Raw genomic sequence first — 268431 nt, 5'->3', positions numbered from 1 at the left:
CTGGGGGGCGGCCATGGCCCCTGACTGCTGATTGGCCATCGGGTTGGCAAACACACATGCTGATTGGCCACTGCCCCAACATGCTGATGATTGGTTGGCCAGCCAGCACCCCAACATCCTGATTGGCCGGCTGAGTGCACCCCAACATGCCGATTGGTCAGCTGAGCACAGCCCAACATGCTGATTGGCTGCCCCCCACCAATCGGGTCACTCACCTCCCGCCATTGGTGGCTGCCAGGGCGCTGCGTGTACAGCACACAGACTGCGGGGGGAGGGGTCAGGGGGAAGGGCACCCCCAGAGACCCCCCCAAAACACTCCAGAGACCCCCAAAACCCTTAGAGACACCAGCATCCCCAGAGACTCCCAAAACTCCCCGGAGACCCCCCAAAACACCTCAGAGATTCCCCAAACCCCCCAGAGAGCCCCTAAGATCCCCCCAGACACCCCCCATACAGCTCAGATGCTCCCCAAATCCCCCAGACCTCCAAAACCCCCAAAGACCACCCAAAACCCCCAGAGACCCCCACACTCCCCAGAGCTCCAACACGTCCAGAACCCTCCAAAACATCCTTGAGACCCCCAAAACCTCATAGAAACACACCACTCCCAGAGACCTCCCAAAACACCTCAGAGAGCCCCAAAACCCCCAGACAACACTCCCCAGAGACACTAATGCTCCCAGAGACCCCCCCCAAAACCCCCAGATACCCCACAAAATACTTCAGAGACCCCCCAGCCCCCCAGAGACCTCCAAACCCCCCAGAGACCCAAACATCCCCCAAGCCCACAACACCCTCCAGAGACCCCAAAACCCCCAGTAACCCCAAGCCCCCAGAGTCCCCCCAAAACACCCCCAGAGACCCTAAAACACACCCCATCCCCCCTGCCCCACTCACGTGGGTCCGACTTGGAGAAGGTGTCCCTGTCCAGGAGCTGCCTGGGGGGGCAGCGGGAAGTGTGAGTGTGAGTGTGAGTGTGAGTGTGAGTGTGAGCACCTGGCTGTGCCTGTGACTGTGTGTAGCCCTTATGCGGCCAGGTGTGCCCCAGAACACGTTGGGGTGCACAGCCACGTGTCGGGTTGTGCCCAGTTGTGTGACAGGGTGCGTGGCAGGGTGTGCACAGCCAGCTGTGCCCCAGGACACGGACTGGGGTGCAAAGCATGACTGACACATTTTGGGGGGCCATGCGCTGGGGGCCCGTGTATCGGGGTGCACAACAGGGCGTTGGTGAGCATGGCTGGGTGTTGGGGTGCACTGCCAGATGTGCCCCACAACACATGTTGGGGTGCACAGACACATCTGCACAGGGTGCACAGCATGACACATGTTAGAGTGCCACGTGTCAGGACACCAAAGCGGGACCCCAGGTTGCAGAGAGAGGGTACAGGGGGTGCAGGGTGGGCAGGGGCTACAGGGGGTGCAGTGGGGGCCGGGTATTCAGGGGTTTCAGGGTGGGCAAGGAGTAACAGCGGGTGCAGGGGACACAGGGTCCAACCTGACCCCCCTGCAACCCCGGCCCCAGAGACCCCCAAATGCCCCCCCCGTGACCCCCACTCCCCTCAGGGCCCCGCACCCACAACACCTTTGGGTCACCCAGTGCCCCTCTGTCCCCATACCCGACACCTGTGCTCCCCATGCTCCACAATGCCTCCCAGCACATTCCAGCGTTTCCCAGTGAATCCCAGTGCCTCCTAGTGCATTTCAGTGCCTCCAACGCCAGCGGCCTTGCTCTCCAGTGCCTCCCCGTGCCTCCCAGTACTCTAAAACGCCGACTGCTCCCCGTTCCCTCGTGTCTCCCGCTGCCTTCCAGGGCATCTCAGAGCATTCCAGTATACCCCAGCAATTCACACCACCACCTGCTCCCACTCTCCGGTGCATTCCAGTGCCTCCCAGTGCATCCCAGGGGATCTCAGTGCATCACAGTGCACCACAGTGCACCCCAGCACCCTTCGACGCCAGCAGCTGCGGCACTCCAGTGCCTCCCAATGCCTCCCAATGCATCTCATTGCGTTCCAGTGCAACCCAGTGCCCTACAGCGCCAGCTGCTCCCAACTCTCCAATGCCTCCCAATGCATCCCAAGGGATCTCAGTGCCTCCCAATGCATCCCAGTACCCTCCAACGCCGGCTGCCGCCGCTCCCCAGTGCTTCCCAGCGCCTCTCTGCATCTCAGCACCCTCCAACGCCAGCTACCCCTACACCACAGTGCAACCCCGTGCCTCCCAGCATCTTCCAACGCCAGCTGCCGCTGCTCCCCAGTGCCTCCCAGCGCCTCGCCGCGCCCCCCCCCCGCCCGATGCCGGCTCCCGCCACGGCTCCGCTACCTGCAGGACACCGTGAGCTCCACGCGGGTGGCCGGGACGGGGCCGGGGCCGGCGCCCGATTCCGGGACACCCAGGCCCGCCATACCCCGGGCTCCGCCGCTGCCCCGACACCGGCACCGGCACCGCGATCGCGATCGGCTCCGCCCCGGGACCGCCCTTGGCACCGCCCGGGGCTCCCGGCACCGGCACCGGCCCCGGCCCCGCACCGAGGGACTGCCCGGGGTCTTATTCGGGACCGCCCGCCGGGAGACCGGGACCGCCTTTGTCACCGCCCGGGACCCGGTCACCGCCCGCTCCCGGTCCCGGCCCCCGCCCCGCACCGAGGGACTGCCCCGGTCTTCTTTGGGACCGCTAGCGGGGAGACCGAGACCGGCTCGGGACCGCCCCTGGGATCGCCTCCAGATCCCCGGCACCGCCTCCGGGATCGCCCTCGGGGCCGCCTCCCCTTCCCCGGTACCGCCACGAACCCCTGATGCTGCCCCCGGGACCACCCCGAAATTTTCGGGATCACCCCCAGATTCCGGGGATCTACCCTCGCACCGCCTCCGGGCCTACTTCCAAATCCCCGGGACCGCCCCGGTTCCGTCTCGGAATCGCCCCCAGATCCCCGGGATGGCCCCCCGCACCATCCCCAGAGCCGCTTCCATAGCCCGGTTTCCCCCTGGAAGCCCGGTACTGTCGCCGGGATCCCTCCCAGATTCCCGGTATCGCCCCGGGATCAACCCCAAATCCCTGGTACCTCCCCTGACCACCGGCATCTCCCCCGCATCGCCCGCGGGGCCGCCTCCTCATTCCCGGTACCGCCCCGGACCCCCGGTACTGTCCCCGGGATAGCCCTCAGATCCCCGGCATCACCCTCAGGCGCCTGGTGCCGCCTCCCCATCCCCAGTACCCCCCGGATGCCGGTACCAAGGATCAGCCTCGGGCTCGCCCCTAGACCACCGCTACTGCCCTGGGATTGCCCCCGAGGCTGCCTCCAGACCCCGGTACACCAGGGACCATTGGTACTGCCCCGGGATCACCCCCAGACCGACCCCCCGGTGCCCGCTCCCTGGTACCCCAGCACTCCTCCGGTACTCCCAGGGCGCCCCCCTGTGCTGTAGTGACACTCTCGGTACCACCCACTCCCCAGGATGAGCCCCCAATTGCCCTAGTTCCCCTTAGTCAGAACCCCCCCAGTATCCCCACAGCCCCATCAACTGCAGATGCAGAGTCCCCCAGTCCCCTGCTATTCCCCCAGTAGCTCCCAGTATCACCCCCGCACCATTCCCAGTAACACCCAGCAGCTCCCAGTACTGTCCCAAGTCCTGCACTAGGTGACATCAAGAGCCAGAGGGGACACCCAGTGCTGGGGGGTCACCCAGCGCCAGGGGAGGAACCCACTGGGGGAACCCACTGTGTGCTGGCAGGAGGACCCCACTGCCAGTTTGGGGGTCCCCAGTGCTGTGTGGGGAGCCCACTCTGGGGGGACAGCACCATCCCCCCCTTTCCACTCAAAGCTCACTGATCCAACAGGTCCATGGTGGGGGAACAATCTGCGGGGGTCCCAGGACACTTTGGGGACACACAGACACAACACAGTAGGGGTAAATTTGGGTCTCTGGCACCCACTCTGCCCCCAGTAACTGGGGCCACTCCAGTCTGGCTGCCGCTCCATGTCCCAAGGGAGAGACACCCTCCCCTGCAAGGGCACCCACAAACCCCTTTTGGGAAGGCTCACAACCCCCCTGACCCCCACCATGCCAAAGACACCTTCCCCACAGCCTCCCCCAAAAACCACCACTCTGGGGGGGGCCCCACCACATCCAACCTTTTTTATTACAAACGAGCAGTACAATTTGGAGAGGGTACCCCCCACCCCCTACCCCGAGGGATACGCCTTGATGACCTTGACATCGTCGAGGGGTCGGTCCTGGGAGTTGGTCTCCACCATGGCTAGGCGCCCCAGCACCCCCATTCCTTGGCATACCCTCCCGAAAATGCTGTGCTTCCCATCCAGCCACTGTGCTGGGCCCAGGGTCAGGAAAAATTGGCTTCCATTGGTGTCTGGCCCTGCATTGGCCATTGCCAGGATCCCGGCACCTGGGGGACACGGGGACATGTCATCTCATGGGTGGGGATATAGGGGACATGCCACCCCACAGCATGATGGGGGACGTCATCCCGTGGGGGACGTCATCTCATGGCCAAGATCCCGGAATCATGGGACACATGTCACCCCAAGATTGGGATCCTGGAGGACATCATCCTACGGCTGCGATCCTTGGGACATTTCACTCCATGGCCAGGCTCCTGGGGGACCTGTCACCCGATCGAGGGGTCACAGTGGACATCAGTAACGACTTGCTCCCATTGGTGTCCAGCCCCACATTGGCCATCACCAGGATCCCAGTGCCTGTGGGACATGGGCCAAGGGTCCTGGCACCCTGAGGGACATGCCACGCTATGGTCAGGGTCTTGGGGGACATGCCACTCCAGGGATGGGGTCCTGGGGGACATGGAGGACATGCCACCCCATGGATGGGGTCTCATGGACATGTCATCCCATGGCTGAGGCCCTGGCATCATGGGAAAAATGTCACCCAATGGAGAGGTCTTAGGGGAAGTGAGGAAGAATTGGCTCCTGTTGGTGTCCAGCCCCACACCGGCCATTGCCAGGATCCTGGTGTCTGTAGGACACAGGGACACGTCACCCCAGGAATGGGGAAACAGAGGACAGGGCATCCCATGGCCAAGCTCCTGGGGGTCATGTCACTCCATGGATGGGGTTCTGGGGGACACAGAGGACTGGTCACCATATAGACGAGGTCTTGGGGGACAGGGGAGACATGCCACCTCATGGCCAGGGTCCTGGAGGACATATCCCATGACCAGCCTCCTCGGGACATGTCACCCCATGACTGGAGTCCTGGGACTCATGTCACCCCATGGATGAGGACTCAGGGGACATCCCATCCCATGGGTGTGTTCCCAGGGGTCCTGCCCCCCTATAGGTGGGGTCCTGGGGGTCCCCGGGGTGCCCCTCCAGTGTTCTCCCAGTGCTGGCCCTGCTCACCAGTGAACTTCAGGTCAGGGTGCAGCTCGTCCTCGAACTGTTTCCCATAGATGGAGGCACCACCACGGCCTGCAGGGGGATTCGGGGGTCAGCAGGATCCGCTGGCACCGGGGAGAGTCCCGGGGAGATTTCAGGGGCCTGTGCTCACCGGTACCCGTGGGATCGCCTCCCTGCACCATGAAGTCCTTGATGATGCGATGGAACTTGGTGCCGTTGTAGTACCCGCGGCGGCTCAGCTCAGCAAAGTTCTTGCAGGTACGGGGAGCATGTTGCCAGTACAGTTCCAGCACGAGTGGGCCCATCCTGGGAATGGGAACACAGGGAATAGGAACAGGAAGGGCACCCAGAATGGGAATGGGAAAAGGAAACGGGGTCATCTCAAAGTGATACCCACATCCCCAGCTTCAGACCAAAGCCAGGGGCTGTGTTGCCAGTACAGCTCCAGCACTGGCAGGCCCATCCTGGGAATGGGAACAGCACCGGGAATGGGAATTGGAAACAGGGTCATCACACTGTGACTCCCACAACCAGTTTCAGACCAAAGCTAGGGGCTTTGTCTGCCAGTATAGCTCCAGCACAGGTGGGCCCATCCTGGGAATGGGAAAACCGGGAACAGGAATGGCACTGGGGATGGGGAACACAACTGGGAATGGAAACAGGAGATGGGGTCACCCTGCTGTGAAGCCTTCCATCTGGGGGTCAGTTCTTGCAGCGACTGACAGGCCCACTGCGACCCCCAGCCCCAGTTTCAGACCCAAGTCAGGAGGCTATGCTGTCAGTACAGCTCCAGCACCAGCAGGCCCCGCTGGGAATGGGAAATGGGAACACGGGGAATGGGAACAGGAACGGGAAGGGTACCAGGAAACACCTCAGCGTGACCCCCCCTCCCCCCCGGCAGGGTCAGTCAGGGACAGGGAGCACAGGGGTGAGAGGGGGTGGGCAATGGGGGCTGCAGGGGCTGGGGGATAATGGGAGCCCCGGAGGACACGGATGGCGCTTGGTACCAGGGGAAACAGCCCGGACCGGCTGCTTCTGTGCGGTACCGGGAGACACCGGGGCTAACGGGACACCACGGGGTCACTGGGACCTGCCTCGTACTGAGGGGGGCTGGGGGTTACGGACACCATGGGGGACACCGGAGGGGGACCAGGGGCTCTCTAGTGCCGGGGCGGACACCGGGATTGGTTGATACTGGGGGATAACGGAGCTGTCCCGTTCCGGGATACACTGGAAGCTTCTTAGCATCTGTGGAGTTCACGGTCTGCCCGGCACCGGGAGCTCACGGACACTGAGGACTGCCCCGTACCGGGAGGACCGCGGACTCAGGAACACCGGGGGCTGCCCGGAACCGGGGAGGGAGGGGGCGGACACCGATGTACTCCCGGTGCCGCGGAAGGGGGCGGGACCAGGGGTGTGCGGGGCCTCCCGCGACAGTGCCGGTACCGGGACAAGGCCCCGCCCTTACGTGGTCTCCATGGAAACGGTGGGCGGCTGCCAGGAGTCGGGCGGCACGGCGGCCATGCTGCGGCGGCACCGGCGGCGGAAGGACCCCGCGCTTCCGGGCCACGCCCCTAGCCCGGCGGGCACCAATGGGAGGCGGGGCGCGGGAGAGGGGAGAGCCAATCAGCGAGGCCGAGGGCGAGGGGACGGGCCAGTCAGAGTGGCGGTTTAAAGGGCGCGGACCAATCGGAAGCCGGGGCGGGCGCGCCGCGATTGAGCCGCAAGGGGAGGGGGAATTCGAACGAGGCCACGCCCCCCCCGCTGGGCCACGCCTCCTCGGCGCGCGCGACGAGCGGGAGCCGGGGGCGGTGAGGTGGGGAGGGGAGCGGGGGGCAGCGGCGACAGCGGGACCCCCGGGAAGGGGGGAGGCTGCAGGGAGATCGGGGGGAGAGGCGGCACAGAGCGCGGGGATGAACCGCCCCATGCGGGGGTGGCGTGACGTGGGGTCGGGGTGAGGGGCTGGGACCCCCTGGTGGGGGCTGAGGACCCTCAAGGATGGGGCGGTGAGGCCTGGATCGCCCGTGAGGGCTGGGACCTTCTCAGTGTGGGGCTGGGGTCGCCAAGGGGTTGGGGTGTGGGACTGGGACTCGTCGGTGGGGCTGGAACCCACTTAGTCTGGAGCTGGGACCCCCCCAGTGTGGGACTGGGACTCCCGGCTGGGGGTGTGTGGCTGGGGAGTTCCCCGGGTGTGGGGAAGGGATCCCCCCGTTATGGGGCTGACACCCCCCGCGTAGGGGCTGGGAGGCCTAGGGATGGGGATGGGACCCTCCAGGATCGGGATGCAGGACTGGGACCCCTCAGTGTGGGGCTGGGGTCCCCAAGGGATTGGGGTGAAGGGCTGGGACTCCTAGGTACGGGAATGGGGCCCCCTAGTGTGGGGCTGGAACCCCCTGAGGATCAAAATGTGGGGCTGGAGACCCCCCGGGATCGGGGTGTGGGGCTGGAGCCCCAGGGTGTGGGGCTGTGACCCCCTGAGGATCAAAATGTGGCGCTGGGGATCCCCCGGGATCGGGTGTGGGGCTGCGACCTCCCAGTGTTGGGAGCTCTCAGTGTTGGGCTGGGGCCCCCCCGATGGGGGCTGGGAACCGCCGTTGTGGCACTGGGGACTCACAGGGATCAGGGTGCAGGGCTGGGACTCCCCATTGTGGCCCTGAGGACGCAGGCTGGGGGTGCTGGGCTGTGGATTCCCCGGGCGGGGGTCGCCGATGTTATCCCCGCCTACTGGCGCCGGCGGAGCCGTCCCTGTCCCCGTGCCGGTGGCACCGAGCCCGGCGGCGCCTGGCACCGGCCGCGTCACCCGCGCGCTGCCCGGTGGCACCGGGCCCCCGCGGGGGGTTGGGGATACAGGGGGCGGGTAGGATCAGGGGTGGGGGACCCCGATGGGGTCGGTGGTGACCCCCCAGCTCCCGCAGGTGGCCCCGGTGCCCCGAGGAGATGGCCGAGGACCGAGGTACGGCAGCACCAGCGCTGCGTGTCCCCTGTGTTTCCCCCCCGGGGTGAGGGGGCGGCTGGGGCTCACCCTCAGTGTCCCCCCAGATGTTCGATTTGTCACCGAGGAGAGCTTCGACTTCGGCGTGCTGTCCCCATCTGACAGGTATGGGGGGGTTAGTGGGGACAGGGCACCGTATAGTTGGGGACATGGGGAATAGGATGGGACATGGAGGACAGGGAGAGATGGCACCTCATTGTCAATGTTCTAGGGGACGTGTTACTCCATGGATGGGGTTGTGGGGGATGTGGCAACTCATAGTTGGGGTCCTGGGGGTCACGAGGGACATGGCACCCCAAAAATGAGGTCCTAGGGGACATGTCACCCCATGAACAGGGTCTTGGGGGGTCCGGTGGACATGCCCCCCTCATAGATGTGGTTCTGGGGGTCCCTGGGGACGTGTCACCCCAGGGACGGGATCCTGGATGACTTCCTGGCAGTGGCGTTGGGGGCTGACACAGCAGGGGAAACAGGGCTGACACCACCTTTTCCCCTCTGCCCGCCCCATCCGCAGCCAGGAGGAAGAGGAGGATGAGGAGAGCCCGGGCGGGGGGTGCCGGCACGGGGGCGGCAACGGGCGCTGGAGTCCCCTGCGCGGGGCCCGTCTGGAAGAGATGGTGCGGGAGGCCACACGCCTGGCAGCACAGCTGGAGGGGTGCCACCTGCCCCCTCCCGCCCCCGGAGACCCCCTGGGACCCGGCGCCACGCCCCCCGGCACCCCCCGCAGCCCCCGCCGCCAGACCTTCGTGGTGAAGGACAGCCCGGTGCGGGCGCTCCTGCCCACCGTGGAGTCGCGGGGACCTGCCCCCAGCCCCTGCCCCCCCGCCAAGCCCCGGGGTGCCTCTGCTGCCACCAGTGTCCCCAAGGTAGGTGAGACCCCCGGGGGTAGGGGTCCCAGTCTGGCCGTGTCCCACCCGAGCTGAACACCCAGAGTCCCCCACAAACCCATCCTGGATGGGGGGCAGTGCGTGCCTCCCCTGTCTCCAAGGGGCATCGCGACCCCCCCAGCCCTGTGGATGGGGAGCACTCACTGAGTGATGTCCCCATGTCCCCACCCTCTATTTCCAGGTACCCCCCAGCCGTCACTCCACAGCAGCGCCGAAGGGACCCTCTGGGGGCAGGGGGCTCCCTCCCAGCCGTGTGGGCCCCCCCCGGCCGTGCCCTCCCCAGGGGCAGGGGGCTGGTGCCCGGGGCAGGTCGGAGCCCCCCGGGGCGGTACAGCAGGTAGTGATGGCCAGGGGACGGGGACACCATGGCCAAGGGGGCTCCTAGACCGTGCCCCAACTCCCCCTCTCTCCCCAGGGCAGCCTAGGGTGAGGGGGGGCACAGTCCCCTGCCCCCCGCCCACCCGCCAGCCCCACGCCAGAGCCACCACCACCCCTGTCCCCTCCGGCTGTTCCCCGGCGCCCACTGCCCTGCCCAAGGTGTCTTCCCGGACTCCAGCAGTGGGTGGGAGGACCCCCACCCCCAGAGGTAAGGATGAAGTGGGGTTGGGAGGGCAGAGGGGATGCCCCTTCCCCGTGCCTCAGTTTCCCTACGGCTTCTCTCCCTTTTGCAGGTGCGGGGGTGGCACGGGCATCCCCCCCAACTGCTGCCACGGGGTGCAAACCAGGACCCCCCCCCGCCCGCCTGCGGCCTCCCCGCAAGACGGCGGTGAGCAGCACCCCGAGGTGACACCCCAAACCACCCCACACCCACCCAGAGGCTCTGGGGCCACCCGGACTCCCCCTTCCTGGGAGATCTCACGCAATATGGGGGTGGGGAGGGGGGTGCAGGGGAGAGCCAGGCTCCCCCTGGGGACCAGCCAGGGTTGGGGGCAGGGGCAGAGCCAAGGCCACCCCAGGGATGAGCTCAGGCATCCACTGGGTTTTGGAAGGGGGCAGGTGGTGCCAGAGGCCCCCAGGGACCAGCCAAGGCACCTGTTGGGTTTTCAGGGTGGGGGCCAGACCTGGAACCCTCAGGGACCAGCTGAGGTTGGGGTGGCAGAGCCAGGGGCCTTCCCAGGGATGAGCCGAGGCATTTTCATTGGGTTTTGATTTAATTACAAAAGGTCCTGTCAGCAGTAGGAAACCTCCCATGCCCCCCAGCACCCAGGGGACCTTCACTCCCCCAACACCCATCTCTGGGTTCCCCCACCTGAGCCTCACCCCTGGGGGGTGGTCCCAGACATCCCTGCAACCCCTAACTGATCCCCCCTCCACGTGCCCCCCACCTGGGGGAGTTGGCCCCATAATGCAGGGGTTGGCACAATGGGGCGGGTGGCACCTGTGTGGGGGGGTTGGCACCGGGGGGGGGGAAGGGGGGTTGGCACAATGGGGGAAGTGGGTTATAAATTCATTTTTTTGTATTTTCATGTATTTTCTAAATAAAACCCTCTGCTGGGCAAAGGATCTGGGAGTGATCATGTGGAGGGAACAGGGGCACCCTGTGCCACCCCTGCAAGGTGCCAATCCCTGCAAGGATACAAAGTGCACTGGGGGGGGGGGGTTGTGGCTCCCTGCCCCCTCCTAATGTTTCCCCAATCCTGGTGCCCCCACCGCCCCCCACTATCCCAGTGCCCTCCCTGTCCTGGTGTCCCTGGCACAGTGCAGGGGGTGCCCGCTGGGTGGGTCCCCATTAGATCGAGGTCTCGTCGCTCCTGGTGGGGAGGGGGATGGACAGACGGGGGAGGGTGGATACAAAGTGGGGGGTGGGGGGGAATAAAAAACAAGACAGACAGATGCGTGATGGGGGAGGTGGGTGCCAGGCTGCCCTCTGTGCCCCCCAGCACCCAGCACCCGCCTGTGGGGAGAGATGGAGGGGGGGGGGGGGTTGGGGGGCAGGAGCCCCCCAGCCCCGTGGGGTTAATGGAGAAAATTAAAAAACAGAAATCTGGGGGGTGGGGGGGAGAGAAGAGTAGGGTTAGTGCTGCCATGCTAGCTCTGCCCTGGGCACCCATAGGTGGTCAGGGGGTACCCAGTGGGAACCCCAGCACCCAATGAGCACCCCAACACCCACTGGGCGCCCCAACGGGCACCCCAACACCCAATGGGCACCCAATGGTCAACAGGCACCTTTGGATAGTCAATGGGCACCCAACAGGCACTCCAACACCCAAGGGGCACCCAGTGGTCAATGGACACTCATGGACAATTCACATGCACCCAACAGGTGCTGTTAGACCTGGTGGGCACCTAGCACGCACCCAAAGGTCATTAGGCACCCAGTGGACAGTTAATGGGCACCAAATGGACACATAATGGTCAATGGATGCACAATGGGCATCCAGTGGTCAATGGGCACCCATGGACAGTCAATGGGCATCCAATGGGTGCAGTTAGACCTGATGGGCACCCAGGGAGTGTTCAATGGGTATCCAATGGGTATTCAATGGGTACCTCAACACTCAGCACCCAGTGGGCATCTAGTGGCCAGTAGGCACCCAACAGCCACCCTTGTACCCCATGAGCATCCAAGAGGAATCCTGGCACCCAATGGTCACCTGTCGGTTACTCTTGCACCCTATGGACACCTGAAAACCACCCTTACACCTGATGGGCACCCAGTGGGCACCCAATGGGCATCCTGGCACCCAATGAGTGCCCAAAGGGACTGCTAGGACCTGATAAGCACCCAACAAGTAGGAACCTTTGCACCTGATGGGCATCCAAAAGGCACCTTTTGGGCACCCTGGCACCCAGTGAACACCCAAAGGGAACCCTGAAACCTGATGAATACCTGACAGGTAATGTTGCACCCAGTAAGTGTCCAATCAGTACTGTGGCACCTGATGGGCAGCCAACAAGCAGTGTTGGACCCAGTGGGCACCTGAGAGAAACCCTGGCACCAAATGAGAGTGCAACAGGAACCTTGGCACCCTGGCACCCAGCCATCCTTGCACCTGATGGGCACCCAAGGGGAACCAAACAAGTGGTGTTAGACTGCTTGTCTACCCAACAGGAACCCTGGCACCCCAAGGGCACCCTCACACCCAGTGGGTGCCCAGAGGGAACCCTGGCACCCCAAGAACCCCCAGTGAACACCCCTCGGATGTGGTGGGCACTCACTCAGAGCCAGAGGAGTCCTCGTCAGCGGTGCCCGTCCGGATGCTCATGGCAATGGGGGTGAGGCCGCTGAGCTGCTCCTGGAGGCTCTGCCGAGGCCGGGGGGCCGGGGGGGCCCCTCCGTCACTGCCCGAGGAGGCGGCCGTGCCAGCGGGAGGCGGCGGGGGCGGCCCAGGGCGCTGGGCACTGCCCCGCTCACTGATGGGGGGCAGGCACTTCTTCTTCAGGATGCCTGCAGGAGCGGCATCACCCATGGGTGGGGGGGCAGATTTGGAGTGCCCCCTCCTGCCATGGCAGCCCGTACCTTTGTGGGGGTGGGGTAGGGGCAGCAGCAGGGGGTCCCTGGGGAGTGCCTCGCCGTTGGGCCGGGGGGGGTCGCCCCAGGGGTGTCCCTGGCCCCCTGCCGGCTGCACTCGAAGCCCCTCGCTGCCTCCTGGTCCCTCACTCTCGCTTGCTGTCGTCACAAACTCCCCCGGCCAGTATGGGCACCCCGGGGGCACCAGGGGGTCACCTGCGGAGAAGGAAGGAAGCTGGGACAGGCAGAGCCAGGGACCCCACCCCGTCCTGACTGGGTGCCCCCATCAGCGCATAGTCAGGGTGAGGGATGCACCCAAACCCATTGTGTCAGTCCCATCCACACCCCGGAGTGGACAAGGGGCTACCCTTCTTCCCTGGGTGCCCATCACCCTAACCCAAACCTTTTAGGTGTCCCCCATCACCACCCCAGACTGGACAAGGGACCCCTATCCACAGCAGGTGCCCCCCATCAGCATCCTGGATAAGGCAAGGGACCTCCCCCAACCCATTGGGTGCCCCCCCATCAGCACCCAGCCAGGTTGAAGATGCCCCATCTCCACTGGCTGCCCCCTGGGGGTGTTACCAGGGCTGGGGGGACCCGGGGGGGCTCCGGGCAGGGGGTCCCAGCCGCGGGGGGCCTCATCCTCGCTGTCAGAGGAATGTGTGGAGCCGTAGGAGCCACTTGGGTCATCCAGGGACAGGTCACTGTCTGAGTCCGTGTCGTGCTCTGAGGGGTCACGGGTCAGGGGATGCCCAGGGACACCTCCTGCCCCCTGGGCCGAGGCTGGGCACACTTGCCCTATAGGTGGGGCCATACCCTCGGGCTGGTCCTGGGCGTCAAGAAAGAGCCCCCCAGGCTCGGGCAGTGGCACTGGCCCAGGGCTGCCCACCAGCCCTGAGTCCTCCCTGCAGGGACACATTACTCATCAGCACCTGACCCCCCCCGTGAACACCCATCATCCACTGTCACCCGCTGGCTGACACCAACCCACTGACACAATAGCCACTGACACCCCAACACCCACCAATATCCACTGACACCTACCACCCTGATGTCCATCACCCTGCCACCTACCCCTGCCACCTCCTCACCCTACCACCCCCTCAACCCCCCACTCTGCCACCTCACCACTCCATCTGGATGCCACCCTGCCACTGTACTGCCATGCAACCATGCCACTGCCCCACCACCCAGCCATCCCAACACCCCCACACCATGTCACCCCACCACCCACCATCCTGCCATCCCAATACCCCCATGCCATGCCACCCTGCCACCCCACCAACCCACCACTCAACCACCCCAGCACCCTGCCACCCCACCATTCCATCCTCTCATCCCAGTGCCACGCCAGCCCAGGACCCCTACAAAACCCATGCCCCGGCCCCTGCTGTGCCCAGTACCGCCGCACGAAGGGGATGTAGCTGTGGTGGCTCTTGCCCGAGCGTGCAGTGCTGTGCAGGGACCCCGAGGACCCTCCACCTGGGGGGGCATACAGCCGCCCTGCCACGTATGTGCTGTCCCCGCCATAGGCCTGCCAAGGGCACAGGGACGTCATAGCCATGGCAGGAGCTGCCCTTTGCTACCCAGCACCCCCCCGTGTCCCCCAGCACTCACGGGGGTCAGGGTGGCCTTGGTGGCCAGCGGTGGATGGTGGCAGCGGGCACAGCTCAGGCGGAGGCTCCTCCGCACCTCCTTGCTCAGCACCACGCAGGACAGGAAGATGAGGGGCCCCTGGGCAGAGAGGGGGGCATGTGGGCAGGGGGGACAAGTAGGGGTGTGTACAGCCTGGGAGGACCCCAGCAGCACCCCAGACATGTCAAGGGGTCACCATCCAGACTGGGTGCATCCCACTGGCACTGCAAAGAGAATGAGGGTCCCCCCATACCCACTAGGTGCCCCCCATTGATATCTCAGACAGGATGAGGGACCCCCATATGCACTGGGTGCCCCCCATGGGCACCACAGAGTGGTTGAGGTGCCCCATACACACTGGGTGCCTCCCCTTAGTGCCCTGCATATGGCAAAGGACCCCTCTGTGCCCATTGGGTGCCCCACAAATAGGTGTGGGAGCCTGGAGGTTCCAAGGGTGGGAGGTTCAGGGGGCTCTGGGGTCTCCAGAAGTCCCAGGGGTGGAGGCTTTGGGGTTCTGGAGTCTTTGGTGGTCCCAGGGGTGGTAGCTCTGGAGGTCCCAGGGGTGTGCGTTTTGGGAGTCCCAGGGTGGGGTTTCAGGGGGTCCCCACTGACCTGGAGGCAGTTGGAGGCAGCGAACAGGTAGTGACAGAGCAATGTGTCACTGTTGACTGAGAGCAGGGCCAGAAGCCAGGCCAGGCTGGGCATGGCCAGCAGGACCGCAGCCGTGCGCACCCCAGACCTGGGCAACCCAACAGCAGCCCAGTGTCACCCCAATGACATCTCATGTCACAGCCCTCTGTACTTCTGCCCCCCAGGGTTGCCCCAGCCCCTCACAGCCCCCTCCTGCCCATATGCCCCAACCCTCACCTGACCCACTCTGCTATCCATGGGTGCTCCAGCCCCCCGTGCCCCCCTGATTCCCTGTGGGCCCAGCCTAACCCCAGCCCCCCGTGCCCCTTGCCCCCAATGCCCTTCTGCCTCCCCATGGGTGCTCTGTGTTCCCCTGCCCTCCCCAGATGCCCCAATCTCCCCTGACCCCCACAGGCCCCCATGGGTGCCTCTGCCCTTGATGCCCCCTGCCCTCCATAGATGCCCCAGACCTCTATATCCCCCTACCCACCATGGGTGTCCTGGTCCTTCTTGTGCCCCCCTGCCCTCCACAGCTACCCCAACCTCCCATTCTCCCATGCCCCCCATTGGCACTCCAGCCCCCTGTACCCCCGTTGTCCATGCCCCTCTACCTCCCCATGGCTGCCCTGTGCCCGTCTGCCCCTACAGATGCCCCAGCCCCCACTGTCCCCTCCTACCCCTCATAGGCACCCCAGTCCCCTCCTGCCCCCCATGGGTGCCCCAGTCCCTCCTGTACCTCCCTGCTCTCTGCAGATTCCCCAAAAGGCCAGGCCCCCATGGGTGCCCTCCTAGCCTCTATGGGTGCTCCAACCCTCCATGCCCGTCATGGGTGCCCCAACCTCCCATGCCCCCTTGGGCAACCTCATCCCCCCCAGTGTCCCCTGCCCCCCATGGGTGACCCTGCCTGGGTGACTCACGCTGAGCCCTTTTTCTGGAAGCCCTGGGGGGTGGCACAGGTGGCCCTGGCCGCCAGCACCAGGAAGAAGATGCCGACCTGGGGGTGCAGGGGGTGCCGGGAGTGAGCAGGGTGAGTGGGGGTCTCCCGCTCTCCCCGGCGCCCAGCCCCATACGCACAGCGAGGGCGGCAGCGCAGGGCCCAGCCAGGCTCCACACCAGGCTGTCGTGCAGGGCCAGCCAGCAGAAGTCGGGGTTCCCGTAGCCCTCGGGGTCCAGCCCCACCGCCAGCCCTGCAAAGGAGAGGTCAGGGGCGGGGCTATAAGAGGAGGCAGGGGGCTACGGTGGGAGGGCTGGGGCTATGGCAGGACGGGGCACGGAACGGCACGTGGATGGCACAGGGCTGGCGAGAAGGTGCTGCTCTTGGGAGTGTGGCTACGCTGGGTAGAGACGGCGCTGTGCAAATGAGGTGGGTCTAAGCCCTTGGGCATGCGGCAATGTTGGTGAGAGCAGGGATAGGGCACGGGGGGCTTGTCTAAGGGGTTATTACAGGTCTATGCTCTTGGCGTGGGGCTATGCTGATGAGGGCAGGGCTAAGATCCTGGGGAGTGTCTGACTATGATTGATGGAGAAGAGCTATGGCCCTGGGGGCATGTTGAAGAGGCTGGGAAAGATGCTCTTGGGGTGGAGATATGATGGATGAGGGTGGGGAACCCTAAACTCCTGGGGTGGGGATAAAATGTTGGGCCAGGGTCATACTCTTTGGGATAGGGCTATGACCCTGGGGGTGTGTCTGAAAATTTGGGGGCAGAGCTATGATGGATGAGGGTAGGATTATTGATCCAGGGGCCTGTCTAAAATCTTGGGGACAGGGTCTGATGATGAGGACAGGGCTGTGACTCTGGGTGTGTCTAAAACCATCAGGGTGGAGCTAAACTCTTGGGGTGGGGCTGTTTTGGATTGGGCATGGCTATCCTGTTGGAGGCAGGGTTATATCCAGGGGTGTGGCTATGTTGGTAAAGATGCATTGGGGGGGCGGGGGGGCTGTATTCTGGGGGTGGAGTTACACATGGAAATAAGACCCCACCATGCATCAAATTGACTGGGGGAGAGGGATTCAGGGCTGTGTAGCCACCAGAATGTGTTGACCCAGGTGGAGGTGTGCTCCACCCAGCTGGCGGTCCAGGGGGTGGGGGCAGAATGAGGGCAGGGTTCCACAGCAGGGCTCACCAGTGATGAAGGCAGGCAGTCCCCAGCCCAGCACGTGGTAGAAGCGCATGGGCCCTCGGTCGACATGACGGGGTTCGCTGCGGCGCCGGTACAGGTGCAGCGCCTCCAGCAGCGCCCAGCCCACCGCGCTCAGGTACAGGAACTGCAGCAGGATGGCCACCACCGTGCACGCCAGCTGCACCCGCCCCGTCACTGCCAGCCCACGGCCCCATGCCCTGGCCATGCTCACAGTCCCGCCCATCCAACCACATGCGCAACCCCCTGCGTTCCACCCCCTTTGAGAGATTATTCCCCTGTTGAAGTCACACCCCTCTAAAAGGTCCCACTCCTTTTATAGGCCTCACCCCTTGAGTGCCCCACCCCCTCGAGAGCCAACCACTTTGATAAGATCCACCCCTTTGGCCTTTGGGAGCCTCACCCCTTTTATCAGCCCCACCCCTTTATACAGACTCCACCCCTTGGGATCACCACCCCTTTGACAGACCCCACCCCATTATAGCCCCGCCGTCGATTCGATCCCGCCCCTTAGGCCCAGCCCACCATGGCCCTGCCCACTCCTTACCCCACCCATTTCAGCCCCACCAGCCCAGACCATTCAAAGGCAGCAGATCCCCTAACCAGCCCTTCCCAGTGATCACCACTGCTTCCCTCCTTTCCCAGCCCCCTTTCCCCACACACCGGGATATCGGCCTGGTTGATGCCAAGCAGGAAGACGAGCTGTGCAAGGAGCAGCGCAGCTGCACCGTGCCAGCGAATGCTGTGGCGATTGGAGCGCAGCTGCCTCAGGGTCCCCAGGGCCAGGACCACCAGCGCCAGCCCCGCCAGGCCCACGCCCAGTGAGCCGTAGGTGAGCGCTGCCAGCGGCAGCACCTCCCCGTTCTGCAGCACCAGGATCGGCATGTGTCAGGCATGTGCTCAGTGGGCACGTCCCCCCAGAACCTCCCATCAACAGAGACATGGCCCCCCTTACAAAGCAATCAGTCCCTGAGCCTGGGAAGTCCCGGCCCCAATGCACAGCCCAATGGGAAGTGCTGCTCACATTATTCAGCCCCGCCACCCTTTGAAAGTCACAGCACTTCAACCATGACCCTCAAAACTCCACCCGTGTTGTGTAGCTCTACCCCTTTAAACCTCTCCGATACTACTCAACCCCAGCCCTCAAAATCCCACCCACATCCCTCAGCCCCTTTCAACCCCACCTACCGCACTCGACCCTGCCCCTGAAGCCACACCCACAGCGCTGACCACACCTCTCGTGACCCCACCCACAAAATTCAACCCCGCCCCAGGAAACCCTGCCCACATCACTCAGCCACACCCCGTGAAAACACGCCTGCACCACCTCCTGTAACCCCACCCACATCAGCTCTGCCCCTTGGAGACCGACAGGCCCAGCCTGCTCAGCTCCACCCACTGGAATCCCACTCATCCTGACTGGGATGAGCCCCGCCCATCCCACTTAGCTCTGTCCCAAGGGAGCCCCACCCACTGGATTTAGGCATGTCCCTTGGATTTAGCCCCACCCCACTTAAGTCCCACCCACTTTTCTCAGTCCCACCTCTATGAGCACGCACACCTCCACCCTGACTCTGCCCCACTAGCCCCCTCCCATTCTGCCAAGCCCCTCCTATCCCTGTCCCTCCCCTTTTGTTAAACGCCACGCCCCCGTGCCTGGCACCGCCTCACACCCTGTGCCCCTTGTCTGCGTGTGTCTCCATCCACCGCCATGTCCCCACCAGGGCCCTGACCCTGAGTCATTCCGTGCCCCAGGGTCGCTGTGTGTCCCTCCATGTCCCCTGTGTCCCATCTGTCTCCCTGTGTCCCCATGCACCCCTCCGTGTCCCGCTATGTCCCCACCTCTCGGCGGGAGATGTCCATGAGGACGGCAAAGCTGGTCAGATGGTGGCACTGGCAGCTGACGTGGCTCCGGTTGCGGAAGGTGACTTCGCAGCCTCGTGCTGACCAGCCCCCTGCACCGCCCGCCCTGCACAGCGCCACAGGATGACACAGGCCGGGACACCCGCCAGGACACCCACCGGGGACATCCACCCTCACCCAGGGACACGCACCCGACCCAGGACACCCATCCAAGGGGTCACGCACCTGAACACCCACCAGGGACACACGCACCAGGGACACCCTCCCACAGGGACACGCATTCACCAGGTACATCCACAGATAACACCCACCCACCCACTGGGACATCTTTCCACCCAGCAGAGACACCCGCTGCCACCTGGGGACACTCACCCACCAGGGACACTCACCCGGGAACACCCCTCCATTTGGGGACACCCCCCATCCCTGACACCCACCAGGGTCAGAGCTGCCCCCTCATGTCCTGTTCCCGTGTTACTCACCCATGACCCTCGGGGACACTGGGGCGTCCATCCTGCCCTGTCCCCTCTGGATGTCCTCTGTCCCCTTGAGGTGTCCCTATTCCCATGTCTGCTGTCTCCTCAAGGTGTCCCTATCCCTGTTACTATGTCCCCTGTCTCCATGGGATGTTCCAGTCGCCATGATCCCTATCCCCCAGGAGTGTCCTCATCTCCTTGGGGTGTCCCCAGTCCATCTCCCCTGTCCCCTCTGAGGTGTCCCCATCTCCCTGGGGTGTCCCCATTCCCATGGTCCCTGTCCCCCCAGGGTGCTCCCTGTTCCCCTGGTGTGTCCCATGTCCCCTGTTATCTCAGCGTGTCTGTGTCCACCCAAGTTGTCCCTGACTCCTCAAGGTGTCCCCATCCCCCCAGGGTGTTCCCTGGGATATCCCCTGTTCCCCTGGGTGTCCTTATCCCCATGTCCCGTCTCCCTGGGGAGATCCCTTGTTCCCCTGGAGTTCCCCAAGGTGTTCCCATCCTCAATCCCATGTCCCTTTCCTCTGGGATGTCCCTGTGCCCCAGGATGTCCCTGTCACCCCTGGGGTGTCCCCTGACCCGCCCTCACCGCAGGGAGTGGTTCCAGAAGACGCAGATGGGCTTGGAGCGCTCCTGGGTCTCCAGCAGCCGGAACTGGAGGGTGACAGGCTTGGCCAGCGCCCGGGGCGTCCCCGTGCCCCCCACGCCACCCGCGCCCCCCGCGTGCACACTGATGCTCACCACCGGTGTGTTGATGACGGGGCGCTTGGGCACCCTGGGGGGCACTGGGGTCAGGGAGCCCACTCAGGGCATCCCAAAACCCACCTTGGTGCCACAGAGTGCCCTGGCACCACACAGATGCCATGAGGGCACCCCTTTCTCCCCTGTGCCCCCACTTTTGGGCACCCCATGGGCACCATCCTTGGGCATCTCTTGAGCCCCCCCTCCAACCCTGTGCCCCCCATCCTTGGGCACCCCATGTGCTCCCTTTTCCATCCCTTCCCTGGGATCCCTTGGGACACCCCTGTCCCCATCTCCCTATACCGCCCAGATGCTTGGCTTTGCCCTGGCACCCCATGTGCCACCCCCAGCCCCACTTGCCCTCCCTGTTCCCCTCCTGTTCCCCCCATGCCCCCATCCCCAGTGGCACCGGAGGCTGCGCTTGTCGGTGTCGAAGTGCTGGGGCAGGAGACTGGCCAGGGTGCGGTAGATGATGACGCTGGCGATGGCCTGGCCCTCACCCAGGGATGGGTGGCGCTTGTGCCGGGTCACCACAGTCATCCCTGCCTCCTCCTCGTCCTCCTCCTCCTCCTCTTCGCCTGCTTCATCCTCCTTCTTCTCCTCCTGCCCACCTGTGCCCTGCGGTGCCTGCCCATGCCCAGTTGAGGGGCCTGGGGGCCATGGGCAGGGGGTAGCATGGTGCTCTGAGACCCCACTGGGGTCCCCATGGCCACCCTGGAGTCCCCAACTCTGCCAGTACCATGACCACAACAAGGTTCCCCCAACCCTTCCAGCTCCAGGGGTCCCCATGTCCACACCGGGGTCCCCATGGCCACAGTGAGGTCCCCATGGTCACACTTGTGTCACCAACCCTGCCCACTGCCATGGCCACACCAGGATCTCTGATGCCATCCTGGGGTCCCTGGTCCTTGCCTCCTTACCAGGGTCCCCAGCCATGCCAGCCCCATCCTGGAGTCCCAAACCACCAGCCCCATGGCCACACTGAGGTCCCCATGGTGGAACTGGGATTCCCAACCCTGTCAGCCCATGGGCATTCTGGGGTTCTCCCATCCCTGCCAGCCCAAGCCAGGGTCCCCAGCTGTGCCACGTCCCCACGGCCAAATGGGGGGCTCCCCGAGCTCTGCCAGACCCAAGTGGGTCCCTAACCCTGCCCCCTGTCCGTGCTACGCCCCAAACTCACGCCTGTCCTCGGGGGGCCAGAAGATGCTGTCGGGCAGGATGACGGTTGTCTCCAGGTCCGGGGGCTTCTCCCCCCGCAGCGCCTCATACCGCGGCAAGCGGGCACCCGCAAAGCTGCTCTTGTCCAGCCGCACCACCGACACCACTGTGGCACCATGTCACCCACGGCATGGCATGGCATGGCATGGCACCCAGCAAGCCTGGGGCACAGAGACCCCGGCACCCACCAACCCCAGGGCACACCAACCTCTGCATTCACTAATCCCAGGACACACTAAGCCTGGCACAAACCAACTCCAGCACCCACCGACCCTGGGGCACACCAACCCCAGAGCCATGGATCCCGGGGCACACAGACTCCAGCACCCACTGACCCTGGCATCCAACAACCCCAGAGCAATGAATCCATACACCCACAGACACCAGCAGTCACCAACCCTCGGGCACATGGACCCCAGCACCCACTGACCCCAGCACCCATCAACCCTGGGACACACAGAACACAGCTCATGTCCCCAGGGGCACACACGTGCCTCTAGACACACCCATGTTCCACAGGACACATTTCCCAGACACACGAATGTCCATGTCCCCAGCACGTGTTCCCAGGTACACACATGCATCCATGCTCCCAGCACATGTATGTCCTTTTGCACACACGTCCCCAGGCACACACATACTCCAGGTATGTACGTGTCTGTGTTCCCAGACACGTGTCCATGTCCCCAGCACACACACATCCCCTGAGCACACACATGTCCCCAGGCACACCCATGCCCATGTCCCCAGCACCACACCAAGGGCACACGCGTGTCCCCAGGCACACACGTGTCCCCAGCGTGCCCATGTCCCCAGGCAGATACCCCTCTCACAGCCCTCCGGCCACGCATGTCCCCACTGACCGATGTTAGGGGTGACAATGGTGAAGGGGCTGAGGTAGGTCTGGGGCATGTTCCGTGCCAGGGCTCGTGCGTACTCCTCAAAGTGCCGCAGCAGCTGGGCCGTGCCACCCTCTGTTTGCTGGATCAGCTCCCAGTGCCGCTTGTTCCCCGCGTCCAGCAGAGCGCTGCCCACCCGCAGCAGGTTCTGGGGGCACAGTAGCGGTAGTGGCACTGGGAGCTGGCACTCTGGGGCAGGGGGTCCCCAACCTCCTCTGCAGGGCTCTGTAGCTGGGGCACCCTGGCACTGACAGTGGGGAACGGGGGTGCTGTACCCCCACAAAGTTGAGGGTGCACCCCAAACCACACCAACACCCACTGCTCACGGGTGCCCACCACCCTGGCATCAGACCTCCTACACCAACATTCCTCTCTAGGTGGGTGCCCACCACCCTGATGCATGGGCTCCCTCACCAATACCCTTCCCAGGTGGGTGCCATCCACCCTGGCAGCCAGGTTCCTGCACCAGCACCTCCCCCTTCCCCATGCAGGCGCCCATCCACCCCCATGTCTGACCATCTGCCCCAACATGCCCCTCCTGACAAGGGTCACCAACCACTTTTGCTTCTCCCTCTACCTCCCTTCCCATGCCCGTCACCCTGGCATCTGCTCTCCTGCCCCAATATCCCTCCCCATGAGGGTGCCCATCACTCTGGCATGTGGGCTCTTGCACCCACATCCCTGACCACGAGGGTGCCCACCACCCCACCGTCTGGCCTCCTTCCCCAGTTCCCCTCCCCAGGCAGGTGCCCATCACCCTAGCATTCAGGTTCCTGCACCAACACCTCCCACACACATCACTGCCCATCACCCTGGCATCTGCTCTTCTGCCCCCTTAGGTGGGGGTCCATCACTCTGGTATCTGATCTCCCACCCCCATCCCCCTCCCCACAAGGATGCCCATCACCCCAGTGTCTGGGCTTACGCACCCACACCCCTCCCCATGAGGGTGCTCATCATCCCAACTTCTTTTCCGCTTCTCCCATTCCCCCTCCGGGCATGTCCCCATCCCTGGGCCTCGTGCCCACCTCGGTGAAGTGCACATCCTGGGTGGCAGCGAGGCGGAAGCCACGCTGGCGGCTCTCATGGCGCAGCAGGGCCCCGGCCAGCCGGTACGCCAGGTGCACGTCGCTGCCAAAGTACCCGCGGGCCCCACGCATCGCCTCGCGCAGTGCCAGCGCCACGCGCCGGGACTGCCCTGCATCCCACCGGGACTCATTGCCCACCAGCTGCTCTGCCTTGGGGGGGGACACACACAGAGTCAGGAGGGCCCCAGTGGCACCGTCCCGTGGCTGTCCCTGGTGTCCCCCTGGCTCACCCAGGGGCGCAGGGCGGCAAAGGCCAGTGCGCTACAGTTGAAGAGGTTGGGGGGCAGCCAGCCCTTGTGCTCATCACAGTGGCGCAGTGCTGTGCCTGTGGGATGGGGACATTGAGTGGCACCACGGGGACAATGGGGCAGCCTCGACTCACAGCATGCCAGCAGTGCCACCAGTGTCACACTCCTACTCCACCCCGCAGTGACACCAGAGGGGTGCTCCCAGCCCTCTCCCAGCTGTGCCATCAGTGTCACACTCCTGTGCCACCCCCCCGTGACACCACCATGGCAGCCCCAAGTCCTGTCCCAGTGATGCCACCAGTGTCACAGTCTCTGCAGTGACACCAGAGTGGCAGCCCCAGCCTCATCTCCACAAGTCCACACTTGTGTCACCCCCACTCCATCTCGGTGGTGCCACCAAGGTGTCACCACCCCTAACCCATCCTAGCAGTGCCACCACAGTGTCACCTCCCTGTACCAACCCAATAATGCCACTACAGTATCACCTCCCTGCCCTGTCCCAGTGATGCCCCATGGTGCCACCCCACCCCAGCTCCATCCAACTGGTGCCACCACCATGACACACTGGTGTCACCATCCCATCCCAGCAGTGCCACCATGGTGTCACCTCCCTGTACCACCCCAGCGATGCCACGGTGGTGTCACCCCCTCTCAGCCCCATCCCAGTGATGTCACTGCTGTGTCACACAGCCCCATTCTGGCAGTGTGCCCAGTGCCACTCCCACCCTGTCCCCATGTCCCCACGTACCCACAGAGCCCTTGGGGCAGGGGGCTGTGGCTGGCAGCCCAAACCGCGTGCGGGGCCACCAGATGCTGGCCTCGATGGCCCGGGGACAGCTGTCGTAGTTCACTGCAGGGCACAATGGGGCATCAAAAAGGGGGATGCAGGGTGACACAGTGTGACAGTAGGGTGGCAGTGGCACCTGGTCACTGGAACCCCGGGTGAAAAAGGGTGACACAGGGTAACAGCAGGGTGACAGCAGTGGCAGAGCAGGGTGACAAAAGGATCACACAGGGTGAAAATAGGGTGACAGCAGCGTAACACAGGGTGACAGTGGGTTGACACAAGGGGATGCAATGTGACAATGGTGTGATGCAGGGTGACAAGGTGACGGCAGATGACAGCAGTACCTGGTCACTGGCACTGATGGTGACACAGGGTGATGCAAGGTGACACAAGGTGACAGAGAGTAATGGAGGGTGACAGCAGGGTGACGGTGGGCGCTCAGGGTAGCACAGGGTGACACAAGTTGACAGTCCCCCACCTTCGCAGCCGCTGGCTGTCACCTCAGCAAAGGGGTTGTCACAGCGGTCACAGTGGCGGCCGATGACACCAGCTTTGCAGGGACACTGTCCGGTGGTGGCGTCGCAGCGGCGTGATAGTGACCCAGTGGGGTAACACTCACAGGGGTGGCACGTGTCCCCTCCAGGAGGGCGGTAGTGGTTGTCCTGGGGGGACACAGGGTTACTGAAGGCACGGGGGTGGTGTGACAGGGGGTGACAGGGAGGTGACTGGGGGGGTGCCAGGGGCGTGATGGGGGGTAACAGGGAGGTGATGGGGTGACGGGGGCAACAGAGGGGTGACAGGAGGATGGCGGGGTTGGCAGGGGAGGTGACAAGGGCTGGCAGGTCCCACCTTGCAGCGACACTCTCCCGTGGTCTTGTTGCAGTCTGGGTCGAAGCCGTGGGTGACGTCGCAGCTGCAGGGGCCACACGTGGGGTGTCCCCACCACCCCCGCGGGCACGGCTGCGCCTCCCTGGGACACGGGGGCTGGCACTCGGGCACCATGCCAGGGTACCCGCACAGTGCCACTTGTACACTCACGTGGCCCCTTGTACACCCACACTGCCCCTTGCACACCCACATGGCCACTTGTACCCTCACAGTACCACCTGTACCCACACAGTGCCCCTTGCACCCCCACTGTGCCACTTTCTATCCACAGTGACCCCTGCACACTCACCCCAGCTCTTGCACAGCCACCGTGCCCTTTCCAGGCTCCCCCTGCCGTTTGCACACCCACCACAGCTCTTGCAAGCACATCATGCCCCTTGCACACTCGCCCATATGCCCACCCTCCTCTCACCCCACCCCCGCCCCTGGTGTCCCTTGCAGCACCACCCCCTTTCCCCCCGAGTGCTCTGTGCCCCCCTGGCACACGCGTGTGCCCCGCAAGTGTCACCAACCGGTGCTGGCAGAGGGCCCCGAAGGTGCCCGGGGGACAGTGACAGGCATAGCCGGAGGCCGTGCCCGGGCGGCGGCTGCAGGTGCCTGGAGGCTCGCAGGGGTCCAGGGCACAGGCACTGACACAGCTGTCACCGAAGTACCCTGGGCACGGGACAGGATTGGGGACAACAACAGGGGACAGTGATGAGGGACAGGGATGGGGGTGAGGGGCAGTGCCCAGGGGTGACAGTGATAAGGGAGGGTGGGAATGCCCTGGGGTGTGTGACAACGGGGTGGCAGTGCCCAGGGAGGATGGCAGTGCCTTGGGGACAGTGACGGGGGTGCAAGTGCCCTGGGGACAGTGAGAGGGGGTGGCAGTGCTCAGGGGACAGGGATGAGGGGAGGCAGTACCTGGGGACAGTGACAAGGCTGGCAGTGCCCAGGGAGGCTGGCAGTGCCTTAGGAACACTGACAAGAGTGGCAGTGTCCAGGTGACAGTGACAGGGGGGTGGCACTGCCCTGGTGACAGGGATGGAGCGCTGGTGCCCAGAAAGGGTAGCAGTGCCAGGGTTGTTGGGGGAAAATGTCACAGGGGTGGCAGTGCAGGGGATGGCAGCGTCTCAGGGCTGTCAGGAGGTGCTGGCAGGTCTCCACTCATGGGGGTGGCAGTGGGGTTGTCACAGGGGTGGCAGCGTCCCAGGGGGTGTTGGGGCTTGCTGGGGGCTTCAGGGGGTCTCTGCTCACCGGGGTAGCAGTGGGGAGTGTCACAGGGGTTGTCAGTGGTGTCAGTGTCCCAGGGGGTGTAGGGGATGTCAGGGGTTGTCAGGGGGTCCCCATTCAAAGGCATAGCACTGAGAAGTGTCACAGGTGTGTCACAGGGATGTCAGCATCCTGGGGGGTATCAGGCTGTGTCGGGGGCAGTGTCAGGAAGTGTTGGGGGATGTCAGGGGGTCTCAGGGGGTCTCAGGGGTCTCAGGGTGTCCCTGCTCACTGGTTTGGCAGAGGGGGGTGTCACAGGGGTGTCAGTGTCCATGGGGCTATCGGGGCATGTCTGGGGTGTGTTGAGGGGTCAGGGGTCTGGGGGGTCCCTGCTCACCGGGGTGGCAGCGGCATGAGAAACTGTCCCAGTCGTCACTGCAGTAGCTGTGGGAGGGGCAGGGCCCCGAGTCGCAGGGATCAGGCAGGGCACAGCCCCCCTCCACGTTCACCTGTACCGCCTGTGCCAGGCTCAGGGCGCCTGCAGTCACCACAGGGTCCCCAACACGCAGGCCCTGCAGGGTCACCCATCAATGTCCTCACTGAGAGCCCCCCAAGCCACCCTGGACCCCCCGACACGCTCCACTCCATGCCTCAGTTTCCCTCACCATTCCCAAAATCCCCCAAGAGCCCCCTGCCCGGTGTCACCATCTGTGTGATCTCACCACCACACGGGACCCACTATGTCACCCTGAAACCCCCTGCCCAACTGTCACCCCCACCTCAGTGTCCCCTGCCACAACACAGGACACCCCAGGACAACCTGGACCACCCTGCGGTGTCACCACCTCCTCAGTGCCCCCCACCATGACACTGGGCCCACTGTGCCACCCTGAACCCCCTGCATCGTGTCACCTGTCATTGTACCTCAGCACCAAACTCAGCACCACCTGGTGACACCCCCGTGTCACCCGCAGTGTCCCCTCATTGATCTGGGACACCCCCCCACCCCACCCCAACTTCCCTGTGTGGGGTCACCTGTCAGTGACCCCAGTGATGCCCCAGCCCCTATGACCCCTCCTGCCCCAGTGCCAAGTCCAGCCTCAATGTCCCTTGCTACCACCCAGGACCTTTTGCGTCACCCTGTTCAGCCCCTCCCTACAACATGTGACACCCCGAACCTCACACCAGGACCCACGATATCACCCCAGCCCCCCTCCCCAGCCATGTCACCTCTCTGTGCTTCAGTGGCCCCAACACCAGCTGGTACCCCCTGTACCACCCAGGACCCCCCCAGTCACATTTGCTTCCCCATGGCCATGTCCCCATCCTGCCCAGGTCCTGGGATGACGGCCCTGCACCCCGTGCCACTGTGCCCATGAGTACCCAGTGCATCCCCGATGTCCCCCTGCCCACACAGCCCATGTCTCCTTGTCCTGTGCCATGTCCCTGTGCCCACATTCCTGTGCCCCTCTCCATCCTGCCCATGTCCCCATGTCCTGTGCCATGTCCCCACTTCGTGACCCCAAGCCCTGTGACATGTCCCTGTGCCTCACACCCATTCTGCCCATGTCCCCATGTCCTTGTGCATGTCCCTGTGCCCCCACCATCCTGCCCACGTCCCCACTTCTCTGTGCCACGTCCCCAAGCCCCCTGCCCTCATCCCTGTGCCCATGTCCCAAAGTCCCTGTGCCGCCCTTCATTGTGCCCACATCCCCACTTCCCATGCCGTGTCCCCAAGCCCTGTGCCATATCCCTGTGCCCCCCTCCCACTGTGCCCATGTCGCTGTGCCTCCCTTCATCATACCCATGTCCCCAAGCCCTGTGCCAGGTCCCCAAGCACTGTACCCATGTCCCTGTGCCCCCTTCACCGTGCCCATGTCCCCATCCCCAAGCCAAGGCCCTGCTTCATTGTGCCCTGTCCTCACCCTGTGCCACATCCCCAAGCTCTGTGCCCACATCCCTGTGTCCATTTCCCCAAACCCCGTGCCATGTCCCTTTGTCCATATCCCTGTGCCCCCCTCCCATTGTGCCCATGTCCTTACCCTTACATGTCCTCTTCCACATCCCCATGCCCACCCCCCAGCCCTACACCCACCGCCCCATGCTCCCCACACCCTCTGTGCCTGCGCCTCCATACCTGCAGGCACCCCTGGAACCCCTCCTCCACGGTGCCACTGTCCCCCAGCAGCCCCCCGAGGCTCAGCGTGCGCAGCCGCAGTCCCTGCAGCTCTCCGGGGACATCGCCCACCACCTGGAGGGGCACAGGGACCCCCGTGGGTGCCTTGGGGTGCCACAGGGGGTGCCACGGTGGCACCTGGGGATCATCAGAGTGGATGCTCCCCCGTGCCTCAGTTTCCCTGTACCTGGTGGCGGCCATAGTCGAGGGTGAGGAGGAGGAGGGTGGCAGAGGGGTCGTGGCCAGGGCCCCCCCGCAGCTCCAGCTCCACATGGTGCCAGGCACCGTCATTGACTTTGGCCTGGGCCAGACGCAGGGTGGCCAAACGGGCCCCGCCTTGCCAGGCACCAGCCTCCACCTGCCCCTCGCTCAGCTGTGAGGGGTAGACACGTCAAGGACCCCGTAAACCTGGTGGGCACTGGGCACTGCCCACCGGGAAATACAATTTCCCCCGGGACAATAACACATCCCCCGGGCAATGCCCCCCAAGTGGGGGGCACCCCTTGCACTGCCCCCCCCAGCAATACACCCCCCATACCACTACCTCCCCATAGCCAAATATCCCTCCTAGGCAATACCTCCTGTGCCAATGACCCCCTCAGGGCAATGACCCCCCCAGGGTAATAAACGAAGTGCCAACAACCCCCCAGTGCCAATAGTGCCAATAACCCCCCTACCCTCAGAGCAATAACCCCTGGCACTGCCCCAGTGCCAACCCCCCCTGTACTCCCGCTCAAGTCAATACCCTCCCAGGGCAATGCCCCCTATGCCAATGACCTCCCTCCAAAGCAATACCTGTATGCCAATGGCCCCAAAAACAATGCCTCCTGTGCCAATGACGCCCACCCAAATCAATAACCCCCCCAGGGCAACGACACCCCCCTGGCACTTTCCTCAGGAAAACTCCCCTGTCTGCCTCCCCCGTGCCCTCCCCATGTCCCCCCCATGCCCACCTGCAGGGTGAGGGTCAGGCGGCCTCCGGTCCCCGCCCTCAGCAGGACCCCACGGGGGTGGCGGGTGCGGAACATGATGCGGAGAGGCCAGGGCAGGGAGAGGGGCAGCGCCAGCCCGTTCCACGCCACGCGGCTGCTGCCCACGAACCGCTGCGGGCCCGCCATCTCTACGGGGCATGCATGTGGGATGGGGGCAACCCCCACAGACCCCCCCAAGCCCACCCCAGGGGCCCCTGTGCTGTGAGGTGGTGGCGTGCCCCCCCTTACAGACCACCCACACCCACCCACGGACTCCCTGCACCCCACCCGGGCCCCCCACAACCCCACACGGCCTCTCACATACCCACCCTTGGGCTCCCAGCACCCACCCGGGGACCCCATGCACATCCCACAGATGCCAACACACCCTCCCACAGATCTCCTGCACCCACCCATGGACCCCCCATACCCCCTCACGAACCCACAACTCCATGGACCCCCAAACACATGCAGGAAGGCCCCTCACCCCCTTCCCACACCCCTCACACGCACCCAGAACCCCTCCCTATGCCCCCCCCCAACAAGCCTATGGACTCCACATAGCCCCACCACACCGTCCCCCTGGGCCCCCCAGTACCCTCCTGGCAGGTTTTGCCCCCAAAGCCCAGTGGGCAGCGGCAGCTGAATCCTCCCCACTCATGCACGCAGGTGCCACCGTTGTGGCATGTGTTGGTGTCACATAGGGTCTTCTTGGGGGGACAACCTGGGAGGGGGTACAGCGGTCACATGCCACACATGACCCAGGACCCCTGGCCCCATGGGGCACAGACACCCCCCCATCCTTAAACCCCTATCCAACCCCACAGTCCTGGTACCCCCTGACCCCCCACCCTGTATCCCAACCCTACCCCGAAGTGGGTACAGCCCCCTCCAGCCCCCCCATCCTGGCATCTCCCTACCCCACCCCCAGGGACATAGCCTTGTCCGTGCCACCCACTCCAGCTCAACAGCTGTGGCAGTCCCTCACCCCCCACCCCACAACCAGGGCACAGAATGCCCTACCACCGTGTCCCTGGACCCCCATCCAGCCCCATGAGCCTGGCACCCCCTCCCCACATTCAGGGGACACGGCCCCACTGCTCAGGTACCCCTTAACCCTACACCCCATCTCGCTCTGCTTGGAGGAGCACAGCCCCCCCGGCCTCTGCCCAGTCTCCCAGCGGCGGTGCCCACCGGGCAGGGTGCCGTTGTTGGCAATGAAGGCTGCCATGTCCACGGGCCGCTGGTCAATGTGGAGGTGCCGCATGCACCCCACGAAGTGCCGGCTGCGGATCGGGAAACTCTCGGGCAGTGTTGGGACCCCCCCCAGCAGCAGTGGCCCCGTCAGGTCCAGTGACCTGCAGAACCCACAATCACCTCAGGGGCTCAAGAGACCCCCGAGGGACCCCACAACCTACAGGGACCCTGAGGGAACCCCAAGGGACACCCAGCCACCCCCCGTCCCAAGGGAGTCACAAGGGAACCCTGAAGAACACCAACTCACCCCAAAACCCATGGGGACCTGAGGGACCGCCCAAAGGATGCTCCCTCATGGGGAACTCAACAGGCCCTCAAGGGACTCCCTGCCCCCACCAACGCATGGGGACCCCAAGAGAACCCACCTCAACCCATGGGGACCTCCAGTGACCCCCCATCCATAGGGACCCGTGATCCTCCAGGGGCCTCTCACCAGTGAGGATTCCAAAGGTACCTCACCCACAGGGACCATTCATCTCCAAGGGACCCCTCTAAGGGTACCTCAAGGGACCCCCACCCATGGGATCCCCAGGCCCCCCCTCACTTCTTGCTGCCAGTCTGGGTGCCCTGGGCAGCGCAGGAGTAGTTGCCGAGGCGGGGGCCGAAGCGCAGGGCCATGGCCGTGTCACAGTCATCCACAGTCACCACAGCCACCTTCTGCTCTGAGGGGCCCTGTGGGACCCCCGAGCGCCCCACCACCGGCTGGGGGGCCCCACATCAGGCGGGGGGCCCAGGACCCCCATCCCGCAGCCTTCCTCCCACTCCTCATCCTCCTCCTGCCCTCTGGCCCCTCAACCCTCACCGAGCTCCCACGTCCCTCCAGCCCGCCTGCCACCCACCCTTCAGCCCCCCTAAACCCTTCAATGGTCCTCTTCATCCCCCCAAGCCCCCGTCCTTTTGACCTCCTCTTCCTCCATCCCCCCATCCCAATTCCTTGGCGGTCCCCACAGGTGAGGGAGATAGGTGGGGTTTCTCGGGGGTCCAATGGGTGGGGAAGGGGGTGGGGTCCCCATGGATGAGGGCATCTTTTGAGGGTCCCTTGGAGTCCCCTAAATCTCCTCTCTACTCTCTTCACCCCTCCAACACCCCTGTCCCCCCCACTCCCCCCTCTCCTCTTCCTCTATCTCCCATCCCCATCCCTCGGGACACTCATGGGTGGGCACATCCCTTAGGGGTCCTTTAGGTCCCCCAAACCCCCTACCTGCTCCCCCCCATCTCTCCAGTCCCCCACCCTTCCCCTCCACCTCCCCTTCCTCTTTCTGTCCCCAAACACTCCCCACCACTGTGCCCCCCATGCCCCCCGCTCCCCCACCTTGTTGTAGTAGTGCAGCTGCACCCGGTGCCACTGCCCATCGCTGACACCTCCAGGCACGAAGGGTGACACCGTGGTGGTGGTCTCACCTGCAGGCACAGCGTCAGGGGGACACAGCCAGCGGGAAGGAGGGGTGGCAGTGCCAGGGATGGCATGCCCAGGTTGCAGTGCCAAGGATGCAGTGTTGGGGACATGATGCAGGGGATGCAGTGCTAGCAATGGGATGTCCAGGATTCAGTGCCAGGGATGCAGTGTCAGGGATGGGATGCCCGGGATGCAGTGTCAGGCAGTGCCAAGAATGGCATGCCAGGAGTGCAGTGAGGAATGCAGTGAGGAATGCAGTGAGAGATGCAGTGCCAGGAATGGGATGCCCAGGATGCAGTGCCAGGCAGTGCCAGGATGGGATGTCTGGGATGAAGTGAGGAATGCAGTGAAGGATACAGTGCCCACAAGGGTGCCAGGGTGTGGTGCCAGGGCATGGCAGGAGCAGCGCGTACCTGCTGAGAAGGTGAGCTGCAGCTGCTCATCCACAATCTCCAGTGCCACGAAGTCGTGCCGCTCGTTGAAGCGCCCATTGTACAGCAGAAGCCCGTCCCGCTCCCGTGTGGCAAACCTGGGGGGCACAAGTGCCAGGGGTGCCCCAATACTCCCCAAACCCACTATGCCTCTCAGGCACTCCCCAGCACCCCCTGACCCTGCCGTGCCCCTGAGGCACACCTCTCACCCCCTGCCCCGTGACCTTGTACCCACTGTGAGATGCTGGTACCCATCAGCCCCTGCCCCACAAGGTGCCCCCCACCCCACTGGCATGTCCCCCATGCCAAGGGGTCACCCACACCCTTTGCTCCCACCCTGTGGCCTCAGGGTGCCCATCACCCCACACCCAATCACCCCACAGCCCGTATGACGCCAGTGGGGCACCAATCCCTACTCATCCCAGATGATGCCAATGGGGCACCCCCACCCCATCTGACACCCTTGAGACACCCACCACCCCACACCCCAAATGATGCCAATGGGGGCACCTATTACCCCCACCCACCCAGTGCCCACAAGATACCCATCACCTCACATCCCATCACCTCATCTCATGCCAACAGGGCACCCATCATCATCTACCCCACACCCCATGTGACACCCACGAGGGCACACATCACCTTCCACCTCCCCAGATTCCCCCAGGCTCACGTGAGGCCGAGGGTGAAGTGGAAGCGCTGGCGGAGGCCACGAAAGGTGAGGAAGGAGCGTGGGGGGAAGCTGCGGGTGCTCATGGTGCAGAAGGGCTTCTCGTAGTGCCCAGGGGGGCACTGGCACCGGAATCCCCCCACCAGCAGGTTCAGGCAGGTGCCCCCATTTCGGCAGACCCCCGGGGTGCAGCGGCCCCCCCGGGCACTCAGTTCACAGTGCTCTCCTGTGTGACATCCAGAACCCCAAAACTAGGGTGAGGAGTTCCATCTCCCCCCCACACCTCCCCATTAACCCCAGAGTGCCCCCCCCAGGTGCTCAGCTTGCAGGGCTCCCCTGTGTGACACCCCAATGGCACCAGCACCCCAAAAATGGGGGGTGGGGATCCTCTCCCCTCCCCACCCCCCAATAACCTCCAAGTTCTCCCCCAGGCATTTACAGGGCTCCCCAATGTGACACCAAGCACCCTAAATTGGGGGGTGGGAGGGTGGGGATCCCCTCTCCCTCCCCCCCCAGCATCTTTATCCCCAGCTCTATCACCATGGCAACCACCTCCCATTGCCATGGAAACCCAGAGACACCTCCTCCCCTCACATCCCCTCCCCCACCTGACTGGCACCCCCCACCAGGGGGTCCCGTGGGGGCTGGAGTCCCAGGGTGGGGGTAGGGGGTATGGCCCCAGTGGCACCAGTCTACGAGGGGAGGGAGGGAGGGAGGGAGGGCTGAAGAGCAGCCGGATGAGGAAAGATGAGGATGGACACTATGAGGAAGGGCTGGCCAGTGGCCCTAACCAGTGAAGTCCTCGTGGCACTCGCAGGTGTATCCGCCCTCGCGGCTCCGGCACCGCCCGTTGCTGCCGCAGGGGCTGGAGTAGCAGAGGTCGATCTCGGTCTCGCAGTAGTCACCGGTGAAGCCCGGCGGGCAGCGGCAGCGCAGGCCCGTGACGGGGTGGATGGGGCGGAAAAGGATGGTGTCGGAGGCGAGGAAGGGCGCGGAGCTGTCGAACTGCAGGACGGAGACACAGCGCATGTAATTCTCGCAGGGCTCGCGCAGACACACGTTGTCATCAAAGGGCAGGACGTGCTGGGCCGTGGTGACCGCCAGCAGCGAGCGGTTCAGGTACAGCCGCTCCTGCAGCTCCTCCGATGAGAAGAACCGCGACGCGCCCGGCACCACGGCTGGCAGCAGCGCTGAGAGGCTGACATTGAGGATCCGCGCCGGCCCCACGTCTGTGTCCGTCTGGATGTTGAAGAGGACAACGCGGTGGCGGGGGGTGGCCAGGACAGCGGCCACCCCCTCCAGGAAGCGGCTGAGCAGGGGGGACAGGAAGCGTTCCTGGGACATGTCGGCCAAGCGCAGGGTGATGCTGTTGCTGAGCATCTCATCTGTGATCACTGTCACTCGCAGCGTGCACTGCGCTGTCGCGCTGTGAACACCATCTGGGACAAAGGGGGGACACAGGAGGGGGTCAGTGACAGCAATGGACAACTCTGGGATGGGAATTGTGCTAGATATGGGACAACCAACCCAATCAGCTGCTGTTGGATGGGGATGGTGCTATGGGGGCTTGACCTGCTTGGTCCCCATAGAATGAGGACAGCACTGACCATGAAACACCCGGCCCGTGTAGCCACTGTGGAATGGTGACAATACTGGCTACGAGGTGCCCATCCCACTTGGCCACCAAGGAAGGGGACTGTCAGGTGGGGACAGTGCAGGCTATGGGGGACCTTTCCTACTCAGCCACCAAGGAATGGAGACAGTGATGGTTATATGGTTGGTGCTGGTTATGGGGCTGGTGCTGTTTTTGGGGTGCCCATCCCACCTGGCCATCACAGGGTAGGGACAGCGGGATGGGGACGGTGTTGGCAATGGGGCTGGAACTGGTTACAAGGCTCCTGTCCCACCTGGCCACTGTTGAATGGGGACAGTGCTGGTTATGGGGCTGGTGCTGGCTGTTGGTGCCCATTCCATTTGGTCACCATGGGATGGGGACAGTGTTGGCAATAGCACTGTAGGTGGTCATGGGGATGGCACTGGTTATGGGGCCACTGTCCCAGTCAACCACTCTGGAATGGGGACTACGCCAGCTACGGGGCTGATGCTGGTTATGGGGCACCCATCCTGATTGGTCGCCATGGAATGGGGACAGCAGGATGGGGACAACAGTGGCTGTCGGGGACCTGATGTGCTTGACCCCTATGTAATGGGGACAACACTGCTTTTGGGGTACCCATCCCACTCCACTGGGGTGGAGACAGTGGAATGGGGCTGGTGCTCGTTATGGGGCTGGTGCTGGTTTTGGGGTACCCATCCCACTTGGCCAGTGCAGGGTGGGATCAGCGGGATGGGGCTGGTGTTAGCAATGGAGCTGGCACTGGTCACAGGGCTCCTGTCCCACCTGGCCCTGTGGAATGGGGACAACACTGGCAGGATGGGATACCCATCCTGCTTGGCCACCACAGGATGGGGACAGTGGGATGGGGATGGTGTTGGCTGTGGGGGACCTGACCTGCTTGGACACTGTGGGATGGGGGCATCTGAATGGGGATGGTGGTTGGTTATGGGGCTGGGGCTGGTTATGGGGCTGGTTTTGTCTATGAGGCTGAGGCTGGTTAGGGAGCCAGCACTGGTTAAGGGGTTGGTGCTGGTTATGGGGTTGGTGCTGGTTGTGGGGCTGGGGGAGCAAAATCTTTGCTCAGCACTGGGGCACCCACCTTTCTCCTCCTCCTTCTCTTTGTCCTCCCCCTGGCCAAGGGCAGCGAGACGCAGGACAGATGGGGAGTGGGCAGACAGATGGATGAAGGGAGCATGGGGACAGCTGGAGGGCCAAGCAGGCAGAAGGGGGTGCCACAGGGGTGGCAGGGGCCAGGGCTGTCCAGTGGCCTGTGGCCAGTGACTGGTGGCCAGTGGCCAGTGGGGGGAAGGTTGCCATGGCTGCAGCTGCGGGGGCCCAGCTATGGCTGGACCTTTTGTTCCCCTCCCGGCTGCCCCTGCGCTTGGGGGGGGGCACGGGGGGCTCCCTGCCCCCACCCTTTGTGCCCTGGGCCCCCTGCTTTGTGTGGCCAGAGCAGGGACCCCAGCTAGGGGAAGCTGGGGGTTGATGGGGGCCATGTGGCTGGGGACAATGGACATCAGTGACCTGTGACCCAGTTTCCCCCCCTGACCTGGGGGTGGCCAAGGAGATGTTCCCCCACCTTGGGGTGACCCCCATCCCCCAGAAGCACCTCCTGGACACCCCCCAGCCCAAACGGTGGTGACAACTGATAGCACAACCCCCCTTATCTTGCGACCACCCCCACTGGGTTTGGGGGCCTCTCAGTGGAGGTCAGGGTGCCCCCCCCCCAAATACACAGACCAGGCCCTGTGTCTCCTGCCCTGAATTCAAGCAGTGGAGTCTCCTGGAAACACAAACATTATGATGCTAGGACTCCCCCAATCCTGCACTGCACCCTGAGCCTTCCCAGATTCACCCATCAGGCCCCCATAGCAAGCCCCCAAGGGTATCAGGACCCCGCTGGCACACACCAGCCTCTGCTCCCCCAGTACATGCAGTGGGTCCTGCCCCACCCTGCTCAGTGACACACAGAGAAGTGCCAGGACCACCTCTGGACAGCCCAGGGGCTGGGGAAAGCAAAGGGGGTGCTAGGCACCCCAACTGCCTCCAGATTGGATGTCTGGGCTGTGACGGGGGCAGAGCATCCCATTATCCCCCCCTCCCCTAGATCTGGAGGGTGGAGGCAACCACGTGGTGCAACTCCAAAACACCTCAGTGGGATGATGGGACCCCACAACAGATCGTCCAGATCCTTCTGATCTGGAGGGTGGGGGCAGCCAAAACAGGGTACTGAGACCCCCATAATACCTCGTCCCCATGCAGAAATAGGGGTGGACACAAACCTCATGCACCTCCCTCCACAAAGCCCCGTTCACGGGTGGGGATCTTACCAGAGACAGACACCCTCATGACGGCCTCAAGTGGGCGGTTGTTGTCCAGGGCCGGGCTGAGGCGCAGGTCCCCACTGTGTGGGTCCAGCAGCACGAGGTTGAGCTCATTGCCCTGCTCAAACGCGTAAGTGAGGTGGTCGGAGATGTCGGGGTCATGGGCAGGGATGCGACCGATGACACCCCCGGGGAAGCTGCCAGAGCGGTTGGTGATGTAGTTGTTGAAGAGGATCTCGAAGTTCTTGAGCTGGGGGCTGTTGTCATTGGCGTCACGCAGCCGCACGTGGACAGTGGCCCGACTGACCAGTGGTGCCGAGGTTGCCTGGACCACCATGATGTATTCGGCCTTGGCCTCATAGTCCAGGTCAGCAAGGGCGGTGAGCTCTCCAGAGAAGATATCCAGCTGGAAGACCTCGGGGATGTTGCCTTCCACAATCTGGTACATGATCTGGGCATTGGTGCCCTCGTCGGGGTCCGTGGCAGTGATTCGGGCCACCACCAGCCCAATGGGGCTGTTCTCCTCCACAAAGATGTCAAACTCATCCTGCTCAAACACAGGTGGGTTGTCATTGACATCCAACACGGTCACCTGGATCTCCACTGGCGTCCGCCGGGCCGGGACCCCCTTATCCATGGCGAATGCCCGCAGGGAGTACAGCGGCACGTTCTCCCGGTCCAGACGGCGCAAGGTGCGGACAATGCCCGAGGTGGACTCAATGATGAAGTCACCATCACCATCATCACCCCCTTGGAAGGTGTAGAAGACCCTGCCGTTGAGCCCTGAGTCACGGTCAGTTGCAGAGACCTGGAGGACGCTGGTGAAGGGGGGGACATCCTCGTAGATGGATCCCTGGTAGGAATGGCGGAGGAACTGGGGTGCATTGTCATTGACATCACTCACCAGGATCTCCAGGTAAGTTGTGTCGGATTTCTGCGGGATACCATTGTCCCGTGCCGTGATGGCCAAGGTGTAGGACACCTGGTCTTCATAGTCCAGCTCCATCTGGGTGGTGACGGCACCAGTCTCAGCAGCAATGCGGAACTGGGGAATGCTGTCCTCCATCACATAGGTGATGCGGGCATTCTCCCCCGTGTCCTCATCTGTGGCGCTGATGACCACCACTGTTGTGCCCACTGGCCGGTCCTCGTTGATGTTGACGGTGTAGTGGGAGCTCTGGAAGACGGGGCGGTGGGTGTTAGCATCGGTGACATTGACAATCACCTGGGCAGTGTCCTGGCGGGTGCCATCTGAGGCAGCAATGGTGAGCAGGTACTGCCGCTCCAGCTTGTAGTCCAGGGGCAGGGCAAGGGAGAGGAGCCCACCACCGCTCTGGCTGGTGATGGAGAACCGGTTGCGGGTGTTGCCGCTGGAGATCTGGTATGTGATGACGCTGTTGGCATCGCGGTCGACGGCAGAGACGGTCAGGACACTGGTGCCCACTGCTGCGTCCTCGTTCAGGCGGGCGCCATACTCCCGCTGGGTGAACTCAGGGCTGTTGTCATTGACATCCAGGATGGTGACACTGACGCTGGCTGTGGAGGCCATTGGGGGGGTGCCCTGGTCCTGTGCCTCCACCCCGAAACTGTAGAAATCAACCACCTCCCGATCCAGCTCAGAGGCCACCACAATCCATCCGGTGCTGTTGTTGATGGTGAAGGGGAAGCCGATGCCGGTCTCCAGCAGGGTGTAAACCAACCGGCTGTTGTCACCCGAATCGGCATCAATGGCTTGTACATGGATGACGGAGTAGCCCACGGGGACATTCTCCAGCACAGTGGCCTGGAAGGGCGTGCTGACAAAGATGGGTGCGTTGTCATTGACATCCAACACCTGGATGGTAACCAAACCGCTGATGTTGGAGAGAGGTGGGCGGCCACCATCCTGCGCCCGGATCCGCAGGGTGAACTCCTTGGTGACCTCGTAGTCCAGGGGGGTAACAACATCCAGAGTGCCTGTCTGTGCATCAATGTAGAAGTGCCCACGGGTGTTGCCACTGACAATGCTGTAGTGCACCAGCGCATTGCTGCCTTTGTCACGGTCAGTGGCCGTCACCCGCAGAACTGCTGCATTGGGCACCACGTCCTCGGGGACCTGCGCCACGTAACGCCGCTCACTGAACTGCGGCGCGTTGTCATTGTCGTCCTCCACAGTGATGCGGACAGTGGCCGTGGCGCTCCGGGGACCTGGATCTTGGCCCTGGTCTGTGGCCTCCACCAACAGCTCGAAGGCATCCACCGCTTCCCGGTCCACGGGGCCACGGGTGCGGATGACGCCTGAGCGGGAGTCGATCTCAAAGACTTCGTTGGCATCACCGGCATTGAGAAGGCGGTAGAGGATGTTGGCATTGGGACCACTGTCGCCATCGGTGGCCCGCACTGTCAGCACCTCATAGCCCACCTCCAGATTCTCTCGCACACTCTCCCGGTATTCTGGCTGCTCAAAAGCTGGGTCGTGGTCATTGGCGTCGCTCACCGTCACCGTCAGTGTGGCCATGGCACTGCGCCGGGGTGTCCCATGGTCCACTGCTGTCACGCGGAACACGTGGGTGCTCTTGCTCTCACGGTCCAGTGGTGCAGCAGTGCTGATGGCACCAGTGACAGCGTCCACGGTGAAGAGGGCATCGGAGCGGCTGTCGAAGAGTGCAGCCATGGCGTAGCGCAGCCGGCCTGCTTCCCCCTCATCAGGGTCCTGCGCTGTCACCTGTGTCACCGGTGTGCCTGCTGGCCGGTTCTCCTCCACCGTGGCCTGGTAGCTGGAGGGCTGGAACTGAGGTGCTGTGTTGGGGCTGCGGCGGGGGCGGTGATGAGGTATGGGGGGCCTGGGGACCACTGTGGTCTGGGACTCCCCAACATCCCCAGTGTTCATAGCATCCCCAGTGCCTCTGGTCTCCCTGGGGATGTTGGTGTTCCCAGCATGTGCAGTGTCCACAGTGTTCCTGGGGTTGCTGGGGACTTTCTCAGGCTCCCCATTATGTTCAGTATCCCTGGTGCTCCCAGTATCCCTGGGGACTTTCCTAGTGCTTCCAGCGTCTCTGGAGACTCTCCCAGTCTCCCCAGTAAGTTCAGAATTCCTGGTGCCCCTGGGGACTGGAGTGCTCCCAGTGCTCCCAACATCCCCAGTGCTCAGCATGTTCCCAGTGCTCCTGGTGTCCGTGGGGATGTTGGTGTCCCCGGTGTGTCCAGTATTCCTGGTGCTTCTGGTGCCCCTGAGGATATGGGTGCTCCCAGTGTCTCCAGTTCCTCCAGTAACCCCGGTGCCTCCAGTATCCCGGGCGCCTCCAGCGTCCCTGGTGCTTCCAGCGCCCCCAGTGCCTCCAGGCTTCCAGGTGCTTCCAGCATTCACGGTGCCTCCAGTGTCCCTGGTAACCCCGGTGCCGCTGATACCTCGGGACCCCGTAACGCCGCCGCCGCTGTCCCCACCGGCAGAGCCGGTGCCCGGTGCGGTCCCATCGCTGCCGCCCGCGGCCAGTGCGGGCCCAGCGCTGTCGCCGCTGTCCCCGGTGCTCGGCGGGGGCCGCGCGCCGCCGCTGTCCCCGGTGCCGCCGGAGCCGCCGCTGCCCCCGGTGCCGCCGCGGAGCTGGAGTGGCGCCGGGAGCGTGCTGGACGGACGGGTGCGGGTGCCGGTGCCGGTGCCGATGCCGGTGCCGATGCCGGTGGGGGTGCCGGAGCCGATGGCGGTGGCGGGTCCCGGTGCGGGCAGCGGCAGCAGCAGCAGCAGCGGCAGCAGCGGGAGCGCGGCCCGGCGGGCGGGCGGAGGGCCCATAGCCGCTGCCCCCCGGTGCCCCCGGTGCCGGTGCCGGTGCCCGCAGCGACCCGCGCCGCCGCCTGCGCCCCGCCCTCGCCCGCGCGCGCCCGCTGGGGCGGAGCCGCCACTTCACCGGCCCGGCCGCGCTTAAAGGAGCCGCCGCCGCCGCCCCCGGCACCCGCACGGGCACCGGCACCCGCACGGGCACCCGCACCGGCAGCGGCAGCGCGGGGGCAGCGAGCGCGCACCCGCGCGCAGGTTGCGCACACACATGTGAGGTGCACGTGTGCGCCCTGCGCGCACACATGTAACACATGTACACGCACACGCGAAGGGCCTTGCACGCACCTGTGCATTGCAGGGAACAGGCGCGTCGCACACGCAGGGCACACAGGCGTCAGCGAGCACATATGACACGGGAACCACGCATGTGACACACAGAGCACATGTGAAACACACGGCACATGCGTGACATACATGGAGCACACACGTGAGACAGAGCACGTGTGTGACACGGCACAGAGATCATGTGTGTAAACACACAGCACATGTGTGACACACACAGCCCTTGTGACACACCCACGCCCCCCCCAACCCCCGTGTCCCCACCGCCAGCCGTGACTCAACACACGGGAGTCTGTGTCCCCTCACGCCGTGGCACCCCCCCCGATCCGGGGGCAATAGAACAGACTGGGAGCGACTGGACCAGGCTGGGAGGAACTGGGGATGCTGGGGGGCACTGGGGCAAACTGGGGGGGACAGGGGATGTTAGCGGGCGCTGGGCCAGACTGGGAGGGACTGGGGAAGCTAGACGGGGGCGGATCCCCGCGGTCCGTGGATGCTGCCATCCCCCAAGCCGGCGCCGTTCCCGGGGCGTGGGTGCGGGCAGGCGGCGCGGAGTCGAGCCCCCCCCCGGCAGAACGGGTCGGACGGGTACCGGGGAGGGGCCCCCCCGCGCCGGGGCGGCACTTGGAGCGCCGAGACCCCCCCGCCTCCGCCGGGGGCTCCGGTGACTCACGGGGCCGCTCCCCGCCGGTTCCACCCGACACCCGCGGCGCAGCCGGGGGTTTCCCACGCACACGCAGCGGGGCGCAGCCAAGTCCCCCCGCATGGGGATGGAAGGGGGCAACCCTCCCGTGTGTCACCCCACCCCGGAGGTGGGGGGCGGGCGGCAGCTGGGGCTGAGGCTGGGGGCCCTCGGCCCCACTTTGCATCACAAAGGGGCTTTGTCTGGGGCTGGCAGGGGGGAGAGAGAAGGGGACGGGAGGGGGGGAGGGCGGGGAGGGAAGGGTGGTGTACAACGGAGACACCTCCCCGGGCTGGATTCCTCCCACCCCGAGCTGCCCCCCCCCCCCCCCTTCCCTCCTCGGAACCCAAGAACACACCGCTCAGCAGGTCTTGCCTTTATTTTGGATGGAGGAGGGACATGTTCCATGGGCACGGGTGTCCCCGGCACCACTCAGCGTGAGGGGGACGGACACATGGCGGATCCCGGCTCCACTCAGCGGGGTAGGGGGGGACACACAGGGAGAGGGGCAGTGCCCTGACAGTGTCAGTTCTTTGTACCACGGGGGGAACGGACGGTGACTCCCCTCCGAAGCGAAGACGATGGTGAAGGGCACAGCCTGGCGATGCAGGTGAGATGACTCGGGAGGCCCCCAAAGTCCTTGGGGTGCGGGGGGACACCCTCAGACCCCCATGTTCTTCATCTGCTCCTCCAGCACCTGGTCACGTCCTCCCCCTGCCTTCTTCTTGCCCCCTCCTTCCTGCTGCTTCTTCTGCTTCTTGGAGAGCTCCTGCTCGATGGGTGCTGGCTTCACAAATGGTATGAGCTCCCGCAGGTCTGGGGGAACAAGGAACCCCTGTCACCCCCCCTGCCAAGGAGCAGGGAACAGGGGGGCACAGGGGGATGTTACCTGGGGGCATGAAGTTCTGGAGCTTCTCAGGGATGCGGATGCCCTCAGCGGTCTGGTGGTTCTCCAGGATGGCGCAGATGGTGCGGGTGGTAGCACACATGGTGGCATTCAGCATGTGCACAAACTCTACCTGTGGCAGGGGGACACGGGAGACATATGTGACACGGGGAAAGCAAAGGGAGCACAGGAAGAACCCCCCCATGCCCACCAGCCTCACCTTGTCCATCATCTTCTTGGTCTGGCCATAGCGGATGCGCAGGCGCCGGGCCTGGTAGTCCGTGCAGTTGGAACAGGAGACGAGCTCGCGGAAGGCGCCAGAGCCGGGGAACCAGGCCTCCAGATCCAGCTTTTTGCTGGCTGCGTGGTTCAGGGAGCCTGGAGGGGGGACAGTGCTGAGCGGGGGGTCCCACTGCCATCCTGAATTTGCCTATCCTGGGGTAGAATGCAGGGTGAAGCCTCCAAAGTGACTCCCACAACTTGGTGCCAATCCGACATGGATTCCTGCTCTGCCACAGTGATGCAGGGTTACCTCTCAGCCATGGAGATGTAGGGTCCCTGCTCGGCCACAGGGCTGCTGCTTGGTCATGGGGACATGGGGGTGTGGGAGTCCTGCCTGGACATGGGGATGCAGGACTCCTGCTCAACCACAGGACATCGGGTTCCTGCCTGACCACAGGGACATGGGGTCCCTGCTGTGTCATGGGGATATGGGGTCCTGCTTGGTCACAGGAATGACCATCCTCTCAGCTATGTGGATGTGAGATTCCCACTCAGCTATGGGGACATGAGGCTCTTTCTCAGCCACATGGACATGGGCTTCCCACTTGACTGTGGGGAGATGGGACTGTGCCATGGGGATCTGGGATCAGCCACAGGGATGAGGGATTCCTGCTCAGCTGTGGGGATGTGGGGTTCTTGATCTGCCAAGGGGATAAAGGGGTCTCAGTCAGCCACAGGAGCTTTTAAACCAGATCATTTTCCGGTGAGCATTTCCAGGAGGAGCTGGGACACTCCAACTGTCCTTCTGGAAGGGACAGCAGGGACAATCCATCACAGCAGTGCCCACACCCGCTCCCATGGGCCCAGAGCAAGGCTGAGGATTCCACAGAAAACAAAATGTCCCCTTCCCTTCCTCCTCCTCAGGCTGGGGACAGCAATGAGCCAGGGACAAGGAACTGCCATGCTGGGAAGCAGGTCAGGGCCCCCCTCGACCCCCCGTGGCACAGGAGCCCCTACCCGAGACGATGTTGACGATGTGGTAGGGAATCCCGAGGGACTGGTAGAATTCCTCAGCTGTGGCCATCATCTCCTCAAACATCTCCCAGGATTTGTTGTCATGGGGGGAGGAGTAGACAAACTGCTCAATCTGTGGGAGACGGAATTCCACAGTGACATCTGGTACAGCCCCCCTTCCCACTGGAACCCCACGGTGACACTGGATACAGCCCCAAATTCCAACTGGAACCCCACAGTGACACCCAGTACACCCTAAATTCCCACTGAAAACCTGTGGTGACACCAGGTACACCCCAATTCCCATCAGAATACCACAGTGACATCTGGTACACCCTGAATCGCTACTGGAACATCGCAGTGACATTGGGTACACCCTGAATTCCCACTGGGAATGCTGCAGTTGACACCAAGTTCACCGAAAATTCCCAGCAGGTTCACCCCATGGTAACCCCCTGCCCACCCTGAATTCCTGCTGGAACACCCCAGTGACAATAGGAACACTCTGAATTCCTGCTGGGTACGCTGCAGTGACGCCAGATACACCATGAATTCCCACCAGAACACGCTGAATTCCTACTGGAACCCCACACCGATGCTGGGTACACCCTGAATTCCCACTGGAACCTCACAGCAGCCCTCAGTACAACCCGAATTCCTACCGGGACACTCCCTGCTCCTTCACCTTCTCGAACTGGTGGACGCGGAAGATGCCGCGCGTGTCCCGGCCGTGGGATCCCACCTCCTGGCGGAAGCAGGTGCTGAGCCCCGCATATTTGAGGGGCAGGTCCTCGGGCCGCAGCCACTCGTCACGGTGCAGGGCGGCGATGGGCTGCTCTGACGTGGCAATCAGGTACTTCTCATCGATGGAGCTGTCCTCTGCCCGCTCACTGCCCTTCCCGATCACCTGCAGGGGACACGAGCCACTGGCTCTCTTCTAGCTGCTCCCACACCTCCAGGGACCAGCAGGGAGTTTTTCCAGGGCTGGACGGTTTGGGAGTTCATCACAGGAGTTTGTTGGTCCTTCAAAGGGGCTGATGGCAGGGACAAGTCACCTGTATCACCCGTGGAGATGGACCCCTTGTCACCTCATCACCATCACAAAGCCACCTCCTTGTCACCCATGTCACCCATGGAGATGGACCCCAGAGCAAGTCACCTCCTTGTCACTGCACTGCCATCATGTCTCACACGTGCAAATGGACACCGAAGATGAGCCACCTCCTTGTCACCTCATCACCGTCTTGTGGCACTGATAAACCTGGACCTCAGAGATAAGCCACCTCCTTGTCACCACATGTCACCAATGGAGATGGACTCCGGAGACCAGCCAGCTCCTTGTCACCTCATGGCCATCACAGTGTGTCACCCATGGAGATGGACCCGAGATGAGCCACCTCCTTGTCACTGCAGTGTCACCATGAAGTGTTTCCCATGGGGATGGACCCCAAAGACAAGCCACCTCCCTGCCACATCCGCACCATCACAATGTGGAAACGGATCCCAAGGAGAGGGGAAGGAACCACTGCTGCCATCAGCACTGCCACCACCACAGCCTTGCCAGGGCAGAGGGGACCTCGCTGCCTCCCTCCCCACAACCCCATGGGGGTGGCTTGCTCCCAAGTTCAGTCCCAAATCTGGAGCAATCCCTCACCTTGTAAAGCTCCTCATCAAACTGGCTGAGCTGGGCCACCTCCTGCATCACCTCCTTGCGCATGAAGAAGGGGGTGTACACCGGGGTGTACCCCCGGGCACGGAGGCTCTGCAGCGCGTACTGGATCAGTGCCTGCTCCAGGAACACCAGCGGGCCCTGGGAACAAGGGACACACTGCCTGTCACCACACACCCCGCTGGACTACTCCTCCTTGCTCAGTGGGCCCAGGAGACACGGAGTCCACGGAGCTGCAATGGCTGCCAGGCTCAGCGTCACCCCAGACCTCGGCAGGAACAGATCCCGATGCACCACTGTGGTCAGAGTCCATCCCACACCCCCACCATGGAGGCTCCCATCATCCATCCCAGGAGAGGCAAACCAAAGGCCCCTGACCCTCCTTGTTCCCCTCTGATCCCGATCATCCTGGGGTCACAGCTCTCACCTTAAGGAAGTAGCCGCGGCTGCCAGCCACCACGGCGCCCTTTTCCCCCTCATAGCCATCCACCATCACCACCAGATCCACGTGGGAATACTTCTTCCTGCAGCTGCAGTCACCCCACACCCGCTCCACCTTGTTGTCCACATCCTGCAGGAACCCAGAGAAAAGAGGAGCGGGAGCCCATCACCTCCTCAGTGCCCTGGAACTCTGTGACACCAGTCCCTGAACCACACTGGGCCCACTTTGGGAGCTCAAACTCCAGCCCATAGCTTATTGTGCAGCCGCTTGGCAGCAAGCCTGGCCCAGTTGTGCTCCCACGGCAAAATATTCCTGTGGATGAATGGAGGCAGCAGAGGGAGACCCCATCCCCACCACAGGAAGCGCCTTTCCCATGAATTCCCCCAACAATGGTGTGCCCAGCGTCGTCTGAGCTGCTCTTTGTCTGATCCCGGCGGGAAATGCCAGCTTGTCATGCAGATTTCCCTCACCCGCCCACCCAGCCAGGCTTGGGGGATACCCCGCTGGGAGCCCCCTGCTTCCCACTGTGAGCTTCCCAGCTCTGCTGACCCCGTGTCCCACCTCGTCGTTGCTAATGGGCACCGAGGGGTGGAGAAGGTTCCCAATCTCCCGGAGGCTCTCAAAGCGTTCAGCCTCCAGCCGCAGACGCTCAGAGTCGCACTCCAGGATGGCCTCATCAATGAGCAGCCGGATTTTTTTTATCTGGGATACCTGGAGACACTGCAGAAAGACCTCCAGATGAGGTGGGGGAGGGAGAAGACCACCGGGAATGGGAGCCTGCTCGCCCAGCAAAGGGAATCCTGGACCCAGCATGGTGAATTCCAGACCCCCACAGATTTTGGAGTGAGCCCCTGGGCTGGACACACTCAACAACAGCCTGAGGGGACAAAGGGGTGACAAGCTGGGCTCTGGAAGGCCTGAGCTGCTCACATGGCAGCCAGCACTGCACTCATTAACCAGGGTGACTACCAAACTGGGGTGGAAGCAGGCAGGGAGGGACACACTGAGGACACAGAAGGACTGAGGCTGCTCCAATTCCCAGGGATGAGCCCTTGACTGACACAGAGCGATGCTGGGGAGATCAAGGACACCGAGGAAGAGTCGGTTATTGCTGGTGTGGGACTGGGAGATAAAGGATCCTCCCAGCTGGGGCTTCAGGCAGTCCCCCCTCATTTGGTGGGCACTTCAGGCCACCAGTTTGGGCAACTCCAGGCAAAGCTCTGGCCAAACTGTAGGCACAGTGGGGAAAGTTGGGGTCTCACTCACCCCCAGGACATCAGCTGTGAGTTCATCCAGGTTCTGTGCACTCTCTGGTACTGATTCATCTGTCCCTACTGGCTCCTTTTTCTGCAGAGGGAGGAAAAAGTAACCCTGGGAGAATTGAAGAGTAGAATTCCAGGGGGAAAACATCCCTCAGTGACACAAGGGAGAGGCTGGAGGGCTGGGAGAAGGGCAGATGTCACCAGTTGGTGATGTCCCACCATGAGGTGACCCAGGGCCCTTGTGCCCCACCTTCATCTTGTCCCCGATGGTTTTGCTGCACAGGTTCTTCAGCTTGTTCAGGTTGTCGGCACGAAACCTGCCTGGAAAGGGAGGCAGGGGCTGTCAGCTGGAGTGGGAGAGGGGCTGGGGTGCCCATCTGGTGCAGAGAGGTGACATGGGAGCAGGAGTGGGGGTGGCAGCTCCAGGAATACCCACAGGCACCAGCCCTGGGGTTTTTGCAAGGAGAGCCGCAGGGAGTAGGGATGGCATTGGAAAACCCCTGGAGTGACATTGCACTGGGACCCCCATGCCAGGCTGGAAACCCTCATGAAGTGCTGGGACCTCCTGATGCTGGGATGGGACACCCCAACTCTAAGACGAGAACCCCACACTGGGATTCCCCATGCTGGGCTGGGACCCCCACACTGGGATAGGACCTCCACATTGGGACCCCCATGAGGGGATGGGACCCCCAACACCAAGATGGGATCCCCCACACTGGGCTGAATGTCCCATGCCAGGCTGGGAACCATAAACTGGAATGGGATCTCCGCCCCACGCTATGACCCCCCACATTGGGCTGGGATCCCCATGCCAAGATGGGACCCCCCACATCAGTGTAGGACCCCCATACTGCACTGGGAGCCCTCCCAATGCTGGGCTAGGACACTCACACCAGGATGGGACCCCCCAAAAGCATGGGACTCCCATGCTGCACTGGGACCCCCATGCCAGGATGGGGCCACCCCCCTCCACGGGCTCGGAGCCCCCCTGTGCTGGGACCCCTACATCACGTTGGGACCCCCCTGCCAGGATGGGACTCCCCCATGCCAAGATGGGACCCCCACATTGCGCTGGGATCCCACATTGTGATGAAACCCCTCCTTCAGCGGGATGGCAGTGCTAAGGAGAGAGCAGATCCTGGGATCTGGGGCCACGGTGACGAGATTCAGGGGCTGTTGGATGAGGGGAGCATGGATGTATCCCCTTTGTGACCCCAGGGCCGGGAGGGGCAGAGCCCAGGACCCGGGGCAGTTCAAACTGGGGACACCCAACGCTGAGAACATGCCACCCCATCAGCGGGAGGGGTCAGTCCGCAGGGGATGATCCAGAGCCAGGGAACACGCAACAGGATACAGCACAGCACGGGCTCCACGGCACCGGCGCCGCGGGATTGCATCAGCCAGCGCGTCCCGGCAGCCCGCGTCACCCTGTCACCTCCTGCAGCCCTCCGCCCGTGTCACCCTGTCACCTCCTGCAGCCCTCCGCCCGTGTCACCCTGTCACCTCCTGCAGCCCCCGCCATCCTCCAGCACCGCCGTCCCGAGGACACAGAGCCCGCGGGAACGGGGCTGGGAAGCGGGCGATCCCGTGGGATGAAGCGCTCAGGGGTAAAACGAGGGCACGGCTGGAGCCAGGGACGCCCAGGCAAGATCCCACAAGGACATCAAGGCGCACGCATTAAAGGGCAGCTCCGAGCGCCGCTTTCATCCCGCAGCAGTGGAATGCTGGGTGCCCTGGGAACGGCGGGGTTTGGGGGTACCCACCCCTCCCGCCGCCCTCCACACCCCTCTCCACATCCGGCACCCACGGACGGAGCTGGATGCGGATCCCGCTGCCTCATATCCCGCCGGGAGCCACGGGGAGGCGGCTCCTGCCCCCCCCCCGAGCCGCCCAAGTGTAGGTGTACCCCAAATCTGTGCGTAGCACTTCTTAGGATGGATCCTGCGGCAGTGCAGGGAGCGGATCCCTGGGGATCGCAATGGGACGGGATCCATGTGCCGTTTAAGGGGAACCTGGGATCTGCCCCCCAGCCTGGGAGGAGGGAAGGCGCGTCTAGTGGGAGAACTCCCACCTCAATCCCTGGGATTAGGGACGATGGGGATCCACCCAGAGACAAACCCTCGGTCTCCGCTGCGATCTACCCACAGGGTCCAGTCCCAGAGGGGGATGATCCACCGAGGTGATCCCCAAGGGCTGGGGAGGGACCACCAAACAGCTGGGGAGGGTGGGAAAGAGCCCCCTAAAGGTGACCCCATCTCAGGAGGCGGCTCGGGGATCAGTGTGCGGGCCGGCTCCAGGTCCTCAGGGAGCAGGGAGAGCGGGAGAGGGGGAGGGGATCCCCCGAGGAGGGGCGGTGTGGGGGGGTCCCATCACCTGCGGCCCGGTCACCAGGCTGACGGGGAAAGGCACAGGGAGGGGGGACATGCTCGCGTGTGACAAGGGGGTCACGAGCCCTCCGGGGTCCCCCAGCCCCCAGCCCGGCGGTTCCCCCCCCCCCACGTACACCTCCGCCAGGCGCCGTCCGCTCGCACCAGCGCATCCACCAGCGCGGGGTCCTTGAAGCGCTTGCGCTGCATGTCCCGCACCATGGCGGGGTCTCCGCCCTTGTCGGCGCGGAACAGGTCCAGGTCCAGCACCATGACCGGCGATGGCGGCGGCGGCACCGGGAACTGCGGCGGGGACAGCGGCTCCGCGCGCGTGCGCACAAGGGGCGCGGCCGGGGCGGTGCGGGCGGGGGCAGCAGCGCCCCCTGGTGGGCTGGAGGTGGCGCAGCAGGACGGGGGAACGGGGGGCGGGGAAGGGGGAACGGGGGAATGGGGGAATGGGGGAATGGGGGAACAGGGGAGCGGGGAACGGGGGGCGGGGGAATGGGGCGGGGAACGGGGGAACGGGGGCGGGGAATGGGGGGCGGGGAAGGGGAACGGGGGGACGGGGAAGGGGGCGGGGGAATGGGGGGCGGGGGATGGGGGGCAGGGGAATGGGGGGGGAATGGGGGACGGGGGAATGGGGGGGGAGTGAGGGACCGGGGAATGGGGGACGGGAGAATGGGGAGAGGGGGAATGGGGGACCGGGGAATGGGGGGGCAGGGGAATGGGGGCGGGGGAATGGGGGGCAGGGGAAGTACGGGGGTGATATGGGGGCGCTGGGGGGCCCGAGCGGTCCGAGCATCCCTGACCCCCGCCAAAGGGGCGTTCCAGTGGGTCTGGAGGCCCTGGCAGGGCGGGAGGACTGGGGTATGGGGAGGGTATGAGAGGGTTTGGGGAGGATGTAGGGGGTCTGGAGGGGCCTGAGCAGTCCTTGAGCTCCCCCCCTCCCCCCCCCCCGCGAGGGATCTCCGCGGGTCTGCCCGCGCACCCGAGCACCTCCGGGGTTCCTCAGCCACATCCCGGGGATACTGGTGGGCAGTGGGGACCTCCTAGCCGAGGACGCCCCGCACCCCAGTTGCGCACGGGAGTCCCAAAGGCTGCTCTACGCCCCTCTACAGAACCCCATGGCACGACTGTAGCTGTCCATGGTACCGCATGTCACCCCATGTCACCTCACCGTCCCCTCCCTGGGGGTCCCGGCGGGGTCTTGGCGCCTCCACCCATGTGGGGGACCCTATCCCCCTTCGCCCCCCGAGGGGGCATGGAGGTGGAAGTCAAAGTTCCGCTGGCCCCGCCACGTGTGCACCCCTAGCCCAGCCCGAGGTACCCACTCCCACGTGTGTGACACCCCGCGCACACCCCCACACCCTCCCTCCACCCATTTTGGGTGCCCACGCTCCGCTCCCCGCACCCCCTACGCGTGCCCCCCTCCAGCCCCGTATGCCCACACACACGAAGCCCTTGTACAAACCCCACTCCTGTATTTGGTATTTTTGGGTGCTCGGTATGGGGAGGACACGGGGGGGCACGGGTGGGGCCACACGTACAAAAGCCGTAACGAAGCTCCGGTCCGAAGCGGGTCCCTAAGGCCACTTTGAGGGGGACGGGGGGTGGGTCGTGGGTACCCCGCCTTCCCTTCACAGCTGCCTGGGGGCAGGGCGTCTGTGGGTGCCCCCTGCCCCGTCACAGCTCCCGGGAGGGCTGGGGGATGAGAGTGTGTCCCCCGTCCTCTTACAGCTCCCGATCGGTGCTGCTGGATGAGGTCTTGAGCGGAACCGAGTCGAATCCATCCGGCATCCGCTGTGGGGTGGGGAAACTGAGGCCCGGAGCCCTCCTGTGGTGGGGAAACTGAGGCCCGGAGCCCCCCGGGGTGGGGAAACTGAGGGCTGGAGCCCCCTCGGGGTGGCGAAACTGAGGCACAGAGCCCCCCGGGCTGGGGGAACTGAGGCACTGACCATCCTCAAATCCCACCCCCATGGCTTCTCTGGTGGCCACTCCAGAGTTGTGCACCACCCCCCCCCCCCCCCTCGGCCCGCCCCGCTCACCTTGGCCGTCAGGGCTTTAAGTTTTCCAAAAAGTGACATTTCGGTGGCAAAGAGCAGCTCGTCCTCCGCGTCCTCCCCCTCCATGATGGCGCAGCTGTCGGGAGACGTCGCCTCGCTCTCCCGGGCCGCCGCGTTCATCACCAGCTTGGAATATTTGTATTCCAACCTGGGAATGCAGGCGGTGCCATCACCCCCCCGTGACAGTGCTAGCCCCCGTGTCCCCAAAGCCCGCCGCCAATTGCTCACTTTTGAGTCTTTTTCCAGAAATAAGCGGCGAGCGCGGCCAGCAAGACAGCCATGCATGTCCCAGTGGAAATTCCCAGTTTTAGCCAAAAATCCACGCTCCGGCACGCCTGGATCACCTGTGGCGGCAGCGCGTCCCCGCCGGGGCACAGCCGGGGCTCCCGCCACACGTAGGTGGTTTTCTGGTGGGGGTAAAGGGGGGTCAGGGGCCGCGGGAGCCGCAGCCCAGCCCAGGGCACGGGGCGGTACCTGAACGCCGCCGATACAGGCGCCGACGATGGGGCGGTGGTGGAAGCTGGAGCAGCGGGGGCATCCCTCGGCCGTCACCCACAGGAAATGGAAGGTGCAGCCGTCGCAGGTGCCCTCAGGGCATTTGCTGGGGAGGGGCAAAAAGGAGGGGCTCAAAAAGGTGACACCCCAAAGTGGGGAATACAGCCAAGGTGACAACCCAGGGTGGGGACACCATGACAGCAGTATCCCCAAAGTGAAGCACCCCAAGGAAGTGCCTACCCATGACAGCAGGAGACCTTGGGGGTCCCATAACTTCCCCCGGGGTCTCCTTTGTTCCACTGCCAACCTGAGTACACGCAGGATGCCAATGACACAGCCAGGATGACGCCTCAGGGTGAGGGACTCTGACACTGTGTCAGTGGCGTCCCCAAAGCGAAGCACCTCAGGGACATGCCCACCCATGACAGCAAGAGATGTTTGGGTCACCCAAATCACTCCTTGGGGTCCCCAGTGTTCCCTCCCCACCTGGGGACAGCCAGGGTGCCAGTGCCAAGGCGCAGGGGGTCACAGCGCAGGCGGATGGTGGTGGCCCGGCCACCACTGCAGGGCTGTGTCATGTCGTTGGACCTGCCAGGGAACATGGTGGGTCAGGACAGTGGGGGCACTGTGTGGGTGTCACCTCCCTGTCACCTGCCTGCACCTGAAGAAGAAGATGATGTCAGGCAGGTCAGGGTGGCTGGGGGGGAAGAGCTCTGGGGGAGACACAATGCCGTCCAGCACGGAGCTGGTGGTGACACCTGCGGGGAGAGAGGGATGTCTCCAGTCCCACTGGGGTGTGTCCCAGTGTCCTAGTGCCACCAGAGTGACCCTGTCCTACAAGGGTGTCCCAGTCCCACCAGAGAGTCCCAGTCCTACTAGGGTGCCTCAAGTCACACCAAGGTCTTCCAGTCCCACTGAGGAGTCCCAGTCCCACCGGGGTGTCCCAGTCCCACCAGTGTGTCCCATTCCCTCTGCAGCGTATCCCAATCCCACTGAGGTATACCGGTGACAATGTCCCAATCCCAAACAAGGTGCCCCTGTAGCGTCCCAGTTCCACCAGGGTGTATTTCAGTCCCATTGGGGTGTCCCTGTGCCACCAGGGTATCCCAGTGCTGCTGAAATATCCTAGTGCCAGTGTCCCAGTCCCAGCAGAGCGTCCCAATCCCACCAGGGTACTCCACTCCCAGTGCCACTGGGGTGTCCCAGTCCCACCAGGGTGTGCTGCTCCCTGTCCCACCCATGTGTCTGAGTCCCACCAGGGCATCCCAGTGCTACTGGAGTAGGCTACTCCCTGTCCACCCATGTATCCCAGTGCCACTGAGATGTCCTGGCCCCTGTCCTGCCAGGGTGTCGCACCTCAACCAGGTGTCCCACTCTCAGTGCCACCAGGGTGTCCCAGTCCCTGTCCCACACGTGTCCCAGTCCCAACGGAGTGTCCCAGTGGTAGTGTCCCAGTGCCACCAAGGTGTTCCATTGTCTGTCTCGCCCATGTGTCTCAGTGACCCTGAGTGGCCCCCTCACCCAGCAGGCGGTCGCCCAGGCTGACAGGCTGAGAAGACACAGCTGTGCGGGCACCGGTGATGTCAGGGGGCACCAGAATGCTCTGGCACACGTAAGAGGTGACCACACGGGCAGCGTCCCCCCGACCTGCCGTCACATTGTCAGCACACGAGGCCATCTTCCTGCCCTGTGGGGACACACATGACACACGTGTGTGGGGTGGCAATGTGTGTGCAAGGGACAGGTGTTTGTGTGTGCAGGTGTGGCTGCACAAGTGTCCACATGTGTCTGCACGAGTGTTCACGTGTGTCTGCACAACTGTGCAGGCGTGTGTGTGACTGTGCACATGTGACTGCACAAGAGCGTGTGTGTGTGCAGGTATGGCTGCATGTACACCCGTGTTTGCACACGTGTGTGTGTGTTTGCATACATGTCCTTGTGCTTGCATGCCTATGAGCACATATGCATGTGTGCCCATGTCTGCCCACCTGCATGCCCCTGTCCCATCCACGTGCACAGGTGTGTGCCCGTGTTCACCCATGCACACGCCCATGTGTACATGTGTGTTCCCAAGTCCTCCTGCCCATGCGTGCCCAAGTGTGCCCACCTGTGCTTCTGTGCCCACCCTCCTGAGTGCCCACCCATGTGCCCATATTTGTACTCACGTGCCCGTGTGTGCACACGCACCCCCATGTGTGCTCACGTTCGCACTTGTGCACCCATAACCACCCACCCATGTGCCCAGGTGTGTTCCCATACATGCATGCATGTTCCTGTGCCCTCCTGTCTGTGTGTGCCCATGTGTGCACCTGCGTTCCTGTGCCTGTGTTTGTACCTGTGTGCCCGTGCCCAGGTGGGACCTGCCTTCCCAGGTGTGTTCCCATGTCTGCATGTATGTTTCCATGGCCTCCTGCCCACGTGTGCCCACTCTCCTGAGTGCCCACCCATGTGCCCACGGTTGCACTTGTGTGCCCATGCCCACATCCTGCATGTCCAGGCACGTTCCCATGTGTGCACACGTGTTTGCCCGCGTGGGTCTCACCTGGTGCCCGCAGGGGCTGAGGCGGAAGTGGTGGCTGTAGCGCAGCCCCTTGGGGGTGAAGCTGGGCCCGGTGCCCACCCCAGCACCCATGCCCAGAGCCGGGAACTCAAAGTGCAGCATCCGGCCTGGCAGCGCCAGTGCCAGGCTGCAGTTGTTGTAGCATAGCGACCGCAGCTGGGAACAGGGACAGGGACGGGGGCTCAGGGATGGCCACGGCACCCACTGGGGACACCCTTGTGGGGACTGTGGAGAGCTGGCACCACCCCTCAGAGACAGCAGGGCCATGGTGGCACCCACCAGGGTCACTCACTGCCACCCACCAGTGTCAGATAGTGTCACCCATCTGGGGTGGCTGGGAGGGGCTGGTGTCATCTCACTGGGGACAGCTGGGGGGCTGGCATTACCCACCCAGTATTAGACACTGTCACCCACCCTGTCACCCACCCAGGATGGCCACAGGGCTGGTGTCACCTCCCTGGAGATGGCCAAGGGCAGGCATCACCCAGCCAGGGTCAGACACTGTCATCCATACTGCCACCCATCTTGTCACCCATCCAGAATGGCTGTAAGGGCCTGGTGTCACCTCCCTGGGGACACAGTGTCATGCACCCAGGATGACTGGGGGGGCTGGTGTCACCCACCCATAATGGTATCACCCTCCTGGTGCTGGCCAGTGCTACCATCTGGGACATCCTGGGTGTGGGGAGGCTGGTGTCATTCCTCTGGGGCCCACTGGACCCCCTGCCACTCCCAGTCACCTGATTGCTGTGTGTGCCAGGGCCGCAGGGCTGGCAGGTGGGTGTCCCGTCGGAGGGGTGACCCCGCAGGTAGGTGCCAGGCGGGCAGGGCTGGCAGGTGCCTGAGCCGGGGTCCACAGCACTGCCAGGGGAACATGGGGTGCAGGACCCAGCGGGCTGGGGGGCACAGGGGCGGCAGAAGGAGGCCACCCCCCCCTGCACGTTGGTGACGTTGACACTGTACAGCTTGGCCACATCACTGGTGAACCGCCGGCCCTGGCACCGAGAGCACCATCACCATCAACCTCCCGACCCCCACTGGCCCCCCAAATTGGGGGCCCTCCAGCCCTCCCAAAGCAGGGCCCCCCGCCCCTCACCGCTTCATGGTAGGGGGTGCGCTGGAAGGCCCAGGTGAAGCTCATGGTCGCGTTCTTCTCCACCACGTAGGTGTAGGATTGTTTCCCTGTGGAGCCTGTCCACGTCTCCACCGGAGTGTTGGTGCGGGAGTTGACACCCTGCAGCAACAGGGGGATGGTGGCACCCAAATTCACTGTGTCCCCCCCAAACTGCTGTGTCCCCCCACTCACCACCATAAAGTAGAGTTCACAGCCAACGCTGCACAGCGTCTCAAAGACGAAGGTGATCCTGGCCACCTCCCTGCTCTCTGTGTCCTCCAGCACTGGGCTCGGAGGGCTGGGGACAGCATGGGGACACTGCTAGCTCTGCCCTATGGCTGTGTCCCCCTTGTTCCCTGGGGACACCCTGGTGGTGGTCCCCACCTCACCTGAAGCCAGGGACCACCAGCGTGAGGATCATGAAGTCGCTGTCAGACGCTCCAGCTGCCGTGTAAATGTAGTCCCCGGCTACTTCCCAGCCTGCAGGGATGGAGTGACGCTCAGAGGGGTCTCTGGCAGTCCCCTGGCAGGGGACAGGGAAGGGACAACCCTCTGCCACTACCTGCGATGCCCTTGTACTCGAAGTTGATGCCGCTGAGCACAGTGGTCTCCATGTTGGGGGGCAGCACGTTCCACCACTTGTACTCCAAGCCCAGCGCCGGCTCAGTGCCCGCTGGGCAGCTGAGGCAGGCTGGGGACAGGAGGCAACAGCCCTGCACAAGGGTGGCAGCCACCTCCCCCTCTGTCAGCTTGAGGTGCCCTGCTTGCCCCTTGAGGCCAGTGATGGGGACAAGAGGGGGCAGCCCGGCACTAGGGTGGTACCACATACCCCTCCCTGCAGCTTGGGGTGTCCTGGTCACCACCCCTTGGGGACAATGATGGAGACAGGAGAGGACAGCTTTGTACTGAGGTGGCACCCAGCTTCCCTTGGCAGCTCCAGGGACCCCAGGTACCTCTTGGGGCCAATAACTGGGATGTTCTCACCGGATACATAGGGACAGCGCTTGCACTAGGGTGGTACCACCTTCCTCTCTGTCAGCTTGGGGTGCCATGGTCACCCCTTAGGAGCAATGATGGGGACAGGATGAGACAACCCTGCACTGAGGTGGCACTCACCTCCCCCTGGCAGCCCTGGGGACCCCAGTTAGTCCTTGGGGACAATGATGGAGGTGTCCTTATTGGAGCCATGGGGACGAGAGGGGACAACCCTGCACCAGAGTGGCACCCACCTTCCCCTGGCAGCTCGGGGTGCCCCAGTCACACTTTGGGGACAATGACAGGGCCGCCTTACCGGAGCCGTTGGAGTAGGAGCCATAGGGACAGGGCTGGCAGGTGCTGCCATTGCCTTTGGCAAAGCCAGGGTTGCAGGGTGGGCACCGGGTCTTGACTCCCGAGGGTGGCAGCCGGGCCGCCTGCAGCAGCTCCTCACTGCAGATCTTCGGCTCTGCCCACTTGTACATCAGCTGGGTCTGCCGCGGGAGCGGGTGAGCCGGGGGGGACACCGGAGGACAGGGGGACCACCCCGGGGTGCCCCCGCATTACCTCCCCGCCGGCGTCACAGGCCGTGTGGGTGTAGAAGAAATCCTTGTCCGTGCAGGGGGGGCGGGGCTTGCAGGACCCCGAGCCGGGCTCTGCCGAGGGGGCACACGGCGGGTGAGCCAGCACGGCCCGGGGACCCCAGCGCTGCTCCCACCACGCGGGGCATCCTCGTCTTCCCTCCCAGCCAAGGGGTAGTGGGTGCTCCCTACTCCCCACATCACCCCTACCTGCTCCAAGGACACCCAGACAGGGAAGAGTGGAGGGATATAGGGACCCCTAAGGGTGTCAGCCCTGGGTGGGAGGACCCCCAGTGGAGGCATAAGGCTCGCAAGGGTATTCTAACACTGTCCCCACCTTGCGGAGTGTCCTTGTCCTCCCTGTCCCTACCATCACCTCTCCCTCCCGCAGGGCAACCCCTGCAGTGCAAAGTGGGGGAACAAGAGGAAGCCCAAGGCTCGTGGGTAGGGACGTCCTGATCTTCTCTCACTGGAGTAGGCATCAGGCTCACAAGGGGACCCCAGTGCTGCCACATGGGGTGTCCATGTCCCCACTCCCAACCAAGGGATAGCAGGTCATCCCTGTCTCCCGCACCACCTTCCCCAGGGGCACCCCCGCACTGGGGGAACAGGAGGACCCCTAAGGGTAGCAGCTCTGGGTGAGGGACACTTGGGTGTCTTCTCTCACCGGTGGAGGTGTCAGATTCGTGAACGGACTCCAACACTGTCCCCACTTTGTGGGGTATCCATGTCCCTGACTCACTATGGGAAAACAGGTCCTCCCTGCTCCCCACATCACCTCTCCCTCCCCCAGGGCCACCTCTGCAGCACAGAGTGCGGGAACAAAGGGACCCCTAAGGGTGTCCCCTCTCACCAGCATAGGTGTCAGGTTTGTGAGGGGCCCCAACACTGTCCCCACCAGAGGATGTCAGGTCACCCCTACTCCCCACATCATCCCTCCCTTTCTCAGGGGCACATACTAGAGGGACAGCTCTGGGACGGGGTACCCCCGGGTGTCCCTTCTCACCGGCGTAGGTATCGGGGTCACAGGGCTGGCAGGCGGTGGCCCCTTTGCCAGAGAAGGTGTCGGCGGGACAGGGCTGGCAGGCGGTTGAGCCGGCGGTGGGGGCGAAGGTGCCGGGTTTGCAGGGGAAGCACTCGGAGGTGAAGGCCACCCCTGGGAGCAGGAGGGGGTTCAGGTAGCGTAGAGGGGGGTGCGCGACCCCTGAGACTCCCCTTCCTGCCCCCACCCACCTGTAATGCCGATGTTCCTCACCAGCACCGGTTTAGGCACCTTGGACCAGACGGAGAAGGCGGTGGTCCGCCAGTACAGCACGTTGTTCCCGCGACTCAGCTCCACCTGGGAGAGGGATCCCACGGGGCTGGGTAATCCCACTGCCAGGGATGGGTTTGGCACCATGGGTGGGGGTCCCGCTGCCGAGGAGGGGGCTGGAACCAGTGAAGGGGGGTGTGTGGCACCCCCGTCTGCCACCACCCACCGCCCCCTCTGCAGCCTCGTGGAGCATCTACTTCCCAGGGGCGGGGCAAGAGACGCCGGGGGAACACCGAGGGACCTCCCCCCCGTGTCACCTCCCCCCCTGTGTCACCTCTCCCCCCCCCCGTCACCTCCCTCCGGACACTCACGCTGTGGAATTCCCAGCCTTTCTCTGTCGTCCGCATCCAGCGGGACTCCTCCACCGTGGGCTGGCACTGGTCATTCTGCACCTGCAGGGAGAGTGCCAGGGACCCCATGTTCACAGGGACCCCGCATGTCCCCAGGGACACCCCTCATGCTCCCAGGGACCCCCCCTCATGTCTCCATGAACCACTGCCATGTCCCCAGGGGCTCCCCTCATGTCACCAGGGTCCACTCTCATGTTCCCAGGGACCCCTCCATGTCTGCAAGGACCCCCAGCATATCCCCAGGGACCCCTCCCATATACCCAGGGTGCCTTTCCCCATGCTCCCAGAGACCCCTGTCACGTCACCAGAGATCCCCTCAGGGACTCTTCCCACGTCTCTAGGGTCCTCTGCCATGTCCCCAGGGAGGCACATCATGCTCTGAGGGACTCCTCCCATGTCCCTAGGGATAAACACCATGTCCCCAGGGACCCCTAAGGAGTGCCCAGGGGCCCACTCAGGTCACAAGGGACTTTTCCCATGTCCCTAGAGACCCCTTCATGCCATCAAGGACCCCCTCCCATATCCCCATGGACCCCTCCATGTCCCAAGAGACCCCTTTCATGTCCCCAAGGACCCACACCCTCCACCCCTGCCCCCTGTCACCCACGAAGAACTCGAAGACGATGCTGCTGTCAGGGTAGATGTACTCGAAGGTGACAGTCCCCGACTGCTTGAGGCTCACAGCATACATGAGGGTGGCCGTGCACTCATCCGTGTTGGAGGCCACGTAGTCCCCCAGTGGCACCCATGTTGACCTGGGGCGAGTGACATGGCCCCGGGGACTCTGTCACCACTCTCAACCCCATGGGAGGCAGGACAGGGATTGTAGGGACAGCTGGGAGGGTCCCCAGGAAGCAGGAGGGAAATGGGGGGCACAGGGGCTTGGGGACAGCTTGGGGACATGGCAAGGTGTGGTGGCTAGACACGTATCCCTGGGGAGAATCCCCTGCCCTGCTGAGAGCTATGGGGACTGCAAGGAGAGTAGAGTGGGGTCGTCCCATTCTGGGAATGTGGCTGGATGAGGAACATGCTGCTGGGAGTAGGGAATGGCTGAGAGGGGCATCGATGGGGCAGTGCAGTGGTGCCAGTAAAACCAAGGGTTTGGGTGGTTGTTGGTACAACTGGGAGGGTTTCAAGGTTGTTGGTACCATGAGGAGGGTTCAGGGGCTTCCAGTACAAATGGGATAGTTTGGTGGTCGTTGGTATAACCAGGGGGGTTTGGTGGCTGTTGGTACAACTGGGAGGGCTCACTGGTGTGGTACAACTGGGAGGGTTTGGTGGCTATCGGGACATCTGGGAGCGTTTCATCAGAGAATTGCTGGTACAACTGGGAGGGCTCAACAGCTGCTGGTACAACTGGGAGGGTTCAGAGGCTGTGGTAAAACCAGGAAGGTTTAGAGGCTGCTGGTACAACCAGCTGGTAGGAGGTTTAATGGCTGTGGAACAACTGGGAGGGTCTGGTGACTGCCAGCACAACTGAAAGAGCTCAGAGGTTGCCAGTGAGGATCAAAGGGCTGTGGTGGTAAATAAAGGCACTGGCTGGTGGCACAGGGGTGTGGAGACCCCCATGGGTGCTGTGGGGACCTCCACAGGTGCTCTGTCTCTGAGGAGTGTTGATATGGGGGTCCCATGGGGTTGGGATCCTGCCACTGCTGTGGCAGTGACGCTGCTGGGTGTTCCCTTGCTGTGATCAGGGTGCCCTGCTAGTGTCACCTCCCAGGCAGGATGACAGAAGGGGATGGGGTGTTGGGGCAACAGGGTGCTATGGATGCACAGGGGCGTCACAGCACCCATCCTGCTTGCTGTGCCCTGCACCCAGTCCTAACATGCTGAGTGCCCACGTGCTGGTGTCACAGCCAGTGACACAATGACTCACGCTGTGCAGTTCCCTGCCGCATCGCCAAAGCCGTCATCCACCTCCAGGTTGGTGGCCACATTGGCGAAGCCATGGGGCACCTCGTCCCACTCATCGAAGCGGACGCCAGTGCCCAGTGAGTAGGTGCCCGCAGCGCAGGGCCGGCACATCTGTGCCTGCATCTCCAGGAACTCACCCGCCTTGCAGGAGAATGCTGCCAATGGAGACAGGGGGGCATGGGGCCTGGAGGGTCACCCCCCGGCCCCCCTGGTGCTGCTACAGCCTCATCACCCTCAGCTCCACATTTCCAAGAGCTCCCAGCTGGTGGAGGTGTTGGGATCCTCCATTCTGACCACTCCACAAAGGCAACCCCCCCATCCATGAGTTTTGGCACCTGACGCCCAGCTCTGCCCAATCCAGGCAGGATGTAACCCTCTGCCATGGAGCTGGGGCATCCCCAAGGTTTGGGGGGGTGTGTTTGGGATTCTCATCCTGCTCACCCCATCCTGCTGAGTGAGTTTGTGTGAGGGGAATTCTCATCTCACTCAACCTATCCCAGTGGAGATTTCCATCCCATTGTATGTGGTGGGATTCCCATGGCTCTCATTCCATTTGGTGACTGTGTGTGGGATTCCCATGGCTCTCATTCCATTTGGTGACTGTGTGTATGATTCCCATCCCATCCTTGTGCAAGTGTGTGTGTGATTTCCATCCCTCTTATCCCATCCTAGTACTTGTATGTGTGGGATTCCCATCCCATCCTATCCCATTATGAGAGAGGGATTTCCATCTCTCTCATCCCATTCTGGTGAGTGAGTTTGTGTGAGGGGGATTCTCATCTCACTCATCCTGTCCTGGTGTGCGTGTGGGGTGAGGGGATTTCCACCCCAGTGTCTGTGTGATTCCCATCCCTCTCATCCCATTCCATGACTGTATGTGTGATTCCCATCCCATCCTATCCATGTGTGCATGTGATTCCCATCTGGCTCATCCCATCCCAATGCCTGCGTGTGATTTCCATCCCTCTCATCCCATCCCAGGGACTCCGTGTGTGTGATTCCTACCCCATGCCATCTCAGTGTTTGTAGTTCCTCTGCCATCCATCCCAGGGGGATTCCCATCCCACTGATCCCATTCCATCCCTCTTGTTGCTGCCTGCACTGGAGCTGACAATGGCTGTGCTTGTCTCCCCTCTCTCTCCCTCCCCTTGCCCTCATTTCCCACCCCTGTCATTCCCACCCCCCAAACCTGACCCCGTCCCATTCCTGGTGGAAATCTCACAGCACGCAGTGCCCCTGACGGGGTCGGGCAGGCCGGTGCATAGTCCAGGCGTGTGTGGCACAGCCACCCTCCAGCGCGAGCCTGAGCTGTCACATGCTGTGTACTCGTAGTGGTACTCGGACTGCAGGAGACAGAGAGGGAACGTGGTGGGGAGCTGCACCCCGAGACCCCCGGGCTGCCCCCACACCCTGTGCCCCCCGAGAGGAGCTGGGCCTGGCACCTGGGCCCAGCTGTGCCTTGAAGGGATGGTTTTGAGTTAAGGTGTGGCAACATCCCGCAGTGCCCAGGGCCTGGTAAAAGGGGCTGGGAGGGTGCTCCGAGTGGGGGAGTATTGTGGCGAGGGGGTCGGTATGGGGGCATGCTGGGAAATGTGGGTGCTGTGGGTGGGGGGACGATTTGGGTGTGGGGATGCTGTGGCAGGGGGTGCTCAGGGTGGGGTCGCCCAGGGTGGGGGACCCTGGGCCATAGGGATGCTGGAGGTGGGGGGCTGCCTGGCTGGGGGGGGCTGGGGGACTGCTGCAGGCAGCACTTCAGGTAACGACCCCCCCACCCCAGAACGTGTTCCCTCAGAGAGCGCTGTGGGGTCACCCAGGATCTCCCCAACAGCCCACAGCACAAGATAGCCTCAGAGCAGCGACAGCCCCGCACCCCCTCCCGGGGTGAACCCCCGGGGCCCCCCATGTTCCTGGCAGCACATGGCACTGTCACACCCCTCGGTGTGCCTTGGCATGGCTGTGACACCCTTCGCCTGTCAAACAGCTGCGGTGCAACCCAGATACGGTGTGGGAGCACCCCAGGCATGGGGGGCCAGCACAGGGGGGTGTAGGGGGAACTGGGAAGTGCTGGGGACAGCAGGGGCACTGTGACCCCCTCCATCCTGCCAGCTGCACCAGGCTGGGGCTGGCTGAAGGCTGGCGAGGTGATGCCAGGGACAGACAGCGTGGGCAGGGTGAAGGCCACATCTGGCGGTGGTGCTGGGGTTTGGGGTACAGTGGGAGCTCTCCACCTCTCACAGCAGCTCTGGGGTGTCAGAGCCGGTGCTGTGGCTTCATGCTCCCAGCAGCTGCTGGAGCGTGGCAGGTTGATGAGAAAACAACTGCTTTGATGTTCCCATCAGCTGGAAACGCAGCAATGGGGGGGAAAGAGGGGGTGGGGGGGTGTGGAGGGGAAAGAGGGATTGGAGAGGGAAAAGGGGGGTGGAGAAGGAAAAGAGGAGACAGGGTGTGCCTGCAGCACTCCCTGCCCATGTACAGGCAGCACAGAGCCCCGCCGGCCCTGGGATGGGGACACAGAGGAAGGTCCCCACCACCCTGGGGGTACCTAAAGGGTGACCCCAACTTTCAGCAGCCCCGAACTACCACACTGCTCTCAGTCCCTAGGGGTTCCCTTGGGGAGAGGGTATTTTTTCTCTCTTCCCAAACTTTTCCAGGTTTTTATTTAATCTAGGTAAATTGACCTAATTCAGCCCCAGGGTGGCTCTGAAGGCAGAGGGCACCCCAAACTGCCACTGTCACTCTGCTCTGGCCAGGGGAGGGAAAAGGGCTGTCCCTAGTGAAGGACAGGGGACACCCCCTCTGGGGGACTGATCCCTCCTGGGGCAGGTGCCAGCCCCAGTCTATTGTTTCCAGCTCCGGATCATGGAACAAGATAAAAAAATAATTGGATCACGGCAAAAAAAAATTCCTGGCCCAGATTAAAAGCAGCCGCAGCTCTGAGGAGGGGGGGAGGAAAATGGGGGGGTGGGGGGGACGACCCAGGGAGGGCATTTGGGGGTTCACCCACTGTCCCCAAGGCAAACAGATCCTGGTGAGTGACATATCCCCCCTAGTTTTTCTTCACAGGATACTTTGGCCACCGTGTGCTGGGCTGGGAATGGCACGTGGGATTGTCCCTCCGCTCCTTGTCGCCCGCCCCAGCAGCACTCAGGGAGGGTTTGGGGAGACCCCAATGGGTCTGAGGGAGAGGGACTTGGGGACAATGATGGGACGACGCCAGTTGGGGTCCCCAAGGAGACGCTCGGGGTCTGGCCGAGCCCCTGGGAGCGAAGACCCCTCCCCGGGCCCCCAGCGGGTCGGCCAGTCCCTCTCCGCTACAGGAGACACCCCACCCCCGGTGCCACCGGGATCCCCGACCCCTACCTGTCCCCTCCTTGTCCCACCCATCCCATAGGGACCGGCCTCCCCGTGCTCCGGGACGCCGTTTCATCCCCGGGGTGTGTGTAGGGAATTTGGGGGTGATGGTGTGTTACCGGTTGCCCTCCCCCCCGCCATTCCCGGTGCCTGTACCTCCTTGCAGACGTGTAGCTGCTCCCCGGTGCGTGCCGGTGACACGGTGACAGCCAGACACAGCACCAGCGGCATCCACCGGGCTCCGATACCGGCCATGGCGGCGGCAACGACTGCGGCAACGGCGGCGGCAACAGCGGCGGCAACGGCCGGTGCGAGCACCGGAGCCGCGGCCCCGCCCCCGCCAACGGCCCGGCCCCCGCGCACCTGCCGCCACCTGCCCCCGCCCCCAGGAACGGCACCGGGAACGGAACCCCCGGGAACGGAACCCCCGGGAACGGCACGGGGCATCGCCCCAGGGAACGGGAACGGGCAGTGGATCGCGAATAGAACCCCTTGGAATGGCAGCCGGCATCGCCTCCGGGAACGCTTGCCATGAGAACGGCACTGGGAATCGGCACCGGGAATGTTATTCACGGGAATGGCACCGCGGATCGGTATCGGAAACAGACACACGGGAACGGGAACGGCACCGGCAGGGTTATACCCGGGGATGGAACCGGGAACATGATCCCGGGAATGGTATCCCGGGAATGGCGCCGGGCATCGGCACTGGGAGCGTTATCCATGAGGACGGCACCGGGAACCCCATCATCCTTGGGAGTGTATCCCCGGAAACAGGACTGGGAATGTAATCCCGGAACGTGCTCCCGGGGACGGCATCGGGAATTTATCCCTGGGAACAGAATTGGGAATGTTATTCCAGGAACAGCACTGGGACCGTCTCGGGGCATCTCGCCCCCGGGAACAGCCCTGCTTCCCGCTCCCCCGGCTCTGGGGAAGGACCGGGACATGGCGGGGGGGGTCGCACCCCGGAGCTGCCTCCACCCCTGGGGGACTGTGTCCCACCCGTGTGCCCCGCAGGGCACGTCCTCCCAGAGCTGGGCCAGCCCCAGTGCACTGGGTACAGGACAGGGACACACGCAGCTGCGTGGGCTGGACATGGGGGACACGAGGGACATAGCGGGTACAGGGGATATAGGAACACGAGGGACACAAGAACATCGGGGGCACAGGGACACTGGGTACAGAGCTGATACAGGGACACAGGACAAGGGGAATACAGGAGACATGGGAATATGGGGGACACAGGGGATAGAGGGGATATTGGAACATGAGGGACGTGGGGGACACAGAGGAACACAACTGATATGGGGCTACAGAGGGACACTGGGTACACAGCTGATATGGGAACACAGGAAGATGGGGGACATATGGGGACATGAAGGATACAGGCAATATGGGAACATGAGGGACATAGCTGATAGAGATGGGGAAGGCGGGCACATGGGGGTCACAGTCACAAGGGGACATAGGGGAATACAGGAGGACATGGGGAACAGAGTTGCTAAGGTGACACAGAGGTCCCAACTCTGGTGGCACACCCTGTGGGTTAGGGAACACAAGTGACACCTGTCCATCTGTGCTGGCACAGGGATGCCAGCAGGTACCATGGGCATGGGGGACACAGCCACAGGGAGGGGTCATGCCTGTCCCCATGGCAGCATGGGCACAACCCCAGGTGTACTGGGCCACAGCTGGAGACAGTGGCATGGGGTGGCCGTGCCCCACAGCATCTGCAGTGTCACCTTGGCAGATGAAGCCTGCCAGGCACCATTAAGCTGGTGAGCCCCCTCTCTGAGTGTCCTCACAGCAGGGCCACCATCAGCAGCCACCACAGCTGCTTCTCCCAGTAGTGCCAGAATTACTGTTGTCCCCTCATCACCGCCATGGCCTTGCCACCACCCCAGCTGTCCCCTTTTCACCTCTGTGGGTATCCTCTTGTCACCACTGTGTCACCCCTTGGTCACCACCCCACTGTCCCCTTGTCACCACCATGGACATCCTCTTGCTACTACCACAGTTGTCCTCCTGTTATCACCACGGCTGTCCTCTTATTACCAGCATGGTCCTCGTCTCCACCGTGGCTGTCCCCTGGTTACCATCACAGCTTTGTCAGCACCATGGCTGTCCTTCTTGTTACCACGGCCATCCCCCAGTCATCACCGTGGTTGTCCCCTTGTGGCCATCGTCTTGTCACCACCACGGCTGTGCCCATCACCACACACCCAATAAAACAGAGAGGCCACGCTTGTGGTGTCACACACAACATGTTGCACGGGACTCACAGGTCTCGTCAGAGTCCCCAGTGCCCTGCGGGGCTAGCAGGGCCCGTGCCCAACTCACACACTTGGCAAGGTGCCAGCAGAGCCCCGTGCAGAGCCTTTGTGCCGCACACAACTGCAAAGCCCGGCGAACGACTCCCAGCGTGGCACGGAGCGTGCAAGGCCCGCCGGGCTGCAGCAGCCCCTGCAAAGCCCGCACGGAGCCTGGTACCGGGCGCACTTGCCGCCTCCCCACACGGCCCGGGCCGGGACTGTGGCGGCCCCGGGGCTGCGGACGAGGGCGCGGGTCAGAATCGCAGGGCGCTCAGCGGCCGCGGCCTCGCCTATCTGATCGACTCATCCCGCCCGGCCCTGCCGCACAGCGCCCGGGGGCTTCGCGGCGTCTTCTTCTCACCTCGGCCCGGCGGGGCCCGGCCGATCGAATAAGATCAACGTGTAGGGGGAGGGGAGGGGGCGCCTCAGCCACGCACACCCCACACACACACACACACACACACCACACAAACACACGCACAAGCGCGCACACAGACACGCACCCGACACACACGCGCGCACACCCGACACACACGCGCGCCCACACCCGCGCCACCGCCGCCACTTCCGGTCCTGCCCTTTGTACAGCGCGGCCGCGGAGCACGACGGGAAGGCGAGGCGGCGCCGTGGCGCCCCCGCCGGCCGGAGGAGCGCCCTGCACCCTCCCCGCGCCCCACGGGCACCGCCGGGAACCCCCACCGGGCACCCCCACCGGGAACAGCACCGCCGGGAACCCCCACCGGGCACCCCCACCGGGCACCCCCACCGGGGACGGCACCGCCGGCACCCCCACCAGGAACGGCACCGCCGGGCCAGGAGGCTCCACTCAGCAATTTTGCACCCCACAGCTCCGCCAGGGCACCCACAGGGGAGTCCACGCTTTATTTGCACAAATCCTCCCCACCCCAGGACCCCCATAACCATGGGAGCCCTCCAACCCACAGGAGCCAGCCTCCAAGGACCTCCTCACACACACACACACACACACACACACATGCACACAATGGGACCCACACCACAGCACCCTCGGACAGGGCAGCAGCCTCACAGAACCCCCCTTTCCCAGAGGAACCCCCACCCTGCAGGAAACATCCCCACAGCACCTCCCTGGCATGGCACCAGCCCCACAGGACCCCTCCAAAACCCCCCAGGAGGCCTGCCCCGCCCCACAGCACCCCCAAAGCCAGTGCTGCCACAGAGGAACCCCCACTTTATTTGCATGTGGCGGTCCAGTATTTACAACCCGGGGGGGGTCACAGCCCCCCACTGCAGAGGGAGACCCCCCTAAGGGCCCTCATGCTGCAGGGGCGTGGGAAGATCCCACTGATGCGGGGGGCCCTGTGTGGGCCCCACAGTCTGCCATGGTCCCACCACCAGGACCCTGCTCGGCATCAAGAGAAAGGGCTCACGGGGCAGAGCTGGGTCCCCCAGCCACAGGGGTCCCTTCACCCACTTCTCCACAGGATTAACAGGAAATCCTTTTCCAACAGTCTAAAGGTGCCCTGGTGGCCCCCACAGTTGCCCCCGGTGGGTTCGAGGAGGGTGATGGGCCATGATGGTCCCCAGGCTGCCACACGCAGGATACAGGCTGCTGCCAGGGGCAGGACCTGGGGTGGTTCAGGGTCAGTACTGGGGTCTCCAGGGTCGGTATCAGGGTCTCCAGGGTCAGCAGTGGGGTCTCTGGTTGGTACTGGGACACTGGGGTCAGTACCGGGGTCTCTGGTCCATACTGGGGTCTCTGGAATCAGTCATAGGATCTCTTGTCAGTCCCAGGGTCTCTCTCAGGTCACTGGCAGGCCTCCAAGTGGTCACTTCCCCACAAGGACGTAGAAGGCCATGAGAAGACAGGACACAGACACAGCCACGTGCAGGCGGGTCCCAATCACAGCAGCTGCAGGTAGGACGGAGTGGGGTGAGACCCCGTGTCCCCATCCCAGATCCATCCTGAATCCCCGTGAGCCCATCCCAGACTCCATGTTCCCATCCCAGATTCCCTGTGAGCCCATCCCAGACCCACTGTTCCTATTCCCAATCCCTGTGTCCCCACCCCAGACCCCTGTGTCCCCATCCCAGAAGCCAGTGCTCCCATCCTGGACCCAATGCCCCCGTCCCAGACCCGAACTCAGTGATCGCAGCATCCCCATCCTGTACCCCAGTGTTCCCAGTACCCCATCCCAGACCCCAGGATCCCATCCCAACTCCCAGTATTCCCAATGTCTTCATCCCAGATCCCAGTGTTCCCAGTGCCCCCACCCTGTGCCCCAGCGTTCTCAGCGCTCACAGTGTTCCAAGTGCCCCCATCCCAGTCTTCCCAGCACCCCTGCGCCAAACCCCAGTGTCCCCAGTGTCCCTCACCCTTGTGGCAGACTCCCCAGACCCCCCTGCGCTCGGACAGGAGCCAGGTGCGCAGTCGGGGCACCTTCCGCAGGTACGCACAAGTGCAAACCAGTAGCAGCCCGAACACCAGGAGCCCGTCCAGGGAGTAAACTGCGGGGAGGGAGGTCGGGGGGGGTCAGGGGGCACTGCGGGTCCCTGCTCAGCCCCCTCCAAGGGGACCCCCACACTCCATGAGAACAACCTCCCAGCTCTGCCCCTATGGGGGGATGCAGACTTCCCAGGATGCCCCCGGAAAGGGACACAGACTTCCCAGTGTCCCTCCCGAAGACACTCAGGCCACCCCGTACCCCGCCCCCAAAGGGACACGGTCTCCAATCGCCTCCCAAAAGTTCCTCCCAGTCCTCCCCCACCTCAGCCCCATCCAGCCCCCCCCTCCCCCCCCGGCACCTCAGCGCTCTCCCCACAGCGCTCTCCCCACAGCGCCCCGTCAGCCCCCCCGCCTTCGGAACCCCCAAAGCCCCGTTCCCCCCCCCCTCCCTCCCCCGTTAGTCTTTGAGGCCCCGGACCCATTCGGATCCGCCCGGACTCCCCGGGCCCCTCCGTTCCCCAGTTCCCACAACCAGTCATGGCGGCCCCCCGGCCCTCCCGTCGCCCCACAGCCCCTCGCTCCCGCGTTCCCAGCATGGGCTATGCCGGCCCCCGGCTCTCCCCAGGGCCCCCTCGGTTGCCCCCTCGGTTGTCCCGGGCCCCGTTCCCACCGTTGGTCATGGCGGCCCCGGACCCCCCCGGGCCCCCGCGGCGCCAACGCGACAGCGGAAGCGGCCGACAGGCACGGCCAGCCGAGCGCCGACCCGCCCGACGCGGACCCTGAGGAGCAGGCGGCCTCAATCGAGCGCCTATTGGGGGAGGTGCGTGTGCAGCCCCAGTATGGCCCAGTATGGCCGAGTGCCGGCCCAGTGCCCGCCCAGCAGCAGCGATGAGCCCCAGCGCTGCCGCCGCCCCGTCCGCGCAGGAGCTGCTGGTGCGCTCAGCCGTGTGTGACCAGTCCCCATTTCAGTGCTCCAGAGACGCCTCGGTATTCCCAGTAACCCCACAGTGCACCCAGACCCCATTCCAGTCCTCCCAGTAACCCACAAGTACTCCGAGTAATCCCCAGTCCTTCCAGTAACCGCTCCCCCAATGCAACCAGACCCCAGTGAAACCCGGATTCCCCAGTAACTCAATCTCCCCATAACCCCCCAGCATCCAGTGCTCATCCCAGCCCACAGTAAGCCCCAGTCCTCCCAGTAACCCTCCATCCTCCCAGTATCCCGGTACCACCCAAGTGCAATTGGTCTCCATTCCAGCCCTCAGTGAGTTCCAGTCCTCCCAGTAACCCCCCAGTGCAATCTGACCCCCAGGTTCCCCTGTAATTCCCAGTCTAAACCTAAGGCCCCTCTCCAAGCACCAGTCCCCCTCCCAGCCCTTCCAGTAACTGTCAGGCCCCCCAGTAATCCCAGGTCCCCCGATAAACCCCAGTGCCTCCAGTATCCCAGTACTTCCAGTAACCCCAGTCTCCCAGTAACATCATATGTCACCCAATCACCATCCCAGTATCCCCTGTAAGCCTCCCAGTTGACCCCCAGTGCACCCAGTAACTCCCTGCACCCCCCATAATTCCCAGCGCACCCAGTCCCCAGCTCAGTTCCTCCAGTAACCCTCAGCTCCCACAGTAACCCACACAATCCAGCAGTCCCAGTGCACCCAGCACCAGCGTTCCCAGTGCTGCTAGTGCTCACAGCAATCCCCAGTGCCCCCAGGGTTCTCAGTGCCCACCAGTGGCCCCCATGGTCCCTGTGTTTCCAGTGCCCCCAGCAGTCCCAGTGCCCCCAGAAAACCTCAGTGCCCCAAGTTGTCCCAGTCTTCCCAGTGACCCCAGTACCCACAGGGTTCCCAGAGCCTCCAGTGGCCCAAAAGTTCCCACAGTGGTCCTGGTGCTCCCAGCAGTCCCCAGTGCTCCCAGTGTTCCCAGGGCCCCCAGCAAACCTCAGTGCCCCAAGTTGTCCCAGTCTTCCCAGTGACCCCAGTACCCACAGGGTTCCCAGTGCCTCCAGTGGCCCAAATGTTCCCACAGTGGTCCTGGTGCTCCCAGCAGTCCCCAGTGCTCCCAGTGTTCCCAGGGCCCCCAGCAAACCTAAGGCTCCCAGTGTTCCCAGGGCCCCCAGTGCCCCCAGCAGTCCCAGTGCTCCCAGTACTCCCTGTGCCCCCAGCAAGCCCAGTGCTCCTAGTACACCCAGTGTTCCTAATGTCCCTAGTGCTCCCAGTGCCCTCAGTTAACCTAGTGCTCCCCCAGAGGGTCTGGTGCTCCCAGTGCCCCCGGCAGACTCCGGTGCCCCCAGTGGTCCCAGTACCCCTACAGACCCAGTGTTCCCAGTACTCCCAGTGTTCCCAATGTACCCAGCACTCCCAGTGTTCCCAATGTACCCAGCATCAGTGTTCCCAGTGCCACCACTGAGTCTGGTGCCCCCAGCACATCCAGTGCACCCATAGTGGTCCCAGTTCCCCTCAGTGCTTCCAGTGCCCCCAGCAGACTCCAGTGTCCAGAGTGGGACTGGTGACCCCAGTGCCCCCAGGAGCAGCCACGGGCACAGTGCCAGCAGCCCAGCGCAGGACATCTGTCACCATCCCCTCAACCCAGTCAGGGCTAATCCCAGGGCTTAGTGCCTCTTGCTGATAGGAGAAGGGCCACCGTCACTGCCACCGTCACTGCCACCGTCACTGGCACTGGCAGGGCACAGCGATGATCCGCTGGTTCTGTGGGGCTGGCCCCGGCTGTGCTCCTGCACCCCCAGCCCCCAGGGTGCAGGGACAAGGAGAGCTGGCACTGAGGACATGGAGCCTTTCAAAGAGCGAGAGGGTGAGTAGGATGCCAGGGGGACAAGGACACCCGTGCTGGGGGTGGCAGGGGACAACAGGGGTCATGCCAAGACACATCCCCAGGGCCAACGTCTGCCTGTCCTCTGGTGTTTAGCCTGGGGACCCCTCACCCTCCTTAGGTTCTAACATGTTCTGTTCAGATCTAACATGGAGAATTTCCATTCTCCTGCTCCCACCAAGGCCAGCTGCAGCTCGCAGCGGGAGGGACATCAGGGGTTGATTTGGTCCCCACTAGTGACAACTTTGTCTTTGCCTTTTTCAGGATGATGACAAAGCCTCGAGGAGCAGCGCGGTGCTGGGTGGGTGCTGGGACTAGGGCATGGGGCTGTGGGACCCAGGGGAATGGGGATGGGGGGTGACGGATACCCCAAGGCAAATGGGGATGCCAGGGGTGATGGAGACACAGGGGCAATGGGAACCTGGATGTTATGGGGACCAGGGAGTGGTGGGAATCCAAAGGGTGATGGGAACTTGGGGTCCTCAGGAGCAATGGGGAACAGATTTCCAGGGACAATGGGGACACTGAAGGTGATAGAGACCCCAAGGACTAATGAAGACCCTGAGGGATGACTAACACCCCAGGGGTGATGGGGACCCCAGGGACAATGAGGACCCCAAGGGACAACAGGAACCTGAGACGTGATGGGCACCTGATGGGTGGTGGGTACACCAGGGATAATGAGGACCCTAAGGGGTGATGGGAGGATATGAGGACCACAGGGTGGCCTGGGACAGGGACACTTGTACACAGGGACCCTTGGGGTGCTGGGGGCAGCATGTGAGGACTCCAGGCTATGTCACCACAAGACTCCAGGGGCTGGGGGACACAGGGCTGGTGTCCAGGATCTCACCCTGTGCTGGCATGTGGCTCCTCCCCACCCGCCGGTGACCCTATCCCAGGTTGTCCCACCCCTTGTGGTGACCCCATCCCCCCATGACCCCCTCCCTGGTGACCCTTTCCCACTGGTGACTTCATTTTTCTGGTGACCCACCCCCTGGTGCTCCCATCCCCCACTGATCCCCCTACCCCTCCAGAAGGTGACAGGAGCGATGTCCTCTCACTGGACCTGGCCCCTGATGGCCACAGGGGCCTCATTCAGCCTAAGAAGGTGCCAAACCCGATACGGGAGTCCCGGAGCCACCGGGACCTGCACCGGGAACTGCTCTTCAGCCACAGCAGGTGGGCATAGGGACGGGCCTGCCTCCAGCTGGGTGGCCGGGTGGGGTGGCCGGTTGAAGTCTGTCATCCCCACAGGGGGATCCTGCCCCGGCACAGGGCCGAGCTCCCGCGGGTGCTGGAGAGCCTCCGTCTGAGGCAGCTGCGGGAGGAGCTGCGGGGGCCCCCGTCCGACCTGGAGCAGCAGCTGAGGAAGCGCCACCAGAGACTTGAGGAGGTCTGTGATGTCTCTTTGTCCTTGTCCTTCTGTCCCAGCCTCCATCCCTGCATCCAGGCCAACCCTCCTGCCTTCACCTCACCATCATCCATCCATTCATCCACCCATGTATCCATCCACCATCCGTCCATGTACCCATGAATCCATCCTCCCATCCAACCTCCATGTACCCATGTATCCATCCATCCATCCATCCATTCCTCCATCCGTCCATCCATCCCTCCATCCATCCATCCACGCATCCATCCGTGTGCCCATCCATCCATCTGTCCATCCATCCGTCCATCCATCCATTCCTCCATCCATCCATCCATCCATCCATTCCTCCATCCGTCCATCCATCCATCCATCCATCCATCCATCCATCCATCCATCCATCCATCCATCCATCCACGCATCCATCCATCCGTCCATCCATCCACGCATCTATCCATCCGTCCATCCATCCATCCATCCATCCATCCATCCATCCTCCCCATGCCCATCCAGCTACCTATCCATGTCCTTCCCTGGGCACAGCCAGGTGCTGATCAGGCTGTTGGGGCAGTTGGGTTGAGTAATATCCAGGCAACTTGGTGGGTGGCTGAGGGAAGTTGACGGAGTGGACACAGGTCAAGGGATGGCCAACAGTGACCAGGTCATGGTGACAGCTGAGGAAATACCTGGCTCAGGAGACAGCCGGGTCATGGGGAGGGCTGGGGGGATCCCAACCAGGCCCCATGGCTGCCCCTCCTGCAGCACGAGCGGGAGGTGGCTGGGCCAGAGCCGGACCCTCGCCCCGAGTTCCTGCTGGTGAGGGACAGCCTGCGGAAGATGAAGCTGGAGGAGGCGGGTGCCCGGCAGACGTGAGCGGAAGCCAGCCCAGCAGAGCTCCCTGAGGCCCCCGGCACACACTGGGCTGCCCCCGTCCCCAGCACATCCTGGCACTGGGAACGGCACCCAGCGCTGCCATTCTGGGTGAGCTTGTGGTCAGGGATGAGTACTGGAGCCTTGGTGTCCCCATGCCAGTGACAACCAGGGTGCCAGGGCTGGAAGGAGCTGATAAAGCCAGGGCAGTGCCACAGGTGATGTGGAGGATGCAGGCAACACTCTCCCCCTGACCTGCACCTGCTCTGGCTCCATGAACCAGAAAACATCAAATAAAGTCTTTTATTTGTTTTTCTTGATTGAAATGGGACAGAGACAGGAATGGGGCGGTATTGCCATGGGCTGATGGTGCATGGTGGGGATAAAGGGTGGCCATGGTGGCCATTGGCTCATTTTGCTGGTGGTGCCACCAGCCCAGCTGCAGCTGGTGTCCATCCAAGGCCTTCAGCCATCCCCTGGTGGCACAGAGCCTTCCTCACTCATTCAGTCTCCCTCTCCTTTCTCCTCTGTCTTCTCCTGGTGTTTCTTTCCATTTCCACAGTTAAACGTGTTTCACCCCTGCCCCTTCCACCTGCAGCTGGAGCCCGCTGGGAGGGAAGGAGGCGCTGATCTCACATCAGCAGCCCCAGGCTGGCAGCACCGCCCTGGGCACCAAGGAGGGGAACAGGCCATTGTTCTGGGGAGCCTGCAGCCCCCTCCACACTGCTCCCTGCATCCCCCTGCCTGCACCCTGCCTGTTCCCTGCCTTTTCACCCCATCCTGTCCAGCCCATCCCACGAGGATGAGCCTCTTCCCCACCCTGCCAGGTGCAGCAATGCAGGATGTGCCCAACTCACCCCAATCCAGCTCAGAGGGGCCATAGTGGCTGTGGCATTATCTTGTCACGGCCTGGGAGAGCCTTGGCACCATCCTGGCACTGTCCTGCTGTGCATGGCCAGGGCAAGGATGGGGACAGTGGTCCCTGTGCTTGGCCCATGCCTACATGGCACTAAGGATGGAGCCTCCAATAAGCACCACACGAGGCTGTGCCAGGCTGCAGTGCCACACCACACCAAATTGCAGCACCCCATGCTGCACTGTGCCAGGCCATGCTGTGACACACCTATACCGTGCCATGACATTCCATGCCAGGCCACAGTTCCATCCCACACCACACAGTTCTATGCCATGCTGTGCCACACTGTACCAGGCTGAACCACACCATACCATGCCATGCCATGCCATATCAACATGAACCAAACCATGGTAAAACATCTCACACCATGCCATGTCATGCCGTGCCACCAAGAGCCACGCCACACTGTACGTTCCCGTGCCACCCACACCATACCATACAGTGCCATGCAGTGCCATTCCATGCCACACAGTGCCGTGCCGTGCCGTACCGTGCCGTGCCGTGTCATTCCATTCCGTGCCGTGCGGTGCAGCGCAGCGGGGCGGGGACTGGGGCAGGTGTTGCTCCCCCCGCTCCTCCCTCCGCTCAAGCCCAGACCCGTCCGTGCCCCGGCGCAGCAGAGCCGGCAGCGGCGGCGGGCCCAGGTAAGGGATTCTCCCACCCCGTCGGGACCCCCGGGACGTTTGCTCTGCCTCTGGCCGCCCAGTGCGACGTGGAGCGGGTTGGGGAAACTGAGGCACAGCGAGGTGACGGCGCTGGAAAAGGGGTGTGAACCCCCTCCCCCCCCGCCCCACTGCCCCCCTTTCACTCCCTCCCCAAGAGTTTGGGGGTCTTGGGGTGCTGGGGACCCCCTTTTCCCAGGCCGGCGGTCGCTCCCACCCCAGGATCTGCCGCCAGCCCAGACGGAAAAGAAAGGAAAACTGGCAGAGGTGCGCAGTGAAACCAGCTGGGGCGGGAGCGAGGGGCCCCCGCGCCCCCCGCCGCACCCCGACCACCTTTGAGCCCTTCAAGAGTGTCACCCTTCCCCCGCCCCGCGTTGTCCGCACCCTTTATTTATGGTAGGACCTACAAGAAGGCAAAGCAAACACAGCCTCGCCTCCCCGCCGGCGCCATCGCGGCACACCCGGTGTGACATGAGGCGTTTTGGGGGTGCGGGGTGGGGGGCACCCATGGGTGCAGCCCGGCTAGGGGCGTGGGGACGAGCTGTGTCCCCCCTGTTGCCCGCAGGGTCCCGGCGCGGCATGGGGGAGGCAAGTGACACGGACAGCGGGATCATGCTGCACTCGGGTGAGAAGGGGGGTTGGGGGTGAGGGAGGTTTGGGGTGCCCCTGTCGCCCATGGGTGCTCTGATAGACGTGCCCCTCCTTCCCATGCAGAGAACCGAGGACTTGGGTGCATGGGGACACTCTGGGGACATACAAGAGCTACTTGGGAAAAGCTTTGGGGAAATGAAGGGGTAGAGGAATGGGGGCTTCCCCTGGGTTTGGGGAGGCACCCCCAGTGTGGTGGGGGGTGCTCTGGACAGGATTTGACTCAGACGGGTTTGGCTTGGGATGGCTGAGTCAGACTGAAACCTTCCTCCTGTGCCCCCCCCCCTTTCCCCAGCAGGGACGTCACGCGTGTCCCGGGGGGGCTGGAGCGCCCATGGTGCTGCTGGGGCAATTCATGCATACCCTGGCGGATTGGAGGACCCCCATGGGTGCTGCTGGGGGGGGGCGGGGGGCGGTTCTGGATACCCTGGGGGGGTTGGAACACCAATGGGTGCTGCTGGGTGGGGGAAACCGGTGTCCCAGGGGAGTCAGAACACCCACGGGTGCTGCCGGGGGGGAAGGGAGGCACAGCTGCTTTGGGGCAGCCGGAGCACCCATGGGTGCTGCTAGGAGGGTCACGGCTGCTTTTTCCTCCCCTTGCGGTGGAGGGAAGCTAAGGCAGGGAGGCTGTGGGGTGGCGGGGGATGGTACGTGGGTGCTCCCATCCCTCCAGACATCCGTGTGTCCGTTCCAGGCCCCGACAGCCCGGTGTCCCCGCCGAAGGAGCGGGTGCAGGCGGGGCGGCGGCAGCAGCAGGCGCTGGAGGCGCGGCTCGACGGCTGCGTCCAGGAGCTGCGGCGGCTGTGCCTGCGGGAGGCGGTGAGCAGGCACGAGGACCCCTTGCCTGCCCTCACATGCTGCCATGGCTCTGCTCAGTGTCCCTGTGCCGTCCTCAGGAGCTGACAGGGACCCTACCCCGCGAGTACCCCCTGAAAGCCGGCGAGAAGCCCCCCAAAGTCCGGCGCAGGATCGGGGCTGCCTTCAAGCTGGATGAGATTGTCGTTCTGCGTGGGGTGGTGAGGGGGTCCCTGGGGTGAAAAGGTGGTGGGGACCCATCCCTCCCCTCCCCTCCCCTGGGTGCCTGAGGGACACCTGGAAATGTCACCATCCCCATCCCATGGGTGGTGGGTTGGGTGCCGAGTGCTGTGAGTGGGAGGGGCAGGGGGATACTTCCAAGCGTGATGGATGGTGTTGGGGGGCTGAGATACCCCAGTGAAGGGAGGTGTTTGGGTTCTGAATGCGATGTTTGGTGTTGGGGTCCCCAGGGGATGGGACAAAGTGGGGTTCCAAGCATGATGGGTGGTGTTGGGGTGTTAATGGGTTGTCATGGGGTCCTAAACATAATGTGTGGAGTTGGGGTGCCAAGGTGATGGGAGGAGGGGGGGTACCAGGTGTGATGAGTGGTATCAGGGTGCCAGAATTATGGGAGGAGGTGGGTTCCAACTGTTATGGGTAGTGGTGGGGTTTGAGCATGACGGGTGGTGTTGGGATCCAAGAGTGGTGCTGGGTGTCGGGATTCCAGATGAGATGCTGGGAGGGGTTGGGATCCCAAGTGCTGTGGGTGGTGTTGGAGTGTTAAGCACAATGGGTGGCTTGGGGTGTCGAGGTGTGGTTCTGAGCATGTCCCCCGCCCCCAGGACCCTCTGGAACGGGAGCGGGCACTGCAGCTGCAGATTGCCGAGGCCTCCCGCCGGCTCTGCCACGAGGAGAACATTGGCCGGCGGGTGCGGAAGAGGCGGCAGACGGCGGCGCTCCGGGAGGAGCAGAAGCTGCGGGACCTGGAACAGGTCCTGATCCAGCGGCGGCTCCTGGCAGGGCAGCGGGACACAAGCACTGCCGAGGGTGAGCCCCCCGAGCCCCCCAGCTGGTGGGGGGATGCTGGAGGGCAGGGAGGCAGAATGGGGTGCTGCTTGGTTGGGTGTCCCTGGGGAATGCACCTGAATTCCACATTCCCTGTGCACCCCACTGGATGCAGCCCAGTCCTTCATCCCAAGTGCATGCACCCCTCTGGATGCGCCCCAATATGCCATCCACAATGCCTGCACCCCAGTTCCCCATCCCTGGTGAATGCACCTCCCTGGATGCACCCCAACCTTCCATCCCCTGTGAATACAACCCAGTTCTACACCCCCAATGAATGCACCCCCCCCCAAATGCCCCCAACATACCATCCTTGGTGAATGCACCCCAGTTCCCTATCCCTGCTGAATGCACCCCTTGGATGCCCTCTGGAAGGCTGTCCCTGGTACATGCACCTCAGTACGCTCTCACTGTCAATGCACCCTGTTGAAGGTACCCCAATACTTCATCTCTGGTGGTTGTACCCTCGTGAGTGCACCCCAAAACTTTGTCCCCAGTGCATGCACCCCAACACACCAGCCCTTGTGTATGTACCCCCTTCATGCACCCCAGAACTCCATCCCTAGTGCATGCACCCCGATAAACCATCCCCAGCGGTACCCAGTGAATCCACCCCAGTACTTCACCTCCATTCATTGCACTCCCCTGAATGTACCCCAATACTTCACCCTTGCCGCTTGCACCCCATAACTGTCCCCGATCACCCATCCTCAGCACGTGCACCCAAAGGGGGGCAGGATGTGGCCCAGCTGCCGTGTCCCCATCCCAGTGGCGGCCATCCAAGGCTGTCCCCATTCTCTCTGTCCCCGTCCCCTCCAAGGACCAGGGCCACAGCAGCGGTGGTGGCGCCTTCCCTGCTGGTACCCCCAGCCTGCCCATCCCAGGCAGGCTGGGAACTGCACGCGGCTTGGTAGAGCCGGCCTGGCCGGTACCGCCGCCATCCTGGGGCATGTTGGGACAGGCAGCGTGGGAGAGGGGAGCGGAGGCCCGCGGGGATGCGCTGGGTGGTGGCGGGGCCGTGGGAGCGCTTTGGCTCCCGGAGGCGGCCCCGGCTCTGTTCTCACAGGGCCCTGCCCCACAGAGCTCAGTGCCTCCGACGAGAGCTCCATGTCTGACGCCGGCCTGCTGGAGGAGGGTGAGGGGGCTGTTGGGAGCAGGGGGGACACCAGGGTACCCCTTGTATGTTCCCTCCATTCCAACCCTTCCTGTGTCCCCTCTATTCCAACTCTCCCTGTGTCCTCTCCATCCCAACCCACACAGGTCCCCTCCATCCCACTCCACTGCCATGTGTTCCCTCTATGCCATTCCTGTGTGTCCCTTCCAACCCCCCACATGTCCCCTCTGTGCCATTCTCCTGTGTGTCCCTTCCGTCCCAACCCCCCACATGTCCCCTCCATGCCAACCATCCACCTGTTCCCTCCATCCCAACCCTCTCTTTGTGTCCCCTCCATCCTAACCCTCCATCTCTCCTACAGAGGACACACGGCCGCCAGGACCTGCCACCCCACGGAGGTCCCCATCTCCAAAGGACCCCGCCGAGGAGGAGGAGGAGTCAGGGCTTCTGACGGCCCCCCCCACTCCCTGGCAGGAGACCAGCCTGGACAGACCCTATGAGAGGGCCAAAAATGCCAGTGTGGACCCTGAGGATGGGGAAACCCAGAGCTCCCAGTGCTATCTTGGGTCCCTGATGGCTGCCCCCGCCAGCTGCTTGGCCCCCGGCAGCCCTGACCCCACAGGCTCCCCAGCATCCAGGACAGGGGACCCTCCCTACCGGTTCATCCCCATCCGGACCCTGGTGCTGTGCCGGCAGGCGGGTTCCAGCGCTCCCAGCACCCCAGAGCCATCAGGACGGCGGGCACAGACCCAGTCCCTGAGGTATGTCCTGAGCAGGGGGAGGATAGGCAAGGGTTCCTGCAAGGGAGGATGGAGATAATCCCATGTGGACGATGGAGCTCAATCCATGGGAAGGAGGATGGAGATAGTCCCACTGGGAATAAGATGGAGCTAACCTTGTGGGAAAGAGGATGGGAGTAACCCTGGAGCTAACCCTGTGGGAAGGAGGATGGAAGTAATCCTGTGGAAGAGGATGAAGAGAACCTCGTAGAGATGATGGTGCTAAAGCCATGGGGAGGAGGATGGAGATAATCCCATGGAGAGGATAATGGAGAGAACACCAAGGGAAGGGTGGACCTAACTGTATGGGGAGGATGGAGAAAATCTTATGGGGAGGACAGATATAATCCCATAGGGAGGGGATGGATCTAACCCCATGGAGATGGTGGAGCTGAGTCATGGGGAGGATGGAGACAATATTATCGGGGAGGATGGAGATAATCCCAGAGCCAGGATTAAGATAATCCTGTGGGGGGGCATGTGGGAGAAAACCCTGTGGGGAGGATGGACAGAAATCCATTGGGAGGAGGTTGGAGATAATTCCATGGAGAGGATGGAAGTAACCCTATGGAGATGATGGAGGTCAGCCCCATGGGGAGGATGAACTAATCCCTTGGGAGGAGGCTGGAGACTGCCCCCCCGGGAAGCTGGAGCTAATCCCATGGGAGGAGGCTGGATGTCTCCCCACTAGGTGGCTGCACCCCACACCCATGGGCGCACCTTTCCCAGGGCTCGCCCTGGCTTTGGGGCAAGGGGAAGGGTCCTCCCACAGCCACAGTGTCTTGCCTGCAGGGTGGACCCGTGCTGGCAGCCAGTCGAGCCGCGGGGCCGCAGCGTTGCACCCCGCCGGCGCCCCACCTACTACACGGTCACCGTGCCCACCTCCTGCATCCTGAGCCCCGGCCCCGCGTGCCGCTCTGGCTCCGATGACAGCATCTCCGACCTCTCCAGCATCTCCCACGCCACCTCCCCGGGCAGCAGCAGCCCTGACGTGTCCTTTGCAGTTCCGCTGCCCCTTACCGAGCCTGGTTACCACCCGCGAGGTGCCCTCCAGTTCCTGCCGTCCGCTGGCCCCCCGACTTTCCTGTACGAGCAGGATCTGGCCCCGCTGCGGTACCAGCGCCTGGTGCCCTCCCGCAGCCGCATTGTGCGCACGCCCTCGCTCAAGGACTACGCGCCCGCTGGGGCCCGGGGGCTCTCCAAGGCTGCCGTCACTGAGGAGCTCAAGTCGTGGCACCAACGTGCCCAGCTGAGGGGTGCCCGGCCCCACTCTCTTGACCGGCAAGGGGCTTTCCGGAGACCCCATGGTGGGACCACTAGGGAGGGGCCCATTGCTCGTGGAGTCCTGTCACTGGTTCAGGTAGGACACGGTGTCTGGCTGGGGTTTGGATGGGAGTGGTCATGTGGGAGAAAGGAGACCCCCTGGGTGCTGTCCTGCAGGTGACATGAGTTGTCACCCTGAGTGAGTAGTGTAGGGACATGTGGCTCTGGTGGGGTTCCATGAGGATTTCTGGAGCAGGAGTGAAGTCCTGAGGGGGTCCGTGGGGTCCTGTGAGGGTTGTTGGGGCAGGACTGGGATCCCAGAAGGGACCCTGGGGCAGGACCATGGTCTCAGGAGGATCCCGAGGAGACGATCAAGGTCCTTTAAGATCCTTTGGGGCAAGATTGGGACCCTCTAAGGGTCCTCTGAGCAGGTCCAAGGTCCCATAGGTTGAGTCTAGAGGGTCCCTGATGGTCCCTGGGGCAGGACCACGATCCTGAGTGGGTCCTCATGGGAAGATTAGGGTCCTGAGGGAATCGCAGGGGAAGAATTCAGGTCCCAGAGGAGTCTCTGGGGCAGAACTGGGTTCCTGAGGAGATTCAGTGGCCAGGACCAGGGTCTTGTGAGGGTCTTGGAAACAGAAATAAGGTCCTTTAAGGTCCTTCAGGGCAGTATGAGGACCTGCTAAGGGTCCCATGGGCAGGTTTGGAGTCCCATCTGGGTCCCAGGGGCAGAACCAGGACCCCTGGGGCAGGACTGAGGTCCCATGTGAGGACTTTAAGGGGCTCTCTGGAGCAGGGCTGGGGTTCCATGTAGGTCCCTACTTTCTGTTGAAGGTCCCAAGGGCAAGGCCAGGACCCTATGGGGGTTCCTGTGGAAGAACTGGGGTCCCATGGGAAAGACCAGGACCTTAAGGGGGTTACTAGAGCAAGATTGGGGTCTCACAAGAGTCCCATGGGAAGGATCAGGACTTCAAGGGGGTCCCTAGGGCAGGACCTATGTGAGTCCCTCCTGTCACACCTAGTTTGCCACAAGCAGGATTCATGTGGGTCCCTGGGGCAGCACTGGGGTGGCCTTGAGCAGGGAAGGGTCCCTGCAGACACTGAAGGGGCCAGCTTCCTCTCTCCTCCTGGAGGTCTTGCTGGGACAAATGCTGGGCAAGTGGGGACCTGCGGCCATGCCCCCTCAACTGCCCCAGCTCAACGCCGGTACCGGGATGTGCCCCCGGTGGTGTGCCCAAACAGGGTGGGGGCCAACACCCACAGGGTCTTTGTCCCCCCAGGGCCCCCCGGTGCAGGTGCTGCGACGCTCAGCAGCCGGCGTGCCTGTGCAGGTCTACGTGCCCGAGAACGGTGAGATCGTCACACAAGTGTGAGTGCCCGCACCCCCACCCTGGGGCAGGGGGCACATCCTGGCTGGCCCAGGCACGGCGGGGATGTCTCACGCCTCCCCACCCCGGCGTGGGGGCACGGGTGGGAGCCACGGCAGGGTGGCAGGGGCTGGCCCCCACCCTGTGTTCCCTCAATGGCACTGCGATGCTGATAGGGACACTGTGACCCCGATGCTTGCGGTGACCTTGGTGTCACCACGATCCTGAATTTGAGGTTCTGGTCTCTAATAAAGGTGCTTTTTGGGATACGTCACCCTCAGGATGTGTCACCTCCGTGCCCCCTCTGAGGTCCCCCATCCCTGGGTCCAGTTGGCATTGCCAGGATGAGACTCTGCGGATTTGGGGTCTGGCTGTGCTCGGGGCAGTAATGGGGTGACCCCAGTGCCAAGAGGGTGCCCCAGATCCAGCTGTGGATCCCAGTGACCCGGGCTGGGAAAGGGGCAAGGAGTAGAAGGGAAGGATGGAATGGAGGTGAGTGGTGCAGGGCTGGGGTGCAGGAGGGTGGAAAGGAAAGGTGCAGTGGAGGGGTGCAAGGATGGGTGAAGGGAGGGGGTGCGGGGTGGGGGGGGGGGAAATAAGGTGTTCAGGGAAAGAATGGGGTTGGAGAAAGGGTGTTGTGAACCAAAGTGATGGGGTGCAGGGGAGGGAAATCAGGAGTGCAGGGGTGGGATGAGGTGGGAGAAGAGGTGCTGAGAGGGGAAATGCTGGGGAGCAGGGGTAGGGAAGGGATTTGATGTAGGGGATGGGGTGCGGGGGAGCAGTGCAAGGACGAGCGAAAGGATGGGGTGCAGGAAGAGGGGAAATAACGGGTGCCAGGGGGGCAGTGCCAGCGAGGCCACTCCAGTCCCCGCATCCCCGGGCGGCCCTGCCAGTGCCGCTCCTCCCGGTGGGGGCGGGCGGGGGCCGGTGGCTGCGGCGGGAGGCGGCGTCGGGGGGGGGCGGGACGGGGGGGGGACACCGGGCAGCAACCGAGCGCCGCCGGGCTGCGGCGTCACTGCGGGCCTGCGCCGGCCCCGCTCCGGCACCGGGAGACGCCGGCAGAGGGAGCGGCACCGCGGCACCGGCCCCGGGCAGCACCGGCCCCGGAAGCGGCTCCGGTCCCGGCGCCGCCGCGCAGCCGCCGCCCCTGTCCCGGGCAGCGCTGAGCGGGGACACCGGGCCCGGCCCCGGGATGGGGCCCGGCGGCGCCGGGAGCGGCTGGCCCCTGGCCGGGACCCTGCTGGTGGCCGTGGCCGCCTCGATGGGTAAGAGACATACGGGGAGCGGGGAGGGCCGGGGGATCCGGTGCCACCCTGCGCCTGGACACGGTGCCACCGTCCGTGACACGGGGATCCCGCTGGGTGGGACTCGGTGCCGCCAGCCGTCACTGTGAGTCGTGCCACACAGGGCCCCTTTGACCGGGGGGTTGCTTGCACCGAAGTGTCCCCCTGGGCACTCTGTCCACCCCCTCCCCCCCCCCAAACCCACCTCCCATTTGCTGGTTTCGGGGTGTCCCCGGTAGCCGCTGACCCCCGGGAACAGCAGGCAGGGAGACGGTGGCTGACCGAGCCGGGATGTCCAGCCCTGGGGAATCTGGGGGCTTCCCACGCACGAACCCCGTGCCTCAGTTTCCCCACTTGCCCCTGAGCTGCCGTGGTCCCATTTTGGGGGGTGTGAATGCCGTGTGAGACCCCCCGCAAAGCCCATCTCCGTGGCTCCCGGCACGCTGCCCCCGCGCCTCCGGCCGCCCCCGGGCCTCGGCCCGCGGCTATTTCTGGGAAGACAGGTGGCACCGGCCAGAAATAGAGCGGGAAGTGCCACTGGAACACGCGGAAGGGGGGAAGCTGGGCGGATCTGGGGGCATCTGGAGGGGTCGGGGAGCTGGGTCTGCAAGGGTGTGGGGGACGCATCCTGGAGGGCTCCAGCACAAGCTGCAGGGGGGTCTGCAAGGGTGTAGGGTTGGATGGAGTAGGGTGTGGGGGTCCATAGGTGCAGGATCGAGCAGGGTTTTAAGGGATATGGGGCAGGATGGGGCAGAGCAGGGGTTTGGGGGGTCCATGGGGCAGGATGGACCAGGACGAGGGAATAGGACACAGTGGGGTACAGGCTGTGCTCATGTGGGGGATGGAGGGCATGGGGTGCTGCCGATGCCCCCGAGGGTGGTGATGGCCAGGTGCTCCAAGGCCCTGGTGATGGGTGGCTGTCCACAGTGGCCGGGGGCGAGGACTGCCTGTGGTACGTGGACAGAAACGGGTCATGGCATCCTGGCTTCGACTGCGAGTTCTTCACCTTCTGCTGTGGCACGTGCCACCAGCGGTACTGCTGCCGAGACCCTCTGCGCCTGCTCACCGAGCGCCAGCAGCGCCACTGCCTTGCCTTCAGGTGCCACAGCCAGGGCTGATGGGGCTGGGGACTCCCCTGGGCGGCCTGGGTGCTGGGACTGAGTGCTGGGCATTAGTACTGGGTGCTGGTCATTGTGTGCTGTGCATTGGGCAGAGGTGCTGGGTGCTGGGCACTGGTATTGGGTGCTGGGCAGTGTTATCTGGGCCCTTTTACTGGGTATTGGGCATTGGGTGCTGGATTCTGGGGGCTAGGCACTGGTTCTGGATGCTGGCCAGTGGTACTGGGTGTTGGACACTGGTACTGAGCAGTGGCACCGGGTGCTGGATGCTGGGTGCTCTGCACTGGTACTTGGCAGGGGCACCGGGTGTTGGGCACTGGGCGCTGTTATTGGACGCTGAATGTGGGTGCTGTGCACTGGTTCTGGGCACTGGGGAGTGGTACTGGGTGCTGGCAGTGCTGCTGGGTTGCCAGGCTGTTGGCTCTGGGTGCTGGATACTGACACTGGGTACTGGGCACTGGGCAGTGGTGCTGGGTTTTGGATACTGGTACTGGGTTGTTGGGCCCTGGGCACTGGTATTGGGCATTGGTGCTTTGCAGTGAGTGCTGAGCACTGCTACTGGGTGCTGTGCACTGGGTACTGGTACTGGGGGCTGGTATTGGGTTCTGGGTGCTGGACACTGGTACTGGGCACTGCGCATTGAGGGGGATGGATGCCGTGGACTGGTCACTGGTACTAGGGGTTGGCACTGGGTGCTGGACGCTGGTACTGAGAATTTGCACTGGGTGCTGGGCAGCGGTGCTGGTGATGGGCACTGGTTACTGCTACTGGATGCTGGTCACTGGGCAGTGGGCACTCGTACAGGGCACTGGCACTGGGTACTGGGCACTGCTACTGGGTGGGCAATGCTACTGGGTGCTGGGCAGTGGTCACTGGTACTGGGTGCTGGTAGCGGTTCTGGACAGTGTCACTGGGCATTGGTACTGGGCACTGGGCAGCGTCACACTGGGTGCTGGGCAGTGGTACTGGACAGTGCCACTGGGTGCTGGGCACTGGGCAGTGGGCAGTATCAGTGGGTGCTGGCCGGGGGTGTGTGCCCCGGATGCCCCCCAGGCCCTGCTCCCCACGCCCGGGGGTCCCACAGCCCCAAGACCATCGCGGGCATCGCCTCAGCCGTGGTGCTTTTCATCGCCATCGTCACCACCATCGTCTGCTGCTTCATGTGCTCCTGCTGCTACTTGTACCAGCGCCGGCGGCACCCCCCCACCCCCCTGCAAGGTGCGGGGCTGGGGGCAGGGACAGGGGTGCAGGAGAAGGGGGTGCAGGAGGGTCCTGTAGGTAAAGGGGGTGGAGGAGGATTGAGGGGGCCTAGAGGAATTCAGGGGGAACAGGAGTCTGGTGGGGGGCGGAAGGGATGGGGATGTGCAGGAGGAGGGGGGTCAAGAGGGTCCTGCAGAGGTAACGGGGTGCAGGGGTTGAGGGGGCCTGGGGGAATGGGAGGGTGCAGGGATGGGGGATGCACAGATGGGGGGTGCTGTAGGTACAGGATGAGTGACTGGGGGAGCCTGGATGGATGCCTGTGGGAACTGGGGTGTGTGTGGGCTACAGGGATGGGAGGTGCAGGAGGGTCCTGTAGGTAGAGTGGAGGAGTTCGGGAAGAGGCAAGGAGGGGGGATCTGGAGGGATGCAGGGGGGGATCCGAGTGTGGGGGTTGGGCAGCAGGGATGGGGGGCAGTGCAGGAGGGTTCCTGAGGTACAGGGTGGTGGATATTGAGGGGGCCTCGAGGAATGCAGAGAGGCCTGGGGGTGGAAGGGGGGAGCTGCAGGGATGGGGGTGTGCAGGATCCTGTAGATACGGGGTGAAGGGGTCGGCGGGGGGCTGGAGAGGTGCGGCGGGGTTGTGGTGCAGGGTGGAAGCTGAAGGGATGAGGGGGAGCAGAAGAGTCCTGTAAGTGCGGGGGGGGGGGGATGGGGGAGGCAAGGAGAAGGGGGGCTGTTGGAATGCGGGGGGGGGCGGACTTCAGGGATGGAGGTGTAGGAGGCGGCATGGGGTACACGGATGGGGAGAACAAGAGAGGTCCTGAGGTACAGGGTGGAGAGGTTGTGGGGTGGTGAGGTGGTGGGACCTGAAGGGATGTGGGGGGAATATTGGGCACTGGATTGGGGGCTGCTGATACTACCCTGGTGCCCACCACCCCGAGGCACCATCCCTGTCCCAGTGCCGGGGTGCCGCACACCTCCCCAATCTCTCCCGCAGGCCCGGAAATCCCCTTGTGCAGCTACCCCCCTGCAGCTCCTCCAGCTCCCTTCCCCATGGACCCCAAAGCCGGCCCTATGCCTCCCCAGCCTGGCTTCACCCCCATGGCCATGTACCCCTCGCCCAGCCCTGCCGTCCAGTACCCCATGTACCCCTCCGGCCCCCCTGCCTACAACCCCACAGGTGAGCACCGCGGGGGGAACGGGGTCCCTCCCTATTCCCGGGGGGGCCCGGTGGCCCGGTGACACCCCGTCTGCTCCCCCCGCAGCACCACCGCCCTACACCCCGGCACAGCCCAGCTACCCCGGAGCATAGGCCCCCGCCGGGACCCCCGCACCCACTGCCGGCCAGCGGGGCCGGGCTGGGGACCCCCGGGACCCCCCATGCCGCTGGAGGGGTGCCCCAGCCGGGGCTGGATCGGGCTCTTCTCGGCCATCCTGGGGTGATCCGGTGCCAGCAGAACAGGGCGTCCCTTGTGCCGCACACTGGGCCCTTTGTGGGTGCCTACCCCTGCGGCTCTGGGTGCCAGCAGCCCCGAGCACCCGCTGCAGGGTCCCCAGGGGGGTCCCCCGAGGGCCGTGCACCGCTGTCACCCTGCACGCACACTTCAGGATTCACCCCCGGGGTTGGCATTAAACCACGTCTTGTGCCCACACCCTGGTGTCGTCTCGGTGACTCTGTAATGGGGAAAGAAGGGGAGGGCAACACCTCCAACCCCTTCCCGCCAGCTTTAAGATGGGGGAACATGAATTCCGCCCTGCTCCTTCTGCTCCCGAGACTTCTCCATCCCAAAATTTTGTTGGGATGGGTCTTTCCTACCAAATCAGCCACTTGGATGAGCCAGCCCGGAGTGCTGCAGCCTACCCAGCCCCTCTCACTCAAAACGGGGGCGTGAAACCACCCTTGGACATCTTCTGGGTGAGAAAACAGCAAATTCAGCGCCGGGATGGGGACTGTAGGCGCAGGGACGATTCTTCTATCCACGCTCCCTCCCCTGGACAGGAATAAATGGGGGAGGGTGGGTGGGTGGTGTCACCCCGATGGTTGTTCCTGGTGGGATTCATCCCCCCCACCGTCGGTGGCTAAATTTGGGACCAGAGTCCATCAGTCCAGGAGCAAAGCCAGGCAGACCTGCCTGGAGGGACAAACTCCTGTCCCATCTCCCAGGCCCTTGCATCCCATCACCCCCCAAACCCCTCTGAGGAGCCCGGGGTGGGGGGAGCTGAGGGGGTGCAGCTCCAAGTTTTATTGAAGTGGGATGGAGAGGAAAAGAAATAATAATAATAATAAAAGCAGCGAGGTGGGTGCGGGCGGGAGGGGTGGGGGTGTGTGTACACAGCCAGCTGCGTGGGGGGCTCAGGATCTGGGGACCCCCCGCTCCCGGAGGTAGAGGTCACGGATTTCGGCCAGGCTGCGGCTGAGCGTGCCCAGGGCCTGGGCGATGCTGCGCAGCACCGCTGTGGTCTCCCGACGGCTCTCGGCGTATTCCCGGCGGAACGCCCGCATCTCCTGCACCAGCCGCTCACTGGACTGCACGAGGCTGAGCTGGGGGCACTCGGGGGTCCCGTCCAGCCCCGCCGCCCCGGGGGGCCCCGCCTCTCCCGCGCCGCAGTGACTGAGCTGCTCGGCCTCCTGCTCCAATAGCAGGCTCGGGAAGTCGGAGCCCAGCGGCTCCTGCTGCCCGCCTAGGTCGCCGAGGGAGAGTTCGGGGGCTGCGGGGCGCGGGGGGCTCCGGCTCCAGCCCTCGCACAGCTCCCTGGGCGGGCAGATACCAGTGCGGGGCAGCCGGCGCTCTGAGCCGCGGCCGGGAATGCCGTCGGCAGCGGGGCCGTGGAACTGCTCAGTCTTCACCTCCACCAGCTCCTCCTTCACCGGCTCCTCCTTGACACCTGTGGGAGGGACGGGAGCACAGGGCAGCTGGAGGGATCTCCAGTGTCTCCAGTGCCCCACGGACCAAGTGACAGACCCTCTTGTCTCCATCCCTGTGCTCCCACATGCCCTCTCCTGCCCCCAGTCCTGGTTCCATCTATACATATCTCCTTAGTCCTGTGTCCCTCATGGTGGTTCAAATCCATCCCGTGTCCCTTGTCCCTCTCCTGGTCCCAGTACTCCCATACCCCTGTCCTGAATGTGGTGTCCCCATGTGTCTGCATGGTCCTGGTACCCCCACATCCCTGTTCTTGTCCCAGTATCCACATGTTCCTTGTCTCTGTCCTGGTCCTGCCCCATGTCACTGTCCCAATCCCACCATGTCTTTGCCCTGTTCCCAGCCCCTTCTTATCCCTGTCCAGTCCCAGTACTGCCTGCCTTTTGTCCCTGTCCTAATCCCAGTCACCCATATCCTTGTCCTGATCCTGGTACCCTTCTGTCCTGGTCCAGGTGCTCCTGTTATTCTCTGTGTCTTCTATGTCCCTGTCCTGGTCCTCCCACATCCCTGTCACCTGTGACCCTGCCCCACTGTTCCTGCCCCAGTCCCTCCATGCACCTGTACCGGTCCCAGTGTCCTAGTCCTGGTATTTCCCACATCTTGGTCCCAGTCCCCTCACGTCTGTGTCTGTTCTAGTCCTCTCACATCCCTGCCCTGTTTCCCTGGATCTGTGTGCCAATCCTTCCATGTACCTCTCCAAGGCCTAGTGCCCCCATATCCCTCATGTCCCTGTCCCCATTGTCCCCTGTATCCGTGTCCCAGTTCCCCACAGCATGGTCCCAGTGTCCCTGTTCTGGCCTTAATCTCCCGTGTCTCTGTCCTGGTCCCTCTACACACCTGTCCTGTTTCCAAGTTTCTTGGTCCTGGTTCCCTGCTCTCAGTCCAGGTCCATGTCCTGGTTACACCATGTCCCTGTACTGATCCCAGTGCCTCTGTGTCCCTGTTCCAGTTCCCCATGTTCCTGTCCTGATGCCCTGTGTCCTGGTTCCCCAGGTGCTGGTCCAGGTCCCCCTAGTCCCCATCCCCATCTCTCCATGCACCTGCCCCTGTGTCCGGGTCTGGCTGTGTCCCTTTCCTGATCCCCCCCACCCTGGTCCTGGTCTCCTGTGTCCCTGCATGCACCTGTCCTGGTCCCAGCGACCTGTTTCAGTCTCAGTTCTCTTGCATCCCAGTCCCAGTCCCCCATGTCTGTCTCCTGGACCCCCACATCCTGGTCGCAGTATCCCCATGTCACTGTCCTGGTCTCCTGTGTCCTGATCCCCTCACATCCTAGTCCTGGTCCCCTGTGTCCCCGTTCCTCCCAATCCTCTCCTAATCTCAGTGGCCCTGTGTCTGTGTCCTGGTTTCCCATGTCCATGTCCTGGTCCCACATGTCCTGGTCCTTGTCCCTCGTGACCCTGTCCCTCCATGCATCTGTCCCGATCCCAGTGTCCTCATGTACCTGTCGCTTGCCCCCACTTCCTGATCCCATTTCTCCTTGTCCCATTCCAGCTCATCCGTGGCCCCTTTTCGGTCCCCCATGTCCCATCCCGGTCCCCCCAGCAAGTCCCTGCCCTGGTCTCCCATGTCTGTGTCCTGGTCCTCCATGTCCCTGTCCCACCATACACCTGTCCCAGTCCCAGTGCCTGTGTCTGTGTGCCGGTCCTCCCGCATCCCGCTCCCAGCATTCCCGTGACCCTGCCCCGTTCTCCCCTGTCCCAGTCCCAGTCCCGGTCCTCCCATGTCCGTGTCCCGGTCCTCCATGTCCATCTCTCCACTCCTCTGTCCCGGCCCCAGCCTCCCCGTGTCCGTGCCCCGTCCCCGCGCACTCACCGTGCTGTGCAGACCCCTCGGCGCTGCGCACCGGAGGGTCGGTTCCGGCGGCGCCGCGAGGTCCCCAGCCGGGCGCGGGGGCGGGCCCTGGGCCGGGCTCGGCCGCGCCGTTCCCGTTGCTGCCGTTATTCCCGGTGCTCCCGTTCCTGGCGGCGGCCCTGCCGGCCGGGCCCTGCCGCTCCAGCCGGTGCCGGCTGATCTTGTCCCCGGCGCGGCGGCGCAGCCCCGCCAGCGGTTCTTCACCTCGCCGATGTCGCGCTGGTGGCGGCCGGCGGCGTTCACCTTGTGCGTGATCCGCCACCAGATCTTCTGCTTCTCGTACGCGTTCACGGTACCGGCGGCGGCGCCGAACAGCAGCGGCTCGTACCGGAGCACTTCGCTCATCAGCACCTCCAGCTCCTGCAGCGTGAAGTTCGGCTTCCGCTTCAGCAGCCCCCGCCGCGCCCCGCCGCCGCCGCCCGCCGCCGCCATGCTCCCCGCCGCCGCCGCCGCCTCATGCCGCCGCCCCGCCGTCCATCGCCGCGGCCTCGTGCCCTGCGCCGGTTCCCCGGTGCGGAGCGGGGGAGCGGGGCCAGACGCCCCCGATAGCCCCCGATAGCCCCCGTCGGGCGCTGCCGCTGCCGGGGCCGGGGCCGGGGCCGGGACGGAGCGGACGGGCCGGGGCTGCAGCGCGCCCCCTACCGGCCCCGCCGCGCGCCGCTCCGCCCCCGGTTCGTTACCGGCGGCCCCGGTGCGCTAAGGGCGCCCCCTGCCGGCCCCCGCCCCCCCCCGGGAGCTGCGCTGCCCCGCTCCGCCCCGCCCCCGTGGGTTTAGGGGACACCGCCGATGTTTGGGTGATGCCCCGGTGCTCCCACCCCGCGGCCGGCCGGATGCTCGGTGTGGGATGTCCCAATGGCCCCGCGGTGCCCGGTTGAGGTCCCGCCTTAGCGGGGGCCGACCCAAGGGGCAGGAGCGCGGGGGCAAGGGGCGTGGGGACCCCCGGTACCGATACCACTCCTCCCGCTGGGCCCACGGCGCTGCGCGGCTGCGGAAATGCCCCAAACCCGGCGTTTCGCTGGTACCGGGAGCCGCCTCTCAACCACGCACGTGGGTGACCCGGGACAGGGGGAGCCTCCCAGGGGACGCCCGGGAGCTGCTGCACCCCCAAACCGGCCCCGGCCCCGTGGTGCCGGGGGGGGAGCAGTTATGGGTGAGCCCGGGGGTTGGGGTGCCCAGTTTTGGGGTCACGCCGGGGTTTTGGAGTGACCCTGAGGCAGCCCCAGGGTGCCCAGTTCTGGGTGGCCTCAAAGGGTTGGGAGTGACTGTGGGGTGGTCCTGGGGTGCCCAGGTCTGGGTGACTCCAGGCTTTTGGGGTGTCTGCATGGCTCTGGGTGCCTGGTTGTGTCCAGCAGCAGCAGGGTGCCTCATTTGGGAGGGTTTGGGTGTCCCATTTGGGGGGTCCCGAGTGCCCCATCCGGGGGCGGTTCTGGGTGGGTGGGTGACCAGGGACACCCAGGTTGGGGTGTCCACGTGGTCCCAGGGTGCCTAGTTCAGGGTGGGCTGTGGGTGTGGAAGAGGGAAGAGCTGCCCCTGGCCGAGGTTGCTGAGCCCATTCCCAGTCTGGGGTCTGGGGGAGTGGAGCTGTCCGGAGGCACGGGAAGCGTCGGGTGAGCTTTATTGCTGATGCAGTGGCCGCAGTCATACAAATCGTGATCAAGGCATCACGACAGGAAGGATGGGCATCCCATAACCCCAAAACCCACTACCCTCCTTGAGTCGGTGCTTTCCCTACTTTCCCTGGGACGGATTTGGCTTCCATGCTCTGAGGGTTCTGGGGCTCCCCCAGCAGTGCTGTGGGTGTGTAAAAGATGCCCGGAGCTCCTGGCCTCAGCCTGGCTCCCCATGTCCCACCACTTCCATGCCTCCTCTCTCCCTGGGCTGCTCCCTTCTCCGACCCTCCCATTCCTCCTGACATCTAGTCTGAACCCCCGACTCTGCAGCCACTGCTGTGCCTGAATCCCAAAACTCTGCTGGCCACCCAGAGACCTTGTGGTGATGTGATGATGGTCTGGGTGTCCCCTGCTGCCCCCCCAAGGTTGGGGCTACTCCCGCTCACCCCAGGCTGGACCCTGGATAGAGGGTGCCAAACCCCTTCATTGCTCTCTGAGGGGGGGATTTCCATAAGGATCAGCTCTGCAGACCCCTGCTCTGTTCTTGGCATCGCCGGCGGGGCACGGTGCTGGCAGAAGAGTGAGCTTGAAGGCTTCACAACCATCAAAAAATAAATACAATGTCCTCCATCATGTCCTGCTGGGCCCGGCCCGTCCTCCGTGTCCCAGAGAGATCCCTGCTCCTTGGCATCGGTCACTGCAGGTTCCAAAGGGCTTGTCATGGAAACAGTCACGAGAAAGGTGAGTGTCTGGGGGTCTGCCATGGGCTGCAGGGGAAAAATCCTCCCGCTCCCTACTGCAGCAGCTTCGGCAACTCCACCTGCAGGGAAGGACACCCCATTACTGGGAGAACAATGGGAGGGGCTGCAGGAATGTCCCTGATGTGGTCCAGAGACATCTAGGGCAGGGTTAGATGGGGTATTGGGAAGGAATTGTTCCCTGTGAGGGTGGGCAGGCCCTGGCCACCACAGGCTCTGGGTACCACAGGGTACCCAGAGAAGCTGTGGCTGCCCCTGGATCCCTGGCAGTGTCCAAGGCCAGGTTGGACTGGGCTTGGAGCAGCCTGGGCTAGTGGAAGGTATCCCTGCCCATGGCAGGAAAGGGATGGTCTCTAAGGTCTCTTCCAACCCAAACCTTTCAATGACCTCTGGCTGTCCCCACACTCCAGCCCATGGACAGCCCAGCAGGGACACAAACCACCCGGAGCATGTGAGAGGTTTCAAGGCTCCATGCTGGGACCAGCATTGGAGATGCAGTCCCTCCAGCCATCCTGGGGCCACCTCCCACCCCAGGGGCGTGGGCTCAGCCACAACAACGAGATATCAAGGGTGCAGTGAGTAATAAGTTACGGATGGCTTCTTCCTCGTGTCCCAACCCCTGGATCCTGGCAGATCTGCCAAACACAGGAGCTCTGCCAAGGGATGGATCTGCTGACCCCATCTGCTCTGCAGGGATGGTGTTAAAGGATGGATCTTCCTTCCCCATGTGCTTGGCAAAAGGCTGGATCTGTGCAGGGGTTGGGAGCATGGACACCCTGCTCCAGAGGACACTGCCAGAGTGACAGTGGCAAGGACCTCAGCCCCCAGCCCCCAGCTCCCAGCCCCACCCCGTGGGTGGGCCCCACCTGGCCTTGCACTTGCCTTCTTGAGCTGTTTGAGGTTGCTGGAACGAATGGCTGCCAGGAGCTGGTCCCGAGAGTTCTTCTCCTGGACTGGCAGTGCCCGGTCCCCCAACTTCCTCTGCGTGGCCGGCGAGAGTGAGTTCTTCAGGTTCTCGTTAATCATCAGCGGTGGGGCGAGCGGGGGAGGAGGTGGGGGTGGTGTGGTGGGTGCCCCACCTTTCTTGGGAGAGCTTTTGGGAGAAGCCTTGGGGGATGGCTGCGGGGATGCCTTGGGGGACCCCTTCGGCAGCGCTCCAGGCTTGGGCACCTCCAGAAGGTCTTTCTTCTCCCCCCGTTCCTGTGCCAGTTTCTGCTCCTGGAGTCGTTTCTGTCTCTGCCTGTCCATGTTTCGGCTCAGCAGGTTGGTGACGGTCATGCGTGGCCCAGCCAGCTCGAAGTGGTAGCCCAGCTTCAGGAGTGTGGTGTTCTCCTTCAGGAGCTTGGCGATCTCCATCTCGGTCTTTCCCCCGCAGATGTGCCGCTGGTTGTGGAAACGTAGCTCTGTCAGCGTGTTGTTCTGCAGCAGTGCCCGGAAAATGGCCAGGATACCCTTGCCCGTGATATGGTTGGAGTCCAAATTGATGCTTGTCAGCACCTTGTTGGACTTGAGCATTATGGCAATGGCGAAGGCCACGTGGTCGTCAGCGCGGGTGTTAGCCAGGGCGAACACCTTGACCACAGTGTTGAACTCCAGGGCCTCGGTGAAGCGCACCAGGGTCTCGTTGTTGATGCAGTCAGAGTTGTTCACATTGACCTCGGTCACCTCAGCGTCGTTGTTCTTCACCTTCTCGATGAGCTCGTCAAAGATGCTGGAGGCTTCATCATCCTTGGCTTGATCTGCAGAGCTGCTGGAGGAAGGCTTGGAAGGGCTGCTCCCAGCTCCTGCCTTGGCCTCCTGTTTCTCCTCCACCTTTTCTGCCTTTTCTGGCTCTGTCTGGGATTTATTCTTCTCATCTGCCTCGGGTTTTTTCACAGCTGAACCCTTTTCCTCTTTTTTTTTATCTTTTTCTTTCTTACCTTCCCCTCTTATGTCTTCTTCTGCCTGTTTCTTTGATTCTGAACTCTTCCTCTCCTTTTTGTCCTTCCCTGTGTCCTTTGATGCTGAATCCTTTTCTTCTTGCTTTTTTTCCTTCTCTGTCTCCTTCTTTGCTGCTGAGACCTTCTCTTCTTCCTTTTTATCCTTTCCTGCATCCTTCTTTTTTAAATCTGAGCCCTTCTCTTCCTCCTTTTTATCCTTCCCTGCATCCTTCTGCAACTCTGAGCTCTTCTCTTCCTCCTTTTTGTCCTTCCCTGTTCCCTTCTTCAACACTGAACCCTTCTCTTCCTCCTTCTTGTCCTTCCCCATCAGCTTTTTCTCCATGGCCTTGACTTTATCGTTCATGGCTTTGTTCTCTTTGCTCTTGGTCTCAGTCTCAACTTTACCTTTCAGGTCTGTTTTCTGAACACTTTCTTCCTTTTTAGAGTCTTTCCCCACTTTAGTATCTCGTTTCTGGGCCAGGTCTTTGGAAGGAGATTCCTTTCCTTTTCCTTCTTCATTTTTGTCTCTCTTATTCTTGCTCAACCTGCTTTCCTAGTGAGAGAAAAACACCTGGGAATTACAGAGACAGATGCCTCTGACCTACAGACTCGCCACCCCAGTCTCACTTTCACCGACTTCTGTCACATGGGAACATCCTGCAGCCTGTGGCTGGCCTTTGGAAGAGGAATGTTTGGCCCAGCTGAGGTCCCAGCTCCAGGAAAGGGTTCAGCATCTGAGTGCCTTGAATGTAGGCAGAGCCTGCAGGACCCAGGTGTGATGAGATCCTGCTGCAGCTCTCCAAGGCAGCTCTGCTCTCCTTCTGCCTCCAACCCCTTCCCAAAGGGCTCAGAGGTCTGCAGGACACCCTCCCTAACAGGCCATGAACTAACAAGCTGCGGGAGGCACCTCCTCTCATACCCATTACAAGTTATCATTTTTTAATCCTTGTTCTAACTGGGGATGGAGGTAGCGCCTGTCTCCCTGTGAGCCCCAGGTGCTTTCCCTCCTTTCCTAAATGGTTTCCAGCTGGATGCTTAGTGGCTTTTCACAGTCTGCAGCCCAACACTTCCCATGCTGTCCTGGATGTGTGTGCAAGGAGGGGAGCACCCACAGCACTGCTGACCCAGCAGTCACTCCAACCCTGGGCTCTCCGAAACCATTCTCCTTTCAACAGCAGCTTGCACTTTTGAGCAGAAAACCGAGGAAATGGAAGCATGGCATTTATTGCTTTCTCATGCATGAGGTTCTCCCAGCACATCTGCTCCAGTGTCCAAAGACATCATAAGAGGGAAGAGCTTAACTTGGAGAGTCTGGGGGAAGGTCAGAAGGAAGTTTTGGTCATTTTTACAAGCACTCGACCCTTGCCCTTGGCACAGCCTGTCCTGGGCACTGCTGCTGGCCACAACCAGCTCCAGCAGCTTGGGGACACAGCCAATGTTTTGTTGCAGCCTTCACCCAAGGCTGAGGGGGTAGGAGGGGTCTCCATCAGCATTGGTATGACCTTTGATATGGTTCCCATCCTTCTCTCTAAACTGCCAGAGGGCAGGGATAGATGGGATATTGGAAAGGAATTCTTCCCTGTGAGGGTGGGCAGGCCCTGGCACAGGGTGCCCAGAGAAGCTGGGGCTACACCTGGATCCCTGGAAGTGTCCAAGGCCAGGCTGGACAGAGCTTGGAGCACCCTGGGCTAGTGGAAGGTATCCCTGCCCATGGCAGGGGGTGGAACTGGATGAACTTTAGGGTTCCTTCCAACCTAAACAAATGTGGGACTCCATGACATGAAACACATCCCAAGGGAGAGGAGCCAACGCTTCAGGTGGCTGAAGGCAGATGAACTTGACACTGGGACCAAGTTTGCTGCACAGTGGAGGATCCTACCATAAATTTCACATCAAGGCTGGCAATTTAAACCTCCTTCTCCCTCCTCCACAGCTAGGGAATGCACAGGTCCTCACCACTGGCCTGGCTCATCATCTTTGCTGGGGGGATTTTAGGACTCCAGGGAAAGCAGGAAGGAAGATGCTTCTGGGAGATGCAGCTGTGATGCCTTTACAGTCTCCCTGGACCCTCTCACAATTAGGACAGCACTGTGGCTTCACCCGGTGCCTGGAACCCCCAAATCTGAATCCAGACACCCCAGTCTGCAGTCAGGCTGACCTCCTCCTCTTGTCCATCCTGGGACTCCATGGTGTCCGTGCTGGGGCAGCATGTGGCTGAGCTTTCCCCATGCGCAGCACTGCCAGCCCTCAGGGACAGATGTTTTGTGGAAAGAACTGGCTGTGCATGGGCAGCCCTGGGGACTGTTTGTACCTGGTGTATAAACAGATGCCATCGGGGACAAGAGAGCTGTTTATTTAGTTAAGAGGTTTCTTGGCTCCCTGGCGCAAGGCTGAACAGGGACAGGAGGGCTCGTGCCAGACCCCTACAGAGCCTGGCCTGGTGTCCACACAGTCCCCACTGCTGCCACCCCAGGGACCAGGGACAGGGCTCCCAGAGGTATCCTGGGGATTGCAGGGAGCAGGTGATGCCACCTCCTCTGGCGCTGAGCTGGAGGTCCTTCTCACCAAGCTGTGGCCTGTTCCCAGGATGGTGCCCGGATGCTCAGTGACATCCTGAAGCACCTTGGTGGAGCAAGAGCCCTGGCAGGAGGACTGTGGGATGAGGACACTGTTGTTCCACTGCTGGTGCCCAACAGGGCCTCTCCAGTGCCCAGGTTGCAGGTTCCTGTGAGAAAGGACATCCATCATCCTCAGGGCTCTGAGACCCTTTGGTGACCACAGGCTGAGCACCCCTTGAGTCAGAGCCAGCAGCCTCATCTCCATGCCAACTGCTCCAAAAATCTTCTCCCTCCCAGCCCAAGCTCACCCAGCCGGACACTGGGGACCCCTGAGTCTCCCCTGAGCACCCTGGGCACATCCAAGACCAAGCAGAGCAAAGGCTTTGGCCAGGAATGAGCAGATCTTGGAGAAAGGGATAAAAACCCTGGTGAGAATGACCAGCAACATCTCCCATGCTCGGAGAAGGTGATGGTTTAGTCCAAGCTCCCTGCTTGGGAAGGCTGCTGCAGCACATGCTGGGAATGTCCTGGTATCTCATTAAAGCTTCCATCCATGGATGTGGGTCCACATGTCCACATGCTGTGCTGTGGGGCAGGTCTGGGGGAGGAGAGACCTGGAGCCAGAGAATGGGATGTGGGAAAACTGGGGGGGGGGGGAAATGAATCCAGAGAAAAGGAGTTGAGAGAAGTCAGGGAAAATAAGCCAGGGGAAAAGGAGCCAGGTGTGGCCCCAAGAATGGGAAAAAGGGAATGCAGCAGATATGCAGTGACCATCATGGGTGTTTGTGCCGCTGTTGGTAGCACTTGTGGCATCATTTGCATCCAGCAAAGTTGGGATGCATCAGAAGGATCCCATCAAAGAACTGCAGGTTACTGGAAGAAGTGCTGGATGGTCACAGGGGGTGAGAGTTCAAGCTGCTCCATCTCCTGCAGAACTGCCTTGGGAGAGTCCTTGGCAGGCGCCCAGCTCCAGTGGCAGCAGAGGGGGAGGAATCAGGAGGAAAAAAGTTCAGGCAAGAAACCAGATGTGTGTTTCTAAAGCCAAGGGTCACTGCAGCCCATCTCCATCCCCTGCTGGAGCCTGGGGACATCTCCAAAGCACGTCTGCTCTGGGCCCTGCCTGAGGCCACATGTGTGCCCAGGAGGGAACGTGTCCTTGTCCCCTCCTGACTTCCCACCCATCCCTGGGCTCTCAGCGTGGCCCACTGGCCCAGCCCTGCTGCAGGTGCCAGCCTCAGGTGTCACTTTGGTTGGTGACCATGCCAAAGTCCTCACCTCCAGGCTGGAAGTGCAGCTGGAAGTGGAGCTTGGTGGCAGAGCTGCATGGCAGGGGATGGAGAAGAGGAGAGAGAAAAGCAACTTTCCCCTGCTCTGGAAACCCTGGCTGTCCCTGTGGCCACCAGCACAGCTTCTCCTGCAGCCCAGGGCCAGCTCTCCCCTCCTCATGGCCATCCCAAGTCCTGCCTGCTCACTCCTCTCTGCCCACTGGCATATTTACCTTGGGTACCTGGGAACCAGTGCAGCTGCACCCCCTCTGTGCCATTCCCTCTGCCACAAGCACAGTTATTAGGGGAATATTTTTACACAGCGTGTCAGACCTTTAAAAATAAGCCTAATGAAAACAGCCTGGTACTCGGTTGATTAATCACCAGTGTTTTGATGAACTGAAATGCCTTCCCGTTTCCTCTAAATAGACTAAAATGAGCATTGCCATGGCTTGTTAGCATTTGTAACCCTCAAACCCACTCAGATGTTGCCTTAAAAGGCAAAGGAGACTGGGAACTTCTCGTCTGGAATCCAAGCACTCGCTCCAGCACTGAACAAGGGATGGGGCTGGGGATAGAGCTGGGGATGGGGAGAGTGAATCTGGAGGCGGAGTGAGGGTCTCACTTCCTGCCCCGAAAACCCCACAGCTCATTTTGGGGTAGAAAACTGCTGGTTTAATGGTAGTTATTGAGCTGGCTGTTTGTTCAGCAGGCAGAATGTGGGCACAGTCACCCTGCTGTGCCCAGAGCAGATTTCCAAGGGAAAGGGGAAGAGAGGAGAGGAGAGGAGAGGAAGGAGAGGAGAGGAGAGGAGAGGAGAGGAGAGGAGAGGAGAGGAGAGGAGAGGAGAGGAGAGGAGAGGAGAGGAGAGGAGAGGAGAGGAGAGGAGAGGAGAGGAGAGGAGAGAGGAGAGGAGAGGAGAGGAGAGGAGAGGAGAGGAGAGGAGAGGAGAGGAGAGGAGAGGAGAGGAGAGGAGAGGAGAGGAGAGGAGAGGAGAGGAGAGGAGAGGAGAGGAGAGGAGAGGAGAGGAGAGGAGAGGAGAGGAGAGGAGAGGAGGTGTTACCCAGGGATTCACAAATCCTGTAGCCAAGATGAGGGAAGGGGCACTTGGTGACCTGGCAGCTGCTGTTAGATCAGTCCCTGGCAGAGGGGACATATGGAAATACGTTTGCAGAAGTTTTGTCTTTGGAAGGGGCCAACTTTCCCCAGCCTGCAGTTATTTTCAGAGGTATGTCCTGGGTATGTCCCTCATGGACATCACGGCAGGATGTGCTTGGCTCAGCCAAAGAAGAAGATGTGAGGATGGAATCTCAGGGGCATGAGCAGCTCTGTGCTGGCTCCAGGGAGGAGTACCCCACTGGGGTTCAAGGAGGGCTTGGCTGAAAGGGGGAAGCCAGAAGGCCTCCAACATCAGAAGGGCATGGAGCTTCTGAAGCAAGTCCAGAGGAGGCCACAGAGATGCTCTGAGGGCTGGAGCCCCTCTGCTCTGGAGACAGACTGGGAGAGCTGGGGGTGTCCAGCCTGGAGAAGAGAAGGCTCCAAGGAGACCTCAGAGCCCCTTCCAGGGCCTAAAGGGGCTCCAAGAGAGCTGGAGAGGGACTGGGGACAAGGCATGGAGTGACAGAACAAGGGGGAATGGCTTCCCACTGCTGGAGGGCAGGGTTAGATGGGATGTTGGGAAGGAATTGTTCCCTGTGAGGGTGGGCAGGCCCTGGCACAGGGTGCCCAGAGCAGCTGTGGCTGGAAGCGTCCAAGGCCAGGTTGGACTGGGCTTGGAGCAACTTGGGCTAGTGGAAGGTGTCCCTGCCTGTGGAGGGGGTGGAATGAGATGATCTTTAAGGTCCCTTCCCACCCAAACCATTCCATGATTCAGGACACTCCTCTGTGTGGGTGACTGCTGGGGACACGGGTCATGCTGGTCCCCATGAGGAAAGGGACGTGTCAGCAAAAGATCTCAGGCCAAACCTGCACGTGCAGCTCCTGTGGAAGTGGCTCCAGGAACAGTGAACTCAGCATGACACTGGTTCTGTCTCTAATATCACCTGCAGCTCTGGGGGCCTCTGGAAGCTGAGTGTGAGACATCACCCTGTGATGATATGAGAACCTCAGGACCACAACAGGGGAAACATGAGCCAGGACCAGGCCCATCCCAATAACCCATACTGCTGGGAAATCCAGGGTCAGCTCCAAGGTGGCTGATGGTGGTTTCTGCGTCTGCACTGGAGCCCACCACAACCCTTCTCTGGGGACCCACTGCCTCCCTCTTGTCTGGCAGCTCCCCTGGCAGGGCCATGCTGGCTGTCTGGCACATGGATTTGGCCACCAACAAAGACTGTCCCCCCAGAACTGTGCTCCTTGCAAAGCAACCAGAATCCCTCCAGAGCTGCAGACTTGGGAATAACGCCCAGGCCAAGGGGTTGTTCCTCTCTCCCAGCCTCTGCTGGGATGAGAAATTCCTCCTGCAGCCTATGGGACTTTTTCCAGTTCATCTCTTGGCAGGGCATGGCTTAGACAACACCAGCACAACTCCGTCGGTCCCACACAAATCCTGACTGGCTTTTGGAGGTGGAAAAATGGGGAAGCCCAGGGATGAGGGCAGACCTCTGAGACACAGAGAGACAATTCACCAAAATCTCTTGGTCAGCTGTGGGGGTCCCAGACCAGACTGGTGAGGGAAGGGAGCTGGGTTGGGTTACTTGAAGGAGCAGGTTTAGGGATAATTATGGATCCAAGACCAACAAGCCAATCTGCTTTCACTGCCTGGGGGGTTTCAGTCTGTCCTACACATGCTGCCAAGCCCTATAAAGTCTCCAGAGCCACCACAAGACTCTGGGATTGAATCCACAGCTCTAACTTTGGGGATCACCCTCTGGAGACACCTCCCTACCTGCCAGACTCTGAGGACCCCCATGTTCCCTGTGTCCCACCCAGCTATCCCAAACCCCAGCCAGAGCCCATGAATGAGGCACCAGCACCCCTCCCTCAGTGTGACCCTGCAGGCTGAGGAGGCTGAGCATGAGCCCTGTGAGAGCTCCTCAGGGATGGGGATGTCCTCCAAGACTGTCCCACTGCACGGAGAGGCCGTCAAGGTGGCCGGGGCAAAGGCAGGGGGGTTGCAGGTTGTTTGATGATCCTGGTATTTGGGTACTTGCTCCTGGAGAGGGCTGCTAGAGTCAAGCCAAACCACAACAAGCTGCCCAAGCTCTTTCCCTCCATTCTTCAGCCAGTTTTGAGTAACCTAGGGACAACTCAGAGCCAAGGACTTTCCCAGAAAGAATGCTGTGTCCTTGGCTGAGTCCTGGGAGCTGCTGAGCCTGGATTGCCAGAGACCCGCAGAGGAAGCAGGACCGCAAGACTTCTGCTGACCCCGGAACACCCCGGACAACCCTTCTGCTCCTCAGCTGAGAGCAAATACCATGGAGAGCTTTGTGGGAGACCCTGCTCACATCCTCAGGGCTCCTTGAGAGGATCAGGCTGCAAAGAGCTTCTCTCTTGGTATGTTTGGACTCTTGGCATGAAGGAAGGGTGAAAGGACCTCAGCTTCCAGCACTGGGACACACATGACCCCTGGCCATGCTCTGTGTGCCAAAGCCCAGAGAGATGTAAGCAACTCCCTGCCCTGTCCTGCCTCACATATTATCCTGTCATTTTAATGAGGAGCTCAGCTTTTCCCCTTCCCTTCTGGCCAGACCTCTCTGACCCCAAATATCACTGTGTCTTTGCATGTCTCAGGCCAGTGTTTTTAAGAAGTCCCCTTTCTGAGATGCAGAGCTGTTCTCCAGAGACTGGGCAGCTTCTGGCCCTGATTTTGCATTTTTTTCCTGAATTAAGGCCGATAAATATTTCAACTTGGTTTCCTTTAACAGAAGAGCTCCAGCCCTTCCATGGAGACACAGCCATTTTCCAGAAAGCTGTAAAGCCACTGTATACTCTGCAAATGGAAACTTTTGCTCCTCTAACAAAATCTGGTTTTAGAAGTCTAGGTTTTTCTCTTCTATTTGCTGTATTCCCAGCCCTTCTCCTGGCACTGCCATGGCTGAACTGGATATTCCCAAAATGAAACCTTTCCCTGGTTGTCTCTTCATCAGGGGTTAAAAAGGGCAGAGAATGCCAGCGATTCACACCACAAACACCTCTGGGCTGGATTTCTGCCCAGTGCACTTTGTGGGAAGCCCACAAAAAGCATTCCTCGGATTTTTAGGAACAGGAGAACTGCAATTCAGCCCTAGCAAGTCTTAATCCTATCTCCATCCTCTGTGTCGTAAAGGCTGGATGCTCAAGGAGCAGGACACTGTTCCCAGCCTTGTGGGGACACATCTCCAGGCCCCTTGCTGGTGCAGGTGTCCAATGGATCCCATCCAGCAGCCCATGGGATTGTCACAGACCCCTCCCTGCCCGTGGGCACCTGGTGTTGGAAGATGATTCCAGGTCCTTGAAGCAGGTGAGAAGAGCCAAGCTCCAGGTGCCTCCCTGCAAAATCAAACCAGTTTTGCTGGTCATTGGCTTGCTGGTGATTCCCTTAAATAGTTTGTGGGAAACAGGAGCACCAGCTCCTCAGGCTCTGGCACCACATGGGAGCTGCATCCCAGGACAGAGCACTTAGTGGGAGAGAGCCGGGCATGCCAGGGGTCACCATCTCTGGTTCTTGGGAACTGGGGAATTCCCTGTAAGGAGGCAAACAGCAGCTCACTCTCCTCAGCAGAGGCTCCCGTGGCTGTGCAGGTGCTCATTCCTGTGCCAGGCATGTCCAACATATGCCATGGTGCCCCTGTCAGCAGGAGGAACCCCTTGGAGCCCTCAGCAGCATGCAGCATAAATCCTGACCCAAATACTGTGTGTAAGCTCAGCACATGGTAAAAGGGCTCCACAGGACACCTCTGTGACCTGGGCTGGTGCCTATCCAGCTGTGTTTCAGCAAATCACTGAATCATGGCATCACTGTGGTTGGAAAAGCCCTCTAAGGTCATCAAGTCCAACCATTCCCCCAGCACTGCCATGTTCACCACCCAAATCCACAAGAGCCACATCCACACAGCTCTTAAATCCCTTCAGGGAAGGTGACTCCACCTCTGCCCTGGACAGCCTATGCAGGTCTTCGCAATCCTTTCCATGCAGGAATTTTCCCCAAGATCCAACCTGAGCTTCCCCTGGCCCAGCCTGAGGCCGTTCCCTCTCCTCCTGGCCCTGTTCCCTGCGAGCAGAGCCCGACCCTCCCAGCTGCCCCCTCCTGTCAGGGACTTGTGCAGAGCCACAAGGTCCCCCCTGAGCCTCCTTTGCTCCAGGCTGAGCCCCTTTCCCAGCTCCCTCAGCCACTCCTGGGGCTCCAGACCCTTCCTCAGCCCTGTTCCCTTCTCTGGGCATGCTCCAGCCTCTCAATGACTTTCTTGCACTGAGCAGCCCAAAACTGTTCAAAGGATTGAAGGTGTGACCCCCACCAGTGCCCAGCACAGGGGATGGGCACTGCCCTGGTCCTGCTGCCACACCATGGCTGGCACAGGCTCTTGTTTCCACAGCTTTCTGTTTGGTTTTATTTCCTTTCTGTTTTCATCCCTGTTTACTCCACATTCTGGGCAGAGGAAAGGACAGGGCAGAACTCTTGACCCTCCACGGTGTGTCTGTCCCCTGCCATCCTGTCAGCCACATCTTGACTTCAAAACATGTGCCCTGACACTGAGATCCTCTTGCTCCATCCTGCCACGATTCCCACACAGCAAAGGGTGGGATGGAGCAATATGACCGGTTAATGCCAGCATCCTGCTGGGAGCTGAGTCACTGAGATGGTTTTAGCACACAAGTGATGTCACAGTGCTGCGAAAGAGAGGGACACATAACGGACCCCGCTCTTCTCCTCCTCCATGTCTATTTATCAGCTCAACATAAACACGTCCTAAACTTCCCGGGCAGCTCAGCCCATGTAAGCTAAACACTCCAAACATTTCCATGGATTTATCTGCATCCGAGTTGTGCTTTATGTAAATATAGAACTCAGATTTTTACTCTTTTTTTTTCCAGTTGACTAGAAATCCACATTTTTTCCCTGCTTGTGCCCTTAGATGGACTGTGGATCTCCCAGACTTGTGTGTGCCTTTGGCGTGACCTCCGTGTCACTGGGAACACTTTGTGCTGCCACTTGCCCTGGTCACAAGAGGAAAAACAAGGAGAGCAAGGCTTCTGACCCCAAGGGCATTACAAAAACACCAATCCAGCCGTGAAGGTCTTTCTCACACCATTTTTTCAGGAATGCAGCTCGAAGATGCCTGTGCTCTCACTTCAGTTTTTTCAGTTGTTCTCCACACTGCAGATCCTTCTGGGAGCTGTCATGGGATTGTTCTTGCTTCTGTGTTTACCTTGGAGGGTTGTTTTATCATCTGCTGCAGGGAACAGCTCCTGCTTGTGCTGCTTGTCCCTCTTGTGACAGGGTTGGGACTTTTTTAGAAACTCAGAACAAAACACCAGAGCACAGAAAACAGTTTTCATTTCTGAGCAATGAAAGGTGACAAATAAAAGGGATCTCCTGGACTCCACAGAATTACAGAATCAATTTGGTCAGAAAAGACCTCTGAGATCATCGAGTCCAACCTGTGCCTGACCCCCACCTTGTCATCCAGTCCAGAGCACTCAGGGCCATGTCCGGGCATTCCTTGGACACCTCCAGGAATGGGGACTCCACCACCTCCCTGGGCAGCCCCTTCCAAAGCTTACCACCCTTTCAATGGAGAAATTCCTCCTGATGTCCAACCTGAACCTCCCCTGGTGCAGCTTGAGGCCGTTTTCCTCTTGTCCTGTCCCTGTTCCCTGGGAGCAGAGCCCGACCCCCACCTGGCTGCTCCCTCCTGTCAGGGAGTTGGAGAGTGACTTGTGCAGCTGGAGGCACCATCTGTGACCTCCTTTAAGGACCAAATAGGAACGGCTCAATACCTTTGGTTTCTTTCCAAATGTGTGACTAGTTTGGATATCCCTGGCTTTCATCCATGGAGGAACGCAAAGTCCAGGAAGCTGCCAGCTCTAGTCCCCTCTGTGTGCTGGTGGAAGGATCCACATCTTTGCCCACTGCCCATTCCATGAGCCAGAAGCCACTGGAGCAGCCTCTGGGTGGATGTCCCGGTGTCACCCACCCCCTTTCACCTCTTCTGGAGGCCAGAAGCTGTTCAGAACAACATATTCTGGTCCGTTCTCTCCTGTGAGGGTGGTGAGGCCCTGGCACAGGGTGCCCAGAGCAGCTGGGGCTGCCCCATCCCTGGAAGTGTCCAAGGCCAGGCTGGATCACCCTGGGACAGTGGAAGGTGTCCCTGCCCATGGCAGGGGGTGGGAATGGGATGGGCTTCAATGTCCCTTCCCACCCAAACCAGTCTGGGATTCTGGGATTCTTTGGACTTGATGACCTTAGCGGTCTTTTCCAATCATAAAGATTCTCTGATGAGGGAAAAGAGACCAGGTCAGGACATGGCTAAAAGAGAGGCAAGGGCTGGGAATTAGTGAAGACTCTTGGAAGGGAGGAGGAACGGTCTTGGCAGTTGACAGAACCAGCTGATAAACAGAAGAGCAGAGTTTCAGTACACATGTGTTAGGGACAAACTGGGAAGATGTTCAAGGAACGATATAATCCCTGCTATACCCTTGTTTGCAAATTCCCTCGAGTCTGAACCAGTGAGTTAAATGTGGAGCTTGTTTTCCCTCCAGATATTTTCAAGATGACAAGCTTTGAGCATTAATAAGAAATTTAAATCCCGGCTTGTTTGCCTGTGGTGTTGAAGAAGGGCTCACTGCTGAGGATCCCTACTTTCCATGGAGGGAAATCAAGCCACTGGATTAAAAACCACCCAGCAGCAAGTTCCAAGCCTGAGACAGTTAGAAAGGAAGGCAGGACTTTTTACAAGACCTTCCCCAGGTCTTGTAAGAAGAAAACCTTCTCCATGGCAATAGGACCTGCTGTCCTCTGGCACCGGCATCCTTCAGATATGCAGAATTTGGATTAAATAAACCCTCTGAGGTCACTGCTTTTCCTTCTGCATCCAAACTGGGCCATGAAGAGCCGTTCCAGCCTCCACGAGAAGAGCTTGGGGACATGGAGACATTCCCAGGAGCCTGCAGGCATAAGGATGCATGGACCTGGAGCAGGAGGGGGTCTTGCCTGCAGAGGAGTGCGCTTGGGGAGTGGGATATCTGAGAGGAAGGGAAAAGATGCTGGGCGATAACTGAACCACCTCAGCTTCTCCTTTGGGAAGGGAGTTCAGCCTTCATGAGACAAAACCACAGGGACCATCTGTACTCTGCACATCTGGCCCTGGCTGTGCACATCTGGCTCTGGCTGTGCACAATTGCCCTGGCATCCAGCATCCCCTGTTCAGAGTCTTCTCCTCCAGGAAACTGGTTCCTGGGCTTCCATGGAAAGAGACACCCACAACATGAGTATCTTCCTGAAAGAAGTGGGTTTGTGGCCCTGAAATGACTCCCCTCCATAAGCAGGATAATGCTCCCTCATGCAACTTCCCTGCACTTCCCAGCCCTCCGTGCTTGAAGCTGCATGAAATCAAATCAAAACCAGACCTGTTGGGAGGCAGGGCCGGGAACTCATGGGATTGGGACATCCAGGTATCCTCCCCTTACAGGTGAGCTTCAAAGAGCATTTGGACAACTCTCTGAAGCACACGGTGGGATTTTGGGGTTGTCCTGTGCAGGTCTAGGAGCTGCACTCAGTGATCCTTGTGGGTCCCCTTCCAGCTCAGGATGTTCCATGACTCTGTGAGCTGAGGGAAGGAGGCTCCATGCATTCCCAGGGAAGATAGTGGTGCTGGAGAAGGGAAAGCACAAGGAGGGGCTGCCTCTGTCACCAGGTGCTCGGTGTTTTGGGAGCCACCAGGGCACTGTGGTGAGGCCAGCTGGGAATCCAAGGAGATCCAAGAACAGCTGCAGGTGGATTTTGTGGAATGCTTTGAAAAGTAAAACCTCCTGCTGTGGATTTGGCAACCGCTAAGGAGGACCCGTCCAGCAAAGCACCAGACCATGGCACGTGTGGTTCACATGGAGATCCTTCCCACGGGCTCTTCACATCCAGGTCCCATCTGGCAAAGGTTTCCTGAGAGTGTTTAGGGCTGACCAAATGCCAGTGGAAAAGATAATGGAATTATAGAATTGTTGTGCTTGGAAGGGACCTTAAAGATCATTCCCTTAAAGATCACCATGGAAGAGACCCCATGGATGGGGTGTTCCCAGGGTGGGTATGACTGTGCTCTCTGCATAGACACGTGGTTTTTGTAGATGTCACCAACAAAGGAGGAACTGGACCAGCTCCCACAGACCCCATCTCCTCACACAGCTCAGCTCTCAGAGAAACCCATCCCACAGGGACAGCTGCACAGAGCCCCTGTGCCCTGGCACACGCAGCTTTTCCTCTTCTGGACAGAAATCCCAGGCATGATAAGAGGATTTCAAGTGACAGCAAGTCAGTTGTGCTCCAGGTAACTCATGGAATCCCAGAGTGGTTTGGATTGGAAGGGACCTTAAGTTCCATCCAGTTCCACCCCCTGCCATGGGCAGGGACACCTTCCACTGTCCCAGGCTGCTCCAAGTCCCAGTGTCCAACCTGGCCTTGGGCACTGCCAGGGATCCAGGGGCAGCCCCAGCTGCTCTGGGCACGCTGTGCCAGGGCCTGCCCACCCTCACAGGGAGCAAGTCCCTCCCAGTATCCCATCTAACCCTGCCCTCTGGCTGTTTAGCACCACAGCATCAACTTCACAGCATGTTTGTAACTGGAATTTCTCTCATTATGTCTTTGCCTGTGACAGTAAAGAGCCATGAGCTAATAGAAATCATCTCTTCATTTATCTACTCATGAATATTCATTTAATTCCAGCTACTGTGACACATGGACCTTGTTGAGTACATCCAGAGAGGGGCACTGGCCCAAGCCCCACCCTTGAGCTGGGTACTTCCACTCCTTAGCAACACAAAATTAAGATTAATTTATTACTGCATCACCAAGATGGGAATTTGGCTGCCCAGTGTGGAAAGGTTGGGGCAAAGCTCATGTCTATTTTGGGATGTTTATAATCTGCTTCCTAGTTACCCAAGTTTGCCCTTTTCATCACTAAGAAGATGTGTTATTATGTAGTTACAATATTTCTAAATATACCCACTTCTCCCAATATTTAGGTGGAAATGGAGGTGCCTGGAGCTGGTCCAAGAACAGGGCAGTGAGTGCAAGAACAGTGAGATGGGCAGAAACTCAATCTTGCCTTACAAAATACCTTATTTTGCACTTTGGAGGAATTCCTGCACATCCCAGCTAACAGACAGTCCCATACTCAGATTCTCATTACGAGGCATGGAAGAGCAGCAGGGAGGACATAAGGACATGGAGCTTCTGAAGAAAGTCCAGAGGAGGCCACAGAGATGCTCTGAGGCCTGGAGCCCCTCTGCTCTGGAGCCAGGCTGGGAGAGCTGGGGGTGTTCACCTGGAGAAGAGGAGGCTCCAGGGAGACCTCAGAGCCCCTTCCAGGGCCTAAAGGGGCTCCAAGAGAGCTGGAGAGGGACTGGGGACAAGGCATGGAGTGACAGGACAAGGGGGAATGGCTTCCCACTGCCAGAGGGCAGGGTTAGATGGGATATTGGGAAGGAATTGTTCCCTGTGAGGGTGGGCAGGCCCTGGCACAGGGTGACCAGAGCAGCTGTGGCTGGAAGCGTCCAAGGCCAGGTTGGACTGGGCTTGGAGCAACTTGGGCTAGTGGAAGGTGTCCCTGCCTGTGGAGGGGGTGGAATGAGATGATCTTTAAGGTCCTTCCCACCCAAACCATTCCATGATTCCAAGAAGTACAGACAGAGAAACTCTCTGTAGTTCAAGGACAAGAATCTGCCCTCCTGTCCCTCCCTATTGAAGAGACATTGCAGACACGGTGCCTGGCACTCCTGATTTAAGGCATCAAGAGAAACCTTTGCAAGCCAGAAGTAGATGTGTGAGTGGGGCGGGGGTGGGGGGGAGAAAAGCACAGAAACAAGGGCAGGGAAGGAATGGGAGGTAATTCCAATGGAACTGGCCCTGTGAACATCTGGAAGATGTTATCCTGTGTCTGTTACATCTCTTCAATAGGGAGGGACAGGAGGGCAGATTCTTGTCCTTGAACTACAGAGAGTTTGTCTGTCTGTACTTCTTGGAATCATGGAAAGGTTTGGGTGGGAAGGGACCTTAAAGATCATCTCATTCCACCCCCTCCACAGGCAGGGACACCTTCCACTAGCCCAAGTTGCTCCAAGCTCTGTCCAACCTGGCCTTGGACACTGCCAGGGATCCAGCCACAGCTTCTCTGGGCACCCTGTCCAGGGCCTCCCCACTCTCACGGGGAACAATTCCTTCCCAATATCCCATCTAACCCTGCCCTCCAGCAGTGGGAAGCCATTCCCCCTCGGGAATGGTCCTGTCCCTCCAGCCCTTGTCCCCAGTCCCTCTCCAGCTCTCTTGGAGCCCCTTTAGGCCCTGGAAGGGGCTCTGAGCTCTCCCTGGAGCCTTCTCTTCTCCAGGCTGGACACCCCCAGCTCTCCCAGCCTGGCTCCAGAGCAGAGGGGCTCCAGGCCTCAGAGCATCTCTGTGGCCTCCTCTGGACTTGCTTCAGAATCCTGGGAGCTGTTGATGGAGAGAGGCTGGGATAGACATGTACAGGGCAATGCCTGCACACCCTGGGGAAATGCCAACCCTGTGGGAGTGTGGCCACCATGCCTGTGCTGGCTGGCACAACATGAAATCTGCTGACACATGAGAGGGATTTGTCATTGGAGGCCTCAGAGCACTGAGCAGCTGGGGGAGAGCTCGGCACCTGCCTGGAGTGCTCTGGATGGCTCCATGTTCTCATTCCATCCTGAAACAAAACACAGCCCTGGGGCTTCCTCAGACAGAAGGGACCATTGGCTTCCTGCACTGGTTTTTGTGACTGTTCCTGTGGTCTGATGATTCCATCCCACGCCGTCCCCAGGCTCCATGGCAGAGCACAGCCCTGCTCCACCACCAACATGATCTGATGTGCCAGCAATGCAAGCTGGCATTTTCTAGGTGCTAATCCCATATCCTAACAATGCCAGGGAGGAAGGGGTGGAGGATGTATTTTTTTCTTGGCCTCCAGGGATTGAAATAGAAGAAAGTCAGTTCTGCGCTATCCAGTTACTGCACTGCAATCGAACTGGGCCACTTGCACTGACAAACTTGACCTGTGGCCAGTGTGCTTTGTCTTCACAGCCTGAAGCTCCTCAGAGAGGAGCAGGAGCTTTCCCAGGACCTCCGTGCTGCCCTCCCCTCCAGCCAGAGCCCTACACTCTCTCCCAGGTGTCTCTCCTCCCCAGGCCTTTCCATATCCCAAGTCCTCTCCCACTGCACACACACTCTCAGGCATTTCCAAACAACATCACGTTTAACCAGGTCTCTTTTTAACAAAACCCACAAATTTTCTCCCTTCCTCCTGATCATGGACACTTCCCTATGCCAATTTCCAGTCAGCCCCTCATGTTCCAACAGTTAAAACTGAAATAGCAACACAAGTGATGTCAAACCCAAGGGTGCCCCCACCTGAAAAAGATTTTCCAGTGTCACCTCTTAGGATCACCTGCAAACCAGCGGTCACTGGGATGACTGGTCCCACATAAGAGCATTTCCCTCTCCATGCAGGTTTGTCCTGCAGCACCTGCACTTCCCCACCACAGCGAAATTTTCCACTGGTGAGGAAATCAGGCAGAGCCCTTGTGGTGAGGGGCACGGCACTCACCGTCCCCCAGCCCATGCCAAGCGCCACATATAGAAGGTGAAAGCTGTGCCTTGTCCTCAGACCCAGAGGGAGCTCCCAGGCTGCCCAGGACAGGGGTGTGGGGGGGAACAATTTAACCCCTTATTCAGCTCTTCAAAATCAACCTTCAGTTATTTCTCCTATAGGTGCAATTTTCATTCCAATATTTAGAAGGTAATAAGGGTGCCCAGGCCACAGTCAAGAGACTCCTATATAAACTCCCTAAATATCCCAAAAGAGAAATTTCCAAGTGTTCTGGTGTAGTTACAGATTGATTACCCAGCTGGAAGACCCAGGGTACAGCTGGGTGACCTGGAATAGATCTGGAATCAGAGCCAGGGCAGAGGGGTATCCACATAATCCTTGGCTCTGCTTGTGCTGCCAACACTCCCCAGCCCTGCCCCGGCACAGCAGATGCGAATCCCGCCTGGGACATGAAACCAGCCCGTGACCACACGGATCAGTCGCTGAAGAGTCGCTGTCTTTCACTTTCTGGCTCAGCCCGTCATGAAAAACTAGGGAAACCAGATGCTTCCCAGGCTTCCATGCATGAATCCCAAATATTCTTAGTGCTGAGGTTAATAAATGTTACAGAAAAGCCGGACTGGCTTCCACTAAGGCACGGCATAAAAAGAGGAGAGGGACTGACATGAAGCTCTCGAGCTCCAAGCAAACTCTTAAAGGATTTGCCAGGTGCAGAGAGGGAGATAAATATACCCAAAACAAAGCAAAAGACGGAATTTGAAGTGAACAATAAATGCAAAACAAACAGCATGGGGTAACACCTGCTTCTCGACATGATTTCCACAAAGCAGCAAACTTTTTTATTCCACGAGAACCAGAGACTGTTTAAGCTTTTGCACAAGAAGAACTGAAAGGACCAAGAGCCCAGAGATCTCCAAAGGAGGGGAAAAAAAAAAAAAAGGAGGAAATGCAGCCTGTGGGATCGCTGTCACTGCACCGGCCCCTCCAGCAGCCTCCTGGGAATGCCAGCTCCGCTCCCAGCCCTGCCCAGGGATGTTAGAGCAGGGGCAGGGAGAAGATCCCTGGCACCAGCACAGGTTTGGGCTTTACTAGTATCACCGGGATTTTATGGGACACCCTGTTCCCTCGCGGAGTGCCTGCACCAGCTCCCTGATCTCTCCGGGACAGCTCTTCCTCCTCAGCAAGCGCACGCCTTTCTCGGGTTTTGTGTTTTCCATCTCGTCCCTCACTCAGCCCGGGGCGGGGGGAGGGCTGAGGTGTGTTCCCACCTTTCCCGCAGCAGCAGTGGGGGATGTGACTTACGTCTATCGAGTGCTCCCGCTGCAGGACCCTCCTGGTGTCCTTGTCGTGGTGGTTGAGAGCCGTGTCACAGTTTTGTGGGCCGGGTGAGGAGTTTTCCGATTGGTTTTTCTGACTGCGCTCCACAGGGATGCTCCCGTCCGCATCCACCACATCCAGCTCCTTTTCCAGCTCCTCCATCTCCTCTGGAGACAAAGTAGACAATAAATTGTCTATATCTGGATCTTCACTAACTTGTCGCCGGTATTTGGCCACTTTGGACATCTTGGCTCGCTGGCGAGACACGGTGGCGGTTGTGTGGTACCCAAAGCAGGAGAAAAAAACTGAAGCCGAAGCTCCAAGGCTGCTTCCCGAGCGGCAGCAGGTGCTGAAGTGTTAAATCTCAGCAGCTCTGCAGCCCGGGATACGGTGGTTATCCAGAGGGGACACCCCTCGGTCCAAGAGTTGGCCAATAACAGAATCCAGCGGCGGTTCGGGTGCTGGGAAGCCAATGGAGCCCGGCGGGAGGCGGGGAATGGTGCTATCAGAGGAGTCTGAAACCCGAGGACATTCCAGGGAACCATGCAGAGCTACATGACCAAATTTAGTCCGAAGCATTTCGCCTTTTAAAGGCAATGGGCCAACCCAGTGAGAAAACAGGGAAAAATGCACCAGCCGGCAGGCCGGGGATGGTGGGTGGAGGAGGCAGCCCCAGCCTGGGCCATGGGGGCTGGGGGGCTACTAAAGTGGGCAGCGTAGCTACGAAGGGATGGGGGGAGGCTCTGCTGTGACAGTGACAGCTCTTGGCTGAAATCGGTAAGGAAGCACCCACTGCAGAGGAAGTTTCCCTCTTTATGCCGCTGCAGTCTGGACTGGTGCCGTCAGCCGAAGCGCTCAGCCCCTCGCAAAGGGGTGGGGGTGGTGGTGCCGATGCAGACCGGTTCCGTCGGGGGATGGAGGCAGCAGGTAGTGAGCGCTCCCGGCTCTGCAGATCTGACCCCCCGAGGATTGTCAGAGCTCCCTCCGACCCGCAGACACTGAGGGGCTGTTCCTGCAGCTGCTCTTCCTCACACACTCCCACTTCCCCTTGCCAAGCCCCAAAGACATCCCTCCTTCTGCACAGATGGAATTCCTGAGTCTCCCCTGCTCCTGGTCCAGGCAGTGCCCTAAGCCTGGGCTTTGGCTGGCGGCACCAACTTTCCATCTCCCTAATCCATATAGAAGCTCTACTGGCACCTGGGAGTTCTCCCACAGGGACAGGAGACAGGCTCTTCTCTCCAAGTTTCCAGGCAGCTTTACCCCATGTCCAGCATTTTGTACCCATTCGTTATCCTGCCAGCTCCATCCTGGTTTTCTTCATCCTTTATCATCCTCCTAATATTTACTGCCTGCTCTCAGGCCTCTCTCTGCTTATCCAAGCAAGGAGCCCTTTGGTCTTTTTTGACAAAACAAGCTCCTCTAGGATTTTCCTCAGCCTAATCACCTCCTCTGTCTGTCTTCCTGACCAGATCCCATCCTGCCCAGATCCCATCCACAGGCACTGGGTGCTTCAGGTGAGTCTCCAAGTGCCGCGTGTAACAAACGAGACATTCCCCATCCCGACAGGAAATGTACATTCTTGGTGCATTCCAGGATTTCCCTTATCTCCAGTGCTGCAGTGCCCAGGTCCTGCTCATATCCTTCCTATGATTCACCAGCACGGCTGAGATTTTTTCCAGATTGTAGTAGAAACTGTTTGGTTTAGTTTCCAAGTGGACAAACTTAAACATTGCTGTGGTGGATTCCATCCCCATCACTTCTGTTTCCCTGACTCTGCAGCCCTGGTCTTGGTGCTCACTTGCACTGGGAGGACACAGCCATTCTCTTCCCCAGCTGGCCTCAGAGAGAGAATCATGGGATGGTCTGGGTTGGAAAGGACCTTAAAGCTCACCACGTTCTACCCCCTACTGTGGGCAGGGACACCTTCCACTAGCCCAGGTTGCTCCAAGCCCCGTCCAGCCTGGCCTGCCAGGGATGGGGCAGCCCCAGCTGCTCTGGGCACCCTGTGCCAGGGCCTCCCCACCCTCACAGGGAGGAATCTCTTCCCAATATCCCATGTATCCCTGCCCTCTGGCACTGGGAAGCCATTCCCCTTTGTCCTGTCACTCCAGTTCCTGATGAGAAGTCCCTCTCTTTCCTCTTTGACTCTCCTTCCCCAACACTGCCACAGCTGTGACAGTGCTGAGGGCAACAGAAACCACAGTGAATTTAGTGTTTGGTGCCCATTTGGTGCTGTCTTTGCCTGAAGAAGCCAAATGAGTGTCTTGTTTGTTCCACCTTAATACAGCCCTGGACTTCTCTAAGATCCTGTCTAGTCACTTTTCAGGATACAAGGCTGGAAATGTTTTAACACTGTGTGTTTTGGAAGAGACATTTGAGTTACAGAGTCTGGGGATGGAAGAAATTAACTGACAGGAGGGTGAACCTAGGTGGGTGTCAGGCTCTGCTCCCAGGGAGCAAGAGACAGGACAAAAGGAAATGGCCTCAAGTTGCATCAGGGGAAGTTTAGGTTGGATATTGGGAAAATTCCTTCTCTGAAAGGATTGCCCAGTCCTAGCACAGCTGCCCAGAGCAGTGGTGGAATCCACATCCCTGGAGGAATTTACTGGGTTAGTGGTAGTTCTGGGGGAATAGCTGGACTTGATGATCTTTTCCAACCTAAACAAGTCCATTATGCTATTCTATAGATGTCCAACCCTCCAGTATTTCTAGGGCATTGTTGTGCTCAGTCATCAAGTATTTATAAGAGATGAGCAACAAACTGGAAGCTCATTTCCCAACTGGAAAGTGCACAACAAAAAGGCAGTGAGGAATCATGTCTTTGTGTCTGCCTCTTCTTGGAACAATCCAAGCATTCCCAGGTGTGCCAACCCTGGCTCCAGGGACAGGACATGCAGACAGCCCCAGGGACAATCTGCAATGCTAAGTCAGAGAAAGAATCCTTCTACTTAAAAGGGAAATCTGGAATTTTCTCTGTCTGCCTTTCCTTCATAGTAAATCACTGCAAACTATCCCATATTGTAAATTGGTTTTCAACAGAATAAAATCACTATCAACACCTTGATAAAATCTCTATTTTGTCATTCCTGAACCTCAGTTCTTGTGATGAGAAGTACCATGTGCCAAATTCCCTAAGAAGCTGTGAATGTGGCCTGGGAGACTCCAAGTCTCTCCTGAAGTATCACCCATCCTTTCCTGATCCAGGAGTCCACACCTGCTGCGCACTCCTCCCCTGCACCACAGAGCTGGGCAGAGGTAGCACAGAGCATCCTTTTGTGGGGGAATATTCCTACATTAGCAGAAGATCTGGGAGAGAAGCAGGGGACATCCTAAACTTGTCACAGTTTAGAGTGGATGGTCTCAGTGTGATTTATCTTTACCATCACACAGCTGTTTTTAACTGGGATATGGGCACAGTTCTGTCAGACCATATTCCACAGGGTTCTTGAGGCTGTAGAAAGAAAACACCAGAAAGAAATTTTGTATTTTCACCCCCGAATAAGAGGAGCTCTGGATATGTCTGCACTGACTGGTTCTTCATGGGCTACCAACAACTGGGACTGGGGATATGTTTGGGGACCCTTGGGCCACGCTCCAGAGCTGGTTCCAGCCACCACAGTGTGGACTAGTGAAGTACAGAATCCCAGAACCCCAGAATTGTTGGGGTTGGAAGGGGCCTCTGGAGATCACCCAGTCTGACCCCCTTGCCCAGGAAGGGTTACCTGGTGACACAGGAACACTTCCAGGTGGGCTTGGAGTATCTCCAGAGAAGGAGACTCCCCACTGCCCCTGGGCAGCTGTTCCAGTGCTCTGCCCTCCTCCATGGAAAGAAGCTCTTCCTCATGCTGAGGTGAAACTTCTTGTGGTTTAGTTTATGGCCATTGCTTCTCATCGTGTCACTGGGCACCACTGAAAAGAGTCTGGCACTATCCTCTGACACCCCTTGGAGATATTTGTCTGGATTGATGGGATCCCCTCTCAGTGTTTTCAGGACTAACCAGGCTCAGCTCCTGCAGTCTCTCCTCATCAGAGAAATGGTCCAGGCCCTGTGTGGTTCAGAGCAGTGGGATACGGTGTAGTTTGGCACACAGGAGCTCCTGGCAGCTCTGAATCTGTCAGTCTTGGATTTATCGGGTTCCCATCTCCATAGCAACCAACACCTCGAGGGCACTAATGAATATTTCCAAACCACTCGCTTTGAAGCGCCACAACAAGCCATTAGAGAGGAGGGACAGAGACAGAGGCAGATTAAGCAGCTTTTCCAGGCATATTTACAAACTCTGGCAGAGCTGAGAAAGCCTTCCGTGCCCCCACCTCTCTCATTGCCACCTGGGACCATCCATCTGCCTTTATTTTTCCCTATTAGCTGATAAAGGACAGCTGAACTTTAAATGGATTCCTCTAGTCTGTTTTCTTTCCCTTTCCTTCAGAGCCCACAGGAGGAGAGGTTGAAAACTGATCTTTTTATCATTTCTTAAGCTGTTTGCTGAAGAGTGACATTTCCCTGCCTGGCCACAACAGGCAGTGGGTGTTTTGTGGCCAGTGAGAGAAGTCACATCTCTCCCAAACCAAATGCATCTTTATTCAAAACCTCCTCTTCAGACACATGCTCACACGACAGCAAGAGTGGAGAAGACTATATATTTTGGGAAATGAACCAAATCCTGGCTGTGGGGAAACTCAGAAATCCCAGAAAGCCCTTGAACATCTTCCCTGAGCCTGTCCCACGGGTGCCACCCGGTCCTTTGGGTGATGCTGAAGCTCCTGCACCTCATGGAGTCACCGTGTTTCACCAGCTCTCCCACAGCTTGTGAAAGGCAGGACCAGAGTGACCATTCAGCCTGATTTAATGAACATACCACTCATTAGGCAACAGGGTCAGACCAGTATGGGAGGAGTCACAAAATGATGGAATTGTTGAGTTTGGAAAAGCCCTCTAAGTTCCCCCAGCACTGCCAAGGCCACCACTGACCCATGTCCCCAGGTGCCACATCCACATGTTTTGTAAATCCCTTCAGGGATGGTGATTACACCACTGCCCTGGGCAGCTGTGCCAGGGCCTGATCAACCTTTCCGGGAAGAAATTTTCCCCAGTATCCAAACTGAACCTCCCCTGGCACAGCTTGAGGCCATTTCCTCTTGTCCTGTCCCTTGTTCCCTGGGAGTAGAGCCTGACACCCCCTCCCCTCCTGCCCTGGCTGCACCCTCCTCTCAGGGAGCTTTGGAGAGTGAGCAGGTCCTCCCTGAGCCTCCTCTTCTCCAGGCTGAGCCCCTCAGCCACTCCTGGTGCTCCAGACCCTTCCCCGGCTCCGTTCCCTTCTTTGGACGTGCTCCAGCCCCTCAGTGTCCTTCTGGAATTGAGGGGCCTAGAACTGACCCCAGGATTGGAGGTGTTGCCGCACCACTGCCCCGCACAGGGGGATGAAACCACAGCAGTACCAGAGGACACAGGAGTGGGGAGAGCTGCTCTGGTGGCTGAGAGAGGCCACGATTTCCTACTTTTCCCATCTCCCCTTCTTGGCCAAAGCAGAAGCCACAATAGCACCTCCCAGGAATCTCCAAAATTGCATGACTCCCACCCCCCACCTTAAATGAGGTCAAACACACCTGTTCGTGAAACCCGAGGAGTCTTTTAAAGCATCAAAACCCAACACAGCAGGTGGAGCATTCTAGCTCCTTCCTGGTGCTTCAGCCATATTAAAACAATTAAGTTGTTGGAGAACAACCTGTTTTGCACTCAGTTTTTGCTACCGAATGATTTGCTGCCCTTACAGGACAGCAGAGCGTGTAATGTTAAATTAGGAGTAGAAAAGAATAAGCAATTTAGAACTTCGAGTGGCTGCAAACCACTGGACGAGGCAAGGCTCCAGGGCAGAAAAGAAGGCTGGGAGGGGAACTTCTTGCACTCCACAACTCCCTGACAGGAGGGTGGAGCCAGGTGGGGGTAGGGCTCTGCTTCCAGGGAACAAGCGATGGGACAAGAGGGAACAGCCTCATCTTGTGCCGAGAGCTTTGCAAGCTGCCCGGGAATCTCCTGCCATCACGACACTGTTCTCTGCATTCCAGCTCTGCCTGCCCAGGGAACTGACCTGGTGGAAGGGATGTCAAGTCCCCGCTTCCAGCTGTACACAGAGCCACAGGAGCATCCCCTGGGACATGCGAGGTCAGCCCAGCTCCTGCAGCAGCATCGGGAATGGTGCGGGCTTGGGCCCTGACATTCCAGACTGACAGGGCTCGGAGCAACCTGGGACAGTGGAAGATGTCCCTGCCCATGGCAGGGGATGGAACAGGATGAGCTTTGAGGTCCCTTCAAAGCCAAACCACTCCATGATTTCATGAAACTTGGAGCAGAGTGGCTTGTCCTTGGAGCAGCTTGCACAGGTACTGTTCCTAAAAGAGAACTTTTAGGAGAGGAACTTTGGACAAGGGCCTAGAATGGCAGGACAAAGGGTTTCCCACTGACAAAGGCTTAGATGGGATATTGGGAAGGAATTCCTCTCCCTGTAAGGGCGGGGACGCCCTGGCCCAGGTTGCCCAGAGAAGCTGTGACTGCCCCACCCCTGGTAGTGTCCAAGGCCAGGCTGGACGGGGCTTGGAGCAGCCTGGGATAGCGGAAGTATCCTTGCCCGGGGCGGGGCGTGGCGCTGGATGAGATTTAAGGTCCGTCCCACCCAATGCATCCCCCGCTCCGGGATTTCTCCCCTCACGACCCGGCGACACGCCCACCATTACGGCGCCTGTCAATCAGCGCAGGGGCGGGGCCGGACATGGCGCACGCGCAGACACCGCCACTGCCTAGCGCTTCGTCCCGCCCTCCCCTGCCATTGGCCGGCGTGCGGCCGCCGCAGCCAATCGCGCGCGGGGAGGTGGTGGGGCCCCGCAAGATGGAGGAGTACGCGCGCGAGCCCTGGTGAGGGGAGCGGAGCGGGCCTGGCCGGGATCGGGATCGGGATCGGGATCGGGATCGGGATCGGGATCGGGATCGGGATCGGGATCGGGATCCGCGAGCGCCGGGAAAGGGCGGAGGAGCGCTGCGGGCGCGCCCGGGGCCGCTCCCCGTCGGAGGGGCGGGGTTGACCTTGGTGGGGGCCCCCTGAGGGAAGCGGCGGAGGCCGCTCCGCGGGGCCGCTCGGGGCCGGGGCAGCCGAACCCCGCCGCTGCCGAGCCCCGCGCGGCCTCCCGGAGCGGCCAGGAGCCGACGGGGCCCTGTGGCCTGCGCCGCTCGTGCGGCTCCGGGGGCGGAGGGCGCTGCAGTGACGGTCCCACGTCGGGCAGCGCTTCGGTCCTTCAGCACCCCTTTATTAGCAGCCCCACCTCTGTCCCTCATGCTCAGCTTCCCTTCCAGCCTTCCCTTATCCTTAGTGCCTCCTCATCCTCAACCCCCTTCGGCCTCAGCCCCCCGTCATCGGCCTCCCTATCCTCAATCCCCCCTCATCCTCAGCTGCTCACATTCTCAGTCTCTCCCTCATTCACAGGCTCCTCATTCTCAGCTCCCCTCCTCATCCTCAGTCCTTTCGTCATTCTCAGGCTATCCATCCTCAATCCCCCCTCATTCTCAGCTCGCCTTATGTCTCTCCCCGACCTACAGCCCCTCCAGTTCTCAGTCCCCCCTCAGCCACCATCTCAGTCCCCCGTCCTCAGTCTTTCCTCTTATCCACAGCCCCCCGATCCTCAGTGCCACCATTTTCAGCACCTCATCTCAGCCTTCCTTCATCTACAGCCCCCTTCACTCTCAGCCTCCCCCACGCCCCACTCAGCCTTCTCTCACCCTTAATTCTTTCTCAGTTCTCTCCCTCATCCTCAGTTTCCTCCATCCTCAGCCTCCCCCACCCCCTCCTCAGCCTTCTCTCACCCTTAATTCATCCTCAAACTCCCCTCAGCCCCCAAGTTCCCCCTCATCCTTGGCCTCCCCAGGCTCCCCTCACCCCCCAGTTGCCCTGCCCCTCTCCTTCCCTATTTCCATAAGCCTAGCCCAGCCCCCTGGCCCTCTCCATGGCAAACTGGCAGTGTCTGAATCCTGTCATGGTTCAGCACTGTCTTTGTAGACCTGCACAAACACATTGGTTGCAAGTCAAAGGTTGTATTTGTAGTAATAAAAGGATTAAATGCAAGCTCAGGTGCAGGGTTACTGAATCCTGGGCAGAGTTCTCTCTCAGCATGGAGAGGGACTTGGGACAAGGGCCTGGAATCACAGAACAAGGGGGAATGGCTTCCCACTGCCAGAGGGCAGGGTTAGATGGGAGGCTGGGAAAAAATTCTTCCCTGTGAGGGTGGGGAGGCCCTGGCCCAGGTTGCCCAGAGAAGCTGTGGCTGCCCTGTGCCTGGCAGTGTCCAAGGCCAGGCTGGATGGGGCTTGGAGCAACCTGGGCTAGTGGAAGGTGTCCCTGCCCATGGCAGGGGGTGAAATGGTCTGAGCTTTAAGGTCCCTTCCAGCCCAAATCGTCCTGAGATTCTGCTTGCCTTTGCAGACAGAGATCTGTGACTGTGCATGAGGCTTTTCCCAAACTTTGCAGGTTGCTCTGCTGACATGTATTAAGTTTCTCCATAAATGCCACCCCTGCCTTTTTACAGCATAAAGTCTGGTCATGAGCAGAGTAAATTGTATTTATTAAAAGATTGCTGTGGGCTCCAGGAAATCCCAGAATTACTGAGACTGGAAAAGACCTCTCAGACCATCAAGTCCAACCTGTGCCCTATCCCCACCTTGTCAACCAGACCAGAGCACTGAGTGCCACATCCAGTCATTCCTTGAACACCTCCAGGGATAGAGATTCCACTGCCTCCCTGGGCAGCCCCTTCCAATGCCTGACAGTCCTTTCTGTGGAGAAATTCCTCCTGATATCCAACCTGACCCTCCCCAGGCACAGCTTGAACCTGTGTCCTTAATGCTGTGCAATAGAGATGTTTCACTGCCAAGCCGTGGGGGGCTGCTGGTGTCCTCCATTGTTCTGACCCCTTTGCTGCTGGTCACCAGTTACCCAGCCCCCAGGAGCTGCTATCCTGGGGTCAGGCAGGTTCTCTATGAGCCACTGGCACAGAGAAAAGTGCCCTTTGTTCATTTAAAGTGTGGTGGCCTCTGATTCCAGTAGTTTTCCAGCTGTCAGGAGAACTGCAGGATGCCGTGGGGCTTGGAGGGAGGACTCACCCCTCTCTCAGGCATCCAGAGCTGGTATGTGGCTGCCCCGGAGCCCTGGGAAAAGTGAAGTCTTGCCCTCTGCTCTTTTCATCTCTGAGAAATCTCTGGTGCCATCAGGGATCCGACCTTATCCACATGTCATTTCCCTGCAGCTGGGGCTTCCCTCAGAGTCAGGGAAACAATTAACAGTAATACCGTGCTTGTAGATAAGTGCCAGATTAACAATGGAATAATCTCTTCTCCTCCAATTCTTTATGAGGTCAAGCAGTGCCAGGGCTGGGCGTATTTTGTGTCAGCTTTGAGGGAGTTTGGAGGAGCTGACACACAGGCTGGCTGTGCTGGGATCAAAGAGGTTCTCTCATTTAAAAGCTGCTCAGAAAATCTTGGAGAGTAGTTTAAAAGGAAAATTAGGAAGCCCAAAGGTAACAGCTAATGAGGTTAAAGAGGGAAGCATTCCGTGATTGGGGTCTCATTAAGAGGCTTCGGGAAAAAGCAGCCATGATTTGTAGATTGGAATTCCTTGACTTTGTGCATAAGGGAAGCCCGCTTTACATAATCCATTTAAGTTTCCAAAAAGCCTTTTAACAAGATCACTCTTTGAGAATTAACAAAGGGAGAGAATTGGGATGAGATGTGTTATTCATAACAGGGGAGATCAAAATCTGCACAGGAGATGTGAGAGCAAAACAACAAAAAATCCCTGAGAAGAAAGACTTGAGTTGCTTTTCATCTTGGCATCTCAGACAAGAGTGTGCCTGGAACCTTTACCTGGTGCAGGAAAGAGCAGAAGGAAAATAAACTGTTGAATTATTGAATGCAGTCAGGGCTGAGGGGGTTGTAATGAGGTAGGACGAGACCATGTGCAGGCAGGGCAGACAAACAGGAGGTGATGAAGGATAAAATACACTGCCTTGCTTCCTGAGGCCATGTGGGTTTGGGAGCTGGGTGTGGCTGTCACTGGGGACACTCAGTGGTGACACTTGGGTGGGCTCCTGGTGCCTTGGGAACAACCCATGGATCCAAGGTACAAAAGCGAAGGCAGCACTGAGTGTGACCTGTGCACACAGGAGTTCCCTTGGGAAGGGGGCAGGGCTGGCTGTGCAGGAGGAGGTTTGGAAGTAGGTCATGAACGTGAGGAGCCGGGGAGAGCATGCAGGAGGAGGGACTGCAAATTAGAGATACTTTGTTCAGGAACAAAACACTTTGTGGCAAAGCCTGCAGCACAGTGAGGGAGGTTTGTCACCCCTCGCTAGAGGAGGTCTGTAAGGTGGGGAGGTGGCAGGTCAGGGATGGTGTCCTCATGTGCAGGAGCTGGAAGCTGTAGGGGGTCCTCAGGACCAGAAACATGACATTCCAAGTGAAATAGGAAATACTCATTGATGTTCCTACCTGACATAAACACCGAGCTTGCCATGGTGCTCAGATTTGTGACCTTCATGCTATTTTAGGCTGATTTTTGCATTTTCTGGTTGTTGGCAGTGCAGGAGTTAAATTACCTGAGTGCTTGGCTGGAAGATCTCAATACAAGATGAAAGAAACCAAACAGCTGTGGTTTTTTTTGCTCTGAAATTACCCACAGTGACAACAGAAGTTAATGGCATCTTAAAGCTCACCTAGTTTAGGAGTTTGGTTTAGGGTTGCAAGGCTCCAGTTCTTGGCAGAGGTTCTGCACGCCAAATGAAGGCTCCCCTGGCAGGTGCTGACAGCCTGTGCTGCAGGAAGGTGCTTCTGTGCAGGGTTTTCCTGGCTGCTCTGTGATGTTGGAGCAGGAATTGTGGCTGCTACACCTCTGAAGGGATCTCTGTTTTGTTTGGGTGGACTTCAAAGATCCAGAGTGCACGAGGAAAAACCTTTCCAGCTCAGCAAAGGTAACTTTGAAGTCTCACTTAAATAAGCAGAACTAATGAAAAGAGCGAATGATTCAAAAAAATGTGTCTTGTGCCAACTGGGAGCAGAGTCTCATGGAATTTGCTACCTCAGTTCTCTGTAGGTCAAGAGAAGAATGAGATCAGGGAATTTAAAGCTATTTACAGTATGTAAGTAGGGCAGAGCTGGAATTCTGCAGGAGTTTTCCATGATGGAAGTATGTCTCTGCCTTGTGTGAGGAGTTCAGGCATTTCTGTATAATTGCTACTTCCCACTCCAGGGAAGTGGGCCAGGAGACTCTGGCAAAGGTTGAGTTTGTTTTGCTGTAATATTCTTGTTTTCTTTGTTGCTGCCTGCTCAGTGAGCTGGATGTGAAACAGAAAAGCCACCAGGCTCTATCTTCACCCCAGTTACACCAGTGCTGAAGTGCTGGATCCATCCCAGTCACTTACACGGTTTAACATGATGGGATTTAATATTTTCATCTCTATTTTTCTTTCCAGTCCCTGGAGGATAGTGGATGACTGCGGAGGGGCCTTCACCATGGGGGCCATAGGAGGGGGCATTTTCCAGGCTATCAAAGGCTTCCGAAATTCCCCAGTGGTGAGTAAAATGCTCTGAAGGTGCATGGACTGCACTCTTGCCTCCACTGTCCTTCCCCAGGGAGCGTGGCAGTGAAGGGCAAGGAGAAGAAATCCCTGTGCAGGGAGCAGGGCTGATTAAAGACCTGTACATCGTTAATCCAGACCATGAGAATCTGTCCTGGCTCAAGATCTGTGGGGTCCTTCATTTTTTGGGATAAAATTGCTGCTTCCCCGTTTGCTCTGGTGGCCACAGTGGGATACTGGTAGCTTGTTCCTCCCTAAGTGATGAACATTTCCCTTGGGATGGGGAAGTGCAGCAGGAAACATCCACCTTGGCTGATCTCCTGCTTGTGGTTCTGTCTGCATGGAGGGACATGAAGCCTGGGCTCTCCTTCCTTTCCTGGCCTCTTCCTTTCTTTTGAAACATGGAATGACTCAATGAAAGAGTCTTTTTCTCCTTCAGATTTATATTAAAAGGTATAGTTTTCTTTAATTAATCTCTTATTTAATCATTGCCCTTTTTATTAACTCAGTTTTTCAGTGCTCAGGTTTGGTTTCAATGCAGGAGTGAGTAAACACGGCAGTGAAGGTTTGCTGATGCAAGTTGGTTTTCACTTTCAGGACTTCTGCTGCAAAAATTTGGCTATAAACCCATTGCAGAGACATTTGATAAATTAAGATCTAATTGCTACTTGAACATTTGTTTTAAAATTTCTCTGACTTCATATAAAAGGTGTTTTTGATGTTACTCTGACAATTAGCTGTTGGTTTGAGGTGGGTTTAATAATTAACTTTCCGAACTAGTCAGATCCTGCAGACACTTCACTTGAAAAGGACTGTGTGCTTAATTAGATTCTTAATATTGCTTTGGACTTGCTAAATATACCTATCCTCACTTCTGTGTGATTGTAACAAAAATAAAACTTGGTGGATATTCTTTAAACTGTGTTAAAGTGTGGGAAAATGTGTAATTGTTCTGTGAGGTCCTGGGTGACATGTTGAGTATTGGACTCTGGAAGGCTCAGCATGACTTCGCTTCTCTTGGCTACAAAGACTGTATATTCCACCTGCAGGAATGACTGAAGTGGCACAGCTAGTGGGATTGCCCATCAGATAGGAAGAAAAAATGATACATATGAAAAATCACTGCTTATCCTGCTAAAATGTTACTGTAATGCCTCCTTCAGTCACACTGGGCCCCTCAGACTGTGAACCCAAATTGTTTCCTTCCTGGTAACTGTAATTCCCATATGTACCTGACAGGAATATTGTAAGGGAGTGATAAATAGTGAAACAGGTGTAAAGCACACTTTGTCTCAGCTCCTCGCAAGCTGCTGAGGGGGCTCAGAAGGGTGTTGGACCTTTGGCAGGTTTTTGCAATGCAGACTCAGTTTGGCTGTAAGATTTTACTGTTTTATTTTAACTAAATTCTCTTATTTTAGGGTGTCAACCACCGGCTGCGTGGCAGTTTGACAGCCATTAAAACCAGAGCTCCACAACTGGGAGGTAATGAATTTTGGGGTTTTGTTGCACAGAATTGACTGTTGGCAGATAACAGAGTTTGGAAATGTTACATGGTGGAGGTGCACTGACACCTGAGCTGGGTCTCAGCAAGTTTGTTGGCCCAAGCAATGAGTAAATAGAGTTCTGATATATCCAAAATGAGTTTGGTTGGGGAGGAAACAGTCTGTGTTCTTGGAGTGATAAGCCAGCAGTAATAACTGGTCATGAACAGCAGAGCTCCCTGGAGCCTCTTCATGGTGTGCAGGGGGTTAAGATAAAACTAACTCATTACAAGAAGTGATCCAGCTTGGATCAAAAATAGAACTTGGGGGTGTCCCTGCATGTGCTGTAGGAGCTCCTGAGGCCCCAGGAGCAGGGTTGGGTGTGGTGTGAGGTGTGACATGACTCTGCATCATTGTCTGTGAGAAAATACATTAAAAAGGGATACATCTGGAAGTTCCCTTAGCTAATCTGACTTTGTTAGGATGAAAGTTCCATTATAATCACAGTTTGATAAACTTTCTGTAGTTAATTGTAGATGAGTGAGATGATATATAAAATGGGGGGAGAGGGGGATAATGACAAGTTGGAAATTTTCCTGTACTTATTTTAACCTGTATTTGGTTCTTCATGAGTTAGAATTTACTTCATGTCTGAAAGGGAGCACAGTAATGCCACAGCACCTCTTGTGCAGCACAACTGGCTTCTCTGCTCTCTCCAAAGTGGCTTTGGTTTGATTTGGAACAGGGAGTTTTGCTGTCTGGGGAGGTCTCTTCTCCATGATTGACTGCAGTATGGTCAGGATGAGAGGGAAGGAAGATCCCTGGAATTCCATCACGAGCGGAGCCCTGACTGGAGCCATTTTGGCTGCAAGAAGTAAGAAACTAGGGATATCAGTTGAAAACCTCGTGCTCTCTAAATGTACAGTTCTCATTGTTATAGCAAAGCAACAGTCTGTGGCACCCAAATTGGAATTTGCTGTCTCAGATGCTGAAAAATAATCTGAAGCTTTTCTCCTCTGCTTAGGAAAGTAATAATCAGGCTCCCAAATGTTCCTGGTGTTCCTTGAAGGGAGGGCGGAGGGAGTTGCCCAGTAATTATCCTTTAATGCAGCTTAATGGATGCAAAATTACTGCTCTGAGTCTGCTTTAGGAGAGATCAAGACTGCACGAAGAGGGTGGGCAGGCCCTGGCACAGGGTGCCCAGAGCAGCTGGGGCTGCCCCTGGATCCCTGGCAGTGGTCAAGGCCAGGTTGGGTGGGGCTTGGAGCAGCCTGGGACAGTGGAAGGTGTCCCTGCCCATGGCAGGGGGTGGAACAAAATGATCTTTAAGGTCTCTTCCAGCCCAAACCATCCTAGGATTCAGTAGATTCTGACATGTAGCAAAGAAATGAAAAACATTGGTTTGTGCTTTTCATTCCCAGATGGCCCTGTTGCCATGGTCGGATCTGCTGCGATGGGAGGAATTCTCCTGGCCTTGATCGAAGGAGCAGGAATTCTGCTGACAAGATTTGCCTCCACACAGTTCCCAAACGGTAAGGAGCCAGAGGATGTGTCACAAGGATTTGCTTTGCTGATGTGCCCCTGGCAGTCATCTTCTTATCCTAGAGTGAATCTGCACTGCCCTGCCAGCTCCTGAGGCTGTGGAAAGCCAAGGAGGAGCTGCAGGTGCTGATGACACGAGGTTATCACCAGCTGCTTCCTGCTGGGAGACTGGAGGTGGCATGGCTAAGAGCAGGGATGTCCCTGCTGTCCCTGGCTTCTGCCACACACCTGGCACACGGTGGCAGATGGGTTTTACTCAGGGGTGGGGCACAATGGTTTGAGGGAATGGCAGGCAGCAAGTTGTGGAAAAGAGGGGTGGTTCTGGCAGGCCGTGGTCTGTGTGGGGAACTCTGGGGTAAAAGAGATGATAAAGACCTGGGAGATACAGATACACCGATTTCCAAAAAACGTGGTGGTGATTCTCTTCTAAACTGCTTCAGTATCTGCATCCCTGACTTCTTTCCCAAGTAAAATGCAAGCAGGGCTCTCACTCAGTCAGAAGCTATTGTGTGAATGCTTCCCGTGGAAAATCCTAAATATCTCTGTCACAGAATCCCTGACTGGTTTGGGGTGGCAGGGACCTCAAAGCCCATCTCATTGTACCTCCTGCCATAGCCAGGAACAGTTTCCACTAGCCCAGGTTGCTCCAAGCCCCATCCAGCCTGACCTTGGAAACTTCCAGGCATGGGGCAGCCACAGCTTCTTTGGGCAAACTGTGCCAGGTCCTCCCCACCCTCACAGGGAAGAATTTCTTCCCAGTATCCCATCTAACCCTGCCCTCTGCCAGTGGGAAGCCATTCCTCCTTGTCCTGTGATTCCAGGCCCCTGTCCCAAGTCCCTCTCCAGCTCTCCTGGAGCCCCTTTAGGCACTGGAAGGGTCTCTAAGGTCTCCCTGGAGCCTTCTGCTCTTCAGGCTTAACACTGGTAGCTTCTCCCAGCGTTTCATTGTAGGATAAATGCTCCACCTTATTTTGGGAAGAACACAAACTGCTAGTGTTGGATGAGTAGTAGGTCACTGTTTCCCAAGTGAATCCTCCTGGGTTTGTTCACCAATATTCTTCATCCAACCTAAACTATGACAATTTCTGTTCTTTAAAGATGCTTTAAAATTCATCTGCCTTGGAGAAGCTGTATCATCTGTCCATGATGATTAATTCTCTCTGGATTGTCCCACCACAGCTGTGTTGCTCCCTCCAGCAGCAGGCAGTGGATCAGGAAGCTGACTCCACACTTGTTCCGTTTCACTGGTTGCTTTATTGTTGGGCAAGTCACCGTGGTTAAACCTTTCTAGAGGGGCCAAGGTCACCTCAAGGGCACTAACGTGCAAGTTTCCAGCTGCTTTGTGTGACTGGAAAGATTTCCCTCTCCCTGCTCTAGTTCATTTCCGTGCTAGAAAACCTTGTCTAGTGCAAGGTGTCCCTGCCCATGGCAAGGGATGGAACAAGATGAGCTTTAAGGTCCCTTCCAACTCAAATCATTCCACAATTCCATGATTCTGTGAAACTTGGAGAGAAGTGGTTTGTCTTCGGAGCAGCTTGCACAGTGTACTTTTCCTAAAAGAGAGCTGAAGAGGGTCTTTGGACAAGGGCCAGGAGTCACAGAACAAGGGGTAATGGCTTCCCACTGCCAGAGGGCAGGGTTAGATGGGATACTGGGAAGGAATTGTTCCCTGGGAGGGTGGGGAGGCCCTGGCACAGGGTGCCCAGAGCAGCTGGGGCTGCCCCTGGATCCCTGGCAGTGCCCGAGGCCAGGTTGGATGGGGCTTGGAGCCACCTGGGATAGTGGAAGGTGTCCCTGCCCATGGCAGGGGGTGGGAATGGGATGAGCTTTAAGGTCCCTTCCAGCCCAAGCCAGTCTGGGATTCTATGCAATTTTTGAAACTTTTTATGAAACCAAAACCATTCCGGGATTTATGATTAATTTTAAGAGGGATTTATATAAACAAACCAGTTGTGAATCCTGTTAATAGGAAGAAACTCTTGTCTTTTGGAATTCATTTGCCTTTTCCCCTGTCCCTGCTCCAGGCCCACAGTTGTCAGAGGATCCATCCCAGCTCCAGCCACCCCCGTTCAGCGACTACCGACAGTACCAGTGATGGTTCCCAGCCACCGCCTCCTCCTCTTCCTCCTCCTCTTCCACTTCCTTCCCTGTTCCTGAGCGGTCCCACCTGGAGGATGCGGAGGGGGTTTGTACTTAACACCAGTGGTTGTCCCTTACACACCATGCCAGGAGGACCTGCAGCATTTCTTAATGTCAAACTGCTCAGGAGAACTTTTAGAAAAGAAAATCTATTTATTCCTGATATATTCCGTTGCTGTAATGTTACACATGTCTGGTAGAATACAAGGAGGTTTGAGACAAGGACCAAAGAGAGTCTTGTCATCCTTTGGACACAGACTGGAGTGAAAGTCTTGGAGTCTCCTCTGGGATGTCGCACCTGCAGTGAACACAGCTGGAAGGTAGCCTCTTCCCTGTTGGATTTAGGTTATGGGGCTGGAGGGGGAAGCATTGCACCTGCTGCCAGCACAGCCTCCTGCTTTTCATCTCGGATCCTGGCCTGAGCAGAGTTACCACATCTGCTCTGCGGTTTTGTCCTTAAACTGCAGCCGTGGAGGCCCCTTCCTTCTTGACAGCAGTTACAAAATAACATCCAGCAGCGTCTTCTGTTGCAACTCATTAATTAACTCGATGCTATTGTGTGCTGGCAGTTCCTGATACAGTATCCAGAAAGACTTGAGTAATGTTATCTGAGCCAGTCCTGGCTTTTCCTCTGCCCAGGGAGGAGGAAACCAAGTCAGCCGTGTAGTGGAAGCAGAGGATGGAAGGAGCAGAAGTGCTCACAGTAATGTTGACACGTGGGTAGATTAGAGTTACGTGAGGTGTGCATGCACGTGTGAGAGCCTGATCATCTCCTGTGTCCTTAGAAGGGACATCTTCCACCCCCCTGCCTCCCAGAATCACCCCAGGACTACCAGGGCTTGTGTCTCATCCCTCAGAGTTACCACTGGTTTGTAATTTTCAAACCCTTACACACAAAAGTGCCTTTTGTGTGTTTGTGTTGTGTGTGTGTGTAAAGGCTCTTCTTGCTTTGCCACTTCCCTGGTTCCTCGGGCAGATTTTGAAGGCAGTTTTCTCTATTTGTGTCACTCGGGTGGTGTCTCTTCTGTTTTCAGGTGAGTGTCTGTGCTCTGAGAGACAATTACACTTGCAGATTCCCTGAGTATCCAAACCTGGGTGTTCAGATCCCTGGTGTTTTCCCAACCTCCAGAGGGGGAGCAGTCGGGTGTTGTTCAGATCCATGTGGAGCTCCAGGGTGCCAGTCCCAGGCCTGGAGCATCATGGAGCTTTGCTGGAACGGGGTGGACACTCATCCATGTCACCTCCTGGAGCACGGGGTGACCTCTGCCAGCAGTGCTGTGTCTGGGAGCAGGCTCAGCCTGGGTGAGAGGTGGGATACAGGATTGGTCAGGCTCTGCCCAGGTGGGATGGGGGATGCAGGACCTGCTGCTGCCTGTGCTGGGGGCTCCCGCCAGCCCCAGCCTGGGGGGTTTCCAAAGCTGGGCCACATCCAAACAGCTCAGCAAAAGGATGCCCCCACCTGTGGGGGAGGGCAGGAACAGGTGGCACAGGGGCTGTGGTGGCTCTGCCCACACTGCTCCCTCACCCCTAGGTCAGGCAGTGGCCTTCAGCTGCCTGAGCTGGGCTTTACTGTGCTGGCCTCTGCCCCTCTAAAACCCTGATAGTCACTGTCCCCTGTGCACCAGGAGAAGCCTCTGGCATGGTCCTGCCAGGCTGTGACACCTCTCCTGCCCTGCTGAGCCCCAAGGGAAGTCACAGCCCCGGAGCTGTCACCAGCCAGGGCTGGGTTTCCTGCCCTGTCGTCACCACACCACCCCAATTTCCCGTTTATCCCAGCCCAGTCCAGACTCCACCGCAGCTGGAGGGATCCCCCTGCCCCAGGGCGCTCCTGCCCTGCTCCTGGGGGTGCCCAGAGCCCTCTCTCCCCCTTCCCCAAAACCAGACACGGACACAGCGGTGACACTGAACTATTGACCTTTTTATTTCAATCAGCTACAGCAGCTCTACATTCCCTACACCACTGTCCTTCCTCCCTCCTCCTGACAGTGAGGGAGCTGAGGACTGCAGCGGCAGCGCATCATTTTAAAGCTTAGTATTAAATATTAAATATTCTTTCATTTATGTTTACATTACTTTGTCAAGGAAAACAAAACAAAACAGGACAATTAAAACTTTAAATTACATGAGTGTGTGCCCGTGCCTGGGGCTGCCCCAGCCAGGCACTGCCATGGGGGATATGCAGAACTCCTGGTGCGTGAGGAGCAGGATGTGCTCGGCTGTGCAGGAGCAGGGAGCTGTTCCCTGTGCTGCCAGAGCAGCAGGTGATCCCGGTGCAGCTAAAACACTGTCTGGAGGAGGCGGGAGTCCCCCTGCAGCCCCAGCGCAGTGCGTGGGGAAGGGGGTGAGGATTTGGTCAACAACTTTGCTGAAGGATTTATCAGTTTCTTATTTTTTTGTTTCTTTAAAAAAAAAAAACCAAGAACCCCAAATGGTTTTGAGTCTTCCTTTGATTTTAGCAAAGACAAGAGTTTAAAAAGCACTTAGGAAGCTTGTACTAAAACCAGGTGCTCTCAGAGGAGAGAGTCGTCTGTGCACCCCCCTTCCAGGCCGTAGCGGAATTCCTGCAGGTTGGACACCCCATAGAAGTGGACAAAGGCTGCAGCCACCACCAGCACGTGGAAGATCTGATGAGACTGGAACTGCAGGGAAGCAAAAAAGCCTTTAGACAAGACCAAAGAGGACAGGAACACTGTCAACACCTCCTCCTGTTCTTCCTCGCTGCTCCAGGACTGTCCTCTGCCCTCTGCTCCCCGCTCTGTCGCTCCCAGCAGTGATTCCCACCCTGTACTTTGCCCTGCCCATGCCAACACCTGTTCAAGGTCTGCCTGCCAGCATGTGCTGAGGCACAGCAGGACACCCCCAGCCTCCAGCCACTCAGTGCCCCCTCTCCTGACCCCAGAGCTGCCCCCAGACACCCCGTTCACCCCCACACTCACCCAGATGTCAAACTTGCCCGGGAAGAAGCGCTCAGGGATGCGGGCGGCGTAGAGCCCAGCGCCCGTGATGTACATCACGGCCATGAGGAAGAACCAGCCCATCTGCCCCACCGTGGTGGCCTTCACAAAGCCCTCGGCGATGGTGAAGTGCATGGTGGGCACGACGCCGCTCAGCCCCAGCCCCAGGAACACGCCTGTGGCCCAGAGAGGAGGTCAGGGAAAGGAGCTCAGTGTGGAGGGGGAGCTGCTCCTCCCACCAACTCCCCTTGATCCCTCATCCTGTGTTAAGGAAGCAGCTTTTCTTCATTGGATTCATAGAATATCCCGAGCTGGAAAGGACCCATAAGGATCATTGTGTCCAACTCCTGGCCCTGCACAGGAGACCCGCAAACAATCCCACCCTGTGCCTGAAAGCTTTGTCCAAACACTCCTTAAACTTCTCCAATCCTCGTGGCCCTTATCCTTCACAAAACGGGGGATCCACAGCTCCACATCCCAGGCAAAGCACCCCTGTGCTTGCTGGGTGAATCCACCCAGTATTTCTTATGCAGGGCTGCAGCAGCTCCCACTCCTGGCTATGGGAATGGGCATTTTGGAAGGTGCCAGCCCTTTGGACTGCACCAGGAACACAGCCACCCCTTCCAGGAAAGTAATTTCTTGGAGCTCCTGAGGAAGGAGCTCAGCAGCAGCTGAAATGTTCAACTCTGGCCTCTGCTGAGTTGGCAGAGAACAAGTGGCACAACAGTGACACTGGCCTGGAGAGGCTCTGGGTGGCACCCAGCTGGATCTTGCTGGTCCTGGGGGCACAGGATGCAGTGGGGAGGAGCCATGGGGATGTGAGTCCTGCCTGTCCCCTGCCCTCATCTGAGGGCTCTCAGGTGGCCTCTGGCTCAGCGTGGTCTCTCCTCACTCATGTAGCCAAGACAGTGCTCCAACAGACATTTGCTTCAGGACCCCTGGGAGCTGGGGAGGGACGTGTCTTCTGGTGTTCAGAGAGGCTGATGGGACCTGCTGTGGGGGTAAATTGGGGTGTGGGGCTGGAGGCAGCCCCCCACTCCACCCCCAGGAAGGCAGGGACCAGCCAGCGTGTCCCTGGCAGGGAAGAGCTCAGGGATGCCTTCCTCCTGTGCCCTAGCTGCCGGTTCCTGCTGCCACTGCTTCCCAGGGAAGGCGGAAAAGGCACAGCCCCAGCCTGCCCAGGGCTATCCTTAAACTCCAAACCCCAGGCTCTGCTCAGGAGATGAATCCCCAGCACAGCAAGAGAAGGCAGGAGGCCGCTCCCTGCAGTGCTGTGCTGCTCAGGGGGAATGAACCCACCAGATGCCCAGAGTCTTTCCCAAATGGAATCTGCCCAAAGTGCCTCCCAGGACTCGGGGGAGGAGGGAGCTCCTACCTGCTCTGGTCTGCCTGTGCTTGGGCGTGGCAAATCGGTCCCACTGTGCCACGATGATGGCAGAGATACCCAAGACACAGACGATGGAGAGGTAGATGAGTCTTGGCTGTGGGGAGCAGTAGAATGAGTAGTAGAGCCATGGGACGAAGCTCCCCATGATCAGCAGTGCAATTCCTGAATAATCCAACCTGCAGCCAGGATGCAACGACAGAGAGCCACAGGTGAGCCCCAAAATCCACCCTCTCCATATGTGGGAACTCCCCAGCCTGCACCTGAGTGCAGGCACAGGCAGGAGGGGCGTGCTGGGGTCCCATCAGGGCCAGGTGCGACAGGAGGAAGGGCCTGGGCATGTAGGAATGCTGAGGAGGGGCAAGAGGGGGCTGGAGCTCAAACCACCAGGAACAAATCCGTGAGCACATGGATCTGTGATCCTCCACTCATCTCACCACCAAAACATAGCACTTGCACTTCCCCCACTGCCTTCCCAGGAACATGAGGGCATTCCTGCTGGGTTTGTTCTGGAGACAGGATCCCATGGGGTCTCTGGGGGTTGTGCAAAGGGGATGGGCAAGATTCCCAGCAAGCAGCACCCAAATGAATGCCTTTAATAGCCATGAGGGAGCAGAATGTCACTTGAGAGCCTCACTGCGAAGGCTGACGGGAGCTTGACTCTTGGAGCAGCCCAGGAAGAGGCACAAACCACTGACCAGCCTTCCCACTCTGCTGGGAATCCTGTTTGTATTCCTTCTTTCCATTTGGTTTCAGTCCAAACTGGATCCAAAACAGAGGTTTTCAAAAGCATCCAGTAAACTGGGACCTACCAAACTGGCCATGGCCCCCAGCTGCCCAGTGAGAGCGAGACTCCTCCTCACTTCACTCCTACGAGGGGCACAGAGCCTGTTCCCTTGGGAGCCAGGGTCCTGTTCCCTTGGGAGCTGCAGGGCCCCAGGATCTTTATCACGCACCTGACACCCCTGACCTGGCAGATTTAAGGTGCTCAGGCAGAGCCCTCCAGAACCCTGTTGTGGTTCCCCCTGAGTTCCACGCTGGATTGGGTGGATGCTCCCTTCCCCCAAGGATAAAACATTTGGGAATGCAGTGCTTTCCAAGAGGAAGTGCTGCAAGAACCCAAAAACCTCCCAGGAGACCACACAACCACACTCATGCTGACTCACTTCGAAAAAGTCCGTGAGACCTTCTCCGAGTGACAGTAGACAGTGTGGAAAAGCCAGGAGAAGCTGAGGCACAGCACTGCTCCCAGGAAGAACATCCCAAACACCACCTTCTCTTGGAGAGGAGCCATGAAGTACATGTTGGGCCGCAGCATGGTCAGGATCCCGAGGCAGAGGAACAGAACAAAGCCTGCAGGAACACATGGAGCGGGAAGTCAGGGGGACTGTGGGAGAGTTCAGCAGAGGCACGATGAGAAGAGGTCCTGGATGTATCCCAGGGGTGCTCAGTGGCCCACAGTGGGTCCTTGGCTGAGGCCTTTGTTAGTGCAAACGAGCAGGGCTGGGGTCAGGGGAAGAGGCAGGCACAGGGCAAAGAGCTACTGAGCATCCCTGTGTTTCACAGGGTCATGGAATCCCAGACGGGTATGGGTGAGAAGGGACCTTAAAGCTCACCCATTCCCATCCCCTGCCATGGGCAGGGACGCCTTCCACTGTGCCAGGCTGCTCCAAGCCCCGTTCAACCTGGCCTTGAACACTTCCAGGGATCCAGGGGCAGCCCCAGCTGCTCTGGGCACCCTGTGCCAGGGCCTCCGCACCCTCCCAGGGAAGAATTCCTTCCCAATATCCCATCTGACCCTGCCCTCTGGCAGTGGGAAGCCATTCCTCCATCACTGTCCTGTGATTCCCTGCCCTTGTCCAAAGCTTCTCTTCAGCTCTCTTGGAGCCCCTTTAGGCACTGGAAGGGTCTCTAAGTTCTCCCTGAAGTCTTCTCGCCTCCAGGCTAAGTATTCCCAGCATTCCCAGCCTGGCTCCAGAGCAGAAGAGCTCCAGCCCCCAGAGGATCTCTCTGGCCTCCTCCGGACTCATTTCAGAGGAACATCCTCTGAGGCTTCCCTGTTTTGTCCAGGACACATCTCCTCATCCCACTCCTGCAGTGGCTGAGCCCAGCCCTGGTCCCTCTCTCCCAAGGGGCTCCAGGAGCTCCAGGCACTCCATGTCCGATCCTACTGCATGCACAGGATCCACACAGGGAGCCCTGGGCATGGAGAGGACCCAGCAGCGAGCCCGTCCTGACCCTAATGCAGGGTCTGAGCCCCTCCAGCCCCAGAGCTGCCCCTTGCCCCAGTCACCCAGCAGGTGTGTCCAGATGTTGCCCGTCTCGGTGTGTATCCGGAAGATGCTGCGGAAGCAGGCGCGGAAGGAGGGCATGGGCGGCCGGTGCCCGTGCAGAAGGTAATCGTTGTCCTTGAGCCAGTCGGGCAGGACATCGTACGGGATCACGCGCCAGCGCCCCTCCCACACCTGCAACACACCAGGGGATCAGGGCAGCCCAGAGCCCCAAATGCACGGGGAACAGCCCAGCCCTGGGATGCTCCCTGGGGAGAGGAAGTTTGGCTTCTCTGACATGAGGTGCCCTGTGGGACCCTGTGAGCCACCCCCATCCTGCGCTTTGCTCCCCACAGCCCCCCAAGGAGTGATTCCAGGTCCTCCCAGGGACTGATTCCTGCTCGCCCCAGGGAGTGATTCCAGGGAGTCAGGGGCGATTCATACCCTCAGCTTTAACCCTTCCACACCCACAGTCTGTTCCCTGCGGTAATTCCCGTTTGATCAGGGAAGAAGCACAGCAGCCACAGTGACTGCAGGCACCGGGTGACACCCCTGCGGTGCTCCCGGGCCCCACCCAGGCCCGCAGGAACAGCGGGATTGCTCCCAGATCCTCGCCCACCATGGCTGGGCCAGCCCCCATCCCGGCCAGCCCCATCCTACACCGTTCCCGGGAAACGCTGCTGGGAGCAGAGCTGGAGCCAACTGCGGCCGCGTGGAGCTTTATCTGGACACATCCCATCACCCCGAGCCCTGGGACTGGGGAATCTGCTCCAAAATCAGGACCGGGGCATTGCCGCAGGCTCCAGTACCTTGTACACGAACTCTTCCATCTTCTCCATGGCATGGTGAGCCTGCAGGGGCAGGGTCAGCACCCGCACCACCTCCTCCTCCTCCTCGCGGGCCGCCGGGCACGGCGGGTCCTCGGCCTGCGGGAAGAAGAGCCGGGAAGGAGCCGTTCCAGCCCCCAGGAGAGGAATCATCCCTGCTCTTCTGAAAGCACCTGGGGCTTCATCCCTCTGAGGGGACGGGCAGGACCTGCCGGTCACCCTCGTTTATGCAACACGCTGCTGCTTGACCCACCCGGGGCGGGCTAATCCCAGATTTATCCTGTCGAAAGGCGGGATTACCGCCAGGGATTTTCATCCCTACAACCAAGGCTGGAACGGGAAACCCGAGCCGGCCCAGCCGAGCAAAAGCGGCTCCGAGCTGGGAACGCTCTGGGTCGCGGCACAGCTCCAGCTCTGCCCAGACGGAAAAGGGTTCGGGAAGGAGATTCCCAGCCCTGTGGAAATGCTGGGGCACTGGAAACACCCTGGGAACACCCGGCACAGACACCGCGATCCCGGTGACCCCCGGACTATCCCAGCTCCACGCTTGCTCGGCAGGAGCAGAGTTTGGGGCGGCTCGGAGCAGGGACCGGCCCCAGGAACGACACGGAGCCGTACTCCCCCAGCTATTAATGGGATAACGGGCAGATTCCCGGGATAAGCCGCGGGGGCGGAGCGAGGAGCCTGAGCCGGGCTCTGGATCCCCGGCCGCCCGGGGGTCTCGGAGGGGCTCACGCTGGCCGCGCCGGTGCCTCCTTGGTCCCCCTTCTCCTCTAGGAGCGGCCCCAGCTCGGCGAGCTCCAGATGCGCCCGTTCCCGTTCCCGTTCCCGCTCCCGCTCCCGATCCCGGTCCCGGCCGGCGGCCGCCAGCCCGCTGCCCGCCCCGGCGGGGGCCTTGCGGGACGCCATCGGGGCGGCGGCTCCGTGCGGCTCCGAGGCAGCCGGTGAAGGTCCCTCCGCGTCCTTCTGCCGCCGCGCTGGGGGGGGGAAGAAGCACAGAGTTACTGGAACCGGGGGAACCGGCGGCAGGGCTCTCCCCGGTGGTGTGGAAGCAGCGGCCCCGCCCGTCCCGGGCAGCGCTCGGACCCCTCGCTCCCCCGCCCGTCCCTCACCGGCCGCTACATCCCGCGGGCGGCGGCGGCAGCACCGGAAGCAACGCTGAGGGAACGGGAACGCGCAGCGCCGCTTCCGGCCTCGGGGCCAAGCTCCCGCAGGGCCCCGCCCTGGGAATGGCGCTCTGTGATTGGTCCAGGCTGCTGTCTGTCTCTCTCTTCTCCCGCCCCGCCCGCCGCCGCCCGCTGCGATTGGCCGAGCCGCCCGGCTGAAGGGCCGGCGGGAGGCGCTCTGGCCGCCCGGCGCAGCTTTGTGGCCGCGCGCTCGGCTGCCCCCTGCTGGCGCGGCGGGACAGCGGCGGGACCGCCCCTCGGGGCCCCGGGGCTGCGGTGACACCGGAACCGTCCCCGGGGTGATGCCTTCGAGGTGAATTATCTGCCCCGGAACTTTGTGTTTCAAGCATTGGGTAAAGTCACATCACCAAAATAAATATGCATTAGGCAGGCGAAGAATATGCTTTAGATAGGCGGGTTCATGTAAATTTTACTGTAGAAAAGATTTAACTTTTTACCCCTTGGTGTGCTTGATTTGTGGAAACCTCCTCGTTGCACCTGATGCAGAATAAATAAGGTCTCCTTTCTAACATGACTCTGTGTTTAGAGAGCTCCTAAAGTCAGCAACGAGAGGGAACAGACCCAGTGATCCATCTGGGATGTCCCTGTGTCCCAACAGCCCCGTGTGTGGCTGTTGAGGGCTTCCCCGAATGGCCACAGCAATAATTGATGGCCGAGGTCACCCCGGCCTGGTGGGGCGGCTCGTCTTTCCCTGCCCGCAGGTTTCATTTCCTTGGCTGAGAAGAGCCGGAGACTCCTGGCTGCCGCTGGCACAATGGTGGATCCTGTTCCCCATCAATCATTCATGTCCTCGCCGCTGGAAGGGGTTTCTTGGGGGCTGCTGGAGTGGAAATGGGGGAGGGATTTTCTGACCTTCGTGATATTATCTAGGTGCTGGCAGCACCAGGGAAGGTTGGAGGTACCTGGGTCACCCGCTGTCCCCACAGGGTGAGTGGTGTGGGGGCTGAAGGGAACACAAGATTTAGAGGGGACATGGGATTTGTAGGGGACATGGGATTTATAGGGAACATGGGATTTGGTGGGGACAGAGGGTTTGGAGGGGACATAGGACTGGGGACATGGGGTTGGGAGGGGACACAAATTTGGAGAGGAAACAGGTTTTTTGGGGCCTCATGGGAGATGGTGGGGATACAAAATGATCTGGGAATTTTGGGAGGCTGCATCCCCCCCCATTCTGCTGGAGCCATGGGGTCCAGGACAAGTCAGGGCTGGCTGTGGCCAGAGCTCTGCTCTCCCCTCCATAGGGACAAACACCGCCGTGTCCCCCCTCCCGGTGTCCCCATGCGTGTCTTGAGCTGCATGAAGTACCTGATGTTCATCTTCAACGTGCTGGTGTTTGTGAGTCCACCTGGGCCCCGTGGGGTGCAGGGGTGGAGAGAACCTGTGCCTGGGGAGCGACATCTCCAGCTGGCTCAGGAGTGGGTGACACCGGTCCCAGGGAGGGGACCAAGGGTTCAAACATCCCCCATCCACATGGGCTGCCATTTCCATCTGACTCGGGTGGGTGACACCCAGCCCAGGGAGGGGACCAAGCCTTGGACATCCCCTGACCCCATGATCATCTCCGGACCTCCCCCTGCAGGCTGGGGGGACATGCCTGGTGGCCGTGGGAGTCTGGGTGGCCGTGGACCCGGCTGGTTTCCAGGACATCGTGGCTGCCAGGGCTGTGCTGAGTGCAGGCGCGTGGCTGCTGCTGGCCCTGGGCATCGCCCTGTCCCTGCTGGGCTTCCTGGGCTGCTGCGGGGCCCTGCGCCGGAGCCGCCCACTCCTGCTGCTGGTGAGGGAGGGAGATGGGTGGGAAGGGGCTGCAGGATGTGGGCAGAGGCACTGGGGGCAGGAGTCATGGGCTGGAGGGTGGTGGGGGATGCAGGTGTTCCTCATCCTCAATACATCCTGCCATCCACTCCCCATCTTGTGAGTCTCAGTTTAGAGCCCAGAGGATTTATAAAGCCACTAAGTGGGGTCAATTCTCTCTGAAGCCACTGGCTTGCCCCACATGGCATTTCCAAGATATCCCCACTGCTGGTGAGGGGCAGAAACGCCTGTTTGAGCACCAACACCCCCATTTCTTCAGCATCCCCGGTCCCTTGCAGATGGTGCTTGTTTTTGACCCCTGCCTTGCAGCCACAGTGGTCAGAGATGTGGAATCTGTTCCCAGGAGCTGCTCACACATCCCTCATCTCGAGGATGCAGGGCACAGGCAGGGCTGGTGCAGAGGAGGGCAGGGATAATGTGAGCAAGCTGCTTGTGGGATCAGGCTGGTCTCTGACTCCTTCATCTGCTGCCTTCCAGTTCTTCAGCCTCGTCAGCCTCGTCTTCCTCATGCAGCTTGCTGGGGCCGTTCTCTTCCTGGTGCACTGGAAACAGGTACTGGCACCGTCCCCAGGGTCACCAGCCTCCCTCTGTCACACCATGGATATGGCTCAGAGCCCACCAGGCAACTGGGGCTGGCGTGGGGACACCCTTCCCCTCACCTCCATCACCACAACACAAACCTCAAAGCAGGTGGGGGGAGGGGGGGGTCCACTGGGTGCCCAACTCCCCTCCAAAGGAGCTGGTGCTGAGCAGAGTGGAACAGTCCCAGCCCTGGCACCAATCCCACAGGTCCAACCCGAGCGCTTCCTGTCCGAGCTGAGGAGGAACTATGGTGGGGATGAGGGTGCTGAGGTCTTCTCCACAGCCTGGAACACCCTCATGGTCACGGTGAGCACCTGGGAGGCTCCTGGGGGTGTGTGGAGCACACACAGGATCCACCAAGGGTGAGCACGGTGATGGTGTTTCCCTTCTGTTCCAGTTCTCGTGTTGTGGCGTTTTAGGACCTGAAGACTTTGGGAACGGCTCCCGCTTCCAGGAGCTGCACCCAGGGACGCCATGGCCACAGGCATGCTGTGCCCGGAATGGGCTTCTGCAGGCAGGAGAGCTCCTGGGCTGGGAGCAGTGCCAGGACAGAAGCCCTGGCTACATCCACGAGCAGGTACAGCACAGCTCTGCTGTGCCCGTGTCCCTGTCTCAGCCTCAGCCCTTCCCAGGCTCACAGAGCAGAGCATGAGGGACAGGAGCCTGGGACAGTGCCTGGCTGTGGTTCCACAGTCCAGGGCTCCCAAAGTCCTCAGCTCGTCCTGCCACAGAGAAGACCCGACCCCCCCCCCCCCGTCCCCCTCTGGGCTCCCCGTAGCCACGGGGAACACGAGAGAGCCCCTCCCTCCTCTCCCTGCCCCAGGGCTGCTTCTCCACCTTCGGCAGGACCCTGCAGAGGTACATCTCCCTCCCTGGGACCTGCAGCTTGGCCGTGCTGGGCATTGAGGTAATGAGGGGGGCTGGGGACAGGGCAGGCAGAGGGTCCCCTCTTTGTGGCAGGGGGATTGTTCAGCAGGCAAGGAGAGCACAAAGGGGCTCAGGTCTGTCTCAGGGTACAGAGCCCACTCTCCGCTGCAGATGGGGCAGGTGAAAGGACAGGGGAGGCTTTGTTTTGCTCCCCCTGGGTCTCCTTGCCCTGGTGTCCCTGTGCAGCACCAGGACAGCTGGCCCAGGCCCCTTGAGGGGCACAGCAATGGTCCCAGGCCAGGGACCCTCCAGCCCCTCTCTGCTTCCGACCACAGCCAGGCCTGGCCTGGCCCAGCCCTGCCGTGGGGCTGACCCTCTCCCGCCTCCGCCATTCCAGATCTTCGCAATGTTCTTCGCCTTCTGCCTCTACTACAACTTCGACTGAGTGGGACAGGAACAGGCTCAGGGCTCTGGGAGCAGCCGAGGACACAGCCTTTCCTCACCCATCAGACTCAGCTCATCACTGAGCTCCATCACTTCCCAGGCACTGGGAACCTTGCCAAGTCCTGTCTCTGCTCCAGAGGTGGGCCTGGTTCACCCTTCTGGGAGCAGGGACAGGCCATGGGTTAAATTCCCAGCAGGGAACCTGCAGAGCAAGAGGCTGAGCACCGCACTTGCTCCCCCTGCGAGCTGCAGTCAGCCCTCATTTTTGCATCCCTGGAAGTACTGAGAATTGTCCTCCTTGGCCCAGTCCTCTCGTGCTCCTCACCCTGCACATCACAGCGCTGACATCCCGCTCTCTTCCACATCCATCCACTCCCAGATCGCTGGGAATCTTTTGGGCTCTTCCTCCCCTGCCCTGAGCTGGTTCTTGTCACTGGCCACCTCCTGGAGTCACAACAGAGCCAAGACACCATCCAGGTTATCCTAAATGGTCCAACTGGAACCTAACAGACTGCTCTGGAGAGCCAGGGTTGTAAGAGTTGAGTTTAATGGCTTAGCCCTTGAGGTTACATGGAAAACGAAGCCTTTCCCAGGAAAAGACTCCCAGCAGCTGGTTCTGACCTGTCTGCTGCTCAGCTCCTGCTCTCAGCCCGTTGTGAAAATAGAAACTGAACTATTTGGTGCTATTCCCATGTCTCTGAAAGTTGGGAATTGGAAGCTGAAGTGGTGCTTCCAGTTTTCCTGTTCTTTTGAATATTCCAAAACCTCCACTCAACAAAATGGAAAAATAGATATAAAAGCTTTATATTTTATTAATATAATGGAACTTTTCACCAAAAAAACCACCCCATGCAAGGGAACAGAAACCCAAAGCTGGTGCAGCCCTTTAAAGGCAGACTCTTTCCTTGTACCTGTGTGAGGGGAAGGGGACAGTGACAGCCCCAAGAGAACAAACCCCCCTCAGGAATCTGGGCAGGATTTCTTCTCCTTCCTGCTGATGTTAACCCCTTTTCTTTTCTGCGCGGTCGATTCACTGCTGGCGCTTGTTTCACTTGGGATGATTTTCTCTTCCAAAGGCTTGGAAGCCTGTGATGACCCAAGAAATAAAAGAGCTGTGAATAATTTAATTTTACAGCCATTGGAGTGCCCTGTGCTCCACCAAGTTAAGAGCTGACTGTACTCTGGCTCTCATGCAGTGAGCCTTTGCTGTTCTGCTCCCGCTGCCGGGGTTTTTAGGAAGGGGGATGACAGGAGAGCAGGATGACTGAGCAGAGCAGTGGCACACACAGAGGAGCTGGGTTGCTCCAGGGCTCTGTGTGTTGGTGCAGGGATGGCTTCACTCTGTGCCCTCCTGACAACCACAGTGAACTTGTTAATGGGTTCAGAGCTGGAGCAGTGAGCACAACTGCCAGGGCTCCTGCAGGGAAGATAGCCTCATCCCAGAAAGGGTGTTATCCAAACAAGGTGCAGGGAGGGAAGGCACCTAGGGAAGGCAGAAGGCCCAAAGGTAACTGATTTTTGGGCAGAGTTTTTTATCTGCTTAAGTGCGATTTATTTTTAGGAAACTCATTCATGAGGTGAGGGAGAGGAAAGGAGGCAGGAAGAGAGGGTGATGGGAGGAAGGCTGCACTCCACCAGGGAATAGGGAGACCAGGGAACACAGATGAGGGAGAACAGGGCTGCGGGATCCCTGGGAAAGGTTTATCCATCTGCCCCTCCTCCTTGAGCAGCACAGCAGTTATTAGTGAATGAGCATTTAATTGGAAGGAGAGAATGTAATGAGCTTAAAAAAATATAATGAAATTAAATACAGATCCAAAACACAGAGCAGAAGGGGAGGAAAGACAGAACAAAGCAACTGTGAAAAGGAAACTGAGACAAAAGGACTGTAGACCAAGAGGGAGCTACACCCAGTGAGCAAAGCGTGGTCCTTACTCTCAGCTGCCCTGCGTATTTCTCAGTCCACTCCCTGGCGTTGAGCAGGAACAGCTGCTTGTTGTACTTGTACTCCGAGGACTAAATGGGAAGAGCAAGGCAAAGACAGAGATTTGATTGAATACCTGTCATCAAGAAGCTGGCACCAAGTCTGGCTTTAGGACTCCTAAACCACACTAAAACCACAACAAGCAGAAAGTGTAAAATCCATTTAGTTCGCTTGAAGAACTCAGGCTGCCATTTGCACTGAAGAGAATGGCTTGAAGACAAAATCTTGACCATCTCTTCTGGCCTCAGCTGCCTCAGGGAAGCCCAGGGACACCCCAGCTGATCCAGGTCAGGCCACACCCCTAGTGTGTCAATCCAGAGCAAGTGAAGCAGAAACTGAGCCTAAATCCAGCCCCCCACTCCCTCCCCACCTGTGTCCATGGCCAGGAGAGAGGGAGAGGAGCTCACATACAATGTCAGCCATGAGAGGGTCATCAGGGTTGGGCTCTGCCATCAGCAGCTGGATGGAGGTCAGCAGGGTGGAGATGTTCAGGGAAGGCCTCCATGCACCCTGTAAGGAAATGGGATGAGAGCAGCAGCTCAGAGAGAGAAACCAGCACATGGCAGCCCAGAGACACCTCAGAACCCACAGCACTTCAACCCAACCTGCCCACAGCTGTCTTGGACTTCCAGCACCTAATGCCCCATGAACACACCAGACCCACTCTCAACACAAGGCCCCAAGGAAGCCCAGCTGACAGCCAGGGCAGTGGTCATGGCTCCAAGGCGGCCAGAGCTCAAAGGGCATTTGGAAAAAGCTCCCAGGCACACGGTGGGATTCTGGGCTCGTCCTGTGCAAATCCAACTCATGGCCCCGCTGATCCCTGCGTGTCCCTTCTAACTCAGGAGATTCCATGATTCTGTGGGCTGGATCTCTGCTGTGTTGGGGCAACTCATTTTCAGACCTAATGCCTTTTGACTCCAATCCTTAAAACCTTGGAAACTCATATGGAACAAAGAACATCATGTTCTGGCTCTAAACAAATGAGATGCCACTCAAAAACTTCACTCCCTGCTCCCTGTAAATAAGTCAGGAGCAAACAGACATTCAGTCAGGCTTTTACAAGGAGCAGGTAAGGAGGTCATTATCCTGCCCAGGCTCACTTACCCACACCCAAGCACTGTCTTACCTTCGGGGGTAACTTAAGAACATCCAGGCAAATCCTCCCAGCAGAGTCGATGTTGGGATGGTAGATGGGGGTCAGGAAGCGTATCTTTGGTGGCTCAAATGGGTACCTGAAGGCACAAGCATTAAGAAACAGAAGTTATTGTTATATCTGTAGGCCAGTTGTTTTGCCACCCAAGCAACGCCATAGCTTCCTCCTCTCACCCTACATGACACCCCTCCCCACAAATCTTTGGAGGCAGTGCTCTGCCTTTGCTGCTTCCAGATGTGTCTGACCAGCACTTCCCCAGATAGACTTCCACAAGGGAACAACATAAGAAACTTTGTACTGATGAACAAGCTCTTTCCAGAAAGCTTTGAGACAGTATGAGGAGGCAGAAGTCTTATCATTGCACTTTTAGGTTTTTAATCACACATCTTTGATGTTCAATGCAAAATAAGTGTATCAGCCACTGGAAAAATCGCATTCCTTAAAAAAAAGGGTCTCAACCCCATTCCTTGTTGGGAGGATAAAGGAAAAACCCACATGTTAGCATTTACAGCAAATACATTACAGCAGTTTACTCACATTTGAAAGCAGGACTACACCAACTACTTAACCAGACAAACAGCCTGCTTTGGGTTGGAAGGGACCTCAAAGCCCATCCAGTCCCACCCCTGCCATGGGCAGGGACACCTCCCCCTGTCCCAGGTGGCTCCAAGCCCCGTCCAGCCTGGCCTTGGACACTGCCAGGGATGGGGCAGCCCCAGCTGCTCTGGGCACCCTGTGCCAGGGCCTCCCCAGCCTCACACGGGTACCCACTTACCTTTCAGGAACTATGATTTCCAGGTTGAATATTCCTTTCTCATATGGTGTGTCCACACCTCCTAAAATTTCTTTAGGAGCAAGATGAAAATACAAGAATTACACCAAAATCAGAATTACAGAATGGTTTGGGTTGGAAAGGACCTTCAAGATCATCTCGTTGACAGCAGTCCCCACATACCTCCCACAGTTAAAGAGCTGCTCAGGTGACAGAATCATAGAATGTTAAGGGTTGGGAGGGACCTTAAAGACCACCCAGTTCCAGGAACACCTTCCATCATCCCATGTTGCTCCAAGCCTCACCCAACCTGGACACTCCCAGGGATGGGACAGCCACAGCTTCTGTGAGCAACCTGTGCCAGGGCCTCACCACCCTCACAGGGGAGAATCCAGGAATAAAAAATGTCATCTTATGTGAGACCAGCTCCCCTCCACAGCATCTAAACTGAGGGCAGACCAGCCAAGGCACAGGCCAAGCTGTGTTTAAAGGAAAATAAAATCCAACACTTCCACATAGCCTATAAAGGCCAGAGCACACAGCAAGCACAGACCTAGCAGCAAATTGCAGCCCAGCCCTGCCTTTGGGAAGCCCCAAGGTACGTACGTGCCCGCAGGTCATCGAGCTGCCCGTTCTGCCAGCAGGTGATGCCCGGAGGTGGCTCCGTAGCCAGGAGCGAGAGCTCCCTTGTCAGCCGCGAGGCTCTCTGCATGGTGCTGGAGCTCTGACACCGGATTCTACTCCTGACAAACCCGGATTTTAAAAATACCACTTTATATTGAGAATTTTTTTTGGCTACAGATGTGGGTTTTGAGCTGTTATCCTGATGTGATACCAGTCACAGAGAGGCTGAACCCATTCCTGGAGCTGCTCTCACACCTGCTGGAGGAGCGGAATGAGACTCTTTATAATCCATGCCATCTCCTCAGTCCCCAGCTGAGTCTAATAAACCCTGGGGTTTACCAAACCCTAAGGAACTGGGAGGCCATGACCAGGCTCTAAACCCCTCATGGAACTGTAGCATCTGCCCCAGGACCAGCCATGTCCCTTCATGGTTAGGGTACACGCTGCCCTGCTAGAGCCACCCATCAGTGCCCCTTCCCACCCCAAGGCCCCATCTCCCCCTTCCTGTGCAGGGGGAATCCGAAAGCTGCCCAGGGATGAGCCACTCCCGGCCACAGCAAACTCCCAAAGCAGGGGTCTGCTCTGCCTCCCCAGCCCCCATGGCCAGGGCCATGGGGACACCCGCCAGCCCGCCCTGAGAGGAACCTGTCCCGATAGCACACTACAGCCCTACCACCCACGCTGAGGATGGGGGAGCCCCCTAGGCCTAACTTCCCCCACCAGGGATTATCGTTTCCCTCAGGCACCACTAGCACGGACTCCCCCGCCCGAGCACCCCTCAGTTTCACTGCACCCCTAGCCTGACTATCCCCACTGAAGAAGCGCTTCACCCCCCTTCATCAGCCTAATTAATTAACCCCTCAGCTTAATTACCCCTGCACCCGGACAAGAGCTGCGCCCCTCTTCCCACAGATAGGAAGAACCTCCCAGAGCCTCACCCCTCCCAGAGCCCTTACACAATCCCTTCGGAACGACCTCCACCCTCTCTACTTACTAATTACCCCCTCACTCTAATTAACTAACGACCCACAACCACGGAGCCCCGCGCTCCCGCCCCCCAGGCCCGTGAGGCGGCGCGCGGCGGGGGCGGGACTTCCGCTATCGCCTGGCAACGGCGGACGCCTGGCGGACAGCCCCGCCCCCCGGCCCGCAGCTCGGGAGCTGATTGGGCGGTGCCGGCGCCCAGCCCCGCCCCCGGCCCGCAGCTCGGGAGCTGATTGGGCGGTGCCGGCGCCCGGCCCCGCCCCCGGCCCGCAGCTCGGGAGCTGATTGGGCGGTGCCGGCGCTCGGCCCCGCCCCCTCATCCGAATCGAAGCTCTGCCATTGGGTGAGCGCTGCGGGCGGGAACCCTCGCCCCGCCCCTCGCTGGGACCCGCTCGGGGGCGCGGCCCGGAGTTGCGGTGGGGAGGCGGGAGCGGGGCCGGGGCCGGGGCCGGGGCCGGGGCCGGGGCCGGGGCCGGGGCCGGGGCCGGGGCCGTTCCGCGACCCTCCGGACCCCCGGCTTTGGGACACTCCGGGCCTGGGACCCTCCCAGCCTGAACCGCGTTAAACCTCCGCGGACAGGGGGTAGGGCCCCGCTGGGAACGGTTCTTACATAACCCGCCCGTCCCGGCGTTGTGTAACCGGCCCCGTGGGGCGAGGCACCGGCGCCGCGCCCGCCGGCCCCGCAGGAAGGAGGTAAAGGCGGCTCTGGGAGCCACCCCAGGGAGGAGGTGGGGGACCAGGCCGGGCCGTTCGCCCCCAGCTGCTGCGGGACTGGCGCAGGGGCCGCCCTCCCTCGTTCCCTCCTCGCCGCTTGCCCGCCCGTCTGAGGGGCCCGGGCAGGGGATGCTGGAGCCCCGGCCCCAGACCCGCACCCCACTTCCCTCCCCATGGATAGAGACTCTCGGGGGTGGTTCTCAACTCGCTGCAGTCAAGCCCCAGTCAAGCCCCTACACTTGGGTGGGCTTGGGACTTATTTCCTACTTTGACTCAAAATGCCATTTTCTTGCATCAAAGCTGTATCCAGGACCGTATTTACCACCGAGAGTATTCAAGCAGGGAAAAGAACCTAGAGGTTGGAATCGACAGTAGCCTCAGGTCTGGCTCAGTGTGGAGAGTGGGATTATAGAACCAGATTTGTGCAAAAAATGCCTTCTTAGATCCCAGAATTACTAATAATTGAAGAATTGTTCTCAAGCCTGTCAAATCAGAATAACATTAAACAACGGTGATAATTATTCCACTTTCCAAGCCCGACTGTGGTTTCAGAGAGCAGGTGTGGGGCTGCTCTGTCCAGGTGTCCGGCACCTGTGTTTAAGTGTTTTACTATTGCTTCTGAAGCAGCCAGGATATAGTCAAGGAGCATCTGTGTTTGGATTTGATAATGGAGAGTGCCCCACAGAGGAAATTAAACTGTAAAGTTTCTCTTCCCAGTTCCTAGGCCTTGGTCTGTCCCTGCCCCGTGTGGCTCTGCTGGCTCCAAGGACCAGTGGGACCAGAGAGGAGCTGCCTGCAACCCTCCTCCTTCTCTCTTGGGAATTATAGAAAACCCTGAGTGCCTTGGACCATCTTTGATGCAGAATCCACCTCAGTGCAGATTTATGGTATTTAGGGGTTTTTAAACCTGGGCAACTAATTTCTTGATGCCTGTAGGAACAGGAGCACCACAGTGGGATTTGGATAGTGCCACTGACAGCCCCTGCATCCCTTCAGCACATCCCTGCCTGGGAGAGAAATGCTCAGCAGCGAGAGAGCCAGGATCAGTGACTGTGTGACCTCGTCTCTTTGGGGTGACGTGTTGTGAAGACCCTGGCGTGTCAGCTGAGCAACCCTCAAGGTAAGGCTTAGTTTTTCCTGCTTTCTGTCTTGATGTGCCTGTCCCAAAGTGTAGGGATGAATCCAGTGAGAGGTGTATTTTCTGCCTGCCTGGTTGATTTTTGGGGAACAGATGTGATCCAGATGTGGCAGGGAGTCTGCCCAGCCTTGCTGGGTGAATGGACTCGAGTCACTGGTTCATGGAGAAGTGGAAGAGTAGCAGTGGATAAATCCCAGCGTGAGGTCAATGACAGACAGCACCTGCTCTGCCTTCTCTAGCATCCCAGAGGATCTTTCCCTTCTTCCTGACAGGACAGGAGTGTCCAAGGGCGCAGTTCCTTTCTGACCCCACCCATGGCCTGCACAAGTGATCCCCCTCCCCATTCCTTCCCACCCAGTAGGGGATCCCAGCTCCTCACCCAGCCTTGACAGCTCTTTGTCTCTGGGCTCCCTCCCTCCCCAGTGAGTTTCAGCCCCTTTTAATGGAGCCCCTGCTCCTCCCAGCTCCTTTTAATGAAATCCCAGTCGCCCCAGCTCTGATTCCCCCAGTCCCCTTTAGAATCCCCAGAGCTACCCTTGACCCAGACCCTGCAGCCCACCCAGGCCCTGGCCTGGGACCCACCTGCTCTGTGCCCAGTCCCTGTTATGGTGTAATCCTGCTCCCCACTGCTCCTGCAGGGATGCCACCCCTGGAAGGGATGCAATGGGCCCCAACCCAGGGACACATCTTGGGGCCATCCATGGCCTGTGTGGGGCACTGGGCTCAGAGCAGTCCCAGCTGTGTGGGACCAAGGGGCACTGGGTGAGTGTGACCCCACAGGCTTCATGGGGCTGCGGGGCCCTGGATTTGAGGTGACCCTGCAGACCATGTGGAGCCACAGGGCTTGGGACAGCCCCAAAGGCTGTGGGGGCCTTGGAACCCCTGACTGGGGCAGTCCTTCAGTGAGGCTAACTGGTGCATAGGGTGCAGGGGACTCTTCCAGCATGCTTTGCATGGTTTAGTACCCAAAAATGCCAGCTGGGTGCTCCCCTGAGCAGCGGGAGTCACCTTGTTTTTCCGGTTCTCCCAGGAAGTGGGTACAGGGCCGTGCCGAGCTGGGCACCCCACACGTCCCAGCCCTCACTGGGCTGCACCCCGTGCTCGTGAGTTTGGGGCCTTACTTGGGGGGTTGTACCACAGTGGGTTTGTCTGGGTGCTGCCAGTACATGTGTTTGGGAATAGAGCAAATCAGATTTCTGCAAAAGCTGCTGGCTGTGGGTTGAGCCGGGACAAGGGCTGAGTCACCTGGGGCAGCCATTGGTGAGGGGGTGAGTGGAGCTGTTTGGCTGGAAGAGCAGAGCTGGATTAGGGATTGCTGTTTGGTTCTTTACCAGTGCCTAATCTCTTAGTTCTCCTCTGGGGGTAACACTTGAAATTAGCAGCAGGTGGGGACGCACCTGGGAGGTGGGCATTGAACTTTCCCAGTTTTCCACGGGAGAGCGAGATTGGGAGGTGCTGCTGGGCTCAGTGCAGACACGAGGTGGCAGCTGGGCTCCTCCTTTGCTTCCTGGCACCTGCTTAGTCCATTGTCCTGAACAGGGCAGCCAGAGTTTGGGAGCTGCTTCCCTCACTCTACCCTGAGCCACTTCTTCCTGAGACCCAAGGTCAGCGCTCCTGCCAACCCTCTGAACTCAGCTGAAGGGGTTCAAAGGGGAATAAATGTATGAGTCAAGAGTAGTTTTGTGTCATTATCACACCCAGCTCTGCTCTGGAGACAGGCTGGGAGAGCTGGGGGTGTCCAGCCTAGAGAAGAAAAGGGGAGACCTTAGAGCCCCTTCCAGTGCCTAAAGGGGCTCCAAGAGGGCTAGAGAGAGACTTCTGATAAGGGTCTAGAGGAACAAGACAAGGGGGAATGGCTTCCCACTGCCAGAGGGCAGGGTTAGATGGGATATTGGAAGAAATTCTTCCCTGTGAGGGTGGGCAGGCCCTGGCACAGGGTGCCCAGAGCAGCTGGGGCTGCCCCTGGATCCCTGGCAGTGTCCAGGACCAGGTTGGACAGGGCTTGGAGCAACCTGGGCTCATGGAAGGTGTCCCTGTCCATGGCAGAGGGTGGAACTGGATGGGCTTTAAGGTCCCTTCCATCCCAAACCAGTCTGGGATTCTGTGAAGTCCATAAATTCAGATGTCTCCTACTAAAATCCCCTGGCAGAGGGAGTATTGTACCAGGTCTCTGATGAGCTGATTGCTCCTGTGGACTTCCTTGAAATCAGCTGATGACTTCCAGAGGGTTTGCTGACAGCCACATTTGTGGGGTTAAAAAGTGTTTGTGCACTAAATGGAGCTCTGGCAGCTCCATCTGTTTTGATTCCTTCCTTCTGGTGAGTGTTATTGGGATGTAATTTCATTGAGGGATTTAATTTAAGGATTTGAGTGACTCATTTGGGGCAGAGACCACTCTCTGTGGAGCTGGGTGGTGATCCTGCTGCTGAATGGTGGGGCCAGAGGAGAGGTTTGGTCTTGTTCCTGCTTTTCTCTCTCATGAAAATTTATCAAAGCAAGAGTTTTGTGGTAAAAACTGCAGAGGAGTTTTTTTGAGCTCTATTTCCAATTGTTAATTGACCTTGTTCTCTCAAGGGATTGGGTATCCTGAATTCCAGGAGTTCCCTTCCTCCTGTAGCCAGGATGCTGCATCGAACCATTCACCTTTTCCGGAAGGAGCTCCGGCTCCACGACAACCCGGTGCTGCTGGCTGCCCTGGAGTCCTCAGAGGCCCTGTATCCCGTGTACATCCTGGACAGAGCATTCCTGACCTCCTCCATGCACATCGGGGCCCTGCGCTGGCACTTCCTGCTCCAGTCCCTTGAGGATCTTCACAAAAACCTGGGCCAGCTGGGCTCCTGCTTGCTGGTTATTCAAGGGGAGTATGAGACCGTTCTTAGGGATCACGTCCAGCAGTGGAACATCACCCAAGTGACGCTGGATGCAGAGATGGAGCCGTTCTACAAGGACATGGAGGCCAACATCCGGCGCCTGGGGGCAGAGCTGGGCTTTGAGGTGCTCTCCCTGGTGGGCCACAGCCTGTACAACACCCAGCGGTACGTGGCTGCCCCAAACCCACACGTGTCTCCAGGGGGGTAATTTTAGAAGAGAAAAATCCAAGTGTCTTGGATTTTCATTTGTAGAAACTTGGACTGGCTGAGGTGAACATGGTGCTGTTTGCTGGAGAAACTTTGTGTGCTCCTCTGTTGGAAGGAACAGAAGAGATTGTGACAGGTTTCAGGATTTCAGCCTAAAGAGCTGGTTAACTTTTTCCTTTTGGGCAGTTTAATTCACCTAAAAACTTACTCTTTTAAACAGAGTGGAAGAAATTCTCTAACTCATTTAATAGGACTCGTAAAAGTTCTGTTAAATGTGGTAAAGAATTTTTGGTGTCAGATTTTTTCAAAATCTTTCGAATCAGCTTTCACTGGTGTCTGGACACACTTGGATCCAAACTGTTACTCAGTGCTGAATGACTGAAAGTATTGAAATTACTAAGAAGGAAAATAGGAGTAACTAAAGCAGCCCTAACACTGCAGTTGTGCACAACCCCAAAATTACGGAAATGAATGGATGTGTGTAACTTGCAGTCTTGAATTTAAGCTGTTTGCACAGGTGATTGCTCACAAACAACAGTTTTTTACTGCCCTGAACCTGGTTTTTGTGACACCAGAGGCATCCCACACCCTGTCCTGTGTGTCCTGCCTGTGTGTGGCTGTACAGGTGAAACCATGGCTGGAATCCTGATCCCAGTTTTGTTGTCTCAGGTCTTGAGAAACTGCTCTTGAGATGGATGTGCATTCACTCAGGGGAGTTTTACTTGTAAAATCTGTAATTTCCACGTTCAGTTGCACTGATGGAGTTGTTACAGCCTGTGATGTCACCTTCCTGTCCACTGGCAGCTCCAGCTTCTTCCTTGGTTTCTGTTGTGTGAAAAGTGATCTTGGTTTTTTTTTTAGCATTTTGGACCTAAATGGTGGGAGTCCCCCATTAACTTACAAGAGGTTCCTTCACATTCTGTCTCTGCTTGGTGACCCTGAGGTGCCTGTCCGAAACCTCACAGCTGAAGACTTCCAGTAAGTATCAGCCAGTGAGTGGGAATTGCTGGGCCTCTTTCTCTGCCCAAAAGAAGAGCCAGGGCCAAATGATAACGATGCATTTTAGACATTTTCTTGTTTTATTTCTGTGTGTGGAGGGTTATAGATTCTATATACAGGGGATGTGACTGTTGTTAGGCGGGGAGAGCAGATGGTGGAATGGTCTGATACTCAGCTCTTTTGGTATTTGTGCAGCAGATTTCCCACCATGTGGGACACCTCATGAAATAATGGTTGGATTCAATGATTTAAAGGTCTTTTCCAGCCTTAATGATTTTGTGATTCCATAAAAGTCGTAAGCTTTTGCAAGGCACCTTGAGAAAAGCTTTTAAGAGATGGCAAACTCCTACAGAGGAATGCCTGGGGAATTTACTCAAAGGCATGCTCTACATTCCTCTCAAGATTTTGGACAGGAATTGGGTGAACCACTATAGTTTGTTTTATGCAGGAAGTTCGGTGGAATAATCCTACTGTTCCCTTCTGGCTTTAAATCTCTCCTCCCCTCTGCTGTATGGGAAAGAGGGACTGAGCTCGTGTCTCCCAGGACTTGAGAAGAAGCTCAGAGTCAAGGATGTCTTGTGTTTAGCTCTGCATGAGGAGAGGTCAGTGATCCAAAGGGAGGTAAGACTGGGGCAGGAGAGAGCTGGGATGGGACTGCAGGTCCTTGGGATTCAGTATCAGGTTCCTCCTGCATGGCCTCAGCTCAGTACCCCCAACCCAGGCTTGGGTCTTCCCATCTCGGGGGAGTCCTGTTAACTCCTGAGTATTGTCCTCAGACAGTCTGATGACAGGACTCATGTAAGTACTGGGATATATAAATTCCTATATTTTTTCCTAGCACTTTTTTTTCCCCTTTCTTGCCTAATTTGTTTGTTTGGACTTTTAAAATTAATGCTGATGAGAGAGAAGTGGTTCACATACTTCCCAGCAGGCCTGAGCTATGTCAGTGCTCTGAGAGCTGCACTGGCTCCAGCTCTGTAGGTGTCTGCAGCAGCGCTGAGCTCAGGTTTGTCCCGGTAAGTACAAAGATCTGTTGATGTCTGAGCTCATTCCTGGGTTGTGAGAAATCTCTGTACCACCAACACTTCCTTGGGCATCTTCATCTGGTTTATAAGGTGGGGAAGAAAAACCAAACTGATGCTCTTCCAGCCTTATGGGGGGCAGAGGCCTTGGGAAGCCTCAGCAGCTGAGGCTGAGGAGATGTTGGGGGGCTGCTCAGGGGTGTGGGCTTGGGGAGCCCCCACCTTGGTTAGCAACGAGCAGCCAGGGTGGCCCAGGGAGCTGATCTGCCTCCTTCCCTATGAAACTGAAAGAGAGCAGGTTTGGATTAGATGTTGGGAAAAATTCTCCCTGTGAGGGTGGGCAGGCCCTGGCACAGGGTGCCCAGAGCAGCTGTGGCTGCCCCATCCCTGGAAGTGTCCAAGGCCAGGCTGGACGGGGCTTGGAGCAACTTGGGACAGGGGGAGGTGTCCCTGCCCATGGCAGGGGTGGGAATGGGTGAGCTTTAAGGTCCCATCCACCCAAACCAGTCTGGGATTCTGTGAAACCTCTCCAGAGTGACCTCAGAGGCATAGGATCTGGAGTGGCCTTTGGAGGCAGCACCAGAATTGTGTTTAGGGTCTGAGGAGGCTCTTAGTTCCCTCCTAGGGATGGATGTGACAGCTGGGAGCAACTGGCGAGGAGCTGTCTCCGAGCCTTGTGTAGGGGATGGGAACTAAAAGGGGTCTGAGCTGTGGGTCTGCAGCTGCCCTGAGTACTGTAACTTGGTGGGACTGTTCCTCTTTCCCCAGTTCAGGCTAGAATTCCCTGGAGCAATTGCAGGATGAGCTGCTCTTCCCCAGGGGAGTACAGCCTGGCATTTCTGGCTGTGCTTTCATTCCCTGTGCTCTGGTTGGACCGTGACAGAGGAGACTTGGCGTGTGCCATGGACAGGGGCTGCCTCCTTCTCCTGGCTCCTGTTGCCCCTTTCAAAGTTTTCTCTCTCACCTCAGGAGATGTAGGGCCCCTGAGCCGGGCCTGGCTGAGTGTTACAGGGTGCCTCTCCCTGTGGATTTGAAGATTTCCTCAGAGAGCCTTTCCCCTTGGAGAGGAGGGGAGACTGAAGGGCTGCAGCGCCTGGAGCAACACTTGACTGACCAGGTCAGCCCTGGTGGAACACAGGGGGGATGGTGGTGGTTCCAGGTGGGCTGAGGTCAGTGCCCAGCTTGGCTTGGAGGAGGGTGGCAGCTTGGGCTCAAGTTTTGTTCTTGATTTCTGGGAAGCGGGAGTGTTTTCCAGGCGTTACATCAAACAAGCTCCTGTGATAGTGAAGCCAGTTCCAAGAGCTTTCCTCTGTTTATTACTGGACATTTATAATCTTGTGCTGCCTGAACCCAGATTGCTGTTTTCATTTCAGGGCTGGGTGACAAGTTTTACTAAACCAAGGACAATCCCAAACTCGCTTCTTCCAAGCACCACAGGCCTGAGCCCATATTTCAGTATGGGCTGTCTGTCAGTTCGGACCTTTTTTTATAGGTTGTCAAACATTTATGCTCAGGTAAGCAAATAATTGCTCCAAGGTAAGCAAATCCAAAACTGTGACATGTCTGGCACGGCAGGCAGGATTTAACACTCAGATCATCTTGGTAGAGACTTGGTGTATCAAAAATGCTGCTTTGTTAATGTCTTCTCACAGTGTCTCATGAAATCTGTGGAGTGGCTTCATGTTGTGTGAAACACCTGTGAGTGTTTGTGGCTCTTCCCAATTAAGTTTTAGAAACAGGATATTCATATTCTAAATTCATATTTTCATCAGGGGCTGTAGTGACAGGACAAGGGGAAGCTTCAAACTGAAAGAGTAGGGTTAGATGGGATATTGGGAAGAAATTCCTTCCCTGTGAGGGTGGGGAGGCCCTGGCACAGCGTGCCCAGAGGAGCTGGGGCTGCCCCTGGATCCCTGGCAGTGTCCAAGGCCAGGCTGGACAGAGCTTGGAGCAACCTGGGCTAGTGGAAGGTGTCCCTGCCAGAGGGTGGAGAAAAATGGGCTTTAAGGTCCCTTCCAACCCAAATCATTCCATGGTTCTATGAATAGGGAGCAAGCAGACATGGGATCAGCATGGAAGCCCAGGAAAACCTTCCTAAAATTCAAGGATTTTAGTTTGTTTGTCTGGTGGTACAAGTCCAGGTGTGCAGTCCTGCACTTTGGCCACAATAACCCCCTGCAACCCTACAGGCTGGGGACAGAGTGGCTGGACAGTGGCCAGGCAGAAAGGGACCTGGGGGTGCTGGTCAACAGCTGACTGGACATGAGCCAGCTGTGCCCAGGTGGCCAAGAAGGCCAATGGCTCCTGGCCTGGATCAGGAATGGAGTGGCCAGCAGGAGCAGGGAGGTCATTCTTCCCCTGTACTGGGCACTGGTGAGGCCACACCTCGAGTGCTGTGCCCAGTTCTGGGCCCCCAGTTCAGGAAGGACGTGGAGATGCTCCAGCGTGTCCAGAGGAGGGAGACAGGGCTGGTGAGGGGCTTGGAGCACAAGCCCTGTGAGGAGCGACTGAGGGAGCTGGGGCTGTTTAGCCTGGGGAAAAGGAGACTCAAGGGTGACCTTATCACTCTCTACAACTCCCTGAAAGGTGGCTGCAGCCAGGTGGGGGTCAGTCTCTTTTTCCAGACAGCAACCAAGGAGACAGTCTCAAGCTGCACCAAGGAAAATTTAGGTTGGATGTTAGGAAAAATTTTTTACTGAAAGAGTGATAAAGTTCTGGAATCATCTGCCCAGGGAGGTGGTGGAGTCACCATCCCTGGCTGTGCTTAAGAAAAGATTGGATGTGGCACTCAGTGCCATGGTTTAAGTTGAGGTGGTGTTACGGCATGGGTTGGACTCGGTGATCTTGAAGGTCTCTTCCAAGCTGGTGATTCTGTGGTTAAGGGCAGGTTTTGATCAGTTTATGCAGTTTTGTTTCTGGAAATCAACTGGTTTTGTCTTAGACAAGTTTAAATTGTAGCATAAACCAAAACCACGTTCAGAAAACTTGTTTGATTCTTAAGAAAAAGTGAGCTTGAAACCAACCCAAGAAAACCAAGGTCCTCCTGAACCTCCATCTTAAGATTATCTCTTGAGACGTGGCTGAGCCACCTGAATTCAGTTAACACGGTAATAAACACATGTTTGGTGTAAGAAATCCCAGTGTGACACTGGTTTGGAAGGTAGATGGAGAATGTTTGAGGTAACACCGAGGTCTGGCAGTTTGGCTTTGCTTTGGGCCAGACAGTGTTGCCTCAGATCTTTGACTGCCTTGACTTGAATGTTGAAGTGCCTTGAAACCAGTATTGTAGTCAGATTAATCTTTATTTTATGGGCCTGACAGTCACAAAATGAGTGAGGCTGCAATGGTAAGTATGAACTGAAGCTGTGACCTTGTGTCTTTTGCAGGCAAAGCACCACTCTCTGCCCCCATTGTCACTCCAAGGGCAGCTGTTGTGGAGGGAATTCTTCTATACAGTAGCATCAGCAACCCCCAACTTCACCCAAATGGCTGGGAACCCCATCTGCCTCCAGATCTCCTGGTACAAGGATGCAGAGAGGCTCCACAAATGGAAAACGGTAACTGAGGCACACGGCCACAGCAGCTGCATTGGAGCTCGGGGCTTTCCTCTTCCCTTCACTGCTGGCAGTTTGAGGGACCAGCTGTGAGAGCTGGGAATGTTCAGCCTGGAGAAGAGAAGGCTCCAGGGAGACCTTAGAGACCCTTCCAAAAGGAGCTCCAAGAGAGCTGGAGAGGGACTGGGGCCAAGAGATGGAGGGACAGGACAAGGGGGAATGGCTTCCCAGTGCCAGAGGGCAGGGATAGATGGGATATTGGGAATGAATTCTTCCCTGTGAGGGTGGGCAGGCCCTGGCACAGGGTGCCCAGAGCAGCTGGGGCTGCCCCTGGATCCCTGGAAGTGTCCAAGGCCAGGTTGGACGGGGCTTGGAGCAACCTGGGCTAGTGGAAGGCGTCCCTGTCCATGGCAGGGGGTAAAATGAGTTTTAATGTCCCTTCCCACCCAAACCAGGCCGTGATTCTGTGAAGGCAGTGTATGAGGGGAGGGCTGATGTTCCTGTTCTGCTGCAGGCACAGACAGGGTTCCCATGGATCGATGCCATTATGACCCAGCTGCGCCAGGAAGGCTGGATCCATCACCTGGCTCGGCATGCTGTCGCCTGCTTCCTGACACGGGGGGACCTCTGGATCAGCTGGGAAGAGGGAATGAAGGTTCACTGCTGGCTTTTATTTTCCTCTGTTCTGCCTGGCCCTGAGAAACCCTGCACAGCCTGAGTCTAGCAGCGGGAGGGTTCTGCAGGGCAGGGCTTTGTTCTGAGCCTTCCTGTGGATCTCAGGGTTTATGGAATCTCTTGGTTTGTCACTCGGTGCAGTGGTGGTCCCTTCCCCAAATCCTCGTGATTTTTGGATAATGAGGATACTGGTGGAGACGTGCTCAGTCTGTAGCAGGTCCCAAACCCAGAGTTTTTGGGTTGCTCTGGCTTCCTTCTGTCTTTGTGGAGAGCATTCCCAGGCAGCCCAGGCCCCACAGTGCTGTGCTTCCAGCAGCAACCCCCCCCTTCACCTCCCAGACTGTTTTTGTCTAGTTTTTGCAATGTAGCCATTTCAGGGGTGTTTTTCTCTCTCTTCCCTGACGTGCAGGTGTTTGAAGAGCTGCTTTTAGATGCTGACTACAGCATCAACGCTGGGAACTGGATGTGGCTGTCAGCCAGCGCCTTCTTCCACCAGTACACGCGGATCTTCTGCCCTGTCCGCTTTGGGAAGCGCACGGACCCCCAGGGCAACTACATCAGGTCAGGGGACATCCCACCCCACCCCACCATCTCCCTGAGAGCTTCTCAAGCTCCTCTGACAGCAGGAGCTGATGAACTGGATCAGTTTGAAACACGCACACACACACACCCCTGTTAAACAGCACTCATAGCAATGGTCTTGTTGAACTCATGAGGAAACTGAAGCGTGGAAAGCAGAGAGGTACCTGTGGTTCCAAGTGATGGCTGAGCAGGGCTTGTGTTCGTTTGTGAGCATTTGTTGCCTCCAGCGCTGTGTTTGATCACCAGGCTGGCTCCTCTTTCTAATGGATTTGAGTAGAACTTCCCACAGTTTCCCTGGTTCCAGTCAGCACTTTGTTTCTTGCTTTTCATAGAATTCTGGGATGGTTTGGCTTGGAAGGGACCTTAAACCTCATACAGTTCCACCCCTGCCGTGGGCAAGGGCACCTTCCACTACCCCAGGTTGCTCCAAGCCTGGCCTTGGGCACTGCCAGGGATCCAGGGGCAGCCCCAGCTTCTCTGGGCACCCTGTGCCAGGGCCTGCCCACCCTCCCAGGGAGGAATATCCAATATCCCATCTAACCCTGCCAGCCTTTAGTTGCACACACATGGGTTTTATTTTCCATTCTGAGTCTTCTCTGTTTCAGAGACTCATTTCCTTGTGTCTCCACAAGGTGCTGATGGGCTCTCTCAAAGCACAGAGGGTTTCCTGAGCTCACTGTGTTCATGTTGAGCAAACAGCTCCATTTCCCCACAGCTCTTCCTCCCCTCCTCTCTAGATTTGGGTATTGCCAAGGAGAAGCCCGTGCTGAGGTACCTCACAGAGTAGGACAGAAAATGACTTTTGTTTTTTAAATTTATTAATGTTTAAGATTAAATGTCAGTGAAATGGTTTTGGATAAAAATACATTTTGGATGAAATCAAAGCTGAAGTACTGTTTAAATCACCCCATTTATTCTATGCTGTAAAGTTAACTTTCGGAAGACATCACCTATGGAGGTTTGAGAACATAAATCCACTTCTTTTGTGGAGAATGAATCAGAACTTCCCCATGGATTGTAATACCAATATTAACATGGCACAGGTTGGTTTACACTTCTCTGAATATATGAATATTTGCCTGCAGGATTATAAACCCCCCTATTATCCCTGTTTTGTAGGAAATACTTACCTATACTAAAGAACTTTCCCTCCAAGTACATCTACGAGCCCTGGACAGCATCTGAAGAAGAGCAGAAGCAAGCAGGGTGTATCATTGGTAATTCATTCACATTCCTTGCTAAGGATTTTCTTGCTGCTAACTGTCCAAATTAAATGTGTCTGAGATGGCAGCATCACACCTGCAATGTAAACCATTTCTCTTCTGAAAATGGACGAATCTAACAGCCTCCCTTCTGTTCATTCTCCATTAACATTTTTTTATTGGAGTCTCATTTCAGATTACATATTCTTACCTCAACTTTATGTCCTAAAACTCTTGGATCACTCCAGGCTTTTGCCTTTGAATTTATCCATCTTGGATGCTTGGCTGCTTTAAATAGTATCAGAACATCTTGTGCTTTTACTCCTGCTCTAACACATCTTTGAAGGCTCTTACGTCAAAGTGGGAGCTCATCTCTTTGATGGAGAGGATTAGGCACTTCCATTTAAGAAAAGCTGGAAGTGTTTTAAATTTGGGGAAATGTCCTTGCTGAGTCCAGTAAAGGCTCTCCCTCCATGTTGTCCAGGTCAGGATTACCCCTTCCCCATGGTGAACCACAAGGAAGCCAGTGACCATAACCTGCAGCTGATGAAACAGGTCAGAGAGGAGCAGCACAGAACAGCCCAGCTCACAAGAGGTGAGAGGTGCTGCAGCACCCATGTTCCCTGTGCTGTGGCACACAGGCTGTCCCCAGGAACCCAGGGCTCTGGGGCTTGGCTTTGGGTGCTTTTCCAGGGTGCTTTTCCTCTTTGGATACCAACATCATGCACAGCTCTTGTAGTTACTGTTAAAACACTGTCCCAAGTGGGAGAACAAGAGTTTGAGCCTTTTCTACCTTCCCTCTCCCCTTGGAGCATCCTTCTGCCTGCTGCAGAAATCGTTCCCAAAGCCAGATCTTCTCCACCTGCCCCCTCTCCCCAGCCCCAGGCTGGCTGGGTGTGTCTCCAAGGTGCAGAGATCTGTGCAGCTCTGCCCATGCCTCTTGTGAGCCAGAACATCCTTGTTTGTCCTTGGTACCATGCTCTGCCCTGAGCCATAGCAGAGATTGAGATTCCCACTGAGCACAAAGCTCTGGAGAGGTGAGTTGTTCCAAGAAATTTACCTTTTGGCCCGGTTTTCTGTATTGCTTAACCCTATGGATAATAAACAGGTAGTTATCAGGCAAAGCTAGAACACTCAAACTGTGCTGAGCTTGAAGTAATTAATTAATTAGGTATTTCCAGTCACACAGGTGTGTCACTTTTGGCACCTGTGCTCTTAAAATTGAGATCCCAGGGCCTGTGCTGAGCTCAGAGGAATCCTTCACAGTAAAACATGGAATCTCAGCCTGGTTTGGGTGGGAAGGGACATTAAAGGCCATCCAGTCCCACCCCCTGCCATGGGCAGGGACACCTCCCACTGTCCCAGGCTGCTCCAAGCCCCGTCCAACCTGGCCTTGGGCACTGCCAGGGATCCAGGGGCAGCCACAGCTGCTCTGGGCACCCTGTGCCAGGGCCTGCCCACCCTCACAGGGAACAATTCCTTCCCAATATCCCATCCAGCCCTGCCCTCTGGCAGTGGGAAGCCATTCCCTGTGTCCTGTCCCTCCATCCCTTGTCCCCAGTCCCTCTCCAGCTCTCTTGGAGCTCCTTTTGGAAGGGTCTCTAAGGTCTCCCTGGAGCCTTCTCTTCTCCAGGCTGAACATTCCCAGCTCGCCCAACCTGACTCCATAATGGAATTTAAGTGACAAAATACCTTTTTATTTAACAGTGGGCCACAGCAGCCTCTCTTTATTTTATAGAAACTCAACATGCAGCAGCTGGGGGGAACCTTAACTATCCCTTCCTTCACTGCTCTGGTCTGAGAGCATTAATTGTTCCAAACCCTGGAATGGATACCTCTGAATGTGTCCAGGAGGTTGCACACTGGAATAGTTCAGCTATAACCACTGCATGCTGGCAGTTCTTCCAGCAGTTCTGTGGTACCAGGGACTCAGTGGTGCTCCCAGCATGCTGCTGGGGATAGGTAGAGCCAAAATCTTGAGAGTCCCTGACTCCAGCACCCAACTCCGTATGAAAACCAGCTCATAGAGGTGAGCAGATACTGGAATAGAGTAAGGGCCAAGGAGTTGCATTGGGCTTGGAGCTGTCTGCAAGGTGTCTCTGCCCGAGCTTTAGGGCCCATTCCAACCCAATCCATCCTGAGATTCCATGGTTCTTGTTGCCTGTGAACAGAAGCATTTTCTGATACTTTGTGTCTTCACCTGGCTGAAGTCAGAGAAGAATGTCCAAACTTTAATCCTTCTTCCCTTCTCGCTGTAGATGATGCAGATGACCCCATGGAAATAAAGGTAAAATGTGACTACTCTGAAGAAAGCATTTCGAAAGGAAAAGTGGCCAGGACAACAGAATAAACCGAAATTCCCTCAGGTGTCACCTGCTGGGAACCAGAAAAAGGCAAGAAGGGAGAGCCAGGGGCCAGCTGAGCTGGCCAAAGCACTGTCCTCTGTTCTTTGCCCTGCTAATGGTTCTTCTTGCTTGTGACCTGACCTCAGGAGAAGTGTTGGATCTAGAGTAGTGTTAGTGCAGTTATTTTGGATGGAATTGTTTATCTTTGAGTGGCCATTGGTTGAAGCTGTTGGGTGAATGCAAGAGGTGCCTGGTTGTGGCAGGGCCTGCTGCTGCAGCATCCTTCAAATCCACGTGTTTCATGCACCTGTTTAAATAGATTTTGTGATAAATACTCATCTCAACGTCAGAAGACCACGTGCACATTAATGTGGTTGCACATTGGTATTAGGACCTTGTTTTGCTTGCCTTGTAGAGACAGAGACTTAGGGACGTTCAGATTATTTATTTTAAATTCCCAGTTTGTGATTGTAATCCCCAGTTTGGGGAGACAGCAGAGTGCAGCCCCTTGTACTTTGTGTGTAGTTTTTAAGTCATAAGTAGGAATTACTATGCATTTTAAGAGCAATGTTAAAAATATCTCACTAAATTACTAAATATCTCACTAATATACAGCTCTATCACCATAATTCTCCTCTTTGGCTAATTCCTCTACACGTGCAGGGCAGAGGTTAATTCTATCATGTACCACATGGAAAAATTTTACCTGCCACTGCAATGTGTTGTTGTGAAGTTTGACAAGGCTGGATTAGTCAGTTATGGTTGGGGGTTTGGGGGTGGGGGAGTGCAGGCAGTATTTTGGTTTTGGAGAGAAATAAAACTCATTTCTGACATGAACAATGCAAGGGCTCTGGAGCAATCTGTTACCACGATTGATATCCATTGGTCCTCTTGGGAAACCTGGCAGCACAGCAGCCCCAGCAGCAATCCAAACTCCTTGGAAGCATCCCGGGATCCAGTGCAGGAGCAGCGTGGGAACCACGAGCACCAGGAGGAGGCCACAAACTGCAGGACCTTTCAGTGCTGCTGGAGGCCTGCAGGACCTGTCAGGGCAGAGCACGTTGGCAGCAGGGCAGTGAGGTATAAATACAAAGCTGCAAGGACCCTCCTGCTGCTCCAAGCCTGGAGATGCCCATGTTCCCTGACACTCCAGCCCTCCAGCAAACCTAATGACTTGCAGGGATGGCCAGAAGGAAAGGCCTCCTGCTCCCCCTTTAGGGAAGGTAGAATTTCAAGGTGGTGCTTGTTTTTTGGGGGAGATCTGCTGCTCTGAAGCCTCTTAGCATCCCTCCCCTCTGTCACTGGGCTCCTTGCTGTGCCTGAAGGGATTTATGGCATCCCTGAAGGGATTACTCCCATCCACAAGACGGGCTGGAAGGAGGATCTGGGAAGCTCCAGGCCTGTCAGCCTGACCTCAGTGCCTGGTGAGATTATGGAACAGATCCTCTTGGGTGCCATCACACAGCACCTACAGGATGCCCGGGGGATCAGACCCAGCCAGCGTGGGTTTAGGAGGGGTAGGTCCTGCCTGACCAACCTGATCTCCTTCTGTGACCAGGTGACCTGCCTGGTGGGTGAGGGGAAGGCTGTGGATGTTTGTTTGGACTTCAGCAAGGCCTTTGCCACTGTCTCCCACAGCAAACTCCTGGAAAAGCTCCAGCCCATGGTTTGGACAGGAGCACTCTTTGCTGGGTCAGGAACTGGCTCGATGGGCAGGCCCAGAGTGCTTGTGAACGGTGCTGCATCCAGAGGTGGCCAGTTACCAGTGGTGTCCCTCAGGGGTCTGTGCTGGGCCAGTTCTGTTCAATACTTTTATTGATGACATGGATGAGGAGATTGAGTCCACCATCAGTAAATTTGCAGGTGACACCGAACTGGGAGCGAGTGTGGGTCTGCTGGAGGTAGGAGGGCTCTGCAGAGGGACCTGGACAGGCTGGATAGATGGGTCAAGTCCACCAATGTGAGGTTTAACAAGTCCCAGTGTAGAGTCCTGCACTTTGGCCATAAAACCGCTTCAGAGCTACAGGCTGGGGACAGAGTGGCTGGACAGTGGCGAGGCAGAAAGGGACCTGGGGGTGCTGGTCAACAGCTGACTGGGCATGAGCCAGCTGTGCCCAGGTGGCCAAGAAGGCCAATGGTTCCTGGCCTGGATCAGGAATGGAGTGGCCAGCAGGAGCAGGGAGGTCATTCTTCCCCTGTACTGGGCACTGGTGAGGCCACACCTCGAGTGCTGTGCCCAGTTCTGGGCCCCCAGTTCAGGAAGGACGTGGAGATGCTCCAGCGTGTCCAGAGGAGGGAGACAGGGCTGGTGAGGGGCTTGGAGCACAAGCCCTGTGAGGAGCGACTGAGGGAGCTGGGGTTGTTTAGCCTGGGGAAAAGGAGACTCAAGGGTGACCTTATCACTCTCTACAACTCCCTGAAAGTGGCTGCAGCCAAGGGGGGGTCAGTCTCTTCTCCCAGGTGACCAGTGATAGGATGAGAAGCTGCAGCCTCAAGCTGTGCCAGGGGAAGTTTAACCTGGATATTAGAAAAAAAATCTTCACAGAAAGAGTGGTTCAGCATTGGAACCATCTGCCCAGGCAGGTGTGGATTCACCGTCCCTGGAGGTGTTTAAACAAAGACTTGATGAGGCACTCAGTGCCAGGGTTTAGCTGAGAAGGTAATGTTAGGTCACAGGCTGGACTCAAAGGTCTTTTCCAGCCTAGTTTATTCTGTGATTCTGTGTCTGTGGCCTAGCTCCAGTGCAGGGGCTCCAGGAATGCAGAACTGGCTCCTGCCTCGTGTTTTGAGGCACAGTCTTTTCCTTCAGATCCTAAAGGGGCTGGTCTTGTTTCCTGAAATGTCTCTACCTTGAAATGTTTTGTGTTCCCTGAGCTTGAGTGAGTCCTGGGCCTGTGTAGTACACCAGAACTGTGGAATCCCAGACTGGTTTGGGTGGAAGGGACCTCAAGGACCACCCATTCCCACCCCCTGCCATGGGCAGGGACACCTCCCACTGTCCCAGGTTGCTCCAAGCCTCATCCAACCTGGCCTTGGACACTTCCAGGCACGGGGCAGCCACAGCCTCTCTGGGCACCCTGTGCCAGGGCCTCCCCACCCTTTCAAGGCCTCTTTGGGACTCCTGTTACTGCAAAGCAGTCTCATGGTCTGGTCTGTGGTTGGAAGGAGCAGGACTTGGCCTGCAAAGGAGCTGGTTTTGAGCAAGAAACAGCAAGTGCAGCTGGAGTCTGACCTCTGCTTCTGGGCTGACAAAGTAGCATTGGAGAAGTTACTGAAAGAAGCAAAATCATGGAATCAGAGAATCCTTGAGGTTGGAAAAGCCCTCTAAGATCACCAAATCCAAATATTTCCCCAGCACTGCCATCCACACCAATAACCCATGTTCCCACATGCCACATCCACACAATTTTTGAACACTTTAATGGGTGGTGACTCCACCACCGCCCCAGGTAGCCCTTGCCAAGTGCCGACCACCCTTTCCAGGAAGAAATTTTTCATAATATCCAACCTAAACCTCCCCTGCAGCAACTTGCAAAGTCTTGTATTTTCAGTGCTGAACTCTTTCCTCCTGTCCCTGTTCCCTGGGAGCAGAGCCCCCCCCGGCTGCCCCCTCCTGTCAGGGACTTGTGCAGAGCCACAAGGTCCCCCCTGAGCCTCCTTTGCTCCAGGCTGAGCCCCTTTCCCAGCTCCCTCAGCCACTCCTGGGGCTCCAGACCCTTCCCCAGCTCTGTTCCCTGCCCTGGACACGCTCCAGCCCCTCCAGGCCTTTCTTGGGGTGAGGGGCTCCAAACCGACTCCAGGATGGGAGGTGAGGCCTCACCAGTGCCCAGTGCAGGGGGACGGTCACTGGTTGGTCCTGCTGGACACACCATGGCCAGAACAAACACCCCAGGTCCTTTTGGAGCCATGTGGAAGGGCTGAGCTGGTTTGTGACATCATGGCCAAGACACTTGCTCTGTAAAAATGAATTACTGGCAGAGTGCATCTGTCTCTGCATCTTTTGCTGAGGGGATCTGAGCTTGGAGGCAGGATTTGATGTGGAATTGTTCAGATATTGACCCATCAAATGCATCTGATGCAGGTCTCTGAGTCCTGGGGTGTGGAGACAAGTGATGGCATCTTTGCTGGGCATTCCTGGCACGATCCAAAGCCCCTCTGGCTGGATTTGGGTCCCCTTAGGTGCATTAACTATAGGGGGGAAAGGTGTCAGATGGTGTTGATTTTTTTTGATTTTTGTTTTTTTTCACCACTCCTGCCCCTCCCTTGACTTCCTCACCCCCTCCAACATGCCCAAAGCTTCTCTCCATGCCCAGGTGATATTCTTTCTCATCTTTGCTTCTTTATGGGGCTTATCTTGTAAAGTTTTCATTTCGGGGTTGTGAATTAGGGCTTTAAGTGTCTTTTCTGATCTTGTTTCCTTTGGTTTGAGTCATCATTGGCAGAAATGAGAGTGGGTCATAAATTAAGTCACCTGTTGTGGGTCACTTGTGCTCCAGGGAGCCTTTCATGGAATCCCAGGCTGGTTTGGGTTGGAAGGAACTTTAAAGCTCACCCCGCTCCACCCCCTGCCATGGTCAGGGACATCTCCCACTGGACCAGGTTGCTCTAAGCCCTGTCCAACTCAGCATTTTCAGAGCTGCTTTAGTGTTTTGCCAACAGTGTTTTGCAGTGGAGTTGATAAACCATCTGCCCTTGTGGATGTTGAGGAAAGTTTCACTGCTCATAACAGGGCAGAGCTCCTGGGGGACTGCAGCTCCTCCTGAGGGACAGCTCCGATCTCTGCTCTCTGTGAGCAGGGACAGGAGCCAGGGAGGGGCTGGAGCTGTGTCAGGGGAGGGTCAGGCTGGAGATCAGGGAAAGGTTCTTCCCCCAGAGGGTGCTGGGCACTGCCCAGGCTCCCCAGGGAATGAATGGGCACAGCCCCGAGGCTGCCAGAGCTCCAGGAGCGTTTGGCCAAGGCTCTCTGGGATGCCCAGGGTGGGATTGTTGGGGTGTCTGTGCAGGGCCAGGGGCTGGCCTGGATGATCCTTGTGGGTCCAACAAGGATCTGTGATCCTTGAGATTCTGTGATTCTATTCCTCCAATTCCTTTGGCAGAGGAAGGTGATCAAAGCAGCTGCTCCCAGGACAGCCTCAGCCAGGCTCTCCCTGCATCCTGCCGTGTCACACGTGATGGTGACAGCAGAGCTTTTGGAGCGGCACTGGCTCTGCAGCACCTTGGGGTCCCTGAGCACAGGACATGCCATGCTGGCCCTGCTCCCTCTGCCACAGCTGCATCTCCACCCCACTGCTCTCCCCTTGCTGGAAGTCCCTGTGCTCTCAGGCACATGCTGGGATTCTTTGGGTTGTCCTGTGCAGACTCAGGAATTGGACTCGACAGGTCCCTTCCAACGATGACATTCCGTGATTAATAACAATCACCAGTTCAGCCAATTCCACTGGTTGTGTTGAAGGACTGCAGTGACGGGCTGAAAATAAGAACAGCTATGTAACCTTATCCCAGAGGGCTCACTCCTGGATAGTGACAGCCGGATCTTTGCCAGCAGTGACAGCAGAGGGAAATCCCCCCTCACCTCAGTACAGTCCCTCCAAGGCACGGGGGCTGCTGTGCCCTGACCCACCCTGGTGGTGCTGTACCTCCAGTGCTGGGGCACTTGTGTCCCACCACCTTCCCTTCCGCAGAGCAGGGTGGCAAACAGCCCTCCCTGGCTGGGGGGGATGCAGCAAAGGGCTGCCAGGGAGATGCCTGACACCAGGCCGTAGCTGCCCCTTGAACTGGAACCACCTCACCGTGATCCTTTTGGGAACCCACCTGATCACTGGGAGCCCGATGTGCTGAGCCACAGCTCCAGCTGAGCAGGGCTGTGCCCCTGGTGCTGTGCCCCTGGTGCTGTGCCCCTGGTGCTGTGCTTGAACCATCAGCAGCTGCAGCGAGGGGAGGGCAACCTGTCTGTCCTCCACTCAACACTGTCTTGTTTGGGATGGATGCTTATGGGACAAATAGCTGAGTTCTAGGCTGATTAGGTTTTTCTGGATAACTAAACTATGTTTTCTCAGGCTTCTGCTGATGGGAGAAGTTCTGGGTATTACTCTTTGATATAAGTTTAAGGTGTTTTTTTTATAAAATCTTCTGAGTTTTTATATCTAAAAAAAAATGTGCTGGCTGAGCTAAATCTAAATCCTTTCCCAGATCTAGACTCTGAGACCCCAGAAATCTGTATCCTAATGTTTTTCATAATATTACACTGTTAAGTGAGATACCACTTTAACAAATGAGATTTTGTATTCCAGGTCATTTACTCCTTATTTTATAGGGTTTATTAACAGGAACAATAATCACCCTCCTCTGTGCAGTAAACACTGGTGGGAGGCAGTGGAGCCAAGGCACAAGACTTTTGCCCATGATTTATTTTTTTCCTGGTCCAAATTGTCCTGTCAAAATTGCAACTTTCTTACTCAACTGTTTTTTCTTAATCCTGAAACTTCAAGCATGAAGGTGATGGATCCTCAAACAGCCCATTGGCATTTCAGACTTGGGATGAGTTTTGAATTTTAATTCTTTGTGGTTGAGTGGAATTGGACAAAGAAATATCCTGAACAAAATAAGCACTATGAGCCAGGATTTGGTGGGCCTTGAATAGAATTTCAAACATTCGTTTGCTTAATGTCTAGAAATCAGAAGTGGAAGGTAAAATTCTTGTGAACTCTCATGAAGTCCGATTTTAATTAAAATAATGGAATCATGGAATCTCAGCCCATCCAGTTCCACCCCCTGCCATGGGCAGGGGCACCTTCCACTGTCCCAGGCTGCTCCAAGCCCCATCCAACCTGGCCTTGGACACTGCCAGGGATGGGGCAGCCACAGCCTCTCTGGGCAACCTGTCCAGGGCCACAGCACCCTAAGAGCCAGGAATTCCTTCCCAATATCCCATCTAACCTTTCCTCTGCCAGTTTTTATGGTTTAAAGACCTTAAATGAGGTTTTTCTATGTCCAGTGCCAACTCTACCTTTCCAAGCTGCAAAACTGGCAGTGAATTTAGCCAGTCTTACTACTTTATATACACAAATTAGCTTTACATGGTGGAAAACACCAATTCAGATGTGTCCCCAAAGAGGCGGAGCCCTGCCCTTGTAGGACAGGTGTGGCTTTGCTGACTCAATCCTAAATACTGCACTGAGAACTGCAAACCAGTTTATAACAGATGTAGCAGGGATTGAATAAGGAGCCCATGGTAAAGTCTAACTCAGCATCATTTGGTGCTTTCAAGACTCCAGATGAATTTTGGCACCAATTTTCCATCTCTGTAGGAACCCAGAGTGCCGAGAATATTTCTCTGCCTGTTTTTAAGGGTTCTTACCCCCCTGAACAACACTGTTTTAGCCTCCAACCTTGGAAAAAATTACCAACAGTCAGACAAAAACTAGAAAATACAGTGGTGTGAATTAGGTGATAGACTGCTATGTAAGATTGTCACGGGGTGAAAAATTTAGAGGTTTTAGGCTTCTCTTTGAAGTACATAGATAAGAGTAAAAAATATCAAAATGGAGGACTGTTGTTGTTCTCTAAACCTTCTTCTCCTTCTTCTACCACTCCATATTCTGCAGTAAAAGTAGTTTGGATTCATTGGATAGAGAATTCCACAGTTCCTGTCTGTGTTACTGAATAATTGGTAGGAAAGTGAAAATAATGTAAGTTTTTAGTAACTATTGGTTAAAATGTCTTTAAAAGGCTGTGTAAATCTTGATAATTAGTCTTTCTCACTCTCACTCCTACTTTTCCTCCTTCCATGCTGTACCTGGGTCACGCTGGTGGCTGAGTTCCTCTGATAAGACTTAATAAACAATCTATCTAGAATGTTAATAATAATAAACAACTATCTGGAAGCATTGAAACTACAGAAGACGTCTCGCTTTATCTTTTAAACGCCTTGCAAGGACTTTCAGCAAATTCTCTCCCATCAGGAGAGACTTGATTTATGGCACAATAAAGTGTCACATCTCATGATATCTCAGTGGCAAGTTTGACAGGAGCAAGTGCTCACAACATCCCTTTTGACAGGCAGTGGATGCCTCTGTCCGGCTGCTTTCCAGCTGAAGTGTCACACCAAGGAGCCAAACCACGCTCTTGACGAGCAGACTGGACCAACATCTGACACATAAATAGATGATCATCTCTGCACACAAGTCTCTGCTGACACCAGACCTCAAAGTCAAACCCAAATGATGCCAAATGAGCAGGCAGGAGAGGAGACAGCTGAAATGTGTTCTCCCCAAAATGTTTGTTTGAAGCCTGTGGCTGTGGTTGGCAATTTAGAGGAAGCTGAGTTAGACCTTGCTCAATGTGCTTGGATTCAACATGAGGAAAAAGTCCTGACCATGAAAAAAAAACCTGAGAGAAATTTTTAGCCTGGCATCTCATAAATGAGGAAGGCAAAGATCGACCTCCAGAAGCTGGGGGACTTTGCCAATTCAAAGGGAGCTTGAAAGTCTTGGAAAAATTACCCAAATCTGAAGGAATTTGAATTTTCCAGGAGCCCAGCCAGCATCCTCTTGCTAAAAGGACCAGCAGTAAATACTGCTGGCAGAGATCCTGGGAAATAGCAAAAACTTATGCCCGAAGCCTTTACCTGTCTGTCCTGGCCAGGTGACACCCAGAACATGCCAGATGCTGTATTCCCAGTTCAGGCAGACACCAAACCTTGTTCATTTTTTAGGATTAGGATCCAGGTGGGAAAAGAGGGAAATAGGAGAAAAAGCTTTTGACTGGGTAGAATGAGGTGCTCTGGTGAGGCACCTGGAGAGCTGTGTGCAGTTCTGGGCTCCACCTGGAAAGAGAAACATCGAGGGGCTGGAGCATGTCCAGGGGAGGGAATGGAGCTGGGGAAGGATGTGGAGCACCAGCAGCAGCTGAGGGAGCTGGGGGGTCTCAGGACCCATGGGTGGTTCATTGTAAATCCTCATCAGGCTGAGCAAAGGTCAGGGAGCATTTGTGCTTTTGTGGTACTCCAGCAACTCCAGCAACCAGCCAGCTGAATATAGAGTATAGACTCCAAAGGTGTGGGCCAACAAGCTCTTGAATTTTTACAGTGCACTTCCACAGGAGTGGTGGCTACAAGCCCTGAATTTTGTGCAGTTTACTTCAATGGGTCCTCAGCTCCCACAACAAACTCCTCAGAGGAGCTGGCTCACAAGCCACAGTGCCACTACTCCATCTCTCCACTCCCACAACCAACTTCCATGCAGAGCACAGGATGGAATATGAAAACCATGTTTTGCCCAAGCAAAGCAAGGGAGCAGCTGAGGGAGATTTAAACTCCAGAGGACCCTGAGAACTACAGACCTGTCGGTGTCACTTCAGTGCCCGGTAAAACTGTGGAGGAGGTTACTGTGGGAATGATGGAAAACCACCTGAAGGACAACGCAGTCATTGGTCAACCAGAACAGCCTCATGAGAGGAAGGTCCTGCTTCATCAAACCTGATTTCCTGTCATGACAAGGTGACCCACCACCCTGCTTGATCCAGGAAATCCAGCTGATGGAATCTTTGTGGGTTTCAGTAAACCTTTCAATGCTGTCTCTCCCAGGATCCTTCTGGACAAAATGTCCAGCTCACAGCTGGATGAACACATCATGGGAGGGTGAGCAGCTGGCTCACGGGTCAGGCACAAAGGGTGACAATGGCTGAGGAGACATCAGACTGGGGACCTGTCACTAGTAGGGTTCCACAGGGCTCCATCTGCAGCTCTGTGCTCTTCAACATCTTCATGAATGACTTGGATCCAGGACTGGAAGGGATACTGAGCAAGTTCACAGATGATACAAATCTGGGAGGAGCTGTTGACCCCCTTGAAGGCAGGGAGGCCCTGGAGAGAGACCTCAACGAATTAGAGGACAGGGCAATCACCAGCCTATGGAGTTCAACAGGGGAAGGTGCTGGATTCTGCACCTGGGATGGGGCAAACCTGGCTGTCCGGACAGACTGGGGAACGAGAGGCTGGAAAGCAGTGCCTGGAAAGGGACCCAGGGGTCCTGGTCAGTGGCCAGTTGGACCTGAGCCAGCAGTGCCCTGGCAGCCAGGAGGGACATCCCTGCCCTGGGGGGCATCAGGCCCAGCACCGATGGCTGGGCAGGGAGCGGATTGCCCCACTCTGCTCTGGGGCAGCCTGACCTCAAGGGCTGCGGGCAGTTTTGGGCACCACAAGATAAAAAAGACATTAAGCCATTGGAGAGCATCCAAAGGAGGGCAACAAAGATGGTAAAGAGCCTTGAGGGGAAGCTGTGGGAGGAGCAGCTGAGGGCACTTGGTCTGGAGGAGGCTGAGGGGAGACTCATCACAGTTACAATTTCAATGTGAGGGGAAAAGGAGGGGCAGACACTGATCTCTTCTCTGTGAGCAGGGACAGGACCTGAGGGAATGGTCTGAAGCTGTGTCAGGGGAGGTTTAGATTGGCTATCAGGGAAAGGTTCTTCCCCAGAGGGTGCTGGGCACTGCCCAGGCTCCCCAGGTCATGGCCCCAAGGCTGCCAGAGATCCAGAAGTGTTTGGACAACACTCTCAGGGACAGGATGGGATTGTTGGGGTGTCTGTGAAGGGCCAGGGGCTGGACTCTCCCTGTGGGTCCCTTCCAACTCAGGACATTCTGTGGTTCTGTGAAATAAAGACAGAAAAGGGGGAAGGAGAGAAGAAGAGCAAAGAGTACCACCAGTCCTTAGATCCCACCTCGTTCCTGGAGCTCGGCTTGTGAGACAAAGAAAGTGAAAGTGAAAGAGAGGAAAAAGAGAACCAGGGGGCCCAATCCACTTCCTTTCGTCGTTAAACCTGGGCAGCCTCTTATGTAAATTAGATTTTTCGTGCTGTTTTGTTCATGAATGCGCAGCCAATCCTTTGAGTCCTCCTCGAGAGGGGGGACTGAGCACGAGTCTCTCCACCAGCAGGGAGTGAGTTGGCTCAGCTCCATGGAACCTTCTCCTCTGATCACACTTCTCCTGTTGTGACAGTCACAATGTCTAAGACAAATCACGCCTGTGCCTGATCCTCCGCAGGGGAGGACCTGGAGCAAAGGAGGCTCAGGGGGGACCTTGTGGCTCTGCACAAGTCCCTGACAGGAGGGGGCAGCCGGGGGGGTCGGGTTCTGCTGCCAGGGAACAGGGACAGGAGGAGAGGGAACGGCCTCAGGCTGGGCCAGGGGAGGTTTAGTTTGGATATTGGGAAAAATTTCTTCCTGGAAAGGGTGGTCAGGCCCTGGCACAGCTGCCTAGGGCACAAGTGGAGTCACCATCCCTGGAAGTGCTCAGGGGATACGGTTTAGTGGTGGCTTTGTCAGTGTTGGGTTAACAATTGGTCTTAATGATCTTAGAGGGCTTCTCCAACCAAAATGATTCCATGACTTGGTGATTCTGGGCTGTGACTAGGATTACAGGTAGTGTAGAAAAATGGAAAGAGATTCACAAGCATGAATTTGGGCATGAGCAACCCCATTGATGAGTTGCTGGCCAGTAAGTACCCACGAGAGCTTGTGAAGGCTCCCTCCTGGGCTGAAACGATGGGGTGTTCCTCCAGATAACCTCCTGATGCAGCCCAAGGGTTGGATTAGTGCAGAATCATCTCAGAGCAGTGGCATGGACAGACTGGGACCAGTCATGGTGCCTTTGCCTGGTGTCACGTGCCAGACACTGTCCTCGAGTGTCCCCGTGACACCTCTGTCTGTGTAAGCCCACCACTGGTTTCATGGCAGGTTCCAAACTCAGTCTTCGTTTATAAAGAAACAGTAATTCTGAAGATAATGTTTCAGGTGTATCAGGAGCCATAAAGATCAGAAGATGGTCTAAACCTTTGTGTCTTGAGCCTCAAGCTGTGCCAGTGGAGGATTGGGTTGGACATCAGGAGGAATTTCTCCATGGGAAGGGTGATCAGGTATTGGAAGGGGCTGCCCAGGGAGGTTTGGAGTGCCCATCCCTGGCGATGTCCAAGGAATGCCTGGATGTGGCACTCAGTGCTCCCTCCTGGCTGATAAGGTGGAGACCATTCACAGGTTGGAGTCAATGGTCTTGGGGGACTTTTCCAACCTGAATGATTCCAGGATTCTGTGGATGACTTCACAACTCAGCTCTTTGCCTGGATGATGCTGCGCATAAAACAGGAGAAGGATGATTGGTTTGGGTGTAAATTACCCTAGTGAAGAGGTGGACCTTGGGGAGAGTGGGTGGGTGACTCTGCTCACCCCCCTCCCAGCTGGGAATGCCTTCTTGGTGACATTTTGCATACAATTATTATTACCCATGTTAGCACACCATCATTATTATTATGATTGTTGTTGATCATCATCATCATCACTCTATTGGTGCTGGTGCATTTATCTACAGCAAGTCCAAACCTGTATTTCTGTTGTTTCAAAAATTCCTACTGTTCGTAAATTTGTGATTATGAAAGTCCTCATTGAGCAGGACCAGACTTGTGGTGCCCAACTGGTCGTGATCAGAAATTCAACCCAGCTGCTCCCAGCCCCTCTGAGGACCAGTTGGGACACAGGGGGATTATTTTCTGCCAAATTCCTATAATCTCCATGTGACACCAATAATTGTCATGGGCAAACACTTGGTGTTGGAAACATTCATTTAGTTTATTGCAAATTAAAATATATTTGGATGGTGAGAAATAAAGACAAGATTTAAACCACTTTTTCCCCAGGCTCAGTTTCACATCCCCTAATCTCTCTTTCCCTCCAGCCTGGGCAGTGCAGCGGGGATGGGGAATGGGGAATAGGGGATGTGGTCAGTCCATAAAAAAATCCTCTCTGCTGCTCCTTTTTCCTTGCATTTCTCCTGCTCCAGTGTGGGTGCTCCGTGAGATGGATGTGGTTTCTTCAGGACACAGCCACCTTCTCCTGTATTGCTCTGACACGCCTTCGTCACCACAATCTGGACATTCACAAATGTAGATACAAAAATGCTGCTAGCAAGGATTTTCTTGCTATTTTCTAAGTCTGTGAGAAACTTTTCTCTCTCACAGAAGAGGTAGCAGAGTTATGTAAACAACCAAGCCACCTGCAACCTTGAAAAGTCTTGTTTATGATATGGTAGAAAAATATTTTGACAATGGATGTTTTAGGATTTTAGCCAATCACCCCCAAGGGGTGGCTGATCCTTTGTCCAATTAGACTATGAAGAAAAAGTCTATAAAAGAGTTTGTAAAATAATTAAATAAATCAATCTTGCTGCACAATTTCTGCCTGCTGGATCTTCTCTCCTCCTCCTCCCTACGGCTGCAGGACACGGTGATGTACCCCAGGGCCCAGGCCTGCGGTAATACGCAAATCTGGAGAGTTTTGACTCATTCTCTTGATTGGGGTGGAGGAGGGTAATGGGGGATCCATTGATGGTGGAGTCCTTGGACATGCTCAAGGAATGACTGCCTGTGGCACTCAGAGCTCTGGTCCAGCTGGTGACTGGTCACAGGTTGGACTGGATGGTCTTGAAGTCTTTATCAGCCTAAGTGATCCTGGGATTCTGTGATCCTGGTCATGGAGCAAGAGAGAGAGAGGACAGAACATGAAAGGGTCTTCCAGTCTGCTCCCAAGGAACAACAGGAAAATCAGTGACAAGAGTCTCTCAGGCAGTTTTGTAACATCTCAGAATCCCAGAATCCCAGCCTGGTTTGGGTTGGGAGGGACTTTAAAGCTCATCCTGTCCCACCCCCTGCCACGGGCAGGGACACCTTCCACTAGCCCAAGTTGCCCCAAGCCCATCCAAGCTGGCCAATCTTCATGGATAACACGACACTGAGCACCGTGTTTGGCCACACTGGTGACTGTGAGAGTGTTGGCTCTGGGCTGGGGAAGCTCTGCAGCTCTGGGAAGTTGGGATTTGGGCTGACATGGTCCTGGTTCACCAGGCAGAGGGAGAACGAGCCTGGCGACACAGATGCAGAGACACAGCTTCCAAAGCTGCTCCTCCCCACGTGGGGAGCAGCCAAACGTGTCCCCAGCATTTTGTGCCACTTTGGCAATTTATGGCTGGTGAAAGCAAAATTTTAACAGGTGATTTTGAAACTCTTCCCTTCCATGGAATAAGGAGTCCAACAGTGCAAATCATGGAATTGTTGAGGTTGGAAAAGCCCTCCAGGATCATCGAGTCCAACCTGTGGCCAACCCTCACCTCGTCAACCTGATAAGTTTTACATAGAATATAATATATAATACATAATACAAAATATATAAAATTATCATATATAATATATTATATATTATATATTTCCATAATATATAAGCACCTTTGATATATGTATTTATACACTTGTGTACACACACATTCACGCCTGTAGGTCCATGTGTTTGTACAGACTCTTTATCCTAATGTTACACCACAGAGCACTTAACAGGAGAGAATGTGATTTGTGTTATTTATGCTCCACAAATGCACACACTGCCAGGCACTCCTTCATTTCTCCCTGCAGCTATAATAACACAGAACATACAACAAAATCCCCAGGACAGCTTATATCTGCCACGTTCTGTGTGTTATGCAGAGTATTATTTGTATTTATTTTTAGTATTACACCCCACAGAGTCATGCTGTTGCCTCCTGTTGGGTACATGCTGCTACACTGGAATGTGATCTATCATTTTATATATATGTGTATAAAAACCCCAGCCTCACACAGCCTCCTTCTATGTACACATGTATATCTGTAGTCTGTGCAGGCTGACGTACCCCTTCTCAGAGCCTCTATGGAATAGAATACAAAATTATATTTTATATGTATATATATGCTTTATGTAATCTATAATACAAATTATATAATATATAAGAGCATAGTAATTATAAATTGTTATTATTTTTTATTATGTCATTATTGATCACTTTCATTTCAATGTATTATTTTATCACCATTAATTATATTATTAAATCATTATAATATTAGATGATATATTACATTTCGTTATTTATTTTACATATATTATATATAATATATAAAGCTCACTGAGTGTGTGCGTTCACCCCACTCTGACACACACCTGTCCTTGCCCATATTATAACACGTATTTGCATATGCAAATTGCCTATTTAAATATCCGCCCGCCCTCAGCGGTGCTGTCCCGCGGCCAGCCCGCGGTTCACACACACAGGAGCAGGGCGGTGCGGGTGCCTGTGGGCGAGTACCGGTGCCCCCGGTGCCCCCCGTGCCTCCCGGGCCCCCCCGGTGCCCCCGGTGCCCCCCGTGCCCCCCCGGTGCCCCCGGTGCCCCCGGTGCCCCCCCCGCCCCTCCCGCCCGTTTCCGCCCGCACCGGAAGCGCCGCCCCCGCTGTGCCGCTCGCGGCCGCCGGGCGGCGCCACTTCCCGGAAGCGGCGTGCCGGAAGCGGCGGCGGCGGGGGCGGGGCGGGCGGAAGTGACGCGCGGGGCCGCGGCGGGGCCGCCCCGCCATGTCCCGGAGCGCTGAGCAGCGGCCGCAGTTGTGAGTACGGGCGGGCCCGGGGGTTCGGCCGCGCAGGGACGCCCGGCCAGGTACGGTCCCGCCGCTCCCCGTCCTGCCGGGACCCGTGCGCGGAAACGGGAGGGCGGGGGCGGCGGCGGGCGGCCCCGGCGGGACGGGCGGGGGGCGGCGGGGAGGGCGTCGTCCTGTTCCTTCCCTTCCTTTCCGTTTCTTTCTTATCCCTTCCTTTCCCATCCCTTTCTTACTCATCCCTTTCTAGCCCTTCCTTTCCTTGTTCCTTCTCTTCCTTTTCCATTCCCTTCCCTGCCCCTTCCCCTTCCACGCCTCACCTTTCCTTTCACCTTTTCCTTCCCTTCCTTCCTCCCTCCCTCCCTCCTTTCCTCTCCTGTTCCCTTTCCCATCCCAGGCGGTGCTGAGCAGGCTGGGGGCGGTTCCAGCCCCGCTCCACGTGCGGTGCCGTCTCCGGCTCGATGCCAGTTGTGTTTTGGTTGTATTTTGGCTGTATTTTGGCTGTATTTTGTTCTGTTTTGGTGTCAGGGGCTCTTGGTGTTCGTTGTCGCTGCGGCCACATCGCGGTGAGGGTGGGGTGTGCTGGAGGCAGCCGGGAAACGGGGAGTGGGGATATCAGAGGAATTGAACCTTTCACAGTCATGGAATTATTTCCCTTGGAAAAACCCTTAAAGGTCACTGAGTGCAACCATTGCCCCAGCACTGCCGTGTTCGCCACTAACCCGTGCCACATCCACTCATTTTTTGAACAGTTCCACAGATGGCTTCCACTCTGTCCTGGGAAGCCTTTGCCGGTGCTTGGCCACCCTTTCCATGAAGGAATTTTCCCTAAGTCCACCCTGAGCCTCCCCTGGCCCAGCCTGAGGCCGTTCCCTCTCCTCCTGTCCCTGTTCCCTGCGAGCAGAGCCCGACCCCCCCCGGCTGCCCCCTCCTGTCAGGGACTTGTGCAGAGCCACAAGGTCCCCCCTGAGCCTCCTTTGCTCCAGGCTGAGCCCCTTTCCCAGCTCCCTCAGCCGCTCCTGGGGCTCCAGACCCTTCCCCAGCCCTGTTCCCTTCCCCGGGCTCTCTGGGGCAGCTTTACCCATCAGGTCCCTCGTTAGGATCGCACCGCGCGGGCGTGGCTGTGCTGGGATCTCCCTCTGGGACGGTACCGGGAATTCTGCGGCTGCTGCCTCTCCGTGCCTCCAGCCCCGGTTTGCGCCGGGAGCTCAGCGGGCCCCGCGGCTCCAGCCGTGGTTTGGCTCCCGATGCCTTTCCTTGGCTCTCTGGAGTTCTCAGGGTGCTCTGCGTGCTCAGGGATGAGTTTTGGGTGATTTCTGATTCCCGGGGCTGCCGTGGGATCCCCGTTGGGTGATTTCTGGTCCCCGTTGGGTGATTTCTGGTCCCCGTTGGGTGGTTCTGATCCCCGTTGGGTGTTTTTGATGGTCGCAGATTCCACCAGAGGTTTTGTGGCTGGAGGAGGATCCTGTCACGGATCAGGAGAGCTGTGGTTCAGAACAGAGCACAGCGAGCGTTTCCTGGCAGTTTGCACATCCACAGCTATCTGTACTGCAGGGAATATTCCACAGTGGATGAAAGAGTTCCCAGAAACAATTACTGTCAAACAGAAAGTGGTTTTTCTGCCGTTATTGAAAGCTTCTGGTTTAGGGTAAAACCTCAGGCCATTAGAGATGGCTTGAACTGAAATACTGGTCAGGATTCCTCCAAATTCAACATCAATTTCTTGATTTCCTTTAGATGATGGTAATGATAATAACAATGATCATTGTATATTATTTAGATTATATGTTACTATATATTTAGTATTGTCATTACTATTATTATTTTATTACAATTTTCAGATGATCCATAGAATGAATGCAGCTATATAAAATAAATATATCTCAACTACAATCAATTAATTTTAGTTTGTTCCTGGGTGCACATTTCCAATTGACAAGAAGTTGTTACTTTGCCACTCCCTGGATCCAACTGAACCCATTAAGATAAATTCTGTTGCTTCTCTGGAGTGGCCCATAGTCCCTGGTGATTTCCTCACATTTGTAGGTGAAAGTTGTGCCTAAAGGAACAGTTGGGAGTGAAGGCAGATGGAAAAGTAGCTCATTTCTTCCGAGGGGGATTGTTCCTTCTGACGACTTTGCAGGGAAATTGAGCAGTCTGTCTCTTTGATCTCTGCTGATGCGGTTTTTAATGGCACAGTCAGGATTTCTGTGGGAATCGTGCTGGTGGTTGCACTCCATTTGGTGAATGAATTTATTTGGCAGAAAAAAGTATTCCTATTTTCTGAAAGTATTCCGAGGGTGTTTTTGTTAATGGAAGCATAAAGGACAGAAGGTGAATGTTTAAATACTCGATATTTTGTGGTTTGTGCTGCTCACTGAGAGTAATGAACAGTGAGAGAAATTTAGACAGTAAAACTGCTGTGTCTGGTCAAGAAAACAGGAATTCTGGTGAACTGAAGGAAATGTAGATTATTCTTATTATTTTTCTGTCTTGAAATAAGTAAGTAAAGAAATAAATCTCCCAGTTTCTTTCTGTTCTCTCTGCTTTCCTACCTTCCTTAATGCCACATCCATAGGAAGGTGTTGGTGTTGCTGCACACAGACTGTTCACTGAAAGAAATCTCCTTTTTGGGTCCAAAAAATGTCATCTGGTTGACAGATCCCTCTATGAATGTCACAGAATTTTATTTGGTTGTTTTTATTGAATTTGGCCATTTCTCTGGTGATATTAAATAAGGTTTCTACCAGTCCACCATTTTTTAATTCTTCCATTAACTTATTTGTCTCAAGTTTTGTTCATGGATCTGCCTTAGGCCTTTCTGAAGTATTGTAACAACACAATTATTTCTGAGCACTCATATATGAGATTTGAGGAGGTTTGTTCTTATGGAGTTGGGAAGTGAAGGAAGGTGAAGAGGAGAAAGAAAACTCTACTTCAGTAACGATGGGAGAAATTCCCAAGGACAACCTGGCAGGATACAGATTTCCTGTTGTCATTTTTTTTTTTAGGAAAAGAAATTAACCTGTTCTTTAACCAAATTAATCTCACACCCTAAAAAAGGGGATACTGAGGGAGTTTTTTTCATTCTGATTAAGAGATTCTTAAAGATTCATTAATTCAAAGAGCAGTGACCTGAAGACTGAAGTAAAACAACTTCTACCTCTCCTCTTCATCCCTCAAAAACATATGGAGACAGTGCTTTATTTTATTCTGGTAACATGAAGCTTCCTCGTGGTAATTTCTTTGTATCACCCCGGAAAAGCTTTATGTGAAATTGCTGCAATGAAGCCTTTTTAACTCACAGTGCTGGAAACGTGCAGTGATCCTTTCTCTCCTCAGTCGAAGATGTTTGAGTCAATTTGGGTGAATTCCACTTCTTGGTATCTCATTGGACTTTTCCTTCTCTCTTGCCTATCCTTTAGCTTTTTGTCATTCTCCCAACGTGTAAATACCTGATATTAGTTTCAAGTTAAAGAATGTTATTTCCCAGAAAATGATGATTTTGGGGTGTCTTGCACTTTTTCATGGAGATAAAAAGCTGCAGTTGCCTTCTGTAATCATGGAAAGCAGAATGATCTGAAGTTCAGGCAAATGAGATTTTTTACTGGTGCTTTTTTCCCCCAATCTACTTTAAAGTTCCTGTTTGTAGCACAGTCAAAACCAGTTTTTAAGTCTGTCAAGATGGAGGTGAATGGTGGTTCCAGGTGGGAACGAGGACGTGAGCGCTGGAAACTGGCAGAGGAAAATATTGATGCAAATATATCTTCAGCTCATCTCTCCCTGTTTTTCTTGCTTCCTTTCCCTGTGATCTGCTCCCCCTCCTCTTGCCCAAAAGTTAGAAGTGTTCCCTTGCTTTGACAGGTGGAGGAACGAGCCTCTTTGGAGGTTTCTTCTGCCCCTTGGTGCCAATTTGCAGCCGTAGTTAGTTGGGGTGCAGGTAAGTGCCTGTTTCTCTGTTCAGCAGCTCCACATTTGTGGGACTTGCTGAAAAATTCCTTCTGGATTTGCTTTTACTTCTTATATATAGAAGCAAAGTTGAGGCTGTAGACCATGGAGTTATTAAAGAAGTATTGAGAGATTCAAAGCACAATCCAGGAGCTGCTGCTGTTCCTCATTTGCATTGTCAGTAGTGCTGGGAGGTTTAAAGTGCTCCAAAAGTCTTTTTTCTCTGCTTTAGTTATGTTCAAACACACAAATATTTCTACTTCCTCTTCATTTAAGCAAAACTGTTTTCTGTTAGACTGTTGCCTGTCAGTGCTAGTCCATCTCAGCTCTCGTTTCTGATGCCAAAACATCCAACTCCATTTTGCTCATAAGCCCTCCTGTGACAGCTTCCATTAGGAACCATGTGGTATAATGCCCATATTTTAATTTTCAGCACCTTAAAACCAAAAATACTGCAGAATTTCCTGCCCACTGCACTGATACCTCATGTAAAAATCTCCATTTTCATACCTTGTGCCCAGAAATGAGGCATTGTACCAAAACACTGGGGGTGGGAGTTAATTCCAAGGTCACAGCAAGGAAGGCTCTGTGTATCTGATGGCTTTGTGTGTTGGGCAGACAGTAGTGGGGTGTTTGTGTCAGCCCCCAGGGGATGTGACTCCCAGCAGGAACCGCCCAGCTTTGGGAGTGAAGAGCACTCCTGTGACTTCCCAGCAGGTGGGAGAAGCGAAGGCTGGCTGACCCCTGAGCAGCCACAGGGCTGGGACGCAGGACTGAGCTCTCGGGCCCTGCTCCAAGCTGAGTCAGAAGCCCAAAAAAGACAGAAAAAATGCCCATTTCAAAGCTACCTGACAGAAAGCAGAACACAGCCCTGATGTCATCGGGGTGGGACTGGGAACTGCTCCCATGTCGGTGGTCTCACAGCATTTACTGACACAGGAAGTCGATGGGATGGACGTGGTGCTCTTGGTGACTCCAGGTGGAGTTGGCAGCTCTGCTTTTTAATCGCTCTGGATCTGCTGTCACAACTTCCAGTGATTTGGTCTCTTCTTTCTCAGTGAGGGCAGCTTTGTTTGCCCACACGTGTCTCTGCAGTGCTTTGGGCAGTAGATTGTTCTGCTCAGAGTCCAGGAGTTCTTTGCAGAAGAGCCTGCATTGGGCAGACTCTCCTGGAGTGGGAGAGGTTCTTTGTCCTGCCATGGACTCGAAAAATCTTGGCATTTGGAGCAGTCACAACTAACTTGTGTTTTGACAAGATCTGTCTGTCTCTTGGTGAGTTCTTACCTTCACCTGCAAGAAATCTCTGTTTTCTCTCCAGATGTCCCTGGTGCTGTTTCCATGTGTTCCTCCTTGGTTTTGAAGCCTTTTCCTTCCTAGACTTAGACTTCTGTTCTCAAAAATGTTTATAACCCAGTATTGTTTGAGAGTTTTCCATCTCTTTGAGGATGAACCACCTCTGTGGTCTGTATCTGCCTCAAGAATGGCCAGGCAGGTGCCAGGGAGGCACAGGAGCCACCTCTTCCACAAAATAAACACATCCTGTTTCCAAATTGCTTTGTTGTGTCTGAAGTAGTTTCTGCTTCTCTCTTGCCATGCAGCTACTCTGCCTGTATTCTCCTGAAGCCTTCCTGAAATTCATAGTTCATAGCACTCAGGAGGGTTAGAAATAGTAACAGGGAGATGGGAAAGGGGAAAATAAGGCTTCTCTGGGAAATTGGGAGGTAGTGGTATCATTTTCAGAATGAAAGGCCCTGTGAGGGGAAGAGGAGGGTAATGTGAGGTGTTTTCTGGGGTCTTTTAACTTATTTTTAATCTGAAAAAATGTCATTTCTTGCTACTCTGGGGTGTAGAAGCTGGACACTATTTTCAGACAGTCTGAGATGGTCTGAAATGGAAACCTGGGTAGGTCAGTAGGAAGCTCCTGAAAATTAACTCAGGCATTTTCCAGGAGTTAATCTGCTTCAGCCCTGGGTGTAGAGTTCACTGATGCTCATGAATTAAAGTACCTGTGCTCGTTCACTTACACTGCCTTTCATTTTTCTCTCTTTTCCCTTTTCTTTGTTAAGCATTGCAGGCTGTATGTACCGAGTCGTTCAGACAACGGGACCAGATGGAAAAAACCTTCTGAAATTGCTTCCCATTTCTAAAACTTCTGGAAGCTTTGTGCCAGTAGTTCAGTCTCCAGCCATGCCAAATAATTCTAACGCAAATGTTTCTAGCCCAGTCCATCTTACTTTTAAGACACAGCTTGGCAATACTGCTGCGCCTTCATCTGTTAAGATACCTATTTTCCAGCCTCCTAATCCTGGAAAGATTATTCTTACGAGGACATTAGACAAGCAGGAGAGTGTTAGGACAGATTCTGAAAAGGAAAGCTCGATTCCAAGTGCAGCTGCCAACGGCCAGAGCAGCTGTGTGTCTGTGGATGGAGTGTCCTTGCAGAACGTGGCCATCACGAGCTCCTCTCACCAGAGCAGCACAACCTACATGGTGGTGAACACCAAACCCGTCCCAGTGACTGTCAGGTCTCCAGCACTGCCCTCTGGACACCACCTTCAGATTCCAGCTGATGCAGAAGTGAAATCTGTCCCAGCCTCTCTTTTGCCACCTTCAATACAGCAAAAAATCCTGGCAGCTGCAGCCACCAACGTGTCTGGAGGGGCTGACAGTACAAAAACGCCGACGGTGATTTACGTGTCACCCGTGAACACAGTGAAAACCTCCCAAGTCCTGCCCACGCACTTGCAGAGCTTTTGCCCCAAACCTGCCACGGAAGTTTCAAAGACACTGATAGTGACAGCTGCCCAAAAGGGATCTGGTTCTTCTCCCGAGCCAGTCCCATCCGAGGGGCAGCAGTGCCAGCAAACTCCCATGAAATGGATCGTGCAAGAAACTGCCCCGCTCTCAGCAGCTTGTCTCATCCCTGTAAAGTCTTCAAATAATGTGGCTTCCAAGATCCTGAAAACTTTGTCAGACACAAAGAATGTAGAAGTTAATCCTGCAAATATTTTGCCACTCTGTTCTAACGGTCCTGGTGGAAGCCAAACCAAAATCACACCTTTAAAAGATAATGCTCTGGTCATGTACAATGGGAAAGTCTATTTATTGACCAAAAGAGGCTCTGATGTTCTGTCAGCCCAGGCTGACAAACAAACATCTTCCTCTTCTGATGCTTCACTTAAAAAGGAGACACCCAAGCGAATTGGTTCTGCTGAAGTCAATAAAATAACCAGTAAAGTGGTCAATCTGGTGTTGTCAAAAAGCAAAGGAGTGGTGCTGTCTCAGAAAGACCCAAAACCGTGTACAGTCTCCAAAAATTCATCACCAGTTGGCTTAAGAAATGACTTAAAATCCACACCTGCAGCTCTGCTGACACCAAGTGCTAGTCAGCAGGATTCCAGTGTAATGCAGAGACAGAGTTTGCCCTTCACCAAGAGCGTTTCTTGCAGTGGAGCGACCCCAGTTGCAGCAGTAGGGGTGCAGGAAGGTGTGTGTCAAAGTGGCAAAGACCTGAGTCATTCCCCGAGGGCAGCAGGGCCTGTGTCACCTCAGGCTAAGCAGGAATGTGCTGTCAGTGAAGACTGGCCAAAGGTAATAAATCATAAACATGCCACCCCAGTGTCTGGTCAGTGGTTCTGTGGTCCTGGTTTTAGGTGGATAAAATGGCTCTTGATGAGTTCACACATTTTTGTAACCAGGTATCCTGGAAATGCAGCTCTAAGGTTGGTTCTAGTCAATAAATGGCCTATTTCCTAATAATTTTGCACTGTGCAAGTGAGAAATGCATAGAAAAGAAAGGGGCAGAGGTAAGGTAGCTTTTGATTTCCTCCTGAGATAAATGATGAGCAATAACTGAACTCCAGGGAGGCTGTTCATGGTTTGGGCTCTTGGATGTTGATGCCACACGCTCACAGCACAACCTTAGGGCTGTAGGGGTGATGTAGGGTAGAGAAAGTCAAGTTTGCATCTCACAAGAGGAGAGTAAGTTGGAAGAGCAGAGTTTGTCCTCCAGAGACAACTCTGGTGTGTAGCACTGTCGGCTCCAGACTCCACTTGCTCTGACAGCCACAGGCAGGAGCTGTGTTTCCTTCCTCCCCTGCCCTGGTGGGGAGGGATCCACCTCCTTCACTCCTGGCTCCACGTCAGGCAGAGGGAACTCTTGAGATCCTTAGTGGCTGCATTGACATATTCTTTTAAGATCATAATGTTGAAAATCTGTTAGAAGTTGTAGGCCTCCAATCCCACAAACTCCCCATGCAGGATTGGTGGTCACGTTTTTAGTAGCTCCAGAGGCCAGGATGAATTTGTTTCCAGAGAAAAAAAATAATTCTGAAACTTGTTTGTGTTGTCCAGGCAGAACAGAAATGTCAGCCAAGTGTATTTTTGCAAATTTTAGACATTTAATTATTGCAACAGACTGTAAGACTTAGCTTTTTTATTGTTCCTCACCTGAAAAATGGTTGAAATACCATTTATTTTCCTCAGTGCTGTGTGATGCCAAGTGTCAGCATTTGCATTTGCTTTAACCTTGGTGAGAAATAGCTCAGCAAATTTGGTGCTCTTGTCCCTAAATTGGCAAACCCCTGGATTGCAGAGTAAGGACACTGCCTGCTCTTCCCTCCTCTTTCTTTGCTATTTGAAGGGGTAGAACAGATGATTCTCTTGTTGCTTCTTTTATTTTTGTGGTTGCTGGTTGGCCTGGACATTTTCTGGATGTTCCACAATGTACTTGGAGTGTTAAATAACGAGTGTTAGACCTATGATAATTTGTGTATAATTTATCACAATTGGCTTATCTGTGTTAAATGTTACCTGTGTTAAATGTAGCTCTTGGAGAATGGCAGACAAAATAAATGTTCACCTGTCTTTCTAGTACCTATTTCTTGTATATTAATATATTTTATCTATTTATATGTAGAGAGAGAGAGTGAGAGAGTGATTGATGGCTCTCTCACTGCTTCTGTATTTCAGATCCAATGTCAAAAGATGGATTCACCGGGAAAGGTTATTCAAATCAAACACCAAGAGCACCCACACTGGAAACAATACTTGGAATTAAGGAAAAAATTTGGTCTCTTTAAGGAGGAGAGAGTTTACCTTACAAGAATACCGTTAAGGGCCGTCTGTGAGAATCCAGAAGAAAGGGTTTGTTCCAGTGAGAGCTTGGAAAGGAAAAATGGTTCTTGCAGTTCATCCTCATTGGATGTGGAACTAACGAATCATCATCAGGAATGTGTTAAAGAGGAAAAGGTATCTGGGATTTTTCAGTGCTAAACACACTCAGAAAGCAGTGTATGTTCAGTCAGTGCAGAGCTGGGGGTGTTTGGAGCCTCCCACCTCTGGATTCACCAGGAGAGTCAGGAGTTGTTGGGATCTCTGTGAGAACTTGTTTGAGATTTCTGTATGATTCGAGCACCATCTAGGAATTTTTATCCTCATTTTTGGGTTCTGGAGGAAACTTGAACAACAAATTCTTTGGAGAAAACTGTCCCTGCTGGTGGTGATGGTCCTAGTTGGAATAGGGACCAGACCTTGGTATCCTGATTTATATTCAACCCTCTGCAGATGGTTGTGTTTGTCCAGCAGTGCAGTGGGTACAGGCAGAGGAATGGGTTTGTTAAAAGAAATTTACTTGTAGATCTGTCCAATCTTTAAAATTACAAATGTTGGTTTGAACTTTGTCATTGGTTGGGTACTTCTGGAAGGAAGAACTTTCATGTTAATGCATGGAAAGGATTTTATCCATCCAAGTATTTCTTTTCAGCCACATTTTCTTCTATGTGATTCTACTCAACTCAGTCAAAGACTTTCTCAGGTTTTACTAATTCAGTGCTAATAATTGGGCAGATCCATGGCTGCTGTTGACATTCACATTAGCTTTAACCCATCCATCCCAAGTGTCCAAGGCCAGGTTGGATGGAGCTTGGAGCAACCTGGTCTTGTGGGAGGTGTCCTTGCCCATGGCAGGGGGTGGAATGGAATGGGATTTAAGGTCCCTTCCAGCTCAAACCAGGATGAGATTCCATGATTCAAATAATAAAACATCTGGGAGGAATTGAATCTGATAGTGGACATTACTTCTCAGATTGATGTTTTTGGAAATGTAGACATGAAGAATTCTTCTACACTGAATTTTCCCATCAAATTAGAAAGGTTTTGTCTTGCAGTAGTGTTAACTTAAACAGCCACAGGCGATGATGGACATGCCCAGGAAAGGCAGACATGCAGTGTTGACTAAGGAGGGAATTCAGTGTTCTGGAATTGTTAACTGGGAATCTTTACTAGAAAAATATCAAATGCAGAAATATCTTTGTTCTTTTGCTGAAGGAAACTTCTTCCGGGCAGTAATTCTAAAAAGCTTGCAACAAATAACTCGTAATTTGTGCTTAGAGAACTTGGTGTTATAAAGTAGCTGATGCCCAGTTTAACAGAAGTGAATTTTGTCTGTTTCTGACTGTGCAGATAACTGTGGATCTGGAAGAGGATTTGACTAGGAAAAGGAAATCCTCACCGTTGTTGGACAGTGGCAAGAGAAGGAGAACCTCGATCAAATCAGCCACAAGTCTCAGTTTAGAGATCACCAGCTCAGGTTCCAGTGCACTTAACAGGAGTGTTTCACCTCCCCCAGCCCCACCAGAGCCAAGTGTTCCCACCGGCTCCGCTGGAGCGTCCCGAGGGAGGGACTCAGAGCAGGACACGTTCCCCAGGTACAGTGACACTACCCAGCCAGGGATTTCAGTTTTAGTGACTTCTGAAGAGGATACTTCGGTTCTGGAAGGTTCTTTCCGAGATGATGCCTTCCCTGTGGCTCCCCCGGACCTGGATGAGACAATACGGGATGAAAAGATCAAGCGGCTGAAGCAGCTCCTGCGGGAGCGGGAGGCGGCGCTGGAGGAAATGCGTCGGGAAATGCAGCAGAGCTGAACCCCCCCCCGGGGATCCCAACCTCGTGCATCACCTCTTCAGTGACTTCAAGAGGAAATCCCTTGCTTAAATGAATATTTCTGGTAGATGGAAGAACTAGGTGAAGTTTAAGTATGTGTGTATTTAGAGAACTCTAGGTTTTTGTTAAATGCCAGAATTAAGAAACTTGGACCATCAAATTCTACTTCTGGGACACAATCCAAGAGCACAGACCAAGGGCATTTTTACCAGCACATTCCCCATATGATGAATAGAGGGGTTCTGTATTAGTCTTAGCAAATAAACTTTCCCCTTTGGAATTCCATGGCCTGGCTCTTAGAACCCGAATGCAAATTGCAAACCCCAGCTGTGGATACTTTTTTGTTTGTTTTCCTCATGTGCATGAGAATTTTGATGAATTCCTGAAAACTGTCAATTTTCAGAAAAGGTCAACAGTCAGTGGTTAATAAATGCTATTTAAAGGATCTGGGAATTAGACTTTAGGCAGTAACAATGCAGATATTTATACGAAACCTCTTGCAGATGTGAGGACAGAGGCAGGAGTAGCCCTGTGACAGTTTGGATTCATGGCTCTCCCTGTCATTATTGTGAGCCTTTATAAGGCCATGGCCAGCTGTGCAATGTGGAAATGTGGTTGTGGGGTTCTTTTGGAAGGGTGGGATGTATTTTTTTAAACAGAATTCTGTTAATAATAATTTCTTGAAGCTAAAAGACTTGTTTGTCCCTGGGTGGTATCTTTAACAATCCTTAATGAGTGTCTTTTAATTTGTTGTTGTTTGAACATGTCTCTTGCCACCATCAGTTGATGGTACCTTAGTTTGCCTTGTAGGAGGGGATGTGCCCTCAGACTGTCTTTATGTCCTAATTTTTGTAGAACTTCTTGTGTGTTTTCCCACCATGCTCTGTTGTATCTGTAGGGACACCTTTCCTTGCCCTCTGTTGTTCATGTCTCTGATCCTTGCAGGTTCCTTCTGCAGTTTTTCAGTTTCCCTTCCACCAATTAATAACTTTTTTTGCCAGCAGAGTTTGACATTGTTTTGTTCTTGTTTGTTGATGTTTATGTTAAACATCACCAGCCCCAGCAGAGCTCCACTGGGGATTTGTGTTCATGGGAGGTTGTTTGTTACTGTCCTTATTTCTGGTTTTATTCTTATTTTGTTTCATTTTAATCAAATTTTCATCTGCAGAGTTTTCATTTATTATCCCATGGATGCCCAGTTTATCTGTAGGGTTTTGGTGGAGGATGGATGTTTCTTGGGGAGCTTCGACTGTCTCAGTCCCGTATTCCTTAATTATGTAAGTTTTGACAGTGTGAAAAATTCCAGGGGATTGAAGAGGCAGGAGGGGTTTTTATAAGGTAAGAAAAAGGAAATTCCTGCTCTGAAAAATCACAGAATCAGAGAAGGGTTTGGGGTGTAAAGGGACCTTAAAGCTCATCCCATTCCACTCCCTGCCAGGGGCAGGGCCACCTTCCACTATCCCAGGTTTCTCCAAGCCTCGTCCAACCTGGCCTTGGACACTGCCAGGGATGGGGAGAGCTTGGCCTAGACCAAGGTGATGGACCAGCTGCAGGTGGGTGAGGAGAGAAGGTGAATCATGGAAATAAACTCTGCAGTGACTGAGATTGCTCGGTAGGAGGGAAGTGTGGTGGAACAAGCAGGTCAGGGTGGTACTGTGGGTATCCATGGGCTCACCTTGTATGGAATGGGTGTTTTGTGACAGAATTGACCTTGGCCAGGTCCCAGACACCCACCCACCCAATCACTGCCCTCCTGCGGGATGGGGGAAAGTGGAAGGATGGCATCGTGGGTGGAGAACAAGGCAGTTTAACAGGTCAAGCAAAAGCTGCTTGCGCAAAAAGCAGAATCAGGATTTGGTCACCACGTCCTGGCAGTGCAGAAGATCGGCTCTTCCCGGGGTCTCTGTGTGCAGCGTTCGCTTGAAGACAAACACTGTGACCAGAAACGTCCCTCCATCCTCCTGCTGCCATAAAGCTTTTCTTTGCTGAGCATGGCCTCCTGTGCCATGGAATATCCCTTTGGTCAGTCTGGGAGGACTGTCCAGGCTGTGTCCATTCCCAGCTTCCTGTCCATTCCCGACTTCCTGTCCATTCCCGACGTCCTGTCCATTCCAAGCCTGCTGGGGGGTGCACAGTGAGAGAAAGAGAAAACCTGGATGTTGTGGGAACTCTCCTCAAACCATGGGGGTGTGATCTGCAGTCTCCTCAAAATCCCAAACACAGCATGACATGGGGCTGCTTGAAGGACATTGACTCCATCCCACCTGAAAGGATGAGGTGGGAATCAGGAAGTAGATGGAGGCAACCTTGTGTCTGCTGCTGCAGTCACCTGGTGGATACTCTTCCAACAGGCTTTGCTCACTTACTGTCCTCTAACAAATGTCTTTCCTCTATTTTCCAATGATCTTCAAAAAAATAAGGAAGCCAAGTTCTCTTATCCTCTCGTTGCACTGGAGGATTCCAGCACTGACATTCTACAATACACCATCTTCTTTCTCTCAGAACCTCTTTTACCCTAACAAAGTGGTCCATTTGCCTGGTTCTTTGTAGAGATGATAAAATACTCAAAATTGGGAGAAGAATCCTCACTGCAAAATTTTGAAGAAATGTGACCAGGATTTGGTGGAAGAAGGTGAATGGGCTATGTCCAATATAGTGATGGAAAACACCTGGTGCAGCTCAGAAAAAGAGTGAAACCAAGTATGGAAGAGAGAGATCTTCCTTGGAACAACATCAGTGCAAAGTTGGAGGGCTCACTGAGAGCCAAGAGAAGCCTCTTGATGTGCTGATGGGGGAAAGTTGTGCCAGGAGGAGCAAAGGGGTTTCTGACAGCCAAGGACCTTGAGGCTGTTGGAGCTGCCCCTCGTCCAGACTCATCATCTGCAGCATGGATTGGATTTTGCTGCCCTGTTCATCCTTGAACTCCCATGATCTATGAAGAGTCTATGAAGAACTGGAGTTCTGGGAATGCTGGCTGCCACCCCAGGACTGAAGGTGACTGGTGGCCATCCCTGAGTGCAGCCTGGCTGGCAGGAAGGTGTCACACACTGGGATTATTGCTGTGCTAAGTACATACGAACTCCATGGATTTAGGATATGCATTAAAATTGTTACTCCAAGCAAATACCTGGGAAGAACCTTTTAGGAATTTCAGAGTGCAAAGAGCAGAGGCAGCAGTGAGTGCTGGGCAGAACAGATCAGGAAGCAGAGATGGTGCTGGGCAAGTTGCCAACATCAGCCAAACCTGGCGCCTTGGGGTCCCTGGCCAGGACTGCCCCTGTGCCTGTCTCCTGTACTGCAGACTCCCCACAGCCCCAGCACTTCTGTGTGGGGCACAAACCTTCACAGAGCTCTGTCCCAGATGTAGAATTGTTGGATCGTTTTTAGGTTGGAAAAGACCCTCAAGATCATCAAGTCTGACCTAAACCTGAGGTAGTCGAGCCCAGCACTGACCCAGACCTGGGCGTTGCCGAGTGCAGCCCAGGAAGCCACGTGGGGGTGGCTTTCAGGGGGTCTGTACCAGGAACAGCCGTCGGATGACGCTCTGGACAGACAATAGCGGTGTCGTGTTCACAACGCTGCTCCTCATGAGGGGCTTCAAGTACGCCAGTATCTCTTGGAGGGACAACACACGGAGCATAATTGATCCAGGAGGTTCTGGAATGCCTTGAGGATAAACTCCTTCTCCAAGTGAGAGAGGAGCCAGCAAAGGGAGGAGCTGTGCTGGACCTTGTGCTCACCAACAAGGACCACGTGGTGGGGAATGAGAAGCTCAAGGGCAGCCTGGGCTGAGGGAACATGGAATGGTGGATTCAGGATCCTCAGGGCAGCCAGGAGGGCACACAGTGAGCCCTGGGATTCAGGAAAGCTGTTTTCCTCTTCAGGGATCTGCTTGGTTGAGTCCCATGGGATAAAGCCCTAGAGGGAGGAGGGGCCCAGGATGGCTGGTTGATATTTAAGGATCACCTCCAAGCTCAGGAGCAACGCATCCCAAGGACAGAAACTCCAGGAGGCCTGTGAGGGTGAACAAGGAGCTCCTGAACAAACTCAAAGAGGAAGCCTCCAGGGTGTGGAAGCAAGGACAGGCAGCCTGGGAGGAATACAGAGGGATTGTCCAAGCAGCGAGGGATCAGGTTAGGAAACCTGGAGCCCTACTAGAGTTAAATCTGGCCAGGGACATCAAGAGCAACAGAAAAGCTTCTATAGGTACATTGGTGAGAAAAGGAAGACTGGGGAAAATGTGGGCCCTCTCCAGAAGGAAACAGGACACCTGCTTACCCAGGCCATGGAGAAGGCCGAGCTTCTCAGCGACGTTTGTGCCTCATCTTCACTGGGAAGTGACCCAGTCACACCTCTGGAGTCGCGGGGCAAAGGTGGGGACTGGGAGAAGGAGGAACTGTCCACAGTGGGAGAATCAGAGAATCCCAGAACCTTTAAGGTTGGAAAAGCCGTCCAAGGTGATCAAGTCAAACCTGTGTCATCGAGCCCGGCCTGTGACCAATCCCCACCTTGTGACTGAGTGCCGTGTCCAGGCATTCCTTGGACACCTCGAGGGATTGTTACTGCATCACCTTCCTGGCAGCCCCTTCCAATGCCTGACCACCCTTTCCATGGAGAAATTCCTCCTGGCACAGCTTGGGGCCATTTCTTCTCCTCCTGTCCCTGTTCCCTGGGAGCAGAGCCTGAGCCCCCCCCCCCCCGGCTGCCCCCTCCTGTCACGGAGTTGTGCAGAGCCACAAGGTCCCCCTGAGCCTCCTCTGCTCCAGGCTGAGCCCCTTTCCAGCTCCCTCAGCTGCTCCTAATAGGACTTGTGCTCCACACCCTCCCACCAGCTCTACTCCCTTCTCTGGACTTGAGAAGGTCAGATTCAGGAGTATTTAAGGAATATGAAGGTGCACAGGTCCATGGAACCTGATGAGATGCATCTCTGGATCCTGGGGGAACTGGCAGAGGAAGTTCCTAAGCCACTCTCCATCATATCCGAGAAATTGTGGCTGTTTGGTGAAGTTCCCACTGACTGGAAAATGGGAAATTTGACTCCGTTTTTCAAAAGAGAAATAAGGCAGATGCAGTGCACTACAGGCCAGTCAGTCACACTGGTGTCTGGCAAGATCACGGAGCAGATCCTTCTGGAAACTAGGCTAAGGCACATGGAAAAGAAGGAGATGATGGGTGACAGCCAACATGGCTTCTCTGAAGGCAAGTCATGCCTGACAAACTTGGTGGCCCTGTATGATGAGGTTACAGTGCTGGTGGGTGAGGGCAGAGCGACTGACATCATTACCTGGACTGTGCAAAGCATTTGACACTGTCCTGCAGGACAGCCTTGTCTCAAACCTGGACAGACGTGGATCTGATGAGTGGGGCACTCAGTGGATAAGGAATTGGCTGGATGGTGGCGCTCAAAGGGTTGTGGGCTGCAGCTGTAGACAAGGGGAGCCCAGTGACAAGTGGTGTCCCCAGGGGTCAGTGTTGGGACCAGCGCTGTCTTTGTCGGTGACAGTGGGGTTGAGGCACCCTCAGCACGATGCTGACAGTGAGATGCTGGAGGGAAGGGATGGGGCATCCAGAGGGACCTGGATGGGCTGGAGAGATGGGATCATGTGAACCTCATGAAGTTCAACAAGGCCAAGGATGAGATCCTGCCCCTGGGTCGGGGCAACCCCGAGCACAGCTCCAGGCTGGGGATGAACAGAGCAGCCCTGAAGAGAAGGACCTGGGGGCATTGGTGGATGAGAAGCTCCACAGGAGGGACTCCATCAGTGATGAGGGAAGGCCTGCAGATGTCATTTTTCTAGACTTCTGTAACCATTTGCCACGGTTCCCCCCCAGTATCCTTCTCTCCATTGGAGAGATGGATTTAACGGGTGGACTGTCAGGTGCATAAGGAATGGGTTGGATGGACACATCCAGGAGCTTGTGGTCAACGGCTCAGAGTCCTGACAGACATCAGGGACCAGTAGTGTCCCTCACGGGTCCATACTGGGATCAGTAGTGTCCCTCAGGGGTCTGTACTGGGACCAGCATTATTTAGTATCTTTATTAATGACAAATGAAGGGATCGAGGGCACCCTGAGCAGGTGACACTGAGCTGAGGGGGCAGGGACACTCCTGAGGGACAGAGTCACCCAGAGGGACCCGGACGAGCTCAAAAGTGGCTCATGGGAATCTCAGGAGGCTTAACAAGGCCAAGTTCTGAGTGCTGCACCTGGGTCAGGGTGACCCCAGGATGAATCCAAGCTGGGGATGAACAGATGGAGCAGCCCTGGGAGAACGACTTGGGGGTGTTTGTGGTGAGCGCTGGACATGCCCCAGTCCAGAATGCCCCCAGGCCCTCGGCTGATCCCCCAGTATGGGCAGCGGGGGAGGGGAGGTTCTGCCCCTCTGCTCCACTCAGGTGAGACCCCTGAGTGCAGAGCTGCCTCCAGCCCTGGGGCCCAACAGCAGCAGAAGGATGTTGAGGTGCTGGAGAAAGTTCAGAGGAGGCCACGGAGCTGCTCTGAGGCCTGGAGTCCCTCTGCTCTGGAGCCAGGCTGGGAGAGCTGGGGGTGTTCACCTGGAGAAGACGAGACCAGAGGGAGAGCCTCAGAGCCCATTCTAGGGCCTAAAGGGGCTCCAGGAGAGCTGGCGAAGGAATTGGGGCAATTGAGTGACAGGACACAGGGAATGGCTTCCCACTGCCAGAGGGCAGGGTTGGATGGGATATTGGGAAGGAATTTTTCCCTGTGAGGGTGGGCAGGCCCTGGCACAGGGTGCCCAGAGAAGCTGTGGCTGCCCCTGGATCCCTGGCAGTGCCCAAGGCCAGGTTGGGCGGGGCTTGGAGCAGCCTGGGACAGTGGAAGGTGTCCCTGCCCATGACACAGGGGTCGAATGAGATGGTCTTTAATGTCCCTTCACACCCAAATCATTCTGGGATTCTGTGAATTGAGATCTGAGGACTGTCCACAAAATAAATCCCGGGGCAGAGCTGAGCCAGGGCCACCCACAACAGCCCAGGCCAGGGCTGGGTGCTCAAGCTTGGGCTCAGATGGAGCTCATGGGCCATGAGTGTGTGAGGAGGTCCCCGGGGGCTGGTCAGGGCAATCAGGTGTGTTAATGGACCCTGTCAGTCTGTTCAGTGCTGGGCTGGTCAGGCTGGAAGGGGCTGCCCACGGAGCTGTTGGAGGCACCATCCCTGGAGTTGTTCAGAGGGTGTCTGGATCTTGCTGGGTGATGAGATTTAGGGGTTATGGGGCTACAGTGGCAGTGTGGGGTGGACTTGGATGGATGATCTTGAAGGTCTTTTCCAGACATGATTCTATGGGAGGTGGGACCCAACCCAGCCCCTGGATCATGACTGTGGGTGGGGCTGCAGAGAAGGGGGAAAAGGCAGGGATTCATGGGGGTGTGTAACTCTGGAGCAGCTGGGAGCAGGCAGCTGCTCCTTGGTGCTGCTCATCCCTGTCTCCTGGCAAAGGGTGAGAGAGCAAGAAAAGGGTTTTCTGGGCATTGAGGAGGTTGTTAAACAGAGAAGAGTTGGATGCTCTAAGGCTGAACTTCCATGGATCTGCAGATGAGCAGGAATCCCAGCATGTGGTGCTGGGCTGGTGGGGAAGCAGTGAGGGGGCTTTGGGGTGTTAACTGTTAACCCAGGAATGTACTGGTTTGGGCAGTAAAATCAGAATCTTTGAGGTTGGAAAAGCCCTCTGAGATCATGGAGTCCAACTGTTCCCCAGCACTGCCAGGGCCACCATTAACCATGTCCCCCAAGTGCCACATCCACATGGGTTTTTTTGAATCCCTCCAGGAATGGCGACTCCACACTGCCCTGAGCAGCTGTGCCAGGGCTGGACAACCCTTTTGGGGAAGAAATTTTTCCTAATGTCCAACCTAAACCTCAGTCTGCCCTGGCTGGCTCATCACAGGGACATTAAATGACAGAGAAACTCCTGCTCCCTGGGGCAGGAATCGCTTCTGGGAGCAGCACGTCAGATGGCCGTTGTCAGGAATGACATCTCCATGTTTCACAGGAATCCAGGGAGAAAGCAGTGAAGGGGAGCTGAGGAAAGCCCTGTGAGCAGGCAGATGTCTCCTAGAGCCTCCTTGAGAGCTACATGAGTTAATCAGTTGGGGTTTTTCCTTCTCCTCCCATCGTACCAGGCAAAGAGTTCTCTCCCTCCCTCTCCACAGGGATCCCATCGCTGTTGGGACCATTTCCTGCTTAAACCATTTGTCTAATGAGCCTTGAGGGAGGCAAAGGATTCTCTCGGCTGAAACATCCCATTTTCTACACTGGAGCAGTTAATCAGGAACTGGGGTTTACCTATTCCCTGCTTAGGAAGCGTGTGGCCAAGTGTGCAGCTCTCCAGGGCAGCTGGGATCCCTAAGGATTCATCAGCAGCTAAAATACAACTCTGGGAGACCTTCCCAGGCTGTAGAGTCCAGGGTTCTCTGTGACTCCATGTTTATCTCACCCACCTGTCCTCTCACCCCACTGCCCTCAGTAGTTTGGCAGCTTTTGCCCCCAAAGTTTGTTTACACCCTGTGGATTGTCTGAACTCTGGCTGAACCAGGCTGGAAATGGAGTAACAGGGATGGAGACATCCCATTTAAATCTGGGAGAAAGAAGCTGCCCAGGGAACTGCTAGGATTTCCAGGAGGCCTCCAGCTTAGATTAATTCCTCTCCTGGTGCTTTGCCTGCCCCTCCAGGAAGGGAAGATGCCAATGTAAGGGATTCTGGTGTGGGAGGAAATGTGCTGGAGCTCACGTACAAGCCTTGAGCAATAACTTGGGAAGGGAGCTGAGCTATTCCTGCCAAGCAGGACTCAGAGGCAGCTGTGGATGTACTTGGTAGGTCTGTGTGCAATCAAATATCTCCTTAATCTGCTGTACTCTGGTAGAATTTGAGATGTTTGTTTTTAAGGCTTCTGGCTCGGTCTGGGCATGACTCTGGAGTGTGGGAGGCTGTCCCTATGGACTGACCCTGGAACCAGCTGGTGTGTCTGGCACTGAGAGGCTCATGGAGCTCGGCCCCTGCAGCACAGACACTCCTTAGGGCTGGAATAAGGGCTGTCAGCACTCTGGGAGCTGCTGGAAGCAGCTGGAGGAAGGAGCAGCTGGCTTGGGTTGGAGGCTGTCAGGGAGCACCAGGGATGTCAAGGACACGAGAACAAGGGTTGCCCTCTGGGGTGTTTAGGAACAGCTCTTGGCTCTGGAGGGAGCAGGACATGGGCTGCCTTGGCCAACTCTTCCACCTGTGCAACAGCGACACTTGGCATGAGAATTCCTGGGCCAACCTGCCCGTCAGCTCCAGCAATGGCCACGAGAGGGATGGAGAGAAGGCCAGGTTGGACAGGGCCTGGAACCAGCTGGTCTAGTGGAAGGTGTCCTTGCCCATGGCAGGGGGTGGAATGGGATGGGCTTTAAGGGCCAAAACCCTTCTGGGATTCCATGGCTGTGTGGTTCCTGCTGCTCCCTGTCACTCCTCTCCAGAGCCAGCAGGAGGGAGCTGCTCAGCTGCCTCTTGACCTCCAGAGCAGGCTGTGGGGTGAAGAGGTTTTTCCCTATGGGCTGCTCAAAGGATGGGGTGGCTTTGGGGTCCATCCCATCTGGCCCAAAGTGCAGGGCATGGATCAGCCCCCTGGGCCCAAGGGGAGCAGAGGTGAGGCTGGAGGCTCTGCCATCCAAAAGGACTTGGCCAGGAGCACTGGAGAGAGGAGGGTGAGGGAGGTCAAACTGGATGTGGAGGAAGAGATGAGGAGACAACAACTCATTAATAATCTTCATTTAATCCTTCATTACATTGGAAAATGTAGAAATGTCACAGACTCATTCACAGTACTGGTAACATTTGCATTGCTGTGGGTTAATAGCAAAGCCCTTGATGTCAAGTACAAGACAATCACTTCATACTTTTTAAAAATATAAAATAGATGTTTAGAAATTTCAGCTGTTATTGCTATTGAATTCCTGAGTTCTGCTGAGTTCTCTCCATCCATCAGATGCTCCCTGCCACAAGCAACGCCTGCTCCTCTGCCCCGAAGCTCGGTGGGCTCTCGTGCAGGGTTTGGCCCTGCAGGCTGACCACGGCTCGCAGGGAGATTTTCTGTGGAGGGAAAGCAGAGGGAGTCCCCGTGAGCAGCTCCTCACTGCCTCAGCACTGGGAACTTCAGTGGCCAGAGGAAATGCTAAAGATTTTTGGAAACGCCAACAGATCAGCTCAGAACCACGTGCCTGGCTCCTTGCTGTGCTCTGGACTGGCTCCATCATTTGCCTTGTCCTGTGGCTGTGACAGGTCTGGCCAGTTAAGGCCAGCCTGGTGCTGGAGCTGTGCTGACACAGCAGGGACAGATTCTATGGGGGTCACTTAGAGCTGCTCATGGCTCTCCAGCCCTGGTGACTCCTGATCCATGCTGGGTTCCACCACCTTAAAGGTCTTCTCCAACCAAAACGATTCCATGATTCCACAAAACCTAAGGCTGCCCAGCTGCACCACCCCGGGCCATTCAGAAAAAGAGAACATGAACTTCATTTTACCTGGAAGTCACGGATGTAGGTGAGGAAGAAGCTGAGGAAGGAGAATGCCAGCGACCACTCGGAGACGGTGCTGATGATGTGGGGGGTGTAGCCCTGTGTTAAAGAGGGGAAAAAAATCTGTGTGGAAACTGCTCCGGAACCTGCAGTGGTGCATGGATGGCTCGTGACTCGTGGCACACTATGTGAGATCTTGCATCCACACCTATTCCCACTGGAGACCAAAATCCCTTCTTGTGTCTGGAGTTTCCAAGAAGGAAGTGTTGAAGAATGAGAATGACCAGGAAAGCACCTGCTCCAACTGGGATGATGTCCACTGGGAATTTAATACCCACCTGCAAAACCTGAAGGTTCAATCCAGAGCTCAACTAACAAAGAGCAGGGAGCTTCAAGGCCCTCCTCAAGATGCAGGAGGGATTAATTTAGAGCTACACTTGAAGATCCAAAGTTTTGTGAGATCAGAACTTCAGCAAGTGCTGGTCCAGGTTGCCCAGAGAAGCTGGGGCTGCCCCATCCCTGGAAATGTCCAAGGCCAGGTTGGACAGGGCTTGGAGCAACTTGGGCCGGTGGAAGGTGTCCCTGGCCAGGGCAGGGGGTGGAACTGGATGGGCTTTAACTTCCCTCCCAACCCACCCCAGCCTGGGATCCTGTGATTCCAAGGAGCTGCTGGCTGGTTTGGCTGGCACAGCTCTCTCCTCTCCCACCCCAGTCCATCTGGTGAGTTGCAGAAGTTCCCACCTGTCCCTCCAAACCCAGATGGATTTGGTGTCTATTTCTCCCCCAGTCACTTACTCTTTCCTGGGGGTCCCAGTGCAGCTTCTGCACCAGGTTCTGGCCATACAGGCCACTGTACAACACAACTGAGGACACAAACACTGAGGGAAGAGGTTAAGGAAGATTCAAGGCCAAGAATGAAGGACATGGAACTTGCAGACTGTGTTGAGCTGAGGCTGTGAGGTCTCAGCCTGAGGAGCAGTTAATGGTGCCATGGACTGTTCACATCGTGCCCATCAACCTGTAGCTTGTCCCAATCCCTGGTTATTGTCACGTGAAAAGGTTAATCTGAACCTAAATCCATTATTTCTGTTCTCTGTGTGCTGCTTCTTGTTATTCCTCTGATCAAGTGCAGCACTCTCATGTAAGTGTTTAAGCTATGATCATATGTGAGCACTTACAGAGCATTTAAATTTAATTTTACTGGCATTTCCCACCCTAATAAAAGTCTAGATCTCTTTCTCTGATGGCTTTTCAATGTCTCAACCACCCTGAATTCTTGCTGTGAGCCACAGGTTGGAATTCTGTATCACCTGCAGCAAAGAGGGTTTTTGGCTTTTCTGTTTCCCTCTTAGTCAAGGTTTGAGAACTTCTTTGGATTTCACCCCACGTGACAATGATCCCCCATTTAATCCAAGACCTGGATCTTTCTGGAGTGGTTGATGTCACTTTTTCAACATCTTACAGAGGGAAGGTACCCAAGAAAATGCTCCTGCAACACCACAAATGAAACTCGGATCATTAATTTACAGATAACCCGATTTTCATAGGATTAAGGTATTAACTTCTTCATTGGGTAATGAGATTAAACATCAAGAGCCTCCTGATATGAAAGATTAATTTTGGTGGTGAACAAGCCTGGACTTCCTGGCACAAACATGGCCTTGAGTGGGCAGCTGTGCCAGGGCCTGACCACCCTTTCCATGAAGAAATTTTCCGCAATATCCACCTTGAGCCTCCCCTGGCCCAGCCTGAGGCCGTTCCCTCTCCTCCTGGCCCTGTTCCCTGGCAGCAGAGCCCGACCCCCCCGGCTGCCCCCTCCTGTCAGGGACTTGTGCAGAGCCACAAGGTCCCCCCTGAGCCTCCTTTGCTCCAGGCTGAGCCCCTTTCCAGTTCCCTCAGCTGCTCCTGGGGCTCCAGCCCCTTCCCCAGCCCTGTTCCCTGCCCTGGACACGCTCCAGCCCCTCAATGTCTCTTGTCAGGAGGGGCCCAGAGCTGATCCCAGGACTGGAGGTGCCCCAGCAGTGCCAGCACAGGGGATGGGCACTGCCCTGGCCCTGCTGTGACCCCAGAGCTGACACAAAATACATTTCCTTCTGTCTTCCAGTACCTGTTACAACCATTTCACCCAAGGCCACAGACTTCTCCCTGTCCCCATCTTTCCCTTATTACATTATGAGCTGTTCATTTAGAACAATAATTTTCCTTCCCCTTTCATTGTTATGTATGTACACATCATTATTTCTACAACTTCCCTATAATTTTGGTTAGACCACATTGGTACAAAAACCTCTACAGTTTTGAGGTTTGTGGGCTTCTGGCATCTGCAAGAGGAGCTTAACTTGCAGCAGATCATATTGTTCCATTTTAGTTTCCCCCAAGTTTGGTTCCTCACTATTCAAAGCTGAAAATCTTGTTTGCTAATACCAAAAATTTCTGTTAGGGACAACAATTCTCCAAGTTTCCTGGATGATTTCCTTGCTGTTTGCCAAGCCCCTCAGCAGGTGAGGGTCCTTCATGATGGATAACAAGCCTGTGCCCCACTGTCCCTGCACCTCTGACTCCTGCAGATTCTATAACCCTGTAGCAGCAGGGATGGGAGCCCAGCGAGATGCTCCAACCATGGGAAATGGGACTTATGGTTTAGTGTTGGTATTGGCTGCCAGCCTGGAAATAAGTGGGATTGGTGGGGATTAAATCAGTGGCCTGGATACAGCTGCAGATGGGACAGGGTTTAAGCGATGGGTTTTGCAACTTGCATCTCTGGAATTCAGAAGCTTTGGTGGTGTTGTCCTGTTTGACACAAAAACTGAGTTTGATTTTTAAATCCAATGTTCAGGTCTGTTGTGGTGAGCATGGGAACTGTTCTGGTGCAGTTTCCTGACTCTTTCAATGAGTCTGGAGAGGAAAAAGGCCTCTATTTCTGGGTAGGTGGGCCCACATTTGGTATATAAATACACAGATAAACAGGAATGGATTCCCACTGTGAGAGGGCAGGACTAGAAGGTCCCTTCAACCCAAACCATTCTGTGTTTCTTCCTTTCTCTGAACCCCACAGCCACTTCCAGCTTCAAAACTAAAGGGGGAGGATGGGTTCTGATGCCGAGGGAAGGTGGTAGGGAATGCCAGTCAGAAATGCCTTGTATTTTGAACTGCAGGATGAGCAGGGAGGAGATCAGAGGTCAAAGTCCCCCCTGACACACCCTTGAAATGTTCTCCAGAATTGTCTCTCTGGAAAGTGCCAGTACCTCATCCCTGCTCCAGAGCCAGCAGGCACAGCAGCCCTGCTCCACATGGTCTGTTAGAGTATTTCCTCTTGTGCTACTTTCTGGGTTTCTCTTTTAGTTGTATCCAACTCTAACACGCTACACCCTTCTTGTCCTCAGGAACACACTTTTATTTCTTACCTGGTTTTTTCCCCCATTGAAACCACCCATCCCTTAAGCACACTTCCCTTTGGCCCCATCTTTCCTTATTTAGTCAGACCTGTTGGGGATAAACTCTTATTTTTTCTGTTTTCAGCCTCTGGTGTGCAGTAGGAAAGGGGAGGAGAAAGGGTGGTAACCATCCCTCTTATGGTTTTTTTTAAAAGTATTAAAGGAATTAAAATTAATCCTTTTCCCTGAAATTCCCAGGTTGGAATACAGACCAGGGCACACAATCAAGAATGACAGGCCTCTTGTGGCACATGGTGGTGGTTCAGGTCAGGTGTAAATCCTGGGGAGGCTGCTGGGGTTTGGTGCCACTGCCCAGGCAAAGGATACTGCTCAGGATGCTGGAAGAGCTCCACAGGAACACGGCCAGGCGGGCCCAGAAGATGTCTTTGCTGTGAAGTTCTGGCTGCATCAGGTAGGACAGGATGGTCTGAAGCAGCATGTAAATGGACCCCACCCCGAAGGTCAGGCAGGCTCCCAGCACGTGGATGTAGTACAGGATGCATTTCTAGGGAAAGAGGGCACTGCCCGTGAAAAGCTGGCACCCACCCCCTCAGTGCCCTTCTCCCATCCTGAGCTAAGCAGCTCTGCACTGTGCCAGTCCTCAGGAGACTTTTCTTGGAAGCCCCATTGGGAGATGTCTGGAGGCCAGAACCTGCCAGCCTCTGACATTTCTGCTTTTGTTCTTGTGGTGAAGTTACAGGTCACAGCTGTACCTTCACTACAGGAATTTGTGAGAGCTCTTTTCATAAATGGACAATATCACAAGAATCAGGTGAGAGAATCCCTGCAGCTGGGCAGGGAATGGGAGTTTCTACCCCAGGAACCTGTGCATCTATGAAAGATTCGGGAATACAGGACAGACAACCCAATTCTAGTACCCAATTTTGGATTAAAAATAATGAGGTTTTGCATTTCTCTGAATGAACTCTGGTTTGAATAAAGATTGTTTGTCAAATTAGTATCTTGGAATACTCTGAGGGAACAAGGTTCAATCAATTCAATACTTAAAACCACCACCAGGAGAATCAACTGTCAAATAGCAAAAATAACTAAAACAAGAAGATATTCCAAAAAAAACCAACCCAACTAAAAATTAATTCTTAAAATATATGCCTTGAAAACCCATGTGTGTTCAGTCCTTTCTTCTCATCTCCAGCTCAGCACAGGACCCAGACACAGGGAACAAAATGTGTTGTCTGACCTGTTGCTCAAGGCAAGGCCTGGCACCCCAATCATGCAGATGTTTCTGCCCTAAAACGTGAGGCTGGCCGTGTATCTGACTGAGTAACTCTTAAGACCAAGCTTTTCCTTGTGCACTCTCTGTGCACAAATGAATTTTAAGTGCTGCATCCACAGTGAGAATTTCTGTTTATGAAATAAGCAGGTTGCAAAGGTGTGTGCTCCAAAATCATGTGCAGTGCAGGGACGTGTCAGCAGGGAGAAATTCTCTGGTTTTACACTTTGGGGTCTTCAGTCACCAGTGGATTTCAGGGGGATTCAGCTCCTTTTGCCTTTAAACCAGTCCTTAGCATCCCTGGGATATGCAGGTGCATCACTTCCAACTTCTGTTTTGCTCAAGATTACAGGTTACACAAACTGTTACCAAATTAACATGCACCTCCTGGGTTCTGATTGTTGTGAAATCCGCTGAAAGTAGAAAAATCCTTTCTAGAGGGCAGTGGAGGGAAATCATGGAGTTGAGCAGAGCCTGGAGGATTCTCCTTGGTGGGTGTGGAATGGGAGGCTGGGACCTCTGAGCGGTCTAGAAAATAGTAAATAGATTGAGGTCTCCAAAAGAAAAAATGCCCAGAATGAGAAGTGCTGAGGTCTCTCAGACAGGGGCTGCTGAAGCACTTGGGGAGCTGTGCTGAGGAAAAGGTGGAGCTTTCCATGAGCTTTTCCTCTTTGCTTTTCCATGTCCCTAATCCAGCAGGAGCCCAAGGTGACACCACAGCCTGTGGAGGCTACAGGCACCACAACAGAGCCCCAAAATCCATCAGGTAATTAACTAACAAGGCTGGCAATTATACAACCACCTGGCAAGTAAAGCCAATGATGGGGACCTGCTCATGGTGTGATGAGTGAGAATATCAGATTTGGGTTTTTTGGAGTGGAAAGTATTGGGGAGGAAAAAAATAAAAAGTGACTCTGGGATGGAGAAAATTAGAAGAATTAACATTGCAGAATTTTCAAGAATTTGAGGAGGTTTGAAGGAAAATGCACCCGAGAGGGCAGGTTTTCCAGAGCTGGGCTTGTGGGGTTGGGTGGTTTTGCTGGCTTTACTTCTAGTTGTAACAAGTGTTTACTATTTGATACCTGATTCTCCTGAGCCACAGCTGTGGGCTTTCAATCTGGATCTCAGGCTTCCAACCAGCCTGGAAGGAGATCCAAGTGTGGCTTCTGCAAAGCTTGGGGGTCATGAATGTTTGGAAATGTCATGAACAGCTGCTCCCAAGTCCCACAGCAAATAAGGAATAACTAACAAATTATAAGCCAAACCTTGTATTTTCCAACCGTTCTCTGTAGAGAATTTGACAAAAAAGCAGTTTGCCATGGAAAGCTGCTTTCTGTAAATCCCCAGATTATCAGGTATCTCAGAACAGACACAGCTCTGGCAGGAGCTGAGCAGAGCAGGCAGAGCACAAACCTGGAAATTGGCAATAATGCAGAGTCCAAAGCAGCTCAGCCATCCCAGCGTGAGGCCCAGCTTATTCAGCCTGAGGATCCTGGGTTCTTCCGGGCTCAGGGCAGACACTTGTTTGTACCGGACGTACATGGTGGCCATCCCTGCCAAAGAGAGCCCCAGGCAGTGAGATTCCTGCTGGGGAGCAGTGTCCTGCTTTACCTGGGAAGATGCTGAGTGACAGAGGCAACTCTTAAAATACAAGAATTTTTTTAGAGCGCACTGAAATAGGAAAGCTGAAAGGCTGGAAGTGAAACTTGAAATAATATAATGGCAAACAAGTCAAATTAATAGATTTTTCTGATCTATTTCATTTAAAAGCCATATTAAGTTGTTTCCCCCCTCCATTGTTGCAGCACAGGTAAGGTGACTGCCTTGAATTTGCATTTTTATTGCTTTTCTTTTTCTGTTAGCTTTTTTAATGCATTTCTTGCCCTTCCAGAATCTGCAATTGCCATACTGGCAATTCATGGATAACATCCCTGACAGACACTTTGAATTGCTTAAGAGAATTGAGATTTATTACTCAGTATTTCATTTCTGAGTGAGAATTCTGGGCTGTTTAATGATCTGGAGAAGGAAATTAACTTGTTTAAAGTTGTTGCATTCCAGAACTGCCTGCAGCTCACCAAGGAACAGCTTTATGTACTCACCCAAGAAGGTTGAAACATTTAACATGATCCCAAATAAGCATCTTTCAGGTGGTATTGTCCCTGTATCACTGGAAAAGATAAATGGAGTGACACATATCCTATATTATCTATATCTATATTAAAAATACTTCCAACACAACTTTACTTATTTCAGTCTACAAAGGAAAGGTAAAAAAACCCCTCCCAGATGTTTTTCACTGAATTGTTCATTACTCAAACTATGCTGTGCTGGTTTTAGAGCTGTAGAAATCACCATGATAAAGACAAGGCAGCCTTGGAGCACGGGATGATCATGCTCAGAGTAACTATTCCTTTCATATCGATCTGGATTCCATAAAAGGTGAATAAAAAGGATTAAAATTAGAAAAATGAAGAACATGGAAAACTGAAAGAGCAAAGCTTGAGTTATATATATCAGCTTTGATGGAATAAAGTTGGCAATGTAGATTTTAGTATGGATTTACTGGTGCAACAAACCTGGTGACAGCGAGAGGCTTCACTCGGAGCAGGGGTGTGGTGAGGCACCCCCGTTCCCTTGTTCATCATCATTTTAAAGGTATGTTCACAGAGCCAAAGCTTAGAGTTTTGCACAAAACCAGACACCTTTAAATAGAGTAACACAGAAATCCCAGAATGGGTTGGGTTGGGAGGGACCTTAAAGCTCATCTCATTCCAGCTAGGGACACCTTTCACCATCCCAGGGTGCTCCAAGCCCTGTCCAACCTGGCTTTGAACACTTCCAGGCATGGGGCAGCCCCAGCTTCTCTGGGCAACCTGTGCCAGGGCCTCAGCACCCTCACAGGGAAGGAATTTCCCCCTCTGTCAGTTTATTATCACCTATAACTATATAATGGCTATAAACAGTAACTTCAGAATTGGAGCTGTTGGGTAGGAACTGCTATTTAAGTCTGGAGTTGGGAAGAATTCACAGGAGTGGTGTCAGTTCAGTGCTCTGACACAGGGTGGACATCACTGACCTGATGTAGGGCACCAAAGGGTCCACATGGTGCAGGACAATTGCAGTAATGTAGGAGAACACAAATGATGCTGCTGACCACACAACCAGAGCCACGGGCAGGAACGAGAGGCCTTGCTGGAACCACCACATTTCAGGGTTGACTTCTGCCTCCCAACACTGTGAAGAACCAATGCAAAGGTTTACTAAGAGTTCTCAAATGTCTACTGAGAGATCTCAAAGGTTTACTGAGAGTTCTCAAAGGTTTACTAGGATTTTACTACGAGGTCTCTAAAAGTTTTGCTTTCCTTGAGGCAGGCTGCTTCCCATAGAGCAGTTTGATATTGCTTTCAGTCCTCTCCTGCAAACCCAAAGTGAACACTGACTTCACAGAAGAAATCATAAATAAACAGAATTAAATCAGGAAATGTTAATTCTGAAATTCTTAGAGGATCATTAGAAACCAGCACTGACATTTTACTACATGGCTTGGATTTGTTGCTGCCAGAAGAAGGTCAAGTGGGTCACTATGAGTAAGTGACTCCATTTTCTTCTCAGCCTTGTGTCACAACACCATGTCAGCAGAGTGAGCTGACATAGAACATGTCCCTGCACCGACACTGCAACTGATGGTGGCTGTGGTGGAGCCTCCAGCTGCCATTAACAACTAGCGGGACAGACATGGAGGAAATGACCCCAAATTACTTTAATACCTGCCCGCAATTACTCCCTGTCAGGCTGTGTGACTCGACATCTGTTATAGAGTCCCAGGGCTGAAAGGAACTTTAAACCCCATCTCATTCCACTCCCTGCCATGGGAAGGGACACCTTCCACTATCCCAGGATGCTCCAAGCCCCGTCCAACCTGGCCTTGGGCACTGCCAGGGATGGGGCAGCCCCAGCTTCTCTGGGCACCCTGTGCCAGGGCCTGCCCACCCTCACAGGGAGGAATATCCAATATCCCATCTAACCCTGCCAGCCTTTAGTTGCACACACATGGGTTTTATTTTCCATTCTGAGTCTTCTCTGTTTCAGAGACTCATTTCCTTGTGTCTCCACAAGGTGCTGATGGGCTCTCTCAAAGCACAGAGGGTTTCCTGAGCTCACTGTGTTCATGTTGAGCAAACAGCTCCATTTCCCCACAGCTCTTCCTCCCCTCCTCTCTAGATTTGGGTATTGCCAAGGAGAAGCCCGTGCTGAGGTACCTCACAGAGTAGGACAGAAAATGACTTTGCCATTCTGCAACAACTTTTTAAAATGAGTTTGTTTTTTAAATTTATTAATGTTTAGGATGAAATGTCAGTAAAAATATTAAAAAAACCCCGTATTTTGGATGAAATAAAAACTGAAGTAATGTTCAGATCTATTTATTCTATGCTGTAAAGTTAACTTTTGGAAGACATCACCTATGGAGGTTTGAGAACATAAATCCACTTCTTTTGTGGAGAATGAATCAGAACTTCCCCATGGATTGTAATACCAATGATAACAATACCAATATTAACAGGGCAGGGGCACCTTTCACTAGAGCAGGCTGCTGAGCTCCATCCAGCCTGGCTTCACGAGCTCTCAACTATCTGAGCTCACTGCTACCAATCACAACCCTCAAACGCAAGGGTTACTCCCAGCAGCTGCTGTTTTACAGGTGGGAGGGAAAGATTCACGTGCAGTGCAGTGAAATGATGACTCTGTACTCACTGTCCAGTTCCCTAAATCCCAGCCTGACAGCAAATCTGTGTCTCACCCCAGTTCTCTAAGAGCAAGAAGGTGCAGCTGTGCCACCCTGGTGAGACCACACAGAGAGAACTGCAACTCCTCCCTACTCTTGCTGCAAAAGGGAAGTAATTTGCTACTAGCCTCAAACACAACCAGAGATATTTCAGCATCCCAGAATTGCTGAGGGGGGAAGGAGCTCTGGAAGTCACTTGGGCCATCCCCCTGCTCAAGCAGGGCCACCAGAGCCAGTAGTGCAGGATGACACCCCAAGGATGGAGCTACCACAACCTTTCTGGGCAGCCTGGGATGACCACTGCCAGTCAACCTCACTGGGAAAAAGTGTTTCCTGATGGTCACTGGAGAGAAGAGGAGAAAAGTGTTTCAACATAGTTAAAATTGGAGACCGTAAATGCAGTATGAAAGAGGACAAAGGTAAAGAGCAAATAATGGAGAGCACACATCCAAGGGCATCCAGGCAAAGATCTGTATGTGAGAAAAGCAGGATAATGTTGAAACAAATTAGATGGAAGTACAGCACAGAGAGGTTTTAGAAAGGCACGGCCTGGAGTGTGAGAGGCTGAAAGAAAGGAGGAAGAGAAAAGGAAGAAAGAGGAAGCACCAAGACTAGAAAGTCTCATGGCAGGAAAAAAAGTTGAAACAAAGCGGGTGAATCTTGCAAGAGATCAGAGCTGGTCACCCTTGCACAGAATGGACAACTGCAGCCTTGCAGAGGTGAAGGGTCAGCTGCTTGTGAGGAACTGGTTGGTGGCAGGTGAAGGTGTTTAACAGGAGATGTAGTGAATAAGAACAGATTGACAGAATTCAAGTTGCCCCATTTCGTGCCCGTTTTTAAGCTAAATATAAAGTTTGCCATCTGATGATGATTTTAAGACTGCAATGCAGTAATGACTGTAACTTCACAATCCCATCTCTAGTATGAGTAAATTGGGAATTTGAAAGAGAAATGCAGATTTTGCATGACATTCTCTGTTATAAATGTTATGTGCCTGAGTATGTAATTCCCAACTCCAAGCAGTCAGTCTGAATATACTTTTCCTTTCACATTTAAATATTCATAGTGCCTTAAATTTATTTCTGAGCTAACAGATTTTCCCCTGCAAACAAACCAACCAACCAACCAACCAACCACATTCCACATACCTGAGAAAAAGGGCATCAGAGGACGTCACTAAGGGGAATCCAAGGTCATTTTTCTGCTGAAGCTCCACGTCCGCTTCATTTTTCTGACTCTCTGAGATATAAAGGAAAATAAGCAAGATGTGAAGTACTTCTGTACCTCTTGCCTTGTTTATTCTTCTTAGCACCTTCTATTAGTCACTGCTGCTGACTGGACACAGGATTAGACCGTTGGCTTGCCCCAGGATGTTTTTCCCGTGCTCCAAGTGGTTTAAGGAGTGAAGCCTGTGTGTGCTGGGGTGGCAGAAATGAAGAAAAACTGGTGTTTAAGGCTGTTTGATTTCAGGAGTTGTCTACACAACAATTTAACTTGAACTGAGGAGCTTTAAAGAGATGAAGTGTATGCAACTAAAACCAGTGCCTAAGACCAGGGCTTTCACCTCAGGAAGGGAACAGAACACGGAGACTTCCCATTTCGTTGTGGACACACATCCCAGTGTCCTGCTGGTGCAATGCTAAATACATGGCAGGAGAGGGGCTGGAGCAACCTGAGTTTCATAGGATCATTTAAGTTGGAAAAGCCCTCTAAGATCGAGTCCAACTGTTCCTCTGGCACTGCCAAGGCCACCACTAAACCATGTCCCCAAGTGCCATATCCACGGCTTCTAAATCCCTCCAGGGATGGTGACTCCACCTCTGCCTTGGACAGCCCCTGCCAGTGCTGGACAACTCATTCAGTGAAGAAATTGTTCCCAGTATCCACCCTGCCCCTCCCCTGGCCCAGCCTGAGGCCGTTCCCTCTCCTCCTGGCCCTGTTCCCTGGCAGCAGAGCCCGACCCCCCGGCTGCCCCCTCCTGTCAGGGACTTGTGCAGAGCCACAAGGTCCCCCCTGAGCCTCCTTTGCTCCAGCCTGAGCCCCTTTCCAGCTCCCTCAGCCGCTCCTGGGGCTCCAGACCCTTCCCCAGCTCTGTTCCCTGCCCTGGACACGCTCCAGCCCCTCAATGTCTCTTGTCAGGAGGGGCCCAGAACTGATCCCAGGACTGGAGGTGCCCCAGCAGTGCCAGCACAGGGCACCACACTGGGCCTCTGGACACACCATGGCTCTGACAGCCCAGGGGCCATTGGCCTCTTGCCCACCTGGGCACACCTGGGCACATGTCCAGCCACTGTCACCAGCACTCCCAGATTCTTTCCCAGCTTTCCAGCCACTCCTGCCCCAGCTTGGAACATTCCATGGGACTGTTGTGACCCAAGGGCAGAACCTGGCATTGGTCTTGTTGACCCTCCCACTGCTGGCCTTGGCCATGGATCCAGCCTGTCTGTTCAATCAGACATTCCCTAACTCCTCACTTCTCCTCCCACAGGTTTGGGGCATTGCCTTGGGGATGCAGAGGGGGTGAAGCTCTGTAGGGATGAAGCTCACAGACAGTGCAGATCCTCCACATGCTGAGGGTATTTACGTGCCTGGGCAGACTGATTTACTTGGGCTAGGAAGAGCTTAGTAAAGCAGAACAGCTATTCCCAACTTCTCCCTGGATACTCCCCTTACTACAAAATAAATGTGTCCACACAGGCAGCTCATCAACACTGTCTGCTTCAAAGCAAGCTGGGCTGCAGAGGAGCCCTCACTGTTAGGACTGGCAATCTCTGCACCCTGAGCTGTCACCGAGCCCAGGGCTGAGCCCTGCACATGACTTCTCACAGTTTTCATGCAGTCTGGCACAAAGAACAGCTTCAGTCATACCCCACAGCTCTGCTGAGGCACAGCTTCTTACTGAGTGTGGCTGCAGGCTGGTGGAATCACAGAATCTCCTGAGCTGGAAGGGACCCACAGGACCATCCAGTCCAACTCCTGGCCCTGCACTGACACCCCAACAATCCCACCCTGTGCACCCGGAGAGCCTTGGCCAAACACTCCTGGAGCTCTGGCAGCCTCGGGGCTGTGCCCATTCATTCCCTGGGGAGCCTGGGCAGTGCCCAGCACCCTCTGGGGGAAGAACCTTTCCCTGATCTCCAGCCTGACCCTCCCCTGACACAGCTCCAGCCCTTTCCATGGGTCCTGTCCCTGCTCACAGAGAGCAGAGATCGGAGCTGTCCCTCAGGAGGAATCTGTAGCCCCCCAGGAGGTTCATCCTGATGACACCAGTTGGGCTCTGCCCCTCTTGCCTTCCCCAGCAGAAACCCCTCACCAACTCTCCTTACACTAAAAACCATCTTGTCAGTCAAGATCTATCCTGAGTTCCCACCTCCCTTCATCTCTCTCCCCATTAAATATTTTACAGTGGAATCAAGTCAGTTTTCCCACTGTTCTGGGGGCAGACTGTACATCCCCAACACAGGCTTCACTCTGTGCAAATCCCTGTGCACAGTCAGGCCATGGTGTACTCCGGGCTGTCCCCAGCTGTGCAGCTGCCCTGTGTCCCTGCCAACTCCTGGCTCTGTCTGGGCACAGAACGAGGCACCTCCAAACAGCAGGAGGCAGAAGGGAACTGCCATGTGCCAGCTGCAAGGTCCTGAGACAAATTATTATTAACACCTTGTCCTGTCCCATTGTTTCAACAGGGAGAAGGAAAACACACTCAAACTCCTTTTTGTATAAGCTCCTTTGCAAGCAGGTTACAAAGCAGCAATGGCCCGCCTCGATTTTCCATATAACTATGATTTTCTTAAACATTTATCCTGATCTTCAGGCACTTTGGAGTTCTAAGGGTTTTTTTTAAGCTCCAGTTTGAGTATCACAGATTGTTTCCAATATCAAGAGTAAGTGAAGGAAGTGTTTCAAAAGCAAAGGAGATTTTAACCCTCTCAGAAGTGTTTCTCCCAGTGCAGGAATGCAGCCACATCCTGCCCAGGCTGGAACATGTGGAATAGAAACTCCAAAGGAAAATGAAAGGTGGGCAAGATCATCAAGGGCAGAAAGTTCATGCTACCTGGAATGATAAAGCTGCAAAGATGGTCGAAGTATGTGGGGAAAAGGGAAATTCCTGATTTACTGCTGATTCCTGGATTGTCAGCCTGCCTCTTCCCTGCTCTGTCAGGCAGACAGGCAGAGATAAAGCCCTACCAAGGGACACTCCTTTTGTCTCCAACAAATTGTCCAGTGCTGAGGGAAGGATGGAGGAATTTGTCTGTGCCTTCCTAAGCAAACAGAGGCTGGAGGGGGCTAAGCCCAAACAGCCTGCACACCTGCCTGTCAGGTCCCATTGATAAGCCACGGGTAGAGGTCACTGATCCTCAAAGCACTGACGTAAGGAAGTAGGAAATGTGTCACCTCTGCTGTCCCTGCTGCAGGGTAATGACAGGTGACTCATTTCGAATGTTTTCTCAGTACAGACACAAAAAAAGTTGCCATGGAATCTTTAGGGGGGCAGCTTCCAGGGGGTCTCTGTTCTGGCCCTGCTCCTGTTCCCTGGCTGGGAAGGCACAGCATGGCCTGGAGCCAACCCAAACAGTGCCAGGTCCAGGACACCGTGACACAGGATGTCCCCAAGCCTGCTCGGGACACTGGCACACTCCGGCTGATCCAGGAGCTCCGTGCCAGGGATGAACCCACGGCACCTGCCAGTCCCACCTGCCTGACCACAGAGGGCATCTAAAACCACCAGAGATTCCCAGGGCACAGCTGGGACTGGAGTCCCTGCAAGGTCACAGGGGGAGGGGGGCGCTGGGGGCGATCAGAGAGGAAAGGGAAAAGGAACCAGGATAGAGGGAAGCTTAGGAGAGGAGGAAAAGGGAATGGCAGGGAGAAAGGGGAGGCTGAGGGCAGAGAGATGAAGGGGCAGAGGGGCTCAGTGGGGTCCTCGGGGCAGAGGGATTAGTGCAAGGGATGGGGGGTCACTGGGGATGTGGTGGGGGGGTCACTGGGCGGCAGGGACGGCGATGGGAGTCACTGGGGCTGACAGGAGGGCACAAAGGGGGTGAGGGGGAGTTTTCAGGAGAGGGAGGGAGGACACCTGAGGTTCCTGGGGGTCTCGAAGTGCAGTGGGGACTGCAGGGCATGGCATGGAGTAGGGTGGGGGTGACATCCAGGGGGTCAGGGGACACTGGGGGGGTCACTGAGAGTGTGATGAGGGCTGACAGGGAGGCCATGGCGTCACTGAGGATAGGGGGGGGGGTCTCTGAGGGGATAACAAGGGGTCTCCGAGGGGTGTCTCTGACGGGGTGACAGGGACACCGGAAGGTCGCTGAGGGGAATGAAGCGGGATCCCTGAGGGGGTAACAGAGGATCCCTGAGGGGGTAACAAGGGGTGACAGGAATACCGGGCGGCCGCTAAGAGGGGTGACAGGCAGGCCGGGGGATGGTCGCTGGGGGGTGACAAGGGTAGCAGTGGGGGTGAAGGGGACGCTGAGGGGCGTCTCTGGGGAGGTGTCAGGGCTGGCAGCGACGCGGGCTCGGCTCCCCCCGCCCCCCCCCCTTCACCTCAGCCGCTCCCGCGCCGTCCTCGCGCCGCCCCGGCCCCGCCCCCGGCGCGCGCTGCCACCGCCTCCTTTCCGGCCGTCGCAAAAGGGGCGTAAAAAAAAGCGCCGCCCGGTGCGGGGAGCGGAGGTAATGCCGGGGGTGCCCCGCGGTCCGCGCGGCTCCCCCCGGCCGGACGGGGCTCCTGAGGGCGCGGGGGGAGCGGGGAGGGCCTCGAGGTTCGGCTGGGCCTCTGCCCGGGCTGGGCCGGTGTCCGGGGGGACCCGGCCTGCGCCGTGGGCGGGGGCGAAGCGTCGGCGGGGCCAGGGGTGCCCTGGGCCCCTCCCCGGCCGGGTGTTTGCCAGGCCCTGTGGGAGTCCCGCGGCAGCCGGGCCGGGCGTTTGTTTTGGAGCTCCAGGCGCTCCTGGGCTGTTTTCCCCCGGCTCATCCCCTCAGGATGAGGGAAGAGCCCAGTTTAATGCACTGGGGCTAATTTTTCTGGTCATCCAGGGCAACACCCACAGGGACCTCCGCGGTGACTAAGTCTGGTCTCCTGGTGATTGGAGAGGTGCAGCTCTGTTTCCTCCCCGAGCTTATCGAGCATTGCCAAGGCCCTGCCACTTTCTCTTCTCCTCCCTCTGACGGGGCCGCCTGAGGTGGCTTTTCACTGCTGGAATTTGCCTTGCTGAAGGTGTGGAGAGTGGAGCTGAGAGCGCCTGTTCTTGGGCCAGTGGTGACCTTTGATTTGCACAGCTTGTTTTCTCTACCTGTGCAGTATGGATGGCTTTGGAGCTCTCTGTCTTCTTCCTTTCTCTGCTTTATTTGCTGGACTTCAACCAGCAAATAAAGCAGAGGTTTTCTTTTTTTTTTTTTTTTTTTTTTTTTTTTTTTCTGGTTGTCTCCTACAGATAAATAGCAAACTCTTATTTTTAGTCTTCTTTCTCTACTGCTCCTCTACTTCCTGTGGAGAGTTACATCTGTCTGGTCACCTGCTTTCAAGGGAGATGGAACATTGTGAGGGTCTTTGTTTGTGCTGGAAGAGCTGTTCCTGACCCTGTATTTTCTTTTCCCAACTGCCTCATGCTGTCTCTGGCCAGCTAAAGCTTTCCAGCTCCTGCATGTTTCTTGTATATCTTGAAAATTGAACAGACAATGAGCTGGGTTAAATTTGGAGCAGAAAAAAGCTCCAGAAAAACTGAAATAACAAACATAAATCTGAAAAAAACCTGTGCATAACTGTTTTTAGGTGGTTGTTCAGCATCACCACGGAGACAAAGCTGCTCCGAACTAATTTAACTTAAGACTTCTCAGTGTTGGCACAGTTTTTAGTGCTGTCAGTTGATGACCTGAGTGGTGTCACATGCTGTCCTGGGAGAGGTGTGAGGGGACTGGCTGTGCCCCAGTCTGTAACACAACTCACTGCTGTGCTGGCAGTTTCTGCTGCTGCTGGAGTTTTGGCTGGTGGATGCAGGGTTTTACAGCTGCATTGGGAACGCTCATTTCTTGTTGTTCCTTCAGCAATTCTCCAAATAACTTTCTCTTTCAGGGGGGTAATCCTATAAAATTGTCTTGCTTTGCTGCTGGCAAATGAAATGCTCTTTAGGGCAGCACGTGGAAACTTTTGATATGCTAAAATCTCGGTTGTGCGCTCAGGTGTGTCTCACCCCTTTGTGTCGCAGGATCTTATGGTTCTCCAGCCCAGCTGCTGCCTGCCCAAGACAATTCCTAGGCCACCCAACCCATGAGTGGGCACCGGAGCATCAAGAGGCGATGTGGGGAGTCGCACCTGGAGGGCCCCGCGGGCTGTGGGCACGGCCCCGCCGCCGCCTGCGTGCTCAGCAAGCTGGTGCAGCTGCCCACGCCGCCCCTGTCTAAGCACCAGCTCAAACGGTTAGAGGAGCACAAATACCAGAGTGCCGGACGGTCCCTGCTCGAGCCCCTCATGCAGGGCTACTGGGAATGGTTAGTTGGGAGAGTTCCAGCCTGGATTGCCCCCAACCTGATCACCATCATCGGACTGTTAATAAATATATTTACAACTCTGCTACTAGTATGTTACTGCCCAACAGCTACAGAACAGGTGAGTTAAGGTCTCCTGACAGTCTTTGTTTTGGTGGCTGTCACTGGTTTTGGGTGGGTTGTTGCTTTGGGGAGAGCTGGTTCTTGCTGTTCAGCCTGCAGTCCTCGTCCTTGTAACCTGTTCTCTGTAAATGTTTGTGCCTCTCTGTGATGCTGGCTTGCAGAGAGAGCACGTGTGGATGCTGGAGTGAGACAGCAGTTCCTGGGGCAAACACACCCATGTGGAGCAGGGTCTGACACCAAAACAGCCGTGGGAGATCTGCTGCACAAAGCTCAGCCCCACCAGGAGTTGGAGCAGTGGCTCTGCAGCTGCCTGGCCTGCGTGGCAGGAGGAGTTGGTGCCTGTTTACCTTCTGTGCCTGTGACAGGGTGACCCCCCCTCGGCTCTGAGATCTGAGTTGCCACATGAGCTGGGTGGGTTGGACATGCTGGGGCTGCACCAGAGCCAAGGCACTGAGCTCCAGAGTGGTGCCACTTGAGATATCAAAGCTGGTGTGACCAAACTGAGCTCAGGGAGCCACAGGGACACCTTCCTGAGCCCCAGCAGGTTCTGTGTCCTGGCACAGTGTGGTGGAGCTGTGGGAACATGGAGTTGTGTTCCTGACCTGTGGCCATGCTGTGAGGAGGCCAGATAAAAGTTGGTGGTTTTATTCTTCGTTCTGAATGGACTAAAAGCTCCTGACCTGCCTTAAGCAGAGCTGTTTTAACCTGATTTCAGGGGTACAAAAGTCCTTTTGAGGCATTTCAACTTCTCTCTGTCACCAGTTACCTCATAAGGCACTTGAAGACTTTCATTTTTGTGCACTGGAAAAGCTTTCACTTGAATGTTCAATCTTAAAAGCTGCTTTTATGTGTGTATACTGAGAAAGGGAATTATTTGGTATTAGAAATGTGTTACACACCAAATAGCTGGGAATGTCTCAAAGAGTTCCAGCTTTTAAAATATCTGAACCCCTTCCTAACCAAGTCTCCCAGCTGGGATTGGGAGTCCAGCAGGATGCAGTTTGTTCCCCACCAGACTCCAAAACCCCACGTAGGTTGGCACAGTCAGCACTGCATCCCTGCTCCATCTATGACATGGGGAAGGGATGTTTGCCTCCCCTAGAAATCTGTTGAAATAGGTTATTTCACAATAACCTCTGGAATTTGGCAGGTGTAAGATAAACAGTGACTATTCAGTTTGAGCAGGGAATACTTGGAGCAGCTCCTTCCTTTTCCAGGCCGTGGCATTATGGTGTGGGTTGGTTTAACTTGTGTTTACTTCTGAGCAGGGTTATGTGGGGACTCAGGCCCTGAAATTCGGTTTGAACCCAGAGCTGGTTTGGGTCACTGAACCAGAGCAGAATTTAGAATTTGGAGAACAGTTGTGTTTTGGTTGGTAATTAAATTTCTGAAGTTCCCGGGTAGCTGTACTCAGAGCATCAGAAAGTCAGAGTTAGCTGCAGGCTGCTGTGTTAAGGCGCTCTTCGGTGTTTAACAATTTGAGAAGTACTTTGTGCGAGGTGAACGAGATTTTATCCTCACTTGAACTGAAAAATAACTTAGTGCTGAGGCAGCTTCCAGCCTGATCTGATTTGCCACATGGCACAGCATGACCAGGGAGGTGCTTTTTAAGTGTCAAGGAGCTCTCTGGGGAAGAAAATGGGGCTCTGAAACTCCAGGAACAGACTTTCTCCTCCTCCTCCCCCCCAAAGCACTATTGATTTCTGATGTAAATTTTCTCCTCCTTGTACCCCAGCCTTAGTTCTGCTTTTTTTCAAGAGTGACTCGTCCCTTCCTGTTGCTCAAAGGTGCAGCCAGGGCAGAGCTATTGCTCAGGGCCTCGTGCAGCCCGAGAGAAAAGGAGATGCAAATACTTCCTGCTTAGCTGGGAGGAGGAAAAGTGCTGACTGATGGAATGGTACCTGAGTTAAAAAAAAAAAAAAAAAAAAAAAAGGAAAATTATCTGGATAGAGAGGGAGCTGTGAAATCTTACTGGGATATAAATAGGTCTAAGTGGAAACACCTACACTGCTAATGAAAGGAGCTTTTAAGAAAGGAGAGCCAGCAGACTGATTTTTAAGTTTATAGAGAAACCTTCAGGGTGATGCAATATAACTTAGCTGTGGCAGATAAAATCTGTACATGAGGGATAAAAATGGGGTGGAATTCTGCAGCATCAGAACCTTGGCTAAATATGGTGCTCTGCTCTTGGGTGACACGTTTCCCCTTTCTCTCCTTGTGCTGTTTGTACAGACACTGCTGAAAGCAGAGCACAATGGCAGCTTTTGGGGCAGAATGAACTGTTTTGGTAAATACAGGAGCAATGCAAGCTGTAGAGGGAAATATATTTAGGTTGACGTGCTACAAATTAGTCATGGTTGTGTTGGCCAAAATCAGCTGGACTCCAGGGCTTTATGAGAGGCAGGTCAGCTTGAGTAAGCTGTATTTGGATTTTGTTGGTGTGGTCTGTAAAATAAAGCTGCTCATAAATGCTCACTTCTGTAAAGTGTGTCAAATGTGAAGATTGCAAAATAGCCAATAATATCTGATTTATGTGTAAACTGAGAGTAATGGCAACTCTGTGACTTTTATGTTCTTAAGGGTTTATGCTTCAAAAAGCATAAAAAAGCTTGGATTGTAATCTTTGCTCTAGCAGGGCTTTGGCATTGTTTGTATTTCTGTCAGAGTAAAAGTTGCTGTCATGGACGTGACTATTCAGGGTTCTTGACGTAGATTTGGCAAAGCTGCTGGTGCCTCGTACTGGAGGGAACAGTTGGTGGTGGAGGGGCTGTGCTGCAGAGCTCTGGAAATGTTCTTGGACTCAAAGTCACTGGCAGTGACACAGTTCTCAACTGGTGAGTGGTGGAGGGCTGGTGTAGATGAGCTCTGTTTGTGACAAAGGTGGGGGCTAAAAGTTCCCAAGTTTCTGAAATCACTGGGACAACTTGCATGTATTTAACAAGGATTTGGTTCTGCACCACTTTGCAAATGCAGTATTAGAATTTTTCCAGCTGTACAGTGCAGCTTCCTGCTTTAGAGCAGAGGCTGTAGCTATTAATCTGTTACTGGTTTATTTACATTCCACATGTCACAACCCATTCTGTCTGTCCTTGCAAGGACCAGCTGCTCAGGGGTCCCTGGGTGAGGAGGACGTATGTGCAAAGGGAGAGCTGTAGTGTCAGGCTGTGGGACAGCTCAGCTGCAGGCTTCTTTCTAAAGATTTTTTTAAACCTTATTGTGATTGCCTTTCTCTCTTAGGCACCTCCATGGGCATATATTGCTTGTGCTTGTGGCCTTTTCATCTACCAGTCCCTGGATGCTATAGATGGAAAACAAGCAAGAAGGACAAATAGCAGCACTCCGTTAGGAGAGCTTTTTGATCATGGCTGTGATTCACTGTCCACAGGTATTGTTGTCATTTTTAATTGAAGTAGGAGGATTAAATGACTCTGTTTCAGGGATCAAATCTACAATACAATAAAAAAAGCTTCTTTACTGAAGAAAGGACAACTGATAGTGCTGAATGTATCACTTTCAACCAAGAAAGTCACCTTTCTTTCCATAGACAGTGCTCTGGATCAGCTGAATGTCTTCTCTTGTGTTACACTGAAAACAAAACTAAGCATGTGACTCATTTAACTTGAGCCAGCGCTTCTCTTTGATGCTTTAGCAGAGTCTTGGTTCTAAAGTGTTTTCTGTAAGAAGTTGTCAGAATACTCTGCTGTATTATTTCATATTGACTTGATACAGAGTGATATCAAGACAAGTCTAAGCCTAAGCAGTGGGACTTCACAAGTCAGAGATTAAGATTAGAGTTGTCCAAGTCAGTTCCTGGGTAGGTGGAGCTCATTGAGCCAGCCTGAAGTTTAACCCTGTTGGAAAAAAACTGTAAAATCATACAATATCCTGCGTTGCAAGGGTGCCACAAGATCATCGAGTCCAACTCCTGATTGGGTGTTTTGGGTTCCTTAAATGCTAAAGGTCTTATGCTTTAAATGTTATGAATTCTGTATCAAAGTTGTGTATGGAGAGGGTGGAGGGGAAAGCATAGATATGTTACACATCCCGAATGGATCCAGACTTTCGATTTTCTTAATGGCATCAGAAAAATTCAGAAAACAGGGAAAAATATCTGGCAAATGCAGGAGAAAACCCCAAAACTTGCTGCAGGCTGCAGCTGCAGAAATCACTGAAGTCCCTTAATGAGATTGGGCATAAAAATGTAGGAGACTTAGAAACCCTTAATATTGATGGCTTCTAATCACTGATATGGATTGAATTGCGTTGTACAGCCTGTATTTTTTCAAGTGGAAGTGTTAAATCTCATGTCTGTGAAATAACCATGCCAGGATAACCTTCCCACTGTCCCTCCTCTGGGCCCTGTTGTTAGCTTTGCTCTGGTGAGGATCCTTACGCACATCCACCCTTTTCACTCTGTGACTGATTTTCTTCTGCAGTCTTTGTGGTTTTGGGAACTTGTATTGCTGTGCAGCTGGGCACCAACCCTGACTGGATGTTCTTTTGTTGTTTTGCTGGGACGTTCATGTTTTACTGCGCGCACTGGCAGACGTACGTCTCGGGGACGCTGCGCTTCGGCATGTAAGTACCTGCCTGAGAGAAGGGGAAAGGCACCCTGTCCTCCTGAATTGCACCTTGTGTGGGCATAGTGCAGCTCCTCAGAGCAGTAGCAAATTGTTTCTATCCATAGAGACGCACTTAGAGCTTGTGGCAGCTGTTGGATCTGTAATTATTACTGAATGTCCCATAGTTTGTGTTAGGAGTAGTAAAATATCCTTTAGCCTGTTAGTTAATTAGAGCTTTTGATGTGATGTAAAGCTAAGTAAGTAATGGAAAGTACCTGGTGTTTTATCCCAAGACTGGAATGCTTTGGTCAGATGGTGGCAGTCTGGCTTTAGCATTCATTGAACTCTGTCTTGATACATCTTGATTGTGATGTGCAGTTAATTGCTAATATTAACCATAACTCTTAAAATACACTTTATTAATTGCCATTGTGCCTCCCATTTAAAGTTCTGAATCCCTTTTGGTTAGTGCACATTGTGATTCTGTCAATAATGGAACCAAAACTGCAATGCCAAGGTCAGGAGCTGAAATCCTGCTTCCTGCTGGATGAGGGTGGGTGGGAGGTACAACACAAGGACTTGGTGAGCTGTGGGATTCTCTAACCTTAATGGGGAAATAAATGCATTCTATGTTGAGAATTGATTCTGTGTTTGCATTCATAGAGTTAACAAATATATTTCAAATAAATGCGCTGCAGAAGGTTTTTTTTTTTTTGCATCTGGAAAGTGAAATTTGCCCTTAGTTTGTGGGATTTTGAAACAATTCTACAGCAAGTACCTACAAATGTCTAATAGACTTATTTATGGTCTATAATTTCTGGTCTATAGGTACCCAGATACTGCTAAAACAGTACAACTATGGGCCTCTTGTATATGACAGCTTTTATTGGCAGGATACTGTTTTGATAATGTAGATTCTCTTGAGAAACTTCTGTGTTTTTGATCAAAAATTTAAGATGTTGGATCAGTTTTAAATGTCTATTGGAGGAAAAAAAGAAGAAAATCTAGATTTCTCTTCCCACTCTGACTACACTGAAGCAGATTGAGTGAAACTATCCAACTATCCCATGCTGGTACTTAAACCTTTATAATAAGACATGTGGCTCAAATATTTTCCTGTTTTAGGAGTCTCATGCTGTACCAAAGGTCTGAATGCTTTTAGCTCCCTTTGAACTTTACAAGGCCCTGATAATCAAAGATTTCTGGTTATTGATCAAAGAACAAAAGAGCCCGACCTTGACATGTGCTTGACTTTACAGATGGAAGTATCAACCCCCCCAAATTGCAGCTGTTGTGCTGCAGAGGAGTGTTTGGGTCAGTGCTGGTGTTCACTGGAACATTCCTTTGTTAGGAGTCTGTATTTTGGAGGCATTTTTCAGCAAATTAGATGTTTCTGCCTGGCCTTATAAGAATGTGATGACCGTTAATATGTAGCTAATTCAGAGCAGGCAATAAGCACCTAAATGTGTGTATCATTAATTTAGATATCACAGCACTGTGTAGTAAACACATTTGTTCCTTCTTTTGCCCTGTGTCACAAGGTTAATAGACTGTTACAAGCTGATGTTCATTTTAATGCAAAACCCATGAGGCTATTTATCCAGTTAACAGATTGACTATTTGACACTTTTTTTATGAAGCTTTCGTTTCACTAATCTAAGACTGAAAAAAAGGTATTTTATCAACCCTTTCAGATTCACAGGAGTGCACAGACTTAGGTGTCCTTAATCCTGAATAAGGGGGATCAGAGACAGCTGTTGAAAGGACCCAGAAAGATCCTTGTGCACAGGAGGTTTTTCCTGTCTGTGTATCCCATGTAGTGACTCTCAAAAATCCTCAGAGATGGTGTAGTAGGGATGTTTTGGGGAATGTGATGGTGGTTTTGATTTGCCTTAATTCCGAAGCAGCAGGAAGGAGCAGACAGTTATCACTTACTCTATTTGTGATGTGTCCAAGAAATTGTATTTCAGTGCAGAGAGAACTCGATAATCAAATGACTTGGGGAAGAGCAGAGGGTGCTAAAGGGAGAGACTGTACTTCACTCTTTCCACACAGGCCTGAAATGTTCAGTTATAGAATCAGCCTGGCTTGCTGGAAAGGTCTGTCTTAAGACAACCAGGACAATCAGTGTGTCAAACAAAGCGTGTGCTTGTGGAACAGTGTGTGGTTCATGTATGGGGAAGGGGCTGGAGCCCCAGGAGTGGCTGAGGGAGCTGGGAAAGGGGCTCAGGCTGGAGCAAAGGAGGCTCAGGGGGGACCTTGTGGCTCTGCACAAGTCCCTGACAGGAGGGGGCAGCCAGGGGGGGTCGGGCTCTGCTGCCAGGGAACAGGGACAGGAGGAGAGGGAACGGCCTCAGGCTGGGCCAGGGAGGTTCAGGTTGGACATCAGGAGGAATTTCTTCCTGAAAAGGGTGGTCAGGCATTGGAAGGGGCTGCCCAGGGAGGTGTGGAGTCCCCATCCCTGGAGGTGCACAAGGAACAACTGTGTGTGGCACTCAGTGCTCAGGGCTGGTGGCAGGGTGGGGGTTGGTCAGGCTGGACTTGATGATCCTGGAGGGCTTTTCCAACATTCACAATTCCATGATTCTGTCTGGTGTCACTGCACCAGCCTTGGCAAGTCTGAAGCTGAGCAGAGCATGTCAGACTGCAGGGCAAGATCAGTTCCCCCGAGGGAGGAGGAAATGGGATCCATTCTGCAAGATTCCTACAGAATTCTGCAGGTGGAGGAGGAAAACTTCCATCAGCTGTGTCGCTTCTTTGTCTTCTCCCTGACAGCTGTGGGGTGATCCCTGTGCTACTCCAGGATGTAGAATAATCAGTTGAGTCAATGAGGTCCTGTGATCTGTCTCCATCTTCAAATGATCACATAATTCCATTAGATCCTGGCAAGCACTGCTTTCTTCAAAAAGCAACTGGTGTTGCTTGAACAGCTCGAATAAATAGCTAGAGGTCAGTATTGCTTAAAAATTCCCCCGGAGGAAGCAGGAAGTGTCTCAAGGCAAGTGGAGCAGGCTCCAGGAGAGTCACTGTAATGATACCAGCAGTGCAAAGGCAGCAGGAAACAGCAGGGGTAGAGGTAAATGCAGAAGTTTTACTTAAACACTTGATCTGAGAATGATCTTATGGAAGAACAGGAATACTTGGCACATTCGAGAAAGAAAAATGTGATTTTTAATGGCAGAGACACTTGGTGTTGAAACAGCCCAAATAATGACTTGGTTCTCCTGACCTGGTTTCCAGCATAGGAACTGGTTTGTCTGGGTTGTGGATTTGCTGTGCTGCAGCACAGCATGTGCTGAGTCCTGTATTGGGGCAGCTGTGCTGTCACTGGGACACCTCTGCTTTGGAAACAGAGACTTTTATCCTGCATATCCCAAAAATCAAAGTGGTAAGACCCGATGGACCTTCTTGTGTCCTTGTGGAAGCAGGTCTGATACTTCAGGAACATGCTGCAGAAAACAGATCATTAGGGAATACGGAGCACAAATCCTGAAAGGATTTTCCTGATGTTATCTGGAGCCCAGGTGTGATCACCTGGTTCTTCCCCAATGCAGGGTTATCCCACTTGGATTCAGTAGTGGTCCTGGTCCCTGCAGGAAGTGCAGGAGGACAAGCAGGTGTGTGCAGGCTCACGGTGTTTCCAGCTGCACGAGGTCAGAGCACAGCCTGACTGCAGGGGCTGTCCCACATCCAGGGGGTCAGAGCCATCCGTCCCTGTCAGAGCTGGATTCTGCAGCACAGCTCAGAATCACAGAATCATGGAATTGGTTGGGTGGGAAGGGACCTTAAACTCATCCAGTCCCACCCCTGCCATGGCAGGGACACCTTCCACTGTCCCAGGATGCTCCAAGCCCCATCCAGCCTGGCCTTGGACACTTCCAGGGATGGGGCAGCCACAGCTTCTCTGGGCACCCTGTGCCAGGGCCTGCCCACCCTCACAGGGAAGAATTTCTCCCCGATGTCCCATCTAACCCTGCCCTCTGGCAGTGGGAAGCCATTCCCCCTTGTCCAACCTGGGTGTTTTCTTGAGAGACATGAGACACAAACTGCTCAGGTAAAGTCCTGGTGCACTTGTTTGTGAAGGAAGTGCTGGAGGGGCTGAATGGTATTGCAAAAACCCTGTGGGTACTGAACACTCAAGGGTCCATCCAGAGACATGAGTGTGCTGCTGTACCGTGGTCTCCAGCATTTCTCCTTCAAGTTACTGCATTATCTTGTTTATTCCAACCTTTTTAAATGGAAATACTAAAAGTTGGTAATGGTAGGAATTACAGCTGTGTATATATGTGTAAATGTAGACACAATGAGATGGAAATTAGTTTCCAAGGAGGCTTCACAAAGGCATATCATAAATATGAGAGGAAGAATCAGTTTTTACCAGCTTTCATATAACCGAAAAGTTAAAAATGGTTACTTTGCTGTTTGAATAATAATCCCCAGAGAAAGCAAAAGAATTCAGACTGCTGAACAAAACAGCCTTTCTTGAGGAGAGTTGGAGAATTTGGGGGAACATTCCTGTTCAGTGACTCTGGAGCAGCTGTACAGGCCCCAGAGCCTGGGGGATCATGAGTTGGTTCAGGAAGGGGGAAGGTTGGGTTGGTTCACCTGAGCCCTGTCACCACTCCTGCCACGAAGGTCCAAAGGAGAGGTGAGGAAATGAGGCTGGATTTCAGAAAGCAGCTAAGCCAACCTTCCTCTTCAGCCTTGGCAGAGGAGGAGTTGGTGTTTTGTCTTGGATAGACAACACACACCAAATTCTGAAATACAGGGATGGAAACCTTCCAAGTCAGAGTTTAGCACATTGAGTTCTTGCTCCTGGGAACAGCCTCAGGATCTCCACTCTGAGATAAGGCAATAATCCCCATGATTGCAGAGCTTAAAGCTTTCCATCTTAGGAGTTTTTCCAAAAGTTTTCTTGGAGAACTTTTACACCCAGGTTATTTGCAGAGGAGAGTCTGAGGCTAAGTAGAGCCTCTGTTGATGTCAGGGGGTGTTGGGTTCTCTGTGCTTGCAAGCAGCACGTGTTGAAGTGTCTTTGTGGTGGGTGTGAAGTTTGGTGCTGCTGACCTGCAGCTCCTGCTCTCTCAGTCACACTGGCAGCATCACAGAAACCTGTGCAGCTGCCGAGGGCTCCTGGAAGAGGTGTGGGGGGGTTTTCCACTTCCTCCTCCTCTTCCTCCCACAAGTCCCTTAACAGCGTTTTCAGCCACAATTCCATTGGTCACGTGTGGAGATGCTGCTCCTGATTGTTCTGATAAATCCTTGGAGTTTTCACTGCTCTGTGAAATAATGAACTACAACATAACAAGTACATGGCTATTGCCTGACCTGTGCAACTTCTATTTACCTCTGTGAGCTGCAGAAGGAAAAATTTACATATTGGAGGTGTGTTATAACAAGGAAAGGGGCTCATTTTTAATATTATTTTTCCCTCAACATGAATTTCCTGGTGCTGGAAATAATTCTAATTCATGTTCTCATTTTTTCTGTACAGTTTGCTTTATTCATGCTGTTGTATTTCATTGCATCCAAGTGAAACTGCTGGTTTGGAATGAGTTAGGATAAAGCTCTAATAACTTTATAACTAAACATTTGCACTTCTAGCATGGGACTCTCAGCCTTTCATTCTCTGGTGTTCTGATGTTGAACATTCTTTCTTGCTGCTATGGTTCCATTAAGAAAACAGCCCTTTATCTCCTGCTCAGATTCCCAGTTCATTGCCCAGCCTTAGTAATCCCACTTGCACGCTCAGTAGATATGGGCAAGACAGATGGAAGAATCATCATTTTCCAGACCAGAGCATTAACTGGTAGATGGATCCCTGTGAGTTTTCCAGCCCTGTAACTTCTGTTTTCTGTTGAGGCAGGAGTGTTTTTCTTGTCTGCTGCGATTTGGGACTTTTTCATGAAGTTCTGTGTGCTGGAGAGGAGGGGCAGGATGGTGCACAAACCTCCCCCATAGTTTCACACAGCCTTAAAAAGCTGTATTAGATCAGCTGTATTGCTAGTGATTGACTTGATTTCAGGGCCATCTCCAGTGTAAGTGTCTGTTTCCTGTTGTCGTTGGATCATTTTCTCAGGAAGTCTCTCAATTTGAATTCAGTTTGGGTTCCCTGTTAGCACAAGGAAGGGACTGACTGCAGCTGTCTCTGAGCCCTGAGCCACTGGTGGCTCTTGAATTGTCTAATGACTTGTTCAGTCAAACAGGGCCTTTTAAGGATTGCCCATGGAACACACTCAATAAGTTAGCACTGACAAGGGAACGTTCTGGATGCAGCACTAATCCCCTGTGTGCTAATTGGCTCCAGACTCAGCAGCCTGACAGGGCTCCCAGCGGAGCAGGCACAGGGATTGTCAGTGCCAGCATCTCTGGGGAGTGAAGCACATGTTGAGGTCGATGCCCCTTCTTAAACTTCCCAGATGATGATTAGAAAATGGATCTATGACTGAATTACAAATATCACCTAAAATAACATAGGAAAAAAGGAATAGAAACTGCACCTGTTGTAAAGCACCAAAGTAGCTGTGGGGTTCGGCCATGGGGCTTTCTCTTCCTGTATTCCGTAAAATCCCAACTATTGCCTCTCCCAGCTATTTACTGTGCTATGTGCTGTGGTAATTAAACTGAAAATGCTTATCAGGCTGAACTTCAGTGGCCCCTCTCCTCAGGTCTGGGGTCTGCACATCATCACTGCACCTGAGCCCTGGCAGTGGGGCCACAACGATCTTTCTGTGGTGCCCCTTTTACATCCCTTGGCATGGTGGTGTCTGTTCCAGCATACTCTGATAAGCACAGCAATAAACAGGAGCTGTGTTCTGGCTGAACCTGCTGCTGCTGAATTATTTTCTTTTTAATCTAGATGGTTTGATTTTTTTTTTTTTTTAAATTTCATCCCATTTTAAAATCCTTTTGTTAGGGTAAAATGCAGATTTATGGCTGTGTATTGGGAGAAAGGGTGGTTTCTATGGCTCTGTTGACTCCAGCATATTTTTTCATCCCTTTCTGTCAGGGGTGAAAAATAAATATATACAGAATGGAGTGTGATTACCCCTGAGCAGGGGTCCAGAGCTCACTTCTTGGAGCATTATTTGCCACGGAGCTGCAAAGGAAGGAAGTTAGAACTTCTTCCTTTCCCTCAGAGGTGTCAAACTGAAATACAATCTGCACTTGTGCTCCACTGAAACATGCAGCTAAAGAATTCATATATTCAGTGTCATTTGGAGACACGAACATGAGGTCAGGAGATGAGAATCCTGGATTGTGCTTGGTTATGGATTTTATTCACTGTGACTCAGAGCAAGGAATTTCATTTATTCCCTCATGCACACACCAAATGACAGTTTTTCCTCCCGTGTTGGAGTGATATGGTAAAACTGTAAATTGCAGAAGTTCTAAATGAAGATTTAAATGTGTAAAATACTATGTGGGCTGGAATGGTTTTGTTAATTCATTAATACTCCTGGGTTTTGTGGTCGTTAATCCCTTCCCTGACCTGCCCTTTGAATCATCCCGACGCTGACTGAAGATGTTTTAATGGCTCCCCTTCTGAGGAGTGCTCAGGACAATGTTCTGAACCGTTTCTCTCCCTCGCACGTAGATTTGATGTGACAGAGTCCGTGCTCTGCACTGTAATAATCCAGCTCCTCACGGGAACGCTGGGGCCCTGGCTCTGGAACTACACGGTAAAGCCTTAACCTGGCAGCAGCATGGGCTGAGCAGGGCAGCACCTTTGTCATGCACTGCTCTGTGAAAAGCAGCTTCTCCAGGGGATTGCACCGCTGCTTTCGTGTTTAACACAAGGAGGAAAAATATTTGAGCAAGTAGGAAAAATTTGATTAAACTGGAAACAAATTTTTTTGAAAGCATCATGTTTTGCTTGAAGCCAAAGCAAAGCCTGCCTGTTCAACAAAAGTTTGATTTTAAACTTTTTTTTTTATCACAGCTTTGGCTTCACCTAAAAGCCAAGCAGGGCTGTAGAAGCAGCTCTAAGTGTGGGTGTAGAATAATGTTGTTGGAACTACTTTTTGAAGAAGCTTCTTTTGTTGCTGCGATTTCAGTACCTTTCCACCAAAAAACCAGAATTTCTTGGCTCTTTCAGGGAACTGTGTTTTGTGTAATAACTTTAAAATTCACCAGTTAGTGGTTAAAAATGTCTGGTTTAAGCTCTGCCGCTTGTAGCTTCATGAAGGAGTAACTTCCTTTCCTGCTTGTCTTTATTTTCAAAATGCTTTTCCTTATGTCTGTGCTAAATAAATCCTTCTCCTCTCTAGTTTGCTGGCCTTAAAAAGGACTTCTCTTCCTTATTTTGCCTCTTTTTGTTTTTTTTTTTTCTTCCTAACACATATGTGGCTGAGGTCCCCTCCCATTAAAATGTTAGCATTAAAAGTGAATGAGTTAGATTCCTTGAAATATCTCATAGATTATGATTATTATTGATGAATTTTTAGCCTGGACTTTTTCCTGAAATATTTGAGGATATAAGAATAGCTTTTTGATCTCTTTCTTAGAGCTGCACCAGATGTTAAATAAAAGTGAGGTTATTTTTTTTGGTGGTTGGTTTACATACCCATTGTTAAACTCGTGTTGATGCTAATTATTTTCTAATAGTTCTTCTGTTTTTTCATGTAGTAGTTCAGCAAAATCTCTGCTTTCAGGAGGTTACTTAGGAAGATGAATTACCAGCTCTGCTTTAGATGCAGCACCATCAGCAATCTGGTAAATCCCGATGTGTCTCCAGCTGACCCTGGGAGCTGGGTGGCTCTGAAGGGAGTCAGGTGGCATCAGTGACATAATTTTTAAAATACTTTGTTCATAATCTGTGAAAGGCTGGAAATAGAGTCAGGAAATGGTAATTTAGTAAGCAGTAATCCAAAGGAAGGAAGACCTTAAATCAAGATTTTAGCCTGTGATATCAACATCTCAACTGACCGAGGAGTTGCTTCGGGCGGAAAGAATTATCAAATCACGTCGTTCTGAAACACTCAGAGCTCTGAAATCATTCCCTGGGGGGTGGAAATAACTCAGATGGGTGATAAAAGGAAGTTGTTTGAACTGGACGAGGACAATTTGCCATGGGACGGGAGGGAGGAAGGGCAGGTGCAGAGGACCTGGGGCTGCTGGAGATCTGCAGTACCCCCTGGGACAGGAGGCCTTGGCCATCCTAGGAGATACTGGTGACACTGGTTTTTCAGCCAGCTGGGGAGGGGGGGGTGAGGTGATGGGCCAGGCAGGGCATTTTCATAGAATCCCAGGATGCTTTGGTTTAGAGGAACCTTAAAGCTCATCCCGTTACATGGCAGGGACATCTTCCACCATTCGAGGGTGCTCCAAGCACCAGGCTGGAGCAGCCTGGGCCAGTGGAAGGTGTCCCTGCCCACGGCAGGGGGTGGAACAGGGTGAGCTTTCTAACTCAAACCAGGCTGGGGTTCTCTGGATCTTCTCTTATGTGGGAAGACTGTACAGGTTTGTAGACTGGCAAATAATCTGCGTTTCAGTTTGTCACAGCAGGGAAAGGAGGGTCAATAGAGGAAAGCACTCCAGTGTGTGCAGGAGAATCCATGGCAGTGTCACCACAGGAATTGCAGCTGCCCCTGGAAGCTCTGCAGGAGTTCTCCTGTCTTGTGAATTTAGGCAGATAGTGAGAGGTTGAAATGTGCATTTAAAAATTCACACTTTTTATCCTTCCCTGACTTTATTTGAATTATATCCTCAGATATTCTGGTTTTCAGCCAGTGGTTCACCCCCAGTGCAGTGCTGACATTGCCTGGCCCTATCCCTGCCTTCTACAGCACTGCTGGTTATTATTCTTCCCTAACATCACTTTGCTGCAGAATCAGTATTTCTCAGCATTATTTTCAATGTTCTCCCCAGCCTTGCCATTGGATGTTGTGTCTGGGCATTTTAGTTTGTTAAATAATGAGTCTGGGCTCTTTGCTCTGTTGTCAGCATCAGCTCTTTGTTCTTGTTCTTCTCCTGGATGTTCCTGGTGATCTTAAACCTCAGTTCAGGGTCTTCTGTTTATTTTGTAGAAGATGAAAAAGGCCCTGGTTTATTTGAAGAAGAGATTTTTGGAACTTGATTCTTTGTGTCCACTGAACTCGTACAATAACTTTCCGTCCATCTATTGTAGTGTGGGAATGTCTTGGGGAAAGGGTTTGTTTCATTTTCTTCACTTCATGGGGCTTAGTGATCCTCCACACAATGTGCACAATGTCAGTGTCTGGGCAGTGCTGACATGACTCAGTTGTCAGGAAACATCAGGCAGCAAAGCTGTCAGGTTGGGGGAAGTGTGGCTCCAGTGATGCCTGAAAATAACCCACTTAATAAAAATATCCCAGTTCAGAGGCTTTAAGAGCTGCTTGCAGAATTCATGCTGCTTGCTCTTCCCATTTGTTTTTTCTTAGGATTTCCACTGTAGTATTTAAATGAGTAAATAAATACAAACACAAGTTGAAAATAGAATCTTTGAACTGGCTGATTCCCTTCTTGCTTTGAAATGGTTTTCCTTTCTTACAGCTCTGTGTGTTGTACCTGCTTGTGTGTAATTAAATGTAATTATAGTAATTAAATGAGGCAGTCTGCAGGAACAAAGGCCTTTCCCTATTTTCTACTTTTTTTCCCCTTATTTTTCTACTATAATTTGATAAATGATCCATTACTCCAAAATTGTGTTTTCTCTAATCTTTACCATGGAAGAGTCACTTGAATATGCAATGGAACTTGATGTAGAATAAAGTACAGTAGTAATGATGTCATATTGAAGCAGGAGCATTATCACTCTGCTTTGCAAATAAATTCCCCATCCACTAAAGCAGGCTGGATGTATTTCCCCTCAAAAAGAAAGGCATTGGTCAGTCTCCATTCAAACTGAGCAAGTGCTTTCCTGCAGCCCTGCTTTTGCCTTCCCATTTTATTAGGTACTTCCCAGCTTTACCAGAGTTTAAAAACAGTGTGGTGGCCCAGGCACTTTATGGATTTTTTTGATTGCTAGCTCATTTTACCTGGCGCAGGGCATAAATCCAAGTTAATCATTAAGGTGTAAGAATGTCTTCTGCATCACCTGACCTGTTAACGCTTTCCTGGCAGGGCAGATATTCCTTTGCTCATGTCTCTCTTGACAAAACCATTGTTGCTTTGGTTTATAATGGCATTCTTCCACCTATTTTTCATTCCAGGGGCTGTTTAGGACTTTTATGAAGGCTGGTAGCAATCCACTTGACTGTCATTCCCGTTTATTCCTCCCCACTCTGGAGCTGCCCAGTCCCACTGGCTCAGTGTTGGGTTCTGTGGCTTCCAGGGGCTGAGCAGACCTTCCCTGGCCTCTCCTCAGGCCTCACAGCATTGCTGAGGTCATGAAAAAAACCACCAGGGAAGCTGATGTGCTGGGAATTGGGACAGGAAGTTCTTTTTTGGTCGGATTGTTTTAGCCAAGCCACTCTCCTGAGCCCACTGATGGTCCTGACCAGGAGATGGTGCTGGCCAAGGAGAGAAAGTGGGGCTGAGAGGGTGTTTTTGGGGGAAGAAAGTGGTCGGATTTTAAGAAAGCTGGGATGACTGCTGCATGTAGCAGCACCATAGATGTGTCTGGTTCATGCTGTGGTTGCAGTTCCCTTGAATTCAAGTTAAACCCAGAGAGGAGCAGTGTGCTCCCTTCTCTAGCTTCTGCTTCCAGATGTTGTTCCCTTCTGTGGTCCAGCTTTGGTCTGTGGATTCCTGGATTCTTAGATTTCTGTCTAGAGGCCACTTGACATCTAGTAAAAAAATTCATTGAATAATTCCAACATCAGGCATGTGCTTTAGTGATATCAAGCCTATCATTCTGAGTCATCTGACAGTGGTTTTAATGGGCATGGGATGTTCCCAGGCCTTTTTCCTCCATGAGATTAAGAATTTATGCTTTCCTTAGGTGATAGTTTGGTGCTTAATTTCTCCTCAGTAGGTCTTAATGCTTTTGTCTTCTGTTTTAAGGAGCCATTTGGTATTAAAAGTACAGAATATTAAGGTGGAACTGAAGTTAAGACTCATATTTGTTCTGCAACAGGAGATTCATACTGTGAGTCAGGGAGGAGTTTTTAACAAATATCATTGGCTGCCTGATGCTGTTTCTGTTTGAGTTGGAAGGGCAGAGCCCTGGGCAGGGGAGTAAAGGTTGTGCCATGGCTGTGTAAAGGTAAAACTGTCTCCCTAACCTCAGTCCAGGCACTGCTCCCCATGTATTTGTTGGGCTCTCAGCCTTGTGCAAAGGTTTCTCTGGCAGAGTAACTTGGGTTTCCATACATGACATTACTTTATTGTGCATAAGATTCCTGCTGCCAAAAGAAACCTGGTTTCCTGCCCAAGGGAAGCTGTAAATTGGACTCACCTCCATGAGTTATTAGTCACTGTTTCTGTGAACTTTCTCCGTTTCTTTCTGTTCTTTAGGTGATTGACAGAAGTAGTGAAATGGGCTAAAACGTGTTCCTGTGCTCCTGGAATGGAGCTGCTCCAGCCCTTCCTTGGCTGGACACACTGAGAACACATTTCCATCCTGACTCCAAGGGCTGGGAGGAAGCAATTTGCATTAAATCAGTTGGTTTGTGCGTCTCTGCTGACCATTTTGATTTTTTTTCTAGCAAGGTACCTCAATTAACTGCATTTGTTTGTATCAGGACTGAAAACAAGAGATCTTTCAGAACATTCTTCCCTCAGTGGAAGTTAGTTTTTCCCCCAGCCAGTTGTGATTGCCTTGCAGGATTGTTATTGAGCAAATTGAATAGAGGAGGAGCCCGAAGGTTATTTCCTGGGTGTCCCATCTGCAGGTTTGTGTAGTGAAAACAAAAATGACAAAGCAAAGAATTGTGGAATGGGTTGAGTTGGGATTAAAACTCATCTCAGTCCACCCCCTGCCAGGGGGGATGCCTTCCATGGGATTTAGGTGCAGCCTTGGAATTAACTCTTGTGCATATGGCTCTGCTGCTGAAACAAAGATATTTTTTGGCCAGACTGGAGATCCTCAAATGAGAGGATCCACTCCCAAACTGGAACAAAGACTGTGGAGAAACACTGAGCTGATACTAAAATCAATTCCATGGTCCTGTAGCTCATTGAAGGCAGACAGAAGAAAGCCCACCCCATAATGCTCCTTCCCTGTGCAGGTGATATCAGCAGGGTTTTGTCACAGCACAGCACTGTGTGTGCAGGAAGTGATTTGGAGTCTTCCAGGTAGAAGTGTCTGGTTGGAAATAACAATAAGCCAGAAATGTTTCAAACTGACTTGAAGGATTATTTTTGATGCAGCACTTCAGGGCAAGATACTATTATATGGCTATAATATATATGTTATATATAACATACATCTATGTGCATAGATAGAGAGATATAAAATGTGTATGTCTATTTATAATATGTATAGTGTATATATACCCCATATATCTATCACACCAGCAAGTCCATCCTCTTCATTTCACTTGTATTTTTATACACTCCTATTTCTGGCATGCATTGTACACTGTTTTTCCCTCTTTCTACCTCCAAGACTTTTACATGCTCTTTAAAACAAAGCCATAAATTCCCTGTTTTCTCCCATTCTTTCCTGCAGCTCACCCTGGCTCTGCTGGAACCAGAAGTGGTTTCTCTTCTTGCTGCCACTGCACCATTTCCATCAACCCTTTAGGGATTTGTCTCTTTTCAAAGCTTGATGCTATTCAGAGAATATTCATATTAAAATAGGGTAGGGACTATAATAGGGATTTAAAATATCTTTTTAGAATTTTATCATCTGTACTAAATTCTTTTTTTTGGTGGACAAGGTTAAAACTGAATATTTATTTCTGCAGCTGCCACTGGGCAGTGAAGAGTTCCAATGTTTCCTGTTGATAAAATGGATTTCTGTTATTGCAGTGAAGTAAAACAGAAGTATAGCACAACATCACTCTGAATTTGAACAATAAAGCTAAATACATTTTTGCCTTTTAAATTATTTGTGAGTTTTTCCTCTTCTCCTCAGCCTTTTGGGGTTGTGCATGACAGAGCTGCGCCGCTGAGCTTGCGAATAACTGACTTGAAACTGCTTTGAATAATTTTGCTTTTTTTTTGGCTTTTTGTACCTAATCAGAATTGATGTGACTGAAGTACAAATCTTCATAATAATCCTGCATTTACTGGCAGTGATTGGAGGACCACCTTTTTGGCAATCTCTGGTAATTTTGCTCATGTTCTTACTTTATGCTTTGTAATAATCCTGTGGTCACTGAAGGACTCTTGCACATCTGGGCACAGTTTCACTTCTGCAGGAAGGTTTCACTTTTCCTCATAAATGGAAACAGATTTTTGAGTCCAGATCACACAGAGTGAACGGTGGATTCTGGCTGTACCAAAGTCATTAAAACAAGGTTATTTTATACCTTTTGCATGCAGGTGGAAAGCTATCAAACATTGCAATCCTGGCCAACACCTGAATGAATTCCATGCAACAAACAGTGGAGGAATATTAAACTGGGATGAGGATTTGGGGGAGGCTCTTAGAGAGCAGTTGGGAACCATCAGTAAACAATTTGGCCTGAATGTGGCTGATAACTCTTGATTTGTGCAAGGGGAAAACCCTCGATTGTCAGGTGATCCTGATGAAATGAGCTGCTGGCACAGCCTGGCTGCAGATGTTTTATATGTATCTGTGTGTATATCTATATATAATATAGGCTCACCAGGCCATGGCAGCTAACAGTTTGGTAATGATGATAATAATAATAATAATACAAGAGTGAGTATTACTGAAGCCACATTGAGCTATCAAAATGCCATTGTGCACAGAAAAGCATGTATGTGCATACATAAATTCAAAATATATAAATTTACTGGAAATAAAATCCAAAGCATTGATTTCCTGGAAGGTTTTCCTAGTTTTTCTTCCTGGCTATTGATCTTCTCTGTGTATTTGATAAATGCAGTTCTTAAGGAGAAAGAAATGTTGATTTCAATAACACTGAGAGATGGTCAAAAGTCCCTGAAAAGCTTCACCCCAAATGGATGAATTTTTAATCTGCTCTATGTAATGGGAGCAGTGAACCCACAGTATGTGGAGAGGATCCCAAATGAGCTAATTGTGGCCATCCTGATTTTGCTGCTTGTGCTTTCAGGCTTAAAAACCCAAAGACCTTAATTAATTATATAAACTGCAAAGTAAATACCATCTAAAGGGAATGAGGGTGGGTAGGACTGATTAGAAAATAAAAATGAGGCTGCACATCACTTTATTGGTGCTAAGTTTTCAAAAAATACCAGTGTGGCAAACATTCCCATGCAGCTATAATTTAATATTCGGTGTTACAAAGAGAATTTCTCAATTCATGTTCTCAGTTTCCTTTAAAAATAAATAGTAAAGGGGGAAAAATGCTGCCACAGCAACCTCTGGCACAATTCAGTGGTATTTATGTGAGCTTAGAAATTGGTCTCTTGTTATTAAATAGCTTAAATAACTCCATAACAGCCTTTTCAATAATGCTTTTCAGCAGAATCTTGACATCTATTAGAAGTTCTGGGTTGCAGCAGCATTTGCCTAAGGCAGCTCCCAAAAATACTAAACTATTTTGGTTGGTTTAATGGAGCATTTCTCCAGAGAACAATCTTAATCAGGTCTCCCATGACAATCCTGTTTAATTCAATGAGTGAGATTTTTGTGTTCACTTAGAGATAAATGTTATTTACTGCTTGCAGAGCAAAATAAATCACACAACCCCATCTCACCCAGCCCTCTCTAATCCTTTAATACTTGATGTGACTGCAAAATTGGTGGCTTGGTATTTTTTATTTGCTTCTGTCTAGGGGAAATACGGAGTAAATGTGGTTGTGTACTCAAACATTCCACTTTTCATGGGAAAAGCAAAACACTCTGAACAGGCAAAAGGCAGAGTTGTGGATTTTGGCAATTGTTGCTTTCATTACCTTTCCTTTATTCCATGAAACTATGTGTGCCTGTCCTGGCTCCCTCCTTTCTGGCAGTGTAAATTCTCTTCAAAGCCTGTTAAATGCTGCTCCCCAGGCTCCTGGAGCTGGGTGATTCCTGTGGGATGCTGAGTATCCCAGCTGGAATCACTTGGGACATGCAAGTAAAGCAAGGAAGCTTAGGGTAACTCGTTTAATACATTGATTATTTGGAGTTGATTTTCCTGCTTGAAGGCAGAAAAGTGCTGCGATTGCTGAAGTTTTCTCCCACAGGGTCTGGAATATGAAAAGGCACAAACGCTTTGGGAACACGAAGCTGGAGTTTGGCCCTCTGGAAGTTGTTCCTTGGGCAGATGTGACTGCAGGATATCTGGACAGCTCCAGACTCCAGCTGGGATCCAGCCCTGTGAGAAGGACTCCAGGGGCTGAGTTGCCCAGCTGGGATTGTGGGGTTGGTGGCAGGAGCAGTTCCTGGAGGAAGCGGCTCCGTGTCTCCTTACATGCTCCTCCCTGCTGCTTCCACGAGCCCTTAGCTGGGCTCTGCTCTGGCCTATTTCCTCATAATTTTGCTTTTTAAATCCCAATTTGTGCTGCACAAAACTCTGATGGAATGTACTCTGGAATCCTGGCAGTAATTTTCTGGCAAAATATTCCAGACTTGCTTTAATGCCGGCTCTGGCCACCGCTGCCGACTCCGTCTGTTGCCTGCTGCCCTTGGTTCTTGCCATGCCTGGGCTCTTCCCAAACAGAATCTGGAATCATGGAATGGTTTGGTTTGGAGTGGACCTTAAAACTCATTCAGTTCTACCCCCTGCCATGGGCAGAGACACCTTCCACTAGCCCAGGTTGCTCCAAGCCCTGTCCAGCCTGTAATGCTACTTTCCCAGGATTTACCTGGATTCAGCAGCTCTCTGGGCACTGCAGCCTTCCCTCTGTAATCAATCTCAGAGGGTTTAACAGAGAACATGATTTGCCTGCAAAAGCTGTGACTGGTGATACTTCCCTGCATTGCTGACATGGTTTTGGGCAGTTCTGCCTGCATGTGGCTTCAGATGAAGCCCCTGGAATCACCAGGAAGGGCAGAATAATTGCAGGGACTGTAGTGATAAATGGAATACCAGACAAGGAAGCCTTGTGGCTGTCTTCCAGTGTCCTCTGAGTTAAAATTCAGGGGCTGCAATGCCACTTTGTAGGAACATTTCCCTCTCTCCCTCTAGTCAGAGGGGAAAAAATAAAAATAATCTGCTATTTCCTTGATTTTGCTGCTTCCCACTTTTGGCCTTGCTGCTCCCATTTTGTACACGGAGAAATTCAGCAGGTGCTGACTTTTTAATCCACTCCTCTGGCTTTCCTCTGCCAAATTTCTGTATGTGGCTGTTTCTCATTAGTATTTTCTGCAGACATGTTTTGCACTGATGCAGCTGCTTATGTAGGCCAAAAGGAGGCCAAACTGGGTGTTAAAGCAGTGTGGCCTTCTCCTCTCCTTCCCTGAGCATCCTTCTCCAGTGTTCCAGTGGTAGTTGGGAGTTCACGGGGTGTTTTTCACAGCCAACTCCTCTTGTCTTGGGGAAATGTCAGCCTTAATGTCCTTGGACTCCTGTATGCAGTTTGCTACTGTTTCCTTTGGCTTGTAAAAGCCAGCTCACCCCGTTCTTTAAATACCAAAGTATCAGTTCTGGGGCAGAGGCCAGCACAGGTACCTGAGTCCTGAGCCTCCTGACATTAATGAATGATTGCAAGTACTGCTCCAGGCTGGCAATTCAAGCCTTCTCTTTACTTATCTTTATTCTTTCTCTACAGTCTTGCAGAAAAGGCCTTTTTTTTTTTTTTTTTTTTTTGCCTTAGCAAGGGTGAAATATATTTGAGTGTCATGAAACTGGGCAGGGTTTGGGGAGTGGGCTGAACAAGGCATGGAGGATTAAAGCTCCTCTGCCTCTTATTCATGCCCTGGAAAGATCAAGAGATTCACTTGTTGAGTGGAATGGAAAACTTAGGATCTTCAAGAATGATCTTCAAGCTCTGGGAGCATTTGGACAACACTCTGAGGTACAGGGTGGGATTGTTGGGGTGTCTGTGTAGGAACAGGGATTGGACTGGATGCTCCTGATGGGTCCCTTCCAGCTCATAGTATCCCATGATTTATCTTCTGAATGCTACTCTGAGAGTGTAATTAAAGAAAAATAGAAGCAGCTTGACCTTCTTTGAAGTTCTGTTCCTGGCTGGACTCACTGGGGAGCTGAGCGTTTATTCAGTTGAGTGCCACGACTTCAGCTCCCAAATGAAGAGCTTTTAGCAGTTGAATAGATACAGTTGGGAAGTTTTGGGTAGTTATCTCTAAACCCTTGCATCCATAACATATTTCCTGTGGTTTAGTTTGGACTATTTTCTTCTTCATTTCTAGTTTTTCCTGTTCTGCTTGAAACATGACCGTTAAAAGACAGAGGAAACTTTCGAAACTGCCTGTGCTCGTTCTCCCCCTCTTTAGCAACCTCATCCTTCCTGGGTCACTGACTCGGATCTGGCTTGTCTGATCTCTTTGCTTGCCTTGCCCAGAAGATCAGATCCAGTCCCTGAAGGGGTTTATCTGACCATCCCAAGTGGCTCTTGCTCTGCCCAGTTTGATCTTGACTGCAGCTTCAGGAAAGGTGATGATTCTCTTCCCTGGGATGATTTAGGGCAAGTTCTTGGTTTCTGTCCATTTCTCTGCTTTTGGTGTCTCTTCTCTGGTAACTGAACATATATCTGGCTTTCTGGGAAGCTTCATGGAAGGATTTTTGGAAAATACATTTTTCTCTGTAGGAATGTCAATCTCTGTATAGCAGAGAAAGAAGAGCAAACGTTGTGTTGGAAAGTGGAGTGTTTGAGTGCACCTGAAATATTAACCCAAATTTGAGTTTGTGCATATTTTAACTTCTTGTCTCTCTTCCATTAAGATTCCAATACTGAATATTCAGGTGAAAATATTCCCAGCTCTCTGTACTGTGGCAGGAACCATATTCTCCTGTACAAACTACTTTGGTGTGATCTTCACGGGTGGAGTTGGCAAAAATGGATCCACTATAGCAGTGAGTACCTTGGGCTGCCAGTTCCTCCTCAGCACGGAGGCTCTTCAGCCACAGCTTGTATTTAACATAAACCCTCCTCCTTGGGAAATATTTTCCCTTCAACTCCTTGCTGGCATGGGAAAAACAAGTTAATATTGTGTGTGTAAGAATAGTAGATTTAGGAGTCAGAGTTTTAAAATTTTTGAATAAAAGTACTCATTGTACTTTGATATTTGTTTTTGAATTAATGAGACCCAGGTTATACAAATACACTCCTCTCTGAAGAGTTCATAGAAAAATCCTGTGCAAAAATCCATTCAGAAGGAAAATTTTCAAGAAGATTCTGGGTTTGATCCTTATAAAAGATCTATTATTCATACTACCAGTGTAAAAGAACAAGTGGAGGTGTCTGCACAAGCACCTTCTGTTGCAAATCTGATTTTTTTCCCCAGCACCAGAAATTTTCCACCACATTCTCAGCTGCTGCTTGCTCAAGTTTCACCACTTTTTGTTCCTTTTACCAGCATTCAGAAAGAAGTTTCTAATGTGACTTTATTTTTACCCCCTCATTGCACACCACGTGCAGGGCTCTTGGAGGTTTCTTTGCAATGTGCACATTTTATTAACCTCGTGCTTTCATCTCGCCATAGGGAACGAGTGTCCTCTCACCTTTTCTCCATATTGGCTCAGTGATCGCCTTGGCTGCAATGATCTACAAGAAATCTGCTGTGCAGCTCTTTGAGAGGCACCCCTGCCTCTACATTCTGACTTTTGGCTTTGTGTCTGCTAAGATCACAAATAAACTGGTGGTGAGTGTGCCAGAGCCTTCCTGAGTCTTGTTGCAGGAGAACTTTTTGTAGATGATGGAGCTCTCTGTGTGTTCCACTGAGTAACTTGCACTTGTTTGTATGCTGAAGAGATACTCGTGCTTTGCTTTAAGTAGCCTGGAGGTGCAGCAGAGCCTTTTTCTGTTTGAAAGGGCAGTGGAAACCTGGAGTTGATGCTGTGCTTGCACAGGCAGCACCAGGACAGCTCAGAGCTGTTTCTCCGCCTTCCCCAGCTGTTAATTCACACTTTTGCAGTGTATTTGTGCACATGTGTGAAGAGCTGGGCTGGAACAGAGGTGGCTGGAATCCCCTTCAGATGCAAAGAGGAGGAGGGTTTGTCAGAAGGAGAGGAGGTGATGGAGCTGCTGAGGTTTGCTGAGGGTTTAACTTAAAGAATTGGAGGGAAATAGGGGTTAAAATCATTAACAGGTTTGTACAAGGGCGGAGGTGTCAATGAATGAGGGTTAAACAGCTCCTGCCTGAAATATCATCCCAGTTCTGCAGGGCTCTGTTGGGCTGCTGTGAGCTGGGTCAGTGCTGGACTTATCTCACAATGGAAGAGTTCAAATTCACAGCGGAGGAAGAGTTTAAGCTCACAGTGGAAGAAAAGTTTCTTTCTTACCAGACCTGCTTTGGTGCTCAGTCCCATCCCAGCCGTGCTGGGCAGTGAGGATGGAGTGTGGGGTGGGTTCTGTGCCTGTAGGGAGGTGGGAAGGTCACACTTGAACACCAAAAATGTTCATGAAATTGTAACCAGACAGAGGTGGTGATCCTTGTGGAATGGGAGAAAAAGAGGTGGAGAGAGAGGAACACCAAGTGTCCCTGACTTTTGAAGCTCCAGCAGCTGTGAGATTTTGTTTCCAGGCTCAGCTTTAAAATTTACCAGTCTGCTTCAATTTCACTGTTTGGTTTGTGGCAGGAGGAGCAGGTGGGCTGGAAAACATGTTAGTTTTTTTTCCTGTGCTACATTCTCTGCAAACCCTGCATCTCTGTAGCTGTGGAGCTCTGTGGTTCAAACAATATTGCTGCTGCCACTTGAGTATTTGATATTTTGCAGTAAAGTGGCTTTGTGTATTCTGAAAATCACTCTGCCTTGGCTGGCACATGTTTATTTCTTAAACTTCTCTTTTTTTTACTGCAGGTTGCCCATATGACCAAGAGTGAGATGTATCTGTATGACACAGCATTCATAGGCCCAGCACTGCTGTTCCTTGACCAGTATTTTAACAGCTTTATTGATGAATATATTGTCCTCTGGATTGCCCTGGTGAGTCCAGACTCATTTTATTAATTAGCTCTGCCACTAATTCATTGTGTTGGCTGTGCCCAGCTGAGTCCCCTGGCGGGGATGGGACTGAGAAGGAACATCACAGGGTGGATTTGAAGCTGGTGCAGAGCTGAGCAGGGTCACAGTGTCCCTGGCTTGGGGTTGGGACAGTCCTGGGCACCGTCTGGGTGAGGGGATCGAGGCCCTCCCAGTCAGTTTGCAGAGGACACCAGGCTGGGTGGGATGTGCATCTGCTGGAGGGGTCTGGACAGGCTGGATCCGTAGCCAAGGCCAGCAGTGGGAGGGTCAACCAGGCCAAGTGCCAGGTCCTGTCCTTGGGTCACAGCAGCCCCATGGAATGCTCCAGGCTTGGGGAAGAGCGGCTGGGAAGCTGGGAAGGGATCTGGGAGTGCTGGTGACAGTGGCTGGACATGTGCCCAGGTGTGCCCAGGTGGGCAAGAGGCCAATGGCCCCTGGGCTGTCAGAGCCATGGTGTGTCCAGAGGCCCAGTGTGGTGCCCTGTGCTGGCACTGCTGGGGCACCTCCAGTCCTGGGATCAGTTCTGGGCCCCTCCTGACAAGAGACATTGAGGGGCTGGAGCGTGTCCAGGGCAGGGAACAGAGCTGGGGAAGGGTCTGGAGCCCCAGGAGCGGCTGAGGGAGCTGGGAAAGGGGCTCAGGCTGGAGCAAAGGAGGCTCAGGGGGAACCTTGTGGCTCTGCACAAGTCCCTGACAGGAGGGGGCAGCCGGAGGGGTCGGGCTCTGCTCCCAGGGAACAGGGCCAGGAGGAGAGGGAACGGCCTCAGGGTGGATATTTGAAAAAAAATTTGCTGAAGGAGTTAATCAGGCATGGGAATAAGTTGCCCTGGGCAGTGATGGAGTCACCATCCCTGGAAGTATTCAAGAGGTGTCTGGATGTGGCACCTGGGAACATGGGTTAAGGGTGATTATGGTGGCTCTGGGGTGATGGTGGGACTTGATGATCTTGAAGGTCTCTTCCAACCTTGATGACTCTGTGATAATTTAAAATTTTAAAGCACTGTAGCACATATTCAAAGCTTAGATTAGAATATTTTGCAGATGAGTGTTGCTGCCTCGTTAGCAGGGGCTCTAGATGGGCAGTGCAGGGGTGCTCTGGCTGTGCCTTAAGCTCTGGAATGTCCATCCTGACTCCAGCACCCATTGGGAAAAAGATCTTAAATTCAGCTCATCTGGGCTGATCAAATGCTCGAGTTTAATGTACAAAACCAGTGTTAACCTTTTAGTAAAATTTTGTTGATGTGATGTGATGTGAGAAGACGTTGTGTGTGTGGCTATCACCGTTCAGAGTTAATAGGGCATTTCACGGTATCTGTGTGGCTGCTGTAACTCTTCTCCACTCTCTCATTGTAGAATTAAGAGTCTGTCTTATCTTGGGCTGGAAAGAAGCCCAGCATTCCCAGAAACCCTTTAGGGGGGGATGCCCCATCCCTGGCAGTGTCCGAGGCCGGGTTGGACAGGGCTTGGAGCAACCTGGGCTAGTGGAAGGTGTCTCTGCCCATGGCGGGGGTGGAGCTGGATGGGCTCTAAAGTCTCTTCCATCCCAAGCCACGGTTATTCCTGGGGTTGGAGATTTAGCTCAGTGGACCACAGTGCTGTGGAGTGTGGGCTCTTACACCCGTGTGTGGCCCTTGAGGAACATGGGGGTGTAACTGTGGATGATTTTCCCCTGTGCAGATCCTGTCCCTGTTCGACCTGCTCCGATACTGTGTCAGTGTGTGCAACCAGATCGCTGCCCACCTGCACATCCACGTGTTCCGCATCAAGGGCTGCCCCTCGCACTCAAACCACCACTAGGGACGGCCGCTGCCGCAGGGGAAGGGAGGAGGAGTTGGGTTTCCACGGAATGGATGAAGACTTGTAGGAGACTAAGGCAAAAAGCAGATAAGAACAAAGTAATTTATAATAATCAATGTTGTATAACTTTTCTTCTTTGTTATCAGTAACACTCCTAACTAGTCTCCTGCCTGAGAGAGTGAATTTCAAGTACACCCTAGTCAACTCTTCACGTAGTCAACTCTGTTGGTTCCAAGCCCGGGAAAGCATGCAGGGAGTAATGCTCTGTCTTTGTAATTACCTTGATTACAAATTAATCTCTATATGGTGAATGGATCCCCACCAACTGAAGTTTCTAATGTAGTATAATTACAGCTGCAATCTGATTTGCTTTTAATTTTAATATTTCATCATCTCTTAGTGATATACTTGTTTAGTGTCCACTTGGAATTTATTTACTAAAGACCTGAGCTGGTAAAACCCAGAGATATCTCACTAAGTTGTGTGGCTGCAGCAGCTGCCAGGTGGGAGCCAGGCTGGGGTGGATTTTGCTCGTGCATTGCTGACAAAGCGGTTTCGTGCTGAACAGGGTCCTGCGAGCCAAGGGGTGCCCGGCATGCAAAATAGTGTGGTATCTTTGTCAATTAATTTTATTTTTTTAAATAAACATTATCTAAAAAGACAACTTATTTCTCAATTTTCTTCAGTGGAAAAGACTATAAGAAAAAAAAATTACTGTTTACTTTTTTATGTATAAAACTTAAGCAAAATTTCCTTTCTGCTCTTAATAAATAAGAATTCTGAGAGCAACAGTTGTCTTGAGATGTGTGTGTTGCTCTGTCCTGCTTAGACTTGTGAAGGACAAACCTGCCTGCACTTTAGAGAGTGCTTTTATGTGGATCATGTTGTCATTTCAGGATCTCAGAGAACTTTGCCTGCTATATAGTGCAGTAAGTTTGGGTTTCTTTCTTCTGTTGTTGTTTTAATACTATTTTAATTGTGGTGAACTGCACAAGGGACACCAAGTTAGATTAATGGAGGGTTTAATTGCATGTTAATGAAATTACCTGGTGCCATGGGCCCTGGCACTGAGGGAAACTTCAGCCCCTGAGCAAAGGGGCTGATGTGCAGAGCAGGGAGTGTCTCTGAGCAGGATCTGCCTTGGCTGTGGGGGAGCTGCTGGGGACAGAGCTGGAATGCTGGGATCCCATGTCTGAAATCCTAGCCCTCTGACCATGGAGCATCTCTCTGAAGATGGGAAGGAAACTTCTCCTCTGTGCTGGGAGCCCAGGCCAAGGCAGTGCCTGTGGACAACGACATGGCTCTGAAGGAGCCAAACACAGCTCATGTTCAGAAAAAAAGCCAAGCCAAAAAACCCCACACCTCAGTAACAAAGTCAAAACCTCCCTCAGCTCCTGGAAGCGCTGATGCGGATTTCCTGTTATACTCCAGTGATTAGAAAACGTGCTCAGGAAGTGGAGAGAAAAACTCAGTTCCTGCAGTGCCTGAAGAGGTTTGAAACCCTTGTTCCCCCTCCCTGGGCAGTGCTCAGTGTCCCACTGCTGTGGACTGAGAGATTGGGCTTCCTTGTGTCCTGGCAGGGACAGGACTGGAGAGGACATGGAGGAAGGTGGCTCTGGTTTAGTGGTTGAAGTGTTTGTGGGGGCAGAGCAGGCTGGCCCTGCTGGGCTGTGCTGGGAAGTGGAGCAGAGGTGCCAGGTCCTTCAGCTCAGCCTTGGCACAGGGATGTGCCCAGTGTTGTGCCTTCTGTGCTTGGAAGACTCTTGGTTCCTTCCTGCAGGGTGACACCGTGTCAGCAAGTGAGATGGAGGTCCTGTGTCAGCCTGGGGGCACGGGGGGAGTTGGGAACATGCTCAGGATGAGGAGGAGACTCTTGCAGGGCTTCCCCACTCCACCCTTGCACTGCCACTTGGAATCTTGTGAGCAGCAGCTTTATGGCAAGCGCAGCTGAGGGTTCTCTGGGCACCTGGCCCTGTGTTGAGGGTCTCCTCAGGGTCCCTGCTGGGCTGGAGGCAGAGAGGGCATTTGGTTCCTGCATCCTGACACTCCTGGGGCAGCTCCCTGACACTCCTGGGGCAGCTCCCAAGTGTCCTGGAGCTCTGCTCCAAGTGCCTTGGTGCCGGGAGCATCTCTGTGTGTGAGGTGACAGCTCTAGAATGACATTGTTAGATATAAGTGGCATTCAGGGAACTCCTTAATTGAGTTTTAACTGCAGTGAGCTGGGGAAAGGGTTGATTTGGACAATGCAGCCTCTGCTACTGCTCTTCAAGGGGAGCAGGTAAAAGTCTGCAAGGGAAGAGCCTGGAAGGGTTTGAAAGTGCCCTTTACAAACCATGTGTTTCCTTTCATCAGCACTGAGTGGGTGCAGAGCTGTTGCTGGAAAGTCCCTCCCTGGAGTGTGAGTGGTTTCCTCGAATCAGAATCAGTCTGGTGCTTCATCCAGTCCAACCTTTGACCAAACACCTCTGTGCCCACTTACCCATGTAAACAACGAGATTCCTGCTCTCAGTCCTCAGGGCTTCAAGATTAGGCTGCTCCAAATAATTTGATACATGAGACTGGAGAAGAACCAAAGCCTTTAAAAAGCTGTGTAGGACCAGACTTCCATGTGCAAAACTGAAGCCTGCTGCTGTTCAGGAAATGCAATAGGACACCTTTTCCCGAGCTTTTCACTCCCTGGAAGTCTGGATGACCCCAGCCAAGAAACAACTCAATTTCTCTGCTGATGCAGTTTCAGTGTTATCAGGGAACAGTCCCTGCTGGCAATCCAAGCCCTCTAAAGTGCTGCTGTGGCTCTGGGTATGGTGACAGATAATGGAATAAATGACCTTTCCACCTGCCTTGTTTGTGGCCATGGCTCACATCAGACGTGCTTGTGGGGCCGAGAAGGGGAGCAGGGGATTTGTGGGCTCAGCCCGATCTCGTGATGTGCTCTTTCACTTTTGGTTGTGTCCAGAAGATGCTCAGGAGGAACTTCTGCAGCAGCAGCACCTGGGACTGAGAACATGCCCTGCTAGAAAAATACAGTTCTGCTCTGCAGGTTTTCTTCTCCATTTGTAAAGAGAAGCTGGAAGTTTCCCCTGGGTGTTGTGTTGGCTCTTTAAGCGCTGCTGAAGGAGTTTCCTTGCTCTGATAAGGGGTTTAACACAGGAAAGGGGCAGGTCAGGACACCTCAGGGCCTCTTTCTGTGTCATCCAAGTGTCAGCTTTGTTTCAAAGCAGTATTTTCCTCCTCTTCCCATCCTACCCAGCTCGCCCCAGGTATCTCCAGTGCTGCTGTAGCCCAGCTGTGAGTGTGGAATGGAGCTGCAGAGGAGTTGAATCATTTCCAGGGTGTGAGGACTGCAGCAGTTCCGAGGTTACGGCCTGGTGGGCCGGGAGTGGGGTGGGAGCAGGGGCTGTTCCTGCCCTGGAGCCGTTCACCTCCAGCAGGGTGAACCCTCCCAGGACTGCTTGCTGGCACTGAGGCTGCTGGCAGAGGGTGACACATGCCAGAGCATGAAACTTATTTTCCCCAGGGCAGCTGCATAGCGGGGATTGAGTCCCAAATCAGCAGCGGGGCTGAGCTGCCTGCTGTTGTCTGGGTGGTGTGAGCTGGCCAGTGCTCTGCTGGGAACTATGTTAACAATTTAGCAGAATAAATGAGCTCTTTCCAGTTCAGGAAAACATTTCTTGGCACTGTTTTATTTACTGTAGGCTTGGATCAAGAGTTGGGCAAATCTCGAGCAGGAAGAAAGATTTAAAAATACGCTGTGGGTTGTGCTGATGTGCTGCAGTGTGACCCAGCCCCGGTGTCCCTGCTCCCAGCAGCCCCAGCTGAGCCTTCCCAGTGTGTCCCCAGCAAACAGCCTGTCCACCCTTTGGGCATTAAAGGGAAGGTGTTAAAGCCAGAACTTAACAAATGCCTATAAAAACCAGGAGGGTGTCTTTTACACAAGGAGACAGTGATAGGACAGGGAGGAATGAATTTAAACTAAAATAGGAGATTTTTAGATGGGATATTGGGAAGAAACTCTTCCCTGTGAGGGTGGGCAGGCCCTGGCACAGGGTGCCCAGGGAAGCTGTGGCTGCCCCTGGATCCCTGGCAGTGTCCAAGGCCAGGTTGGACATTGGGGCTTGGAGCATCCTGGGACAGTGGGAGGTGCCCCTGCCCATGGCAGGGGGTGGGACTGGGTGATCATTAACATCCTTCCAACCCAAACCATTCTGGGATTTGATGATTCTAAGGCAGCTCCAGCCCTTCTGCTGCTGGAGTTTACCCTAGCCTGGCAGTTGGAGCACTGACTGCATTTGAAAATTTATATATTTTTAAATTTAAGGATGCATTTTTGTGTATCTGTTTTCAGCAGCTGAGGAATAACTTTCTGTCAGTTTTTTCTCCAGCAGGAATTAAGCAATCACACAGTTCAGTCCCTTGGGTGATTTATAATTGTTTCCAAAATGACAACCACTTCCCAATTTCTCAATGAGATGGTGTTTGGCTTCACAACCGAAAGGTTTGGAATCTCCTCACGACGTAATGACCAAGCAGGAGAAGGGTGAAGCAAGTGATCATTTCCAAAGGGATTATTCCTGATAGGTGCCCTTGATTTTCCACACCATTTTCTGCTGTTGATTGAACTTTGAAAAATAAATATAATAATAAAAAAAAAAAAAAAAACAAGAAAATACCACTAATCTTTAATTTCCTGTAGTTAACTCTGTACCACTCTCTCTACCCATGAGGGGGAACTTGTGGAGCCAGAGAAGACACCCCCAGTGCCAAAAATGCCCTTTTTTCCTAACAAATAATTCCTGTTCCCCCTCCAAACACATGTGGGGGCTGAACAACAAATCAACAATTTTCCTTCAGCAGGGCTGGAGACTTTCACTGCTGTTTGTGCCCTGTGCCCAGCCATGCTTCTGTCACATTTGTGCCTGACTGCATGAAGGGTTTGAAAATAAATGTCCTTTATCTCTTGTTTGGGTGGATGTTGCCCAGCTCTGAGAGGAAGAGCCAAGTGGCAGCCTGCTGCCTTTCAGTGCTTGTGTAAAATCCCCTGCTGGGCCTTCCAGTACCACTGCAAGAGTTGTGTTAAACTGGATTTGGAGCCAGGGGAGGAGGCACGAGGTGGTCAGAGGGATGGAGCAGCTCTGCTGTGGGGAAAGGCTGAGAATTGGTGGTGTTCACTCTGGAGAAGAGAAGCTTTGAGGTGACCTAATTGTGTCCTGTCAGTACCTGAAGGAACCACGAGAAGGATGGAGAGAGACCGGGGACAAGGGCCTGGAGTCACAGGACAAGGGGAAATGGCTTCTCACTGCCAGAGGACAGGGATAGATGGGATATTGGGAAGAAATTCTTCCCTGTGGGGGTGGAGAGGCCCTGGAACACCAGAGCAGCTGTGGCTGCTCTGTGCCTGGCAGTGTCCAAGGCCAGGTTGGATGAGGCTTGGAGCACCCTGGGCTAGTGGAAGGTGTCCCTGCCCATGGCAGGGGGTGGAACTGGGTGATCATGAACATCCATCCCAAACCAGTCTGAGATTCCATGATTCCAGGATATTTTTGATATTTTGATGCCTGCTGGGTACCAAGTGATGTGACAGCCTGGCTGTATGATCCCAGAGAGGAGAAAGCAGCTCTGCCATCATCCCCAGCCTTTGCTGGGAGAAGTACCTGACTCAGGTTTCTCTGGGATGGGACCAGTCAGATCTGCAGCCCCAGCCCAGCTTCCCTGCTGCTATATTTATTTCCTGGGTGAGTGCATTTGGAAAGGAGGAGAACAATAATTTAGCTTTAATCTGCTGCTGGCATCACATTTCAGAGAGGAACTGCAAGGTTTTAAGAGAAGTTGGCACCAAGACCAGACCCAAGGAGGATGGTGACACCTTTTACTCTGGGATGGAACAAATCCTTCCTCCCTCCCCAAAGCTGTTGATCAGCTGGTTTCCCCCTTGACACCCCACAGCCACGTGGCCTTCACAGTTTGCTCCAGCACAAATAAATAACCTGCTGGAAATGAGTATTTTTGTTTCCTTAGCCAAACTTGGCTCTACGTGGCACCAGTAATGCGGCAGCTGCGAGAGAGGAAACCACTAAACCCCCCCCACCTGCTCCTGCTGGTGTTTAACAATGGCTCAATAAAACAATATCAAACAGTTGTTAATAACAAAACCTCAGGAACTGTTCAATGGGATGTTCCTTATTTGCAAACCCCTGGTTTGTTTCCATGAGAAGTAACACTATTTCCTACTCATCCCTTTTTTTCCCCCTTCTAATAATGACTCTAAACCCCTGTTGTCCTGCAGCCAGCCCTGGCTGCCCTCCCTCTGCGTGAGGTGCTGGGGGGACAAGGACTGTGCAGGGCCGAGCACTGGGAGTCACAGTGTCCCTGGAGCAACCACGGCTGGGAGGGAAACCCCAGCCCGGCACCAGCTCCGTGCAAAGAGTTCTGCAGTGCAATGATGCCCTGAGGAAGAAAGGGCAGGACTGGTGCCCAGGCAGCTCAGGAGTCCCAGGTGGGCAGGAACAGAGTCCAGTGTGGTGCTGCTGGCAGGGGTGTGTCAATCCCAGTCCTGCTGCTCTGCTCCTGGGCTGGACTTCAGGAGTCCCTTCGGTGCTTCTTCTGTTCGTGGTACTCGGTTATTTTCTGCTGGAAATACGCTGTGGAGGAGAAAAGGTCATGAGGTGGGGTGCTGGTGTTTGGAATGGGGGATACAGGGCTGTGCAGCCCGAATCCTGGGAAGTGTTTGTGCCCCAAACTGTGCTGGGTGATGGACAGCTGTGCCCAGAGAGGACGTGGGGTAAATGTGGAAATGAAGTGTCCAAGGCAGGCTGGATGGGGCTTGGAGCAGCCTGGGACAGTGGAAGGTGTCCCTGCCATGGCAGGGGGTGGAACGAGATGCCCTTTAAAGGTCCCTCCAACCCAATTTGTTGGAATTCTGGAATTCTGTAAGTCTGTGAAATGGGGGTGGTTGCAATGCTACCCATCCCTCTCACCCAAAATAGGCTTTATTATGCTGGGTTAGCCAGAGCTTTTAACCCATGTGTTCACTCCTGTTCAGTTTTGTGTTTCCCACCAGCAAGGAAGGGAGAAAGCAGCAGACCCAGCAGAAAGCCAGAATGGTGACGTAGACTGGGAATACAATGAGAAAAGAGGGATTGTGCCATCCCTCTCTCCCTGCCCAGGTCCAGGTTTGCCCTATAAGGTCTCGCATAAGGGCAGAGAAGCAGCACCTGAGGCAGTGCCAGCCAGGAGCCCCCCGGGCGTGGTGGCAGATCCCAGCCCAGGATATCTCCATCCACCAGTACAGTTTTTGGGTGGCTTCCTCCACCTCCACTGCCCATTTGTCCTTGTCCCAGGCTGGGAGGAGGCTCAGCTCTGCCTTGTGCCCTGTAAATCCCCGGGAAGGGGGAAGGACCAGCCCTGCTGCCACGGAGCTGGGGGCTGAGCTGAGTCAGGCTCCCGGCAGCTGCTGCTGTGCCCAAGCCAAATGTTTGTGCTGCTGCTGCTGCTTGTTGGCCTCAACACAGAGCTCCCAGTGAGCCGGCCCCAGCTCCAGGCGAGTGACACAATCTAAAATGAATCACAGAATCCAGAATTCCACACTGGTTTGGGTTGGAAAGAACCTTAAAGCTCATCCAGTTCCAAACTCTGCCCTGGACAGGGACACTTTCCACTAGACCTGGTCACTCCAAGCCCTGTCCAGTGTGGCCTTGGACACTGCCAGGGATGGGGAGTCACAATGAGGATTTTTTATTGCTTGACAGGGATGGAGAAATGAGGCCATTGAGAGCACACAGGATCTGCTCAGTGCCCGGAACACCCTCAGCTTGGGCTGCATCCCATCCCTCACCAGGCACGAGGTGTCTCTGCCCCTAAACCTACCAGCCCAGGGTTCCACAGAGCTCACCCCACTGCGGGGGGAGGAGAAACGGGACCTTACCTTCCTGTGGGATCCTGCTCTTCTCCGCTTCCTCAATAAATAGGGAAAACATGTTGGTCTTCACAAACTTTTTCACGAGCCTGCGGCAGCTCTTGGAGGCAATGGCCTTGCAGAAGGCTCGTTCCTGGAAGCTGCCGGAGCCGCTCCTGCCCCACTTGATGTAGGAGGCGTAGTGCCCCACCAGCCGCACAAAGAAGTGCACAAAGGCTTCGGACACCAGGGCGTTCACCTGCTCCGAGGCTGGAAGGGGACACGGAGCACAAGAGGTGGGGATGGCACCTCTGAACACAGACAGCATGGCCTTCTTTTAACCTGGTCTGGGTTTGCATCCCAAGGAATGATTTGCTTAGAGCCTCCCTCTGCCACTAATCAAAGATCAGACTAATTTTGCTGAGGGAACCCTGGCTGTGTTGCTTTCCAGGGTGGCAGCATCTTAGCATTCTAAATATTAGCAAAAATCCATTTTTCTAGCAGAATGATCTGTTCCTGCTCTCATGTTTCAAAGAACAGAGAAAAAGCCAAGGGATTACCCCTGCAAATAGGGAGAGAAACATCCCAGACCACGTGCCTTTAGGAAAACCCCTTGGCTGAGGTCTGTAGCCGTGGAGAGGGCAGATCAGGGCTGTTTTACCATGACAGACATCCTTACTGTGCACGTTGTTGTTGTTGTTGTGCCTGTTCAGAGATACCAGCATCTCGTTCTGCAGCTTCCCGGGCAGGATCTCCTCCTCATCACCCACCTGGAAGGCAATGGGGCCATGAAGCACCAGAGGGAACCCAGCTCAGGGGGCCGTGGGTTGGTGCAGCCCATCAGGGGGACTTTCAAAGCTCATTAATTAATTATCATCATAATGTGCTGCAGAGATGTGGGTGTGGGGTATCCCGTGCATGGATCCTGCTGTTCTGGCTCAAAAGCCAGGTGCAGTGGCTGCAGACATTCCCACATGGGGCATTTCCCCTGGGTGGGTGGCACTGAGATGGCTCTGCCCCCAAAATCATAGAACCACAAAATCCCAGATGGGTTTGGGTTGGAAGGGATTCCACCCCCTGCCATGGCAGGGACACCTTCCACTGTCCCAGGATGCTCCAAGCCCCATCCAGCCTGGCCTTGGACACTTCCAGGGATCCAGGGGCAGCCCCAGCTGCTCTGGGCACCCTGTGCCAGGGCCTGCCCACCCTCACAGGACAGAATTCCTTCCCAAAATCTCGTCTAACCCTGCCCTCTGGCAGTTTGAAGCCATTTAAAAATGTGGAAGCTGCCAGGTAGCTGACAGCAAAGGAGAAAAGGCCCTTCCTGGGGTTACCTAGGCCACCCCCAGCCCCACCCCCACACAGGGAGCACCTACCGCCCGGATGATCTTCCCTTCACAGAGATCAACTATCAGAGCCTGAAAGAGAGCAGGGAGTGACCAGGTTTAGCCCTGCCAAGGCATCTGGCCTTCCTCCCACCCATTTTGGGATGGGACTGGTGTGGCACCAGCCCGTGAGGGTGGCAGGAGAGGGATCAGCCCCTCTCTGCTGGAGGAACCTGGGCAGGGGGACCAGCACATTCCCCACAGGGCCAGCTTTTGCTGCAGGTTTGGCAGCTTGTCCCCACACAGCTTTCCTCTGCTTCAAGGCTGGGGTGACCCCAGCAGCAGCTCCTGGAGCCGCAGGGGCAGGGCAGCGCCCCGGGGAGGGTGGAGGTACCGCCCCAGGCACCAACAGGACGGGACATGGAAGATGCCCTCATTTCCAGCCTCCCTGAATGGGAAAAGGGCACAAGTAGAGCCTCCAGCCCTGGGGCCGAGCCAGAGCTGGGGACACGGATTAACCAATGGCTCCATCCAGCTGCCCTCCCCTCGGGATGAAATACCTCCTCCATTGGCTGCTCCAGGACCCGCTCCAGGTGCCGCATCTGGATGCCGACCATGAAGGGCGTGGGGCAGCACACGGTGTCCAGCAGGCACTCGGGGACCACGGGGATGTAGGTGTGAGCCCAGGTGAAGGGGTACAGGAGAGCAGCCACGGCATGGATGCACTGAGACAGGACACTGCGGGACAGGTGGTGATACCATGGTGGGGACGAGGGAACGTCCCACCTCGAGCTCTGCTGTGTCCTGTGCCACTTCAAGGGCATTTTTATGGGCAAGAGATTGGGACTCACCTCAGCTCCTCAGCAAGGAAAATGAGCCGTCGCTCCAGCATGGCAGAGGCGAAGATGTGCAGGATGAGTTGAGGGCTGAGCCGCTGGAGCAGAGCCTGGAACTCCACATGCTCCAGGTGGGCATCCACAGGCCGTGTGAGCTCGATGAGCTGCCAAGGAAGAGCCATGGAACCCCAGCTTAGGGGGGACAATGCTCCCCCTGTCCTGCCCTGGCTCCCTGAGAAGGTGATTTGGAAGCAATTAATGACCCAGTGTTTGCAGGACCCACCGTGTCCATGTGCAAGGGACAAACCCCGTCTCATCCTGCCAGGAGATCCAGCCTGTGCAGCGCTGAGGACTCAGGGAAGCCGTCGGTGATGTGCACTGGGGGGCTCTTTATTTGGGCACTGGATTTTTTACCCAAATGCCTCATTTCTCCAGTGCTCCCAAGTCCCTGGCAGGGGGTGGCAGGGACATGTCCCATCTCAGTGTCTGACAGGTCACCTGTGACCTGCCAGGAAACGGAGGAGTGGGGAGGGCATGACAAACCCTTCCTCTAAAGCCTCTCTGGCAGGGTCAGCCTGGCGATTCCTGGCTAGGATGTCCCACAACTGAGGGCTCTAATAGATATTTGCAGGCAGGCTGGCTACTCAGCTGCCTTTGCCCATGGCAATTCTCCTGATCCCATCGATCGCCCTGTGGCAGCCGGACACAGCGAGTACCTGAACTGTGCAGCTCATGACACAGTCCTGGCCCCTCTCCCCATCCTTCAGGGGTGAAGCCCCTTCTCCCTGTGCCTTTCCACCAAAGCAGCATCTTCCAAGCCAGCAGCATCAGGCTTGGCTGGGCCCCACAGCCCCTTTCCAGCACAAATCCTGCCTCATCCCCAGCTCTCAGCCCATGCAGCACCCAGGATTTATTTCCCCTCCTTTTCTGGTCTCAGTGATCTCCTTGCCTTGCTCCAGCCCCTGCCCAGAGCCCCACAGCGCAGCTCTTTCAAAGAACATCCTCATTCTTCCTCTCTCTGGCAGCCCAGGCCGTGCTCCCAACCATGGCCCTGGGCCAGAGCATTGAGCAACCTGCAATGCCTTGCACAAGCTCCCTGGATGAAGAAATCGCTTGGATCACCAGCTGCTAAACTGCTCTAGAGGAGGGATCCTGCTCTGAGGGCCTCCCTGGCAGGGCACATACATGGGATGCTCAGCATTAAGGATATTTTGCCCAGTGCCAGAGTGGATCTTTCCTATTTTTCCAGCTCGGCTTTGCCACAAGAGAAAGAAAAAGCAAATGAAAAGGCTGTGCCCGTGCGAGTCTGGGCCGTGCGTGGGCACGATGAGATCTTCTCATCCCTGCCTGGATCAGATCTTTTCTCCACAGGGAAGAGCTGGGCTTGCCACACACCTGCACCTGCCCGGGGGGCTAAACCAGGCAGGAATCAAGGCTGGGAGCTGAGCACAGTGGTATGGAGAAGAGTAGAATCATGGAATCATCAGGGGTGGAAAAGCCCTCTAAAATCAGCAACTCCACATTCACCGGTAACCCCCATCCCCAAGCGCCACATCCGTGTGGTTTTTGAACACTTCTAGGGATGGTGATTCCACCACTGTCCTGGACAGGCTGTGCCAGTGCCCGACCACCTCTTTTGGGAAGAAATTTGCAGCCCCCGACAGCCCTGGCACCACTGTGGTCCCCAGCACTGGCTCAGGAGCAGGAGCAGCTCCCAGCCACTGGCACAACACCCCCCTCCCAGCCCCTGGCACGAGATCCCACTCTGGCATCAGGGCGGTGCAAGTCCCGGCACGGTGTCCACAGAGGTTTTTGTGTGGCAGTTCCAGCTGCAGGCTGGGGGGGCTGCAGAGGATGCAAAGATGGGGCAGCATCCCCTGGGGATGGGCTCCATCCTCACCCTCACTGCTCTCCTCCCAGATCAGGAGGGAGGTAACAGCCATATTCCCAAGGGATGAGGCCGCTGGCAGCCTGACCCACCCTGCCCTGCTCCAGTGAGCTCCCCGGGGTGCTGCAGGTGTGGAGGATGCTCCCGGACACAGCCCGGGCTCCTCACGTTGCAGCAGTCCAGGAGGTGACCCCGGGTTCCCCACCAACCTCTGTGCCCGACTCGGGGATGAAGCTTTTGATGGTGACAGTCTTCCCTGGAGCTGGGAAGGGCGATTCCCGAAGGCCCTGCATGAAGGGGTAGATCACTGCCATGGAGATCTGGCGCCTCTTCTCCACCTCGTCCAGGATCTGGGGGAGAAAGAGGTGAGCCAGGAATGCCCAGCAGACAAAGGAGCAGTCGCCAGGGCCACCACTGGGCCAGACAGGGCCACCACGGGGCCAGAGCCACCACGTCCCTACCTTGGAGAAGAGCCCAAAGCAGCCCAGGCAGCTGATGATGCAGAAAACCTCAGGGAGCCGGACACCACGCCCGGATGGCTGGAAGAGTGTGAGAAAAGGATCTGAGCATCTCCCAGCCCCCTGCACCAGCTCCATGCTCTCCAAAGGGATCCTCACTTGCTCCCCTCAAATTCCCAGTCACTCACTGGGGGATTTTCAGATCAGGGGCCGGGACCAAGGCTAAGGATGCAGCTGATGCTGGAAAAGCAGAGGGTGCCCAGAGAAGGTGATTTGGGTGCCTAAGCTGTTCATAATTCTGGTACAAAGTCCTTTGGCATATTCCCAAACTCTCCTCCCACCCAGACACGTTCTCCAAGACATCCTGCCCCACCATCCTTGGGGTTAATCCTGTCTCCTGCTACAACAGGGGCCATCAGGATGAGTTCTCTGGCTTTTTTTCCCCTTTCCAACTGGACTACCCTGGGTCTGTTTGCTCTCTGCACTGTCAGCCCTCCAACAGCCTGAGCTCAGCCCTGGATGCTGAAATGGGAAGGTTCACCAGGGTGAAGGGATGGTGGGAACCAGCAAGACCCCAGGCTGTGGCACAGGGATGCCCTCCTGGATTTATGTCCCTGTTTAAAGCAGCAGCCAGGGAAGACCATCGCACCTCAGAGCCCCTGAGCTGGTCAAACCCATGAGCTGCCAAACAGCCACTGCTCAGATGCAGTTTTTGTGGGGATGGGGCTGAGGGCTCCCAGCTCCTTGGTGCCTGGATGGCTGCATTCCCATCCTGATCCCAAGTGGGATTTTCAGCCACCCTGACCACCTCAGACAAGGGAAAGGAGCCAGGGAAACTGTGGAAACCAGGGGGGAATCACAGAACTGTTAAGTTTGGAAAAGCCCTCCAAGATCTCCAAGTCCAAAAGTCAGCTCAGCACCATCACATTCACCCCTAAACTGTGTCCCCAAGTGCCACATCCACATGTTTTGTGAACACTCATTGTTTCCTCCAGTCAGCATCCGACTGATGCCTCAGCAGAGAGCTCCAAAACCCCCTTTGGGTACCCTCTTGCTGCTTGTCATCACTTTGGTCAAGGCCAAAGGGGGCTTCTGAGGCACGTCCCCAAGAGCTGCACTGTGGGCAGGTCAGGAGGTGCTGTGTCCCACCGTGGGGAGGGGGTGACACCCCCGATGGGGGTGGGGTGGGGAGGGCTCACCAGCAGCCGCCTGCAGTAGCCGATCTTCCTGCTGCCGTCCACGTTGGTCAGGACAAAAGAGAAGGTTTCACTGCAAGGAGAGAAAACACGGACTGGGCTGGGCTGGGCTGGGCTGGGCTGGGCTGGGCTGGGCTGGGCTGGTCCTTCCAGCCCTCAGGAGTCCAACAGGGGTGGGGGCCCCAGCCCAGACCCTGCAGTGGGGCAGGTACCTGGTGAACTCCGTGACAGGGGCCCAGTTGTTGCCGTCGGGGAAGCAGAAGAGGGGGATGGCTTGCAGGAGACGCTCCTCCTCCTCCTTCTGGCCCTTCAGCAAGTTCTCACGCTGGAAGGAAGCGATGCCAAGAGTCAGGGAGATGGAGGGCCCCCATCATCCCCAGGGACGGGGTGGGGTGGGGTGGAATGGGGTCTGTCCCAAAGCGACCCCCAGCTCAGAATGATGCAGAAGGGGTGTGCACATGTCTGGACAAGCATCTCCCAAAAATCCAAATTTTGACTTTCACCCATGGACAGTGAGGCAAAGCAGAGGCACCCTTGGCAAACTGGGATCTCCTCCTGTGCCGCCTCCCTGAGGTGTGATTTCCCTGCTGTGGTCTCCCCTTTTGGAACAGGAGGCCAAAGACAACCCCTGGGAGTTTCCTCCTGGGGTTTGTGGCCCTGGGCTGGGATCATGGGGAGGGACAGATGGTCCCAGCAACCCCAACCCGGGGCAGGAAAAGCCCTGGGGTCTGGGGCTGTGACTCAAGGGCATGGGGCACTTTTCTCCTTCCATGGCTTTAGTGATGGGGAAGGAACAACATCCCCTTCTCCCCTAAATGTGGAACACGGATCTTATCAGAAACACGGCACTAAATACCTTTGGGAACTGGTAGGTTATCTTGGGTTCATAATGTCCATCTGACATCTTCTTCAGCGACACCACCACCAGGTACTCGAAGAAGAACTGCCCAGCCGAGTAGAAGACCGAGCTCCGCTCCCCCGGCTTCCCCTGTGGCACCCGCGGGGGGGTGTTTTCTGCAGCAGAGGCCCCATCTTTTCCTTCTGAAGCCAAAAAAAAACCCAAAAAATCAGATCAGAGTGCAATGAAAGGTGTGAGGTGTCCTGAGGGCAAGGGAGGAGTTGCAGAGTTACACATGAACTGGCTAAAGGGGCTGGAAGGAACCAGGTCCTGGTGCCCAGGACTTTTGAAATATGAGCAGCTGGGGACATGAAAAGGAAAGAGAAAGGCTTTTATGAGTCTTTTAGGGAAAATCCTAAGAAACCCTGAGCCCTCCTTTGCCCCAGCCCAGCGAGGGCAGAGGGATGCCCAGAGCGAAGTGGGCATGTGGAATGAGGGAGAGCAGATGGGCTCTGCATTAAACATCTGCAGGGAGGTGTGGGAATGTTTGTAACAGTTAATTTTATTCCCTTAGGGGAAGTAAACAGCAAACAAACAGCCCAGATCTTGTTCAAGCACCCCCAAAAGCTCCAGTCAGATGAATCCCAACCTCTCCCTGCCAGATGTCCTGGGAACTGCTGATTGCAAATGAGCTACTCGAGGGTATTCCCTAAACCACAGCTCCCAAAGCAAAGCAGTTGCCTGAGATTCCGCCCCAGCTCTTGTCGGGCCGGTTGGGGAAGGCAGCTGGGAAGCGTCAGCTGTCACACCCTGAACAGCCAGGAATAGGAGGGGGAAGAGCCCCATCCAGCATCTCCAAGGGCCCTGGGATGACCACAGTGGGACAGTGAGACCCGAGGGCTGGAAAGGAGCTAAATGCCGGACAGAGACTGCAGCCAGGCCATGCCACAGCTCTTCCCTCTGCCAGAGGCCACTTGTGCCTCCCTTTATCCCTTGTTCTTGGCACAGAAACTGTCCCATCTCTGATTATGGTGGGGAGCTGGAGCAGAAAAATTGAGCTGCTCTTTTAGGAATAGCAAAGAAAAGAAATAAGTGGCTGGATGAAATAACTGGCTCTTGCAGTTTGTCCCCAGATTGCAGAGTTCATCCCTGGGTTCTTCTGGTTGTGCCACAGCTGGCTAGGGCTGAGAGGTGACACTCACAGTCCCATCATAGGATGTCCCTTCCCAGGGACCAGAAATGCCTTTCCCAGCTCGGGGTCGGGAAATGCTCAAAGCCACCCCTGCGTGCACCCTGGGGCTGCTCCACCCCACATGCAAAGTCCTTCCTCTTTCACAAGGTGAAATTCATCCCAAAGAGGTTCCTTTGCAGCAGGGGAAGCCTGGGAGTGTCCTGAGGATGAGACCTGGCTGAGGACACCTCTGGTTTCTCCTCATTGGGGATCATCCTGGACCTGCCCAGCGAGGTGCTCCAGGCCAGGGAAAAGGTTGACAAGATGTGCATTGCTTCTCCTGCTCTTCCTTGGGATGCTCCAGCACAGGGAAAAGGTTGACAAGATGTGCATTGCTTCTCCTGCTCTTCCTTGGGATGCTCCAGCACTGGCTTTGCTCTAGTCCCATGTCTGACCCAGGCAGGAGGCTGCTGTTGGGGGCACCCCAGGGAACAAGGCTGTGCCATGGGAGGGCTGCTGGTGTCCCCCATCTGCGCTGGACGCTGGCATTGGTTGTTTTCCCCTCACCAGGGCAAGATGAAAGTCCAGTTAAATCCTGCCTATCCAGTCCCATCCTGCATTTCAGAGAACACCAGATGTGCTTTCGAGCAAGGACTGGATTTGCATCTTTGTCTGTGGGGTTTACAAGCAAACAAGTCAAACCCGCTGCTCTGGAGAGCCTGGCCATGCCAGGCCATGGCTCTGCCTCGCACATGGAAGTGTGGATCCCCCAGGAGTGCTAGGTCTGCCTGCAAAGCCCTCACTGGCAGAGCCTAAACCCCTCCAAGACCACAGCTCCCCATCCCTGGGCTGGAAGATGAGCTCCAGGGATGTATGGAGTGAACTGTCAGGCAGGCTGAACATCAGAGAGCCCAGCGCAGCCCCAAACCGGCAGGATTCAGTGCCTCATCTCCCGGGAACATGAGCCAGGGTCACAAGAGCCAATGACTCTCCCATAGCCCGTGCCAGGAAGATTCGGGGACAACCGAGCAGTGGGAGCAGCAGTGGGAGCAGCCCCTGCGAGGAGGGGAAGGAGGAGGGTGGCCAGGAGGGCTCTCGCGGCTCCCGGATGGAAAGTGGCTGCCGGTGACGTGGATCTTCACCCTTCCATCCACCGGGCACGGAGAGGGCAAAGGCTGCCGTGGGCTTTTCTTATCGCCAAGGGCTGTGCTCAGCCCCACTCTGCTTGTGGCACAACCGGTTTGCTTTTCCCGGAAAACTCCCGGGCTCTGGTGTGCCAAAGTTTCCCGACCTGGTTGGCGGGGGAGCTCAGCTTCTCGTGCCGCCCAGCTGCCCACCTGCCCCAGTGGAGAGGAAATGGCTTTCGCTTTATCAAACCTCTTCTGCTGAGCTGGGAACATCGAGCGCACACGGAGCCAGAGCCAGACGGGGAGGGGAGAGCAGTAAGCCCCCCAGATCCACAGGCTGCTCCAACTGCTTTGTTCTGGCAGCCAGAAAACTCCGATGATCCCTTCGGTATCTCGGAAAAGCTCATAAATCCCAAAGGACCGATTTCTGCACTGCCTTCTGAAGGCTCTGCAACACCCAACTGTCTTGAGGGGCACCATCCCCCTCGTGGGTCCCCCCATGGAAGCCCCCAGGGATGTCCCAGATGCCATGCGCCGGCATGACCTGCGATGCCTTATTCAGTGGGGATGTGGGGAGGTAGGGGATCTGTGGGGTCGCCCCTGGGGCTGGGGTGGGCTCAGCTGGGAAGGGGTGGGCTCCCGGGGATGGACGGGGTGCAGCTCTCGGGATGGGCTGAACCTTCGGGACGGGCTGAGCCCCCGAGAATGGAGCAAGAGATGCGGCGAGTCCCGGGGCAGCCGGCCCGAGCTGGGCTCCGCCGGGGGGTGCGAAGAGGGCTGGAGGGACCGAGCCGCTGCCGTCTGTTCGGGAACGTCCCCGCTCCGCCGGCAGCCGTCGGCTCCCGCAGCCGCGGCACTGGGGATGGACCTGTCCCAACGCCGACACCGACCCTGACACCGACACCGACCCTGACACCGGCACCGGCACCTCCCGGAGCCCCTCCCGCCCCTCACCTCTGCGGCCGGCGCGCCGCAGGCTCCGTCGGAAGAAGTTGCCGATGGAAGCCATGGTGGCCGCGGCGCGGAGTGGCCCCGGTGCGGTCCCCGTGCGGTCCCGGTGCGGTCCCGGTGCGGCCCCGGCCCGGCCCGGCCCGGCGGGGAGCGCTCGGCTTCCGCCCGCCGTGCTTTCGCTTTCCCGGGGGAGGAGGGACGGCACGGGGCGGAGAGGAGGAGGAGGAGCGGGGAACGGGGCAACACCTGGCACCGCCCGTGCACGGGGGACTCGTCCGGGGAGTGGGGGCACTGGGGCACGGGGTGGCCCGGGAGAAACGGGAGAAACGGGCGTGGGGGGCCCGGGGGCATCGGGAATGAGGGGAGCAGGGAGCCGAGGATGCCACGAGGAACTGGGGATGGGGGATCCGGGAGTACACAGGACAGGGGGTAAGGGAAGAATTGGGAATGGGAGTCCTGGGAGCACTGGGGAGGAGTCGGGAGCACCAGGCAAGGAGGTCCTGGGAGGAACCTGGATACGGGAGTTCTGGGAGCATCGGGAATGGGGGAGGAGGGAAGACCTGGTTGCAGAAGAGCAGGGGCACGGGGGTACTGGGAGCACCGGGATCTGAGAGCACGCGGGCACGATGGTCATGGGGACAAGCGGGAATGGGGGAGCTGGGAACACCCCGAGTTATAAGGATGCCAGGAGGAGCCGGGCATGGGGCATCCAGGAGAATCGGGCATGGGGACACCCGGAGCACCGGACACAGAGGGACCTGAGCATCCCCTCAAACGGGGCTGGGCACACTAGTAGGCAGCCGGCACAGCCTAGGCTGGGGCACAGGGCACGACTGGGCACAGGGTGGGAATCGGGGCATGGACCGTGGGAACAAGGGGACAAAACAGTCATTGCCCACTGCCACGGCATTGCCCAAACCCTGCTCCAGCCTCCCGGCCTCGTCCAAGCCCTTTTCTCCCTGGGCCCCCACCAGTGCCAGGACCAGCGCAGCCTCTGCGGAGTCGGAGACGACACTGACCCGTCCCCTGCAGGGTACAGAGGTGTTGGGGTCTCTCGCTCTGCAGTGAGATGGGCACTCAGCCCATCACCCGCTCCGGTGGCTCCACAGCGCTTCATTCCCAGTGCCGTGGGCTGAGAGCTCGTCTGGCCGGGTTGAGCTGTACCTCGGGCTGGCGTTTCTCCACCGGTCAGAGGTGTATCCTCCCTCCTAGAGATACTGAGAGGTGTTTCGTCCAGCTCTTGGGCTGGAGGCCGGTTGCCATCCTCCTTCGTTGCAGGAAGGAAGCGCAGTGTCTTGTGCTGCGAGCCGGGGGTTTCCCTGCCTCGGGCACGCCCGGGCACTGCGGAGCTGCTCGGCTGTGCCGGGTGGTTTCACTGCTCCACACGCACCACGGGGAAAGTCTCTTTAAAACCAATGTTATCTTTAAAAGCACAATCCCCCTTTCCCGTTCTCAGCCTGTCCCCCAATATTTGCTCTGCTGTTTTTGGGCAGTGCTTCTGCAGTAATTAAGATCTGTTCCAAACCATTCCCTGATCCGAAAATTGAAGTCATGAATACCTTCTATGATCCTAATTAAACACACACAGGGACCTTGGGCACAGCTATCGGTTATTGGACTCCAGGTGTGATGAGCTGTGCACAGTTCTCTGCCTCAGTGCCAGCATGGGGCCGTTTGCAGCTGTAGAGCAGATTCCCTACACCAAATGTCCTCATCTTTTTTATTTTGCAACACCTCCCATCCCTCTCCCTTTCCCGAGTGTGGGCTGGAGCTCGAGGATGGGTTTGCAGACGCTAGAAGTGGCCTTCACCAGCTTGCAGAGGTGGTGGATGCTTCCAAACTTCGTCCCCACCGGGACACGTGCCTCTGATTCAGCCAGGATGCTGCCTCCTCATTGGGGTTATCGGGGAATTGCTGGTCCAGGAGTCATTTTTCTGGCTGATTTTGAGTGGGTGGGAAAGAATTTGTGCTTCCCGGAGGAGAGGACAGCTTGTTTGTTTGCGTACAGGGCTTGTTCCCAGAACAAATTTCCTCTAGGCACAAAGGGAAAGGAAAAGTTAGGGGTTTTCCCCTCGATTTTGCAGGAATACGCACGCTTCCGTGGAAACTGGCGCCACCTTAGGAAAACAGCTGCTGCTTTCAGATAGAAGAAAACCCCCCAAATTCTCTGATTTCATACCCATAAACACTGGGGTTTTTTCTGCTTTCTCCCTTTAAGGCAAGTCTCTGAGTGCGATCCCGCCTCGATAACGCCGTGATTCCGCTCAGGCGGCTTCTGTGCGGGAAGAAAAGCGCCGTGTTCCAGCCACAAAACCTCCCGCTCCCGAGGAAACACTGTCCCTTTGTGCCATGGCACAATCCAGCAAACCTTGCGTTGCTGCGAGAGGTTGAACTTCTGAATATTCCCACTGAAAGCTCCTTTCTGCGGGAATCCGGCCGCCCACCGGGACAACAAACAGGCGCATTGTGGGATCCTGGGGGCCGCTGGCCACCGCGCGTCCCCCGCTCGCCGTCGCGCTGCTCCGCGGCCGCTGCCAAAGTCGTTTCGCTTCCCTGACCAGCCGCAGGGAGTTTTGTGTTTGGCTTTTTTTTCCCTCCTCGAAGCCGCGGTGCTGCTGAATACGCGCTGGAGCTCGGTTTCTGCAGGCTCGGTGCGCTCCCACCGCGGGGAGCGGGAGGGGAGCGCTGGGAGTGTCCGCGGGGCCGCATCGCCTGGGACCGGGCTGTCCTCACGGCTCGGACCCTGCTCGCATCTCAGCTTCCTCCTCCTCCTCTGGGCTTGCAGCCCTCGCCTGACCCCGGCGCTTCTTCCCTCCTTCCCCATCCCCTCTCCGGGTGCCGGAGGAGCTCGGGGGCCGCGTGAGCCGTTTCTGCTTTGCCCGTCGCCTCCAGGCTGGATCGCGGCTTGGAAACGGAGGATGGAGTGCAGTCGCAGCAGCCTCGGCAGGGAGGCCACCGAGGGCAGCCCGAGGGTGGTGGGGACCCCAACGCCCTCTTTCCCAGCCTTTCCCAAGTCAGGGAGTTTCTCCCACTGGATGGCGGCATTAGAGCAAAGAAATCTCTCCGGGAGAGGGGACCTCCACTGGACGGACTTTTCCCTTCGGTTTTCTGGCTCTCGGGAGATTCGTGCTCAGGCCGAGGATGTGTGGGTTCAGCACACGGTGTTTGCACCGTTCCTGCCGTTGATGCTTGGCTCTCTGCCCTCTTCCGTGCTCCGTGGTCCCTCCCAGCACTGCAGAACGGGTGCCATGGAACATCCTCTGCCGGCTCCTCTTTCCCTGTGGGTGCAGAGTGACCTGCTGGGGCCTCAGCTGGGACACCCTGAGCCATGACCAGGAGCAAAGCAGACCCAGATCGGGGAAGTAAAAAAGATGTCATCCCTCATGGTACACCAAGCACATCCCTTATCCCCCCAAAGGCCTCCTTGTTCCATTGCTGGGGTGCAGAGACCCCCATGTCAAAGTCACACACCCAAAATTTGCCCATTTTTACACGGAAAAAGATTTAGGGCCCAATTTTTGCATGGTGGTTGTAGAGGAGGCTACAAAGCTCCCAGGGACTGGAAAACAAAGACAATCTAGCCACTTTTCCTTGCACCTCATGGTTTTAACCCCAAGAATTTCAATCTACATTTGGGATTTCATGAACGTGGTGTTGGGGAGAGGGGCCTGGGCAGTGCTGGGTGGACAGGGAGGGTTCATGCTGGGCTGCAGCCCCTTTGCAAGTACAGTGCAGGGCAAGTGCTACGAGGCTGTTTTCTGGCCAGGGGACATCTCAGCTTACAGGCTCCCAGCTGGGCTGGCATTGCTGTTGGCATTTGGGCAACCACAGATCACAGAATCACAGGAGCCCCTGAGCTGGGAGACACTCTCAGGGATCATCCAGTCCAACTCCCAGCCCTGCACAGACACCCCAACAACCCCACCCTGGGCATCCCTGGCAGCACTGTCCAAACACTCCTGGAGCTCTGGCAGCCTCGGGGCTGTGCCCATTCATTCCCTGGGGAGCCTGGGCAGTGCCCAGCACCCTCTGGGGGAAGAACCTTTCCCTGATCTCCAGCCTGACCCTCCCCTGGCGCAGCTCCGTGCTGGTTTTGCTGAATTCTTTTCCCTGCACTCTGAGGTCAGGTCCATGCAGCACCACAGGTGGGAGCCATCCCACAATGCCAATAAGCAGGAGCATTATTTTGAATATCAGCCTGTGCTGCTGCTGCACCTGACCTTGGCAGCTTTTTATTTTGTAGTAGTTCCACAAGGAGCAGGAGCTCAGCTACACTGACAGTGTCCTTCCAACAAGCAACATTTCCTGCTCTCCCTGACACAGACAGGAGTGACCTTCTGTGGCCAACACAAACCTTTTTGAGAACTCAGTGACAGGAGGTCTAAGCTTGGAATAATTCAGGGTGTTCACTCAAACAGCATGGATGTAAGAGCAGCAGCAATCGGGGTTTCAGTCCCACATTCCTCCAGATCCTTGATGGAATACTGCTCTGGATGAAGTGGTTTCCTCCATTCTCAACACAGCTGCATCCAAACTACAAATGGCCTGGAAAGGGTCAAGCCACAGAACTCTCAGGTGTAGCCTGGGATCTTCCCTAAGGCCTCCTGTGATGACCCAGGGATTTATCCTGGGTTAAAATGCCATTTCCAGGATGTTTTGCCCTTGGGAAGGTGTTTCAGGGGTCAGTCTCCTGCAGGATGCAGAGCCTGTGGTGATTTTCCATTGGGATGCACCTGGCTGGGGCTCCCAGGTATCTGATGCCCCTTTTCCAGCTCACTTCCAAGGGCTTCTCCCTTCTCTTTGTCTCACAGGTTGAATGAGCCCTCAGCTGAGCAAGGAAAACTTGTGACATGTCTGGAAGCACTGGGGTCCCACCTCCTGGGTGGCTTTTAAGTCCTGGGCATTCTCACCCTGAAGCCCAGTGGAAAGCCCAGTGCTGGGGTGCTGGGGACACTGGAGACACTGGGGAGGGAGGGGTGGGGTGATGGTGCTGGAAGTCACGGTGACTTGTCCCAGGGATCACAGGATGATGCTAGAAAGGGCCAGGGCAACTGGTGGGAGCCGGGTTTGTTACTTGATAAAAAATGGGAGGAAACCGGGGATTTTCCAAGGTAGTCCAGAAAGGAAAAGGCACAGAAATCAGAGGGTCAGTTCTGCTTCTCAGGAGCACGGGGTGAGAATCCACAGGAGTGGGCTGCGGGACCCCACACCCACTGGTGACCCTGCACCTTGTCCCATCTCCTTCGAAAAGCAAGGATTTGCAGCTTGGTGCAATCCCTGGGAGCTGGAGGGTGCGAGGTGAGGAAGACCCCCCCCAGTTACACTGGCAGGGCTCCAACCCACGACCCCAAAGTGAGCTTTAAGATTTGCTAATCTCGAAATATTGTTGGCACTCAGAGCACTGATTTACTGCGTGTTTTGCCACAGCAAGTTCTTTCCAAAAGGCCATTCTAAGTTTACACTGGGGCTGCTGGGATCAGATAACTGGCCCTGGCAGCTCCCTCCTTGTCCCCCCCCTCTCTCCTGGTTGCCGTGCTGGGGTGTAAAAGAACCACCCCACAAGAAGACCTAGCCAGGGTCACAAAGAGCCTAAAGGGTGTTTTCCCTTGTGCAGGCACTGGGGTGGGACTGGGTCACGGCCTGGCTTGCGGGAAGATGTGAACTTTTGGAGAGTCCCAACGCTTTACTGTGAAGTCACAGTGCCAGGGACAGAAAAGAGCCATCCCTGGTGCCCAGCCTGGCCGTGTCCACCTCCCTAGGGCTTTGCAGGTCCTGAAAATAAATCAGCTTCTCACCTTC

General features: G+C 55.7%; 21 protein-coding genes and 1 non-coding gene across 53 annotated transcripts in view; 9 read left to right on the top strand and 13 right to left on the bottom strand.

Annotated features, from left to right (window-relative positions):
• Window positions 1-2748, bottom strand: part of CPNE5 (copine 5) — a 14357-nt gene extending 11609 nt beyond the window's left edge. Inside the window, exons 1-3 of one of the 5 annotated variants that reach the window (XM_039565397.1) lie at window positions 2323-2748; window positions 898-938; window positions 216-262 (exon numbers count right to left, since the gene is read on the bottom strand). In XM_039565397.1, the coding sequence (XP_039421331.1) occupies window positions 216-262; window positions 898-938; window positions 2323-2405 (171 nt within the window). In that variant the 5' untranslated portion in view covers window positions 2406-2748. The remainder of the gene's footprint in view (window positions 1-215; window positions 263-897; window positions 939-2322) is intronic. The other 4 variants (XM_039565398.1, XM_039565395.1, XM_039565396.1 and 1 more) reach the window with 4 other exon arrangements.
• A 1373-nt stretch (window positions 2749-4121) lies between these two features.
• PPIL1 (peptidylprolyl isomerase like 1) lies at window positions 4122-6942 on the bottom strand. 2 transcript variants are annotated; one of them, XM_039565399.1, is made up of 4 exons: window positions 6843-6942; window positions 5526-5680; window positions 5378-5446; window positions 4122-4404 (listed from the first exon to the last, which is right to left on the bottom strand). In XM_039565399.1, the coding sequence occupies exons 1-4, from the start codon at window positions 6896-6898 to the stop codon at window positions 4184-4186; spliced, it is 501 nt and encodes a 166-aa protein (XP_039421333.1). In that variant the 5' UTR covers window positions 6899-6942; the 3' UTR covers window positions 4122-4183. The 2 variants fall into 2 exon arrangements, with proteins under 2 accessions (XP_039421333.1, XP_039421334.1); XM_039565400.1 differs by lacking the exon at window positions 5378-5446 and having other exon boundaries at window positions 6843-6936.
• Window positions 6943-7118: 176 nt separating this feature from the next.
• Window positions 7119-10398, top strand: PSRC1 (proline and serine rich coiled-coil 1). The gene is given in 8 exon segments (XM_039565230.1): window positions 7119-7190; window positions 8290-8327; window positions 8414-8471; window positions 8881-9232; window positions 9435-9573; window positions 9576-9590; window positions 9669-9839; window positions 9925-10398. Coding segments are annotated over 7 exon segments (867 nt in total). The 5' UTR covers window positions 7119-7190; window positions 8290-8311; the 3' UTR covers window positions 10041-10398.
• Window positions 10386-41141, bottom strand: CELSR2 (cadherin EGF LAG seven-pass G-type receptor 2). 4 transcript variants are annotated; one of them, XM_039565226.1, is made up of 35 exons: window positions 37357-41141; window positions 34200-34847; window positions 33412-33634; window positions 32721-32836; window positions 32224-32312; window positions 31456-31613; window positions 30849-31012; window positions 30253-30378; window positions 29637-29803; window positions 28871-29056; window positions 28645-28758; window positions 26905-27079; window positions 25829-25970; window positions 25278-25398; window positions 24907-25090; window positions 24390-24491; window positions 23624-23718; window positions 23334-23543; window positions 22270-22453; window positions 21369-21512; window positions 20598-20838; window positions 20037-20222; window positions 18954-19080; window positions 17775-17975; window positions 17097-17271; window positions 16047-16159; window positions 15890-15966; window positions 14955-15081; window positions 14325-14441; window positions 14111-14241; window positions 13524-13612; window positions 13290-13433; window positions 12714-12920; window positions 12413-12641; window positions 10386-11004 (listed from the first exon to the last, which is right to left on the bottom strand). In XM_039565226.1, exons 1-35 carry the CDS (start codon window positions 41114-41116, stop codon window positions 10983-10985), a joined length of 9294 nt encoding a protein of 3097 aa, XP_039421160.1. In that variant the 5' UTR covers window positions 41117-41141; the 3' UTR covers window positions 10386-10982. The 4 variants fall into 4 exon arrangements, with proteins under 4 accessions (XP_039421160.1, XP_039421159.1, XP_039421162.1 ...); XM_039565225.1 differs by lacking the exon at window positions 10386-11004 and adding an exon at window positions 11200-11237; XM_039565228.1 differs by lacking the exon at window positions 10386-11004 and adding an exon at window positions 11200-11237 and having other exon boundaries at window positions 25278-25341.
• Window positions 41142-42486: 1345 nt separating this feature from the next.
• On the bottom strand, window positions 42487-50319 carry SARS1 (seryl-tRNA synthetase 1). 3 transcript variants are annotated; one of them, XM_039565385.1, is made up of 11 exons: window positions 50127-50319; window positions 47871-47941; window positions 47625-47729; window positions 46920-47078; window positions 46344-46487; window positions 45902-46057; window positions 44933-45154; window positions 44251-44380; window positions 43232-43389; window positions 43015-43144; window positions 42559-42941 (listed from the first exon to the last, which is right to left on the bottom strand). In XM_039565385.1, the coding sequence occupies exons 1-11, from the start codon at window positions 50260-50262 to the stop codon at window positions 42787-42789; spliced, it is 1566 nt and encodes a 521-aa protein (XP_039421319.1). In that variant the 5' UTR covers window positions 50263-50319; the 3' UTR covers window positions 42559-42786. The 3 variants fall into 3 exon arrangements, with proteins under 3 accessions (XP_039421317.1, XP_039421319.1, XP_039421320.1); XM_039565386.1 differs by having other exon boundaries at window positions 47625-47705; window positions 50127-50262; XM_039565383.1 differs by having other exon boundaries at window positions 42487-42941; window positions 43015-43389; window positions 47625-47705.
• Window positions 50320-51441: 1122 nt separating this feature from the next.
• Window positions 51442-65028, bottom strand: ELAPOR1 (endosome-lysosome associated apoptosis and autophagy regulator 1). Of its 2 annotated transcripts, none has more exons than XM_039565501.1 (22): window positions 64861-65028; window positions 62576-62696; window positions 61316-61508; window positions 60047-60194; window positions 59401-59481; window positions 59011-59116; window positions 58784-58933; window positions 57764-57852; window positions 57513-57690; window positions 56784-56912; window positions 56611-56701; window positions 56414-56519; window positions 56204-56341; window positions 55848-56102; window positions 55090-55263; window positions 54069-54234; window positions 53209-53305; window positions 53034-53135; window positions 52527-52653; window positions 52281-52459; window positions 52035-52200; window positions 51442-51837 (listed from the first exon to the last, which is right to left on the bottom strand). In XM_039565501.1, exons 1-22 carry the CDS (start codon window positions 64957-64959, stop codon window positions 51721-51723), a joined length of 3012 nt encoding a protein of 1003 aa, XP_039421435.1. In that variant the 5' UTR covers window positions 64960-65028; the 3' UTR covers window positions 51442-51720. The 2 variants fall into 2 exon arrangements, with proteins under 2 accessions (XP_039421435.1, XP_039421436.1); XM_039565502.1 differs by having other exon boundaries at window positions 51442-51789.
• Window positions 65029-67268: 2240 nt separating this feature from the next.
• LOC120411297 lies at window positions 67269-67551 on the bottom strand. Its single transcript, XR_005603673.1, has one exon.
• Window positions 67552-68209: 658 nt separating this feature from the next.
• TMEM167B (transmembrane protein 167B) lies at window positions 68210-70221 on the bottom strand. Its single transcript, XM_039565512.1, has 3 exons — window positions 70115-70221; window positions 69375-69506; window positions 68210-68910 (listed from the first exon to the last, which is right to left on the bottom strand). The coding sequence occupies exons 1-3, from the start codon at window positions 70122-70124 to the stop codon at window positions 68828-68830; spliced, it is 225 nt and encodes a 74-aa protein (XP_039421446.1). The 5' UTR covers window positions 70125-70221; the 3' UTR covers window positions 68210-68827.
• Window positions 70222-72085: 1864 nt separating this feature from the next.
• On the top strand, window positions 72086-74838 carry LOC109145271 (protein FAM107B-like). Its single transcript, XM_039565421.1, has 5 exons — window positions 72086-72252; window positions 72535-72571; window positions 73308-73452; window positions 73528-73666; window positions 74405-74838. The coding sequence occupies exons 1-5, from the start codon at window positions 72136-72138 to the stop codon at window positions 74513-74515; spliced, it is 549 nt and encodes a 182-aa protein (XP_039421355.1). The 5' UTR covers window positions 72086-72135; the 3' UTR covers window positions 74516-74838.
• INAVA (innate immunity activator) lies at window positions 74542-83395 on the top strand. Of its 7 annotated transcripts, none has more exons than XM_039565420.1 (9): window positions 74542-74623; window positions 76656-76715; window positions 77433-77557; window positions 77635-77754; window positions 78376-78580; window positions 79680-79733; window positions 80074-80473; window positions 81284-81851; window positions 83035-83395. In XM_039565420.1, exons 2-9 carry the CDS (start codon window positions 76670-76672, stop codon window positions 83125-83127), a joined length of 1611 nt encoding a protein of 536 aa, XP_039421354.1. In that variant the 5' UTR covers window positions 74542-74623; window positions 76656-76669; the 3' UTR covers window positions 83128-83395. The 7 variants fall into 7 exon arrangements, with proteins under 7 accessions (XP_039421354.1, XP_039421349.1, XP_039421348.1 ...); XM_039565415.1 differs by lacking the exon at window positions 74542-74623 and adding an exon at window positions 74921-76072 and having other exon boundaries at window positions 77635-77751; XM_039565414.1 differs by lacking the exon at window positions 74542-74623 and adding an exon at window positions 74921-76072.
• A 735-nt stretch (window positions 83396-84130) lies between these two features.
• On the top strand, window positions 84131-88128 carry SHISA4 (shisa family member 4). Its single transcript, XM_039565370.1, has 5 exons — window positions 84131-84386; window positions 85332-85503; window positions 86607-86740; window positions 87720-87902; window positions 87988-88128. Exons 1-5 carry the CDS (start codon window positions 84314-84316, stop codon window positions 88032-88034), a joined length of 609 nt encoding a protein of 202 aa, XP_039421304.1. The 5' UTR covers window positions 84131-84313; the 3' UTR covers window positions 88035-88128.
• An 803-nt stretch (window positions 88129-88931) lies between these two features.
• LOC120411295 (collagen alpha-1(I) chain-like) lies at window positions 88932-93412 on the bottom strand. The gene is made up of 3 exons (XM_039565559.1): window positions 93349-93412; window positions 91459-91950; window positions 88932-89608 (listed from the first exon to the last, which is right to left on the bottom strand). The coding sequence occupies exons 1-3, from the start codon at window positions 93410-93412 to the stop codon at window positions 89076-89078; spliced, it is 1089 nt and encodes a 362-aa protein (XP_039421493.1). The 3' UTR covers window positions 88932-89075.
• On the bottom strand, window positions 93096-114162 carry LMOD1 (leiomodin 1). The gene is made up of 3 exons (XM_039565350.1): window positions 113659-114162; window positions 94748-96337; window positions 93096-93927 (listed from the first exon to the last, which is right to left on the bottom strand). The coding sequence occupies exons 1-3, from the start codon at window positions 113917-113919 to the stop codon at window positions 93901-93903; spliced, it is 1878 nt and encodes a 625-aa protein (XP_039421284.1). The 5' UTR covers window positions 113920-114162; the 3' UTR covers window positions 93096-93900.
• A 6314-nt stretch (window positions 114163-120476) lies between these two features.
• Window positions 120477-130675, top strand: TIMM17A (translocase of inner mitochondrial membrane 17A). Its single transcript, XM_039565275.1, has 6 exons — window positions 120477-120583; window positions 125179-125278; window positions 126702-126765; window positions 127510-127638; window positions 128186-128296; window positions 130331-130675. Exons 1-6 carry the CDS (start codon window positions 120558-120560, stop codon window positions 130399-130401), a joined length of 501 nt encoding a protein of 166 aa, XP_039421209.1. The 5' UTR covers window positions 120477-120557; the 3' UTR covers window positions 130402-130675.
• A 1667-nt stretch (window positions 130676-132342) lies between these two features.
• On the bottom strand, window positions 132343-139088 carry ADIPOR1 (adiponectin receptor 1). 2 transcript variants are annotated; one of them, XM_039565273.1, is made up of 8 exons: window positions 138993-139088; window positions 138616-138857; window positions 137863-137979; window positions 137077-137248; window positions 135950-136136; window positions 134775-134962; window positions 133382-133575; window positions 132343-133084 (listed from the first exon to the last, which is right to left on the bottom strand). In XM_039565273.1, exons 2-8 carry the CDS (start codon window positions 138787-138789, stop codon window positions 132956-132958), a joined length of 1161 nt encoding a protein of 386 aa, XP_039421207.1. In that variant the 5' UTR covers window positions 138790-138857; window positions 138993-139088; the 3' UTR covers window positions 132343-132955. The 2 variants fall into 2 exon arrangements, with proteins under 2 accessions (XP_039421207.1, XP_039421208.1); XM_039565274.1 differs by lacking the exons at window positions 132343-133084; window positions 133382-133575 and adding an exon at window positions 133585-134392.
• Window positions 139089-140348: 1260 nt separating this feature from the next.
• Window positions 140349-142776, top strand: LOC104692580 (tetraspanin-18-like). The gene is made up of 7 exons (XM_039565558.1): window positions 140349-140405; window positions 140650-140844; window positions 141360-141434; window positions 141672-141770; window positions 141862-142041; window positions 142243-142371; window positions 142729-142776. Exons 1-7 carry the CDS (start codon window positions 140349-140351, stop codon window positions 142774-142776), a joined length of 783 nt encoding a protein of 260 aa, XP_039421492.1.
• Window positions 142777-143563: 787 nt separating this feature from the next.
• Window positions 143564-148403, bottom strand: UBE2T (ubiquitin conjugating enzyme E2 T). 5 transcript variants are annotated; one of them, XM_010404535.3, is made up of 7 exons: window positions 148306-148403; window positions 147294-147569; window positions 146691-146760; window positions 145889-145994; window positions 145171-145269; window positions 144711-144791; window positions 143564-143861 (listed from the first exon to the last, which is right to left on the bottom strand). In XM_010404535.3, the coding sequence occupies exons 2-7, from the start codon at window positions 147397-147399 to the stop codon at window positions 143736-143738; spliced, it is 588 nt and encodes a 195-aa protein (XP_010402837.1). In that variant the 5' UTR covers window positions 147400-147569; window positions 148306-148403; the 3' UTR covers window positions 143564-143735. The 5 variants fall into 5 exon arrangements, with proteins under 5 accessions (XP_010402837.1, XP_010402839.1, XP_010402838.1 ...); XM_010404537.2 differs by having other exon boundaries at window positions 148268-148366; XM_010404536.2 differs by having other exon boundaries at window positions 148250-148338.
• A 371-nt stretch (window positions 148404-148774) lies between these two features.
• On the top strand, window positions 148775-164445 carry LOC104692470 (cryptochrome-1-like). Of its 4 annotated transcripts, none has more exons than XM_039565361.1 (12): window positions 148775-148988; window positions 149952-150129; window positions 152722-153182; window positions 154086-154202; window positions 156215-156362; window positions 156619-156759; window positions 158632-158802; window positions 159314-159454; window positions 159884-160035; window positions 161176-161273; window positions 161743-161853; window positions 163517-164445. In XM_039565361.1, exons 3-12 carry the CDS (start codon window positions 152770-152772, stop codon window positions 163606-163608), a joined length of 1584 nt encoding a protein of 527 aa, XP_039421295.1. In that variant the 5' UTR covers window positions 148775-148988; window positions 149952-150129; window positions 152722-152769; the 3' UTR covers window positions 163609-164445. The 4 variants fall into 4 exon arrangements, with proteins under 4 accessions (XP_039421295.1, XP_039421294.1, XP_019144525.3 ...); XM_039565360.1 differs by having other exon boundaries at window positions 149946-150129; XM_019288980.3 differs by lacking the exon at window positions 148775-148988 and adding an exon at window positions 149727-149896 and having other exon boundaries at window positions 150006-150129.
• A 14527-nt stretch (window positions 164446-178972) lies between these two features.
• On the top strand, window positions 178973-190937 carry LRIF1 (ligand dependent nuclear receptor interacting factor 1). Of its 4 annotated transcripts, none has more exons than XM_039565388.1 (5): window positions 178973-179053; window positions 182906-182981; window positions 185056-186580; window positions 187961-188239; window positions 189452-190937. In XM_039565388.1, the coding sequence occupies exons 3-5, from the start codon at window positions 185069-185071 to the stop codon at window positions 189911-189913; spliced, it is 2253 nt and encodes a 750-aa protein (XP_039421322.1). In that variant the 5' UTR covers window positions 178973-179053; window positions 182906-182981; window positions 185056-185068; the 3' UTR covers window positions 189914-190937. The 4 variants fall into 4 exon arrangements, with proteins under 4 accessions (XP_039421322.1, XP_039421321.1, XP_039421324.1 ...); XM_039565389.1 differs by having other exon boundaries at window positions 179017-179103; XM_039565387.1 differs by lacking the exon at window positions 182906-182981 and having other exon boundaries at window positions 178994-179053.
• An 8744-nt stretch (window positions 190938-199681) lies between these two features.
• On the bottom strand, window positions 199682-215483 carry DRAM2 (DNA damage regulated autophagy modulator 2). 2 transcript variants are annotated; one of them, XM_039565150.1, is made up of 9 exons: window positions 215441-215483; window positions 211045-211135; window positions 208190-208347; window positions 207213-207280; window positions 206524-206732; window positions 204204-204381; window positions 201238-201320; window positions 200449-200541; window positions 199682-200017 (listed from the first exon to the last, which is right to left on the bottom strand). In XM_039565150.1, exons 3-9 carry the CDS (start codon window positions 208318-208320, stop codon window positions 199910-199912), a joined length of 870 nt encoding a protein of 289 aa, XP_039421084.1. In that variant the 5' UTR covers window positions 208321-208347; window positions 211045-211135; window positions 215441-215483; the 3' UTR covers window positions 199682-199909. The 2 variants fall into 2 exon arrangements, with proteins under 2 accessions (XP_039421084.1, XP_039421085.1); XM_039565151.1 differs by having other exon boundaries at window positions 206524-206663.
• Window positions 215481-245637, top strand: CEPT1 (choline/ethanolamine phosphotransferase 1). Of its 3 annotated transcripts, none has more exons than XM_039565147.1 (9): window positions 215481-215566; window positions 217096-217496; window positions 220736-220883; window positions 221935-222076; window positions 236153-236237; window positions 240912-241043; window positions 241673-241831; window positions 242991-243116; window positions 244832-245637. In XM_039565147.1, exons 2-9 carry the CDS (start codon window positions 217158-217160, stop codon window positions 244949-244951), a joined length of 1251 nt encoding a protein of 416 aa, XP_039421081.1. In that variant the 5' UTR covers window positions 215481-215566; window positions 217096-217157; the 3' UTR covers window positions 244952-245637. The 3 variants fall into 3 exon arrangements, with proteins under 3 accessions (XP_039421081.1, XP_039421083.1, XP_010402831.1); XM_039565149.1 differs by lacking the exon at window positions 236153-236237 and adding an exon at window positions 229658-229742 and having other exon boundaries at window positions 244832-245615; XM_010404529.2 differs by lacking the exon at window positions 215481-215566 and adding an exon at window positions 216005-216107.
• Window positions 245638-250692: 5055 nt separating this feature from the next.
• On the bottom strand, window positions 250693-263052 carry DENND2D (DENN domain containing 2D). The gene is given in 13 exon segments (XM_039565439.1): window positions 250693-251589; window positions 252873-253112; window positions 253522-253612; window positions 254219-254260; window positions 254728-254905; window positions 255019-255167; window positions 257101-257241; window positions 257353-257430; window positions 258549-258618; window positions 258758-258870; window positions 259402-259586; window positions 262636-262761; window positions 262764-263052. Coding segments are annotated over 13 exon segments (1695 nt in total). The 5' UTR covers window positions 262984-263052; the 3' UTR covers window positions 250693-251527.
• Window positions 263053-268431: the final 5379 nt, after the last annotated feature.

Source organism: Corvus cornix, chromosome 26, assembly GCF_000738735.6.
Source record: "Corvus cornix cornix isolate S_Up_H32 chromosome 26, ASM73873v5, whole genome shotgun sequence".
Classification (NCBI taxonomy): Eukaryota; Metazoa; Chordata; class Aves; order Passeriformes; family Corvidae; genus Corvus; species Corvus cornix.
Note: the sequence above shows the minus strand (reverse complement) of the source record. Positions and strands in the feature narration are given on the sequence as shown.

What these genes read in the sequence shown, in the direction of transcription:
- PPIL1 (XM_039565399.1), bottom strand. Translation starts at nt 6,898, where the DNA reads ATGGCCGCCGTGCCGCCCGACTCCTGGCAGCCGCCCACCGTTTCCATG. An exon ending in ACCGTTTCCATGGAGACCAC is followed by an intron (nt 5,681 to 6,842) that starts GTAAGGGCGGGG and finishes TCCCATTCCCAG; the next exon opens with GATGGGCCCACTCGTGCTGG. An exon ending in CCCTGACCTGAAGTTCACTG is followed by an intron (nt 4,405 to 5,377) that starts GTGAGCAGGGCC and finishes CGTGTCCCCCAG; the next exon opens with GTGCCGGGATCCTGGCAATG.
- CELSR2 (XM_039565225.1), bottom strand. Translation starts at nt 41,116, where the DNA reads ATGGGCCCTCCGCCCGCCCGCCGGGCCGCGCTCCCGCTGCTGCCGCTG. An exon ending in CATGAGGGTGTCTGTCTCTG is followed by an intron (nt 34,848 to 37,356) that starts GTAAGATCCCCA and finishes CCTTTGTCCCAG; the next exon opens with ATGGTGTTCACAGCGCGACA. An exon ending in GAGGACTCCTCTGGCTCTGA is followed by an intron (nt 11,238 to 12,412) that starts GTGAGTGCCCAC and finishes CCCACCCCCCAG; the next exon opens with ATTTCTGTTTTTTAATTTTC.
- SARS1 (XM_039565383.1), bottom strand. Translation starts at nt 50,262, where the DNA reads ATGGTGCTGGACCTGGACCTGTTCCGCGCCGACAAGGGCGGAGACCCC. An exon ending in GGACGGCGCCTGGCGGAGGT is followed by an intron (nt 47,942 to 50,126) that starts GTACGTGGGGGG and finishes CTCCCTTTCCAG; the next exon opens with GCAGGTTTCGTGCCGACAAC. An exon ending in TGCCCATTAGCAACGACGAG is followed by an intron (nt 46,488 to 46,919) that starts GTGGGACACGGG and finishes GGGTTCCTGCAG; the next exon opens with GATGTGGACAACAAGGTGGA.
- ELAPOR1 (XM_039565501.1), bottom strand. Translation starts at nt 64,959, where the DNA reads ATGGCCGGTATCGGAGCCCGGTGGATGCCGCTGGTGCTGTGTCTGGCT. An exon ending in CTCCTACTCCAACGGCTCCG is followed by an intron (nt 56,913 to 57,512) that starts GTAAGGCGGCCC and finishes TCCTGTCCCCAG; the next exon opens with CCTGCCTCAGCTGCCCAGCG. An exon ending in TTAAAGCCCTGACGGCCAAG is followed by an intron (nt 51,838 to 52,034) that starts GTGAGCGGGGCG and finishes TCCGGGCCTCAG; the next exon opens with TTTCCCCACCACAGGAGGGC.
- TMEM167B (XM_039565512.1), bottom strand. An exon ending in CTGGGGAGTCTGCCACAAGG is followed by an intron (nt 68,911 to 69,374) that starts GTGAGGGACACT and finishes TCCTACCTGCAG; the next exon opens with CTGCTGTGATTGGGACCCGC.
- LOC109145271 (XM_039565421.1), top strand. Translation starts at nt 72,136, where the DNA reads ATGATCCGCTGGTTCTGTGGGGCTGGCCCCGGCTGTGCTCCTGCACCC. An exon ending in GAGGAGCAGCGCGGTGCTGG is followed by an intron (nt 72,572 to 73,307) that starts GTGGGTGCTGGG and finishes CTACCCCTCCAG; the next exon opens with AAGGTGACAGGAGCGATGTC. An exon ending in GCCACCAGAGACTTGAGGAG is followed by an intron (nt 73,667 to 74,404) that starts GTCTGTGATGTC and finishes CCCCTCCTGCAG; the next exon opens with CACGAGCGGGAGGTGGCTGG.
- INAVA (XM_039565414.1), top strand. Translation starts at nt 75,658, where the DNA reads ATGCCAGGCCACAGTTCCATCCCACACCACACAGTTCTATGCCATGCT. An exon ending in CGGGATCATGCTGCACTCGG is followed by an intron (nt 76,716 to 77,432) that starts GTGAGAAGGGGG and finishes TGTCCGTTCCAG; the next exon opens with GCCCCGACAGCCCGGTGTCC. An exon ending in GGCTGTGCCTGCGGGAGGCG is followed by an intron (nt 77,558 to 77,634) that starts GTGAGCAGGCAC and finishes TGCCGTCCTCAG; the next exon opens with GAGCTGACAGGGACCCTACC.
- SHISA4 (XM_039565370.1), top strand. Translation starts at nt 84,314, where the DNA reads ATGGGGCCCGGCGGCGCCGGGAGCGGCTGGCCCCTGGCCGGGACCCTG. An exon ending in GGCCGTGGCCGCCTCGATGG is followed by an intron (nt 84,387 to 85,331) that starts GTAAGAGACATA and finishes GGCTGTCCACAG; the next exon opens with TGGCCGGGGGCGAGGACTGC. An exon ending in CGCCACTGCCTTGCCTTCAG is followed by an intron (nt 85,504 to 86,606) that starts GTGCCACAGCCA and finishes GGGGTCCCACAG; the next exon opens with CCCCAAGACCATCGCGGGCA.
- LOC120411295 (XM_039565559.1), bottom strand. Translation starts at nt 93,412, where the DNA reads ATGTCAGGAGGAATGGGAGGGTCGGAGAAGGGAGCAGCCCAGGGAGAG. An exon ending in AGAGAGGAGGCATGGAAGTG is followed by an intron (nt 91,951 to 93,348) that starts GTGGGACATGGG and finishes CGGCGGCATGAG; the next exon opens with GCGGCGGCGGCGGCGGGGAG. An exon ending in CGAGGGGTCTGCACAGCACG is followed by an intron (nt 89,609 to 91,458) that starts GTGAGTGCGCGG and finishes TCCCTCCCACAG; the next exon opens with GTGTCAAGGAGGAGCCGGTG.
- LMOD1 (XM_039565350.1), bottom strand. Translation starts at nt 113,919, where the DNA reads ATGTCCAAAGTGGCCAAATACCGGCGACAAGTTAGTGAAGATCCAGAT. An exon ending in AGCGGGAGCACTCGATAGAC is followed by an intron (nt 96,338 to 113,658) that starts GTAAGTCACATC and finishes TTCTCTCACTAG; the next exon opens with GAAAGCAGGTTGAGCAAGAA. An exon ending in ACCTCAAACAGCTCAAGAAG is followed by an intron (nt 93,928 to 94,747) that starts GCAAGTGCAAGG and finishes CCTTCCCTGCAG; the next exon opens with GTGGAGTTGCCGAAGCTGCT.
- TIMM17A (XM_039565275.1), top strand. Translation starts at nt 120,558, where the DNA reads ATGGAGGAGTACGCGCGCGAGCCCTG. An exon ending in GCTTCCGAAATTCCCCAGTG is followed by an intron (nt 125,279 to 126,701) that starts GTGAGTAAAATG and finishes CTCTTATTTTAG; the next exon opens with GGTGTCAACCACCGGCTGCG. An exon ending in AGCCATTTTGGCTGCAAGAA is followed by an intron (nt 127,639 to 128,185) that starts GTAAGAAACTAG and finishes TTTCATTCCCAG; the next exon opens with ATGGCCCTGTTGCCATGGTC.
- ADIPOR1 (XM_039565273.1), bottom strand. Translation starts at nt 138,789, where the DNA reads ATGGCGTCCCGCAAGGCCCCCGCCGGGGCGGGCAGCGGGCTGGCGGCC. An exon ending in GAGGCACCGGCGCGGCCAGC is followed by an intron (nt 137,980 to 138,615) that starts GTGAGCCCCTCC and finishes TTCTTCCCGCAG; the next exon opens with GCCGAGGACCCGCCGTGCCC. An exon ending in GTCTCACGGACTTTTTCGAA is followed by an intron (nt 134,963 to 135,949) that starts GTGAGTCAGCAT and finishes TCCTGGCTGCAG; the next exon opens with GTTGGATTATTCAGGAATTG.
- LOC104692580 (XM_039565558.1), top strand. Translation starts at nt 140,349, where the DNA reads ATGCGTGTCTTGAGCTGCATGAAGTACCTGATGTTCATCTTCAACGTG. An exon ending in TCTTCAACGTGCTGGTGTTT is followed by an intron (nt 140,406 to 140,649) that starts GTGAGTCCACCT and finishes CTCCCCCTGCAG; the next exon opens with GCTGGGGGGACATGCCTGGT. An exon ending in GGAACACCCTCATGGTCACG is followed by an intron (nt 141,771 to 141,861) that starts GTGAGCACCTGG and finishes CTTCTGTTCCAG; the next exon opens with TTCTCGTGTTGTGGCGTTTT.
- UBE2T (XM_010404535.3), bottom strand. Translation starts at nt 147,399, where the DNA reads ATGCAGAGAGCCTCGCGGCTGACAAGGGAGCTCTCGCTCCTGGCTACG. An exon ending in TTCTTAAGTTACCCCCGAAG is followed by an intron (nt 145,270 to 145,888) that starts GTAAGACAGTGC and finishes ATTTCCTTACAG; the next exon opens with GGTGCATGGAGGCCTTCCCT. An exon ending in ACCCTCTCATGGCTGACATT is followed by an intron (nt 144,792 to 145,170) that starts GTATGTGAGCTC and finishes CTTCCCATTTAG; the next exon opens with TCCTCGGAGTACAAGTACAA.
- LOC104692470 (XM_019288979.3), top strand. Translation starts at nt 151,119, where the DNA reads ATGCCAGCTGGGTGCTCCCCTGAGCAGCGGGAGTCACCTTGTTTTTCC. An exon ending in AGCAACACTTGACTGACCAG is followed by an intron (nt 156,363 to 156,618) that starts GTCAGCCCTGGT and finishes TTTTCATTTCAG; the next exon opens with GGCTGGGTGACAAGTTTTAC. An exon ending in CCCCAGGGCAACTACATCAG is followed by an intron (nt 160,036 to 161,175) that starts GTCAGGGGACAT and finishes CCTGTTTTGTAG; the next exon opens with GAAATACTTACCTATACTAA.
- LRIF1 (XM_039565387.1), top strand. Translation starts at nt 179,022, where the DNA reads ATGTCCCGGAGCGCTGAGCAGCGGCCGCAGTT. An exon ending in GCTGAGCAGCGGCCGCAGTT is followed by an intron (nt 179,054 to 185,055) that starts GTGAGTACGGGC and finishes TTCTTTGTTAAG; the next exon opens with CATTGCAGGCTGTATGTACC. An exon ending in AATGTGTTAAAGAGGAAAAG is followed by an intron (nt 188,240 to 189,451) that starts GTATCTGGGATT and finishes CTGACTGTGCAG; the next exon opens with ATAACTGTGGATCTGGAAGA.
- DRAM2 (XM_039565150.1), bottom strand. Translation starts at nt 208,320, where the DNA reads ATGTGGTGGTTCCAGCAAGGCCTCTCGTTCCTGCCCGTGGCTCTGGTT. An exon ending in AAATGTTTCAACCTTCTTGG is followed by an intron (nt 206,733 to 207,212) that starts GTGAGTACATAA and finishes TCTGTCACTCAG; the next exon opens with CATCTTCCCAGGTAAAGCAG. An exon ending in CCTACATCCGTGACTTCCAG is followed by an intron (nt 200,018 to 200,448) that starts GTAAAATGAAGT and finishes TTCCCTCCACAG; the next exon opens with AAAATCTCCCTGCGAGCCGT.
- CEPT1 (XM_039565147.1), top strand. Translation starts at nt 217,158, where the DNA reads ATGAGTGGGCACCGGAGCATCAAGAGGCGATGTGGGGAGTCGCACCTG. An exon ending in AGATCACAAATAAACTGGTG is followed by an intron (nt 241,832 to 242,990) that starts GTGAGTGTGCCA and finishes TTTTTACTGCAG; the next exon opens with GTTGCCCATATGACCAAGAG. An exon ending in TTGTCCTCTGGATTGCCCTG is followed by an intron (nt 243,117 to 244,831) that starts GTGAGTCCAGAC and finishes TCCCCTGTGCAG; the next exon opens with ATCCTGTCCCTGTTCGACCT.